Below are 288,358 nucleotides of genomic sequence, written 5' to 3'. Positions count from 1 at the left end.
CCCGAGGGCTACAGTCCCATCCTAGGAGATCCATCAAGGGGGCACTCTGTGCAACCCCTGCCCCGTGCAAAGAAGAGACAAAACCTATGAGCTGGACTGAGAAGCCCCCCAAGAGGATGAGCATGCCATATTACTGGGGAAGACTTTGAGTCTTGCATGGTGCTGCAAGACATTGGCAACACTGTCCATGAAAACAGAAAGCCAGAACAAAATGCCAACTTTAGAAGAATGTGTGCATGGGGACAATAAGAAAAAGCCCCAAAGGGCTTTCCAAAAAGATCCACACACACCAGAAGAACTGGCCGATGGGCCCATGAAACAGAGACTGAATTTTGAGGTAAGTTTCACACAGATAGGGCAGGTGGTGCTGGGGGACCTCCCTTTGTCCACGGTTGTCAGGGGATCTTACAGCTACCTGTAAGATCATTATGGGGTGTGGGCTTGTGCTAAATTTGTTTCCTTATCCTTAGGTTGATGACCTTATAGAAAGTTTCAAATAGCTCCGGCCTACTGTTGAAAATATTCTGATAAAGAAATTAAAATCCAATTATATATATAAGAGTTTGGTTTGATTAAGAAGTAGAAAATGATTGCTTTTAGGTATGGGAATGTTAAGTTTAAAATGAAGTCATAGGAACTTAGGAACTTTAGGAAATGTACTATATGTGACTATAAGAATACAAGTATTGTCTAAAATCAGTTAACCACAGAAACTTTGACAAAGATTTATTGGTTTATAGTGTTTTGTTCTAGGAAGCTAAGGAAACCATCATAAACACCAGTTTGCTGCTTGGAAACCCCCTTACCCCTCCCATCTTGATCTGAGTATCGAGGATTCTAATCAGTAGAGTTAAGAGAGATTAACCAATGATTGTTTTAACATAAGAATATTAATAAAATGGTGTGACTGAAGGACCAATCAATATAAAGGTTAAATTTAAGAATAGACATAGTATACATTTTTATGTAAACTAATATAGATGATAGTGAGAATCGTACTGCGCAGAATCACCTGAGAGGTCAAGAAGCGGACAAGTGAGGAAGACTATGGAAGACCACCAGAGGGCTTCTGAAGACCACCAGAGACCTTTACTGTGCTTGCGTAAAGGACATTTACATATGCTAATAGTTTCCCGGAAAACTAATGATTATGTATAATGTTTCTCGGAAATCTAGTGAATATGTATAACAGGTGTGTATTTAACTGTATCGTTAGACAAGACAGGTGCACACGATAGGTGGAGCGATCCCCCGTGTGCCCAGCGCTGCAATAAAGGAGTGCCTGCTTCTTAACTTCTCATTGCTGTTAAGGAGTTTTATTCCGGATTTCGGCAACAGTTTTGGCGACCCAGATGGGACCTTGCGAGTGAGACTGGACGAGATCGAGTGGTGATCGAACTCCAGCCGGCACCGAGAGATTCTCGGGGGGAACCATCGCTCTCGACTCACAAAGCTCCTCGCAACGTTCCCTGGAGAAAGGGTAAGGCACTTCTTCTCTGGAATCTGTTCGGATAGCCTGCCCGTAAGGCGCGGCGAAAGCTTCACAGGGTTGGGGCTCAGAGGGTACCCGTCTGTGGAGAAACCTAGGCGTCTACCCGTAAGTCATAAGCGAAAGCTATTGCTGGGTTGGACATCTGTGTATCTGGGATAAGTCTACCTATAAGTCATAAGCGAAAGCTATTGCTGGGTTGGACATCTGTGTATCTGGGACAATTGTCATTTGCATTTATTTGGTATTTGATATTTGATATTTTAATATTTGGTTATTAATATTTGGAACTTTGAAAATTGATATCTGGTGTATTTAGTAATTGATATATAAACATAATGGCATTAGCCAAATTATTTAAGAGTAAGAGTATGAGAAATATAACCACTGATGAAAAGATACCAAAAACATCACCATTGAGATGTTTATTGGCACATTGGAGTGAATTACATGATGATTTACGTAAAAATCAAATGATTGAATATTGTAATCATTGGTGACCTTTGTATGTTTTGGAAGATCAAGAAAAGTGGCCAACAAATGGAACTTTAAGTTATAATACTATATTACAGTTAATGTTATTTTGTAGGAGAGAGGGTAAATGGAGTGAAGTGCCATATGTGGATCTGTTCTTTTATTTGAGGCAGAAAACAGATTGACAAAAAGAATACAAGTTAATTAGTCGAGACAATTTGGTGATGACATTGACTTCAGAAAATAAGAAAGTTAAGAGTTGTTGTTCAGCTTGTGATATTGGAAAGAGGTGCATTAGATGTACGGTGCCAAAGGAGGATGAAATGGGACTAGAATTAGAAATAGCCCCACCAAGGGAGGAACAGGATCTCTCTCCCTCACATCCACGAGAGAGGAGTATTGAGTCAGAGAGAATAATAGAACCGGATAGTACTAGAATGAGGGAAGAAGCTGATGAGACACCAGAAGTAGTAGTTCATACCCCAGTGTCTCGGAGAACTCGTCAGCAATCTCAATTGTTAGCTCCCTTGAGACAGGGAGTGGGACAACATGGGCCAGTATATGTCAAGGTGCCGTTTTCTATTATGGATTTGATGGCATGGAAACAGACAGCAGAGGTTTATAGAGAAGATCCGGAGAGAGTAGGAAGGGTTGTAGAAACAATTATTAGAACTCAGGATCCCGATTAGAATGATTTACAAGTAATATTGGATAATTTATTGGATAGTACTGAAAACCAGATGGTATTAAAAACTGGAAAAGCACAAGCAGAGGCAACACTTATGAATGAAATGCTTTCTGAGACTTTGGAACAGAGTTTTCCTTCAGGGGATCCCCAGTGGGATCCAAATGACACTGTACACAGGAGAAGGTTAACTCGATATCAAAAATGGGTATTGTATGGAATAAAACATGCAATACCGAAAGCTTTGAATTGGTCTAAATTATATGAGATAAAACAAGACAAAAATAAATCTCCCTCTGTGTTTTTAGAAAGATTGAAGGAAACCGCTAGAAAATATACTGATTTGAAATTGGAAACAGAAGCAGAACAACAACAATTGGCTTCGATTTTTATGGGACAGTCGGCGCCTAATATAAGGCGGAAACTCCAAAAATTGGAGGGAGAAGATTCAAGAAATTTAAATAAAATGTTAGAGACAACATGGAAAGTCTATAATAATCGAGAGAAAGAAGAAGAACAAAGAAAAGAAAAAAAAGAAAAGATTAGAGACAGTAGATTAATAGCTGTGTATTGGTTTTGTGTGGCAACGTTTTGGTAGCGGGTGGGGTTACAGGGGTGGCTTCTGTAAGAAGCTGCTGGAAGCTTCCCCTGTGTTCGACAGAGCCCATACCAGCCGGCTCTAAGACAGACCCGCCGCCGGCCAAGGCCGAGCCAATCAGCGATAGTGGTAACGCCTCTGTGATAACATTTTTAAGAAGGAAAAAAAGTTGGGACGGCGGTATTCGGCAGCCGGAGAGAGGAGTGAGAACATGTAAGAGAAACAACCCTGCGGACACCAAGGTCAGTGAAGAAGGAGGGGGAGGAGATGCTCCAGGCGCTGGAGCAGAGATTCCCCTGCAGCCCGTGGTGAAGACCATGGTGAGGCAGGCTGTCCCCCTGCAGTCCATGGAGGTCCACGGTGGAGCAGATATCCACCTGCAGCCCGTGGAGGACCCCACGCCGGAGCAGGTGCGTTCCCGAAGGAGGCTGTGACCCCGTGGGAACCCCGCGCTGGAGCAGGCTCCTGGCAGGACCTGCGGATCTGTGGAGAGAGGAGCCCACGGAGCAGGTTTTCTGGCAGGACTTGTGACCCCGTGGGGGGCTCACGCTGGAGCAGTCTGTGCCTGAAGGACTGCACACCGTGGAAAGGACCCATGCTGGAGCAGTTCGTGAAGAACTGCAGCCCATGGGAAGGACCCACGTTGGAGAAGTTCGTGGAGGACTGTCTCCCGTGGGTGGGACCCCACGCTGGAGCAGGGGAAGAGTGTGATGAGTCCTCCCCCTGAGGAGGATGAAGCGGCAGAAAATAACGTGTGATGAACTGACCGTAAACCCCATTCCCCGTCCCCCTGTGCCGCTGGGGGGTTGGTAGAGAATCCGGGAGTGAAGTTGTGCCCGGGAAGAAGGGAGGGGTGGAGGGAAGGTGTTCTGAGATTTGGTTTTATTTCTCATTACCCTACTCTGGTTGATTGGTAATAAATCAAGTTAATTTTTCCCCAAACTGAGTCTGTTTTGCCCGTGACGGTAATTGGTGAGTGATCTCTCCTATCCTTATCTCGACCCACAAGCTCTTTGTTATATTTTCTCTCCCCTGTCCAGTTGAGAAGGAGGGGGAGTGATAGAACAGCTCTGGTGGGCACCTGGCATCCAGCCAGGGTTAACCCATCACAAGCTGTCTTAACAGGGAATGCAACAAGAGGAAGAGGACGAGCTCGGGGAAGAAGAGGTTTTAGAAACTTTGGTAACCGGGAACCTAATGCACCTCTAGGAATGAATCAGTGTGCATATTGTAGGGAGGATGGACATTGGAAAAGGGATTGCCCTAAAAAACAAATAAGTCAACAAGAGGCTGCAAAAATGATGACTTTAAATAAATGAAGGGGACCGGAGGGGAACCCAGCTGAACCTCTGGTTACAATTAAGCTGGGAAATGATAAAGTTGAATTTTTAGTTGATACGGGAACAGTATATTCTGTTTTGAATGCTTATAAAGGAAAATTGGGAAATAAAACAGCGAACATAATTGGAGCGACTGGGAAACAGGAGAATAGACCATTCTTTCAACCCCTTGATTTAAAATTTGGAAATAAAGCAATTACACATGAATTTTTGTATGTGCCAGAATGTCCGATACCCCTGTTGGGTCGAGATTTGTTATCCAAATTGAATACACAGATAGCTTTTGAGGGAGGAAAAATTCTTTTAAAAATACCAGAATCAAAGACAGAAGAAATACTGATGATACAGGAGAAGGTTAAGATTCAGGAGATACCACAAGAAGTTGATGATGCTGTGATCCCTACAGTTTGGAACACAGAGATACCTGGAAAATCTAAAATGACACAGCCTGTAAAAGTAGAACTGAAGGAAAATGTGAAACCAGTGAGATTAAAACAGTATCCAGTTAAACCTAAAGCTAGATTGGGAATCAAGAAATTAATTGATAAATTTTTGGAATATGGAATCTTAGAGGAGTGTGAATCTGAATATAATACTCCAATTTTACCAGTGAAAAAACCATCAGGAGAATATAGATTAGTACAGGATCTGAGGGCGATAAATCAGATAGTGAAAGACATACATCCTGTAGTGGCCAATCCATATACACTCTTAACAGCTCTAGGGGAGAATCACCAGTGGTTTACAGTGCTTGATTTAAAAGATGCTTTCTTTTGTATACCCCTGGAAGAAGGAAGTCGAAAATTATTTACTTTCGAGTGGGAAAATCCAAAAACAGGACGAAAAACACAATTGACATGGACAAGATTGCCGCAAGGATTCAAGAACAGTCCAACAATATTTGGGAACCAATTAGCAAAAGAACTTGAGATGTGGAAACGAGATGGTCCCAAACCTAGACATTTGCTCCTACAGTATGTAAACGACATATTGATAACAACAGAGGAGAGACCAGCGTGTATAAAGGTAACAATTGATCTTTTAAACTTTTTGGAGTTAAACGGATACAAAGTCTCTAGAACTAAGGCCCAGATAACAAAACAGACTGTGATATATCTGGGTTTTGAAATCTCACAAGGACAAAGACAGTTGGGAACAGACCGCAAAGAAGCAATTTGCAGTATCCCGGAGCCGAGAAATACCCACGAATTGAGAACCTTCTTGGGAATAACTGGGTGGTGTCGGCTATGGATAATGAACTATGGTCTGTTGGCTAAACCTTTATATGAAGCTCTTAAAGGTCCACCATTTGAATGGGGTCCAGATCAGCAGAGAGCTTTCAAGAATCTAAAACAGGCCCTGATGACAGCACCAGCCCTGGGACTTCCGGATCTGACTAAAGACTTCCAGTTATTTGTACATGAGAAACAACACCTTGCACTGGGAGTGCTGACTCAGAAGATGGAAAGTTGGAAGCGACCGGTTGGATACTTTTCCAAACAATTGGACTTTGTAAGTAAAGGCTGGCCTGCTTGTTTGAGAGCAGTAGCAACCACTGTGATGATAATACAGGAGGCCCAAAAATTGACTTTGGGAAGGATGATGATGGTATATGTACCACATATGGTGATATCAGTGTTAGAACAAAAGGGGGGCCATTGGCTCTCCCCAAGCAGAATGATGAAATACCAGGTAATTTTGATGGAACAAGATGATGTACTTTTGAAAACCACTAATTTGACTAATCCTGCAGTCTTTTTGAGTTCTATACAGGAAGAAGGACAACTGGAACATGATTGCCTGACTACCATTGAATATGTATATTCCAGTCGAGAGGATCTGAAGGATATACCTATGGACAATCCAGACTGAGAATTATACACAGATGGTAGCAGCTTTGTTGAAAATGGAATCCACTATGCAGGATATGCGGTAACAACTGAAAAATCAGTTATAGAAGCCAATGCTTTGCCAAACACAGCTTCAGCTCAGAAGACGGAACTAGTGGCTTTGACAAGGGCTCTAGAATTGAGTGAAAAAAAGAAAGTGAATATTTAGACTGATTCGAAATATGCATTTGGCGTGGTCCATGTCCATGAGATTTTATGGAAGGAAAGAAGACTATTATCCTCTCAGGGGTCCAACATTAAATATAAAGAGGAGATTTTACATTTACTACAAGCAGTTCGGAAACCAACTGCAGTAACAATCATGCACTGTAAAGCACATCAATCAGGAAATACAAAAGAGATTGTAGGGAACAGATTAACAGATAAATCAGCTAGGAAAACAACCAAAAGGAATGCCCTACAAATGGCATTAATTCCTACAAAAACTATTACAATACCAAAGGAAAAACCTAAATATTCAGAAGAGGATGAGAAATTGGGGAAATTATTAAATGCAAGGAAAAATTTGGAAGGATGGTGGGTGACATCAAAAGGACAAGTAGTAATTCCACCATTTGTAATGAGGGAAATAATACAGACAAAACATAAGGAATGTCATTGGGGGACAGAAACATTAATAACTCTTTTGAAAAGGCAAGTAATATCAGTAAAAATGCTAGAAATAACTAAAATGACAACTGCGAAATGTGAGATATGCTTAAAGAATAATCCAGTTGTAAAAAGGAAAGTTCAGATGGGAATGTTGAAATCAGGAATGGAACCAGGGGATTATTGACAAATAGATTTTTCGGAGTTACCTCGACAGAATGGGTATCGATACATTCTAGTGGGGGTTGATACTTTTACAGGATGACCGGAAGCCTTTCCCAGTCGAACTAATCAAGCAAAGGAAGTCATTAAATAGTTATTACAAGAGATTATCCCGAGATTTAGGGTACCTATTGGAATCTCGTCTGACAGAGGTACCCATTTTGTTACAGAAGTGGTCCAGGGTGTTAGTAGAATTTTAGGAATTACGTGGGACTTACTTACTTACACACACCTTGGAGACCACAATCTAGTGGGAAAGTGAAAAGAATAAATCAAACATTGAAAAGACAAATTAGTAAAATATGTCAGGAAACTAATTTGAAATGACCTCAGGCCCTCCCACTAACTCTTTTACGAATTCAGGTTCAGCCAAAGAGTGGGACATTAATCAGTCCCTATGAATTATTATATGGTAAACCTTATGAATCTCCTGAACCAAATCTGAACATACATTTAAAAGGAAAGCAAGATATGTATAACTATCTGCTCTCTTTAGGAAAAACTCTAACTGCGCTTCGGAGTGCAATTGTTTGGAACAGACCTTTATCTTTAGAAAATCCAGTACATGATTTCCAGCCAGGTGATTATGTCTATGTGAAGACATAGACTTCTGAACCTCTTCAGGAACGCTGGAAAGAACCCTTCCAAATATTGTTGACCACCTTCACCGCTGTCAAGATTGCGGAGTCAGATGCATGGATTCATTATACTCGAGTAAAGAAAACACTAACAGGGAACTGGAAGACTAAAGAAACTGGTCCTTTAAAATTGAAAATTTATAAATAGTTGGCATGTTGTTTATTGAATTATGAGTCACTTAATTAAGCTGATAACACTTTTTTGTATCTCACCCCTAATTTGTAGCCAAAGAAATACAGAATGACCATGGTCACAAGCTATTGTTCAGTATACTCAGAGTATAGGACGATATCCCAAAAGCCGTTTCCCAAGCTTAGCCACTGTAGTAATGCATGATTCTGAAGTGTACCACCCATTTGAATGGGGGGAATGGGACAGAAAAGACTGGGTCCGTGTCTTGACTGGAACAGTTGGAGAACAAATTCAAGTGGGATACAGAAAAGTGGAAGGATCTCTTTATGAGAAAACCTCTTCAATTACCATCTCTGGAAATTTATTGGACCCAAGTTCCAACATCACTACGAAATTCTGTCCTACTATAGAATGGAGATGTAACAAACAGGATTCTATCATTATGTGTTGCCGTCAAAAGAATGTCGGTAACTACTCCCTAGACCCAAGTACCAACAATGTTGAAATTACCAAATCCTGTATTAAGGAACAAGGAGATTGTTGGTACAATTTCACTCTGACCAAACCAGTCTATGTAGTGTGCAATTGACGATCTAATCCACCGATAGGAGAACTATCAGGCCTAACATTTAAATTCAAAATGAATGCTGTAACTAGACCTATAGTGATGCTTGTTACAGTAGTCACACACGATGACATAGATACCCTCTTTCGGCTAACTGACAAAGATGAAGTTATACCCTCTTATACGGTGATACAAGGAGATAACATCGCAATAAGATGTAGACTGATCACTGAATCTCACATTGAATCCACAAAAAGTTATGAGATTGAACCATATGACCCTACTTTGTTGTGTAAAAATCAAAATCTAGACTGTTAGTTAAATTTGACTGCTGTACAATATTCTTATAAAGTCATGTGTGGAAAAAACAATACCAAATATTGGAGAGGATTTAAAATAGATGTTACAATACCTACTACTCAACCAATTGTTGTACTTAGCCCAAAAATCTTTGAAATTGGACCATATGTGATCAGAAATACGGACCTACAACAAATGCTGCTTAACCCGGCATGGTCTCTCAAACGGGTTAAATTGTCGATACAGAACAATGTTTCAGACATTCAGCCAGCTTACTCACCTTTCCTAAAGACTTCTTACGAGGGATGGACAACCTGGCTGCAAAAACGAACTCTTTCCATGAGAAGAACGCGGAGAGACCTAACCGGTGTTTTGGGAACAGGATTGGGAGTTTTAAATAGCATCGATTCGGAAGTAATAATGAACAAGTTGGCTATTTCAATTAGTGATTTGACCAAATTGCAACAACCTTTACAATCCTCGTTATTGACTTTGGGGACCAACCAGTGGCTGTTGTCCAATATATTACCAAAATGGGAAGAGGTAAATGTAAGGGACCACGAATTGATTACTGATACACTTAGGGTGGTCCAAAATAACCTTTCTTTAGCTCTTAGTTGTATCCAGACTCAAATATGGATGCAGTCGGTAGCCGCCTCAATTATAAGGGAAGGTGAAGAAGGCATTCTCCCTACTGAAATTCGGAAAATAATTTGGGACAGTGCCACTGATTTTGAGAAAGAACTCCAATCTTGATGGAACCTGGTAAACTTTACTTATGATCCCGTTACAAATACAGCTACAACTTTTATACTTACTATATATAATGCTACCATATACCCGATCTATCCCATTATTGCATTAGGGTTAAACCACAACGGAACTATACTCTATCCTTTTGAACATAGAGTATAGACTCGAAAGGTGAATGAAAAATGACAAACTGTTAACTTAGAAGCTTACATTGTACGGGAACAACAAGGATTTGTTTGTGAAGGTAATGCAATTGAGACAAAAGATATTTGTTTAGATACTGAACAAAATATTTACCATTTTGAGATTCATCCTAATGAAAACCCTGAAACAGTACTTATATATATTGACAAAGACTGTGTATGTTTGAAGACTGTTTGTGACTTTTTATCTGTAGACGAGGTAGTTGTAGAGACTAAAAATCATTCAAATCATTGTGTTTACAATTTTACTAAGATTGTAAGATGTGACTTTTCCTATTCGGCCCCGGTCACGTCTCACCAACTTTTACAATCTAACTACATGTTGATTCATGAATTACTACCTATACCCATCGGAATGAATCTTACTTTGGTAAAACAGTTATTACAACACAAAGATTTAGTTCAGATTTTGGAGAAAATTAGAGAAAATGGACAGAAAACCTTAATAACTGTTCATAACAATGTGAAAGAAATACACCGAATTTTTGAAAGAGTACAAAAAGATGTAGAACATAAATGGTGGGACACACTTTTCGGATGGTCACCTACTGCTACAGGCATCCTGAACAAGTTGTGTCACCCCATCATGGTTCTTTTGATATTGGTTTTAATCAGTTTGACTCTGTCGACAATATTATATATCCTAACTTGGAGAATGATGAATCGACTAACACGTTTGACTCGTGAAACTTCTTTTAATCACATGATCGTCCAAGCTGTTGCAAAACAACAAAATGAACAAAGAATCCCAGAACCTCCTCCAATAGTAACTGATCAGTAAAATTATAGTGAAAGTATTGAAATGATTTTCAAAACTTTCAAAGAGAGGAATGTTGAAAATATTCTGATAAAGAAATTGAAATCCAATTATATATATAAGAGTTTGGTTTAATTAAGAAGTAGAAAATGATTGCTTTTAGGTATGGGAATGTTAAGTTTAAAATGTAGTCATAGGAACTTAGGAACTTTAGGAAATGTACTATATGTGACTATAAGAATACAAGTATTGTCTAAAATCAGTTAACCACAGAAACTTTGACAAAGATTTATTGGTTTATAGTGTTTTGTTCTAGGAAGCTAAGGAAACCATCATAAACACCAGTTTGCTGCTTGGAAACCCCCTTACCCCTCCCATCTTGATCTGAGTATCGAGGATTCTAATCAGTAGAGTTAAGAGAGATTAACCAATGATTGTTTTAACATAAGAATATTAATAAAATGGTGTGACTGAAGGACCAATCAATATAAAGGTTAAATTTAAGAATAGACATAGTATACATTTTTATGTAAACTAATATAGATGATAGTGAGAATCGTACTGCGCAGAATCACCTGAGAGGTCAAGAAGCGGACAAGTGAGGAAGACTATGGAAGACCACCAGAGGGCTTCTGAAGACCACCAGAGACCTTTACTGTGCTTGCGTAAAGGACATTTACATATGCTAATAGTTTCCCGGAAAACTAATGATTATGTATAATGTTTCTCGGAAATCTAGTGAATATGTATAACAGGTGTGTATTTAACTGTATCGTTAGACAAGACAGGTGCACACGATAGGTGGAGCGATCCCCCGTGTGCCCAGCGCTGCAATAAAGGAGTGCCTGCTTCTTAACTTCTCATTGCTGTTAAGGAGTTTTATTCCGGATTTCGACAACACTACTGACTGCAGAGGTAGAAGACAGAAGTGTGCCATGACCTGCTTGCAGTAGTTAAAGAAGGGAGAACGGGCATAGAAGGGACAATGGCATTCTAGGAAAAAAGAAAAAAAGGATGGAGAAGTTTGACTGGTGACCAAGTCCCCTTATATCCTTTGTATTTGACTTAAACTGATTGTCCAGTGTTTCATTTCTTACATGTGTGTCGTAGCAGCAGGTCAGTAGTCATGTCTACACCACTGCTTCTGTTAAAACATTCACTGTGGTCCTGGGGAGGTAGGAAGCTTTGGCGGGGTATAAATTCTCTTTTTGAAGCTGCTAAAAGGTGAACTGCTATCTGAACAGAAGACAAGCGGCAACCTGGCTTGCAAGCCAGGATGCTTATAGCTTATATGAGGCTGCAAGAAAGCACTTTAAAAGAAACAAGGTGATTGTGGCAGAGGTGGATGCACAATGGCAGGCAGACTTGGTGTATGAGAGACAGTTTTCCAAGCACAGGGATGGCGTTAAGTACATCTTAATGGTGATAAACATATTATCCAAGCATGCCTGGGCCATTGGTCTAAAAGGCAAAACAGGTTCTGAAACAGCTGGGGCTTTTAAAACAATTTTTAGCACAGGGCGAACACCTCAGAAATTACAGACCGACCAGGGAAAAGAATTTTAAACCTGCCTTTAAAAAAGCTGTTAAAGCAGTGTAATGTTCACCATTTTGTTACTAATAATGAAGTAAAAGTTTCTGTTGTAGGGCATTTCAGCAGGTCGCTCAAAACTAAAATGCAGAGATATTGTACAGCATGGAATACTTTTCACTACATTGATTATGAGAGTTTATAAAGTGCTATAGCCATAGATTCCACAGGACCATCAGAGCCAGGCCTTTGGATGTTAACTCGTTAAACTATGTGAGGGTTTGGAAACCCATATATGGGGATATGTTTAAAATTAAAGAATCTATGCCTCTGCTCAAAAAGGAAGACCATGTCAGGGTGTCTGGAACAAAAGAGAGATATTAGAAAGGTTATGAGCAGACGTTCAGAGATGAAATTTTCATAGTAGATCAAATTGTGAGAAGGGGACAGATACCAGTGTACTACAGTCACAAAGCAATTTAGGGGACATTTTACCCTGAAGAACTTCAAAAAGTGAATCCTGACGAGGAGAGAATCTACAAAATTGAGATCATCACTGTGAAAGGGAAAGGAAGAAAGAAACAGCTGCTTGGGAAGTGATGTGGCTGGCCTGAGGAATTTCACAGTTGGATAGAAGCCTCCCAAGTCCAGGACATCTAGTGATTGGGGTTGGAGTGGGGGAAAAAGAGGGATGGCAGATGGTGGTTTCTACATCACACCACCCAGCAATGCCAGCACCAGAATTTTCCCACAAAACACCAGCTCGAACTTCACCATACAGCTGGTGAGGCCCCCGCAGCTCTTGGGGAAGTAGGAGGTGGGGCTGGCAGAAAGACAGTACCTGCACAGCTGGAATAACATTAATGAAGATGCCATCTTTGAAATAGTGTTGCAGGGTAAGACATGCCAGTATACTTTGTGGAAAGGTTATTATCCTTCTGTTCTTCATAAGGGGGGGGGGGAAGAAGGAGACAGTGCAGGGTTCTTTCCAGATGTCAATAAGAAAGGCCCAACAACAAATGGCTTAACAAAATAGCTGGTTTAATAAGATAGAATAAAAAGAGGAATATAGATAGTGAGTAAATCTTACATCCCTTCAGTTGCTGGGAACTCCGTGTTTGTGTAACATTGGATGGACCCTGGATGGATTTTCCCATGGCATGCTGCACAGATCATATCCATGGAGAGGTTCCTCCTCCCTCCCATGCTGTGGTGCCTTTTATTTTGTGTAACAAACAAAATCATATATCTTCTCCTGACAGTCTGGAATGTTCTCTCTGTCATAACATCCACCAGTGCTCAGCACAGGCTGGCACGGGTCATTCCAGCAGGTTCCCATACCGCAGTTAATCATGTTAACATACAGGTTTCTAAAGCCCTAAATACAAGGCCCAATAGAGTAGACATGGCCTGGTCAAGATCTCTAACTACTTGAATATAATGTCTTCTTCAAGGCTCCCAATACACCATGCCTCTCCATGTTGATGGAACGTATGAACTATCTGATTAACCCCCTACAACAAAGCTTCAGTCATCGACTCTCCAGCAGTAGGCCTGGTCTACGACCCTGTTGTAAATGGATGAAAAGCCTTACACATTTTCTACAAGAGGGGATCTAGCACATACTTTGGGGGCTTCTCCAGGGGTTGCTGCAAATAATTTTCCCTTTTTTGGTGGATATCACCAGAGGGTTTAACTCACTCTACCTCTACACAGATCTTGTAGAGCACCAGCATGTTGGGGACTTTTTGGTTCCTTAATTGCATTGTATTCTGACCAGTGGTAATAACAAGATCATTACAGTGGCATATAATAAGCCACATCATTATGTGCCTGTAAACTGCCAACACATTGACACGATCAGCATTGAAATACTGACCAAAACAAGCACGTCTCATTTCACTTTGGGACAGTGATTGTGAAGCTGCATCTTCAGCCCTGGAAATCTCTTCTCACTACCTGAATTAGTAATTCAATTTCTATTTTAATTGGCAATAAATTAAGTTAATCTCCCTGTTTTTACCTTGATCCATGATCTGTCTTATTGCTGTTCTTCCTATTTTCTTCCTGCAGAAGGAGGGAGTGAGGAAGCAACTGGGTGGGAGTCTGGCTGTTAACCAAGGCTAACCCATCACAACTTTAAACATTATTATATAATTTTTGTGGCCTTCTATGTGGATGGCAAACAAACCCCAGCAAAACCACTGCAACTTGATTTTGAGAACGCCTAGCCCTTTTCCTGGTAGATCAGAACTGCAGAGTTTTTTGACTCATATGGCTATCCCCCAAACAGTGTTCTCTTTCCTGAAAGCATCAAGTCCTTTTATAAAACACAACACAATAGATATCCCTTTCCAGAGGAAGCATCCCTTCTCCATGGCCTGTGGATACCACTGTATGTTTTTCCTACACCGCCATAACAAGGGACTACCTTTTGAGCAGCTTTTAAAACTGTTCTTATGATTTAGTTCAAAATAACCAGATGGTGAAGAATTTTTGTATTGAGTTTATGTATATGTGGCAAGTTTTTGGTAGCGGGGGGACTGCAGGGGTCTGTGAGAAGATGCCAGAAGCTGCCCCCATGTGAGACAGAGCCAGTTCCAGCCAGCTCCAAGACGGACCCGCTGAAAGCTGAGCCAATCAGTGACAGCGGTAACGCCTCTCTGATAACATACTTAAGAAAGGGTAAAAACTGCTGTGCAACAGCAGCTGGGAGAGAGGAGTGAGACTATGTGAGAGAAACAACTATGCAGACACCAAGGTCAGTGAAGAAGGAGGGGGAGGAGATGCTCCAGGCGCCAGAGCAGAGATTCCCCTGCAGCCTGTGGAGGACCCCACGCCGGAGCAGGTGCGTTCCCGAAGGAGGCTGTGACTCCGTGGGAACCCCGCGCTGGAGCAGGCTCCTGGCAGGACCTGCGGATCTGTGGAGAGAGGAGCCCACAGAGCAGATTTTCTGGCAGGACTTGTGACCCCGTGGGGGGCCCACGCTGGAGCAGTCTGTGCCTGAAGGACTGCACACCGTGGAAAGGACCCATGCTGGAGCAGTTCGTGAAGAACTGCAGCCCGTGGGAAGGACCGACATTGGAGAAGTTCGTGGAGGACTGTCTCCCGTGGGAGGGACCCCACGCTGGAGCAGGGGAAGAGTGTGAGTGAAGGAGAGGAAGAGATGAAGCGTTATGAAATGACTGCAGCCCACAATCTCCATCTCCCTGCGCCACTCAGGGAGGAGTTAGAAGAGTTGGGAGTGAAGTAGAGCCTGGGAAGAAGGGAGGGGTGGGGGGAAGGTGTTTTTTCGATTTGTTCTTATTTCTCATTATCCTACTCTGTTATTAACTGGCAATAAATTAAATTAATCTTCCCCAAGTTGAGTCTGTTTTGCCTATGACAGTAATTGGTAAGCGATCTCCTTGTCCTTATCTAGACCTACGAGCTTTACATTGCATTTTCTCCCCCTGTCCTGTTGCGGAGGGGGAGTGATAGAGCAGCTTGGTGAGCACCTGGCAGCTAGCCAAGGTTAACCCACCACAGACTCCTAAGACCCCAGGGTGCCCACAAAGGCCTACACATGAAAAATGTGTACACAACAGTGTGCCCATACCAATACAGACTGGAAGTCATTGGCCTTCTTGATTGAGTTTCTTGTTCTCCTGCTTTAGCTTAATGCTGTTCTGTTAACAATGCAGCACTGAGGGAACTGATCAGTTTTTTCCTTATTAGAAAAAAAATAATTTCTATTTTATGAATATTCTGAGATCTAATATGCATGTGGGGAAGCAGATTATCTGCCAGGGACGATGAGGTATAATCCTTTACCTATATACTAAGAGGCGTTAGATACCATGTATACCTTCTCTGTAATTCCCTCTATAATCCTGAGCTGGGGACAGCTACTTCTGTGGTTTTGGACACATGGTTGATCAATGAATCCAACCAAATGCTGGATGGGGGCTATAAATGCTCTCCAGTTATAACAAAACTGGACCCTCCTCTCCCGTCCCACTCAGTGGGCTCGGGGGAGGTAATCTTTTAGATAGTCCATTGCCGCACACAGGAGTCACAACGATGACTCAGGAGAGACAGAGAAAATTTTAAACACCCCGTTTCGCTCAACAAATACCAGGGCAGGAGTCATGACAATGGCTCCTAAATGCTCAAAATATGTTTTATTTAATGTTGACTTATAACACAAGTGTGGCTAAATTTGGCATAGCAGATATTTCAAATAAAAAACTTGACACTTAACAGCCCTAGCAAAATATTCCTAACAACAAGGTAGGAGGAAGAGAAGAGATGAGAGAGAGAGAGAGAGAAGAAAGACAAAAAAAGGAGAGGTAAGTATCACCACCCCTGGATCCAGCGAGGAAAGAGTCTCGGTAGTAACTGTCTGGATTCCTCAGGTGGCAGGCGCACGCCTGGGGGTTGGTCTCCCCCCCTTTTATAGCCTCATCCAAAAGCCCTTCGTGTATGCATTGCAGGGTTTTCTCAAAAGTTCTTGAGGAGAGAGTTGGGGGGGGTTGCTGATGCCCCCTTATCCCATTTAACTTGTTTACACAAATGCTGTGGTAAGGGCCCGTGGCAAAACTCCAAACCTGTGACAAAACATCCAAAGCACAACTTTGTGTGCCTTGTATGTTACAATGTGTTTAAAAATTAATTGATAGATCAAGTAAGGCTGTGTTAATTGATGAAAAACAAAAAAGGGGGAATTGTTGTGGACACATATTTAGCTAACGGTCGCAAGAGCATTCCAGACGCCTTTAGAAGGCCTTGAACAGAATAAACAAGAAGACAAAAAAAGAAAGATGCCAATTAAAAGAACACAGGTGCGCATTCCACGATAAAGGGAACTTGGCACGAAGAACCTCAATTCGGCAGTTTATCTTGACCAATTAGACTGAGACAAGTTTCGCATGTTTTAGTTAGTATAACCAATTGTGTCCTATGTTTATGCGCGTGTACAGAGTTAGTATAACCAATTATATTTTAGCTTATGGCGTGTGGACAGCTGATGTTTAGCTTGACAAGGTATATAAGCACACTATTTGGGCAATAAGGGGAGAACAACTTTAACCGTATCGGTGTCCTGTTGTTACCCGGCTCACGTCTCCAGATGGTTCCCTGCTACAGCCAAGCTGTTAGAATACGACGCTGGGGCACCTTGAATCACCTTTCTCCACATGGCCCGTGTGCACAGGACATCCTCTGGATCTTTGGAGACTTCCTCATCATCTAGATCACTGTAGATGACTTCCACCACTGCTAACTCTCTCAGGTACTGGATGCCTTCATCTGCGGTAGTCCACTTTTCTGAGGAATTCACAAGATCTTCCTTGAATGGATATCTTGCCCTCACACTTGAGAGGAGCCAGCTCCAGAGACTGCAAATTGCTGCCTCTTTTCCAATTCCTCTTTCAATTCCACGGTTTCTAGCGAGGGATCCCAGCTGTTGGGCTTCCTTGCCTTCCAGTTGCTGACTGTCGGCCCCGTTATCCCAGCATCGGAGCAGCCAGGCAGCAATCCGCTCACCTGGCTGGTGGCTGTAGTCTTTCCGCAAGTCCCGAAGTTCTGAGGACGTCAGGGACCGGGTAGTTTCCACTTCCTGTTTAAGTTCTCTCACTCCTTCCTCCAATTTCTTTGTTGAAGGACCAGCTTCTAGATTAAACCTTTCCTCTTCTTCTTCTTCCCTCACTAATCAATGGTATGGACCCGTTGATCTCCTTGTCCGCTGTTTCTTTTTCACTATTGGGGCAATTACTGTAGTTGTTGTTGTTGTTTGGGTCCCTGCCTCGAGCATGGTGTCCTCAGATGCAGTCTGGGTCCCTGCCTCAACCGTGGTCCTCTGAGAGTGTTGAACTATGGCTCAGTAGGCATAGGCCAGGCCCCAGTACAGTGCGAGAAGCTGCTGGTTTTCATTGGGATAGGCAAGGCACCCTTCTATCAGGTGGCGCGTCAGTTTGCCAGGGTTGCTTGCCTGTTCGGGTGTAAAGTCCCAGGTTATGGGAGGTGATAACCGTCCTAGGAATCTGCCCAAATCCTTCCATATACCCTGCCACCCAGGGACCGGTCGCTTGAGGGCACATTTCAGTATTGCCTCACCCGAAACTTGTCTTCTCTTATACCAGGACGAGACCAGATTCCACAATACCCATAATATACCACCAGTATTAATTATTAGTACTGAACAACTCACATAAGGGTGAACAAGGACCTCGGGAGCCTGCATAATAAAACCATTCACATCAATGCCCGGTAGGGAGAGGGAGATGTGTTCCCTCATCTCCTCCACAAGATAGCTCCCACAACACAGCAAAGCCATCAGTGCCAGGACAAAGCACATAGATATTATTTGCATTACCATGTTCCCAAACTCAGCAAGATAGAGATAAGCAAGCAGCCAACAAGCTCCGTGACCTGCACAGGAGCTTGCCACTTAATAACTAGCTATGGCACTGTCGTGGTTTAACCCCAGCCAGCAACTAAACACCACGCAGCCGCTCACTCACTCCCCCCCACCCAGTGGGATGGGGGAGAAAATTGGGAAAAGAAGCAAAACCCGTGGGTTGAGATAAGAACGGTTTAATAGAACAGAAAAGAAGAAACTAATAATGATAATGATAACACTAATAAAATGACAACAGCAATAATGAAAGGATTGGAATGTACAAATGATGCACAGTGCAATTGCTCACCACCCACCGACCGACACCCAGCCAGTCCCCGAGCGGCGAATCCCTGCCCCCCACTTCCCCGTTCCTATACTGGATGGGACGTCACATGGTATGGAATACCCCGTTGGCCAGTTTGGGTCAGCTGCCCTGGCTGTCCCCTGTGCCAACTTCTTGTGCCCCTCCAGCTTTTTCACTGGCTGGGCATGAGAAGCTGAAAAATCCTTGACATTAGTCTAAACACTACTGAGCAACAACTGAAAACATCAGTGTTATCAACATTCTTCGCTCTGAACTCAAAACATAGCACTGTACCAGCTACTAGGAAGACAGTTAACTCTATCCCAGCTGAAACCAGGACAGGCACGTTTAATGCAAAACTGCCGTTGTCGTGCCCCATGTTGGGCGCCAAAAAGGACTGTGGTGGGTTGACCCTGGCTGGGTGCCAGGTGCCCACCAAAGCCGCTCTATCACTCCCCCTCCTCAGCTGGACAGGGGGGAGAAAATATAACAAAAGGCTCGTGGGTCAAGATAAGGACAGTTTAATAAAGTGAAAGCCAAGGTCGTGTGCGAAAGCAAAGAAAAACAAATTATGTTATTCTCTACTTCCCATCAGCAGGCGATGTCTAGCCACTTCCTGGGAAGCAGGGCTTCAGTACGTGTAGTGGTTGCTCCAGAAGACAAAAAATGTCCCCCTTCTGTCTCCCTTTACTTAGCTTTTATAGCTGAGCTGACGTCATATGGTATGGAATATCTGTTTGGTTAGTTTAGGTCAGCTGTCCTGGTTATGTCCCCTCCCAAGATCTTGCCCAGCCCCAGCCTGCCATTGAGGGGGGGGCAAAAATGTTGGAGAGACAGCCTTGATGCTGTGCCAGCACTGCTTAGCAGTAGCCAAAACACTGGTGTGTTATCAACACCTTTCTAGCTACTGATGCAGAGCACAGCGCTATGAGGGCTGCTATGGGGAGTATTAACTCCATCTCAGCCAGACCCAATACAGACACCCATCTACAAGAAGGGCTGGAAGGAGGATCCGGGGAACTACAGGCCTGTCAGTCTGACCTCGGTGCTGGGGAAGGTTATGGAGCGGTTCATCTTGAGTGTGCTCACGTGGCATGTACAGGACAACCAGGTGATCAGGCCCAGTCAGCATGGGTTTATGAAAGGCAGGTCCTGCTTGACTAACCTGATCTCCTTCTATGACAAGGTGACACGCTTAGCAGATGAGGGAAAGGCTGTGGATGTTGTCTACCTGGACTTTAGTAAAGCCTTTGACACCATTTCCCACAGCATTTTCCTGGAGAAATTGGCTGCTCATGGCTTGTATGTGTGTACTCTTCGCTGGGCAAAAAAACTGGCTGGAGGCCCAGGCCCAAAGAGTTGTGGTGAATGGAGTTACATCCAGTTGGCAGACGGTCACAAGTGGTGTTCCCCAGGGCTCAGTATTGAGGCTGGTTCTTTTTAATATCTTTATCAATGATCTGGATGAGGGGATCGAGTGCACCCTCAGGAAGTTTGCAGAGGACACCAAGTTGGGCAGGAGTATTGATCTGCTTGAGGGTAGGAAGGCCCTACAGAGGGATCTGGACAGGCTGGATCAATGGGCCAAGGCCAATTGTATGATTTTCAACAAGGCTAAGTGCCAGGTCCTGCACTTCGGTCATAACAACCCCATGCAATGCTACAGGCTTGGGGAAGAGTGGCTGGAAAGCTGCCCGGCAGAAAAAGACCTGGGGGTGTTGGTCAACAGCTGGCTGAATGCAAGCCAGCAGTGTGCCAGGTGGCCAAGAAGGCCAATAGCATCCTGGCTTGTATTGGAAATTGTGTGGCCAGCAGGACTAGGGATTGTCCCTTTGTACTCAGCACTGGTGAGGCTGCACCTCAAATACTATGTTCAGGTTTGGGCCCCTCACTACAAGAAAGACATTGAGGTGCTGGAGCGTGCCCAAAGAAGACCAACGAAGCTGGTGAAGGGCCTAGAGAACACGTCATATGAGGAGCGGCTGAGGGAACTGGGGTTGTTTAGTCTGGAGAAAAGGAGGCTGAGGGGAGACCTTATCGCTCTCTACAACTACCTGAAAGGAGGTTGTAGTGAGGTGGGTATCCATCTCTTTTCCCAAGTAGCAGGTGATAGGACAAGAGGAAATAGCCTCAAGTTGCGCCAGGGGAGGTTTAGATTGGATATTAGGAAAAATTTCTTTACTGAAAGGGCTGTCAAGCATTGGAACAGGCTGCCCAGGGAAGTGGTGGAATCACCATTCTTGGAGGTATTTAAAAGACGTGTAGACATGGCGCTTAGGGACATGGTTTTGTGGTGGACTTGGTAGTGTTCGGTTAACAGTTGGACTTGATGATCTTAAGGGTCTTTTCCAACCTAAATGATTCTATGATTCTATAAAAGAGTAATAGCCTATAATGAGGTATGGGACCCCATCAGTCTCTAGTGCCTACTTCTTCTAAGGAAGCACAGAAACACTATATTTGTGCTGGGAAAGGATTTTCTTCCTAAATAAGTTTTGTGGGAGAATTGTGGGAGAACTTGTGGGAGAACGAGGGAAACTGCGTAAGGCACAACTGTTATTCTCTGTTTGCTAGCACAAGACACTACTGTTCTTTGTTATAAGTTTGTTGAAGTAAGCACAAAAAGTAGAACAAGGTCGGGCCTATGTGACTGATAACAGGAGGGCAACGTGACCGAAGACAGGGTGCAAGACAGCATGCAGGTGGAGGAACTATTCGCGTGATCAGAAGACTTTATCCAATTAGACTACTGTTTAAGCGCGTGAACGGCACATGTTAATCAATCAACAAATGGCTTATGTGTGAGTAGATATTAGAAACATATATAACCGAGTGTTGCGCAGTTAATAAACGGAGAAACCATTTGATCCACAGTATCTGTGTTGGTCCATTTTCTCCCCAGGGCGAGTCCCTGGCGATGCGTCGTTTTCCCTAGATTGTCACAGCGGAGAAAGTGCGGCAAGTTTATGTTTCAAAGCATTGTTATCAGTGTTACCATGTCATGCCATTATCTTATTGCAGATGTTACTTTTATTTCTGTATGGTATTGCAGAAATTCCCTTCTTGCCTCCATGACTGTGCCACAGCTAATTAGAGGATCTATAAATATTTTATACATATACTTTCTAGCCACAGGATTGTACAATATTGGCACTTCCGTCAGTATCCTCCTCCCTGGTCTCCAGTTCCAGGCAGCAAGTACTGGGCTAGAGGTGCCACAAGAAGGTACACTTCCAGGTCCCCTCTTTTCTCATAGTGCTGGGGTTTTGGAGATCTGAGGCTAATATCCAATTTACGTAACTTCAGCAGTCTAAAAGATAAATGTATGGGTTAAACAACTCACCCAGGCTCCCAGACAAAGACAGACCTTCTGAGAATGATTCATCCCATCCTAAAATAAATGTCTAGGATAGGAGCAATGAGATGCCTCAAAAAGGTCTTATCTCTCTTTGCTTGTGTAACTGAGTGTCCAGTCCCTGGGCAGCTGTTCCCTGGGTTCTTATGAAAAGGCAATGGGCTAAACAGAGGCACTCAGTACCTTGGATGTGGTCCAAGAGGCTGTCAGTTTGTCCAGGCTGGCTGACCTAATATTTAGAAATAATCTGTATAAAGCTTATGCAAAATGTGTACACTGCCTGCAAGTCTTGCATACCATATGTTTCCTGTGGATGGACATTAGGAATTTTGGCTATGCTGCAATTAGGAGAAATATACTGATTTTCCACTGAATGAGGACCCAAGCAAACAAACACATTCAGATGACAAAGTGTGAGATGAAATTTCAAGGGAGCAAATGCAAAATAATGCACAACTCTAACAATGCACAGCTGTGGCAATACCGTTAGTATTGTCAGATAGAGAAAGATCCTAGAGTCATCATGGATAGTTCTGTGAAAGCAACAGCTAACTGCTTAGAGACAAATACAAAAATGCAAGTACAATGCAGAGAATTATTAGGAAAAGAATAAAGAACAATACCTCTGCAAAAATCCACAATGCACCCTGTCTTTAAAACTTGCTGCCATTCTGGTCACTTCATTTCAGAAGAAATTAGCAAAATTAAAAAAGGAGAGTAGTGTTGATATCCAGGGGAGGGAAAGAAACAACTTCCACAAATACAGCAGGACCCTTCAACTTGGAAAAGAAAGAGTTTGGTGGAAGTATGATAAAGGTTTTTAAATTGTGAATGACATGGAGATAAATAATGATTATTCTGTATTTTTTAATTATGGAAGAATTAGAAGGAGCCCAGTGAAACTGCAAATCAAAAAATATCTAACAAAGAAAATAAGACTTCTCTTTTTTTCCAGACAGCACATAAGTAAGTTGTGGAAACTAATTGTCACAGCATGTTACAGATGCCATAACTATAAATAGGTTCAAAAAAACACATTACACAAATTTGAAGAAAGATCCATTGAAGGAGAGCAAACACAGTTGTACAGATGCAGCCTCTGACTCAGGAAATTGCTAAATGACAAGTTGCCAGAAGCCGGGAGGATATATCAAGGGAAGAACCACTCCATACTTGCCCTGTTCTTTTCTCTTGCTGAAAAGCAGTAGAAATAGCTAATGTCGGAGACTTTTGCTCCAACCCAAAATGGCCCTCCTTACAACAGCCTTCAATCTTTTTCTGATTACAACTGTCTAATTCCTATTACTGGCAACCATAAGACATTAAAGTAGACATAATTTTTTTCCCCCAAGAATATTGTAGTGCTGCAAAACACCTTGGACTAATGTTTAACCAATATGTATGTGGCTTGTAAAATGTGGCAAGAGCCACAAGCATGTGCCTGGGAGTGGAAACTGCCCCTTTCTATTGGAAAGCACAAGAGAGAGCAGGAAGCCAACTAACACTTGGGTCGCATTAGGGAAAAGAGTGTGGTGTGATAGCTGGGTAATGGGGAAGACTCATGAGACTGGCAAGCTTCATTGAAAGTTGTCAGAATAGCCCAAAACCCCAAAGATGTTGTTAAACAATGACTTACAAATAGTTGTGTTCAATGAATATTATGCAGATTGCAAGGCCAGGCTCTCAGATGAGGAAATGTCAAGTTTCTGGTTGCCTGCACAGCATCAATTTTCACAGTGGATTCATCACTTCAGTCTTTTTTTTAGCAAGTTAGCGTTCTAGGAGGCACAATGCTGGTACACAGTGCAATCCTTTTGAGCCCATATATGTAATCCAAACCCCATGAATCCTGATTCCTCTTACATCCAATTGATTATCGCCATTACATAGTGTCACCATCTCCAGCTGGCTGCCATCTATTACCACCCTCCTGCCCCACATTACTCTGTTAATGACTTTATCCAGGCCCAAGCACGTACTCAAGCTTCAGGCAGGGTGGTTACCTGCTCAGCTCAGGCACTAACCATGTAACTCTGAAGGTTGTATTGAACTTTCCCATTGACGATATTGTGGTATAATTAACCCAAGCTCAGCTGCTGTCCTCAGTCACTGCCTCATGGACCACACAAGTCAATCCACCTCCTCATGTGACCACTCAGACCCACGTCCTGTTCAGCTCCTTTTTCTAGATAACTTGTGCAACTCACACCATCGCTCAGTGATATTTTTTTATGGAGGTTTTCTGAACCAAGTGTCAAAGTAATACTGCCAGTATTGTGTGAATAGATAAAAATGGACTTTGAGAAAATTTGGAGGAGCAAAATAGATACAACAGAAATATTTCTAAGCTCACGCTGATTGTTCAGAAAAAAGAAAAAAATGAAATTGTTATTTTCACAATTTCAAAATTATATACCTTTTTAAATCAGCATTTGAATCACTATTGAATCACTATTTCAAATCACAATTTTTTCAATTATTTCAGTTTGAAATGTATCTTTGTTCATTTTTAAATGTAAGTAGCCTGAAAATACAAAACATTATTTCACCCAAAAGAATTTTGTATTTTTTCGTTGAAAGCTAGAAAGTCTTCAGGTGTCCCAAATAGCATGGTTTCTGATTTTTCCAGCTTGACCAGAGAATCAAACACAAGTTTTCATTGCTCCTGGAGAAAAGGCTGTAAGAAATCATTTAGACATAAAATATTTTAACCAGTGTAGTAAAATGACATTTGAAAATAAGATACAAAGTTCTGCAGAACTTGTAAAGGAGAATGTGTTTTTGCCCTTTATACAGGCTGCTATTCATATTAGTGCTGAACTAATAAAGATTTTAAGACCAGTTTTTAAATGCTTCCTTTGAGACTGGTGAATGCTTTGCACAACTGGGGTTTATTGTTCCTAGCCAGTATCTCATCACATCATTAGGATCATATTTTAGTTTCCTTCCCTTAATGTACAGCAGCCAGGTTGTGTGAGCGCACATGTATGTGTGTGTAGATGTCACTGTAACAGGCTGCATAAATAGAGCTGATAAGCTGTCCTAGTTTCAGCTGGGATAGAGTTAACTGTCTTCCTAGTAGCTGGTACAGTGCTATGTTTTGAGTTCAGTATGCGAAGAATGTTGATAACACTGATGTTTTCAGTTGTTGCTCAGTAGTGTTTAGTCTCAAGTCAAGGATTTTTCAGCTTCTCATGCCCAGCCAGCAAGCAAGCTGGAGGGGCACAAGAAGTTGGCACAGGACACAGCCAGGGCAGCTGACCCAAAGTGGCCAACAGGGTATTCCATACCATGTGACGTCCCATCTAGTATAGGAACTGGGGAGTGGGGGCGGGGAATCACCGCTCAGGGACTAGCTGGGTGTCGATTGGCGGGTGGTGAGCAATCGCACTGCGCATCATTTGTACATTCCAATCCTTTTATTATTACTGTTGTCATTTTATTAGTGTTATCATTATCATTATTAGTTTCTTCTTTTCTGTTCTATTAAACCATTCTTATCTCAACCCACGAGTTTTACTTCTTTTCCCGATTTTCTCCCCCATCCCACTGGGTGGGGGGGGAGTGAGTGAGCAGCTGCGTGGTGCTTAGTTGCTGGCTGGGGTTAAACCACAACATAAGCAAACACAAAGTAGTTCTATTTTAAAAGAGGATGAAGAATGTGGGACTAGATGGACCATTAAGTGGGAAGCTTTATCTCCAGGCTTATGTCATTGTGAAATGAGGATGTATAGCTGAGACAAAAAATTGTCTTTATGCATTATAAATGACTGAGCAGAAAAATTAGTTCAGAGGTAGATGAAACGCATGCTGATTATAGAAATGTTTCATTTATAAATAAAAGTATAGTGCTTGTTATTTGCTATAGGAACATGGTCTTACTTTCCTTTGCTGATAGGGCTCAGAAATTATGTTACTTCTTTATAAGGAAAGAAACACAGTGATTTATTTTTATTTTTATTTTTTTATTATTTTTATTTTTATTTTTTATTTAGAAAATCATCCCAGAGGACTTGACTTTTTAACATGACAGCAATATTTGAAAATATCAGAAAGGCAAAAGTGAAAAATACTTAAAAGTTTTCTTCCCCTTAAAACAGGAGTGAAGAACCTGTCAGTCTGGGTCAATGGCATGAGTTGCAAGTGTCTCGCACAGCGAAGAATGGTATCCTACAAGTGGACAAACAAAAGCCAGTGGAAGGGATGGCAGAGGTGAGCATATGGCATAAGTTGTTATGAATATGGCTGTTAGATTATAAAATGATTGCATAGTAAGCTACACAGGCTGCTCTCAAAGCTCTTAAGAGCTCAAAAAAGTATCCACATTAGAGTAACATTTTCTTAAGCCCAAAATTGGAAATTTGCACATGAATTCTTCCCTCTGAGGCCGGGGTCCTGTAAAGGCAGCTGAAATACAACCTTACCTGCTCTTGATGTGCAACTGGACTCACTTTTTTATGTTCAGTTCATACATGTTCTTAAGGTTCTTTTCTTGGTACTTCGTGGTTGTGGCTAAGTCTGCTGAACATTGTATGCACTATGAAATGCATCATCTGGAGAAGGATGAAATAAAAAAATATGTGCACAAAGTCCTGTTTTTACCTCTCTCTGAATATTGTGCTGGAAAGGTAGGCCAAAAGAGAATTGTTTCTTTGTCTTGCAAAAGTAATTTTCAGGACAGAGTAAGGGCTGGAATACTCAGAGAGTTGATGACTTGCATTTTACTATTCCCTGACTAAGAGGTCATAGTGAGTCAAATGAGGTAAAATTTTGCTTGCAAGAATCTGAGCAGGGTATTCACTCTAAGCACTCAAATGCGTACACAGAGGTACTTTTTTATGCCAAGAACCTAAGGCTAGAATTGCTTAGAAAATGTCTTTTATTCTTTCCTAATGGAAAGTCTGGCCAGAAAAAACAGACTCCAGATTCTGTTAGCAGAAGAATCTGAATTTTTTTCTGCAAACTGGGAAACTATTTAAAGCTTAGACATTTCTTGAAAAATGTAAATCAAATGAAATTCCAATTGTCTGTCAAGAAACAAACTGAGTGGGAAACATTCAAACAGAGCAGTCGAGACTTCTTTAGATAGATGGGTCAAGATGAAGACTCCCATTTTTTTTCTCTAAGTGCATGCTGCACTGCAGCTGCAGAAGGAGGTTGCCTGGGAGCTGCCAACAAAGAAATCACAGGAGCTTCTGCAGGACTGAAATTACACAGTTATCCTGTCCTTAGCTGTTAAACTTCTTCCAGTTCGCTCCAGGACCCTGACTAGTTGTTATGGGTTTGTGTGGCGGGGTTTTTTGGTAATGGGGGAGGGGGCCACAGGGGTGGCTCCTGTGAGAAGCTGCTAGAAGCTTCCTCAGCTCCAAGTCGGACCTGCCTCTGGCCAAGGCTGACCCAATCAGTGACAGTGGTAGTGCCTCTGGGATGACATATTTAAGAAGGGGAACCCGCAGTGAGTGGGGGGATTGGAATGTGAGAGGAACACCCATGCAGATACTGAGGTCAGTGAAGAAGGAGGGGGAGGAGGTGCACTGGAGGAGGTGATGCCCCTGCAGCCCATGGTGAGATGGCAGGCTGTCTCCCTGCAGCCCATAGAGGTGAGTGGTGGAGCAGATGCCTACTTGCAGGCTGTGGAGAAGCCCACGCCGGAGCAGTCAGATGCCCCCGAAGATGGCCGTGACTCCATGGGAAAGCCTGCGCTGAAGCAGTCTGTGACTGAAGATCGGCCTGTGGAAAGGACCCACGCCAGGGAAGTTCGTGAAGAACTGGAGCCCGTGGAAAGGACTCACGTTGGAGACGTTCGTGAAGGACTGTCTCCTGTGGGAGGGACCCCACGGTGGAGCAGGGGACAAGTGAGGAGTCCTCCCCCTGAGGAGGAAGGAGCGGCAGAGACTGTGTGGCGAGCTGACCCCAACCCCCATCCCCTGTTCCCCTGTGCCGCCGGGGGGAGGAGGTAGAGAGAGAGACGGCAGTGGAGTTGAGCCAGGAAGGAGAGAGGGGTGGGGGGAAGGTGTTCTAAGGTTTGGTTTTACTTCTCAGTATCCTTGTTTTGATTTGATTTGTAGTAAATTAAATTGATTTTGTTTCTTCCCCAAGTTGATCCTGTCTTTTGCCAGTGACCATAAGTGGGGAGTGATCCCTCCCAGTCCTTGTCTCGACCCACGAGCCTTTCTTTATATTTTCTCCTCATCCCACCGTGGCCTGGGGGGAGGAATGAGCGAGCGGCTGCATGGTGCTTTGTTACCAGCTGGGTTTAAACCACGACACTAGTCCTATCAGGTATCCTGAGCAACTGCTTCTGGTAACTAATACAAACCCAATATTTCTTTCATTTAACCCCGTATCTTGTTATGAATTAGGTTTTCAGATGTTGGAAACATTAAATGAGTTTCTGTTCCATGGACTTTGCTCTGATTTTAACTTTATGAAACTCATTCTGGTCCTAGATTCACATCAATGTACCTCAAGTCATTGTAAATAGAGATAGATGTGCAGTCAGAAGTCAGAATGAGTCAGTCTTCTTTCTTTCTTCCTTCGGTTTTCCAATTTTGAAATACTTGAGATTTCTCAGCTAGCTCTGATTATGATAAAGCACAGTCAGTAGACAGTGTCCTACGGTGGCTTTCTTGAGAGAATTGTACAAAGAAATGCAATTAACAGAAGCAATGAGGCATTAAAGTAAGCTATAACATCTAATGTTAGCTAATCTGAAGATACAAGCATGGTTCCAGCTACTCTCAAAAAATGTTATTCCTGTGTTTCTTGCAGGGGGCTTTCACACAGATTAAGTGCAGCTCTGAAATATTTATTGGTGGAATCCCTAGTTATGATGCTGTGAAGAAGAATTCTGGGATCCTCAGGCCCTTCAGTGGGAGCATCCAGAAGGTATGTGCCCAGAGTAACACACTGGAGGAATTTATTTTCATCTTGTCATATATCCTGTCCAGTAGACACTTTAGGTGAAAACCTGCCCTTATAGCACTGGCAATATTCAAAATAATCCAAGATTTCACCTCAGAAGCCCACACAAAGTGCTTAAATATGAATTTCACAGTGAAAAGTCATTCTAACTTTAATAGCCAGTAAGTATTACCACTGTGTTGTGGTTTAACCCCAGCCAGCAACTAAGCACCACGCAGCTGCTCACTCACTCCCCCCCCACCCAGTGGGATGGGGGAGAAAATCAGGAAAAGAAGTAAAACTTGTGGGTTGAGATAAGAATGGTTTAATAGAACAGAAAAGAAGAAACTAATAATGATAATGATAACACTAATAAAATGACAACAGTAATGATAAAAGGATTGGAATATACAAATGATGCGCAGTGCGATTGCTCACCACCCGCCGATCAACGCCCAGTTAGTCCCCAAGCGGCGATCCCCCGCCCCCACCCCCACCCCAGTTTATATACTAGATGTGACGTCACATGGTATGGAATACCCCGTTGGCCACTTTGGGTCAGCTGCCCTGGCTGTGTCCCCCCCCAACTTCTTGTGCCCCTCCAGCCTTCTTGATGGCTGGGCATGAGAAGCTGAAAAATCCTTGACTTTAGACTAAACATTACTTAGCAACAACTGAAAAGATCAGTGTTATCAACATTCTTCTCATACTGAACTCAAAACATAGCACTGTACCAGCTACTAGGAAGACAATCAACTCTATCCCAGCTGAAACCTGGACACACTCCCATTCTCCCTATTAATTTCCATACTCTACCTATAAGTAAGCAAAAGCCATATGGGATCAAATTCAGAATGATGCTGTATTGGCTTTGTGTGGCAAGGTTTTGGTAGCGGGGGGGGTTACAGGGGTGGCTTCTGTAAGAAGCTGCTGGAAGCTTCCCCTGTGTCCGACAGAGCCAATACCAGCCAGATCTAAGACGGACCCGCCGCCGGCCAAGGCCGAGCCAATCAGCGATAGTGATAACGCCTCTGTGATAACATTTTTAAGAAGGAAAAAAAGTTGCTGGGACAGACAGAAATGGCAGCCGGAGAGAGGAGCGAGAACATGTAAGAGAAACAACCCTGCAGACACCAAGGTCAGTGAAGAAGGAGGGGGAGGAGGTGCTCCAGGCGCCGGAGCAGAGATTCCCCTGCAGCCCGTGGTGAAGACCATGGTGAGGCAGGCTGTCCCCCTGCAGTCCATGGAGGTCCACGGTGGAGCAGATATCCACCTGCAGCCTGTGGAGGACCCCACACCAGAGCAGGTGGGTGCCTGAAGGAGGCTGTGACCCTGTGGGAAGCCCACGCTGGAGCAGGCTCCTGGCAGGACCTGCGGATCTGTGGAGAGAGGAGCCCATATTGGAGCAGGTTTTCTGGCAGGACATGTGACCCCGTGGGGGACCCACGCTGGAGCAGTGTGCTCCTGAAGGACTGCACGCCGTGGAAAGGACCCATGCTGGAGCAGTTCATGAAGAACTGCAGCCCATGGGAAGGACCCACGTTGGAGAAGTTCGTGAAGGACTGTCTCCCGTGGGAGGGACTCCACACTGGAGCAGGGGAAGAGTGTGATGAGTCCTGCCCCTGAGGATGATGAAGCGGCAGAGACAACGTGTGATGAACTGACCGTAAACCCCATTCCCCGTCCCCCTGCGCTGCTGGGGGGGGTTGGTAGAGAATCCGGGAGTGAAGTTGTGCCCGGGAAGAAGGGAGGGGTGGAGGGAACTGTGTTTTGAGATTTGGTTTTATTTCTCATTAACCTACTCTGGTTGATTTGTAATAAATTGAGTTAATTTTCCCCAAGCTGAGTCTGTTTTACCTGTGATGGTAATTGGTGAGTGATCTCTCCTGTCCTTATCTTGATGCACCAGCCCTTTGTTATATTTTCTCTCCCCTGTCCAGCTGAGGAGGGGGAGTGATATAGAACGGCTTTGGTGGGCACCTGGCATCCAGCCAGGGTCAACCCACCACAGATGCATAAAGCTATGTTAAGATTAGAGTCCTCAGTGTGCCCTTTAGCATCATATATAAATAAATGAACAGAAGAAATGCTCAAATAATGCAACATATGCACAATGAGGCAGCTGAATGTGTGATGTAACCAATACAGTAATGAGCGAAAAAGAAGATACAAATTAAAGTGGATCTCAGTCCAGCTAGCATATTCTTATACCACACATCAGTTGCTCACCTCACTGCCTTCCCTTCTTATGCTTTTATATGGGGCACATGAATGGAGATGATCTTTTTCATTGTTGGCAGACTTTAGGGATGATGTTCCGGTAGGGTCAGCTGTGCATTGGTGCAATTCTTTTCTGGAAAATAAATCTGTAAATTCATAAAATAGTCCTAATAAGTACTCAAATGAAAGTTCAAACTGAACTAACATTTGGTCTCCCTAGATTAGGTATATTTTGGATTTTGGTTGGCCACGAATCCTCAGAGTTTAAAATGAGTAAATTATTGCATCAAATTTAATAATAAATAAAAAAACCTAGTAGTGCATCACTTAATAATTGGTCAAGGACAGAAAAGTAATTGCAAGTCAGTGTAAATGGTTTCATCACTTGGTCCAACATTTTTCAGTATCTTTGTCAGCTATTATCGTGGTTTAACCCCAGCCGGCAACTAAGCACTACGCAGCCGCTCGCTCACTCCCCCCACGGCTGGATGGGGGAGAGAATCAGAAGAATAAAAGTGAGAAAACTCGTGGGTTGAGATAAAGGCAGTTTAATAGGTAAAGCAAAAGCCACATATGCAACCAAAGCAAAACAAGGAATTCATTCACCACTTCCCATCAGCAGGCAGGTGTTCAGCCATCTCCAGGAAAGCAGGGTTCCATCATGCATAACAGTTACTTGGGAAGACAAACGCCATAGCTCCAAGTGTCCCCCCTTCCTTCTTCTTCCCCCCAGCTTTATATGCTGAGCATGATGTCATATGGTCTGGAATATCCCTTGGGTCAGTTGGGGACAGCTGTCCTGGCTGTGTCCCCTCCCAATTTCTTGTGCACCCCCAGCCTACTCGCTGGTGGGGTGGTGTGAGGAGCAGAAAAGGCCTTGACTCTGTGTAAGCACTGCTCAGCAGTAATGAAAACACCTCTGCATTATCAACACTGTTTTCAGCACAAATCCAAAACTTAACCCCATACTAGCTACTATGAAGAAAATTAACTCTATCCCAGTCAAAACCAGCACAGCTATCTAGCAGAAAACCTGAAGTACAAGAAAACTGGGAGAGTGTGTAATAGTGATGGGAACAGGTCAGTCACACAAACATCTTTGGAAAGGTAGGCTTGACTAAATACTGTGCATTTTGGAGAGCAAGATAGGGAGCCTTGGAGCAATGAACATAGGTCACACTTACAAAGTGAGGGGTTGTACCCTAGAGTACAGAGGTATTGATAAGGATTAGGAAATGCTGAGCGTGAGCTCTTACTTCTGTGATGTAGTTAAGAAGGTGGATTTGCCACCTTAGAGGCCTGAATGGAATGTCAAGGAAGAGTATCACTTGCCTTTTGGGCACTGGGAGACTATTAGTTGACTGTAATGTTTACACATAGCAGGATTTTGGAGAACTGTATAGAAATAAAGCTACAAACATCACCAAGTACTGGAAAACATGCCGTGTATAGAAAGACCTAAGATCTCAATCTTAGTTTACTCAGATAAGGTTAAGAATTTACTTTATTGTGGTCTGCTAATTTCTATGTGAGGATGAGCTTTCTTTGAGTAGCTGGCTCTAAAATGATGTAGAAAATGGCACAATGAGAAACAACGGCTGGAAGGTGAAGATAGTTTAAGTCCAGAAATAAGATACACATTTTTAAGAGTGAGGGCTTGTTGACCTCTGGAACAATGTAGCCAGAAGTTAGAAAGAAGCTGAAAAGGTAGTGGATTCTTCACTGGTCCATCTTTGCAACAGGACTGGATGTTTTTCTGCTGTTGAACTTTAATGCTGTTTCAAACAGAGTATATATGCTTGATGCAACCCCTTCCCCCAGTAGGCCCCCCTAAGGTACATCGTCTGAGTTATGCAGGAGCCAAAGTAACTGTTACAGTTCTCACTTCTAGCCTTAAAATCTATTTGTTTGTGAAAATGGACTTCCTATTTTGATGTAGCTGAGATCAGAAGCCATACCCACATGTAATTTCTCTGCCACGATATCAGCTGAGATTAAACAAATGTTGGTTTATATTGGAGAACATATGTTGTTGACACATTGGAAAAATCCCAACATTTAACAATTCTCTTCAGTTTATATACAAATAGTTTTGTGAAGTCATTAATTATGTTTTTCATCCATTCTTAACTCTAGTTTCTTTCAGGCAAGATGAGATACTAGAAAGCAATAGAAAATGTGAAAAACAAGCTGTTCTGCTTAGTATTTCTGTTATCAACACTAGTCTCCTGGGGGGTTTCCTGATCTCAGAAATGCTTTTCCTCAGCAGTGCTCATCTAATTTTACAGTCCTAGCTCACGGCTCAGCTACAAAGCATTGTGCCTGTGTTCAGACACAACTGGTAAATCCCACACAGCTTCTCTCCATATGGGGGTTGCCTAAGGCTGTGCCACAAAACACAAAAGAAATTAATCTCCAACAAGTCAGAGTGAGCAACAGAATGAGTTGGACCTCTGCGACTGGAAAACACTCATCACAAGAAATAGGTTTTTGGCCAAGTTTTCAGCCTTACCTTTCTCTGAAGTCTTTTAGAGAAGTCTTCTGCCTAACAGTGCAATACTGAAAATTTGGAAGGATTTAGCATGCATTTTCCTCCCTTTTTTTCCTTTTTTTTTTTAACACATAGATTATCTTGAATGACCAGACAATTGATGTGAAACATGATTTCACTTTTGGATTCAACCTAGCAAATGCTGCCCACCCCTGTGTGAGCTCACCATGTGCAAATGGAGGCACCTGCGTTCCCAATAAGGACAGATACGAATGTGACTGTCCCTTGGGCTTCGATGGGCAACATCGCCAAAAAGGTAATGATGGCTGCATTTCAATCCAGAGAGCCGGAGTTGATCACAAAAATAAGAGAGATTTAGCACCTACAACTGCTGTTGTACACATCCCTTGAACTAGAAACCCTGGAAGCCAGAGCTCCCTTTGCATCTGTGCACATTCCACATACCCAGGGAAGAATTCATTTTGTTATTTAGGAACATCATAGCTGTTATCCCAGCACAGAGTTATGATCCATAGATAGTAGCCTGGTATCTGGTTGCTCATGGTGGCCAACAACGAACACTTCATACACCTCCCTAATTATGCAGTGCTATACAAAGAGGGAATTCCTGCTAACATCCTCCAGCCAGTGATTATGTTACATCCTGAAGCATGAGGATTGATAACCCTTGTAATTTTATCCTCTCTAGTGCTAACAACAAACACTGTTCTCATATATGGAAAGGTCTAATTCTTTTTTAGCTGCTGACTACTCTGATGGTAATTTCACCATCCGCACAAATCCTGCTTTGGTACGGCAATGGAGACCACCAAGGAGGAAAACCTGCCCAGATGTGTGTCATTCTTCTTTCCTCAGAGCCACTGTAATAGTTCAAACCTTAGATTCAGGAAAGTGTTCAGCTTGCATGAAAAGCATTTAAAAAATGCACTTTGGGTTATTCCACTAGATGGAGATGTTTCCCTTCTGTCAGACTTGATCTTGAAAAATTCCTAAGGGAACATTTTGTAATGTAATAGTGAACTAAGTTCAAAAGAGCTGAGTGACATTATTGTCTTCACCCACTCTTTCATTTCTCACAGGCACAAACTTCAAAGTAAAAAGTAGTGGTTTTGGTTAAATTGTGATAAATAGATTGGCCTTTTCTTCCAAAAAAAGACAATATCTTAGAACAAAAACATTTTATTAAAAAAACATACAAGAAACCCCTTTGTTTATGTTACTGTGGTCTAACTAATAGCTGGAGCAACATCATTTATCCCGACTTCTGTGTGGGGAGGAGGGAGAACTGCAATTTTGGCTTTCTAGGTATGTGCAGAGTGCTAAGCTCCTGACTTCAAGATGGTATTTGCAGCAATACTGAGGTCTCCAGGGGGAGTCAAGGCAAGTGAATGCTTTGCAGCATGGTTGTGTGACTGCCTGCCCGTTCAGTGAGCTCCTGTGCATTGCTCGGGCCACAGCTCCTCACTGCTCATCTGCTTCTGACCTGTGCTAAGCCCTGAGAGCAGTGTGCTGAGCTGCCTGCCACTGCACCTGCCTAACGGCACCAGCAGTGCTGCCGCTCAGCTGGCATGCCACCACTCTCCTCCCTGTCATAACCTGAATGGGTGTCCAAATTTTCACAGTCTGAAGCACCTTGCACCTTTGGCTTAGACTAGATCCTGGGCATTGCTTCCTTTGTGAATCCAACCTTAATTCATTTTTAAGAGTGTCCAAAAGCACGAGTCATCTGTCTTCTGTTCCTGCTGCCTGTGGTTGCTCTTCAGGTGCCTTTCAACCCCCCCTGCACTTGTGCAGCCTTGGCTGCCACCAAAATTCCAAGTTTTTGCTGATGAATGTGCAGAGAGCATGAAGGTCCCACCTCCTGAACCTCAGTGCAGTGACGTGCGGAAACAGACTCCACAATCAGCGAGATTGTAAAGTAGGTATGTTTATTCAGCGCTGGGTAGCACGGGGGGTAGTCCCACCAAAGTCGTGCGCGCCTGACTCGGCAGTTCGCTTCAAATTTATACAGTCAAGTGTTACATATACATGGAGTTTCGCAATACACCTATACATAGGCATGACCTATCCCCGCTTCATATTAAAATTAGTTCCAAGAAGTCACAAGGCCGGTCTTGGCTGGTTTTTGGGGTCGACTGCTGCTTCTTGTCAGGGACTATCTCCTGCCCCAGCCAGCCTCAACAATGCAAACATTAAGCACCACTTCTCATCCTCTTGGGCCATGTCTACCTCTATTGAAATTTCTTTAACTTCATTATAAGCTAGATAATTATTAAACAGTTCTTATCTACATCCATATATCTACTATATCTCCTAAGGTTCCTTTGGCTCCCTGTTTCAGTCCCCCCTTTTCTAGAAAATAGTAAATTCTTTTACTATATCCAACTCTAGTACTTCTAATGCATTGTTTCCCTATCTAGCATTCTCTCAAAATATTTATTGGACTCGAGTTTTCGTCGCAACTGATTCTTTTTCCATTTACTGTAGGAATCTCCTGTGCTTTGGAAACACCATAAGCTGCATCGAATTGTTGTACAAAGGATCATGAGCAGAAAAATGATTACTATTGCTGTCACAAACAGTTGTTTTGGCCATGTTAAATTTAGCAACCAGGAAGTTAGTTTTTCCCATATCTCAGAAAATCCCCATGATGTATCATCCATAGTGATAAGATGTAACTCCTTAGAAATTTCCCAAATCTTTTCAATATCTGTCTCTACTTGCTGTCTTTCATTTAAATAAGCACAACAGCTTTGATTTATACGTACGCACACCCCCCCTTCCTTTGCGGTTAACATATCTAATGCAAGGCGATTTTGTATCGTTATCTTTGCCAAGGAATCAATTTCAGCTTGTAATTTTCCTAGAGCGTCAGCAGTAGTATTGGCTAAAGTCTCGACTACCGCTGATACATTGACTATTGCTTTTTCCAATTCAGATACTCCAAGCATTGGGAAAAGCCATCGTACCGCACTGTGGAATGTGGTGCCTCGTTCTATAAGAGGGTTAGAGGTTCTTTTAGTCCTCGTGTGGTGCCATGGGGATCAGAATATTCCCTGTAATTTTCCTAAGATAGGGAGTGTTTGTGGGATTATTATTCCCTCTGTGCATTCTCCCCACCAATCGATAGGTAAACTCTTATGTGCCTTCCCATTTGCACAAAGGTACCAATGCCCGTCAGGGAGATTACAATTGGACAGCTCCCGAGAAGGAGGAAGACAACAACTCCCTGTTAGATTTCCCCATCCTGTATTAGCTATCCCTGTAGAGTGATGTATTCATTACATCGAAAGCAAGTTCCATTCAGTGTCCCAAGAAAACTAGAAGTGTTGGCATAATGGGGGCGCATCATTGTGGGGTCTCCCCCTCTGCCTCTTTCCATGTCTTTTAATCTCCAAGACCAATTGTATTGATCATTATCATGTGGGTCTCTGCTATCCAGATCAAGTTTATACTTCACTATAGTTCTGGAACAATTTCCATATAAACAAGTATAGTTGGCAGTTCTATTCAATAGTGTTTTAGTGCTGTTTGTTCTGAGGGGGACACCAATAAATGGGAAGGTTTCTCCTTGTCTGGGTATTAAGGTACACATCCAACAGCTTGATACATTAATATCCTTTGCTAGCTCCTGGTTATATCTGACAAACAGGTTTTCATCCCACGCCTTACACAGAGTCCCCACAACTCCCCATATTACCGCGTAAAAACTAAATGTCCATCGGGTTTTGTGGTGACTTTCCATGGAGTTTTGGGTGTCTTTTTCACTCTGGTGTGATGAATCCAAGCATCCCGTTCCTTGATTCTGATTGCAGTAAAGGAGGTGAGTAGTACTTGGAATGGTCCTTCCCACTGTGGCTCCAGGGTTTTTTCTTTGTTTTGGCCACTTGTTTTGCCTCTCTGTCCACCAGTTCATTCCCTTTTTCCAAATCTGAGCTCACTTTCTGGTGTGCCTTAATATGCATAATTGCTACTTTCTCAGGGAGCTGGACAGCTTCCAGTAACTTCAGAATTTCTTCTGCGTGTTTGATATTTTTCCCTTGGGAACTCAATAGTCCTCTCTCCTTCCAAATTGCTCCATGTGCGTGTACAACTCCAAAGGCATATTTTGAGTCTCTATAAATGTTCACAACTTTGCCCTGGGCCAATTCCAGGGCACGGGTTAGAGCAATTATTTCTGCCTTCTGTGCGGAGGTGTTCATGGGCAAAGCCCCTGATTCTATTACCTCTTGGCTGGTGGTGACGGCGTATCCCGCATGTCGATTACCATTTAGGACGTAACTGCTTCCGTCTGTGAACCAAGTTTCCCCGTTTTCCATGGGGCTGTCTTTCAGGTCTGGGCGACTTGCATATGTTGCTTCGATGGTTTCCAAACAGTCATGATGTACCGGTTCTCCTGTGTTCCCGCTGAGAAAAGAAGCTGGGTTGACAATGTTAGTGACTACAATCTCCACATCATCCTGCTCTACCAATATAGCTTGATATCTCAGGAATCTTTGCGGAGAAATCCAATGTCCACCCTTTGCTTCCAGTACTGCTGATACTGTGTGAGACACCAAAACAGTCATTTTCTGGCCCAGAGTAAACTTTCGGGCTTCCTGTATGTTCAGTATCACAGCCGCAACCGCCCGCAGGCATCCAGGCCAACCTTTTGCAGTCGTGTCTAACTGCTTAGAAAGGTAGGCAACTGCCCATCGATATGGACCCAGGTTTTGTGCTAATATTCCCAGGGCAATGCCCTGCTTCTCGTGGCAGTAAAGAAGAAACGGCTTACTCACATCTGGGAGTCCTAAGGCCGGGGCTGACATCAAAGCCTTTTTCAGTAGCTCAAAGGCTCATTCGGTCTCCTTGTTCCACTCAAGGTGTTTCTGCTCAGTGGCTGTCAGCGCATACAGTGGTTTAACAAGCAATCCATAATTATAGATCCACAATTGGCACCACCCTGTCATTCCCAGAAAAGTCCGTAACTCTTTTACTGTCCGAGGTCTCTAAGTTTGGCATATTGCCTCTTTACGGGCCTGTCCCAAAGTTCTTTGTCCCACATTAATTTCATAGCCCAAATAATTCACTTTGCATTGCATTACCTGTGCCGCCTTCTTGGATACCCGGTACCCTTGAAGTCCCAGGAAATTCAGCAGACTCACCGTCCATATTATACAATCTTTCTCTGTCTTGGTGGCGATCAGGATATCATCCACATACTGCAACAGCTTTCCCTCCTCAGACGGGGTTTCCCAGGATTCTAAGTCTTTCGCAAGCTGATTGCCGAAAATGATAGGACTATTCTTAAATCCTTGTGGCAACACCATCCAAGTGAGCTGGGTCTTTCGACCACTCTTGGGGTTTTCCCATTCAAATGCAAATAATTTTTGGCTGGTGTGATGGGTTAACCCTGGCTGGATGCCAGGTGCCCACCAAAGCCGTTCTATATCACTCCCCCTCCTTCTCAGCTGGACAGGGGAGAGAAAATATAACAAAGAGCTTGTGGGTCGAGATAAGGACAGGAGAGATCACTCACCAATTACCGTCACGGGCAAAACAGACTCAGTTTGGGGAAAATTAACTCGATTTATTACAATTCAACCAGAGTAGGGTAATGAGAAATAAAACAAAATCTCAGAACACCTTCCCTCCAACCCCTCCCTTCTTCCCGGGCACAACTTCACTCCCAGATTCTCTACCAACCCCCCAGCGGCACAGGGGGACGGGGATGGGGTTTACGGTCAGTTCATCACACGTTATTTTCTGCCGCTTCATCCTCCTCAGGGGGAGGACTCCTCACACTCTTTCGCTGCTCCAGCGTGGGGTCCCTCCCACGGGAGACAGTCCTCCACAAACTTCTCCAACATGGGTCCTTCCCACGGGCTGCAGTTCTTCACAAACTGCTCCAGCATGGGTCCTTTCCACGGTGTGCAGTCCTTCAGGCACAGACTGCTCCAGCGTGGGTCCCCCACGGGGTCACAAGTCCTGACAGAAAACCTGCTCCAATGTGAGCTCCTCTCTCCACAGATCCGCAGGTCCTGCCAGGAGCCTGCTCCAGCACGGGGTTCCCACGGGGTCACAGCCTCCTTCAGGAACCCACCTGCTCCGGCATGGGGTCCTCCACAGGCTGCAGGTGGATATCTGCTCCACCGTGGACCTCCATGGGCTGCAGGGGGACAGCCTGCCTCACCATGGTCTTCACCACGGGCTGCAGGGGAATCTCTGCTCCGGCGCCTGGAGCATCTCCTCCCCCTCCTTCTTCACTGACCTTGGTGTCTGCAGGGTTGTTTCTCTTACATGTTCTCACTCCTCTCTCCGGCTGCCATTTACCGTCTGTCCCAACTTTTTTTTCCTTCTTAAAAATGTTATCATAGAGGCGTTACCACTATCACTGATTGGCTCAGCCTTGGCCGGCAGCGGGTCCGTCTTAGAGCTGGCTGGTATGGGCTCTCTCGAACACAGGGGAAGCTTCCAGCAGCTTCTTACAGAAGCCACCCCTGTAACCTCCCCGCTACCAAAACCTTGCCACACAAAGCCAATACAGCTGGTCTAATGGAGAGGGAGGCAAAAGAAAGCATCCTTCAAATCTAAAACAGTTAACCAAGTCAATTCAGGTGTTAATACAGTCAACAGGGTATATGGGTTCGCCACTACTGGGTAAAGATCTTCAGTTATCTTATTCACCGCCCGTAAGTCTTGGACCACCCGATATGACCCATCGGGCTTCCAAACAGGTAATATAGGGGTATTGAATTCAGACTCACACTCTTTTAATAATCCCAACTGCAAAAATTTTTCTGTCACCGGCCGGATTCCTTCTCTGTCTTCCTTCTTTAGGGGATATTGTTTAATTCTTACTGGCTTTTGGCCTTCCTTGATCCTAACTTCAACAGGTGGAGCACTTTTTGCTTTTCCAGGTGCATTGGTAGCCCATACCCCCCAGGTACACTTGGTTTAAGATGTCCTTGTTAATGCTTCCTTCTAGGGGGAGACTGGTTAAGGTTAGGCTCAATATTTGAATATATTGCTGATCTTTTACCTTCAGAGTAATTTCTCCCTTTTTGAATACAATTTTTGCTCCCAATTGTTCCAACAAGTCCCTTCCCAAAAGTGCCTTTGGGGAGTTGGGCATATATAAAAATTTATGAATGCCCCACTGTTTTCCTCATTTATATTCTAAAGGTTTACAAAAATATGCCTTTTCACTTTGGCCAGTCGCTCCTTTCACCATGACATAATCATCTCCCAGGGGCATCAAAGCTTGGTTCAGAACCGAGTATGTTGCTCCTGTATCTACCAAAAATTCTACCTCTTGTTGTGTTTTCCCTAGCTTAATTATAACCAGTGGATCCGCTAGGGTAGATTCCCCAGGTTCCCATCAATCTCCCTTCACATGGGCTACCGTTCTTCCTGTTTGAGCCCTCTGATCCTCCTTGTTCCTTGGGCATTCCTTTTTCCAATGACCGAATTTCTTATACAAAGCACATTGGTCCTTGCCCAGTCGGGGCAAGTCTCGTCTAGGCCCTCTTCCTCTTTCTTCCTGGATAACAGCCATTAATTTCCTTTGCCCTTGCCTATATCCTTCTTCTCTGTTACTAAATACTCTCCATGCTTCATCCAACAATATTTCTAAATTCCTACCCTCTGTAGGGCGTAATTTCTGAAGTTTGCGCCTTATATCCCCTGTAGATTGACCCCAAAACAGGGAGACCAATTGTTGTACTCCTACCTCTGACCCAGGATCCAGCGGTGTGCTGCGGCGCATCACATCCCTCAGTCGATCCAGGAATTCGGATGGAGACTCGGAAGGACTCTGTTTAACTGCATATAAAGCTGACCAATTTATAGTTTTGGGGATTGCTCTCTCCATTCCTTTTGTAATCCACTCTTGATACCCCTGCAATCTTTCCATATGTGCAGATCTATTAACATCCCACTTTGGGTCTTGGAGAGGGAAATATTCCTTAATGTCCCCTCCTGTAATCTTATAATGATCTTCAGCAAGGTTCCCTGCTGTTTTTAAAATCAGCTGTTTTTCTGTCTCAGTCATATATTCCAATAATAGCTGTATATCCTTCCAATCAGGGTTATGCTGTTTTACAATAAATTGGAAATGCTTAGTTACACTTATCGGATCACTCCTATAATCTTTTGCAACCTTTTTCCATTCCCCTAGTTCAGCAGTAGAAAAGGGAACTTTGATTAACATTGTCCCACCATCCGCCTCTTGGAGAGGTGCTTGTAAAGCAGTTGAGGTAGTTTTCTTCCTAGTACGGGAAGATACAGGGCTGCTCGGGGGGGTCGGAGTTCTATCCGAGTCTGCGTCCTGTTCCTGTGGTCGAGGGGGAGGCTTAAACAAATCAATTAGATCTTGTTCTGGTGCCTGATGGATTTTATTTGTCTTTGTACATCTTTGTCCAATACTACATGCTGAACAGCACCGCCTCAGTTTACCTCTAGGCTCCTTGTTGTTTTCTTGCTCAAGTGCAAGCACCATGGGGTCCTGTGGGGGTATCATTCTACAGTCCCTTTGCCACTCCGGATGGTTTCGGAGGGTGAAAAACATGTCTGCATACGAAACCTCATCTCATTTTCCTTCTCTCCTTAAAAACAGCATTAGTTGTAATAGAGTATTATAATCTATTGACCCATTAAGTGGCCACTTAGCATCACCTTCTAACTTATACAACGGGCACCACTGATTGCAATATTTAATAAGGTTCTTTTTATTTTCCGTACCTCCGGTCCCAACAATATCTTTCCAGTGGGCAATTACACAACCTAGAGGACTCTTCCTCAATACTCCTCCTTGATTGTTTCCCATTTTATAACTTCTCCTTTTAATAAGCTTCCACGCAAATCGTTTCTTACACTTTTTTATAGTCTTCTCTCAGTTTTCCTCCCACACGTCCCGAATTTCCGGGATTAAATTTTCCTTTCCACACACCAACTTCACTATTTCGGCTACCTTTCCAACCACAAACAATCTCAACTGTGTATGTAGCCTGTCCCCTCTTATCCCAGGGAGTCCAAACCCGACACTCAGGGCATTCAATATCCCCTCCACAATCTATTTGCAACCTCTGTTTACACCACACACATTCCAGGACATATGAGGGCATACACTCATTTCCTGGATGTAAAAGACACCATTCAAATAATACCCACATTTATGTGATGCACCATACAGGGACTTTCTTATATCAACACCACAAAATGATTAAGATAATCAAACTCAAACTTACAATTACAACGCTAACATATAAATTCAAGTTCCAAATCATCAGGGAGTCACACTGTGGATCAGAACTCCACACATGCTCTGCAGCTGAGCTGCGTCTCTTTTACTCAAACATTCAATTCACAGTTTTAGACATTTACACATTAACAAGCATATATACACATATAAATCTCAACATAACATTTCCACATACTCACACAAAATCTTTAACATTAAATTTCCAAACATTCACATCATACAGTCATCGCTCCAGTTGACAACCTTTCAGCAGCTGCAAAAATGTACCAAGCGCAATTGCGAGGGGGTCCACTTACCCCAAAAATGTACCAAGCGCAATTGCAAGGGGGTGCGCTTACCCTTCTCCTGCCTCTTATATACCAGTCATCGACAGGTCCGTCCTGGCTCCCGATAATGGGATGCAGCAGTCACCCCGGATTTGCTCGATCTACCCCCAAGATCGCTGGCGGCCGCTCTATCGGTCAGCAAATCCCCCCTTGTTACCATACAGGGTACCCTCCTCCCATACGGGGACTACGCTGCATGCCAGACGTCTCTGCGCTATTTACCAGCTGCCCCGGCCTGTACTTTTACAGGCTCCCCTTGTAGAACATACCGTTTGGTCCGCGGCTTCAGGAGGTTGTTGTCTGCTCCCGCGGTGAGCGGCTGGCAGCGGAGGCTCCTCCGAGGAAAGTGCTCGGGGCGCGCCGAGGGGCGTCCGCTCCGCAGTCGGTCCCGCAGCCGAGCAGAGAGTCTCCTGCCTGGCTCACCAAACTGACGTGCGGAAAACAAACTCCACAATCAGCGAGATTGTAAAGTAGATATGTTCATTCAGCGCTGGGCAGCACAGGGGGTAGTCCCACCAAAGTCGTGCGCGCCTGACTCGGCAGTTCGCTTCAAATTTATACAGTCAAGTGTTACATATACATGGAGTTTCGCAATACGCCTATACATAGGCATGACCTATCCCCGCTTCATATTAAAATTAGTTCCAAGAAGTCACAAGGCCGGTCTTGGCTGGTTTTTGGGGTCGACTGCTGCTTCTTATCAGGGACTATCTCCTGCCCCAGCCAGCCTCAACAATGCAAACGTTAAGCATCACTTCTCATCCCCTTGGGCCAACAATGCAAACGTTAAGCATCACTTCTCATCCCCTTGGGCCAACAATGCAAACGTTAAGCACCACTTCTCATCCTCTTGGGCCATGTCTACCTCTATTGAAATTTCTTTGACTTCATTATAAGCTAGATAATTATTAAACAGTTCTTATCTACATCCATATATCTACTATATCTACTAAAGTTCCTTTGGCTCCCCGTTTCAGCAGGACAGCCCTGATGAACCTGGAGCAGATTTCTCAAAATAATCATTACCTGTGTTTCTTCAGTAGGGTGTAGACATGGCTAAGGCAGGATGCATGTGTGTATCCACTCTTACTTCAGAACAGGGTTTTGGTTAGTGCACTCAGCTGGTATGTGAGAGGCTGAAGGTGCAGTTTCCATCCTGCTTGCTGGTGGGCTGCTGTAACCCCACACCCTGAAAAAACAAAGTGCTTGTTGAGGGACTGCACCTCAGTCTCCAAAATTATACATGCTTCTTACAAAAACTCAACTTAAATGATACTGATATGAAATGTGTGAGATATTGATTGATACTGTAATGGTACATTGGCCAAGGATTCAATAGAGTTTCTGCTGGCATTGCTGTGTTTTATATCTTCTGTTCAAGCTGTGGGAAGTGTTAAAGGTATTTATACTTAATTGTAAGATGGAGGAGAACAGCGAACTGTTACTTTCCCCTGGTTAGAGCTGATCCCTGCGTAAACCATGGCGAGTCACTGGGATTTGAAAACTAGGACTAGTAGGGGGGTTCGGTGCTGGTCCTACCTGACTGTACCTTTGTGTGTTTTGAACAGGCAAATATAAATACTTGGGCAAAACACTAATAAAAGAGTGCTATCTTCATAGGTGATTATAGTTGCCTACGCAAAAGGGAAGTGAGAATCACGCATTTGCAGAAATGTGGGCATGAAACTGGTCATTGGAAGGGAGACTTTTATGCTATAGAAAGATAAAACCAAAATGTTCTTGTTTTGTTTCGTGCTGACTCACTGCAGAGGGTGGAAGTTACTGCCTAAACAGTAAGTACTGCAAATGGCGTGAAAACTGCTCTGCCATTGTGCGTCTGTGCTCTAGCAAGTGGGATGCTGGATTTCTATTAAGCCTGGCAAGCTTCTGTAAATAAGCCAGAATATTTTCTGGGGTTTGACACGGTTTCAGCCCAGCCGGTAACAAAGGACCACCCAGACGCTCGCTCACTACTCCCGCCCCCACTCTGGTGGGATGGGGAGGAGAATCAGAAAGGAGAAAAGAAAAAAAAGACCCGGAACCTCGAGGGTTGAGATAAGGACAACTTACTGGGACAACACAAAAAGAGAAGTTACAACAACAACAACGGTAGTAATAAAAGAATATACAAAACGAGTGATGCACAGTGCGACTGCTCACCACCCGGAACCCGACGCTCCGATACTACCCCCACCGAAAGCCGAGAGTGCAGCCCCCAGCCTGCTTCCCATTTATATACTGAGCATGATGTCACATGGTATGGAATAGCTCCTTGGCTAGTTCAGGTCGGCTGCCCCGGCTATGCCCCCCCACCTCCCAGGTTCCTGAAAAAATCAACTCTATCCCAGCTAAACCCAGGACATTATCCACCCCTTATTCTATACCATCTACATCATGCCCAGATCCTACATTTTCCAATTAATCACCACAACTTTCCTTGTCTTATATACATATATGTATATGTATATGGACACCCACACACACACACAAATAGCATTCCCTTAGTCGATGGGCTATCCCTCTAATGCGTCCATCAATTTTATTTAGTCCATGACTTTGGGGCTCCATCTGTTGTAACAGTCCTTCAGGATAGGAGAGATGGTGTGTGGTGTTGGATTGTTGCATGCTGCCTCTGGAGCTTGCGGCTGGTACATTTGGTGCAACCCGCGCCCTTGGTCTGCAAGTCAAAGATGTTGATCTTGAGGAAATCGCTGGGTGCCAGTTCAAATTCCATCACTGCTGTACTTGGCTCGGTTTCAAAGTCCATCCTTCAGTCATTTTGGGTAATTCTTACTGTAATACCCTTGATATGGCATATAGCCACTATAGATGCAATGACATACATTGGCAGGTTTTTTAGCAGTTAACATCATACAGCCTAATTCACTGGCTATTCTCTCCCAAAACCAAATCTCCTTGAGGTATACATCGAACTTCCCCATCCTTCTGTATCACCCACCAAGTGCACCCAGGTCCTTGAGCAAAAGCAATCCCTTGGATGGGTTTGTCTCTGCTTGAGGCAGGACTGACCCAGACTGTCTTCCCTAACATACTCTTCATGCGCACTACAGGGACTTTATCTCCTTCTACAGTATGTGGAAGTCTTGGTTGGGCAGGGCCAGCCCGATTGGCAGATCCTCTAGTATTAACTAACCAGGTGGCTTTTGTTAAATGTGTATCCCAATGTTTGAAAGCTCCACCCCCCATTGCTCTCAATGTAGTTTTCAGCAGTCCATTGTATCGTTCGATTTTTCCGGAGGCTGGTGCGTGATAAGGGATGTGATATACCCACTCAATGCCATGTTCTTTGGCCCAGGTGTCTATGAGGTTGTTTCGGAAGTGAGTCCCGTTGTCTGAACTCGATTCTTTCTGGGGTGCCGTGTCGCAATAAAACTTTCTCTTCAAGGCCCAGGATAGTGTTCTGGGCAGTGGCGTGGGACACAGGATATGTTTCCAGCCATCCAGTGGTTGCTTCCACCATTGTAAGCACATGGCACTTGCCTTGGCGGGTTCGTGGGAGTGTGATATAGTCAATCTGCCAGGCCTCCCACTGTTTATATTTCAGCCATCGCCCTCCATGCGACAGGGGTTTTAGCCGCTTGGCTTGCTTAATTGCAGCACATGTTTCACATTCATGGATAACCTGTGCGATAGTGTCCATGGTCAAGTCTACCCCTCGATCACGAGCCCATCTATATGTTGCATCTCTTCCCTGATGGCCTGAGGTATCATGGGCCCACTGAGCCATAAATAGCTCACCCCTACGTTGCCAGTCCAGGTCCACCTGAGACACTTCAATCTTGGCAGCCTGATCTGCCTGCTGGTTGTTTTTATATTCTTCAGTGGCCCGACTCTTGGGTACATGAGCATCTACATGACGTACTTTTACCACTAGCTTCTCTAGCCGAACAGCAATATCTTGCCACAGTGCGGCAGCCCAGATGGGTTTACCTCTGCGCTACCAGTTGCTCTGCTTCCATTGCTGTAGCCACCACCACAGGGCATTTGCCACCATCCATGAGTCAGTATAGAGATAGAGCACTGGCCACTTCTCTCTTTCAGCAATATCTAATGCTAGCTGGATGGCTTTCACTTTTGCAAACTGACTTGATTCACCTTCTCCTTCAGCAGTTTCTGTGACTTGTCATGTAGGACTCCATACAGCAGCCTTCCACCTCCGATGCTTTCCCACAATGCGACAGGACCCATCAGTGAACAGGGCATATTGCCTCTCATTTTCTGGCAGTTTATTATACAGCGGGGCCTCTTCAGCACATGTCACCTCCTCCTCTGGCGACATTCCAAAATCTTTGCCTTCTGGCCACTCCATGATCACTTCTAAAATTCCTGGGCGACTGGGTTTTCCTATGCGAGCCTTTTGTGCGATCAGTGCAATCCACTTACTCCATGTGGCATCAGTTGCGTGATGTGTAGAGGAGAACCTCCCTTTGAACACCCAGCCCAGCACCGCCAGTCGGGGTGCTAAGAGGAGCTGTGTTTCAGTACCAACCACTTCTGAGGCAGCTCGAACTCCTTCATATGCTGCCAATATCTCTTTTTCAGATGGAGTATAGCGAGCCTCGGATCCTCTGTATCCTCGACTCCAAAGCCCCAGGGGTCAGCCTCGGGTCTCCCCAGGCGCTTTCTGCCAGAGGCTCCAGGTAGGGTCATTCTCCCCGGCTGTGGTATAGAGCACATTTTTAACATCTTGTCCTGCCCGGACTGGCCCAAGTGCTACTGCATGAACAATCTCCCGCTTAATTTGTTCAAAGGCTTGTCGTTGTTCAGGGCCCCATTTAAAATCGTTCTTCTTCCGGGTAACTTGGTAGAGAGGACTTACAATTTGACTGTAATTTGGAATACGCATTCTCCAAAAGCCCACGACACCTAAGAAAGCCTGTGTTTCCTTTTTATTGGTCGGTGGGGACATAGCTGCTATTTTGTTGATCACATCCATAGGGATCTGACGATGCCCGTCTTGCCATTTTATTCCTAAAAACTGGATCTTCTGTGCAGGTCCCTTGACCTTACTTTCTTTTATGGCAAAACCAGCCTTCAAAAGGATTTGGATTATTTTCTTCCATTTCTCAAAAACTTCTTCTGCTGTGTTGCTGTTTTAGGGTAGTTTCGAGGATTCCCGAGAAGGCGAACACACACACACTGACTATAAGGGGAAAAAGCAAGCATTTATTAACTACAGATGTGTGTTATGCTAAGGGAATCTTGTAAAGCAAGTGTCTTGGGTTCAGCTGGGATAGAGTTAATTTTTACAGGAACCTGGGAGGTGGGGGGGGGGCATAGCCGGGGCAGCCGACCGAACTAGCCAAGGAGCTATTCCATACCATGTGACATCATGCTCAGTATATAAATGGGGAGCGGGCCGGGGGGAGGGCTCTCGATTTTCGGTGGTGGAGCGTCGGGTTCCGGGTGGTGAGCAGTTGCACTGTGCATCACTTTTTTTTTTTTTATATTCTTTCATTAGTACCGTTGTTGTTGTTGTAACCTTTTTTTTTTGTGTTGTCCCAGTAAACTGCCCTTGTCTCAACCCTCGAGGTTACAGGTTTTTTTCTTTTCTCTCCTCCGTCTCCTCCCTATCCCACCGGAGGGGGGCGGGAGGAGTGAGGGAGCGGCTGCGTGGTCCTTTGTTACCGGCTGGGCTGAAACCACGACAGTCCTTTTTGGCGCCCAACGTGGGGCAGGAAGGGTTGAGATAACGACAGATCTGGCCAGAGCGTGTTGAAACAAATTAGTTATACGCATTTCTTATATTAGATAAATAGATGTTAGTCACAATGTTGATTCATTTGTTTACATGGTGGCGTTTTGTAAGTTCTTATGTGCTCTATGTATTGCCTGTAGTTACGTTTCTCACCTCTGGGAGAGTGATTGGGATTATCATTTTGCTGTACTGGGCAATGTCGACTTGTGAAATGATTACATCACTGGTCATGAGGTTAAGCTGGTATCTGTATGAGGCAGTGATATCATTTCCATACTTCGGGCACCTTCAATCGGATTTTATTGGTAATTACACTCAGTCCATGGGGAAGTTAGGGGGGGATGCTTCCCCCCGTCCGTTTGCCTCCCTTCTCTCCTTCCGACTAATTACAACAGCCTTTGAGAATTTTGAATATCCTTGGGATGCACAAGCCAGTGTGCTGTTAGTGCTATGCCTCCTGAATATGTTTCAGGTCTTGTTTAGGGCTACAAAAAGGCTCTTTAAGAGTACCACCCAGAGATCTGCCCCAAAGCTGGATATTCATGGGTGGCACGGCATGTGGGAGGATATGGGCAGGTATCTAGAGAACTTCTCACCTCCAGTGGCTTGGAAGTTCACTCCCGAACAACTACAGAACCCTCATGAAGTGGTAGAATATTTGAAAGAAAAATGCTGTGGCTATTCCAAAGACGTACAAGTCACTGCACTGTGCTGGGCCCTGGCCAGTATCCACCAAACACTACTTGATATTAGGCAGCACCCTCAGGGGGAAAAGGGGGAAAAGATGGAAAACAGGACAACAGGCACTGTGGCTACCCCTACCCCGACAACAGACACCGTGGCTACCCCAACCCCGGAGACAGGTACTGCAGCTAAATCAGAGAACCAACCTGTGCCAGTATCAGTCGCCCCTGTACAGAAAAAGAAACACACAAAGAAATCAGTTTGCTTAGTGAGAGATGAAGATGAACCAGGGTCATCGCGAGAACAGGAGGAAGAGGCAGAACCTGAAATAATCACCTGATCTCTATCCCTGAGTGAGTTGTGTGACATGCGAAAAGATTTTAGCCGCCACCCAGGTGAGCACATTGTGACCTGGCTGCTCCGATGCTGGGATAATGGGGCTAGTAGTGTGGAATTAGAGGGTAAGGAAGCCAAGCAGTTGGGATCTCTGTCTAGGGAAGGGGGCATTGACAAGGCGATTGGGAGAAAAACACAAGTCCTCAGCCTCTGGAGGCGACTTCTGTTAGGTGTAAAGGAAAGATACCCCTTCAAGGATGAAGTTACATGTCACCAAGGCAAGTGGACCACCATGGAGAGAGGTATCCAGTACCTGAGGGAATTAGCCGTGCTGGAGGTGATTTATAATGATCCAGAAAATGCGCAGTCATCCACAGATCCAGATGAAGTCCAATGCACACAACCCATGTGGCGGAAGTTCCTACGAAGTGCACCACCAACCTATGCCAAATCATTGGCAGTAATGTCCTGGAAAGAAGGCTATGGACAAACGGTGGATGAATTGGCTGTCCAACTCTGGCAATATGAAGGAAGTCTCTCTTCCTCCCTACGGGCCTGTGTCTCGGCTGTAGAGGAATTGTCCCGGGAGTTCCAGCAATTCAAAGTGGATATGTCCTCCTCCCCACCTGTACAGGCCCGCATCGCAGCTATTGGGAGTAAGCACTCCTCTGCCCAAGAGAGAGGAGAGAGAAAGTACACACGACGGGCTAACCTGTGGTTTTACCTGCGTGACCATGGAGAGGACATGAGGAAGTGGGATGGAAAACCTACCTCAGTCCTGGATGCACGGGTACGGGAGTTGCGAGAAAAAGCAACCAGAAAAGAGGATTCTTCTTGGAAAGCTGCTGCTCCAGTTTCCCGTGAGCAGTCCCCCAGACGCAGTAGATGGGCTGATCCCATTTCTGATCCTCTTGAAGGGACTTCTGATTCACGTGTGCGAAAAGTGAGTAACGGATATTCTAACCAGGATTAGAGGGGCCCTGCCTCCAGCCAGGTGGAGGAGAGGGACAACCGAGTCTACTGGACAGTGTGGATTCGATGGCCTGGCACATCCGACCCACAGGAATATAAGGCTCTAGTAGACACTGGTGCACAATGCACCCTAATGCCATCAAGTTATAAAGGGGCAGAACCCATCTGTATCTCTGGTGTGACAGGGGGATCCCAAGAGCTAACCGTATTGGAAGCTGAAATGAGTCTAACCGGGAATGAGTGGCATAAACACCCCATTGTGACTGGCCCAGAGGCCCCGTGCATCCTTGGTATAGATTATCTCAGGAGGGGGTATTTCAAGGACCCAAAAGGGTACCGTTGGGCCTTTGGTATAGCTGCCTTGGAGACGGAGGAGATTGAACAGCTGTCTACCCTGCCTGGTCTCTCTCAAGACCCTTCGGTTGTGGGGTTGCTGAAAGTTGAAGAACAACAGGTGCCAATTGCTACCACGACGGTGCACCAGCAGCAATATCGCACCAACCGAGACTCCCTGATCCCCATCCATAAGCTGATTTGCCAATTGGAGAGCCAAGGAGTGATCAGCAAGACTCGCTCACCCTTTAATAGTCCCATATGGCCCGTGCGGAAATCTAGTGGGGAGTGGAGACTAACAGTAGATTATCGTGGGCTGAATGAAGTCACGCCACCGCTGAGCGCTGCTGTGCCAGATATGTTAGAGCTTCAATATGAACTCGAATCAAAGGCAGCTAAGTGGTATGCCACAATTGACATTGCTAATGCATTTTTCTCCATTCCTTTGGCAGCGGAGTGCAGGCCACAGTTTGCTTTCACTTGGAGGGGCATCCAGTACACCTGGAATCGACTGCCCCAGGGGTGGAAACACAGCCCCACTATTTGCCATAGACTGATCCAGGCTGCACTGGAAAAAGGCAAAGCTCCAGAACACCTGCAATACATTGATGACATCATTGTATGGGGCAACACAGCAGAAGAAGTTTTTGAGAAAGGGAAGAAAATAATCCAAATCCTTTTGAAGGCTGGTTTTGCCATAAAAGAAAGTAAGGTCAAGGGACCTGCACAGGAGATCCAGTTCTTAGGAGTAAAATGGCAAGACGGGCGTCGTCAGATCCCTATGGATGTGATCAACAAAATAGCAGCTATGTCCCCACCGACTAATAAAAAGGAAACACAGGCTTTCTTAGGTGTTGTGGGCTTTTGGAGAATGCATATTCCAAATTACAGTCAAATTGTAAGTCCTCTCTACCAAGTGACCCGAAAGAAGAACGATTTTAAATGGGGCCCTGAGCAACGACGAGCCTTTGAACAAATTAAGCGGGAGATTGTTCATGCAGTAGCCCTTGGGCCAGTCCGGGCAGGACAAGATGTTAAAAATGTGCTCTATACTGCAGCTGGGAAGAATGGCCTTTACCTGGAGCCTCTGGCAGAAAGCACCTGGGGAGACCCGAGGCCGACCCCTGGGGTTTTGGAGTCGGGGATACAGAGGATCCAAGGGTCGCTATACTCCAAGTGAAAAAGAGATATTGGCAGCATATGAAGGAGTTTGAGCTGCCTCAGAAGTGGTTGGTACTGAAACACAGCTCCTCTTAGCACCCCGACTGCCAGTGCTGGGCTGGGTGTTCAAAGGGAAAGTCTCTACACATCATGCAACTGATGCCACATGGGGTAAGCGGGCTGCACTGATCACACAACGAGCTCGCATAGGAAACCCCAGTCACCCAGGAATTTTGGAAGTGATCACGGACTGGCCAGAAGGCAAAGATTTTGGAATGTCGCCAGAGGAGGAGGTGACATGGGCTGAAGAGGCCCCACTGTATAATAAACTGCCAGAAAATGAGAGGCAATATGCCGTGTTCACTGATGGGTCCTGTCGCATTGTGGGAAAACATCGGAGGTGGAAGGCTGCTGTATGGAGTCCTACACGACAAGTTGCAGAAACTGCTGAAGGAGAAGGTGAATCAAGTCAGTTTGCAAAAGTGAAAGCCATCCAGCTAGCGTTAGACATTGCTGAAAGAGAGAAGCGGCCAGTGCTCTATCTCTATACTGACTCATGGATGGTGGCAAATGCCCTATGGGGGTGGCTACAGCAATGGAAGCAGAGCAACTGGCAGCGCAGAGGTAAACCCATCTGGGCTGCCACACTGTGGCAAGATATTGCTGTTCGGCTAGAGAAGCTAGTGGTAAAAGTACGTCACGTAGATGCTCATGTACCCAAGAGTCGGGCCACTGAAGAACATCAGAACAACCAGCAGGCAGATCAGGCCGCCAAGATTGAAGTGTCTCAGGTGGACCTGGACTGGCAACGTAGGGGTGAGCTATTTATGGCTCAGTGGGCCCATGATACCTCAGGCCATCAGGGAAGAGATGCAACATATAGATGGGCTCGTGATCGAGGGGTGGACTTGACCATGGACACTATCGCACAGGTTATCCATGAATGTGAAACATGTGCTGCAATTAAGCAAGCCAAGCGGCTAAAACCCCTGTCGCATGGAGGGCGATGGCTGAAATATAAACAGTGGGAGGCCTGGCAGATTGACTATATCACACTCCCACGAACCCGCCAAGGCAAGTGCCATGTGCTTACAATGGTGGAAGCAACCACTGGATGGCTGGAAACATATCCTGTGTCCCACGCCACTGCCCAGAACACTATCCTGGACCTTGAAGAGAAAGTTTTATGGCAACACGGCACCCCAGAAAGAATCGAGTTGGACAACGGGACTCACTTCCGAAACAACCTCATAGACACCTGGGCCAAAGGACATGGCATTGAGTGGGTATATCACATCCCTTATCACGCACCAGCCTCCGGAAAAATCGAACGATACAATGGACTGCTGAAAACTACATTGAGAGCAATGGGGGGTGGAGCTTTCAAACATTGGAATACACATTTAACAAAAGCCACCTGGTTAGTTAATACTAGAGGATCCGCAAATCAGGCTGGCCCTGCCCAACCAAGACTTCCACATACGGTAGAAGGGGATAAAGTCCCTGTAGTGCGCATGAGGAGTATGTTAGGAAAGACAGTCTGGGTCAGTCCCCCCTCAAGCAGAGACAAACCCATCCAAGGGGTTGTTTTTGCTCAGGGACCTGGGTACACCTGGTGGGTGATGCAGAAGGATGGGGAAGTTCGATGTGTACCTCAGGGAGATTTGATTTTGGGAGAGAATAGCCAGTGAATTAGGCTGTATGATATTTAACTGCTAAATAACCTGCCAATGTATGTCATTGCATCTATAGTGGCTATATGCCATATCAAGGGTATTACTGTAAGAATTACCCAAATGACTGAAGGATGGACTTTGAAACTGAGCCAAGTACAACAGTGATAGAACTTGAACTGGTGCCCAGCAATTTCCTTAAGATCAGCCTCTTCGACCTGCAGGCCAAGGGCATGGGTTGCACCAAATGTACCAGCCACAAGTTCCAGAGGCAGCATACAACAACCTAACACCTCACACCATCTCTCTCTTATCCTGAAGAACTGTTACAACAGATGGACCCCCAAAGTCATGGACTAAATAAAATTGATGGACACATTGGAGGGATAGCCCATCGACTAAGGGAATACTATTTGTGTGTGTGTGTGGGGGGGGGGGGGTGTCCATATACATATATGTATATAAGACAAGGAAAGTTGTGGTGATTAATTGGAAAATGTAGGATCTGGGCATGATGTAGATGGTATAGAATAAGGGGTGGATAATGTCCTGGGTTCAGCTGGGATAGAGTTAATTTTTACAGGAACCTGGGAGGTGGGGGGGCATAGCCGGGGCAGCCGACCTGAACTAGCCAAGGAGCTATTCCATACCATGTGACATCATGCTCAGTATATAAATGGGGAGCGGGCTGAGGGGGAGGGCTCTCGGCTTTCGGTGGCGGAGCGTCGGGTTCCGGGTGGTGAGCAGTTGCACTGTGCATCACTCTTTTTGTATATTCTTTCATTAGTACCGTTGTTGTTGTTGTTGTAACCTTTTTTTGTGTTGTCCCAGTAAACTGCCCTTATCTCAACCCTCGAGGTTCCAGGTTTTTTTTTTCTTTTCTCTCCTCCGTCTCCTCCCTATCCCACCGGAGGGGGGCGGGAGGAGTGAGCGAGCGGCTGCGTGGTCCTTTGTTACCGGCTGGGCTGAAACCACGACAATGCTGCACTGTTAAATTCACATCTCTTAACAAACAAGGCCTAATTCTGATCTCATTTACCTTCACTTCTCCTCTCCACTTTCTTATTTTGTCATTCCCTACACCTTTCACGCAGATTTTTGGCCACATTTTTCTCTTGGGCGTGCCCTTTCTAAGCTGCTCTGCAAAGATACTCAGTAAAATCTCCCCCAAATGACCGTTTCTTTGTTGATGAGGAGAAACTAGCTGGCTAAATGATCCATTTATCTATCTATTTTTAGGATCCTACTATTCTGTTCATTTATAAGAGGGGAAGGAATCAGTTTGATAGATATAAGGGGAGTGAGTTCAAACTGATAGCAAAATACAAGGCAGTGAATGTAGACCAAGATAAGGGGTGCTGAATAGTTATAGGGAGGATGGAGAATAAGGGGTTTTAACTCATAAAATTATGAGTAAATTAATTTGTATCAGCCATCAGATTGATCTTTTTGTGTGGTGTTTGTATCCCTTTCTTCTACCTTCCACATATCTTCACTTATTTTTTTAAAGCAGGGTTTCTTCAGCTTTGGTATTTGAGAAATACCTCATACATTTTAAGACCTGATACATCTTAAATGCCTTAACTCTTAAATGAGAGCTGAATCCCACCCAAATAGACCTCTCTGTCTCATCTGAAAGAATCCTGTATGGTGCCATAGCTTTAAAGGGTGGTAGACTCCATGGGCTTTAGGCAATCTCATATCACAGTGCTGCGCATAACTTGTAGCTGCTTTTTAAAATTCCTTTGTCCAAAGGAAGGGATCTTTTGGCTGCTTTTGAAACTCTAGAAGCTGTATTTTGGTTTTAAAGTGCCTGTTTAAGTATTGATAAGAAATGGGCAACAGAAATCAGAATGGGAGCTGTGACTGACAGATCCCATTGAATCTTGAAAAACTTCAATTCTTTCTAAATCCCCCCCTGTACTCTCAGAATCAGTATAACAGCAGGTTAACTGTCTAAAGCCATGGGCACTTGTTTTCCTTCTCAGTTTATTATAACATTTGTAAATTCCTTCATACCTGCTCTTTGTTAGACATTTGCAAAGTTATGTTTTATTTTGATTTGCTGTATCCTACAGACTTCTCAAGTAACTTGTTAAACCATCTTTCTCCCTCAAGGAAGGCATTCCAGGGCCTACATTTCCAAAATTCACTCAGGAACTAATAAGTTGTATGTCTATTTTTGCTTTTATATGCACTGTGACTGTGTGCCAATATTAGGTAACTGCATGTGTAAATGATTAGATAGGTGCTTTAAAGCCCAACTAGAGAAAATGTTGATAATGTATATATGTTAATGTTAGATTCTAAAATCCCCATTTCCCTTAGTTCTGTCGAATGCAATGAATTCTTTGCACCTTACTGCAGATGCTGATAATGGAAATGGTCCAAGTGCTCTGTTACACATAGGCAGCCAGTTTCTGCTGCTTTTCTGGAATGGTCCTTAGACTTGTGGCAGATGTTCACCTAAGCCAACAGAACTTTTGGCAGAGACAGCTCTTACCCCTTTGGGGGGCATTATACCTTGGCCCTTAGAAGACAGACTGAGAGTATCACTATCATCCTGACTACATTTGACCTTAAATTCACCAGGGCCTCGTCACCCCTGAGCACAGCCTGCTAAGTTTCTTTCTGTTTCCCAAAACAACTGACCCTCATTTCCATGTGAAAAATTGTTTTTATAAAATCCTAGATGAAGGCTTTGCAGAAATAGTACACTGTCACATCAAAACTCTAAAGGGATGTTAGGAGTGGTCACCACCTCCCGCTGTTTCGGGCTCAGGACTTCCTCCTGCCCAGCCGTTGGAGCCCAGGCCTGTGTACTTGGGGGCCTCTGCCCAGACTGAGAGACATGGCTGCTACTTTCCCATTTGAGGTTCAACCAGTAGCAAAGTTAAGCACATATCCCAGAGACACACACACAGAGGACACTGACACAGCTGGCTACACAGACTGCCACAAGCAAGGCGCTGCCTTCAACAGCACCTACATATAGGACTCACATAAAACATGAACACAGACAGACGAGTCCCTTTCCTCATCTTCGGCTGGTAGAGATAGAAGTTTACTAGTGAAAGCACACACACGACGCTCTAGATTCAGAAGCACATGCACATTCATGGATTCTTCGAGTACCAGCACAACCCCCCTGTCTGTCCAATACCCCTGCCATCTTATCTGCTTCACAAGTCTCCTGTTCTCTGGCTAGTCCAGCTTGATGCTCGCTAGCAAACATGTACACACTCACACACCCTTCTCACAGGTAGTCTACACTCGCAGGTCCCCCCCTGACTACCACCACAGACCCTCTGACCACCTGATACCCCCGCCCAGACCCAGGGCCTCCTACTCGCCAGCTAGGCCAGCTTGAAGTTTGTTAGTGAATTACACACACACACATGCACACCAAGTTTGGGGAAGATACAGATATTCAGTCCCACATCAACAGTTGGCACCAGGCACATGGGCCTGTGATTCACAGTCCCACTCCAGCCACTGGCGCTAAGCCCCCTCAATAACCTCACTTATGCTTGTCCCCCTCAGTAACTGGTTTTTGAGACACACGCTGTCCCCACCCCAGTGGCTGGTGGCCAAGACCCTCACCTGCTCCAGATGGCACTGAGACCTCCACTCACTCCAGCTGGTGAAACCACAGGCCCAGGGTGCCTACACCCCTGGTCTGACTTCAGTCGCTGGCCCCAAATCCACTCATGTTAGCCTCACCAGTAGCTGGCCCTTAGTCCTTGCAGCATGCATACACATAGGATAGAGAGTGAGATTACGTAGATAGTTAAAGGATTTAATAAGAAGATAGGACAGACTGTGGTGATCAGGCACATGGCTCAGACAAGCGTACTGACTGGCCCTGTTTTACATGCAACCAGCCCCTTTTATACCCCTTTCTGTCTACCCCCATCTTTTGTTCCTCTCCAATTCCCTTCCCCTGCTTATTCCTTCATAAGCTTGCATAGTTCCACCAAACCCTCTCCAACATCCTGGACCCTCAGGTTTTCATCCTTATCAGTTACAAAGTCCTGGTTTTCCTGCAATTTCTTGATAGCCCATTAATTAGTGTGACTGGTGAGGTTTGTTTCTAGTCTTTGCCTTTGTTATGTTTGCCTGTCAGGTTTGCGTCTCTGTATGTTCTTGTTTATGGCTTCCTTTCTTTATTATCCCCTTTGCACTGAAAAGGTTTTTGACCAGATACCCTTAAAGGAGCAGACACTCTCTCCTTCCCCATACTATTACAAAAACCCAGTCACATCAGCTATCCTGGTCTTTGGTATAATACTAGACCCAGGGAGACTGATCAGTTTAAAAAGAGAAAGTGGTCTTTCCCAGGCAAAAAAAAACCAAACCAAAAACAGAGCAACACTAATTCGCACTATCAGCTGGAATAAGACAGCAAGCTTTCCACTCTGTCTTCTTGCTCTCTCTTCAGCTATCCTACCTCCCTAAAAGAAAAAAAAACACCACCACATGAAATCTGCCTCAACAGCTACTACAAATTCAGGGGATTATTATTATTAGTATTCCCCTAAACATCAGTTTAAGTCACAAAATTCTTGCTAGCACAAACAAAATGCTACATCTGTACACTGAGTAAATAGAAACGTGCAATGGGAATGGCAGTATGTTAGTTATCTCTGTCACAGGTATACTATCCTTCTTTTTTAACTACGAGAGGTGCTGTTCCAACCACTCATTAAAGAGCTTGAATACGCTGTCTTTGAATCCTCTAAATCCAGTGAAAGGAACTCCAAACATAATTGTGTTTCACGTGTCCTCTGGCATTACCAATTCAGGCATCAAGGAAGTTCCATTCATGCAATGAAATCATGGTGTTTTAAAGTTCGGGGTTCCTCCGCTTCCCTTGTTGCAATCAACAGCTAAATTGATCTGACACTTCATCCATACAACAGGGTATGTATGTGGTATGTGGAGTGTGCTGGGGAAGAGAGGAACTGGAAATGGGGTGGGGTGTAGGTAAAGGATTCAAAAATAAAGTCATAAAAAATAATGAGGCTGTTCTGCCCAGCTTCTACTGCAGCAAAGGAGCAAACTACCCTTTCAAATTGGGTGTCCCAGTTCCACAGATGAAATAACTGGTCATAGAAAGCTGCAAGCAAATTGCTTTGACAATGGTATTACTGTTGTAAGAGTTCAAAGGTTTTGGACATCAGGTCAGCAGCTGCCAATCAAGCAGACAGAAAAAGCTGCTTGCTGAGCCTTTGATTTCTACTTAGGCTGCAATTATCCCTGACTATTCCTGTGCTTCAGCAGCTCCTCTGGTTAAACCAGCCTCCCTTTTACATCTCTTTCAGAGTGCAATTCACACACTAATAAGTTCCCTGCTCTCCGCTGAGATGTGAGACCCTCACTCAAATTATCTCTATTTCAGCCTGCTCAGAGTGACTTCCCCAGTTATCAAAACTTAATCATGCCTTCAAAAATGTTGAAAAGTGGTCATTAGAAGCAAAAGGTCACAGAATGCAATATTTATTTTTCTCTATCTTCCAGTCATTCAGATGACATCTATAATGACAGCTGACATGCTGGAGGTTGTGAGAACTCATTAATTTGTGCAAACTTGCTTTTGTTCTCACTGTGGTACACCAGCTTGCTTTAAAGAACAGGTTTTAGCATGGTCTGAGGTGAGAGGTCATTAATCATGGTAGCATTGTATGTGAAAAAGGGTGCTGTGTAGTCAGAAGACCCCTGTACAGCAGGGCAGTTAGGTTTTTTTACCACCTTCTCGGAGATAAAAGAGAGTTTGACAATTGATTAGACCTTTCTGTAACCTTGCAGTCCTGTGAAATGATGAGAGATGTCCTGGTTTCAGCTGGGATAGAGTTAACTGTCTTCCTAGTAGCTGGTACAGTGCTATGTTTTGAGTTCAGAGCGAAGAATGTTGATAACACTGATGTTTTCAGTTGTTGCTCAGTAGTGTTTAGACTAATGTCAAGGATTTTTCAGCTTCTCATGCCCAGCCAGTGAGAAAGCTGGAGGGGCACAAGAAGTTGGCACAGGACACAGCCAGGGCACCTGACCCAAACTGGCCAACGGTGTATTCCATACCATGTGACGTCCCATCCAGTACAGAAACGGGGAAGTGGGGGGCAGGGATTCGCCGCTCGGGGGACTGGCTGGGTGTCGGTCGGCGGGTGGTGAGCAATTGCACTGCGTATCATTTGTACATTCCAATCCTTTCATTATTGCTGTTGTCATTTTATTAGTGTTATCATTATCATTATTAGTTTCTTCTTTTCTGTTCTATTAAACCGTTCTTATCTCAACCCACGGGTTTTGCTTCTTCTCCCGATTTTCTCCCCCATCCCACTGGGTGGGGGGGAGTGAGTGAGCGGCTGCGTGGTGTTTAGTTGCTGGCTGGGGTTAAACCACGACAGAGAGAATGATCACAGAGGCGCTACCACCGTTGCTGATTAGCTCAGTTTTGGCCAGCGGCGGGTCCATCTTGGAGCCAGCTGGCACTGGCTCTATCAGACATGGGGGGGAGCTTCTGGCATCTTCTCACAGAATCCACCCCTGTAGCCCCCCCGCTACCAAAACCTTGCCATGCAAACCCAATACACAGAGAGACTGTCATTGCTTTCTCCAGCTCAGAGACCCCTAGCCAAGGAAGGAGGGTCCAGACAAACTGGTGAAATCTGGATCCTCATTCTACCAAAGGGTTAATACCACACCGATGTCGCAGGGCATCAGGATAATTGCGGACATGAGTCACATAGCGGTTTTCTTCAACATGCATCCCAGGCACTATTAGTCCAGGTGCGCAGGTCCCCTCTCGCTCCATGGGAGGGTTTTCATAGCACAGCTGCTGCACAGCCAGTATAGGCTGGGGGCACCTATTGTGCTAAGGTCACAGCAGCGAGTGGTGTCTTTCAGGCAATTGTCAATATTGGCATGGTAGGTTTGCATGGTGTAGGATGGACCCTGCCACATGGTTTGTAGTTGATCATGGGACAGAGCATAGCCCGTAAAGTTCTGGAGGATGTAGAATTCTGATCCATTCTTTACCAAGGTGGCAGTGGGTAGTCGGTGTTTGAGAGATTAGCCCGAATAGAGTAATATCTGACAAAAATTTTAGGTGCATGGCCCAACAATTCCACCAATACCAGCATTCCCACCACAGGAACCCCTTGGTGCCCAGATGCAGGATGTTGTGTACAAATCCAACAATCAGTTCCCTTTCTGACATTTGCCAGCGCCTGAGATGTGAGAATTAACAAGTTAGTTAGGATCCCAACCAGCAAGGCCCTGGTGGACTGTCCCTAAGAACAGTATCCACAGCATATTCAAAAGAGGGGCTTGCTTGGAATAAATGATGGTAGTACAAGTAAAACAACTACAATAAACAGCAATATAGCAGGAGGATTTTTCCAGATCACGTCATCCATCCAGGGTGCTCCAGTAGTTGGGCCGAGTCAGCAGCTCTGCTCTCATCATGGACATTATCACTTCCTGAAATACAAAATCACTTCTAGGACAGTCCAAAGGGGTGGTCTGTGGATCCAATAACAAGATTTGGCCCCTGGTGTCCATAACAAAGGTGACCAGGTGATGGTCATTCACAACAGTTTCTAATCAGGGCTAGGACATGGGGTAAGGAAAAGAGTCTGACGGAAAACTGAGCTAGGAGGCAGATCTCTGGCAGCAGATACATGCCCACCAGTTTCCAGAAGCGCCTTAGAGAGAGAGGGAGGGGCTAAAGGAGTTAACACTGGGGCACTGGGAGGTGTTATGTGGCTCATGGGGGCCACTTGCTGAAGGCCATTCAAAAGCTATAACAAAACATTGTTTGGCGATTTATCAATTTTTGCAGGGGAGGGGGCAGGGATGGAACCCCCTTTCAAGCAGGAGCTGCCAGAGGCAGCCCCTCTCCAGCCAGCGCAGGTGCCCCATCCTCTGACCGGGCGACAATTCCTCTGCATCTGACTACTGGGAACAGAAGCCATTGCCACAGCACCCACCGCTGTAGCCAGGCTGTGCAGAGCCCCAGTGTCCCACACCTGTGGGCACCCCCCAGCCAATAACCTGGCAGACAGTGCAGCAGCCTTGCAGGGATGCAGGGCAGCCCCTGAGCACCACCACGGTCCCCCTCACTGAGGTAAGTTAGAGCTGCCTCAGTGTGTCAGATCTTCCCGAGCCACTCCGCCAGCCATCCCCTGGCTTTTTATGAAACCGGTCATCCAGGGAGTATAACTGTTCCTAGGTATAGGCTTGCACTGGGCAAGAGCTTGAGGCGGGGAGGGCAGGGGCTCCTGCTCCTAGGCTACAACCGCACCAAGGCCTAGGAGTGGGGTCAGCAATTTCCTCCTTAATCACAGGATATGAGAGTGGAGGGGAATATGGAGGGTCAGGTGTGTCTTCCACAAGGTTGGGAAGAGGGTCAGGGTCTGGTCCGGGGCCAAAAACGTCCCTGTCCCAATTATCATTGTCTTGGGCTGTTGTACAGGGATGATTGCTCTGGGCTTCGAGGGCCCACTGGGCCAAGGGGGCTAACTTATGCTCTAGTATCAATACCTGGGTTTAAGAGGCCAGGCAATTGAATCGCCATGCTGCTGCATTCCTCTTGGCCCCTTGCTTAGCTGCTTCTGCCCATTCAAGGGCGCTACACAGCCTGGTAATTTCAGCCAGGGCAGCATCTAGGGTGCAATTTGGGAGGCTGATCAAGGCACCTTTGCTCTTATCCCGTTTACAACAGCCAGCCTTATGACACCATTCAAATTCATTCCTGGTAGCCTGGGGGTTCGTCCAATTATCTTGGACACAATCCTCCACCCATCCGAGGCGGGGAGCTCTGACCTTGCTCCTTTCCTAAATCCTCCAGTAGTTGCCAGAGAGATTCCATCCTGTCCATGACACCAATTTGTGTGGTCCGAACAGTAATGGAGCCTGACAACACGTTATAAACCAAACTACTGAGGCAGTAAGAAAGATGAGCAACGATGCGCCCATATGGCGAATCACCTGATCACTGATAGCAAACACAGGCTCATAAGCGATGCCATGGCTCCAGTGGACTATCATGGACATTTAATGTCCGGGTCATCTGGCAGCAACAGCCAATCGTGCAAATGCCTTTTGAATGTGGTTAAGAGTTACACCACCCCTTGGCTCCACCAATGGTAGTGTGATTTGAGAGACTCATACCTCACATGGAAGTACCACGTCCTATACATCATTTTGGATGATGTGGGTGGCATCCTGCCTATGTGACGATGTTGGTCAAGGGGCAGGGTGTCACTTCTCCAACTGATGAATCAGCTCATGTATGGGACCCAGGGAGTCTCAGTCGGTGCAATATTGCTGACAGTGCACTGTCATGGTAGCAATTGGCACCTGCTGTTCTTTGACACACAGCAACCCAACAACAGAGGATCCTTCAAAAGCCCAGGCAAGGTATACAGCTGTTTAATCTCTGTATCCACAGCAGCTACACCAAAAGCCCATCCATACCCCTTTGGGTGTTTGAAGTACGCTCTCCTGAGGTAGTCTACGCCAAGGATACAAGGGGCCTCTGGGCCGGTCACAATGGGGTGCTTTTCCCACTTGTCCCCTGTTAAGCTCACCTCAGCCTCCAATACAGACAATTCTTGGCATCCCCCTGTCACTCCAGAGATCCAGATGGGTTCTGTGCCCCTGTACACTGATGGCACCAGCGTACACTGTGCACCAGTGTCTACCAAAGCCTTATACTTCTGTGGATCTGATGTGCCAGGCCATCAAATCCACACAGTCCAGTATACCCAGTCATCCCTTTCCTCCTCCTGGCCAAAGGTAGGGTCCCTCTGTTCCCAGTTGGAGGACTCACTGACCCTTGCAGTGCCAGACCAGAAGTCCCTTCACCAAAATCAGGAGAGGGAATCTTAGTCCTTCTTCTATGTCTGGGGGATTGCTGGTTGCCACCTTCTGTCTCAACAGTGACTAAACTGACAGCCTTCTTGGGTGACCCCTTCTTAGCAGCCATCTTCCCCCTCAGTTCATGTACACAGGCTTCTAACAAAGGTGGGCTCACCATCTCACTTTCTCATGTCCTCCCCCGGTCACGCAGGAGGAACCAAAGAGTGCCATACAGTGTATGCCTGGGGTTCCCTTTCCCTCTGGCTGGGGGGGAGGGGGCTGGCTCTGTGGGACACCCCTGACAGCTGATATGCTGGCCTGTGGGGACCAGGAGGGAGAAAGATTTTCTTCAAAATGTCGGAGCCAGTGAGACACCATCTCCACAGTTGGTGTATCAGAATCTGGACAATACATTGTCACCAAGCTGTTGGAATATGATTCTGGTGCATTTTGGACCACCATCCTCCACATGGCCCATCCAGGTCTTTGGAGACCTTGTTGTCATCCAGGTCACTGTAGATGACTTCCAGCACTGCCAGTTCTCTCAGGTATTGGGTGCCTGCCTTGGCGGTAGTCCACTTTCCTTGATAATTCGCAAGATCTCCCTTGAACGGATATCTTGCCTTCTTGCTTGACAGGAGTTGCCTCCAGAGACTGCAGATTGTTGCCTCTTTTCCAATTCCTCTGTCAATTCCCCAGTCCCTAGCAAGGGATCCCAGCTGTTGGGCTTCCTTACCTTCTAATTCCTGACTGTTAGCCCCACTATCCCAGCATCAGAGCAGCCAGGCAGGAATCCGCTCACTTGGCTGGTGGCTGTAATCTTTCTGCAGGTCTTGAAGTTCTCTTGAGGTCAGGGACCAGGTAGGTTCCACCTCTTGTGTGATTCCTCTCACTTCTTCCTCCTGTTTCTTTGCCAAATGACCAGCTTCCTGATCAGACCCTTCCTCCTCCCATACTAATTAATGATATAGACCCATCGACCTCCATATCCAGTGTTTCTTTTTCACTACTGGGGCGATTACTGTAGTTGGGGTTTGGGTCCATATCTCAACCATGGCTTCCTCAGGTGTGGTTTGGGTCCCTGTCATGTTAACTCCATCCCAGCCAGATCAAGTACAGCTGTGCCAGAAAATAAAGCAAACCAATGGCTAAAATGCTATTTTTAACTTTATGTTCTAGTTCCATTTCAAAACCCACTACAGTGGATGATGTAGCTATAACAAAAAATATTCCAAAAAAAGTATTTAAAATAATATGTACTCTTCTAGTATTTTATATTATTAAATATTTAATAACAATAATATTTACTATTTTCCAGCAAAGAAAATACAGAAAGATCTGGAGATTCAGAATGCTGAGAACAACTTTGGCATATGCATGTACATATGTATTTATGTATAGTATATGTTCAGGCTTCTATGTACGAAAGGATCCCAAACCTTTCTTTCTTACTTCCCAGCAAGGGATCAGCCATTGCCCTAATCTCATCTAGACCTTATACAGACATTAGACACTTAAAGAAATGGGAGTAGGAGCATGCTGATAATGCCAAGCACTTTCTCCCCAACAACCATAAAAATCCACTGTATGGCCTGTTCTGTCCTGAGGGTAGCTGGAAGAAAAAGGGAAGCCTACAGTTATTGCAGAGGCAGAAGGCTTATGTTCAGGTGAACAGGCTTGAACATATCTCAGGGAACTTCAGTTCTCCTGACTGCTTGGACAGGTTAAAAAAATAATAAACCCATGGTCCTTGCAAGGGTTGGCAGAGATTACACCCTCCTCTGGGGTCTTCCCATATGAGATAGATGCTGGGTTTCTTTGCTCAGGAAGAAATTAAACCAAATCTCTACTGAGTGTTCAACAAGCAAGACTAAGGGCCAAATTATCTACTAGTGGTGATGGAAGCATTATCACTCAACTGATTAGACCTATATTCATGCAGGGCAGCAGAGAACTAGATCCTTATGTACTTCTAAAAGAATATAGTGTCAGAACTTTTCTCAACAATAGCAGCAGATATTTATATTAAATATCAGAGTAAGTTATCTGTAGCATGGTGGAGTGTTATACAAAGAGCCATTCATTGCTTGTGTTTTGTAATCCAGTACTATAGGGCATTCTTTCCGTGCAAATCCCAGCAAGTCCTCATGTACTATTATAATGGTAACTCTGGCACAGCCAACATTCTTCCGAGCCCCCCACAAAAATCATGCCAAACTTTAACAGAAAGAAGAAAAGAAGAACTTGCTACATGCAGTTGCTATTAGGTCTTAGAACTGTATAGTATGCCTGGCTTATAACTAAACTGAACAGCTTGGAGAATGTGTTGAAAACAAATGAGCTGTGGGTCAGAGGAGTTGGGAGAAATTCTGATTTCAGTCAATTCAGTTTCAATTCAATTTTTTCAACTAATCTGGCATTTCAAAAGAGGCATCATATAATCCACCTGTTCAAAGAGAGGCAGATCAGGAAAAGCCAAAATGAACGTACTAACCATTGTCCCTTCTTTCCCCTTACACAGATAAGAAAGTTCAAATGCTTTGCTTCCCTTGTTCACAAGTCAGTAACATTTCCCGCTCATAGCATACTTTACAAATGTAAGCAAGTACTATATTCTACCTCCGTATTATCTATAAAACAGAGACAGTAGTTGTGAGGCACAGGAAACTTCAGTGGCTTAAAAGTGGTTACGGATTGCCCATGTCAGAGGCAGGACCAAAAAAAAAATTCTGATTCACAGTGCCCTGCTATAACCATATACACTATCTATAGACTAAATATGATTTAGAAAATACCTTTGCCAGCTGCAGTATCAGTGAAGACAATGCAGTAGACAAATAATCTTGGAGAGCTATTAGCATGTGCTATTTCATAGTTCAATGTTTTTATTGAAAAACACAATAGATAACTTGGAAATCATGTTTTGTTAAATTTCAGATTTCAGTGTTTATATTCATCATTAGATACCCTATTAACAAAATATGATTTCCTTAATGATTTCATTGCTCAGCATCTCTGGCCATCCAGAGACTTAGAGGTGCCTAATTATATGCATATGCAAGTTTGAAAATGCTTTGCACGGCCACTGTCTCTGATACTGTACCTTGTAAACATACACAGGTCAGGACAGGAAGTTTGATCACAGGTCACAAACCAAGACTGCTCCTTTGACATCAGGTACAAAGTCAAACTCCACCCTATGAACAGTCTCATTAGCACAGTAAAAGACATAAAATGCATCTGGATTAAGATTCCAAGTGCTCAGGTCAGGAATTTGAGACAGACAAAAAGGAAAACCAAAGGTCATTGAAGGCAAGTAATTTTCCTTGCATGTAATTTTACTCGAACACTGGACTTCCAAGTACAAGCTGAGACCGATTTTGTTATGTAACATAACATTATATTTTCCTGGCAACAAGATAAAGTTATCTACAAGAAAAATATGCCAGTGTTCTCAAAATGGTCTGTGGTGAGCTATCATCAGGTTTGCAAACACCCTTCTGGTTGGAAGTCCTTCTTCCTCAAGGGATTCTCATCAGGTTTGCAATCCCAAACTGGAAACCACTGCCATAGGGAGTCTAAAATAAATTTTTTTCACATTGTCATGGTTTCAGCCCAGCCGGTAACAAAGCACCACACAGCTGCTTGCTGGCTCACCTCGCCTCGCCTCCCCCCCCGGCCACGGTGGGATGAGGAGAAAATATAAAGGCAGGCTCGTGGGTCAAGATAAGGACTGGGTGGGATCACTCACCACTTATGGTCATGGGCAAAAGACAGGCTCAACTTGGGGAAGAAACAAAATCAATTTAATTTTCTACAAATCAAATCAAAACAAAACAAGGATATTGGGAAGTAAAACCAAACCTTAGAACACCTTCACCCCACCCCTCCCTCCTTCCCGGCTCAACTCCATTCCCGGTTCTCTCTACCTCCTCCCCCCGGCGGTGCAGGGGAACAGGGGACGGGGCTTGGGGTCAGCTCCCCACACATTGTCTCTGCCTCTCCTTCCTCCTCAGGGGGAGGACTCCTCACTCTTCCCCTGCTCCACCGTGGGGTCCCTCCCACAGGAGACAGTCCTTCAGGAACTTCTCCAACGTGAGTCCTTTCCGTGGACTGCAGTTCCTCACAAACTTTCCTGGTGTGGGTCCTTTCCACAGGCCGATCTTCAGTCACAAACTGCTCCAGCGCAGGCTTTTCCATGGAGTCACAGCCATCTTTGGGGGCCTCCGCTCCAGTATTCACCTCCACGGGCCGCAGGGGAACAGCCTGCAATCTCACCACTGTTGCAAATATTCTGGTAAAGAAATCAAAATTTAATCACATAGAAGAGTTAGGTTTGATTAAGAAGTAAAATTGTGAAGCATAATGTATAGGATTGTTAAGTTTGAAATGTAGCCATAGAAACTTTAGGAACTGTGTTACGTGTGACTCTAGGAACCTTAATATTGTTAAAGTTTGAAATAGCTAACCATAGAAACCTCACCAGGAAGTTACTGGTTTTTCTATGTTTTGTTTCAAGAAACTAAGGAAACCATCATGGACACCAGTTTGCTGCTTGGAAACCCCCTTACCCTTCCCATCTTGATTTGAGTATCAAAGATTCCAATCAGTAGAGCTAAGTGTAACTGACCAATGATTGTTTTTAAAATAAGAATATTGATAAGGTTATATAATCAAAGGACCAATCATTATAAAGGTTAAATTTAAGAGTGAGCATAGTATGCATTTTTATGTAAAAAGCTTATGTAACAATGACCTGACAGAAAAAGTCTATAAAAACTGATGGATTTTGATACTAAGTTGGACATGCCTTTGGAGGAGCGATCCCCCGTGTCCCCAGTGCTGCAATAAATGAAGTGCCTGCTTCTTAACTTCACATTGGTGTTAAGGAGTTTTATTCCGGATTTCGGTAACACCACGGGCTGCAGGGGCATCAACCTCCTCAGGCACCCCTCCTCCCTCACTGACCTCGGTATCTGCACAGGTATTCCTCTCACATTCCAATCCCCCTACTCACTACCGGTTCCCATTCTTAAATATGTTATCCCAGAGGTGCTACCACTGTCGCTTATTGGGTCGGCCTGGGCCAGAGGCAGGTCCGACTTGGAGCTGGGGGAGCTTCTAGCAGCTTCTCACAGGAGCCACCCCTGCGGCCCCCTCCCCCAATACCAAAAAAAACCCATGCCACACAAACACATAACACATATGAATTTAGGCACTGGATCCAAGAATCCTCCAGATGCCTTTGTAACCATAGCAGCATCCAATTTCTCACTGGTAAAGTTCTCTAATGCTCTGTTTCTGTGCATCCCCAGAAGCATTTCAGTCTTGCCCAAGCTGAACACAAGGTTACTTACCTCTCATTTAAACTCCACAAGGGATTTACAAAACTAACATTCACCTCTGTCAGCAGGCAGTATCTGGACATGCCCTGCCAGCACAGACCAGGTTCCATGTAAAACGAATTGTTGCTGTGCCTTTTTTTTTTTCCCCTCCAAAACACCAGAGTAGGAAGTGCTGCTATTGCCTCTCCCCTTATTTACAGCTGCCCTAGGATGGGGAAGATGCAAGTTCATTTCCATCCTATGCCTCCGAGGATATAAACCCATCTCCCAAGTGAGTGCCCTAATTATCAGTTAATAGACTAACTCATATGGGAAATGTCCTTCTTTGTCTTTTCTATTACCACTCTTCCCAGTTCACATGGTATAACTTGGATCAGAGGGAAGAAAAATGAGCATGACTAGCAGGAGCAGGGACACCCAAGTTCTGGTTTCTACTCCAAGAATTATTTATGCATATCTAGTGACTGCTTAAAATAAGGCATACGTGTAAAATGTCCTTGAAACAGACTTTCTTATAGAAGTTCCCAATGCCTAAATTACAGTTAACCTTTCTCTTCTTCCTACACATTGGTCATACTTCAAACTGTATCCTGTCCAGTAACGAGCTTCAAGACAAGGAGTTGAAAGTGCCTTCCCTATTCCAGAGCCATCTGTTCATTAGGACACATGGTGGGGAGATGACAGTTTGGAAATCCTTGAAAGAAGAGAACAGAATACAAGTATCCCATCTCCTGGGCCAACAAGCTTAAGATCCCACATATGCTTCTAAATTTCAGAGCAATCTCGTTATGGAAAGTACCCAAAACTGAAATACCTAGCACTTGAGAGGAAATCTCACAATATCTCTGCAAACAGCTTAAAAACTGAGTCAAAAAAAAATCAGAGAGCCCACACCATTTCCCTGTCAATATACATTTGCTTCTTACCACACATGTTCTAGGATCTGCTCAGTCTAGTTTCAAAATTCACCTTTCCTGGTAAAGATTAAGCCATCTAACAGATCTCCCAGTCATGAACATGGAGAGATGTGGCAGGTAATTTTCAAGCGCTGGGCAGTCAACTGTTTAACTAGTTAGCATTAAGTGACCTAATAGCTGAGATGGACAGATTTCTGGAGCAATTCAAAAAGCTAAGCTTTCACATGGATAGATGTGATCATCAATTTACTAGTATAGGTTCCTAGTTTAGGATGGTGTCCTGGTTTCAGGTGGGATAGAGTTAACTGTCTTCCTAGTAGCTGGTACAATGCTATGTTTTTGAGTTAGGTATGAGAAGAATGTTGATAACACTGATGTTTTCAGTTGTTGCTAAGTAATGTTTAGTCTAAAGTCAAGGATTTTTCAGCTTCTCATGCCCAGCCAGCAAGAAGGCTGGAGGGAATGGATGGGGGAGATGATCGGGAAAAAAAAAAGTAAAACTCATGGGTTGAGATAAGAACAGTTTAATAGGACAGAAAAGGAAGGGAAAATACTACTACTACTACTAAGAGAATATACAAAACAAGTGATGCACAATACAATTGCTCACCGCCTACTGACCAATGTCCAGCCAATCCCCAAGCCACGGTGTCCCCATGCCAACTCCCCCTAGTTTATATACTGGGCATGACATCATGTGGTATGGAATTATTGGCTTGTTTGGGTCAGCTGTCCTTGCTGTGTCCCCTCCCAGTTTCTTGTGCACTCCCAGCCTCCGCTGGCAGGGCAATATGAGAAGCTGAAAAGTCCTTGACTTAGTCTAAACACTGCTTAGCAACAACTGAAAACATCAGTGTGTTATCAACATTATTCTCATACTAGATCCAAAACACAGCACTATACCAGCTACTAAGAAGAATAACTTTATTCCAGCTCAAACCAGGACACTCACCCAAACACCAATAGCAAACACAGGTTCATAAGCGATGCCATGGCTCCGGTGGACTGCCAGGGACACTTGGTGTCCAGGTCATCTGGCAGCAACAGCCAATCATGCAAATGCCTTTTGAATGCAGGTAAGAGTTGTACCACCCCTTGGCTCCACCAATGGCAGTGTGATTTGAGAGAATCATACCTCACATGAATAATGCCTATGCTGCCAATGTCAGTCAGGGGACAAGGTGTTGGCAGTCTGTCTAAGCTGCCAATATTGGTCAAGGGGCAGGGTGTCAGGAGGTAGGGTGTTGCTTCCACCCCTTGATTCTCTCAAATTATCACTTGACATGGAGTTATAGGCTAGGATATTATTTGGCAGTTCATTAGCTATATAATTAGCTAGGTGAGGTTGGTGTTCTAACACCCGCAGGGTATAAATTACATAGTCAAAGCTGTATGCTCTCCACACTAGGCACTGATAACATCCTGAGTCTGAGGTTGAAAGCCGGTGCATCATGAGATGGGTACCATAGAATCACCTCTATCAAGTATCAGATGTGCGGGCATCTGGGAGGTGATTACTATGGTGTCCTCCCAATTGCTACAAGAGAGGCTGTGAAACAGATTACAACCAGCATCCGCTGGTTATATCTAGTGGCCCCAACCTGGGTCAGGGAGTGGCTTGACCATGACTGGGAAAATGCTTTACAACACAATCTACAACCTCATCCACTGATATGAAACAAAACATAAACAATGACAATAAACAAGATAATTTTAAAAAGTACAGCCAAACTCTTGACATCTACCCTGAGATCTGGGAACCAAGAGGAACCATGACCACAATTCGCCAATTCCCCAATCAATATTTTTGGTTGCCACCTGATGCAAGGGCTTTAGTTGTTCCTGGATTTTCTTAAGGTCGGTCTCAATGTGTAGATTTTGGTTGACATAGACACAGCAGGTAATATTTACTAATGCGTAAATGCCACCTTGCATGGCTAGCAAGTACTCTAAGGCTGGATGGTTTTGAACAGTAGTCTGTGGTAGTTGAACAACTTCTTGCTGCAGTGCTTGGATGGCATTGGTTATTATGTTTTCTATATTTTTCAGGGTAGCAGAGTGTGGTGGGTTAACCTTGCCTGGACACCAGGTGCCCACCAAGCTGCTCTATCACTCCCCTTCCTCAGGTGGACGGGGGAGAAAAATATGACGAAAGGCTCATGGGCCGAGATAAGGACAGGGAGATCACTCACCAATTACTATCACGGGCAAAACAGTCTTGACTTGGGGAAGATTAATTTAATTTATTACCAATCAAATCAGAGTAGGATAATGAGAAATAAAACCAAATCTTAAAACACCTTCCCCCACCCCTCCCCTCTTCCTAGGCTCAACTTCACTCCTGATTTTTCTCTACTGAATGATCTCTCCCTGTCCTTATCTCGACCCATGAACTTTTCGTTATATTTTTCTCTCCCCGTCCAGTTGAGGAGGGGGAGTGATAGAGCTGCTTTGGTGGGCACCTGGTATCCAGCCAGGGTCAACCCACCACACTTCCCTAACATGATTTTGTATTACCTAAGTATTTTTAAAAATATGAAGTGTAATTTTCACTGCCTCTAATGAAAATTCACCCTTACACAGTAAAAGTATCCAAACTAAAATTAAGACATAGTGATAATCAAAGGCAATTTCTGTATTTCAAACTTTGTTTTCTTACGGTAACAGTTCTATTCTTAAAAGGTTCCCCTTCCCCCAATACAAATTATTATTATTCTTCCACATATATATTCTTAAGTTACACTGTCACTTTGGTTTTAGTGTGCATTAAGCTACAGTTAGCAGAAAGTCTACTACAGAAGCTGCTGTCCCAAGAAATGCAGTTGATATTAATGCAAAGCTTATCTCAATCAGACAGCTCTAAACTCCACATGAGTACTAGGAACAGTATGATGAAGTTATTTCTACCCACCCCCCCCACCAAATGCATGAGGAAGATTAAGCAAGATGAAATTACTGTGCTCTAACTACTCAACCTTAGTCCAAATTTATCATTTGGAAGAATTTTTTTTTCTAACTTTGGACTCCAATAATCCTTGAATAAGTTTTACTGGGTCTATAGCTTGATCTAGCTCCCAAGACAAGCAAACTCTTCATTTTTCAACTACAAAATCTTTAGATGTGTGGTGGGTTGTACCTGGCCAGTGCTCTGCACTGGGGGGCACGGGGTAGGGGTGTGAGGTGAGAGACTGAGAGAGATGGTGCAGGGTTCTTTCTGGATCTCAGTAAGAAAGGTCCAGAAACAAATGGCTTAATAAAATAGCTGTTTTAATAAGACAGAATAAAAAGAGGAATATAGATAGACAGTAAATCTCATGTCCCTTCAGATGTTGGGAACCCCCCATTCATGCAGCACTGAATGGACCCCGTATGGATTTCCCCACAGCATGATGTGCAGATTCTGTCTATGAAGAGAAACTCCTCCTTTTTGGTCATTCAAGCTATTATATGATTTTCTTATAAGAAAATAATTCTATTCATAAAGGATGTTCGCATGAGACCTTTTTGCTGTGCTTTTAGATAAAGACAAGACTATGCATGTGGCATAATTGCTGGTACCGAGTGGGAGCTGCCTGCAGGCTCCTCTGTTACAATGAGCTGGCTGAGTTTACCCTGCAGGCAAGTAATTTGTGCAGCATGAGAGACCTAAAGGCCAAGCTTTATGTGCAGCATAGCACAGCACAGGCCTGGGCTTACTTAGGTTAACTGTTATGTGGATCACTAACTCTTTGATGTACAGTGGTCTCCCGGTCAGGATCACTGCATTCTACCCCTTTTTCCACATACAGTTTATCTTTCCCAAAGATTATAAATTACAGATTATATTAATAACATATGGGCTTCTCAAGCTATAAGTATGAGGTCCAATAGAACAGATGTGACCTGGTCAAGATCACTAACTCCTTGAATACAATGTGTTCCACAAGGCTCCCAATATGGTCAGCAACTAAGCACCCACCCAGTTGCTTGCTCACACCCCTCCAGCAGGATGAGGGAGAGAATCAGAAGAGCAAAAGCAAGAAAAAAGCTAGTGTTTATCTTGAGCCACAAATTAATAGGTGAAGCAAAAGCTGTGCATGCAAGTAAAGCAAAAAAGAGGAATTTATTCACTTCCCAACAGTGTGCAGATGTCCAGCCACTTCCTGGGAAGCAGGGCCTCGGCACATGTAGCGGTTACTTGGGAAGACAAATGCCATAACCACGAACATCCCCGCTTCCTCTTCCTTTCCTTGAGCTTTTATTGTTCAGCATGATGTCATATGGTATGGAATATCCCTTCGGTCAATTCAGGTCAGCTGTCCCAACTGTGTCCCCTCCCAACTTCTTGCCCACCCCCTAATCTATTCACTGGGGAGGGTGCAGAGTGGGGGGAAAAAAGAGAGCCTTGATGCTGCAACATTCAGCAACAGCCAAAACATTGGTGTGTTATCAACACTGTTTTAGTCACAAATCCAAAATACATCACTATACAGGCTGCTATGAAGAAAATTAACTCCATCCCAGCTAGATCCAGTACAATCTCCACCCCTTATTCCATACCATTTCTGTCATGCTCAGGTCCTACACTATCCAATACATCCTCATTAACCACCACACCCCTTCCTGTCCTTTGACATATATATAGATATCATTCCCTTAGTCTATGGGCCACATCCATCAAATGTCCATCAAGTTCATTCTAGTCCATGACTTGGGCTCCATCTGTTATGGTGGTCACTCAGGATAGGAGAGGTGGCATACTGTGTTATTAGGCACCAAAGCCAACTCACTCCCCCCCACAGTGGGACAGGGGAGAGAATTGGAAGAGCAAAGGTGAGAAAACTCATAGTTCAAGATAAAGACAATTTAATAAGGAAAGCAAAAGCTGTGCACACAAATAAAGCAAAATAAGTAATTCATTCACTACTTCCCATTGGCAGGCAGATGTTTAGCCACTTCCTGGAACGCAGGGCCTCAGCACATGCAACAGTTACTTTGGAAGACAAATGCCATAGCTGTGAACATCCTCTGCTTTCTCCTCCTTTCCTCAAGCTTTTATTGTTCAGCACTATGTCATATGGTTTAGAATATCCCTTCAGTCAGTTCAGGTCAGCTGTCCCGACTGTGTCCCCTCCCAGCCTCTTGCCACCCCTAGCCTACTCTCTTGGGGGGCAGAGCGAGAAACAGAGAAGGCCTTGACGCTGTGCAAGCACTGTTCAGCAACAGTGAAAATATTAGTGTGTTATCAACACTGTTTTAATCACAAATCCAAAACACAACACCATATCAGCTGCTTTGAGAAAAATTAACTATCCCAGCCAGACCCAGTACAAGATGGAAAGAGTAAAATTAAACTATAAATTTTTGAGACCAAGAACAGCTTAATTTTGTTTTCCTACACACATAAAAAAGCAGCTATATTGGGTTAAATCAAAAGTTCATCTAGCCCAGTAGTATGCCTCTTGTCTAGGTGTAACAAGTGAAAAGCAGGTGTGGATCCCTCAGGGACGAGGCACAACACTCAGTGAGTGAAAGCTTTGGCTATATTGAAAGCATAGCATTTCCACAGTGGGAGCCCCAGGCACTGATGCTAGTAAAAAATGGAGAAACCTGATGCAGCGGAGCTCTGCTTGGGGTGAGGCTCAAGGGAAAGCACCACAGGGGTGGATAATAAAACTTGCGCTGATTAACATATCATACATATGCAATGTCTTGTTTTGCTCATTAGTGAACTTGCTAATGTAATGCAGGTCCTGTTGTCCAAATTCTGAGATCCGCAGCTGACTGCCACGTTGGCACCCTTGCAAGAATACGTGCAGATGGGGAGAAGCAAACTATCCTGGGTTACCATGACAAGTTAAGATGTACTTTGGACTCTACATACTCGGATGAGGGTGACAAAGTCTTCTTGCACCCTACACTGCTGTTGTACAATACCTGAGTAAAAGCACAGCAAGCATATAGTCGTTTCTCAACGCTGTCTTAATAAGTCCTCCAGCTAGGACAATGAAAGTATTTTGGTTTGTAGGCATCTTCAGTGGATTTTTTCCTTTAAGCTATTCAGCCTCTCCTAGAAACTGCACAAAACTACCATCTATTATACCCAATCATTTGGAATTATAATCTACTATACTAGAGCTACACAGGGCTGCTAGGATAATACAATATTCCTTTGTCTTAGCTGCCATTTAAATATAAGGACTCTTCCAATAAATTTGAAAATAATTATCTACATTGGTAACCAGAATTTTTTTCCTTTATTATGGCATAATGTCCTGGTTTCATCTGGGATAGAGTTAACTGTCTTCCTAGTAGCTGGTACAGTGCTATGTTTTGAGTTCAGTATGAGAAGAATGTTGATAACACTGATGTTTTCAGTTGTTGCTCAGTAGTGTTTAGACTAAAGTCAAGGATTTTTCAGCTTCTCATGCCCAGCCAGCGAGAAGGCTAGAGGGGCACAAGAAGTTGGCACAGGACACAGCCAGGGCAGCTGACCCAAAGTGGCCAACGGGGTATTCCATACCATGTGACATCACATCTAGTATAGGAACTGGGGGGACTGGGGGTGGGGGATCACTGCTCGGGGACTAACTGGGTGTCGATTGGTGGGTGGTGAGCAATTGCATTGTGCATCACTTGCATATTCCAATCCTTTCATTATTACTGTTGTCATTTTATTAGTGTTATCATTATCATTATTAGTTTCTTCTTTTCTGTTCTATTAAACCGTTCTTATCTCAACCCATGAGTTTTACTTCTTTTCCCAATTCTCTCCCCCATCCCACTGGGTGGAGGGGGAAGTGAGTGAGCGGCTGCGTGGTGCTTAGTTGCTGGCTGGGGTTTAAAATAACACTCTGTCATGGTTTATCACTGTAAACAAGTTTAAAACAAGAATGGAAATACTGAATTTTTTTTTTTTTTTTTTTACTTATTTAAAGCAGGGCGGGGGGGTGTGGGAAAGACAGGAGAGGTATATTTACACGGGTTTTTTTGGTTTTTAACTTACTTTCTAATCCTCCATCTCCAATTGGACAGTGGACTAAAGAGACACTCTCCAGAGGTGAAGTTTGGGCCAAGCCCTTCAAATTAAAAATAAAAAAAATAAAGTTGTAACTGGCTTGAAAAAGCAAGGAGAACACTTCAACAACAACAACCAAATAGAGAAGAGACTGACACACCCAAACTTCTCAGAACACTTTGTGCTTCCCTGCAAGTCATCAGAAGGGGGAAGTGAACCTTTAAGCTGGTTGATTTTTTTAGCATATGAGCCCTAGCCTGCAGGCAACAAGAAGGCACCTCCTTTCCTAGAAGCCACTCATGAGCATTCTGGAGAAAATATTCTGATCACACATCTTGGAGAGCTGCTTGGTGCCCCACAGCTTCTCTTCTGTGTACATGCACAGTAGTTTCAGTCACAAGTTGTATTGGCTTTGTGTGGCAAGGTTTTGGTAGCGGGGGGGGTTACAGGGGTGGCTTCTGTGAGAAGCTACTGGAAGCTTCCCCTATGTCCGAGAGAGCCAATACCAGCCGGCTCTAAGGTGGACCCGCCGTTGGCCAAGGCCGAGCCAATCAGCGATAGTGGTAATGCCTCTGTGATAACATTTTTAAGAAGGAAAAAAAGTTGGGACAGACGGTAAACGGCAGCCAGAGAGAGGAGTGAGAACATGTAAGAGAAACAACCCTGCAGACACCAAGGTCAGTGAAGAAGGAGGGGGAGGAGGTGCTCCAGGCACTGGAGCAGAGATTCCCCTGCAGCCTGTGGAGGACCCCACGCGGGAGCAAGTGGGTGCCCGAAGGAGGCTGTGACCCCATGTGGGAAGCCCGCGCTGGAGCAGGCTTCTGGCAGGACCTGCGGATCTGTGGAGAGAGGAGCCCACGCTGGAGCAGGTTTTCTGGCAGGACTTGTGACCCCGTGGGGGACCCATGCTGGAGCAGTGTGCTCCTGAAGGACTGCACGCCATGGAAAGGACCCATGCTGGAGCAGTTCGTGAAGAACTGCAGCCCGTGGGAAGGACCCACGTTGGAGAAGTTCGTGGAGGACTGTCTCCCGTGGGAGGGACCCCACGCTGGAGCAGGGGAAGAGTGTGATGAGTCCTCCCCCTGAGGAGGATGACGCGGCAGAAATAACGTGTGATGAACTGACCGTAACCCCCATTCCCCGTCCCCCTGCACCACTGGGGGGGGTTGGTAGAGAATCCGGGAGTGAAGTTGTGCCCGGGAAGAAGGGAGGGGTGGAGGGAAGGTGTTTTGAGATTTGGTTTTATTTCTCATTACCCTACTCTGGTTGATTTGTAATAAATTGAGTTAATTTTCCCCAAACTGAGTCTGTTTTGCCCGTGACGGTAATTGGTGAGTGATCTCTCCTGTCCTTATCTCAACCCACGAGCCCTTTGTTATATTTTTCTCTCCCCTGTTCATCTGAGGAGGGGGAGTGATAGAATGGCTTTGGTGGGCACCTGGCATTCAGCCAGGGTCAACCCACCACACAAGTATAAATTATATGCCTCAAACACATGGCAGAGATGCTGTAAGAACCTTCTCATAAGCCCTGATGAATCAGGGCAAGGGAAAGTTATGCGATTTTGACAAGTTCAGCAAGACTGAACTAACTTTCTCTCTCTCTCTGTATTTCTGCAGAATCTGTCATATGAGGGATAATACAAAGATGTCTCAGAGAACAGGCATATCTCCATCTGTGACAAATACATATAAAATTGAGTTGCTGCTTCTCTAGGTTCTAAGCATGGTTTCATTTATTTGTACACTAATATATTCTCACTTTTGTTAAATGTATTACATCTCTCTCTGTCAGAGGCAACTGCTGCAGTTCCAAGTTTTTTACTACATCTGATGATATACTCACAGCCTTTGACAGATTTGCATAGTTGGCTATAGTCAATCTTTTGATCAAATGGCTGGAATTCTCCTTCTAATTTTTTATATCTGTTGTGGTTTAATCCCAGTAAGCAGCTAAGCACCACATAGCCACTCGCTTGTTCCCCCACCCAGTGGGATGGGGAGAGAATCGGAAGAGTAAAAGTGCAAAAACTCAGGGATTGAGATAAAGACAGTTTAATAAATTTTAAAAAAGAGAGAGAGAAAAAAAAAGAAAACAACAAAGAGAAGAAAACCCACAAAACAAAACCAAGAAAAACAAGTGATGCTATAAAAAAAACCCAATTGCTCACAACCAAACGACCGATGCCCAGTTGGGGTCAGCTGTCCCAGCTGTGTCCCCTCCCAACTTCTTGTGCACCCCCAGCCTACTTGCCGACGGAGCAGTATGAGAAGCAGAAAAGTCTCTGACACTGTGTAAGCACTGTTCAAAAATAACTAAAACATCCCTGTTATCAACATTGTTTTCATCACAAATCCAAAAGATAGCCCCATACAAGCTACTGTGAAGAAAATTAACTCTACCCCAGCCAAAACCAGTATAATCTCCACCCCTTATTCCATACCATTTACATCATGCTCAGGTCTCACACTATCCAATCCATCATTAACCACCCCCCCCTTCCCATCCTTTGATATATATACACAGATATCATTCTGTTAGTCTATGGGCCGATAAAATGTCCATTGAGTTAATTTAGTCCATGACTTTGGGCACTGTCTGTTGTGGGGGTCACTCAGGACAGGAGAGGTGGTGTGTTGTGTTGGACTGTTGCACACTGAAGCCAACTCAGGTCAGGTCACTGCTGCACTTGCACTGCTCCTTTTGAGGCATGTCCTCCATTACTTCGGGTTGTTCCTGCTATAGTGCTTCCTATAACATGCAACTCAAATCATGGGTTACACTAATTTAAAGGTATATCTGTTACAATCTCCACCCTGATCCCTTTGGACAAAGTTATAGGGTTTAACATTGCAATGAACTCCTCCCCTTGCCCCTGCTCTGGCATGGACTTATCCACAGTCCCTCAGAGGAGTACCTGCTCCAGCATGGACTAATTCATGGACCACAGTCTCTTCAGGGGTATACCTGCTGCGGCCTGGGCTTATCCATAGCCACAGTTGCTCTGAGGTGTACCTGCTCCGGCATTGCCTCATCCATCAGCCACAATCCCTTCAGGAGTGTACCTGCTCCAGCGTGGCCTTACCCATGGCCACAGAGTCCCTTCAGGGGTGTACCTGCTGTGTCATGGCCACAGACACTTTGAGGTGTTCTGGCATGGCCTTATGCACAGCCACTGACACTTCAAGGTGTACCTGCTGTGGCATGGACTTATCTACAACCACAGATGCCTTAAGGCGTACCTTCTCTGGCATGACTTATCCACAGGTCACAGATGCTTCGATTTGAGTTCACACTGGAGTTCCATCCTGCCCAGTACAGCAGTACATGAAGACTAGCAATGCCCTGGCCATCTGCCAGCCCAGGTGCATGGCCATTGCTGTTACCAAAATGTTCCCAGGCACAGCAGAGTAAGATGATAAGCAGTACAGCAAAAGTAAAAAGCAGTCACTAACGAGCACTAGACTAATATACAGTAAGGCAAGCAAGCCCCATGGCAAGCACAGGAGCCTGCCAATTAATAGCTAAACAGCTGTAACAGCTATAAATTTGGTCTAGCAAACTCCAATCAAATCTGTCATTATCTCAAACCCTTCATGCCCCATGTTGGGTGCCAAAAAGGACTGTCGTGGTTTAACCCTGGTAGGCACCTAAGCACCACACAGCTGCCCACTCACTCCCCAACCCAGTGGAATGGGGAGGGAATCGGAAGGGTAAAAGTGCGAAAACTCATGGGTTGAGATAAAGACAGTTTAATAAATAAAAAAAAAAAAAGAGGAAAAAGAAAACAACAAAGAAAAAAAAATAACAAGAAAAACAAGTGATGCAATAAAAAAACCAATTGCTCACCACCAACCGACCAATGCCCAGCCAATCCCCGAGCAGTGGCAGGCCTGGCCAACCTCCACCATCCCCAGTTTTAATGCTGAGCACTATGTCATATGGTATAGAATATCCCTTTGGTCATTTGGGGTCAGCGGTCTGTTTTGGGTTTATGGGGCAGGGTTTTTGGTAGCAGGGGAGGGGTGGCTCCTGTGAGAAGCTGCTAGAAGCTTCCCTGGCTCCAAGTCGGACCCGCCTCTGACCAAGGCCAACCCAATCAGTGATGGTGGTAGCGCCTCTGGGATAACATGTTTAAGAAGGGGAACCTTCAGCGGGAGAGGAGACTGGAAGGTGAGAGAAACACCTATGCAGATACCAAGGTCAGGGAAGAAGGAGGGGGGGGGAGGTGTGCCGGAGGAGGTGATGCCCCTGCAGCCCGTGGTGAGATGGCAGGCTGTCCCCCTGCAGCCCATGGAGGTGAACGATGGAGCAGATGCCCACTTGCAGCCCGTGGAAGACCCCACGCCGGAGCAGTCGGATGCCCCCAAAGATGGCCGTGACTCCATGGGAAAGCCCGTGCTGGAGCAGTCTGTGACTGAAGATCGGCCCGTGGAAAGGACCCATGCCAGAGAAGTTTGTGAAGGACTGTCTCCCGTGGGAGGGACCCCACGGTGGAGCAGGGGAAGAGTGAGGAGTCCTCCCTCTGAGGAGGAAGGAGAGGCAGAGACAACGTGTGATGAACTGACCCCAACCCCCATTCCCTGTCCCCCTGTGCTGCAGGGGGGAGGAGGTAGAGAGAACCAGGAGTGGAGTTGAGCTGGGAAGGAGGGAGGGGGGTGTTCTAAGGTTTGGTTCTACTTCTCAGTATCCTTGTTTTGATTTGATTTGTAGTAAATTAAATTGATTTTGTTTCTTCCCCAAGTTGAGTCTGTCTTTTGCCCGTGACCATAATTGGTGAGTGATTCCTCCCTGTCCTTGCCTCAACCCATGAGCATTTCTTTATATTTTCTCCTCCTCATCCCACCGGGGCTCGGGGGGAGGAGTGAGCGAGCGGCTTCGTGGTGCTTTGTTACCAGCTGGGCTTAAACCACTACACTGTCCCAGCTGTGTCCCCTCCCAACTTCTTGTGCAACCCCAGCCTACATCTTTGATGCGGTAGGTATAACACTAATGTCTTGTGATGCTCTCTACCTGTGTTAAGTGCAGCTGAATGAATTGGGGGGGGGGGGGCACATTTTTATTCCCCCCCTCCAGCCCAATGTTCAAACACTAACTGCTGTAAAGTTTTCCTCTTAAAACTTAATTTTGTAACATACAAGGTCTGCAGATTGCTGAAAGCCTTGGACGCTCCCTGACCCAACACCAAGGAATACAAAGGACTACTCCAAACACTATTTACACCCCCAGAACTACTTGTGAGCTTCTCTACTACTGCAATCAGGCATCTAAATTCTCATAACATAGAATAAAATTAGTGTTTCCCTTAATTTTTGCTCTTGCATACCTTATATACTTGTCTCAGTAAATTTAGGAAAGCTAAGACATAAGTTTTTGTTACAGATTAGTACCCATGTAGCAGAACAGTGCTAACTCCCAAGTAGACTCTCTAAATGCTACTAATGCACAGCTATTAATAGAGTAAATAATTCTAGGGCCTCAACAGGAACACTTGTCAGTAACACTTGTTACTGTCAGACAGTAACATTTGTCTCTAAACAGAGAGCCCAAAAAGGTTTAGTTGCTCTTTTTTTGTGTGCTCAAGACAGCATTAAGTATTCCACACAGGATATCAAAACATTAAGATTCACATTACCAAAATTTTTTATGTTGTTTCAGATTAGGAAGCTTCAATGATCCTTTGAAACACTCTGCATGTCAGCATGGGACAAGAATCAATGGACAAACACAAACATGTGATGACAGCCATTTCTAAGAATATCACTGAGGAAAAAAAATCATTTAAATATTTGTATGACTGAAGCTGTAGCAACATTGCACTTAGTTCCTCTACTCCTTTTTATTTTACCTCTCTGATTTACAAGCATTAGATAATGAGAACATTGTGGTCACAGGAATAGAAATAAATAAATTACAACCCAGTACTTCAGATATGGAAAGTGACCCTCACTTGTAAAGCACCACTGATTTAGGTGGTGTAATAGTGCACAACAGATTAGCCTTTCATCTCCAGGGCTTAAGTAATACTATACTCATGGTGGATTTTGTTAGAATAAAATATATCATGCCGGATCCAACAGCCCAAGAGAGGCAAGGCTGCTGCTGCTCCATATCCCCAGGTCTAACCAGTAGGGAGGTTGAAAATGTATACCCATCAGGCACATGCACACAGAGCACACATATACACCACATACACATGGCTGGCCATACAGATCACAGACAGACAGAGCCCTCACACGAACACAGCACCAACAGCTTCATCCTGCCCCCTCCTCTGGTTGAGGCAGGATGGAGGTCCACTAGTGAGAATATATATACATATGTACAAGGTGGACGCTCAGTCTGCCCACCCAGAGTTGACCAGGACTCCCCATGTCTCATAGCCAACACTTCTGTGCTCACACTTAGAGACACACAGGCATTCTCACACCCAGAGCTGGCCCTTAGAGACCTACTCATCCCCCTGGCTCCCAGGTCACTTTACTTACTCACCAACTAGTCTGGTTTGATCTTCACTAGTGATCACACACTCACTCACAGACCCACACTTGCTCCAGTTGCTGGCACACAGGCCCTTCAATTCGTGATCTGATTCCAGTTGCTGGCACTCAGACCCTCATACACACATGTGCACACAGAATAGAGAGCCCTCACTCAGGAAAGCGTTAGAATTTCATTTAATAAGAAGATAGGGCAGACTTCCCTGATCAGGCACGGGGCATATCCAGACAAGTATATTGACCAGCAAACTATTTACATGCCATTACACTATTTATCCGTCCCTTTTTATCCTCTTACCCCTTTATTTTCCCACTTGTTCCTCCCCAAATCACCTCCTGCTCCAGGAGCATCTCCTGGTGGCCTGCAGGGGTGAAACATTTTATTTGACCTGCAGGACCACTGTATGCAAGTGTGATGGGTTAACCCTGGCTGGACGCCAGGTGCCCACCAAAGCCGTTCTATCACTCCCCCTCCTTCTCAGCTGGACAGGGGAGAGAAAATATAACAAAGAGCTTGTGGGTCAAGATAAGGACAGGAGAGATCACTCACCAATTACCGTCACGGGCAAAACAGACTCAGTTTGGGGAAAATTAACTCAATTTATTACCAATCAACCAGAGTAGGGTAATGAGAAATAAAACCAAATCTCAGAACACCTTCCCTCCACCCCTCCCTTCTTCCCGGGCACAACTTCACTCCCGGATTCTCTACCAACCCCCCAGCGGCACAGGGGGACGGGGATGGGGTTTACGGTCAGTTCATCACACGTTATTTTCTGCCGCTTCATCCTCCTCAGGGGGAGGACTCCTCACACTCTTCCCCTGCTCCAGCGTGGGGTCCCACCCATGGGAGACAGTCCTCCACGAACTTCTCCAACGTGGGTCCTTCCCACGGGCTGCAGTTCTTCACAAACTGCTCCAGCATGGGTCCTTTCCACGGTGTGCAGTCCTTCAGGCACAGACTGCTCCAGCGTGGGTCCCCCACGGGGTCACAAGTCCTGACAGAAAACCTGCTCCAATGTGGGCTCCTCTCTCCACAGATCCGCAGGTCCTGCCAGGAGCCTGCTCCAGCACGGGGTTCCCACGGGGTCACAGCCTCCTTCGGGAACCCACCTGCTCCGGCGTGGGGTCCTCCACAGGCTGCAGGTGGATATCTGCTCCACCGTGGACCTCCATGGACTGCAGGGGGACAGCCTGCCTCACCATGGTCTTCACCACGGGCTGCAGGGGAATCTCTGCTCCGGCGCCTGGAGCATCTCCTCCCCCTCCTTCTTCACTGACCTTGGTGTCTGCAGGGTTGTTTCTCTTACATGTTCTCACTCCTCTCTCCGGCTGCCATTTACCGTCTGTCCCAACTATTTTTTCCTTCTTAAAAATGTTATCATAGAGGCGTTACCACTATCATGATTGGCTCAGCCTTGGCCGGCAGCGGGTCCGTCTTAGAGCTGGCTGGTATGGGCTCTCTCGAACACAGGGGAAGCTTCCAGCAGCTGCTTACAGAAGCCACCCCTGTAACCCCCCCCACTACCAAAACCTTGCCACACAATGCCAATACAGCAAGTAAATGTATGCAACCCACCGAACACACACAAATAAACAACTCTGATTATACCTAGTAAAATAAAATATTTTATAACGTTGCACCCGCTCAATATTGCCACCTACCTAGGGAACTACTTAAGTGCTATGTTTCCCTAACAAAGTACGGCATTAAACCAGCATGAACTGTTCACCAGCAGCCACGGGACTGCGAAAGAAGGGACCAGGAGGCAGACGGTCGCTTCCCCCCTCCCCCATACGCACTCCCCCCAAACCGCGCGCGCTCCCGCCTTCCCAGGCTGGGTCTCTGCCAGCCCCGGCGAGCTCCCAGCTGGGCGGCCAGCCCCCTCCTCTCCTCTCGCACAAACACGACTACGCAGGAACTACCTGCCGCCTCCTCCAGCCACCATGCCTTAGCCCGCTGAAGCGCGCCGCCGGCCTTGGCACTAATCTCGCGCCTCCCCCACGAGCGCCACGGCGAACTCGAACCGTTAAGGAAGCCGTCCATCTCCACAGGAGCACTGAGACGCTCCTGTGCATGCGGTGGTTTCCCTGGGATCCCAACCATCCCTAGCCCGCCCTCCGCCCACGTAGACCTTAAAACAAGCACCCCTATTGACAACCAGTTCAGAAGAAGATACCCATCTCCCCCATCTAGCCTCCTGCCTTCATACATTCAAAATTGCCGCGCCCAACAGCCGCCCCGCCCCGCCACCAGTTGCGCTTCAGGGCGCTGCGAACCGTTTCGGGGGCGCATACGCACGCCCCGCCGCTGTAGCCGTAACTCCGTGACTTGCTCCATGACCGCAGGCGCTTACTAGCCGCAGCGGGAGGGAAGCACTGGCAGCCCGCCGGGCGGACTGCCCTCAGGGGTGGTTGTGGCCCCGTAACCGCGGGCTTCGTGTATGACAGGTACCCCCGGTCCTGCCTAGCCCCAGCGACAGCGACGAGCTTCTTCCTTCTCCAGTCCACCCAGTTCTAGTGTCCGAGCGCCACCTGGTAACAGGGGCAAGCTGGCCCCCCGCAGGCCGGGAGTGGCTGGCCGCCAGTCCCGGCTCCTTCTCAGTCCCGGCAGCTACCAGCCGTAGCCGTACACCTTGGAAGTGGCCGGCTTGGTTTGCACCCAAGGCATCTGAGGAGTTAACAAGGTACATTTAGTTATTTTAGTCATTATTACCTCATAAATGCTCATGCTGTCGACAGGGCAAGTTTAATATTTTCCCCCTTGTCCCCACATGAACATCACGTGTTTTTAGACCATAGCAGGAAGCCAGATAAGGGGGATCTGGCAGAGATTTTAGACAGAAATTTTACAGCTAAACAGAAACTAATGTTTTCTAAAAAATCTTTGAATGCAGGGCTAGATGAAAGCACATTTACATGACATTGTCTTTTAATAGGTCTTTATAAACACTGTGCATAACTATTATCAGCAAAATGTGTTGTTATACAAATAACTGGCTCTGTAGATGTTGTAACATTTTGATTTACAACAGTAGCTGCAGTCAGCTAGTCTGATCAGTCTTAGAGGAAATAAATTCCTCCTCCTTCACAGCTACATTTCTCATTAGTTTACTAATTTACTATTTTACTTTAGATAGATCTGACTTCAGTTTAGATCTGAGTTCTCATTACCATTCAGTGGGGAGCATTATAAGGTGCACTGTTTAAGGCAAAATGACTCAAATGTAGTCTATACATTGATCCTAGAATTTGCAATTCATTCATGGATAGGGTTGCCAACTACTTATGAAAATGATTACTACTGTATTGGGTCTGGCTGAGATGGAGTTAATTCTCCCCATAGCAGCCCTCATAGTGCTGTGCTCTGCATTGGTAGCTAGAAAGGTGTTGATAACACAGCAGTGTTTTGGCTACTGCTGAGTAGTGCTGGCACAGCATCAAGGCGCTCTCCAACATTTTTGCCCTCCCCTCAATGGCAGGCTGGGGGTGGGCAAGATCTTGGGAGGGGACATAGCCAGGACAGCTGACCCAAACTGACCAAACAGATATTCCATACCATATGATGTCAGCTCAGCTATAAAAGCTAAGTAAATGGAGGAGGAAGTGAGGGCATTCGTTATTTACATTTGTCTTCTGGAGCAACTGCTACATGTACTGAAGCCCTGCTTCCCAGGAAGTGGCCAGACATCGCCTGCTGATGGGAAGTAGAGAATAAAAACTTTTGTTTTCCTTTGCTTTCGCGCACGACCTTTGCTTTTGCTTTATTAAACTGTCCTTATCTTGACCCACGAGCCTTTGTTATATATTCTGTTCCCTGTCCAGCTGAGGAGGGGGAGTGATAGGGCAGCTTTGGTGGGCACCTGGCACCTAGCCAGGGTCAAGCCACCACAACTATAAATTGATAAGTAAGACCAATTTGCTTATTTAACAAGTTATGTTTCTAGTCTTCTTATAGGCAAGAGGATTAAAATATAAAGCTGAGAAAATAAACAGATTAACGCCCTTAAAACATTGGTAGAATACTGTATGTTCACACAGATGTAATATTACACATAATCTTCAACTAACATCAGAAGCAACTGAAGCACTCTGAGTACTGTAATCAAGTGTGTGAGACTTACTGAAACAGTAAGTCTGAGGCCACCAGCTTTACAAGGTGTTTCACCATGACATTTTGCAAATTGAACAGAAAAGACAAGCAATACACTGGGCAATAATCAAGCAAATGTCAACAGCAGTTGTTGATTTCTTGACTAGAGACTGTATGACAAAAATATACCTGCTGCTTCTCATACCACTGGGTGCCACAGACTGAAATCAAGCAACAAGTAAATCTTCTCAAGAAACTTTACTTATAAGATTTGATGTTTGTGATTAGAATAGAATAGAATAGAATAAATAGACCATTTCATTTGGAAGGGACCTACAACGATTATCTAGTCCAACTGCCTGACCAGTTCAGGGGTGACCAACTTAAAGCATGTTATTAAGGGCATTGCCCAAATGTCTCTTAAACATTGACAGGCTTGGGCCATCAACCACCTCTCTACGAAGCCTGTTCCAGTGTTTCACCATCCTCTCAGTAAAGAAACCTCCCCGACACAGCTTTGAACCATTCCCATGCGTCCTATCACTGGATACCAGGGAGAAGAGATCAGCACCTCCCTCTCCAATTCCCCTCCTCAGAAAGCTGTAGAGAGCAATGAGGTCGCCCCTCAGCCTCCTTTTCTCTAAACTAGACAAACCCAAAGTCCTCAGCTGCTCCTCATAGAACATGCCCTCCAGTCCTTTCACCAGCTTTGTTGCCCTCCTCTGGATGCATTCAAGGACCTTCACATCCTTCTTAAATTGTGGGGCCCAGAACTGCACGCAGTACTCAAGGTGAGGCCGCACCAGCGCTAAATACAGAGGGATAATCACCTCTCTTGACCAGCTGGTTATGCTGTGTTGAATGCACCCCAGGATGTGGTTTGCCCTCTTGGCTGCCAGGGCACACTGCTGAGTCCTACTGAGCCTGCTGTCAACCAGCACCCCCAGGTCTCTTTCTTCAGGGCTACTCTCCAGCCACTCCTCTCTCAATCTATACTTGTGTCCAGCATTACTCTGTCCCAGGTGCAGAATCCGGCATTTTGACTTGTTAAATTTCATCCCATTAATCATAGCCCAATGCTCCAATCTATCTAGATCCCTCTGCAAGGCTTCTTGTCTCTCAAGAGAGTCAGCAGCACCTCCCAGTTTAGTGTCATCAGCAAAATTGCTAATGGTGCATTCAACTCCTGCATCCAGATCATTGATAAATATATTGAACAGAACTGGCCCTAGAATTGAACCCTGAGGAACACTGCTGGTGACTGGTCACCAGTCAGATGTAGCCCCATTCACTATAACCCTTTGCGCTCTGCCTTTCAGCCAGATCTTCACCCAGTGCACCATGAACCTGCTCATCCCACAGTTGGACAACTTGTCCAGAAGGATGCTGTGAGGGACAGTATCAAAAGCCTTACTAAAATCCAGAAAAACTACATCCACTACCTTCCCTTCATCCACTAGGTGGGTGACCTTATCATAGAAGGATATCAAATTAGTTAAACAGGACTTTCCCTTTGTGAACTCATTTTGACTTTGCCTGATATTTAGTGATATTTAGTTAAATCACTTTTTAACAAGCAGAGCTATAATACAACTTCACTGCTAGTCCAAATGCATTTTAAATTTCCTCTTTGATTAATATGTTCTTAATCACTTCTGTATTTCTTTAAATTCCTTCATTCATCTCGTTTCTCTGGACAATCTTTTCACTCAGTTAGGATTTTGCTTTTGTATAGAGACACAGTTAAATACTCAAAGGTGTGAGATGATAACCACATCTTTTATAATCACTTATGGATAGAATTTGTAGGCATTTCCCCATTTTCTTTGGGAAATTAATCTAAAATGCTTGATATAATATTTCAGAAGTAATATCTCAGAATTAAGCTATGAAAAATAGAAAGCATCTCTGAAGATTCCTGGAGAGACAGACTTGGTGTCTACAGACATATATTGGAGACTCTCCAGCCTTGCATTCTGTTGTCAGCTGTAGAGACTGGGATTTCAAGATGAATTTTGAATCACAGCAGCACTATCATTGCCATGTAAATGAAGCAAAAAGCTTTTCTGTGTGCAAGTGATTAGTCATGTGTTGTGCACCAAGAATAAGCCTGAAATAAAAGCAAGATGAAGAGTGATTAGACTGTTAATATAGTTCTTATTACTTTGTAGCATGTCAAAATTATTCTCCATATCCTTTATTAGATATAGCCTTTTAACAGTCACACTAGATCTCTCAAACTGCAGGCTGCATATATCATATTTAAGTTACACTCAAAAGGGAATTTGTCTTGTCAGTAAATAGACATCTCCAAAGCTGAAATTCATGATATTGCAGAGAATCTGTTACAAGTTTCTCCCTGCCAAGCTCCTTTTCTCTACAAAATAGTGCTGAGTGAACTTTTTCCTCAATGTTTGATTCATTGTATTTGCTTTGCATTATACTTATTACTCTAAATTTTAAGATTTTTTTACATCTTTCTTATTTAAATCAAGTTTTGGTACACGTGGCGCAGATCTACCAAAAATGCTGGGTGCTGAGAAAGTGTCAAAAGTGCTCCTGTATATGTTAATCATTGTCAGCTCTACATGCAGGCTTTATGAACTAGACAATAGCAATATGTGTAATGATGAATCTACAGTTGATGTCTCATTCCAGATCCCAATATTTCATCTGTGGGATTTTCACAGTCTAAAAACTAAAGTAATCCTCTTTTATGGCCACTGTAGGCTTTGAAAATAGCATAAAGGCTTGCTGATAATTTAATAAAAGGTTTAATAAAATATTATCATTCATGAACATTTCTAGATGTCCAGGGAAAAAAAAAAAAAGACATGGGCAAGCATTGTCCGCTTCAACAGTATTATGTGAGCTGAGTATACTACAATCTTGCTTGTTTTGCAAATGATAAAATAAGCCATATTATCTTCCTGTCATACAAAAATATTCTATAGTCTTTTATAGTCACAGGGTTCCATATAGTTATGCTAGTCTCTCATTTGATGTAACAAGAGCAAATATAAGACAGAATATAAACAAATGCATTAGAGCATTAAAGTTTGCCACATTTGAGACTTAAAAAATGCTTATTCAAGGTACTAGAAAAGGAGCTGAATTTTTGCATACGCTTTTTGTGATTGACAAGATACTGACACTAATATTGCATTTTATAATAGTTTTCCTGTATTTCTTGCACTTCTTCATTGGTATATATAGGAGCCAAACTCATCAGCAATGAAGAATTCTTTTTTTACTTTTTAATACCTATCCATACAGTTCAGTAATATTTAAATATTTTTAAGCCTGTAATATATATAATAGCCTTGTGTCATGGTTTAACCCCAGCCAGCAACTAAGCACCACACAGCTGCTCACTCACTTCCCCCCCACCCAGTGAGATGGGGGAGGGAATCAGAAAAAAAAAAGTAAAACTCGTGGGTTGAGATAAGAACAGTTTAATAGAACAGAAAAGAAGAAACTAATAATGATAATGGTAACACTAATAAAATGACAATAGTAATAATAAAAGGATTGGAATATGCAAGTGATGCACAATGCAATTGCTCACCACCCACGACTGACGCCCAATTAGTTCCCAAGCAGCGATTCCCCCCCACCCCCAGTCCCCCCAGTTTATATACTAGATGGGATGTCACATGGTATGGAATATTCCTTTGGCCACTTTGGGTCAGCTGCCCTGGCTGTGTCCTGTGCCAACTTCTTGTGCCCCTCCAGCCTTCTTGCTGGCTGGGCATGAGAAGCTGAAAAATCCTTGACTTTAGACTAAACATTACTTAGCAACAACTGAAAACATCAGTGTTATCAACATTCTTCTCATACTGAACTCAAAAACATAGCACTGTACCAGCTACTAGGAAGACAACTCTATCCCAGCTGAAACCAGGACACCTTGTAAAAACATGTATTTTAGGACACTTGGGTCTTGGAGTAAGCCATTTTGCTGTATTTCTTTTATTCATGTTCAGTAATTGCCAGCGTAGCACTTCTGACAATATTCTGACCACATTGTGAAGGCTATTTATTTAATTTTGTCTCATTAAAGTATTAAAAATTGAGACTTGGAATTTTTACTGTAGTATTTTGTGTTTTCTCTTTGACTAGATTTCTTATTTTTATTTAAAATATCCTATATTTTATAATTGTGAATATAACCTGTAGCCAAACTCCCAACCCTGCTGCTCTCTCACTACCCCTCCTCAACAGGATGGGGCAGAAATAGGATTTGCAGGGATACTGCTTACCAGTTACCGTCAAGGGCAAAACAGACTTAACTTGGGGAAAATTAACTTATTGCCAATTAAGATAGATTTGGCTAGTGAGAAACAAAGAAAAAAATTAAAACAACACCTTTCCCCCCACCACTTTTTCCCAGACTCAACTTCACTCCTTCACTCCCAACTCCTCTATCTCTACCCCTCCTGCCCCGAGCAGCACAGGGGGGAGGCACAGTTCCTCTCTGCAGCTCCTTCCTCCTCACACTTTTACCCTCCTCCAGCGTGGGTCCTTCCACGGGCCACAATTCCTTCAGGAAATACCCAACTGCTCTGGTGTGGGGTCCTCCACAAGCTGCACTGTGGATACCTGCTCCAGGGTGGTGTCTTCCAGGGCTGCAGGGGTATCTCTGCTCTGGGGCCTGAAGCACCTCCTCCCCCTCCTTCTTCTCTGACCTTGGTGTTCACACTGCTGTTTCTCGCTGTCTTTTTTTTTCCCCTCCTCCTCTCTCGGTGTCGCATTTTTTACCCTTTATAAGTATGTTTTCACAGAGGCACCACCAACTTGGGTGATTGTCTCAGCTACAGCCTGTGATGGGTCCGTTGCAGAGCCAACTAGAACCAGCTCTGTCTGGCACAGGGCAGCCCCTGACCTCTTCTCACAGAGGCCACCCCTGCAGCCCCCCCCCCCACTACCAAAACTTTTCCATGTAAAAAAAAATGTACCTACTTTTTACTTGGGCCCTATCACAAATCTTTGACATTATGCTGGATGCTGCTTCAAAGGTCACACAGCGCAACTTAGTACATCCATCTAATATCTGTAACTATTTAAAAGAGGCTGAAACAGAACATAGTTTTGGATTCACTGAGCTAGATGAAGCAATTGGGAGGGAGCAGAAAATTAAGGAAGAGTTTTATTATTATTGTTTAAGAACCTGGGAGGTGACAAGTTAATCAGAAACAAAAGAAGGTGTCGTGGTTTAACCCCAGCCAGCAACTAAACACCACGCAGCTGCTCACTCACTCCCCCCCACCCAGTGGGATGGGGGAGAAAATCAGGAAAAGAAGCAAAACCCGTGGGTTGAGATAAGAACGGTTTAATAGAACAGAAAAGAAGAAACTAATAATGATAATGATAACACTAATAAAATGACAACAGTAATAATGAAAGGATTGGAATGTACAAATGATGCGCAGTGCAATTGCTCACCACCCGCTGACCGACACCCAGCCAGTCCCCCGAGCGGCGATTCCCCGCCCCCACTTCCCCGTTCCTATACTGGATGGGACGTCACATGGTATGGAATACCCCGTTGGCCACTTTGGGTCAGGTGCCCTGGCTGTGTCCTGTGCCCCTCCAGCTTTCTCGCTGGCTGGGCATGAGAAGCTGAAAAATCCTTGACTTTAGTCTAAACAGTACTGAGCAACAACTGAGAACATCAGTGTTATCAACATTCTTCGCATACTGAACTCAAAACATAGCACTGTACCAGCTACTAGGAAGACAGTTAACTCTATCCCAGCTGAAACCAGGACAGAAGGTATTTATTAGTACTTCAAATATATTCAATATAATCCAAATTCAAAAACTGAACACAAAATAAATAAGGGGGGCTCAATCTGTTACAGTAAAACTCACACAACTCACTGAGGATTCTGCAGTACTGCTTGAACTTACTCAAGCTTATGGTTATATAGGAAAATGGAAAACAAGGACTTTAGCAATTAACTGTAGTGTATATATGGTTGATGGAATTTAGAAAACACTAAGAGAAACATCCTGATGTGTCCGCTTAAAAAGTAATATTTTTCAAAACTGTAGCCAAGGACAAGAACACTTTCACAACAGGAACATATAAAGACACAATCACATTTGCCTGCCTCAGAAAAAAAGTAGTGTAGCAGTGTGCTAGTTAGCCTTGCCTGGCTGCCAGACATCCACCAAGCCACACTCTCACTCCCCCTCCTCAATAGGAAGGGGGATAAAATAAGATGGACAAGCTTGTGGGTTGAGATAAGGACAGGGAGATCACTTACCAATTACTGTCATGGGCAAAACAGACCAGAATTAACAGAATTAAAACAACAGAAACTAATGTAATTTATTGCTAATTAAAGAGTAGGTGTTCTGGTTTGGGCTGGGATAATTTCCTTCATAGTAGCTAGTATGGGGCTATGTTTTGGATTTGTGCTGAAAACAGTGTTGATAATGCCAAGATGTTTTTGTTACTGCTGAGCAGTGCTTACACAGAGTCAAGGCCTTATTTGCTTTTCACCCCACCCCACCAGCGAGTAGGCTGGGGGTGCACAAGAAGTTGGGAGGAGATGCAGGCCAGCCCTTACTTACAAAGTCCAATTGTTTGGAAAAATATCCAACCGGTCGCTTCCAACTTCCCATCTTCTGAGTCAGCACTCCCAGTGCAATATGTTGTTTCTCATGTACAAATAACTGGAAGTCTTTAGTCAAATCCGGAAGTCCCAGGGCTGGTGCTGTCATCAGGGCCTGTTTTAAACTCTTGAAAGCTCTCTGCTGATCTGGACCCCATTCAAATGGTGGACCTTTAAGAGCTTCATATAATGGTTTAGCCAACAGACCATAGTTCATTATCCATAGCCGACACCACCCAGCCATTCCCAAAAAGGTTCTCAATTCGTGGGTATTTCTCGGCTCCAGGATACTGCAAATTGCTTCTTTGCGGTCTGTTCCCAACTGTCTTTGCCCTTGTGAGATTTCAAAACCCAGATATATCACAGTCTGTTTTGCTATCTGGGCCTTAGTTCCAGAGACTTTGTATCCACTTAGCCCCAAAAAGTTTAAAAGATCAATTGTTACCTTCATACACGCTGGTCTTTCTTCTGTCGCTATCAATATGTCGTCTACATACTGTAGGAGCAAATGTCCAGGTTTGGGACCATCTCGTTTCCACATCTCAAGTTCCTTTGCTAATTGGCTCCCAAAAATTGTTGGACTATTCTTGAATCCTTGCAGCAATCTCATCCATGTCAATTGTGTTTTTCGTCCTGTTTTTGGATTTTCCCACTCGAAAGCAAATAATTTTCGACTTCCTTCCTCCAGGGGTATACAAAAGAAAGCATCCTTCAAATCAAGCACTGTAAACCACTGATGATTCTCCCCTAGAGCTGTTAAGAGTGTATATGGATTGGCCACTACAGGATGTATATCTTTCACTATCTGATTTATTGCCCTCAGATCCTGTACTAATCTATATTCTCCTGATGGCTTTTTCACTGGTAAAATTGGAGTATTATATTCAGATTCACACTCCTCCAAAATTCCATATTCCAAAAATTTATCTATTAATTTCTTGATTCCAAATCTGTGGACACATATTTAGCTAACAGTCGCAAGAGCGTTCCAGATGCCTTTAGAAGGCCTTGAACAGAGTAAAGAAGAAGACAAAAAAAGAAAGATACCAATTAGAAGAACACAGGTGCGCATTCCATGATAAAGGGAACTTGGCACAAAGAACCTCAATTCAGCAGTTTATCTTGACCAATTAGACTGAGACAAGTTTTGCATGTTTTAGTTGATATAACCAATTATGTCCTATGTTTATGCGCGTGTACAGAGTTAGTATAACCAATTATGCCTTATGTTTATGCGCGTGGACACTATATGCTTGCATGCAGCAACCAGTCAGAGCTTTTAAGGAACTTAGAGAATTGTATAAGAATGATCTGCTATGCTCAATAAACTGGCGACTTTGATCATCATATTGGTGCCCTGTCGTCCGTCCCCGCATGGAATTTCTCTACACCAATCTAGCCTCAGGTTTAATTGGATACTGCTTTAGTCTCACTGGCTTCACATTTTCCTTCAGTTCTACCTTTACAGGCTGTGCCATTTTAGACTTTCCAGGTATCTCTGTGTTCCAAACTGTAGGGATCACAGCATCATCATCTTCTTGCGGCATCTCCTGAATCTTAACCTTCTCCTGTATCATCAATATTTCTCCTGTCTTTGATTCTGGTATTTTTAAAAGAATTTCTCCTCCCTCAAAAGCTATCTGTGCATTTAATTTGGATAACAGATCTCGACCCAACAAGGGTATCGGACATTCTGGCACATACAAAAATTCATGTGTAATTGCCTTATTTCCAAATTTTAAATCAAGGGGTTGAAAGAATGGTCTATTTTCCTGTTTCCCAGTCGCTCCAATTATGTTAGCTGTTTTATTTCCCAATTATTTCCCTTTATAAGTATTCAAAACAGAATATACTGCTCCTGTATCAACTAAAAATTCAACTTTATCATTTCCCAGCTTAATTGTAACCAGAGGTTCAGCTGGGTTCCCCTCCGGTCCCCTTCATTCATTTAAAGTCATCATTTTCGCAGTCTCTTGCTGATTTGTTTGCAATTTAGGGCAATCCTTTTTCCAATGTCCATCCTCCCTACAATATGCACACTGATTCATTCCTAGAGGTGCATTAGGTTCCCAGTTACCAAAGTTTCTAAAACCTCCTCTTCCTCGAGCTCGTCCTCTTCCTCTTGCTGCATTCCCTGTTAAGACAGCTATTAATCTACTGTCTCTGATCTTTTCTTTCTTTTCTTTTTTTTGCTCTTCTTCCTTCTCTCGATTATTATAGACTTTCCATGCTGTTTCTAACATTTTATTTAAATTTCCTGAATCCTGTCCCTCCAATTTTTGGAGTTTTCGCCTTATATCAGATGCTGACTGTCCCATAAAAATCGAAGCCAATTGTTGTTGTTCTGCCTCTGTCTCCAATTTTAAATCAGTATATTTTCTAGCAGTTTCCTTCAATCTTTCCAAAAACACAGAGGGAGATTCATTTTTATCTTGCTTTATCTCATATAATTTAGACCAATTCAAAGCTTTCGGCATTGCATGCTTTACTCCATACAATACCCATTTTTGGTATCGAGTTAACCTTCTCCTGTGTACAGGGTCATTCAGATCCCACTGGGGATCTCCCGAAGGAAAACTCTGTTCCAAAGTTCCAGAGAGCATTTCATTCATAAGTGCTGCCTCTGCTTGTGCTTTTCCAGTTTTTAATACCATCTGGTTTTCAGTACTATCCAATAAATTATCCAATATTACTTGTAAATCATTCCAATTGGGATCCTGAGTTCTAATAATTGTTTCTACAACTCTTCCTACTCTCTCTGGATCTTCTCTATAAACCCCTGCTGCCTGTTTCCATGCCATCAAATCTGTAATAGAAAACGGCACTTTGACATATACTGGCCCATGCTGTCCTACTCCCTGTCTCAGGGGAGCCAACAATTGAGATTGCTGACGAGTTCTCCGAGACACTGGGGTATGAATTACTACTTCTGGTGTCTCATCAACTTCTTCCCTCATTCTAGTACTATCCGGTTCTATTATTCTTCCTGATTCAATACTCCTTTCCTGTGCATGTGAGGGAGAGAGATCCTGCTCCTCCCTTGGCAGGGCTATTTCTAATTCTAGTTCCATTTCATCCTCTTTTGGTACTGTACATCTAATGCACCTCCTTCCAATATCACAAGCTGAACAACAACTCTTAGTTTTCTTATTTTCTGAAGTTAATGTCATCACCAAATTGTCTCGACTAATTAACTTGCATTCTTTTTGCCAGTCCGTTCTCTGCCTCAAATAAAAGAACAGATCCACATATGGCACTTTACTCCATTTACCCTCTCTCCTACAAAATAACATTAACTGTAATATAGTATTATAACTTAAAGTTCCATTTGTTGGCCACTTTTCCTGCTCTTCCAAAACATACAAAGGCCACCAATGATTACAATATTCAATCATTTGACTTTTACATAAATCATCATGTAATTCACCCCAATGCGCCAATAAACATCCCAACAGTGATGTTTTCGGTATCTTTTCATCAGTGGTTATATTTCCCACACTCTTAAATAATTTGGCTAATGCCATTATACTTATATATCAAATACCAAATATACCAAATATCAAATATCAAGTGCCAAATACCAAACAAATGCAAATGACAATTGTCCCAAATACACAAATGTCCAACCCAGCAATAGCTTTCGCTTATGACTTACAGGCAGACGCCTAGGCTTCCAATGCAAACAGGTACCCTCTGAGCCCCAACCCTGCGAAGCTTTTGCCACCCCTTACGGGCAGGCTATCCAAACAAATTTCAAAGAAGAAGTGCCTTACCCTTCCTCCAGGGAACGTTGCGAGGAGCTTTGTGAGTCGAGAGCGATGGTTCTCCCCGAGAATACCTCGGTGCCGGCCGGAGTTTGATCAACACTCAATCTCGTCCAGTCTCACTCGCAAGGTCCCATCTGGGTCGCCAAAACTGTTGCCGAAATCCAGAATAAAACTCCTTAACAGCAATGAGAAGTTAAGAAGCAGGCACTCCTTTATTGCAGCGCTGGGCACATGGGGGATCGCTCCACCTATCGTGTGCACCTGTCTAGTCTAACTGTGCAGGTTGAATACACAGCTGTTATACATATTCACTAAATTTCTAGAAAATGTTATACATAATCATTAACTTTCCGAGAAATCATTAGCATATGTAAATGTCTCTTCACGCAGGTGCAGTGAAGGTCTCTGGTGGTCTTCAGGAGCCCTCTGGTGGTCTTCCATAGTCTTCCTCACTTGTCCGCTTCTTGACCTCTCTTAGGTGATTCTGCGCAGTACGATTCTCACCATCATCTATATTAGTTTACATAAAAATGCATACTATGTCTATTCTTAAATTTAACCTTTCTAATAATTGGTCCTTCAGTCACACCATCTTATTAATATTCTTATGTTAAAACAATCATTGGTTAATCTCACTTAACTCTACTGATTGAAATCCTCGATAATTAGATCGAGGTGGGAAGGGTTTCCAAGCAGCAAACTGGTGTCCATAACGGTTTCCTTAGTTTCCTAAAACAAAACACTACAAATCAACAAATCTTTGTCAAAGTTTCTGTGGTTAACTGATTTTAGACAATACTTGAATTCTTATGGTTACACATAGTACATTTTCTAAAGTTCCTATGACTACATTTCAAACTTAACGCGCCCATACCTATGTTTCACAATTTTCTACTTAATCAAACCAAACTCTTTTATATAATCAATTTTTAATTTCTTTATCAAAATATTTGCAACAGAGACACAGCTGGGACAGCTGACCCCAACTGACCAAAGGGATATTCCAGACCATATGACTTCATGCTCAATAGATAAAGCTGTGGGAAGAAGAAGGAATGCTGGGGACATTTGGTGTTATGGCGTTTGTCTTCCCAAGTAACCATTACGCATGATGGAGCCCTGCTTTCCTGGAGATGGCTGAACATCTGCCTGCCAATCAGAAGTAGTGAATGACTTCCTTGTTTTGCTTTGCTTGCATGCACGGCTTTTGCTTTACCTATTAAACTGTCTTTATCTCGGCCCATGAGTTTTCTCACTTTTACCCTTCTGATTCTCTCCCCCATCCCACTGTGAGGGAGGTGAGTGAGTGGCTGTATGGTGCTTAGTTGCTGGCTGGGGTTAAACCACGACAGTAGGATAGTGAGAAACAAAAACAAAACTAAAAACACCTTTCCCCCACCCTTCTTCCCAGGCTCAATTTCACTCCTGACTCTTCTACCTTCTCCCCCCCACCCTGAGCAGCCCAGAAGAATGGGGAATGGGGGTTGCAGTCAGTTCATAACACTTCCTCTATGCTGCTCCTTCCTCACAGTGTCCCCCTGCTCCAGCATGGGGTCCCTCTCACGGGCTGCAGTTCTTCAAGAACTGCTCCAGCGTGGGTCCTTTCCACGGGGTACAGTCCTTCAGGAATGGACTGCTCCAGCGCAGGTTCCCCACGAGGTCACAGGTCCTGACAGAAAACCTGCTCCTGCGTGGGCTCCTCTCCACAGGCCGCAGTTCCTGCCAGGAGTCTGCTCCAGCATGGACTCTCCATGGGCTGCAGCTTCCTTCAGGGTACATCCACCTGCTCAAGCGTGGGGTCCTCCACAGGATGCAGTGTGGCTATCTGCTCTGATGTGGACCTCCATGGGCCGCAGCGGGACAACCTGCTTCACCGTGGTCTTCTCCACAGGCTGCAGGGAAATCTCTGATCTTGCATCTGGAGCACTTCCTCCCCCTCCTTCATTGACCTTGGTGTCTGCAGGATTGTTTCTATCACATTTTTCTCACTCCTCTCTCTCACAGCTGCTGCTGTTTTTTACCCTTTCTTAAATATGTTATCACAGAGGCATCACCAGCTTTACTGATTGTCTCAGCTTTGGCCAGCGGTGCATCTTTTTTGGAGCCAGCTGGAACTGGATCTGTCCAACACAGGGGCAGCCCCTGGTCTCTCCTCACAGAGGCCTTCCCTGCATCACCCCCCTGCTACCAAAACCTTGCCAGGTAAACCCAAAACAAATATTTTCTATGTTGGTCCATTTCAAAAAACATTTCCAGAGCCTTAATTTGAGTCTGTTATTCAAGAACTGCAATAAAGATCATAGAGATGTGTTAACAGAGTTTTGTGTTCATATGCCACAAGACAATTTTTTATGAACTTTGACTAGCAAGTATGACGCTTAGATGTAAAATTCTGCAGAACTGCGAAGGCATTCATTATGCTGAATTATCTTCTCATTAAAGCCTCATAAATATTATGTTTCATGAGACAACACTTGAAACCAAGGTTTACCTTTGCAATAAAACCATTATTTTGAATACTGAGGAAAGAAGTTGCTCAACCAATAGTTTTTTCCCTTTTCTTCTATATTAGCATGGACAGTTTGATATTTCAGAGTTTCAGAAATATTCAGAAACATGTCCACTGCAAATAAAAAAATACAGCCTTTAAATTGATAATCTACATTAATGCAGGTCATAAAAAGAATGTGTTTTTTCTCCCACTAAAAACAAAGCCCAATCAATATCTCTATTTAGAAATCCTATCTACTGCTTAAGTATCAATAAATAATGAATAGCAGCATAACATTTATTTTAAATATTAATATGTAAAAGTGTGAGGAGTTCAGTATCAACCGAACAGTGTAACCGTTACAGTATACCTGTTAGATGTATTATTCTGTGCATATTTGCAGCATGACTGAAGTTTTCTCTGAACTCAGTTTGTACTCCTGTCTAGGTGGTATAGATGTATAGAAATGTATGGAGGAAATGTATCCATTGAGAAAATTAGTTTTGTTGAAATACCTATATTAGCACACAGGGCTTTACATATATTTGTATTACAACTACTACCAGTTAGGACTGCAATCCCAATGTACTAGAACAGAATTACAGAAAAAAAAAGAAATCCACTCCTAAAATATTGATTGCTGTCTATCCACATGGGTTATAAAGTAGATCTGGTATTAACTTATGAAAAGACACAACAGATGAACAAAGCAGCCAAATAGGGCAATGAAGACAAAAATGGAATGTAAGAGACATTAAGCAAATTGTAATAACTAGTATCTAGAGTTTATAACATAGAATTCGAATAATAAATAGAACTCAGTTCAATGCTTGAACTAGAAATCATAAAGGTAAAAAGAAAAAGAATAACTGGGTACTTTTGCAGCAGAAAACCAGAATTAAAACTGTAATTAATTTTTACTTTATGTGATATAGGACATAGTAAATTTGTGAATGATCTGAGGTTAAAAACAAATTACTTCTTTATGAATCTTGGAGAGATATCTCTCTAATGAAACCTCAAAGTGGATGCAAAACCCAATATTTTGGTTTTGCTGGTCTATTTTTTCATTAACTAGCACAAATGACCAAACCAGCAACACGATCATTTTGAAAAGAGTGCAAGAAGTTGATATTTGTTGCTATGAGACCAAAGAAATAGAGGTTTGCTGAACTAATTTTAGGATATCAGGTTGATTAAAAAGGAGATTTCATTAAAAAAATTTTGAACTGAATAGAGAAACATAAGCATAAGTACCAATATACAAGATATACTAGAGAATTTTACCTAATTATGGTTGTTTACGACACTATCACCTATGAAGAGTCTAGGAGAAAATTTATGAGGATGGATATAATAACCATTAATGTCCGAGATATCTAGCATGTTAGTATTTTGCAGCTGTTTAAAATAATGTAAGCCTAGACTCTAAAATATAGCTCTGTTTGTGCAAAGATAGGATAACGTTTTTTTCGGGAAAAAAAAAAGTCTTATTTAACAAAGAACATGCTAATAAACAGAAAAAAGTGCTATAATCATGAGTACTGATTACAATCTTGAACTTGGAATTTGTTATAAACAAATTCAGCAACTGAGATTAAAATTTAGTTTCTGTGAAATGAATTCATGTGAATGAGCATAAGGATCAGACTTTTAAGTCTTAGAGTACTCTGTTACTTAAAATGACAGTAAAGCAAATGACATCAAAAAGTAGATTTGAGGGTAATCAATTTATTAGAAATTGCAACCATGTGGGAATTCCCCAATCACTTGACGAAAAAAAATAATAAATCATGCTTTTTGAAAGCTATCTGGCAAAATAAATGAAATTTATCACATGCAAATGCACCAATATTTACTGATTTGTATGATGCACAAAATTTCAGACCAACAGTTAGATTAGTTTCTGAGAACTGATTTTGGGGACTGATGGAAATTTATTCTGATTTAAATTGAAAAATGAACCAAGTGCTATAAAACAGATTCACAAATAGCACAGTAGCATTTGTTGCCTCAAATAAAGGAAAAATAATGCAACATTTTAAAAAATCTCTAATTCTATAAAATGTTTCTTTTCTGTTACTTCTTATTTGCCTCTACAATATAATTTTACTTCTTCATTGCTGGGTTAGATGTAAAGAACTGACTCACCTGTAGATCTCTGCATTTTTCTAGCACTTCAAAAAAGCAAACTCATATTATAAAGGGAAGTCCCTAACTCATTTCTACTCTTCTGGTCTTTCTGTTTCCAACTTCCTGTAATACTGCAAAATAATTATGTTAAATGTCTAAATGGACAATTTAATTACTTAAACTTTAGAGCCAGTTGTACCTGAAGCATCTCAACAAGGATTTTAATTTCATTTGATTTTGACATTTGACAAATTTATCTATGTAGAGTTCAGTTTCTGAAAGAATTTTCTATAGAGACAAATATTTCTAGTCACATGGAATTTTTAGCTAAATTTGATTCTAAGATTACAAGCTATTTCTACCAGGTGTTGATGAAATAACTAGGCCTTCAGCAAGAAGCACAAAACTGTGAGTTTAGGTCATGGCAATTAACAATTTCGAATATATTGCTAAAATATTTATATTAAAATACTAAATACTGCTATCCTTATTCATAGAATCATAGAATCATAGAATCATTTCGGTTGGAAAAGACCTTCAAGATCATCGAGTCCAACCATTAACCATGCCCCCTAAACCATGCCCTGGAGTACCCTGTCCACTCGCTTTTTGAATACCTCCAGGGATGGTGACTCAACCACTTCCCTGGGCAGCCTGTTCCAATGCCTGACAATGACTACTGAATCTTTATTCAGGCAAATTTGATACAAAAGACAATGTCTGTGCTCATTCATCTATCTAGACAGATAGATATGTAACCTTCTTCCTCTCTGTCTCTATAGCTCCAAAATTGTCCAACATATATGTAGAGTGCCAATTATTCCTCTCTTAAAATCCATATTTGTTTTGTTTTGATCTGATTACATTTAGGCCCTAACCATTAAATCATTTCCTTAAAGTTGTAGTTTATGCAAGGGAAACAAATGGTGACATTTTACAAAAATATTCTGTTTGGTCTGACTGTGGGCCTGGTATTAAGTAAAAAAAATTTTTAAAAAAACCCAACAAGTTTTAGCTTCAGGATTTTCTCTTTGAACTGTACACCAAACATTTTTCTGACAGCTATTCATATACTAAACTTAGTACAATGCTTGCTTAACACATTGGATAGAAGTAACTTCAGAAGAAAAAGAAACCAAAACGCCAATGATAACATATTATAAAAGGTTTAATTTCTCTTGATTTCATCTTTTTTTGTATTTCAGTGTCCTAGTTTTGGCTGGGATAGAGTTAATTTTCTTTCTAGTAGCTGGTATAGTGTTATGTTTTGGATTCAATATGAGAATAACGTTGATAACACACTGATGTTTTCAGTTGTTGCTAAGTAATGTTTAGTCTAAAGTCAAGGATTTTTCAGCTTCTCATGCCCAGCCAGCGAGAAGGCTGGAGGGGCACAAGAAGTTGGGAGGGGACACAGCCAGGACAGCTGACCCAAAATGGCCAAAGGGGGATTCCATACCATGTGACGTCACATCTAGTATATAAACTGGAGGGAGTTGGCCTGGAAGGGATGGCTGCTCGAGAACTAACTGGGCATCGGTCGGTGAGTAGTGAGCAATTGCACTGTGTATCACTTGTTTTGTATATTTCATTTCTTTTATTATTATTATTGTCATTGTATTATTGTTATTATTATCATTATTAGTTTCTTCCTTTCTGTTCTATTAAACTGTTTTTATCTCAACCCACGAGTTTTACCTTTTTCCTTCTGGTTGTTTCCCCATCCCACTGGGTGGGGGGAAGTGAGTGAGCGGCTGCATGGTGCTTAGTTGCTGGCTGGGGTTAAACCACAACAGTCCTTTTTGGCGCCCAACGTGGGGCACGAAGGGTTGAGATAACAACAAACCTGACCAGAGCATGTTAAAACAAATTTGTTACAAGTATTCATTATATTGGTCTAAACACTTGCTGGTCACTATGTTTTTTTATGTGTTCTTAGAGTTGTGACACTCGTTCTTAGAGTTCTGTTATGTATCACCTCGCTTGCTGTATATAGTCCCTGTGCTGCTGCTTATCATCCGTGGGAGGTGGATTAAGGTTTTCGCTTTGATGTACTGTGTAACACTGGTTTATGGTATGATAAAGTTATCGGTTGTGGGATTAATCCGGTATTTGCACTCAGCGTTGTCATCACCTCTATACTTCGGGAGCCATTTGTGGGAAGCTATTAATAATTACACCATTTACCTTTCCTCCTCGGAGAGCCAATCTATGGGTGGGGGTCCCTTTCTTCCCCTTTCCCTTCTCCTCCACACTAATTACAATAGCGTTTGAGAATTTTGAAAAATTTGAATACTCTTGGGATATTGAGACCAGCATGGTCCTATTGCTAGGAACTAGCATGTTCCTGAATGTGGTTCAGGTCTTGTTTAGGGTTAAACAGCTATTGAAGAAGATCACCCAGAGATCTGCCCCAAGGCTGGATAATTATGAGTGGCAGGGTGTGTGGGGTAGTATGGGCAAGTACTTAGAACAGTGGGTACCTCCAATGTTTTGGAACTTCACCCTTGAACAACTGCAGAATCCTTAAAAACTAGTAGAACATTTGGAAAAAAAATGCTGTCACCCCGGCAATTCCAGGGATACAGAAATTAATGCAATGTTCTGGGGCCTGGCCCATGCCTATCGAGCCCTGTTCAACACTATTCAGTACCCTCAAGGGGAAGAGAAGGTCTCTGGATCTAACAACAAAACGATGAGCACTGCAGCTACCCAAACCTTGGCAAGCAGTACTGCAACTGAACCAGTGGACCAACCTGCACCAGTATCAGTTGCCCCCATACACAAGAAGAAATATACAAAAAAATCAGTTTGCTTAGCGAAGGATGAAAGTGAACCAGAGTCATCACAGGAACAGGAGGAAGAGGCAGAACCAGAAGTAATCACCCAATCCCTATCCCTGAGTGAGGTGCGGGGATATGCAAAAAGATTTCAGCTGTTGTATAGGTGAGCACATTATCACCTGGCTGCTCTGATGCTGGGACAATGGGGCTAGTAGCCTGGAATTAGAGGGTAGGTAAGCCAAGAAGCTGGGATTGCTTTCCAGAGAAGGGGGCATTGTGAAGGCAGTTGGGAAAGGGACACAAGCCATCAGCCTCTGGAGGCGACTCCTGTCAAGCGTGAAGGAAAGGTACCCCTTCAAGGAAGATGTTATATTTCAACCAGGCAAGTGGACCACCATGGAGAGAGGTATCCAATATCTGAGAGAATTAGCCGTGCTAGAGACGATTCATTATGACCCGGACAAACCACAATTACCCAAAGATCCAGACGAAGCCCCATGCACATGACCCATGTGGCGGAAGTTTGTACGGAGCACACCATCGTCCTATGCCAACTCACTGGTGATACTGACCTGGAAAGACGAAGAGGCTCGCCAACTCCAGCAATACGAAGAAAATCTCTCTTCCTACCTACAAGCCTGCATCTCGGCTGTGGAGAAGCTGTCCCGGGATTTCCAGCAATTCAAAGAGGATATGTCCTACTCCCCACCTGCACAGAGAAGTATCTCAGCTATTAGGAGTGAGCGTTCCTCTGCCCGAGAGACAGAATATAGAAGGTACACACCGCGAGGTGCCCTGTGGTTTTACCTATGTGATCACGGAGAGGACGTGAGGAAATGGGATGGAAAACCTACCTCGGTCCTAAATGCACAGGTACATGAGTTGTGAGGAAAAACCACCACAAAAGGGGATTCTAAGAGGAAAAATGCTGCTCCAGTTTCCAAACAGGGTAGAAGGGCTGATCTTATTTCTGATCCTCTTGAAGGGAATTCTGAGCCAATTTTACGAGAAGTGGGTAATGGATACTCTGACCAGAATTAGAGGGGCCCTGCCTCCAGCCAGGTGGAGGAAAGGGATAACCAGGTCTATTGGACTGTGTGGATTCGATGCCCTGGCATGTTAGACCCACAGGAGTACAAGGCTCTAGTAGACACCGGCGCACAGTGTACTCTAATGCCATCAAGTTATAAAGGGGCAGAACCCATCTGTATTTCTGGTGTGACAGGGGGATCCCAAGAGTTAACTGTATTGGAAGCTGAAATGAGTCTAACCGGGAATGAGTGGCAGAAATACCCCATTGTGACTGGTCCAGAGTCTTTGTGCATCCTTGGCATAGACTTACCTCAGGAGCGGGTATTTCAAGGACCCAAAGGGGTATCGATGGGCTTTTGGTATAGCTGCCTTGAGACAGAGGGAATTATACAGCTGTCTACCCTGCCTGGTCTCTCTCAAGACCCTTCAATTGTGGGGTTGCTGAGGGTTGAAGAACAAGTGCCAATTGCTACCACAACAGTGCACTGGTGGAAATAGCGCACCAACCGAGACTTTCTGATTCCCATCCATAAGTTGATTCATCGACTGGAGACACAAGGGGTGATCAGCAAGACTCGCTCACGTTTTAATAGTCCCATATGGCCAGTGCAAAAGTCTAATGGGGAGTGGAGACTAACAGTAGATTATCGTGGCCTGAATGAAGTTACGCCACCGCTGAGTGCTGCCGTGCCGGATATGCAAGAACTTCAATACGAACTAGAGTCAAAGGCAGCCACGTAGTACACCACAATTGACATTGCTAACGCGTTTTTCTCAATCCCTCTGGCAGCAGAGTGCCGTCCACAATTTGCCTTTACTTGGAGGGGCGTCCAGGACACCTGGAATCGACTGCCCCAGGGGTGGAAACACAGCCCCACTATTCTCCATGGACTAATCCAGACTACACTGGAAAAGGTGAAGCTCTGGAACACCTGCAATACATTGATGACATCATCGTATGGGGCAGCACAGCAGAAGAAGTCTTTGAGAAAGGGAAGAAAATAATCCAAATCCTTCTGAAAGCCAGTTTTGCCATAAAAGAAAGTAAGGTCAAGGGACCTGCACAAGAGATCCAGTTTCTAGGAATAAAATGGCGGGATGGACGTAATCAGATCCCAATGGACGTGATCAACAAAATAGCAGCTATGTCTTCACCACTAATAAAAAGGAAACACAGGCCTTCTTAGGTGTCGTGGGTTTTTGGAGAATGCATATTCCAAATTACAGTCTGATTGTAAGCCCTCTCTATCAAGTGACCCAAAAGAAGAACGATTTTAGATGGGGCCCTGAGCAACAACAAGCCTTTGAACAAGTTAAGCGGGAGATTGTTCATGCAGTAGCCCTTGAGCTAGTCTGGGCAGGATAAGATGTTAAAAATGTGCTCTATACCACAGCCGGGGAGAATGACCCTACCTGGAGCCTCTGGCAGAAAGCACCTGGGGAGACCCGAGGCCAACCCCTGGGGTTTTGGAGTCGGGGATACAGAGGATCCGAGGCTCGCTATACTCCAACTAAAAAAGGGACTGTCATGGTTTAACCCCAGCCAGCAACTAAGTACCATGCAGCCGCTCACTCCCCCTCCACCCAGTGGGATGGGGGAGAAAATCGGGAAAAGAAGTACAACTCCTGGGTTGAGATAAAAATGGTTTAATAGAACAGAAAAGAAGAAACTAATAATGATAATGATAACACTAATAAAATGACAGCAGTAATAATAAAAGGATTGGAATGTACAAATGATGTGCAGTGCAATTGCTCACCACCTGCCGATCGACACCCACTTAGTCTCCGAGCGGTGATCCCCCCCACCCCACTCTCCCCAGTTTATATACTAGATGTGACGTCACATGGTATGGAATCCCCCTTTGGCCATTTTGGGTCAGCTGTCCTGGCTGTGTCCCCTCCCAACTTCTTGTGCCCCTCCAGCCTTCTCGCTGGCTGGGCATGAGAAGCTGAAAAATCCTTGACTTTAGACTAAACACTACTGAGCAACAACTGAAAACATCAGTGTTATCAACATTCTTCTCATACTGAACTCAAAACATAGCGCTGTACCAGCTATTAGGAAGACAATTAACTCTACCCCAGCTGAAACCAGGACAAGATATTGGCAGCATATGAAGTAGTTCAAGCTGATTGGCTCGGCCTTGGCTGGCGGCGGGTCCGTCTTGGAGGTGGCTAGTATTGGTCTGTCGGACATAGAGGAAGCTTCTAGCAGCTTCTCACAGAAGCCACCCCTGTAGCCCCCCTGCTACCAAAACCTTGCCACCAAACCCAATACAGACTCAAAATTTTTATTCACTTTTCTTTGTTTTAATAAGCTCTTGACTGTTTATCTTTTTATTAATTGGATGCTCTGATGTGTAAATTATGGGTAAAACAGGTAATGCAGGCAGTAGTGAAGTTGCTGTATCAGCTTTTTTTTTTGTCTTGAATCTGGTGTAAAGATTTAAGACCACAGCATGTATTTACTTTTCTGAACCAACTACTGACAACTTCATTTGGCATATGTTAAGCCCTATATTTTTTGTCTTTAAATTCTTTTTATGTCTTTATAATCAGCAGCATGCCAAAAACTATGTGAGCCCAAAACTTCATTTTTCAATTATGTGCATAACAGTTATTTTATTAAAAGATATCATCTATTCCTATAGACTTTGCCTCTCTGCAGATGCAAAGAATTTAACATGTATAACTCATGTCATTGTTCCTTCTTTTTCGGCAACTACCAGATTCTGAGAAAACTACGACTTATAGCTTTGAGTCTGAAATATCGCTGTTGCCATTAGAAATTATGTCTGAATGTTGTGGTTTAACCCCAGCCAGCAACGAAGCACCATGCAGCTGCTCACTCACTCCCCCCCCACCCAGTGGGATGGGGGAAAGAACTGAAAAAAAGGTAAAACTCATGGGTTGAGATAAGAACAGTTTAATAGAAGAGAAAGGAAGAAACTAATAGTGATAATAATAACAATAAAAAAATGACAATAATAATAATAAAAGAATTGGAATATACAAAACAAGTGATGCACAATGCAATTCCTCACCACTAGCTGACCAGTGCCCAGTGTATTGGGTTTGTGTGGCAAAGTTTTGGTAGCGGGGGGGTTACAGGGGTGGCTTCTGTAAGAAGCTGCTAGAAGCTTCCTCTGTGTCCGACAGAGCCAATACCAGCTGGCTCTAAAACGGACCCACTGCCGGCCAAGGCCGAGCCAATCAGCAACAGTGGTAGCGCCTCTGTGATAACATATTTAAGAAGGAAAAAAAGTCGCAGCGGGCACAGAAACGGCAGCCGGAGAGAGGAGTGAGAACATGTGAGGGAAACAACCCCTGCAGACACCAAGGTCAGTGAAGAAGGAGGGGGAGGAGATGCTCCAGGCGCCAGAGCAGAGATTCCCATGCAGCCCGTGGTGAAGATCATGGTGAGGCAGGTTGTCCCCCTGCAGTCCATGGAGGTCCACGGTGGAGCAGATATCCACCTGCAGCCCATGGAGGACCCCATGCCAGAGCAGGTGGGTGACCAAAGGAGGCTGTGACCCCCATGGGAAGCCCGCGCTGGAGCAGGATCCTGGCAGGACCTGCGGATCTGTGGAGAGAGGAGCCCACGGAGCAGGTTTTCTAGCAGGACTTGTGACCCCGTGGGGGACCCACGCTGGAGCAGTCTGTGCCTGAAGGACTGCACGCTGTGGAAGGCACCCATGCTGGAGCAGTTTGTGAAGAACTGCAGCCCATGGGAAGGACCCACGTTGGAGAAGTTCGTGGAGGACTGTCTCCTGTGGGAGGGACCCCACGCTGGAGCAGGGGAAGAGTGTGAGGAGTCCTGCCCCTGAAGAGGATGAAGCGGCAGAAATAATGTGTGATGAACTGACCCCAACCCCCATTCCCCGTCCCCCTGCGCCACTGTGGGGTGTAGGTAGAGAATCCAGGAGTGAAGCTGTGCCTGGGAAGAAGGGAGGGGTGGAGGGAAGGTGTTTTGAGATTTGGTTTTATTTCTCATTACCCTACTCTGGTTGAATGGCAATAAATTGAGTTAATTTTCCCTAAGTTGAGTCTGTTTTGCCTGTGACAGCAATTGGTTGAGTGATCTCTCCCTGTCCTTATCTCGACCCACAAGCCCTTTGTTATATTTTCTCTCCCCTGTCCAGCTGAGGAGGGGGAGTGTTAGAGTGGCTTTGGTGGGCACCTGGCCTCCAGCCAGGGTCATCCTACCACAGAGTCTTAAAGGAGGAGTGCTGTATAGGTTGCATCCATGATGTCATGGTGTGAGAGACTGAAAGAGTTAACGTCTCAAACATTGTGGTGGGGCAAGTTCTGCATAAGGACAAACTCTACATAACAACAAACCCTGCATAGCAAGGAACCACAGGTGAAAAGAAGCTGGGTGGTGACACATGGTGAGGCTGCCGAGCCTGGTAAAGCCTGTGGACTGTCACCCATTCCTACTATTCCAAGTAGGGTTGAATGATGCTGCAACAAGGCAACTCAGAAATATCAGAAGAGACTTTATGTCCCTCAGAACTATGTTAAAGAGATTGCGAACACAGGTGGTGTTCTCCTCTATCATCCCAGTCGGAGAAGGGGGTTTGAGAAAAAGGAGATGAATTGAATAGGTGAATGACTGACTGCATAGCTGGTGCGATGCTCAAGGTCTCAGCTTCTACAATCTCAGGCGTACCTTCGAGAAAACGGGCCTGTTAACAGCTGACAGGGCTCAACTGACCAAGTGGGGCAAGAGTGTCCTGAGCAATAAGATGGCTGGACTTATAAACAGAGCTTTAATCTAGGTTTAGCGGAGGAAGGGGATGGTGTTCTAAGCACTAGAGAAGAGCCAGGATCTGCTGATACATTAGGAAGCAACAGGAAAACACCTGTGAATTGCCTCAAGGGAATTAGGGAAACCTCCTCTAAAAAGGTGATGCGACTGATAGCCCAGCTGAACTGCCTCTATACCTGTCACGACCTGGGCTGGACAGACCAGGGAGTCATGTTGAGTTCAGATTTCCCTCGGGCTAAATTAAGGTGAAACGACACCAAACAAACAGTTAAACATTTTATTCATGGCAAAAGCAAACTGAACTTGGGAGGCATAACAGTAGGTGGCAGGGTTTCTCTCAACAGGAACTGGCATGAAACTACCTCAGTAACCCATGTAACCCGTGGTAACCATATACATCAATTCAGGGAATAAGGAGATCCCTCCCATTGAGTCATAAGGTTTGGAGTGGACCCCCTTGCTTTCTAGACTCCTTCTCAGAGAAGAGCCTAGGGGCAGCTAGATCCACTCTTAGTCCCAGACTTGGTCAACGGTTTTATGTCTTAAAGGAATGAGGTGTAGGGATTATGGAAAAGGAAAGAGAAAGAGAGAGCAAGACAGAGAGAGAAAAAGGGAAAGAGAAAGATTTCACCGGTCCTGGGTCCAGCATTGGTTCAGTCAGCCGAGGGGTCCAGTCAGCACAGGGGTCCAGTTCCAGTGGGTGCACGCTCGTGGGGCTTCAGTTTGTGTCCTTTTATCATCCTTGCCCCTCCTTCGGGTGGGCACTCGAACTCATTAGGCTAATTAGGTGTCATGCATAGTTTGTGCTTTCAGAACCTTAGGGAAATGGGTCAGTGGGCTTGGGGGTTGTCTGGGGAGTAACTTCTCCTTCCCTGCAGACATGACCATTGTTTGATCTTTGGCCATGCATGGTGAGCTGTCCTGCTCAGCATATCAGAACACTGAGCTGTGCACCCTCTGGCATGCCCTCCCCATCCTGTTGCTGATGTCCTGTGCTGATCTGCGCTGATTGGCTTCTTTTCACCTGTGGTTCCTTGCTATGCAGGGTTCATTGTTATGCAGATTTCGTTGTTATGCAGAACTTGCCCAACCATAATGTTTGAGACGTTATCTCTTCCAGTCTCTCACAATACCAATGCATGTAGCATGGGTAACAAGCAGGAGGACTTGGTAGCCACGCCCAGATGGAAAAATATGACCTGATTGCCATCACAGAAACTTGGTGGTATGATTTGCACGATTGGAGTGCTGTGATTGATGGCTATAAACTATTCAGAAGGGACAGGCAAGGAAGGAGAGGTGGGGGAGTTGCCCTTTATGCCAAAACCAGGATTGATTGCACAGAGCTATCTTTGAAGAACAGCAATGCACAGGTCAAGAGCTTATGGGTGAAAATTAGAGACCAAGCCAACAAAAGAAACTTTGTGGTTGGTGTCTACTACAGGCCACCCGATCAAGGAGAGGAGGTTGATGAAGAGTTCTTTCTTCAACTGCAGGAAGCATCGCACTCGCAGGCCCTGATCCTGATAGGGGGACAGTGAACTGCAAGCAGACCAGGAAACTACTGAAGTGTGTTGAGGACAACTTCCTAGTACAGGTGGAGAGCCTGACCAGAGGAGAGGCACTGCTGGACCTGTTGCTCACTAATGCAGAAGAACTTATTGGAGAGGTCAAGATTGAAGGTAGCCTGGGCTGCATCAATCATGCCCTGGTAGAATTCTCAATCTTGAGGGGTACAGGATGGGTAAAAAGTATAGTCAGGACCCTAAACCTCAGAAAGGCAAACTTTCGGCTGTTCAGGGTGCTAGTGCACAGGATCCCTTGGGCAACTGCCCTCAGAAATAAAGGAGCAAACGAGAGCTGTGAGATATATAAAGAGCTCTCAATCCCGACATGCAAGAAGACAGGCAGGGGAGGCAGGAGGCCAGCTTGGCTAAGTGAAGACCTCTTAGCCAAACTAAAACACAAAACCAAAGTGCATAGGCAGTGGAAGCAGGGATACACATCCTGGGGACATTATAGGGATATGGCCCGGAAGTGCAGGGAGGGGGTCAGGAAAGCCAAGGCACAGCTGGAGCTGAACTTGGCTAGGGACATAAAAAATAACAAGAAGGGCTTCTTCAGGTACATAGGACAACAAAGGAACATGAAAGAAACTGTACCCCCCCATGAGCCCATATTGGAGCAGGTTTTCTGGCAGGACTTGTGACCCCGTGGGGGACCCACGCTGGAGCAGTGTGCTCCTGAAGGACTGCATGCTGTGGAAGGGACCCATGCTGGAGCAGTTAGTGAAGAACTGCAGCCCATGGGAAGGACCCACGTTGGAGAAGTTCGTGGAGGACTGTCTCCTGTGGGAGGGACCCCACGCTGGAGCAGGGGAAGAGTGTAAGGAGTCCTGCCCCTGAAGAGGATGAAGTGGCAGAGACAACGTGTGATGAACTGACCCCAATCCCCATTCCCTGTCCCCCTGGGGGAGGGTAGGTAGAGAATCCAGGAGTGAAGCTGTGCCTGGGAAGAAGGGAGGAGTGGAGGGAAGGTGTTTTGAGATTTGGTTTTATTTCTCATTACCCTACTCTGGTTGATTGGTAATAAATTGAGTTAATTTTCCCCAAGTTGAGTCTGTTTTGCCCGTGACAGCAATTGGTTGAGTGATCTCTCCTGTCCTTATCTCGACCCACAAGCCCTTTGTTATATTTTCTCCCCCCTGTCCAGCTGAGGAGGGGGAGTGATAGAACGGCTTTGGTGGGCACCTGGCATCCAGCCAGGGTCAACCCACCACAAATGGTGAAAAACAATGTAATTCCATTGAAGATGATGTATTTACAGTTCTTTAAAACTTGAATGAAATCAGAAGTAGGCTGCATATACCAAATAATAGACTGTAGGAGAAGAGTAAAAGCTACAGCAGGAAAAGAATGGTTTTGGTCTTAGATACATATCCCAAGCACCTAATGTTGTTAACATTTATAACCCAGAAAAGCATGAGATGGCTGCAAATAAACTAGTCAGCACGGAAAGTGTCTATAGGTTAATAAGAATGCACGATCATATGCCCAAGAGTTTGAGTTGCACAAAAATAAAAACCCTATAAAGAATAAAAGCTGCCTTTTAAAAAGTAGTGCTAATTCAAGAAGTTGAAAGGAAAGGATAGATGTACTTGAATGCTGAAAAATGTGATAAATAAGCATAAAAGGAATCTTGATAGAAGTGACAGTATTCCTAGGCTGTCAAAATACAGATTTATAATTTAGGTTGCTTGGCATCCATTTCACGATAAAGACAGTAGATAAACAACAAGAAAAAAGTCATCAAAGAAGTGGCAGATGCTCATATTGAACACTTAACTATCTCCCTTTTCTGAGCTGCTGAATTACTGTGGTTATCAACTTGTACTCTACTGATGTAATGGTGTAATTTGTGTCATATGGCTATGTCAAGTGTTTTTTCATTGCTGGAACTTAAGATCCTTTTCCACCAGACCTATGTGGACTATATGGGAACAGTTGGCTGATGCAGCTGATCCAGTGGCTCATTGCCACAGAAAGGGTGGTCCCACCTCCCCGCCATTTCCCTTGCACTGGTTCTAAGATTCATCTGAACCTTTGGGAAGCCAATGCAACTCCTATTCCAATGTAATTCCTGAGCGCCAGAGCTGGCAAAAGAGAGGAAGAAAGAGGATGAGATGGTGCAGAGTAGGGAAGGGAGCGACAGAGGTTGATGGAGGGAAGGATCTCCCTCTGTCTTTTCTGTCCCACTTGACTGCACTGTGAGCACCAGAGCCTTCTTTCCACAGAAGCCATATCACCCACAGAGCCCACTGCTCATGGCAGCCATCTCACACTGTCACAGTCCGCTTGAATCTCTCAAATTTACATGACAGATTACTCTGTAAATCAAACTTTATTTCATGAGCTCATTAGGTTAAAAAACCCCCAACCATCAAATCAAACAAGGGCTCAATCCCCTTTGTACAGACTAGTCTAACAAGTGAATTTGCTAATTCATTACTTCACTAATTCATGAGCCCGCTGCCCACAGGAGCCATCTCGCACACAGAGCCTGGCACCAGGCCTCCATGTCTTTTTTGCCCCTGCAGTTGCCATGGCACCTTCCCTTCTCATCAGCCTCTCTCTACACTCTTGAGCCAGAGGAAAATTGAGCTGTGGACAAGACTATACTGCCCTGACCTCAAACTACCTCTCTTCAGTAGAGACACCAGAAGACAAATAACAGGCCATAAGGAGACATTTTACAGATTTTCTCTTGGCTACAAGGCACAGTTTCTAGAAGTAGCTAGTATGTTGCAGTAAACCAATATGGCAATGTGCCCCCTGTTGGGTGCCCAGGACAGATACAGCATGATGCGAGGTGAACAGCACACAAGGTACCATTCCTCATGCAAAGCCAAAGAGAACTAATGCTCACCGCGCTCGGGATTTGAACTGAAAAGCAATAATAACATCATAAGGGTCCTTGAGTGAGGGACGGAGGGATAAGTTACTATTCCCGTTTCAAAGAAGGAACAGGAAAAGGGCAGGATCACCGTGTGTACCCTGGGCACCGTTCTCTCTCCCTCCTTCTGCCCTGGCTGGTGTAGCGCGGGCTCACGGGGGTAATCCGGGTCAGCAGGGAAGCCGGGCTGCGCGGGGCAGTGGCATGCCTTCCAGCCGGCAGGTGGCGCCGCAGCTGCGCCGCAGGGGCGTGGCACCTCCTCAGGGCCGTCCCTCAGTGGAGGCTGGCTTCCCTTCTCCCTCAGAGAGGGGCGCCCAGGGGCACGGGTGTCGCCCCGAGGGAGGCACATCACTAACACCCAGCAGGTTCTACCTAAATGCTCTCAAAATGCCTTAGTCCTTACAAGTGAGGGAAGTTGTAACAGGGTTTAAACATTCTTCAAGAAATAAAATCTCCCATTAGTTTTACACAAACATATATATACATACATACACAAACTTTCCTTCTTTCAAATGTTCTATATAGTCAGAAAGATACATAGGATACATCTGCGGTGTACTGAACCCAGCTCTATGCACAACATAGGAGTGAGGCTATATACTTGCCTGGCAAGCAATCCCCTTCTGATAGTTTCTCCTGTGTGTATTTTCTTTTCCTTTCTGTGTTGCATTGTCAACAAATTAAAAAATACTTTTTTAACCCTTTCTTAGTCATTAGTCTATACCTTAGGACCTTGGCAGATAGCTATTACTTCTGTGAAATGTATATTGGCTTTCGCAAAACGAGAACACTGAAATTTGCCTAACTACTGCATAAGCTACATCCCGAAAGGATGTTTGCCTCACTACCACTAAATTAGGCCTTAACACGGGAAATATGTAGTTAATATATTCCAGGCATCAATTGTATTTTATAGTTTGTAGGCAATAAATGGGCACAAGCAGAATATGTAGTTTCTTCTGATAAGACATCCTGTAACTCAAGTAATTAAAGGATGTGTAGATAGATTTGTGAAAACATAGAAAAACAGACATATGGACTCAAGGACGAGTAAAATTGAGAACACAAGTAAGAAGATAAGGAGTGATTTGTTAGCATGAGAACAGCATTTTGGGGGTCAAAGATTATTTGACATGAAAGATACGAGAAGAACAAAGGAAAACCAGGAGTTTAATGTGAAAATATTGAAAAGTGTGACTGGAGGAAAATGACAGGGGGAAAAGTACAGCCAGAGGAAGACTACTGACTTCATCCCTTGCAGATCCCCGAAGGCCCCTCCGAACCACAAGAGACGCGCGCAAGTGGGGGGTGGTCTGGGGTGGAGTTATGTTAATAGATACCTGAAATATTAAAATAACCCCTTTGAAATGCCACAAACACAGTGTATAAAAAGGCAAGTTTGGGTATAACCGGTGCGCCTCTGGTTTTGACCATGCGCCCAGTGCTGTTTGCCTTTGTTCTATAATAAACTTGTAAAATTCATGAAATTCATCATGAGTGCATTTCTCACACTTCTAAATAAATATCACTAGGGAACTCATAAACAACATACTGGAACAAACTGATTATTTCAGTTGAAAGGAATTGCAAATACTGAATGTTACTCATTTAACAGTAGACAACCAGCAGATACAATTTGTTCTTCTAAAAAAAAAAATGATTAGGAAGGCATACTGGAAGGGTAATTTGCTCTACTCAGACATACTGATAGCCTCTAAATTAATTGTAAGCACTCAAGACTGAGATATAATTATGCATAGCACTGTGAAAACATCTTCCTAATGCACAATGGCAACCAAAAAGGACTTGTAAAATATTCCATTGCTTAAGATGGGATGTTGACTAACAATAAAAATCAACAATGCTGTTATATATGGTCTGCTGGTTTACTGTCATGCGAGTACCAAGTTCAGATGCTAGTTGCAATCTTTCAAAACATCACAGAAAACATATCTCAAACAATAAATATCTTTAGGTATATGGAAAAAATGAAAGACTGGGCTTGATTAGTGCAAAGAAAGATACAAATATGATAGTGTGGTGGTTCCCCAATCTTTGTTGGCTTGTGAGCAAGAATACTGAAGATGCAGCATGTTTAATATCATACTTTGCTCCCTCTGACAGTCTCACTTTTAACTTTTAATTTCCTGTGACAGTGAGAAACATTAAAACATCTCGCAGGCAATGGGTTTGCTATAAGACATTACTTGGATAGAGGAATATGAAATTATTAATGTTACAGGGAAGGTTTATCAGGAAGTATCTGTACAGGATTAGGTAACAGTATGGATAATATCTATGGATAATAATCTGCATGGGTAATAATTGTATGTCATTTATTGACAGTTCTTATTAGGATAAAATATTTATAAAGGTTGTTTCATGTTTCAAAACAAAAGCCAACCATTATGGAGATGAGGGCTGAAAAAAATTTCCTCATAGGTTTATTATCACATAATTGTCCGTTATGGGAGTTCTTCTAACTTCCACTAAGTCACAAAGCAAATGGGTAAAACTGTGTAATGGCTATCAGCTGATGCCTGATTCAGGACTACATGGCTCATCCATTAAGAATCTGAAGATATTTATTAAGTAGTGATTTTGAATCCATGATGTCAATGGGAGTGGTATATACAGATTAAATTTATGGCCCCTGGGGTGTCTTTTCTCACTAAAAATGCAAAATTAAATGACTGTTTCACATTTGAGGTACACAAAGTGCTCATGCCTTCTACACTGAGCATGTAAAAGAGTTGGTTAAGAAAGCTGAGTCAGACTTCATCTATTGGGGAAGGTTACAATATTGTTTGAGGTATGTAGTTTTTTCATAGGACTGCTGTGCCCTCAGTTTGGGGAGGGATTTTCATCAGTTGATCCATATGTCACAAATTCATTGACCCATTCATAGCCTTTCTTTAGACTTGACGCCAGATGCTGTTTGCTGTGGACTTGAACTCAGTGCAGCAATGTTTCAGGTACAGAGCAGTTGTACATCCATTGAATATTTCTTGTAACCTGCACCACACACCCATTTTCATCTTTTTGGGCCACAACTTTTAGGAGGAAATTCTGATATGTTGAGAATTTATTTCATGAAGAAAAAACTTTTCCCTTCGGTTACTTATTTGCATTTTTACATTTATCATATTTGTAATTCAATGTATAGAAATCTTTATCACTGAATTTAATATTAACACATTAATCTGGGACCACAAGATAGATAAATACATACATATACCTACATACATATGAATTTTAAAATCCACATCAGGTAAATAAAGAAGATGCTTTTACTGAAATATCATTTTTTATTAATAAATAGGATTACAGAATTTAGAATAAAATTCACATATTCATTTACTGGAATAAGAAACATACTTGTAAAAATATTCCAAATTTTCTCAAATGCTTTTATACATTATACATAAAAATACAATATAGATCTAAACAAAAATCATGCATTTTTAAAGTAACAAAAGACATTTTCATGCTTTAAAAACTGAGAACTATATTATTGATTATTACATTTTCATTTTTTAATTTCCTCTTAGTCTTACACCTTATGGTGGACTCTACTTAATTGATATCATCAGCGTATATGAACAGTTGTAAGAAAGAGCACGTGATTTTCAAAACAGATGACAACAGGTGCTGGAGAGGACAGCACACATGAAACTAGAAGATAGAGAGTGATGCACCCCTCTACCTACTTAATAGACTACTATGACTTTCCTGGAAGATTTTGCAACATTCCCAGATAGCTAATTTAATATGGAGGTGGGGAAAAGTAGGGCAGGTGTGGGAATTTTGAAATATTTTACAAATCCATGAAAACTAGAACTTAATATGTCCATCAAATTGTGTGCTATCACTCTGGGGCTATGTTAAAGGTTATGTTAAAGACAGGCCTTCTAGTACTGGAATCGAAAGCAAGCTGGTCTGGGGTTGTGAAAAAGGATGGTAGTTAAAAGCATTGGTTAAATAAAGGTCACAACAACAGAATATAAAATGCAATATATTGATGCCTTGATAGAATATTAGGTTCTTATAAGCAAGGGAAGTATCCTACTGTTTTTATTTGTTGTAAACGTCTTTTATTTCTTCTGTATATGACAGAACTATTCAAATACCATTTTCAGGATTACCAGCATAAAAAGTTACTAGTGTCTAGTATACTTTTATCCCCCACATTTTAATTTCCAGCTGAAGGTGGAGAAGATACTTCTCCCCTCATGTAAATTATTACATTTTTCCCCTTTCTCTATGAACCAAAGACATCTCTTCTAGGAAGAGAATGCAAGGGTATAATAAAAATGTGCATTATCGACCAAAACCAAAGGTAGCAAAAGCAAATAAAACGTGCAGAATGTAAAAAAATATCTGCCCTACAGGACAAATAAGAGAAGGTTGTGTTCCTCGCGGCCGTTTGGTGTGAGAGACCGTCTGCTCCCCTCCCGTCTCATCCCCTCCCCGACGGCTGCAGGCCTGGCAGGGGCGGCCTTCGAGCGCCGGGCTTGGTCGGGGGCAGCATCCCGGGAGTTCCTGGCTCCACCAGCCGCTCATTCCCGGCGTGCAGCGGCGCAGGAGAAGAGTGGGAGAGGCAGCGGGAGAGACAGTCCGCCATATTTCTGCCTCACCACGCCCGCAGAGCCAAGCTATTGAAAAGCCCGGCGAGCTGGGCTCACGGTGTGCATGCCCCAGTCTCTGCCTGCCTTCTCTTACTCTCTGGTGGCGCCCTTTCTACTCGCCCCCTCTCTCTTTCTTACTGTTAGGGCAGGAACGAGCCGCAACAGCTCTTTGGTAGCAGCTCTCCCTGCGAGAGGGGCGAGCGACCGTGCCTGGAAGAAAGGTCCACCGTAGGAAGTTATCCCGCCAGGCGCACGCTGAGATTGCCGGGCAGAGGCAGGCTTGCCCACTTTCGGAGGAGCCCAACTGTCGCTTTAGGACAGAGGGAGCGACAGGGAAGTGGGGGAGGGATTAACAGCCATTAGTATTTCCGGGGGGGGGGTGGTTTGCGAGGGACACTCGGGGACTGCATTGGCTGCAGGAGGAGGAAGCGGTGGCAGGGGTAGCGGTGAGGGAAAGAGGGAGAGGGGTGACTGTGCTGAGCAGCTTGGCTCGCCTAGATAGCGCTGCTGCCGCCGCGGCTGCTGTGGTGGATGTTTTCATGTTGCTTGGTGCATAATTTAGAGGAGGAGTTGGAAGCGGCGACTATTAGAGGCAGGGAACGGGGGATCTGCTGCCGGGGGCCTCCCTCTCTTTCTTCTTGCCCGTGTGTGGCATCGAGGCAGCTCCCTGCACTTGCCCTGCGGTGCCCGGGTGGGGGCTCCCGGCCAGAGAGCGTCTGCGTCCCCCGGGGCTAGTGCTCTGGTGGGGTGGGGGTGTGTGTGTGCGCGCGCGTTTTTAGGGTGGGGGGTGGGGGTTGTGGGTTGTGCCTGAACCAGTTAGGAAGAATGACTTTGGAGTCCATCATGGCGTGCTGCCTGAGCGAGGAGGCCAAGGAAGCCCGGCGGATCAACGACGAGATCGAGCGGCAGTTGCGCCGGGACAAACGGGACGCCCGTCGGGAACTGAAGCTGCTGCTGCTGGGTGAGTGCGGGCCGTAGTCGGCACACACGCCTTAAGTGCCGCTGGGGGTGCAGCCCAGATATCGCCGCCCCGGGCTCCCTCCGGCTGGCCCCACCGGTGCGTTACATGGCGCGGTCGGTTCGGTTTTCCCTGGGCGCTCGCCACCTTCGCTGCGGGGCGGCCGTGGCGATGGCGACGGTGACCCACCCGCTCGTCGTTCCTCCGCCGCCGCGTTGTGTGTGTGCGCCCGTGTGCAGGCTTCACGGAGGCGCTTGTAGCTGGGTAAATAACTGTGGTTCCTATGGGTGGGTTTGATATGGTAGGGAACCTGAACTTCCAAAATGGAGAGGGAAAGGATGGTTGGTGAGTGAGGGGGTTTTGGGGGAATATCGGCGATGATGGGTGTAGGAGAGTGATGGTAAGGAAGCAGATTAATGAAATAACTCGCAGGGGGAGTTGCTTTGCAGATTGATGGTGACAGGCTTTAATATCTGCATTGTTCTGTGAGCCTTGGAAAGGTTGTCGGGTCACCGGTTGCATTTTTTAAATTGTGATTTTTATTTAAGGAGGCAAACAGGGATAAGGGGCTTATGCCCGGACTGTAGATTGATTTTTAAAGCAAAAGGAGAAAGAAACCATAAAGACCCAGATGCACCCATGAAGCTGAAGAGTAACCTTAAGTATGCTGGAGGATAACAGGATCTTTAATACCTTTGGAATCCACCCACTGCTAAGGAAATAAAAATCTCATATCATTTCTCTTTAATTAAAACAGAGGTTGTTATTTTTGAGCCACAAGTGTGCAAAGGCAATGTTTGTTTAATAGGAATTTGGCTTGTGTTAAAATAAGCCTTTTGAATTAAAATACATTTGTCTATATCTGATGTGCTCTACTACATTGTGTAGTTCTTGTGGTAATACAGCTTCTGCCTTAGACTAGCAGGCATTGAAATATGTCTGCACCAGTGTTTGGTGTGTGGATGAATGGGAATGTTCCAAGTGGATGTGGGGTGTTTATGCTAAAGAATTTTGTCTTGGATCATGTACATGAAAGTAATGATTTATATTGGGGGAATAAACTGCCTTTTCAATAAGGTGAGTTGAAAGGAAGTCAGAATTTATTTTAATGCTTGCTTATTAATGTGTTATTTCCTACTTTAAATAATAGTTGGTCTTCTGTATGTGGAGAAAGGTATTGGGATCCTTAACTGATGTGGAAAAAGGAGGGGTGGAGACAGATACAATGCTACCAGTAATAACGTTCTGTCTCATTTTGGCCTAATTTTTGGTTGATGGAAGTGTGTGTTGTGGCTATTTCAAGATCCAAACCCAAGATAAAATAGAGGACAGATAGCTTGCATTTGTTTAATTTTATGGATGTTTAAGTATAATTACTTAACTATATACATTTGTTACAGGAAAGGCAGTTGACGTTTGACTTGTTACTCAGGTCCAAATTGTTTCTGCATTTCCTGATTTTCTTGCAGTAATGCTAGAGGTTTCTCCCAAGTTTTTAAAAATGCATGAAACTTTTTGAATGATACCAACATATACCACCCAGAGAAGGAATTCAGAGATTTGGTTCTACAATCAGTAGTGCAGAACTTGTATTGTTTATAAGATCCACCCACTGGTAACATTAAGTGTATGGATAATGGTAGATTAGGGCCAAATTGTGGCATTACTTTAGACCAAATGTAATAAGGTGTTTTCAGAGCAAATAGATAAGAAGCTATCACTTAGAAAGCTTTGGAGAAAACTCACTGATTGCCTGTATGAACGTTTTCTGCATATATCAGTATCAGTATAAACCATGCTTCTGAAGATGTAAGCATGATGTATGAGAAACCGAGGTAAACATTCTGCTTCATACTTAATAGCATATCTGTATTTGAGTAGAAACCAGTATAGAAATTGTTATTGTGTACACATTTTTCATATTGTACTTTATCAGCCTCAGTCATATATTTAATTGAAAGTGTTTGTGCATGTGCAGCTGTTTAACAGTTAATGATCTCATCTTGTAAAATGCAGTATAGCAGTGAACCACTGTTGAAGTCATGGGGTTGGATAGAGATTCAAATTTCAATTTACTAAAAAAAAAAAAAGCCCCTACAACAAAACTTACTAAAAATTTGTTTTAATTAGCGGGTTTCTCTTGGGTATCTGACAATACTTCTTTCAGTCACTCTCACTGCTTCCCCAGCATAGTCATTTGTTCAGTTCTTAAGTTTGTGTTGTTTGGGTCATTCATATGGTTGAGATGGAAAAAACCATTTTAAAAATAGGAAAATAATAATTAAAATGGTGAGACTGGGAACATAAATGTCTGAAATTGCTTAAAGTTATCCATTTTTTTAATTGACTTGACCTCTACTGTCCCATTACATATCTTTGTCCCTCAAAACTTAAAGTAGCAGTATTGCTTAACTCTATTTTATGTAAATGTTAGGCAAACTTTTTTCAAAAGTGCCAACTTCTCAGTCCCGCTTCGAAAAATGTTGTTGGGACTTAGAAGCCTAAGTGGGTTAAAGGCTTTTGAATATGGGACAAAGGTATATCCTTTTGATCATAAGGAGAGAACACAGCTTAAGCTGATCTGTGTTAATTGACCATGTGTGCTCTCTGAACTTGTTGCAAGTGCAGAGTAAAAGGTATTAACTCAAAAGGTTTTAAGGAACAAATGAGCATATCTATGCCACGTTTTTTTTCTTGTTTAAAAATTAGATGTACATACAAATGCACATGTGTAGCAAATATAAAGAAAAAATTCTGGGTCAGAAAAGAGGATTTCTTTTTTTTTTCCTCCTTAACTTGTAGAAATTAAAGTGCTTCCTTGCAAAGTGAAATATTTCCCTCCTAACTGTGTAGGTTACTGTTACTGTGTGACACACACTATGCTGTGTACACCCTTCTTGTGTATTAATAATGATATCTTTTTACTTTTCATGGGATCAAAGTTTAAAATGTTGAAAGTAATTTCTGGAAAACTTTTTTTGCATGGTAAGATTATTTTAAATTGTTAGTTAAAAAATAAACCCTCTCCATGATTAAACATTAAAATAACACTTTTAGGTACTGCATTGAACATCATTGTCCTGTTCTAATCTATTCTAAAAATTAAGCAAGGTATCTTTTTTATTATAATTCTAAAAAGTGAGAACTCTAACATATGCACTAAAGTGTATTACAAAGACATAGTAATAGTTCAGCTAGCATAACTTGGCTGTAATGTTTAAGGTACTTTGGAACAAATTCAGTCTTCCACTGAATTTGGTTTTCATCTCCTGTATTTTTCAAATTCTTCTGGATTTCATTACTACTGAACATTTTGTAAAACCTTATGATTGTTCTCCAGAGCATAAAGTTGTTAATATCCATCTGTTGTTTGCTGTTGTAAAAACATTTAATGTTATAGTACAAAAAAAAAGAGGTGTTTTATATTGGTATGTACCAAACAATGTACAGTATTCTGCATGCTTGTGTTTTAAGCATGTATGTATGTATTTATTGTTAAGTAGTAAGAGCCATGTGCTCTAGTTTTCTATGTATATCATTTTGACTGTCATCAGTGGAAGTTTTGCCTGGTCTCAGAAAACAATGTTTGGGCCTAAATGTTAGATTGTAGCCATAAACTTTCACTATTGGACATACTATGCCTGTACACTGTATATACTTATGCATTATTTTCTCATCAGGAAAGTATCTGGAGTATCTAAGAAAATAATTAGCAATATCTTGCTAGCTATGTCTATATATCTATAAGCCTTGGCAAAATTAAGTATTGGAGGGCTTGACAGTGCGTTTGCTATTTTGTATCATGCTTGAAGGTATTGTGACGTGCAAAACATGGCTCTTAAGGCAAAGGTGTTCTTTCTATTTGAAATAGCAGATGAGTCAGTGAAGCAAGGTATCAAATATGAGTATCCTTTCATTCTCTATATGTTACCAAAGGAAACAGGTGGGAGGTAAACCATTTGAATTTATCATGAATTGCAACTAGTCTTAACTGGAAGACTTTTTTTTGGTTCTCCAAACCTACAGGATATATATATATGTTTGGTTGGGTTAGTTTGTTTTTGTTTTTTTTTTTTTTTTTTTTAAATACCTGTGTTAGCTGAATGAAAGAACTGTCGTGGTTTAACCCCAGCCGACAATTAAGCACCACGCAGCCGCTCGCTCACTCCACCCCACCCAGTGGGATGGGGAAGAGAATCAGAAAAAAAAAAAGTAAAACTCGTGGGTTGAGATAAAGACAGTTTGATAGGACAGAAAAGGAAGGGAAAATAATAGTAGTAGTAATAATAATAGAATATACAAAACAAGTGATGCACAATACAATTGCTCACCACCTGCTGACCGATGCCCAGCCAATCCCGGAGCCATAGTGTCCCCTGGCCAACTCCACCCAGCTTATATACTGGGCATGATGTCATATGGTATGGAATACCCCTTTGGCTAGTTTGGGTCAGCTGTCCTTGCTGTGTCCCCTCCCAGTTTCTTGTGCACTCCCAGCCTCCGCTGGCAGGGCAGTACAAGAAGCTGAAAAGTCCTTGACTTAGTCTAAACACTGCTTAGCAACAACTGAAAACATCAGTGTGTTATCAACATTATTCTCATCCTAAATCCAAAATACAGCACTATACCAGCTACTAGGAAGAAAATTAACTTTATTCCAGCTGAAACCAGGACAAGAACTCAGTGAATTAGCAAAGACTTAGACTTAAAAAAAACTTGAAGAGGAAGTGGGCCCATCGAGCCAACAATGAATCTTCCTTCCCTGCTGTAATCTGAAATACCTATGCAAGTAGACAGTCTCCTCTATTTATATAAGTAGGTAAACTGATACTATGCATGTTTCAGTTTTATGCACACAAGAGAAAAATGCTGATATTGGATAGTGTATTCTAATTGGCTATTTTCTTTTCTCTTCATTAAAGCAGAAAACTTAATTATTTTGAAACAGCATTGCAACCTTTTCTTATTATCTTGTATTGATCCATACTTATATTCGCACTGAACACTTGAAAATAATTTTAGGTAGTTCCAACAGTATGTATTTACGATTAGAAAAAAAACAAATACTTAATATAAATCTTGATGATATGTGTTGAAACTAGACTGGTAAGTATCTCTTACTTTGGAGAAGCTGTTTCTAAGGTTATCTAATTTGATTCTGGATGACAAACACTGATATAGTCTATTATATATAGACATATACATCCATATATAAAAATAACTGGTTTTGAGGATAACATGAATCGTCATCTTGGTATCAATGTGATATGATTTCACATTTTCTGGAAAAGAGCATATTAATTTTTTTAATGCATGATAAAGGAATATTTTATTTTCAGCCCTTATAAAGGATTTTCTTGTGGGTTGGGTTTTTTTTGTTTGTTTTGATTTTCCTTCTTTAGAAGTGATCTACTGTAGTTAATGGAAATTAGCTTAGAACCTCAGTAGTCAAAGAATTCTGACTAACTTAATTTTGCTCATATGTCAAAAAGCCAAGGGACCCCAAATTTGTACTTCCCATTAAAAACAGTATTGAATTTGTACAGGAGGGAAACATATGCTGAACAGAGGAATCTCTTGAGAAGGGACTTTTGGGTATATATTGTAATGTTAAGAAATAATTCTGTGTTTTTAGCTACTTCAAATTATTTTTGTTGGTGTATAAAGGCAATGGCAATTTCATAAGGAACAGCATTTCTTTTGAAGTAATTTTGCAGAGATTGTCATATTAATCCCAGGAAGGTGTGAAAATAGCATTATAAGGTAGATGTGTGTTTCTTGCTCTGCTGAATGGAATAACACTCAGGAAAGATGTGTTCTCATACTTGAACAAGACTGTATGAACAACTGTTGCTAATAAAATTATGGGAAGTTTTTCAACATTCACCTTTTATTTGCTCTACTTATTCTTGCTAGTCAGACTTTTAAAATCAAGAGCAGGAAAGCAATATCAAATCTGGGGAAAGACTTGAATGTAGGAAATAATATGAAGCCATATATACGGTATTCTTAAGATCAAAGAAGTAAGCGTGCAGCAGGCTTTAAGTATTGTGTTAACCCCATGCAAAGAAATGAGATACATTAATACTGAAGGGCATGAGTCTAAGTGATACTACAGTTTGGAAAGTTTTAAAAGTTACTAGGGAAGTTCCAGGAACAACATAGATGTGGGTGTTTTGGTTGGTTTTTTTTGTTTGGTTGGGGTTTTTTTTCAAGCTAAATTTAGGAATAGAATAGAATACTTCAGTTGGAAGGGATCTACAATGATCATCTAGTCCAACTGCCTGACCAGTTCAGGGCTGACCTAAAGTTAAAGCATGTTATTAAGGGCATTGTCCAAATGCCTCTTAAACACTGACAGGCTTGGGGCATCGACCACCTCTCTAGAAGTCTGTTCCAGTGTTTGACCACCCTCTCTGTAAAGAAATGTTTCCTAATATCTAGTCTGATCCTCCCCTAATGCAGCTTTGAACCATTCCCATTTGTCCTGTCACTGGATACCAGGGAGAAGAGATCAGCACCTCCCTCTCTACTTCCCCTCCTCAGGAAGCTGTAGAGAGCAATGAGGTCGCCCCTCAGCCTCCTTTTCTCCAAACTAGAGAACCCCAAAGTCCTTAGCCACTCCTCATAGGACATTCCTTCCAGCCCTTTCACCAGCTTTGTTGCCCTCCTCTAGACACATTCAAGGACCTTCACATCCTTCTTAAATTGTGGGGCCCAAAACTGCACACAATACTCAAGGTGAGGCTGCATCAACACTAAATACAGAGGGATGATCACCTCTCTTGACTGGCTGGTTATGCTGTGTTTGATGCACCCCAGGATGTGGTTTGCCCTCTTGGCTGCCAGGGCACACTGCTGACTCATATTGAGCCTGCTGTCAACCAGCACCCCTAGATCCCTTTCTGCAGGGCTGCTCTCCAGGGCTGCTCTCCAGCCACTCCTCTCTCAATCTATACTTGTGAAAGTATTTCAACTCTTAAGTCTTTAATCTGAATGTTAATTCTCTTGCTCATGTTAGAGAATGTTGGATAAGAATGCCTGAAACTATTTCAACCCATGTTTCTGGGTAAATGGGAGTTGGCCAGAAAGTCAGACAGAAGGTTTCCATAGCAGCAAATGCTAACTTATAAGGCCAGAAAAACTTAAATGCATAAAAGTTGGGAAAGATGCCATCGTTCCTTGTACTTTTAGGAACCTATCAGGCTTGGGAAAACTGAGGATCTAATATGGGACTTTTTTAATTTTTTATTTACTCTGATACTGGATTTACTAAGCACTATGTGTGCCACTTCATGTCATAGACCAACAAAAATTAAATGCTTGTACTGGGTCTGGCTGGGATGGAGTTAATTTTCCTCATAGCAGCCTGTATGGTGCTGTGTTTTAGATTTGTGACTAAAACAGTATTGATATCACCAATTTTTTGGCTACTGCTGAGCAGTGCTTTCACAGTATCAAGATTTTCTCTTTTTTTCCCCACTCTGCCCGCCCCCCCCCCCCCGCAAGTGAATAAGTGTGTGTGTGTGGGTAGGAAGTTTGGAGGAGACACAGACAGGACAGCTATTCCATAACATATGATGTCATGCTCAGCAATACAAGCTCTGGGAAAGAAGGAAGAAGGGGGGAAATGTTCATGGTTATGGCATTTGTCTTCCCAAAGAACCATTGTACATGCTGAGGCCCTGCTTTCCAGGAAGTGGCTGGACATCTGCCTGCTGATGGGAAGTAGTGAATTAATTCCTCTTTTTGCTTTGCTTGCACGTGTGGCTTTTGCTTCACCTATTAGACTGTCTTTATCTTGATCCACTTTGCTCTTCTGATTCTTTTCCTCATCCTGCTGTGGGGGGAGTGAGCAAGTAACTGGGTGGGGGCTCAGCAGGAGCAGGGAGGTGATTGTTCCCCTGTATTCAGCACTGGTGAGGCCGCACCTCGAGTACTGTGTTCAGTTTTGGGCCCCTCACTACAGGAAAGACATTGAGGTGTTGGAGTGTGTCCAGAGAAGGGCAACCAAGCTGGTGAGGGGCCTGGAGCACAAGTCTTATGAGGAGTGGCTGAAGGAACTGGGGTCGTTTAGTCTGGAGAAAAGGAGGCTGAGGGGAGACCTTATCACTCTCTACAACTACCTGAAGGGGGGTTGTAGTGAGGTGGGTGTTGGTCTCTTCTGTCAGGTCGCTGGTGATAGGATGAGAGGAAATGGCCTCAAGTTGCGGCAAGGGAGGTTTAGGTTGGATATTAGGAAAAATTTCTTTACTGAAAGGGTTGTCAGGCATTGGAACAGGCTGCCCTTGGAAGTGGTTGATTCACCATCCCTGGAGGTATTCAAAAAGCTCGTAGACAAGGCACTTCAGGACATGGTTTAGTGGGCATGGTTGATGGTTGGACTGGATGATCTTAAAGGTCTTTTCCAACCGAAATGATTCTATGATTAGCTGCTGGCCAGGGTCAACCCACCACAGTGTTAAAAATAAAGGAACGGCTTATGCATCTTCAGCAGGTTCTGAGGGGGAGGGGAGAGAGTGAATGTGAATGCCTGAGGGTTAATCTTCTACAGTGGCAAGTAGTTGAACTTGTGGCCCACTATTTAAAGGTGTTGAGCATTCACCTGCCCATTGGCTTTTAGAGGGTCAATGTGGGTGTATGAATTCACCTGTATAAAAGCTTTTGCGATATATATGAACCTATAAGAGAAAAGAAGACTCTGTGATTTTTTTTTTTTTCTTCAAATAGGAAATGTATGACCAAGACCATTAATTTTAGGGCAAAAAATGCAGTCTTGAGCTAAAAACTCTTAGAGATGGAGGTACTTGCACAATTCTTGGTATATTATAAAAAAAATAACTTTCCCCTGTAAAACATTGTCCCTGTTCTTAGCTTGGATTTATCCAGGATTTACTTCTAGTCACTTGTTATTATATCTTGTTTATTTTGACCTCTGAGATTAGATATCTGACCAGTGGACACTTAGAAACTGAGACCAAGATACTCATTAATCTTTGTATCTATTGTGAAGCTAAATGAATTGATTTCCTAATGCTAACTGTAGGGTGAATTTTTGAATCCTTTAATCATTCTTATAGTTCTCTTTTTAATCCTTTCTAACATTACTTCTGAATTACAGACAATGAGAAATGAACACTGAGTCGTATATATTCTTTACTACAAGTACAGAAGTAAAATTTCTCTTCTGCTAGTTGAGATTTCTACAAGGAATACAACAGCCTTTTTAGTCATGGCATCAAACTATTTGTGTTTAGATGACTATCATCTACCATAACTAAAATATTTTTCAAATTAATTGCTTTTCAGGGTGGATTCATTCATCATTTGCAACGTGCTTTCTCTGTTCCTGTATAGTTAACCTTACATTTAGCTGTATTCAGAAGCACAGTCTCTGCCTGTTCCTGGTTTACGGGTTATTCCAATTACTTCACATCATATCCTCTTCTTAATTTACCAGTTCACAGCTTTTGTGTCACCTATAGGTATTGTCAGTAATAATTTTAGATTTTTCTTCTATCTTGTGGGTAAAGATACTTAAGTTTCTTATCAGGATGGGGGTATCACTGGGATCCTATTAGAAACAGAGCTGTCCGAGGACTTTCTCTTATGTAATTTAATACTTACTGCTTAAACAACTCTAATGTGTGCTACGTTTGTTTGTTGTATGACACCAAATCAGTTGCTTAGCAGAAGTCTAGTTCCTCAAAACTGCTGCATTTATAAACCAAACCATTAGAACTGTTATAACTGCATAACTCTTGGTATGCAATCTGTCTCTCATCCCATTCCCATCCTTGCGTGTTATTTTTTGTTTGTTTTTGGGTTTTTTTTGGTGATATTTCAAGACTTATAAGGCAGGAGGGCTTCTCAGTCAGTTCTAAAACTCTTTGATAAGAGCTGTCTTGACCTGCTGAGTAACAGTGTTCTAACTTTAGTAACTGCTCTGTAACATCTTCAGTAACTGCTGTAGTGGAAACTCTTTCATTGTCACTTTAAATATGATCTGTGTTTCCCTAAAAACAAAATAAATATTTACAAACTATGTGTGAATTTTCTATGTTAATATCCATTTAGTAAAGGACTAATGCTGTTTTAAGTATTTTTTTTGTATGAAAATCTGAAGTTTAAAAACCAACAACAACAAAAAATAATCTCTGGAACCCTTGAGGTCTTAATTTGACTTTTTTTTCCTCCCCCCTCCCCCCCCCCAATTTTTAATACTTCCCAAGGTTTTGGCTTACCTATTTCAACTTTCTCTTTTTATCTCCCCTGTTATCCAGACTGCTTTTATTGTTTTTCAGGCTTGCTTGTTTTGTGGAATTGAGGCCCTCTAGCTAATTAATGAAGTGTTCTGAAATGACTCTCAGTTGTTCCCATTTTAAATTTAAATGCAGTTCTTCTCACTCCTAATTCTGTCGGCTTTTGTTCAAGTATCTCTCATGAAACAGGAAGTATTTGTACTACTGGTTTTGGACTTCTTTTGCTTGCACATAGCAAATGTAATCGAGTCATGATCACATCCTCTAAAAGTTACTTTTTACTTCAGTTCTGCCACAAGTTCTTTTTCTTAATATGCTAAGATGTATTTCTGTATGGTGCTTTTCTGTGTTAGAAAATTATAATTTCTGAAATACAGAAATTCCAAGGTCATTTGCTTGAGACTTTTAGCATCAGTTACATGCCCCTGGGAGACTATTACCTCCTTCCCTTTTTATTAAACTTAACTGTTTAAAGAGTCCCACTTAGTTGTCTGTCAAATCAGCTGTGACTTGGTCATCTGTCATGGCTCCAGCTTTTGTATCAATTTTTGTATCTATGTGGTGGGTTGACCCTGGCTGGACACCAGGTGCCCACCAAAGCCACTCTAACACTCCCCCTCCTCAGCTGGACAGGGGAGAGAAAATATAAGAAAGGGCTTGTGGGTTGAGATAAGGACAGGGAGAGATCACTCACCAATTACCATCACAAGCAAAACAGACTCAACTTAGGGAAAATTAACTCAATTTATTGCCAATCCACCAGAGTAGGGTAATGAGAAATAAAACCAAATCTCAGAACACCTTCCCTCCACTCCTCCCTTCTTCCCAGGCACAGCTTCACTCCTGGATTCTCTACCTACCCCCCACAGCGGTGCAGGGGGACAGGGAATGGGGGTTGGGGTCAGTTCATCACACATTGTCTCTGCCACTTCATCCTCTTCAGGGGCAGGACTCCTCACACTCTTCCCCTGCTCCAGCGTGGGGTCCCTCCCACAGGAGACAGTCCTCCACAAACTTCTCCAACGTGGGTCCTTCCCACGGGCTGCAGTTCTTCACAAACTGCTCCAGCATGGGTCCCTTCCACAGCATGCAGTCCTTCAGGAGCACACTGCTCCAGCGTGGGTCCCCCACGGGGTCACAAGTCCTGCCAGAAAACCCGCTCCAGTGTGGGCTCCTCTCTCTCCACAGATCCGCAGGTCCTGCCAGGAACCTGCTCCAGCGTGGGCTTCCCACATGGGGTCACAGCCTCCTTTGGTCACCCACCTGCTCTGGCATGGGGTCCTCCACAGGCTGCAGGTGGATATCTGCTCCACCGTTAACCTCCACGGGCTGCAGGGGAATCTCTGCTCTGGTGCCTGGAGCATCTCCTCCCCCTCCTTCTTCACTGACCTTGGTGTCTGCAGGGTTGTTTCTCTCACATGTTCTCACTCCTCTCTCTGGCTGCAGTTTCTGTGCTGCTGCAACTTTTTTTCCCCTTTTTGAATATGTTATCCCAGAGGCGCTACCACTATCGCTGATTGGCTCAGCTTTGGCTGGCGGTAGGTCCGTCTTAGAGCCGGCTGGCATTGGCTCTGTCGGACATAGGGGAAGCTTCTAGCAGCTTCTCACAGAGGCCACCCCTGTAGCCCCCCCACTACCAAAACCTTGCCACGGAAACCCAATACAATCTATTACAATTTAAACTGAAAACCTTAAATATCACTGGCTAGAAGCCAATTTTCAAGCACAGAAATGTTAATTGCTGAACTTTCACTCATGTAAATCTTTGCTTCAGTTATACTTCCCTGTTCAAATTTAATTTGTATATTAGCAAATTTTTGGGTTTATCACCTACACATCTAGCATTTTTGTACAGACAGTTGAATTTCCTTTATTAATTTGATGCTTTGTTTAATTTTAATCTTATTTTGTTTTTTTTTTTCTGCCAAATAAGTGCACTATTGTTTTCCCTCTCAATCTTCCCTTTCAGTAGTGAAATGATACTCTGGCCTCTTTGGCCGGTCTGTCTTTCTGAATGTTGTTCCTTTTAACAATGAGAACTATCCAAACTCCACAACTCCATCTTCCATATATGTCCAGTGACTGTTCCCCAAAACAAAACTCTCTATCGTATGTTCTTTACCTGTCCAGGAGTTCACCTCTAGGTGTTGTGGTGTTTTTTTTTTTCTCCTGGTATGGAACAGGATTGTTGTTTAAATTGGGTGTCAAGCTAATAAATGTGGGGTGTTTAGATATTTATGATTTGGAAGAATCAAAATTATTGGTTTCATAGTAAAACAAGTATCATCAGTGGATACTCACAGATGACATGTTCACATATGTTCAATTTTGCTGTCATTGTCTGTGTTAAATATAGTTATGCAAGTCCCTTGATCTATTGTCAGGGATCCAAATAGAGTGCACTTTAATGGAATAGCTATCCCAGCCGTATGCACCTACCCCTTGGGATACCTGCACATTTATCTTATGTACTATATGCACTGTGCTCGTGACTCATGTACCTCACGAGCACTATATGACTATACACCAGTGCCTTTGTGCAAGGGGCAATGCTTGGTGAATGTTGGCAGCAGCTATTTAGCACTTCTGTGAAATATGAAAAAAGTGTCATGTTACACCTTGAGAAACAGTGACTTTGGAGGACTGTTATAAGGCCTTCTGCATTTTCTGCAAAGGGTTCAAGTGTGTCCTTAACAGCTGTGTGGTTCTCCTGAAGGAATTGAATGCTCCAGGACTTAACTGCAAATGGAAGAGTCTGGGATGCTTACAGTATACCTTCTCTCTCTGATCATAGTCTAGCTTTTGGTCATGGCCAGACTTAATCTTACCAAAATTAGGATTTGAGGCCTGTGGGACTATGTTGTCCTATGTGCCTGTGGTGACCAGCAGGTTGTGCATAATTTTCATATGTGGATGAACACAGCTGAAGCATGGTTGGGATTTGACTCCTGCTCTCCAGCACTGACACATGCAGCCTGAGCTCCTGTACCCCCTGGAAATTAGTTTCCTTGTCTAGTAGAACATTTAAACCCCTGACTCATTCTGCTCGGTGGGCAGGGATTTTGGGGTTAGTGAGTCCACAGTGAATGTGCTGCAGCATCATCTTGCAGATGTGTATGAGCTATGTTGCTAGTTCACCCAGACCTTTAATTAGCGTGGCTGGAATCTTACTATGCTGCCCCTCACTTATCAGTTGCTCATGTGCTAAAGGATTTAAAAAAGATTATTTTGCAGACACTCCTGGGCCACTATGACTGGCTACTTGAGGAAAATTAGTGAAACCCTTAGTTCTGCAGTTTGGAGGGCTTCCAGCAGTAGTAAGCCAGTACACTTCTCGGGGAATAGCAGCCTCTGTGCTGGTAATCTATCATGTGGGGTAGACAGCAGGATATCTTGTTACTCTGGATTACGGGCTCTATTGGGTAGCCTAGGTCTACGTTTCAACTGAGCCCTGAACATCTACAGGATTGAGGCAGAATGTAGCTTCAAGTAGTTGACTGTAAGCCAAGGCGCCTTCAGGACTGACCTGGTGTCAGTATCCCCAGTGTGGTCAGCATCATTGTGCAAGGGGTTTGGCAAATAATTACTAATGGAGTGGTCACAGCAGGACTGAGACCTTCCAACTCAGGTACACACAGGTTGGTAATGCCCCTAATGCCATATGTGAAGTACTTAACGATACTGTGCACATAAGCCCAGGTCAGTACCAACACATCCTGATAAATAATGCTTGATCATGATAAAAAACTTGGCTCTTCTGCCCAGTGCTCAGGTGCTCTCTGTCTACTGCCAGCAAATTCCCTTTGTGCACAAAACAAAAACTTTTTTAGGTAACACAAGATAAAAACACTCTCTTCTCTTTCCCTCCCAACACTCTCGCTAACATAATGTCTTGGTTTCAGCTGGGATAGAGTTAACTGTCTTCCTAGTAGCTGGTACAGTGCTATGTTTTGAGTTCAGTATGAGAAGAATGTTGATAACACTGATGTTCTCAGTTGTTGCTCAGTACTGTTTAGACTAAAGTCAAGGATTTTTCAGCTTCTCATGCCCAGCCAGCGAGAAAGCTGGAGGGGCACAGGACACAGCCAGGGCACCTGACCCAAAGTGGCCAACGGGGTATTCCATACCATGTGACGTCCCATCCAGTATAGGAACTGGGAAGTGGGGGCAGGGATTCGCCGCTCGGGGACTGGCTGGGTGTCGGTCGGCGGGTGGTGAGCAATTGCACTGCGCATCATTTGTACATTCCAATCCTTTCATTATTGCTGTTGTCATTTTATTAGTGTTATCATTATCATTATTAGTTTCTTCTTTTCTGTTCTATTAAACCGTTCTTATCTCAACCCACGAGTTTTGCTTCTTTTCCCGATTTTCTCCCCCATCCCACTGGGTGGGGGGGGAGTGAGTGAGCGGCTGCGTGGTGCTTAGTTGCTGGCTGGGGTTAAACCACGACACATAAATGTGCTACAAAGTGAGGAGATCTTGCAAAGGCCAGGATCTATCTGTAGGTTCCTTTTTTAATGTAAAACTGATGCTCAGTGCTCTTATGGTAACTAGGCAGTGAAATCCTTGAAGAGGGTTAGGCCTCAACAAACAGGAGATCTCCTTTAGCCTTCAAGTAGTCATGCTTGGCTCTTTGCCATTATTTTCTAAAAAGGGCAGGCAGACTTCTGATTTTTCCTTTTATATCCCTGTGTTTTGTTTTTATTTGTAGTGGTCTTCTGAGTCCTCAATCTGTGGAACTTCTTTGCATCTTGAGCTGAAAAAGCAAATAATGACAAGTCATTTCCCAGGCTCTCCTTAGCTGTTTCCAATAATGGCTATTAGTGGAGTTGGCTTTTTGATGCTATACTATTTTCTTTCTCTCTGAAAATCCATAAATGATAAGAAAAAATCCATTTGAATACTGGATTATCTTTTTCCTGTCCTTTCCCAGTAGCCTGCTTTAAATGTACTAAGGCCTTTGTTTGCTATAAAGATTCGTCTCTCTTTCTCTACAGAATAAATTGTTTAAAAAACCCCCACACAAAATAACTTCCATATTATTGAATAGAAGAAATGGAAAAAAACCTTGAAGCTTTAGGTGTGCACTTTTCCTCCAGCCAAGTATAGTGAACCTGTTAGTTTTCGAATATATCTTCTCCTATGATGAAGTACTCTAGAATATCCCAGGTTTCCTTCATTGAGAGGACTGTAATGAGGAAGTCTAGAAATTAAGTTTAGGATTGCAGTTGTAAATGAAGGTTTTCCTGCCATTTTCCTTTTTTATTCAATTGCCTTACTAATGAATCCTCTTTCTGGAGATCATAGGTCAGGATCTTTCTCACTCTCTTCCAATTTGGATAGTTTAATTGAAGAGATTAAGTCTATAGGAAGGCTACTTAAAACCAGACAGGAAATATTTAATTATTTTCCTTAGCATTTTCTCTCAGAGCAGAGGGGAAAATGATTCTCTCCAAGTCTTTTTGAAGTGGAAGACCTCCCTGACCAATTGATATTGCAAATTCAAGCATTTAATGCTTTCACAGTAATCTTGTTCTGGATTTGGGCAGTCCTTTAAGTCTGTCAGCAAGCAAGGTAGATTGTTTTTCTAATAATGCAGACTATTGCAATTCTATATTGTGACATAAATGTCACCTAGGAGTGTTTCTTCTTTTCTTAAGCTAACAGTATCTCTGTAATGATAAATATTGTGGGTGTTATTCTCCTCCCAGTAATCTCATTGTAATTATAATTCTTCATAAAAATGCTGGAAATGACACTAGGCTTTGTTCCTGGATCAATTTAATGAATCCACACTCACCATCATTTCTCAAACAAAACACTGATTCAGGCTGATCTAGGTTTTGGGTGTTGGGTTTTTTTTGGTAGTGGTGTTTAGTGTTTGGGGTTTTTTTTTTGTGTGTGGTTTTTTTTTTTTTCTTTCCCATTTGCTTTATAGTGCATTTGATATTGTAAATTATCAGGGAGTCAGACCAACATTGCAATTTGTCTTTGAACCACTTAATTACTATGGCTTGGATCCTGCTGGATGATTCTATTTCTAAATGATCAGGAGTTTGCCTTCAACTGAGGACTCTGGGTCAGTATTTTCATATAACAACTTTTTTCTTTGGAAAAGTATCATACTGACACTAAGTATTCGAGTTGGGGGAGGAGAGAAGAGGAAGGAGATATTACTCTTGTAGATGGTACTGTTCCCCATCTATCTTATTATCCAGTTTATACGCTGAGATGGAGAAGAGACCAAGGTACCAAAGCGGTAGCTTTTAGTAATTTATGTTGCACTAGAAATGCTTGCCAAGGAATAGTAAGATTTTCATGTTACCCAGACTTCACTAAATGTCTGAACTAAGCTTCACATTTAAATATATTGGGAACATCATCTTGTTATAATTCCATTAAAAATTGCTATTTATAGGACTTCCTTGAAAGATGCAACAAAGGATATAAATATAGAGATTTCTGTAAACTAGTTTGCATGAGTAAAACAGCAGAGTAATCCAGCAACTATTGCTTGTAAATATTTCTGAAGCTTAGAAATGTTCATGAAGAATTAGACAAAAAGTTGTGTTTTAAATAAGTTGCAATAGTTCAGAAAATGAAAGGAACCAGAAGTCAAGAAAACAAAATATAACAATTAAATATAGCTATTCAAAAGTGAGGGGGAAAAGAAAATTTACAGCAGTTTGCAAAAATGCAGGTGACAAAAATGCTTTTATTTCACCTGTAGCATTGTGTGGCTGTGTTGAAAAGAACCTAGTTAATCAGCAAATCTACCCTTTCATTATCTGTATACACTGTTTGCATGTGTCAGTTGTCTGACTGAAGCAATCTTACACAAGAGGATGGGGTTGATCTTGCTGCAGCTGGAAGAAATAATCCTAGTTTCAGCACACAGTCTGCTGCCCCCAGTGCTGGCTCTGGTACTTAGCAGACCCCTCATTTCAGCTCTGTAAACTGGCCGAAAACTTTTCACCCTTTTGTACTGATTACTGAGAGGTGCTAATATTTTTGGTGGCACCGGTAGTCATTTGTTCTGAAAAACCTTATTATGAGATGTTCTAGACTATGCAGTCATACTGGTGTTTGGAAATAATTTTGACTAATATTTTTGAATGTGTATATGGAAGGTCCTGTCACTGTCTCCTTTAAATGTCTGTTTAAAACCACTGAAATTCAAGGCGTTTATTTCTGGTACATCTGTCTTTAGTTACTGGCTCCTCACACTGCAGATATTGGCAGACTTGCACACCTGAATGCATGCATTTATCCTCATCATGTCACATTGTGTAGATGAAGAATCTATTTCAAGTGATTCCAGGATTCTCAGAGAGAACTGGGTCCTCCATCAGGGAGCACTTCAGTACCTGACTTATTTGCCCATTGACCTGATTTAGAAGCCTAGGCAGAATAGGATTAGTGAGTAGGTACATGTATAAATAATAAGAACTGTGAGGTCAAGGCAGAATCAGAAGCCAGGACTCTACCTTTTGACTGATGGTGAGAACATGGTTCCTTTTATCTGATGATGCTTCCTACTTTTTAATACATGGAAGGAAGATATACTGCAGTGTAGACTGATAGTGAGTTTGCTTTCTTGAGAGATTGAAGATGGGAGTTTGAATTGTATTAGGCAAATGAATTAAAACTTTTCCACATTCAGCATGACTGTTAAAGACTAAGCTGTTTTATGTAGAAGAGGTTATTGCCTCCTCTGTCTGTATTTTGAAGCAGAGAAATTGCCCTCACACTGTATGACAAGCTTGCTTTGGTAGATAAAACTCTGGTAAAAAGATGTTTTAGTTTCTGGACTCTGGTGCTTAAGAATGTGGGACTATAAACTCCTTTGTCTTGTCAACAATGGGATGCTTTAGGATGTCAGAAGCAAAATCCTAACCTTCTGGGGACCTTAAATGTTAAAACCAGAGGCAGTATGGATTTTGCACAGTAGAAATACAGAACAGCAGAGCAGATATGTAGAGACTTTGCATTTGTGGAGTTGGGCCTAAATCCCAAACCATTCTTTCTTTTCTTGTTGCTGTGAAGGGAAATTCAGACTGAACATGTCTTACAGTCGTTGACAAAGGCCCTGCTAAGGATAATCAGTGAAATTCTCAAAAAGAACAGCAGGATGCACATCTGGAGTGTAAGTCAAAGCCTCGGTTCTGAGCCCTAGTTTCCAGGTAGAAAATGTGTTCTCATCACATACCTAATGAGTGACTTCTTGTAATAGTATGTGTATTGCTCTATCATCTTCTGCCTCACATTCAGGGGTCTGCAAGTTTGGGTCTTCAGATTCACAGCAGACTATTGCTGTACTGCCAAATCTGACTAGTTAAGGAACTTTGGAAGCCTAAATATAATGCTAAATAGATATGTTAAAGATATTTTTGAAAAAGCTGTTTTGTTAATTAATATCCACACATTCCTTACATAACCTTTGGTCAAATTAAGCAAGAATTAATAAATAGAGTAGATTAACAAAATACTAGCTGGTATTTGTTGCTTCTGGTTTTGTAGCAATGACATTGAGAAGGGTTCAGTTAATTTTTTTTATTTTTTTTTTTTTATTCCTGGTTGGTAGGTATTAAATATCCTTCTCAGGCCTATGAAAAACTTTTACTATATAAAGGGCAGACTTCTACTTTACAAAGCAGTATCCTAACTAAAATCAACAAACGCACTTTGTGTGGATGTGTCAGAATTTTATCAACTTTTATGAAATAAATATGCTATGATCAGAGTTTAATCAACTGGAACAAAGTTTAACAGTAGAGAAATTGAAGATATTCCAAATTAATTCTTGCTTTCATTCTGCTTTCTTTTTGGATGGTAACAGCTCAATAGTATTTGTAATAAAAGGGAATAGTTATTTAGCACTTTACATGTTCAGTGTGTTGTATATCCACTAGCTAATCAGTCTGTCACCTTGGTGAGGCAGGTAAGTAGGTAATTATTATCCCAGTGATTGTAGGTGGGGCAATGGAGACAAAGGCTATGTCTACATTAGCAAGTAGTGTGGACAGGAGAGAGTGGGTCTGTAGGGCAAAACAGTACGTGTTGAGATCCTGATGTCCATGTTCCAGGGCTTGGGGTTGTTTGTTTTTTTTTTGCTTCAGACCAAGTCTAGTCTGATCTCAGGGACTAAATGCCTATTTGTGGCTAGAATGTATTAAGTGTGGTCTTGGAGTACATCTTTCAAGATGTACTTAGTTTCCATTTCCCTTCTTAATTTCATTCTAAAGGAATCCAGTTCCTCACTTGGGGATTCTTAGTTGCTAATGAATAGTATGTGCATAGTAAGCAGGGACAATCGGGAGGTTCACTTCAAAAGTGTGCTCCTGAACCTAACTTAGGTCCAAAGGGATAATCTGGACAGTGATTTCAAGTGGGAGTTTTGCCATGCCTACAGACTGAGAAAGCCAAGCATTCATTTACGGTTGGACTCGATGATCTTAAAGGTCTTTTCCAACCTAAACAATTCTATGATTCTATGATTTTCAGAGCTGCTAAGCACAGCTCAAGTGGCAAAAGGCTTATGTTTGCTGGACATCTCTAAGTAGTGTTTTATGTACACAGAATAAAAACTTGGCCCTAGTGATTGAATACTACTTTGCACAAAAGTGGTAGAACTGGCATTTCACCTCAGGAACTTTCCTTCCCTGTTAGTGCTGGGTGATAATGAAATATTAATCCTTTAAATAGATCGATTTAGTTTTAGAAACATCTGTTAATTACGTCTGATTCTCATGAAGAACTTGAGCTGCGTATTCTCTTTTTTCTGTATATCAGTGTCAGTAATAACATCAAAATCATTAGTCTGTTAGGTGAAAACACTTTGAATGTTTTGTACTCTTTATGGTATTTCTATATTTTAAATTGTCTAAGCCATTGACGGTGTTTCACTTGTCCATTGCCTTGCTTTCCATGTTAGACTGTAGAAAGTTTATATGGTAACCTAATTGATTAGGGAAGTTTTTATTCTTTGATTAGGCAGTGTCAAAACTATTCAGTTATTTGTCTTTGTTGACCCCTAAATTACCAGTCTTTTTTTGTTTGATTTGACTTCCTTTCAGGTAATGGTTATAACTACTGTCAGTTCACATCACTGAATTCAAGGGAAGCATCAGTGAAGTAGGAGACGAGAATTAATGTTTCTGGTGTTTTTAAAAATAAGAAAGCAAGCAGGGAAAACTGCAAACAAAATTTTCAGGCTTTGTCAGGAAGAAACAAAAGACAGCTCCCCTTCTGCTTCTCTTTGCATGTGCATATATATTCACACAGCCTTTAAATTAACTTTGACCTAGGCGATATGTGTAGCTGCACAACAGTATTCTTAGATTGAGAGGTTTGAAGTTGACTTTCCCATGTGTCAGTTCTAAGTCTACCAAAATGACCCTGACTTCTGAATTTTCTCCTACACTTAAACTGGGCCAGGTGTCTGTAACTTGATTTACAATTATCTTTTACACGTTTCTCAGAAGTGCTTTACAAAGGTTATTGGTCACCAATAAAAGTGGAAAAGGAACAGTTTAAGTTAATAAAGAGATGGGAAGCTTTTGGTCAGATAGATAATAGAATAGGTTGAGTGTTGGAGAAGTGTGTCTCAGAAAATATCCTAGACTAATTAGAAGGGGAAAAAAAAAAAATCTTACTCAGCCGAGTTTGTAAGGAAGTGAACTATTACACTCTAATGTTATAAGAGTCAAATACTCCCCTAATTGTGGTCGTCTTGACAGCAAAAGGCTCCCATCCTTAGGTAGGCTATAGAACATTGCTATAGGTGATGTATTATTTTTAAATAATAAGAAAAATAGTTGTTTATTAAGTGAGATGAAGAAGACAAAGCAAATTGGGTGGAAACTGAGACAAGACTGGATTTGGACCTAGGAAATGAGCTAGCTGAATTCACAGGACATGGAAATATAAAACATGAACTTTCTTGTCGATCATTCTCCAACTTCATGGACCAAGAGAATCTCAGACAATTTTTCTCTTATGGTTTCAAAGAAAATTAATAAATATCTCCTGAATTTAATTAGAAAGATGATAATTTCAAGTAAACAAATCATAGTGTAATTGCATCATGCATTAGTTTCTAAGATTGCCAGTAAAATTCATAATGGTAAATATGAATAGATGCATCTTTTTATGTTAGCAATCCTTCCTAGCAAAAGCCAAGACAACATTATTCTTTAATAACATCTCTTTCCCTGTATTGGGTTTACATGGGGGGGGGGGGGCTGCGGGGGTGGCTTCTGTGAGAATTCACCAGAAGCTGCCCCCATGTTGGGCAGAGCCAGTTTTGGCCGACTCCAAGATGGACCCGCTGCTGGACAAAACTAAGACAATCAGTAAAGCTGGTAGCGCCTCTGTGATAACATATTTAAGAAAGGGTAAAAAAACACTGCACAACAGCAGCTGAGAGGAGTGAGGAAGTGAGAGAAACAGCCCTGCAGACACCAAGGTCAGTGAAGAAGGAGGGGGAGGAGGTGCTCCAGGCACCAGAGCAGAGATTCCCCTGCAGCCTGTGGTGAAGACCATGGTGAGGCAGGCTGTCCCCCTGCAGCCCATGGAGGTCCATGGTGGAACAGATATCCACCTGCAGCCCATGGAGGACCCCACACCACCACAGGTGTATATGTCCTGAAGGAAGCTGCAGCCCATGGAGAGCCTACGCTGGAGCAGACTCCTAGCAGGAACTGCAGCCTGTGGAGAGGGGCTCACACAGGTGCAGTCCGTTCTTGAAGGAAATGGACCCATGCTGGAGCAGTTTGTGAAGGACTCTGTCCTGTGGGAGGGACCCCATGCTGGAGCAGGGGAAAAATGTGAGGAAGGAGCAGCAGAGAGGAAGTGTTATGAACTGACTGCAACCCCCATTCCCCTGGGCTGCCCTGGGGATGGCTGGGGGGGAAGGATGTAGAAGAGTTAAGAGTGAAGTTGAGCCTGAGAAGAAGGGAGGGGTGGGAGTAAAGTGTTTTTAGTTTTGTTTGTATTTCTTACTATCCTACTCTGTTACAATTAATTGGCAATAAATTAGATTAATTTCCCCAAGTCTAAAGATGAAGTCACTTTTCAGGACAGCATTTATAAAGCTTGGTGTTTGTACATAACTAAGTTACACATGCAAAAAAAATTATTGTGGAGCAGCTGATATGTGATAACTGTTCACACCATGGTAACTTGGTTCTTGGACTCCTCTTTCCCTTTTTAAAAAGCTATTTAGATACTTGGGTTACTAAGTGATGTGCAGAAATTTTTCTAAAGCATCTAATGCTTTTTATTCTTTATTTTTAAAGAATGCCTCTGAAATGATTAAAACCCCTTGCAATATATTATCTTTATAAGTTTTCTACCCTTATTTACATTAATAGAGCCATAGTTTGCAGTAATCTGTTGGGAATACTTAAAGAGTAAGGATGTAAGAATAAAATCCTTAATAAGGTTTCTATGATTAACCTTTCCTGAGGTCATTATCACTTTCCTTAATTTATTTTTTCCAAGCTGTTCTGTAACTTAATTTTTTGAAGAAGTGTGACTGTATATTTGCTGTACTACTGAAAACAGTAAAATTGGTAACAGGAGATCATGAAATGGTTTATTATTATTATTGAAAATGGTCTGAAACTCTCTTCTGTTCACTTACATGGTGTCCTGGTTTCAGCTGGGATAGAGTTTATTTTCTTTCTAGTAGCTGGTATAGTGTTATGATTTGAATTTAATATGAGAATAATGTTGATAACACACTGATGTTTTCAGTTGTTGCTAAGTAGTGTTTAAACTAAGTCAAGGATTTTTCAGCTTCTCATGCCCTACCAGCAAGAAGGCTGGAGGGGCATAAGAAGTTGGGAGGAGACACAGCCAGGACAGCTGACCCAAAGTGGCCAACAGGGTATTCCATACCATGTGACGTCATGTCTAGTATATAAACTGGGGGCACTGTGGCCTGGTGGGGGTGGATTGCTGCTTGGGAACTAACTGGGCATCGGTCGGCAAGTGGTGAGCAATTGCATTGTGCATCACTTGTTTTGTATATTCCAATTCTTTTTATTATTATTATCATTTTATTGTTGTTATTATTATCATTATTATTTTCTTCCTTTCTGTCCTATTAAACTGTTCTTAAGAGTTTAACTTTTTTTCCCCTGATTCTCTCCCCCATCCCACTGGGTGGGGGGGGAGTGAGTGAGCAGCTGCATGGTGCTTAGTCGCTGGCTGGGGTTAAAGCACGACACATGGTTCAAAGATCTTCAGGGGGATATTGAACAGCTGGATGTGGGTTTGTATGAAGGAGCTGTGTCTGAATGGCACACAGTCAATGGAGGTGATACTTCATTCTTTGGTGGTGAATGGGGATCTCTAAATTGTAAATTCTGCAAAATGATATCCAAAGCCATATGGGGAGTCTGTTAATCAGAAATTATGAAGTTAGTGGAAGGAGTAGTGTTTATATTAATATTTTTCCTTGTGTTGAAAAATAATAGTTTTCAAAGGGACTTTTATAATAAAAGATTGAAGGCCTTTAGGGCAACAGTAGTGTTATGCTGTTACTTTTTTATACATCTAAAAGGGCTAGGCTATTTTTTTAGTCATTATAAGCTATTATCTGTAGTTTCTGTCTGTGTGTCCAGGGCAGGCCTGAGAACAAAGAAAACATTCTTAACTTCTGTTGTATTTCCCAGAGTTTGTTTTTCACAAGACACAGTGTTCCAATCCCACTTAAACTGTAGCTTCTAAATCTTTTATCTGATTTAGAGACTAAAATTCATCAAAAAGTTTTTCTATTTTTAACTTAAAAGAATTTAAGATCAATTAGGCTTCCTCCACAAATTCATGTACATGTGCCTTCTTACAGTTGCTGAAGAAGGACTTACAGGCTTGGTGTAATTTTAAATAAGCCAGTTGACAGCTGTTGTGTGTTGTTGTTGACAGCTGGTTGTGTGCCTGGTTACTTGTTTTTTTGGTTGAACTGAAATTATAATATAAAAAATTTATGAAGAATGTTGACTTGTGTGGATAATGCTTTAATAGCTGAAAATGTAAGCTAAAAATCTGGACTTGAACACTCTTCATTTGACTGTTGTGAAAAGGAATGACATAAAATAAATGTTTATTTCCTGGAAGTAAAAGTTTCCTTTTGAAAAAGGGGGAAAAAAAAAAAAAAAGAAAAAAAAAGACAAACAAGCTACAAGTCCTCCCCCCTCCTTCCGTGAGCTGAAATTGCATTATGATTCTTTGTCAGGATATCAGAATAGGGACTGATTCCCTACCTAAGTATGTTCTTAAGTATCTTGTTCCCTAACAAATAAAAATTACTAGAAATATATTTGAGTCAGTTTTGCAAAACCAGAAGTATATGTATTGGCTTTGTGTGGCAAGGTTTTGGTAGCAGGGGGGTTACAGGGGTGGCGTCTGTAAGAAGCTGCTGGAAGCTTCCCCTATGTCCGAGAGAGCCAATGCCAGCCGGCTCTAAGACAGACCTGCTGCCAGCCAAGGCCGAGCCAATCAGCAATAGTGGTAGCGCCTCTGTGATAACATATTCAAAAAGGGGAAAAAAAGTTGCAGCAGCACAGAAACTGCAGCCAGAGAGAGGAGTGAGAACATGTGAGATACAACCCTGCAGACACCCAGGTCAGTGAAGAAGGAGGGGGAGGAGATGCTCCAGGCACCAGAGCAGAGATTCCCCTGCAGCCCGTGGTGAAGACCATGGTGAGGCAGGTTGTCCCCCTGCAGTCCATGGAGGTCCACAGTGGAGCAGATATCCACCTGCAGCCCGTGGAGGACCTCATGCCGGAGCAGGTGGGTGCCCGAAGGAGGCTGTGACCCCGTGGGAAGCCCGCACTGGAGCAGGCTCCTGGCAGGACTTGTGACCCCGTGGGGGACCCACGCTGGAGCAGTGTGCTCCTGAAGGACTGCATGCCATGGAAGGGACCCATGTTGGAGCAGTTTGTGAAGAACTGCAGCCCATGGGAAGGACCCACGTTGGAGAAGTTTGTGGAGGACTGTCTCCTGTGGGAGGGACCCCACGCTGGAGCAGGGGAAGAGTGTGAGGAGTCCTCCCCCTGAAGAGGATGAAGCGGCAGAAATAATGTGTGATGAACTGACCCCAACCCCCATTCCCCGTCCCCCTGGGGGAGGGTAGGTAGAGAATCCAGGAGTGAAGCTGTGCCTGGGAAGAAGGGAGGGGTGGAGGGAAGGTGTTTTGAGATTTGGTTTTATTTCTCATTAACCTACTCTGGTGGACTGGCAATAAATTGAGTTAATTTTCCCTAAGTTGAGTCTGTTTTGCCTGTGACGGCAATTGGTTGAGTGATCTCTCCCTGTCCTTATCTCGCCCCACAAGCCCTTTCTTATATTTTCTCTCCCCTGTCCAGCTGAGGAGGGGGGAGTGATAGAGGGGCTTTGGTGGGCAGCACTAGTGAAAAGTAGAAATATTGAAATGCTTATAAAACCTTAATTAGCCAGTGACTTAAGTGAATTTAGAATTTTTCCTCAGATGCAGAGTTAAAGCAGGATTTATAATGTTAATAACTTATGCCAGTGAACAGCTTGTGGACTTCTATTAAACAAAAAGCCACATAACATTTTAAGTGAGAGCAGAACTATGATGAAAATTTGGGAGAGAAAGGAGATGGCTTTTTATAAGATACATAAAGCTGTACCTCATTAGTATAGCTTATTTGCTAGAGCTGATGCTGTTTGAATAAAACAGTAGTTGTAACTCAGCGCTTCTAATTCTTGCATTTATTAAGACTTCTCATACTGTAACAGTATCAGTGAGTAGATACTGTTTCTGAAAGGCAACAAGGAAGACCGCTTATCTATAATTTCCATTGTGTTCTGATTGAGATAATCTTATGATTTTTAATGCCTTTTTAATAGGGAGCAGTTATTTATTAATCTAGCCATTTTTGGTTGATATTTTACGTGTGTGTATATATAAATTCTATAAAAACATTGCAAAAAAATTATAAAAACTTCTTGAGGAGTTGCTGATTTGGTATATACAAGGTTACATCATCAAATCTAAATAAATACATACTTTCAGCCTATAACAAGCTGCTAGGTAATTATAAAGAGAAGCAGCAGCTTTTCTTGAAGAGAACGTTGGGAGTATTAGAACCATTAGTTTTGATTTGTCTGAAAAGGCTGGAAACAGTTTTCCTTTTAGCTACTGAATTAGCTCAGCTGAGCAGGTGGACAGAATGGAGCTGAATTCAAGCTAGTCTGGCTGAATGGGCACTACAGGTGAATGCTGTCCGCATAATAATGCAATGCTCTGTTGTGCTGCTAATAATTTTGCAAAAGAAATGGAATATTACGCTGTTCTTTTCAGGCATAGGAAAGCAATGCTTTAAATGACACGGTGTGTTAATACACTGTGCTGTTATGAATGCAAATGCAAAATGAAGTGACCAGATGCTTTGACTGGTAAAAGCTGGCTGTTTGTCCTTGGTATCTTCTAATCTCATGTTCTTAGTGACCCAATAAAAGCTTATGTCCTTCCTTTCCCCCAAGGTTAATTTTTTTTTTTTTTTTTTTTAGTTTTCATTTATTTTCATGAGCAAATACTGCACCTGAAAGTGACATTGCATTTCAGTAATCGTGTAGTTAGCATCAAAATACCTATATGGTATAGTGCATAAGGCTAGCAAGGATGTCATCTCAGAACTTAGCTATTCAATTTGCTTTCTCTTGCTCTTTTTTTTTTTTAAAGAAAAAGCAGGGATTTCTTTGTGTGTGTGTGTGTGTGTATAATCTAATTATTATTTTAATTATAAACTTGTTCTTTGATAATATTGCCCTTGACCTGATTTCTTAAACCTGCAGAGTACCAGTGGTAATTTGTATCTATAAAGTCTTCATCACTCTGTGTGTGTCTGTGTACACACATGAAAGTATGCACATGGGTATATTGATATTAAAATATACAAGGAACATGATTAAAACATGAATTTATTTAATGACTTCTTATTATTACCTGTCTTGCTAGATTTGAAATGGTTGAAATTATACTTGGAGTCTCTCCTGAGATACAATAATATAGAAGTTGTATTGTTCCTGTCCAGCTAGAGAGCTGGCTGGCCCTGGTTAATCTGTATGGGAACATGGCCAGCTTCCATGAGGAGTGCTGGTGAAGGGGAGCTGGCTGGGCTCCCCCCTCTCCTTGCTGGTGGATAAAGTCTGTGGAGGGGCTAGTTTCCTTTGAGAGGGGCTGCTTGGTTCATATACAGCTCCTTGCAATGGCTGTGAAGACATAGAAGTGCAAGAGGACAGCAAAAAATAAATTGCTGGTGACTCTCTCCAAGGGAAATAGCCGTTAAAAAGCACTCTTAAGTTAAGGAAAACCCACTGTAAGCAGCAGGAAATATGTCACAATATTTGGAACTGTGCTTCCCTCTGGGTGGATTTATAATGCTGTTGCCCTTGGAACCAGTATGGATTTCTCTGTGTGCACATGCGTGTGGGTGGGTGTTGTGAGAGACAGATAAAACTGTAAGTGACCCTTTAAATTTAGGACCAAGGGGAAATACAAATTCAACACTTGAGTCCCTCAGATTATGTGAGAGATGAAAATAAAAAACTGAGTAGTGTTTTCGTCTTCCTATCATGTCAGAGCTCCTTATTGTGAACTTTCATCTAGTTTGGTCTGTGCATACTCACTGGGGGAGAAAGGATGAAAGAATATTATTAGTTTTAAGGAACAGGTCTTTCGGGGACATAGCCTCTCTTAGCATTTCTTAATATCCTGTGAGAAACTGTCACTTTGAACAGTGGCTTTCATAAGGAAGAACTATGTTTTGTGCATAACCAAGGAAACAATAGCTGCAGTCTTAGAGCCTTAATGTGAGGGGAAAGAGGGAAAGGATTTCACAATGCATTCTCAAGGCTGGTAACTGGAAAGTTATATCCTCTTTAGTTTAGCCTTGCCTTCCCACCTCCCTCCGATTACCTCCTATTCTATTCCTTTATTTGGAGGTTATGGCTAGAATTATCCATATGATTTCTAGGTAAAGATTCCTCTGTGTGCTTTTTTTTTTTATTTTATTTAATTTTATGGAAGAGTTTTTTTGTTTGTTCCTTATCAAATGGCTAATGTACCTCTTCTGCCCCCCCCCCCTTACCTGAAGTTTAATTATGTAATCACATGTAATGACACTGAGGCAAATCTGAGACAACAGAGTAGCCAGGATGACAAGTCTATGGGAGTGAGATGAATGCTCTTTTAAGAAATGTCTATGAGTTGCCTTGAAACTAGGTAGGTGTAGGTCTAGATAGTTACTGCTTGTTCAGTCTTCTTAATAAGAAAGAGGAGCGTGAAGAAGTTCTTTACACTGGTACAAGGAAAAAGGGTTAAATATGAGAAGAAAATATTTACTGTAAGACTTAATACTATCTTAACAGTGTAAGTTAAATATTTATGTTTATGGTACTCTCAAGATGTACTCTCTTTGGAAACCAATAAAGATATACAATGAGTAATAAATATTGTAAGGTATATTTTTTTAAAATTCATGTTATCCATGAAGATTCAAGTTGGTGGAAGGCTTTGGTTGCAAGACCCTGGACTTGTATTTTTTTTGTGTTTGTTTGTGGTTTGATTGAAGTAAGAATTACTTTATCATTTTAGTACAGGTGGTATGTTTGAGCCTTGGAAACTTCCTTCTCTCTTTTGGGTGTAGTGCTGACTGAGCAAATGGAAGTTATGGATAATGGAAACTATAAGACAAGCACCTGAATACTGATATTTTACTGATATTTGATATATAGTAGCTTTATGTTTCTAACATAAGTCGATAATAATACTAGTAAGTTGACTCTGTCTAATTATGTATTCATAAACAGCTATCATGTTTTTATCTTACTAGCACAAAGGATGTGGAGTGTTCTGAAGCACAAACAACCAAAAAGCACAAGCAGAAGAGTCATGGGGGATAGTTTTACTATCTTCCCCAGGAGTATATTATATAGCACAATGAGATCCCAAATAGCTGCATGGGAGAAATGTTCTTAACCCATCATGTTAGAAGAACCAGCTTGATCTGCATTTATGTTTTGTACCACCTAAACCCATATGATAATGTTCTTTCTTTTGCACAACTAAATAACATATAAAAAGGTTCTAAACCAAAGTATCGGTTGCCAGCAGGTCAAGGGAAGTGATTCTCCCCCTCTACTCTGCTCTGGTGAGACCCCACCTGGAGTACTGCATCCAGTTCTGGGGTCCCCAGCACAAGAAAGGTTGGAGTGTTGGAGTGGGTCCAGAGGAGGGCCACAAAAACAATCAGAGGGGCTGGAACACCTCTCCTATGAAGAAAGGCTGACAGTCAGGATTGTTCAGCCTGGAAAAGGCTCCAGGGAGACCTTATCGTGGTCTTTCAGTATATAAAGGGGACTTATACGAAAGCTGGAAAGAGACTTTTTGCCAGTGCCTGTAGTGACAGGATATGGGGTAATGGCTTTAAACTGAAAGATAGTAAATTCAGATTAGATATTAGGAAGAAATTCTTTACAATGAGGGTGGTGAGACACTGGAACAGGCTGCCCAGAGAAGTTGTGGATGCCCCCTCCCTGGAAGTGTTCAAGTCCAGATTGGATGGGGCTTTGAGCAACCTGATCTAGTGGAAGATGTCCCTGCCCATGGCAGGGGGATTGGACTAGATGATCTTTGAATGTCCCTTGCAACCGAAGCCATTCTATGATTCTATTTGTGTTTGGTTATTATAAGGAAAAGTAATTCTTTTCAGAAGGAATGCTCCATGATATCTAGGCTAAAGCCTAGAATTTGAGTGAATATCTCTTCTGGAAACAGTGGCCAACCATTTTTGAGGGGAAAAAAACATGAAAGCACTAAGAAGCACTTGCTGTTCTTAGTCTCTCATTTAAGATATTGATATTTAATAATATAAAAAATGCTGCTTGACATAAATATTGCACTGTAACAGAAGTATAACTATTCCTATGACTTCTGTTTTCAGTAAAGAGATGTTTATGCTGGCTTTGGTATGATAAAACAATTCATTTTGAAAGCATTTATACATTCTAAGAAACAAAATGCTCTGCAGTATCCTTTGATTTTGTGGATGGAGGCCCTTAATACAAGTGGGAGGTCAAAAGTTAATGTTAGGCTGTCAAAACAGACCTTACAAATGTAAAATATGTTAAATGTTACCATCACCCCCCCCCCTTTGGAAAGTGTACTTTTATGTTTTCGCACTTTGGTTTTTAACATATTATTAAAAATTAACAAATTATATAACATACCGGGTTTTAATCTGTATTTCTGATGTATACAAATATATATCAAGTATACTTTCCAGATATTACAGTACTTATTTAAAATATCAATTAGAAAATCGAGCACCAAATATTTTATCTACAATTCATGAAAGCAGAATGTACAAAGTATAAAGTTGTATTTGTGAGGTAAATGTGGGTTTTTTTGTTTCCTAGATATGTTTTGGTACGTGATAATTACGTATAATATTAGAAAACATCAAGAGATCCAGACTCATCTTTTCCAGTTATAATGACTGAAATTTCATTCAGTGGAGAAAAATGTTAGTCAGTGGGGCCGGAGGGGGACAACAGGACAAATTAGGAGGAGCTGTTGATTCCCTCGAGGGTAGAGAGGCCTTACAGAGAGATCTTGATAGATTAGAGCACTGGGCAATCACCAACTGTGTGAAATTTAACAAGAACAAATGCTGGATTCTGCACCTGGGATGGTGTAATCCTGGGTGTACATATAGATTGGAGGACAAGAGGCTGGAGTGCAGCCCTGCGGAAAGGGATCTGGGGGTTTTGGTTGATGGTAAGCTCAATATGAGTCAACAATGTGCCCTGGCAGCCAAAAAGGCCAACTGTGTCCTGGGGTGCATTAAGCTCAGTATAGCTAACCTGTTGAAAGAAGTGATTGTCCCATTATACTCAGGATTGGTGCGGCCTCACCTGGGCTCCACAATATTAGGACATCAAACTGTTAGAATGTGTCCAAAGGAGGGCAACAAAGATGGTGAAAGGCCTTGAGAGCATGACTTATGAGGAGTAGCTGAGGATACCTAGGTTTGCTCAGCTTAGAGAAGACTGAGGGGTGACCTCATTGCTGTCTACAACTTCCTCAAGGGGGGCAGTAGAGGGGGAGGTGCTGATCTATTCTCTGCCATGTCTGGTGACAGGACCTGAGGGAATGGCTTAAAGCTGCATCAGGGGAAGTTCAGATTAGATATTAGGAAATAGTTCTTCACTGAGATGGTAGTCAAGCACTGGAATAAGCAATGCTCTTAGATATATGGTTTAACGTTTAGGTTGCCCTGTGTGGAGTCAGGAGTTGGACTCTGTGATCCTCATGGGTCCCTTCCAATTCAGGATATTCTATGATTCCATGATTCAAAGCATATTCTGCTTTACCAATTTGTACTTTAATTTTTGCAGGGTGTGCGCCAGAAAAAATAGTAGTAATGCAATAAATTGTGCATGATGTTTGTGTATAAGGGGTTACTGCTGCATTTAAGCAACTTGACTACCTTCCTGGCTCTGCTATGAGTGTGGTATCAGTGAATGTTTTGATCTTCTCATAATGCCAATCATGGAAATTTAAAAGGTCAAAAATATATAAAAATAGTGAAATCAAGGTTTGACTTCAGTGCTGTAATAGTTTTAAACCCCACTCTCCACTAGGAATAATGCTGTAATCATTGCAGCTTTGCTTAGATAACCTTGGAGATTCGTTATTCCCACCTTCTCCTTGTTTTGTTGTAGTTAATAATGTTGCTTGTGTTCTTCTTTAAAAAAAAAAATACTTGAAACTTTCTTTCTGTGTGCTTTTCTTGTAACAGTATAAAAATATTGACTTTCTTCCCCTTGATCATAACAATCTAAGAGAAGCTATTAATGTGAAGATTTCATAAGTTCCTGTATATTGTGCTGAAAATGACTGTATTCACTTCTGTCCTGGTTTTGGCTGGGATAGAGTTAATTTTCTTTCTAGTAGCTGGTACAGTGCTATGTTTTGAGTTCAGTATGAGAAGAATGTTGATAACACACTGATGTTTTCAGTTGTTGCTAAGTAATGTTTAGTCTAAAGTCAAGGATTTTTCAGCTTCTCATGCCCAGCCAGCAAGAAGGCTGGAGGGGCATAAGAAGTTGGGAGGGGACACAGCCAGGACAGCTGACCCAAACTGGCCAAAGGGGTATTCCATACCAAGTGACGTCATGCCCAGTATATAAACTGGGGTGGGAGTTGGCCTGGGGGGGCGGACTGCTGCACGGGAACTAACTGGGCATTGGTCAGCGAGTGGTGAGCAATTGCATTGTGCATCACTTGTTTTGTATATTCCAATTCTATTATTATTATTATCATTATTATTTTCTTCCTTTCTGTCCTATTAAACTGTTCTTATCTCAACCCATGAGTTTTACTTTTTTTCCCGATTCTCTCCCCCATCCCACTGGGTGGGGGCAAAGTGAGTGAGCCTAGTTGCGTGGTGCCTAGTTGCTGGCTGGGGTTAAACCACGACAACTTCCTAATAATTTCTGTGCAATCCCATAAATTTTATTAGATCTATAATTCATATACTTTTATTCTATTTTAGTGCATTCTGTGCTGGAAACTTTCCATGATTTCCTTTTTCACCAGGACTACTTTTCACACTTTGCCCCTGTACATAGAATCATAGGAACATTTAGGTTGAAAAAGACCCTTAAGATCATCGAGTCCAACCGTTAACATAACACTGCCAAGTCCACCACTAAACCATGTCCCTAAGCGCCATGTCTACATGTCTTTTAAATACCTCCAGGGATGGTGACTCAACCACTTCCCTAGGCAGCCTGTTCCAATGCTTGATAGCCCTGTTGGCCATTTCCTCTTGTCCTATCGCCTTTTACCTGGGAAAAGAGACCAACGCCCACCTCACTACAACCCCCCTTTCAGGTAGTTGTAGAGAGTGATAAGGTCTCCCCTCAGCCTCCTTTTCTCCAGACTAAACAACCCCAGTTCCCTCAGCCGCTCCTCATATGACTTGTGCTCCAGGCCCCTCACCAGCTTTGTTGCCCTTCTCTGGACACGTTCCAGCACCTCAATGTCTTTCCTGTAGTGAGGGGCCCAAAACTGAACACAGCACTCAAGGTGGGGCCTCACCAGTGCCGAGTACAGGGGAACAACCACCTCCATAGTCCTGCTGGCCACACTATTTCTGATACAAGCCAGGATGCTGTTGGCCTTCTTGGCCACCTGGGCACACTGCTGGCTCATATTCAGCCGACTGGACCAACACCCCCAGGCCCTTTTCCTCCAGGCAGCTTTCCAGCCATTCTTCCCCAAGCCTGTAGCATTGCATGGGGTTGTTGTGACCTAAGTGCAGGACATATGACACTCTATGCAGTTGAGGAGGGCTAGAAATGTTCTCTTCACTCTTGCTGCTGGCTTAACCACAAGATTAGTCTGTGGGAAGAAACAGGATGGTTTATTGAGCATTGACTTAAGAAGGGACAGACTTGAGGAAGCACATAAGCAGAGAGAAATGACATTTTTATATGTGTATGTGTAGTAGTATACTTTTTTTGTGTATGTGTGGCTATATGAACAAAGACATTTGGTCCAATTCTGTTCCCTTACAGACTTCTAGAAAAGCTGAAGATAGGAGTAGAAACAGTTTTAATTCGGCACCAGTGAATCATAGTCTTTGCAAGTTTTAGCATACCTTTAGATCTCCAAATACAGTTTATCATCAGCCTTAGGCTGACAAAGCCTTAGTACAGTGCCACCCAATTAAAGAACCACAAAGCTGAATAAGATATAGACTCCTTAGGTTTTACTTTCTTCTTTGGATTTTAATTTGTTTGCCTATATATTGCAATTTTTATAGACTTACAAAGTGTAAATAATCTGAAATACTGTCGTCTTTAATGTAATGCAGATGGCTTTATCAGCATGTTTTCTTTCCAATTGTGTGTGATTTTTGATTGCTACCTAAACTTCCAGCAAAGAATTAAAAGAATTACAAGCTTCAATTTTTATTTTATTTTAAAACAGAGTAGATAATACAAACATGTTCTTACCATCTCAGTGGCTAAATTTGTACTTAATGATTTTTTTTTTGAGTAATATGGATTCCTTCTTAAAGAAGCATTATGTTGAGCAAAAATGGAAGTTACTTTGTATTCCAATGATTTAGAGACATTTGGTGCAAATAATTTTCTTACGCATTAGTTAAAGCAAAATTTTTGATAAGAGTTAATCATGTCAAAAAGGCATACCATATACTATTCTGTGCTTTATGGGTTCATACTGAACAGACTTTTGCACTAAATGCGTGACATATATCTTGCAGGAAAAAGTGGAAAATATTATGGAATTATTAAAGCAATGTGTGATATGGTACTTGATTTCACTTCATATATAAGAACATGACTCCATTTTATAGGTTTCAGAAAAAGGGAAAAACTGAGATCTAAGGGTAGCCTGAAGCATTTTTTTTGTATGCAGTAGTTCTGCATTGCCTAGGTCTGTAATTTTATAAACTCTTGAGAAAAGTCATGTTCTCTCCCCTTTGATAGATTACATCCTGGTGGCCAGTCAATGCCCTGCAGAGATGGTCTGTGTATTTGGTGCTTTACTCTTGACCACAGCACAGTCTGGGGATCATAGTGAAGGCTGATTGTGGAAGCAGGCTTGGTCTAACTTTTCAACTTTGGAGAAGTTTGATTGCAATAGCAACCATTTGTGTTTCCACAGAAGAAGTAAAATAGGTCTGTATATAACATTGTGCTTGATTTTCTGTGAATGTGTGTGTAAGGAAGATTTGTGTTAGAAGTTTGTTTTATACATGTGGGAGATGGGGCTAAAGGCTTCACAACAAAGTCCACAGTGTCACGGTCTGTTTGGATCTCAAATTTTCAGGACAACGTACTCTGTGATTTAAACTTTATTTCATGATCTCATTAAGAAATACAACAAACACACACGACAAACAGGGGCTCAATCCCCTTTTGCTTAGACTAGTCTAGCACGTGAATTCACTTATTTACCGTTCAAGTCATAAGGTTTCATAACTTATAACCCATAACTCTTAATATCGTGTACCTATGAGCAAAAGAAAAGAATTAGTTACCTAGCCGACAGTGAGAGTGCTCATCCTTCCTCCTCCATCACGGTGCAGGCATCCCCTGTATCACACCAGGAAGCATGAAAGCCTCAGCAGTCCAACTGCTGTTGGATCCGCTTCAAAAGCTTTTTGGGTAAGCTAATGTTTTATACCTTCTAGCTTGGAGGTTTGGTCTATACCGTTTCCATAAGTTAGCAGCTTCCGACGAGACTACCGGACAAAAGATGATGGCTGCAGGAGACAGCAATTTGCAGGTGATAACGGCTGTACAATAGCCCTTTAGCGCTTTCTGGCCGCCTGTCCTGCCTACATGGTGCTCTGGCTTTGACCTAATGGCGCTGCTCCCAGCATACATCAGGCCTTAGCATGAGCTGGGTTAGCCAAAAATCTAAGCAGGAGTTGAGTGAACAGTCACGCACAGTAAAGACAAAAGCTTTTAGAGGCTTCCAGGTTAGATTTTGCAGTGTACTACCTCAGAAATACTTAAGGGTTGGCAGCACAGCATCATGCTTTAACCTTACATTGCATTGCTTATGAAATACACTACTCCGAGGCAACTAAAACATTATGTAAAGCATAAGGCTTTCTTTGTCCAGGAAGCCAAATATTAGAGCATGAATGAGGCATGAAAGCTTTATAAAAATGATCAAAATAAAATCCAGGCTGAAAGGCTAAGCAGCACTGCACGCAGGTAAATGCATTGCATTTCTTAGGGGGCTAAGTAGCTAGGTGAACATACAGCATTCATATGGCTGTGCAACTGTTTGTTCTAAATTTCAATTCCTCCTTCTAATTATTCATATGATTTGTTTGCTTAGATAAGCTCTCCTAATCACAGAGAGACTTAATTGGGCCAAAGGAAAAAAATGCTGTGTTAAATTCCCAACAAGCAGATCTTAACTTTAAATTGTTAAACATTCACAATGTTAATTTATAACTTATTATATGTGCTTTGTGTAAAGTACAAAGATGCAAAGAAATTTAAAGGAAGTAATGACTCTCCACTAACAAATATGAGCCAAATTTTAATTAAAGCTGATTTTATGTTTCTGATGTTGAAGCTTGCAGAACTATAATTGTTATATTATTTGCCTTTCTAACAAATTTATGTATTGGTTGTATATTGCTGCTTACCATAAATGTCCTGAAGGTTGGTGTCATGGTTTAACCCCAGCTGGCAATTAAGCACCACACAGCAACTTACTCCCCCCTCACCCAGTGGGATGGGAGAGAGAATTGGGAAAAAAAAAAAAAACCCAAACCAAAAAAACCCTCGTGGGTTGAGATAAAGACAGTTTAATAGGACAGAAAAGGAAGGGAAAATAATAGTAACAGTAATAATAGACTATACAAAATAAGTGATGCACAGTGCAATTGCTCACCACCCACTGACTGATGCCCAGCCAGTCCCCAAGCCACAGTGCCCCCTGGTCAACTCCCCCCAGTTTATATACTGAGCATGATGTCATATGGTATGGAATACCTCTTTGGCTAGTTTGGGTCAGCTGTCCTTGCTGTGTCCCCTCCCAGTTTCTTGTGCACTCCCAGCCTCTGCTGTCAGGGCAGTATGAGAAGCTGAAAAGTCCTTGACTTAGTCTAAACACTGCTTAGCAAAAGCTAAAACATCAGTGTGTTATCAACATTATTCTCATCCTAAATCCAAAACACAGCACTATAGCAGCTACTAGGAAGAAAATTAACTTTGTTCCAGCTGAAACCAGGACAGTTGGCCAAGCAAGATAATTTTTTTCTTACTCTATGAATTTTTGTGATAGAACATCTCATAGTCATTCCCTAAAGCTAGTTGTTGAGAACTATATCTTCAGGAATGCAAATTTATGCTTATAATTTTAAATACACAGTGGTATATTCTAGATATTTTGGAGTGTATATTTTGTTTTAGTTGTTAGTTTAGTTATTAACTCATTGCTGTCTTTTTTTTCTACTTCTATTTTGTCTTCAAAATAAAAGTTTTAATTCAGTGTTGCTTCAGTTGTTACTGTGTTACTGCTGTTTTGATATTGAACTGGTGCTTGTAGCAAGCACCTTGCAAGCACCATAACCACTTGACAGTGTTCTGCCCTGGACAAAGCTGTCTTTTTGTGCAGAAAAGTCATGTTTGTGTCCAGTGGCTGAAGTATATTCTTATTTGTCTTGCAGGCACAGGAGAGAGTGGCAAAAGCACGTTCATCAAACAGATGAGAATCATTCATGGATCAGGTTACTCTGATGAAGACAAAAGGGGCTTTACAAAATTGGTGTACCAGAATATATTTACAGCAATGCAGGCCATGATCAGAGCCATGGATACCCTCAAAATCCCATACAAGTATGAACATAATAAGGTGAGATTTTTGTTTATTTCCATAGCTGAAACTTTTCCTCTTTTATTTTTAGGAAATGTACTGAGGTCACTAAAAATTATATATCACATACAAATTATATTTTACCTAAAGTTTAGAAGAAAAGGGCTTCTTCCAGTCCTGCCTCTAGTTCTCTGCCCTTTGCAATGCTCTGACAACACAGGTGCTGTTCTTAAAAAGATGTCTGGGGGGGTTTGTCATAGTGAGAGGGTAAAGGGCAGGCTGGTGTTTGCCTGTGACTTTAGTTGTCTTTTTTCCTTTCCTCCCAGCCCATGTTCTGGCCAGAGCACAGTTAAGCCATTTTTCTGGTTTGTACCAGTACTACTTAAGGTTTTCCATTAATATTATATGGGGAAAAAATTAAATTATTAGAAAAATAGGTGGGGATATCTGTTTGTGTGTGAGTATATTATGAAATAAAACTTTTGATACAAGGCCTTAGAATAAGCAAATTCTTTTGAAAGTGATGATATCATTGAAATTTAGAAAGAAAAAATACATTTAAAGCATTTTGTAAGGTTTATCTTTGATTAGCCTAACTTCTTTCCATTTTTTCCATTCAGAAATTGAAATCAAATGTATAACTGCTATAACTAGTATTAAAAAGGAAATTTGCATGTGTATTCCAGCTCCATGTTTTTGCTGTACATAAAGCACTGAATTTCCTAACAAGCTGACTTATAAAGGTAGTTGATTGTGAAGCGCACATTTTTCTTCAGAATTGGTATTGACTGTCACTTTGCTGTAGTATATTAAAGTCCTAATCATAAATCAGTAAATTATTTCCTTGTATTATACTACAAAGTATATATTCTACAGTTATCGTTCAAATTGAGTGTTGAATTTATATAGAATGTTTTTATATAGTTGAAGTGAATTAGTTAGATGTGGCATAGCTGTTTACACGTGGCCAGACCTTTCTAATTAGAGCTGTTCCCTTTCTCTATATAAAAATAACTTGACTGAAAGTGAGCGAGTCTGTCTTTGCGCTCAGCTACTTCACAAGCATTCCCATCAGTTCTAATAGGGCTAGGTGTGGAGTAAAGTAAAACTTGCCAAAGTTGTCAGGTTCTAGATGCAATTCCTTTTAAAAACTCGGGGATTTTTTTATTCAGGGGAATTAAAAAATGCAAACTTGGTTCCCCCCCTGTCGTGGTTTCAGCCCAGCCGGTAACAAAGGACCACGCAGCCGCTCGCTCACTCCTCCCGCCCCCCTCCGGTGGGATGGGGAGGAGACGGAGGAGAGAAAAGAAAAAAAAAACTGGAACCTCGAGGGTTGAGATAAGGGCAGTTTACTGGGACAACACAAAAAAAGGTTACAACAACAACAACAACGGTACTAATGAAAGAATATACAAAAAGAGTGATGCACAGTGCGACTGCTCACCACCCGGAACCCGACGCTCCGCCACCGAAAGTCGAGAGCCCTCCCCCCGGCCCGCTCCCCATTTATATACTGAGCATGATGGCACATGGTATGGAATAGCTCCTTGGCTAGTTCAGGTCGGCTGCCCCGGCTATGCCCCCCCACCTCCCAGGTTCCTGTAAAAATTAACTCTATCCCAGCTGAACCCAGGACCCCCCCCCCCTTTTTTTTTTTTCTCTCCATTGAAAGTGAACTCATTAGCCTTGCAACCTAAAAAACATAGGAAGGGTACTTCCTATTAATTTGAATCTCATATCAGGAAATTCAGTCTCTGGAGAGAATATCTCAAAGTTTGATTAACAGTGTATTTTTAGCACAGTACTTGTTTTACACAATAGCTTAGAAAACTACAGCTCAAGCTGATGTTTATGTGGCTGAGCCTAAAGAAAAGAGAGTGAAGTGACCCTTTTATCAAATTCAAAAAGTTCAGTTAAGTAGGCAGTTGGGATCTTTGTACAGTATAAAAAATGACATCTAGGCTGGATTATTTTAATATCATCAATGTAGGAAGAGGCATGTTTTAAGTTAAGGAAGTTAGTTCTTCCAGTGTTCTGTTGGCTTCATAGTCACCAATATAAAGAGGCAGAGTCTGAAATGCATTGTCCTATATTATAATAATCTAGGCTCTTTGAAAGATTTATTATCAGAATAGTGAAAGTCAATTGAGAAATGTAAATATTAGTGTTTACATTATAATGTCTCAGAACTGATGGTAGGGCATTGTATCATACTTCTTTCATCACGCTTTTCATCGCACTTCTTTCTCTCGTCAGCTCCAGAATATGAGCTCTGCTGATGTTTAAGATAATGGGTAAGGATTATCTCTTCTCTTAGGGATGTGACATAGGAAATGGTGGCTTATGGATTGGTTTTTAGTTGCCTTTTGAGTAAATGTTACTGTGTTTCCATTATTTTTTAACCAGAAGATGTGAAGTTTTTATATGCACCTTGAATTTTGGAGAAGCAGTTTATAAAATACAGAAAAGCCTTAGGTGGTTTTTTTTGTTGTTGTTTTGTTCTGTGTTTTTACAGAAATGGACGTAAAGAATTCTCAAAATTGCCTGTCTGCAAAATTTTTGTGAATGTACAATAGTAACTCATGTGCAACCACTGACATCCAAATTCAGTTTTTTAAAATCTAATATATAGATGTATATATTTTAAAATCTTTTAAAAAACTGTCTTTTTAGAAATCTGACCTGTGTATCTATGTTCCTGTCAGTCCTTTCAAATACTGAATTAAGAAAACCATTAACTCCATTTTTTTTTTTTTTTTTTTAAACTTCTGACATTCCCAGTGTTGTCCATAGTGGCTTAGAAGCCATTGCTCCAGGTAATGTAGTCCCCCATTTCTCCTTTTCTATCTTTTTTCATGTCTAATATTGCGGAAGGATGGCTTTTTATTTTTTCTCTCCTGTTGTTACAGAAGTTTTGCTAAATAAATCTACTACTGTACTAAAGAACTACTACCAATTTTACCCCTTATTGTTCTCTTTCAGTGTAATTTCCAGAAGACAGTTGCTTCTTCTTACAGACTGTCAGGAAGGTGTCACTCAGTAGTGGTTAGCAGGCAGGAAATCTTACTTGAATCCATGCCCATAATTTCCTGTGACACTTCTTAAATATTTATAATAAGATACCTAATGTGAGTAAGGTAGTAACAGAACAGGTTACAAGAAAATATAGAGACTGAAAACATAAAATCATGTCTTATTGTAGACCAAAAAGTTTGCTGTAAGTTTCAAAGAATGGTTCCATTGCTGAAGTTGTTTCTGTATTTAATCCTATTTCCTATAGGAAATGTTTAAAAATTAAAATAAGTAGATATAGGAAAATGTTTTTAAAGTCCAAAATCTTACTGACATTATCTTCAATGCCAAGTTTACTTTGTTGATAGCTTCTCACTTACTCCTGTTGTGCCTAGCTGGCCTCTCCAGTCTTTTTACATTTGACCTTATAAAGTTTTGATCTATTTACCTGTGACCTTACCATATTGTCCTACTCTCTACTGTTTTCATTTTTCATTATATTTGAAGCAAACTTTTAAAAAAATCATATTTTTATCAATGTAGTAACTTGTCTCCTGGCCTCCTCCTACCATTTTGCTTACTTCCCTCATTTGTTTACCTTTTGGTTAGAGCAGAGATTTCTTGCATTTGTCTGTATTGCTCCAATGAATTTGTTGTCCTAAAAGCAGATTCGTTACCCGGTGTGCAATAGACCAATCTCACACACTCAGGAGAGAGATTGCTTTATTCTGCGCAGGGTGCTCGGTGGACTTTCCACAAATCAAGCACACCAGATTCATCAGGTGTGTCCCTTTTATACAGTAACAAGTGCATCTAATTTATTAAACTACTCCTGCCTAGTACATATTCAAACTATCTAATGCATATGCATAGGATTACGTAACCATGACACATCAGATGCCTTCTCCGCATGCACGGGGTCTCGGGTGGTCTTCGGTGTTCGTTTGAGGAGGTATCCCCTCCTTACTTTGACTGCTAAGTCGCTCTGTATCGGGTCAGTGGTTCATTTTCCTGCCAAGAGGGTTGCACCATCAATCAGGAAGAACAGAAAGGATCAGAATTGGTGCTCCAGGTGAGGCACCATTAAACAGGAAGAATAGAAAAGATCAGAATGATCTTGGCTAACTAACTTAATTTAAAACAGGACTTTCTAATCTACTACAGGATTTTCTGTATCTGACATCCAATTTGTAAATTACTTGTTTCCATCTCTTATATTCTACTTTACTATTTCATATTTTATCCCAACAGAAGTGACTTTTAGATTTATTTTTTTTCCAAGTGTTACCTGATCAGAAAGTAACTCCCGAAACACACACAGTATGTTTAGAGAGGAGACATTGCTTTATTCTGTGCAGGGTGCCAGGTGGAAGATTTCCACAAATGGAGCACACCTATTGAGGTTTTCAGTCCATACTTATACACTACACTTAAAACTCCTCGCCTATCTAATACATATGTTACACCTAACTATTGGATATACATTATGTTGAGCAAGCATGACGTGTTGTTCTCTTGAGCAATCATCCCAGAGTCTTCTACGCCTGTGCCGGGGTCTCTGGTGGTCTTTGGTGGTTGTTTGGGGAAGAATACCCCTACTCCTTTTGTCCTTTTATGGTCATGCATCATCTGAGGACACCAGGGTCTTTGTTTCTCTTGCCACCCCCTCATTTCTCAATGCCCAAGGAGGATGTATGTCCTTAATTAGCAAGTCTGTGACTCTGAAATGTCCGTTATCTGGTGCCTTGATTATTATCCAAACACTCCTTAAGCATCCTCTATTGTAAGCAGAATCTTAAACTAGATAAACTTTACACACAATCTAAACAGTCCTTGAATAGCAAGCATACCACACTTCTCATGTTTTAGTTTTTTTCTTTAAGCTATCACCGCCGCCTTATTTGTTAATCAGCCTTTTAAAGGCTTGAGGCAACACAAGTGTAGGAAAAATGATTGTGTATTACAGGTAAGGTAGGTTAGCAGGGTCACTCAAAGAGCTGAGAATATTTTTCTTAAAACTAAACACATAAATATACAAGCAAACATTTTTCACCTTCCCAGTAAAATTATAGTTAATTTCACCTATATGAAATAAGACTAAGTCTTCAATGCTGCAAACTTAAATGTTCACATTTTAGAACAGCTGCGAGCCCCAAAAATTCAATGGATTAATCACATTTAAGTTCATGCACATGCTAACATTTAATTTTGAAAAGAGTAGGACCTTGATTATGGAATATATATGCCAAATATAGGATACTGTAGACATAAATTTGAAAACTCAATGTTAGCTACTCATTTTGCAGTGCATTAAAATTTCTTCATTCCTCCTTTTATATTTCATTTTAAGAGAAGCACTTTATTTTTTTTAAAACATAGTATTTTAAGTGATTAACTACCCTTTGCTAATGGGAAGTGATAAGTCATATACAAAAGCATATGTGTGGGGTGTGATGTCCATGTTTTATCTTTCTAATTCCACCATTTTACTGCTAGTAGAGAGAACGGGTGGTGAAAATGCTTGCTTACAGATTCTTGTAGATTTTGCGATCGCTCCTTCAGGGGTTAAAGGACAATAACTATAGGAAGATGTTTCTAGCTTTTTTTTGGTCGTTGTTTCTTTTTCATAAGTATTTTCTCTTTTACTTCAGATGTATTTGTCACAGTTATTTTTCTTATTGTGTGTCTGAAAAGAAACAGTCATGTGAGCATGCATTCTGACAATAAAAATGTGAAATACTCTCGAGGCAACTTTTCTATGTAATAGAGGTCTGCAGTTTATTTGAAGTTAATGAGTGAGATGTCACAGTCTTGGAACAATTCTGATTTTTTCCTTTATTAACAGTAGTTATATAACTATGGGCATTTATATTATATATAATATTTAATATACAAATATAAATATTTTTTCTTAGAGTAAAATATTTGTTAACTTCCGAATTAGTTCATTCATTTGTACAAGTTATGTGTTTAGGTAATCCAGCATTTAATTCTGAAATAATTTCAGATTGAAATACTTTCTTAAAATTCCTCTGAAACTTTAAGAAAATATTTCCTTCCCCCGTAAACATTTTTTGGGAAACTGACTGATCCAGTTATGTTCCGTTTACATTATATGAAATTATTAAAAACTCTTCAGTCTCGTGTCTTCATTGTTCATTTCTAACTCACAAGATTTGCTTGAAATAAGATTTACTGCCATGAATTAAGAAACTATCAGCTAAAATGGGCCATTTTTTCTGAAGATTTTGTCAGTCTCTCTTTTTCAGTTTGCACTTCCTATGTGGTAAAAGTCGTAATGTCTGAAATGCAAGAAAGCTTCCTCTTATTATACAATTCAGCTTTGGTTTAGAAAATTGGCTAATTGTTAAGCAAATGAGTTGCGGTTTTTAGAAAAATTATAAATTAACCAACTTTTTTTTATCAAATGCTTGATTTTTTTTTTTTTATTAGTAGTAGTAGTAGCTTTGTATTTATAGTGGGATGTATTGCCTGATAGAGGTATTCACATAATTACTTTGTCTACTTTTTTCTTGCATTTTTTTTCTCCCTGATTAAAGTAGGTATAAAGTCTAAACATTAGAGTTGATTACATATTCACACTATGCAATTCTGATGACATGCCTACCTGTTTTCAGAATATGGACCCATGTACCTCCATTCTTAAAGTGAATACAATGTCTAACCTTAAGTGACTACATAAATAAAGGTGAGGCATGAGACAAAGGCCCAGTGAAGATGTTATTTTTAGATTTTATTTTCTTTAATAAAGTATGACCTTTGTTTTGAGAACATATGCTCTCAATATGTATTGTTGGCTGTACAAGCAGATAAATGAGTGCTCTTGGGGTGTGCATATGTTCTTTGCGTCTTGCCTTCAGTCCTTATCCAGCTATTTTTTTGGACCAGAGAACCAAGTGCTGCCAATTGTACAGGTTGTGCAAAAAAGTAACTGTCTGTCACTGGAGCATAAAAAAAGTCTTGGTCATACTTGCTTCCCTTCTGGACTCTGGTAGAGCTATATACTGGGTGGAGGGAGAATGGGAACATGCCATGGAGTAATAGGTATTAACACAGCAGTTGTGTAACCCTGGTGAATCCCATAGCAGTCTTTGTGGTGCCAATTACACCACTTCATGACTATTTTGATGTTTTTATTTCTGAGCTCTCCACGGGGTCACAGCCTCCTTCGGACACATCTACCTGCTCTGGCGTGGGGTCCTCCATGGGCTGCAGGTGGATATCTGCTCCACCGTGGACCTCCCTGGGCTGCAGGGGGACAGCCTGCCTCACCATGGTCTTCCCCACAGGCTGCAGGGGAATCTCTGCTCCGGTGCCTGGAGCATCTCCTCCCCCTCCTTCTTCACTGACCTTGGTGTCTGCAGGGTTGTTTCTCTTACAAATTCTCACTCCTCTCTCTCTGAGCTGCTGTGTGCAGCAGGTTTTTTTCCCCTTCTTAAATATGTTATCACAGAGGCACTACCACCGTTGCTGATTGGCTCAGCTTTGGTCTGCGACGGGTCCATCTTGGAGCCGGCTGGCATTGGCTCTATTGGATGTAAGGGATGCTTCTAGCAGCTTCTCACAGAAGCCACCCCTGTAGCCCCCCCCCCCCCCCCCCCCAAACCTTGCCACACAAACCCAATACAATTTTATAAATTCTTTTGCAGTCAGTCTGCAAATTAAAATAAAAAGAACATAGGGAAGAATGAAATGTTGTGACATTTTTCAAAAGTAGTTTGTGGAACGTTTAATTTAGATGTGCAGTAACAATTTGGTTGAAGTTATTTTCTTCACATTTATTTTCTTTTTTAAAAAGTTTTTTCAGCTACCTACCATTTCATAACTAGGTTGTGTTTTTTAAAACCTTTTCTGTAGCAAAAATGTTAACTGGTTCTGTGGTAATGCAGGTGCCAACAGTATTGGACTGAGATATCACTAAAAGATATGAAGAACATTTGACTAGTACATGTAGTACATGTATGTATTGTGGCAGACAGTTTAAAATGGATTTTTCTAAAAGAAAATTTGAGTTACTTCTCTTTCACATTTGCTCATGGGGAAAGGTGTTTAAGGATATGCATGAGGAAATTGAGGAATACATGAATGGACAGATTTTTTCAGGGGTTGCAAAGGAGTCTCTTGCACAATGGGATCTCTGCAAGGGAGAACAAAGAGCATTCAGGTAGTTTCTAAACTACCTTCAGGAAGTTTCTAAGAACCCTATCTGTCCCTTTTTGGATGCTTGTCATCTTTTGTGGTCTTCCTGTAGAGCTTCCTGTATACTGTTCTTGGATACCATATGAATCAGCAGTGTGTGTGGTGTTTTACCCATCTGACAAATAAGAAAACTGCAACAATATTTTAAATATTCTTCATTGAGATTGGCTCTATTAAGATAACTACTTTCTTAAATTGCACTGGAATGAATTTATGTGATCCAGTAGGTCTTTTTTAATTTCTGTCATCTACTAGCTAGGATAGGCAGTAGAAAACAGCCTTTTATGAATGCATCCCAAGCAGATGTTACAACCGTCTGGGTGTACTGGAACAGATGCCATCTACAAAAGCCTTTTCAACATAAAATGTAATCAAATTGTGGCTGTTCCACATTCTAATGTAAGTTTTCATCATGTCCTGCATTACTGGGTTGAATTACATGAGAATTGGATTGTATGATTTCTTTCCCCTTGGGAAAGGAATGAAAATTAGATTTCTCATATGAAGCTATCCCAATGAGAGGAAATGTACATAAATATGCTTTGGAGGGGATTTGACACTATAAAGGTAGTGATATAGTTGAGATGCAGGTTGAATTGTTGAACCTACTTTTAAGGTCAGGGTTAATGCCTGAATAAGTGTATTCAGTAATGTTTTCCAGTGTTCAGATGGTCTCATTAAGTCATTATTCCTTAAACATGACAGTTATTTCTCAGCAGGATACCAAATTAAGTTTTTTCACTAAACATCTTTTTTGCCTATTCTGGGTTTGGCAATTAGATTTCTTTGATCATGTTAGGGTTGTGTGTGCATATGGTGGTTTGGGGGCTGGGCAGGTTGGTGGGGTCTTTCACCTTGGGTATTCTCCATATCTGATCTTGTACAATTGTATTTTGCTGAAGAGAGTAAGAGGAGGAAAATAAACAAGAATGTTATACTGCTGCTTTTTTCCTGGTTCCCATATTCCTTTCGAGTATTTAGTCTTTTTGAAACTTGGTAAGTTTCTCAGGAAATTTTCTCCAGCAGTATGGATCATGGAATTCATCACATGGGGGTCATTCTTTGACATAACCTCATTTTGTCCAGCTATATGAAGCTAAGGTGGCTGTGAAGTACAGTCTTTCTGATTTAGTAGTATTTTCAAACACTCATTTTGTGGAGAGAGGGTTATACCAGCTGCAGAGTTTTGGAGAATTTGTAATGCAATGTTTGTTAAAATAAGTATGCCAAGTGACTGTGGAACCAAACAGAAAACAGTGTCATAATTTTAGGCTTTACAGTTGATGGTATTGTACAAAATACAAAACATCCCTTCTATAAGCTATGTGTAAAGAAGCAACAGTATCTTTTCCTTATGAAGAGCAAAAATGTAATGCATATTTTTACTCTGAATTAATTTTGTCTCAGAAAATGGAGTTTATAGATACTTTGATAGGCTGAATAAAATGTGCTTAACCAGAACCATACCACACCCAAAATTCAGACATCTGTATTTATCTCCATCTCCTAATTATGCCTCAGTGCATCAGCAGATGAATGTAATGAGTAACAAGAATAAGTCTCTGTTATGATATGTTACTGGTGCCAGCATTGTTATAGTTTATAAATAAAATCAGTAACTGAGCAAAGCATTTTTTTCTGCACTGTATAGATTTTTTTCCCCAGCATAACCAATTATAGAATAAGGGAAAGGCTTGTGCACTTTAAAATGTTTCTTCTGTTTTGATGGAATCTTGCTATTTTGAGTGTTAGTCTGTGCTATATTTCATGCTTTTACAGCATCTCGCTATTCAGCAGCCCAATGCTGTTAGAGACCAATGGGTAGGACTGAAATATTATAATAGACTTTAAAATGAAGAAGAGTGCTGGAAAAGTGTTCAAAGCTGTTAGCAAAAGACTATTTGAATGTAGACCTCTTCTCCCCCTCCCCGAGTGCTGAACTGTGGCACTATCCACTGCCCCAGCCTCTGCATCCCTTGCCCTACTTGCACTCTCATAGTGAGCAGTCCCAGAATAACCCAACATTTGATTTACGGTGCAAAGTCATGAATGGAAAGCAGCAGTAGCATGCCCAGCACATGCTGACTTGGATTACCATGAGGTAAAAAATCTCTTTGGAACTAGGTCCTCTTTGTATAAATGATGTGTGGTGGGCCGTAGGGATCCTTCCATCTTCGATCCCTGTCTCTGTCAGCAACTCATTATGTGGCCACAAGAAAGTCAAGTTTTGCCAGAAGTGTTGAATATGCTTGTTAAATTTGGGTAATTCAATCTAAATATCCTATAATAATGCCTTAATTTGTTTTACTTGCTTTACATAATGCAGCATATGCTAGCTATTGAAATTGATGTACTTATTGGCAGCTAAGAACCTAAATATAGATCTTGGATTGGATCATACAGAATTTAAAATTGCATTAATGTTGTTTACTTTAAAGCTATAAAACTTTAAAGAAATAAATTTGAATACGTTAATTGTCTCTTTTATCCCCCTCTTTTCACCTCTGTGTAAAACAAAGTTGTTTCCTCCCTTTATAACTTTATTGTACCAAAGTGTTAATCATACTAGTTTGGGGTTGCTGCAAAACCTGTATGATCATAGAAGCAAATGCTGGAATCATGTATTTGTGGCTCAGTGCCTTGTGCCACTGTGCAGGAGTACAGAAAAACATGCTCTGCATATTACAGGAGCTAGTTCAGCGCTCATAAATGAGTCCTAATTCTGGAAATTCCAAGAGTGTACATAGTCAATTTGTAATAAATAAATGTTAATGCTTTCCCTCATCATCCTCCTTTTTTTCCCCATCTTACCTTTCTCCCTCCTCTTTTTAATGCACTTCCTTTTTAGCTTTCCACTATCACTTTTCAATTATATGAAAACAAAAGGATAGATTTTGCAACTGAATAGAAATCAGATGTAACTGTTAGGAATAAAAACTCCTTTTCATCATCTTCCAGCTCTTTTAATTGAATGCTGTTAACCAGAAATAGATTTTTGCCCAATAGATGGACAAGTAGGAGTACAATGAACGTACTGAGAAGATTCCTCTTTTTAATTGCCTAACATGGGTAGAAAGAGACTGACTTAGCTAACCAGTATTTTCCTCCACCCCATTTGTGTTTTCAGTGTTGGTGCGCAATATGTATTGACAGTACATGTGACTTCCATACAAATAGTATGCTCACACAAATGTAATCTTTAGTGCATAGGTAGGTCAGTTCAGTTGGATGTACTGACAGGGTGGGGTCTACAGGGCAAACACAGTAAGCTGATTCTTGCTAGGAAAAACACTCAGCTCAATCACCCAATTTTTACATATTTAATTTGCAGTTACTTGGTTGGTTGGTTTTTTTTTTAAACCAATACCCCACTACCACCCCAGACCAGCTGTCTGTGATTCAGCTGCTGTGTGAGTTGCATGCAGTTAACAGGATAGTTTACCCCAGAGCTCGCTCTTGCATAGGAACCCCTTTGTCTCTGAATTTTATGAAGATTATCTGTTGTGCATTATTCTTTGCAGTTAAGAAATACTTAGCTGCTCATCCTGGACCCCCAGTACCTGCATTTCAGATTAGAAGAGGATGGTTAAAGGCTTTCCTACTATTTACCTCAACAAAACAATAAAGATGAAACATGTAGTTGAAATTGTAACTAAAAATGTGAGGGCTCTTGCCATGTATTCACTCTGCAGGCAGAGTCCCTCTTGACATGTGTTCCTCCAAGCATGCTTCTAGTGGAAGCCTCAGGCAAAAACCTTTTCATAAAACTAATTTGAAAAAATATTTGAAGAAATCTTTAAACTTTATAGTATGAATTGAACTAGATTTGGCCCATAATTTTTTTTTTTTTCCTCCCTCAAGGGCATTCATGACTCGGTGTTAATTATGACGAGTCCAGTGGTTGTCATCTTAATCAAGTTGATGAGTACTTGCTCAAACTGATACCAGATTATTCACATAAGAATTCATGAACGTGAATGCTTTCAGTATTTGTGGTTAAAGAAATTTTGGAACAAACTGGATAAAACTATGACAATCCTAAATTACCTGTGTTAAAATAATTTTATGTTAAATTGGTTGTAAATGTTTCACTATTGTAATAAAAACCCAACATCTCGGATGATCTCAGTTAAAAGCATAGAGAATGCCTTCAGCTCTGTGTGCTATATGAGAAAAGCAACAATGAAAATAAACTTAGAACCTAATTCTGGTTCAAGCTTTTTAAAAAAGCTACATTAATGTATATGACATTACATATCTTGAGATATTATAGCATTTGTAGTGCTTAAGGAGTTATGAATAAATGTTCTAGAAATAAGAAGGAAAATAATTAGTTAATTATAAATTAGGGCCTAAAGAATCAGGAAAATTCTTAAATTTCTTACTTTTTATGCATTTCAGCAGTCCTATGCACTAAATGGCTTTTTGCTTCTTTTGTATTGAGCCTCATGAAAATAAGCAGGTTGGTTGTTTTTTGGTTTTGTTTTGGGTTTTTTTTTATTTGTTTAGGGTTTTTGTGGGGGTTTTTTTTTTAATGCGAACTAAAAAAAGGGGGGAGAAGAGGGTGAAGGGTATAATTAGAAGTCTCATAGGAGTTTGGGGGCTTATATTATTATACATTTCATTATACAATAATGAAACTTTGTATAGTTATATCACTATATAGTGTTGTGTCCCCCCAGTAGAGTAGAAATACACACTGTAATTTTTTCATCATGTTCTCTTACTGATAATTTCATTGTTGTTCAGTATGCGTGTGGGTGGTAAGGTTAATCTTATACTGATTTTCGGGTAAATAGCAGTCTATATACTTCTAAAGCAAAATTGAAATTCATCTGTGATTCTCCATAATGCCAAAAATAAAAGGAATACGCATGAGACAGCAAGAAGTAAAACATTTACATGTGGCCTTTATTTTTATTCAAATAACATACTGCAAATTGATTCAAACTATGTATATAGGTCAAGGAAAATGTACAGCTTACCAACACTTGCTCTAATGTTTCCATTTTACTTTATTCTTAGTCTTGTGGTGTTTAATCATATGGAAGTATGCTTACTCGATGGCATGCACAGGAAGTAGTCTGAGGAAGAACTCCTTGAAAAACATAGTTGATACTATCCTTGCACTGTTTTGCTAAATTGTTTTACAAAAAATCATCCAGTACTCTGTCCCACTCGGGAATGTCTTCTCTGGAGCCAAGAGCTCTGTCAGCATCTCTTGGTCTGCCAAGATTCCAAGCTTATGGGTGTGCTGCTCTAAGAGGACAGGAAGTTTCTTGTTTCCTGTACCTTGGCCTTACTGTGGTACAAAACATGAATAAGCACTCAGTAGTTTTAAAATATAGACATATCGAACCATGTTTTATTAATTTCCAATATATTCAGAATTGCTCTCAGATAACTTAGACTTAGTAATTACATGAAACGTATTCAGTCATTAAAACCTCAGTGTATTCTGTGTTTTTCTGGAAGGGTAGGTTGGGGGGAGGGGCTTTGGTTGGTTGGGGGGGTGTTTGGGTTTTTTTTTTGTTTTGTTTTGTTTTTTTAAGATAAGTTTGAGTTTTGGGAGATTGGAATAATCTCAAGAATGTGCTGGAAGCCCCTCATTTTTAAGGTTCAAATATATGAAGAGTTGGAAAACGTTATAGACAACAATCTTGAACGTGAAGGTAGATAAGATTTTTATACTAACTAATTTTTTTCTTTAAAGTTTGTTGATAAATCAAAGGTAACTTCTTATATTAAGTATACTGTTGTAATACAATTATATATCACCATAGGCATGTATCAGTTACAGATGTTTTCAGTGGGCACACTTCTATTTTTTCCATGTTACCAAGCTGCACACACCTTTTGGAAGCTGGAGTGTTTATAGGTAATTTGGGGACTAATGTGAACTGTTTAACAAGTTCAGGCAGCAACTTGAAAGGATACAGGGGAAGAGGGTGCGAATAAAAAAGGAAATACTTGGAACAATGGAAAATACATGAAAAATGGAAAGGAATACTAGAGGAATAGAGTAGAAGCTGCAAAAATAAGATGATTATAACTTGTGTTACAGCAGCATGTGATCCGGTATAAGACCCTACTTAGTTTTATCTTAACTAATTTAATAAAACTTTTGTATTAAAAATGTTTCTTTTTGTAAATAGATCTAAAAGGTGATCACACTCCCATCATCAATATTTGTCACAGGTAGAGTTCATATGTGTCAGTTGTAGAGTTCAACAGTTATTTATTCCTACTAGTATTCTCAAAAGGATAATAAATAATAAAGGAAACGTTATCAAAAAAGGAATATAGTTCTCGCCTTTCCTTGAAGTTTTTTGTTTCAGCATTTATATAGGGTCTCCTAGTTCTCCTGCAAGATCTTTAATAACCTATCAAGCGTTGCTCTTTTTTTTTTTTTTTTTTTTTTTGTTCATTTGTTGAAATTGGACATTTTCTTATGTCCTCAGAGACTTCAAAGCAAGAACAGTTAGCCTGTAAATAGTTTAGGAATCGGGGCGTTTCTCTTATGCTGTCAGAAGAAATCCACAGTAAAAGCTTCTACTGAGAGCATATTTCTGCACTTGCCTCCAGAATTGGTTGATTCCAAACTGTTCTAATAGGTTCCTCTGACTCATTTCATTTGCTGGGTTACCGAAGGACAAGTAGGAATTGCTTCAGGCTTCCCCCCCATCATAAAAAAAAAAAAAAAATCCCTTGGATTCTATCTAACCCTTTTACTCCTCTAAAAAGGGTTTCATCCTTGTCGTAGTTTAACCCCAGCCAGCAACTAAGCACCATGCAGCCGCTCACTTACTTCCCCCCCACCCAGTGGGATGGGGGAGAGAATCAGGAAAAAAAAAAAGTAAGACTCCTGGGTTGAGATAAGAACAGTTTAATAGGATAGAAAGGAAGAAACTAATAATGATAATAATAACAATAATAAAATGACAATGATAATAATAAAAGAATTGGAATATACATAACAAGTGATGCACAATGCAATTGCTCACCACTCGCTGACTGATGCCCAGTTAGTTCCTGAGCAGCGATCCCCACCCCCCAGGCCAACTCCCCCCAGTTTATATACTAGGCATGACGTCACATGGTATGCTCTCTGGGCAACCTGTACCAGTGCTCAGTCACCCTCACAGTAAAAAAGGGTTTTCTTATGTTCAGATGAATTTCTTGTGTTTTAATTTGTGTCCATTGCCTCTTATCCTGTCAGTGGGCTCTATTGAGAAGAGTCTGGCTCCCTCTTCCTCATTCCCCCCATTAGGTGTTTATACACATTGATAAGACACCACCCCACCCCTCCCGATGTATGAAACATTCTCTGATTTTTTTCACTTATTTTAAACTAAGATAATTTCAGTTATTCCATACTAATAGCTATATATTTCCAAGTTTAAAGCCCTATGATTTTCTTCATGAGTCTGAAAACAAGGAACTATTATTTGGATCAAATATGATGAAGATGAATTGAAATAAAATGTTGCTTTAAATGGTCACTGCTCAGAGAAGAACAAAAGTTCTTTCTTCTGGGGAATCTAAATCCAATAGTAAAGAAACAACAAGCACTTCCAGTTTCAACAACAGGGAATGTTCAGCCAAGAAATGTAATGCAGGAAAAAAAAAATAGCAATTTTTGTGCCAGTGAATCCTGTCCTATTTCAGTGACTTTTGTGTACACACACATATCCACCCACCTCACCTCCATTTTGCTGAGCTGTAGTTAAGCTTTTAAATACTTAAAGGAAAAGCCCTAAACAGAGAATGACACTGTTTGCTATTTTTGTTGTTACTTTCTCATTAATCAGAACTATTGGCCAGGATATTACATGATGGACTTTTAATTTCCTTTTTTTTTTTCCCTTATAATTTGAAGAAGTTGACATCAGTAGAACAGTTTTAAATGTACACTTTTTCCTGCAAGTTTCTGTAGCTACACCTGTGATAAGTACTTATAAAATTGAGACATTGTGCTTAACACACTTTTATAATTGTGCCTAACACATTCTTGAGTACTTTTATTTCTAGTTACTCCTTTATACTAAAATTTGCAGTGGATCAGTGATACTTCTGCAACTTCATGGATTTGGGTAAATGGGTTTATTTGCTGTTTTGACAACTGGTTGGTGAAGACATGTAGATAACCTTTTTTTATGGTTGGATGGTCCTTTTGGAGCGATTTGTTTTAAGATCGGATTACTTTGATGTAATGTTACTATGTTACAGTACAGTAACAAACTTAACTTTGCTCAAATAGTTTGTTAAATTTCAGAGTCTGGATGAGATAAAGATAGCTCTGTGTTTGTTACTGTTACCTGGGGCAGTGGTCCCCTCCCAAGTTCTTGTGCACCCCCAAGCCTACTCGCTGGCGGGGCAGTGTGAGAATCAGAAAAGGCCTTGACACTGTGTAAGCCACTGCTCAGCAATAACTAAAACATCAGTATGTTATCACACTGTTTTCATCACAAATCCAAAACATAGCCCCATACTAGCTACTATGAAGAAAATTAACTCTATCCCAGCCAAAACCAGTACAACTTTGAATGAATTTATCTTGTTTTGAAATAGTGTTCAGCCTTTACAATTTGAATAAGCATATTCAAACTGGAGGCTAAATCCGGTCCTCACTGCTGTACTGTTAAAAGTGCATTATAATCACTATATATTTATAATAATTATAATATCCATATTATAATATGGAAATAACATGTTCATTTCCCAGGATTTTTTTCTAGCAATATGATTTTCTTCTGCATCTGCATATAGTATTGGATCTCTGTTGACTTATTTCTGAGCCCTTCTTATTTACAGGCCCAACTGTGTTTTGACAAGGAAGTAACTTAATATATTTCAATCTTTTCTACAAATTTCAGGTTTTTCCTAGAAAAATCTCCTTCCTAGTGCATCTTTAAAAATATTTCATATCTTTCTGTGACACAACATTTTGTTGGAATCATGTTTAAGGAATACATGGGGTTTGAATTTATTTTTTTTAGTATTCCATCAAAGACCAGGCTAAAAATTTGTTTTCCAGTATAACTTTACATCTTACTCAGATTTAAATATTTGATAAAGTTAATCAGAATCTTCTTCTGTTGAATTTAAATTATTTTCTATGGATTGCAGTATATACTGTTTAAACATCTAAATGCAAAATCAAACATAAAATATAAATTTTAACTGTGAAGACCTACATTCCAAACCAAGTGGGATTTAGATGAATCACTATCAGACTAGATCCCCCTTAATAGAAAGACTTACTTGATATATAATGATCTATTTTTGATGTTGTATAAAATACCATAAAAGGTGTTTGTCATATACAGGGGCAGGTTCTGTTTCAGTTGCAGAATCTTTTAAGAGATCCCAATATGTTGCAGGGAACCATCTGGAGACGTGAGCCGAGTAACAACCGGACACCGATACGGTTAAAGTTGTTCTCCCTTTATTGCCCAAATAGCGTGCTTATATACCTTGTCAAGCTAAACATCAGCTGTCCACGCGCCATAAGCTAAAATATAATTGGTTATACTAACTGTCCACGCGCATAAACATAGGACACAATTGGTTATACTAACTAAAACATGCGAAACTTGTCTCAGTGTAATTGGTCAAGATAAACTGCCGAATTGAGGTTCTTTGTGCCAAGTTCCCTTTATCGTGGAATGCGCACCTGTGTTCTTCTAATTGGCATCTTTCTTTTTTTGTCGTCTTGTTTATTCTGTTCAAGGCCTTCTAAAGGCATCTGGAACGCTCTTGCGACCGTTAGCTAAATATGTGTCCACAACAATTCCCCCTTTTTTGTTTTACATCAATTAACACAGCCTTACTTGATCTATCAATTAATTTTTAAACACATTGCAACATACAAGGCACATAAAATAAAAAAAAAAACCCACTACGAGATAAATCAAAACTATCTTAATTAATGATTTAAGAGCAGCTCTATTTTGTAAGGTTGTGTGTCTAATACTATCTACATCTAACAGTAAATCAGATAATACTACACCAATCTGTATTCAGGAATCCCAGAATTTGTGATTCCTGGGGTGGCAATGAGGGTGAATGCCCGATCCGTGGAAGCCAGGCATTCCCATCCATTGAGTCCATGACCTGCTGCACAGGGGTCTCCATCAATAAGTTCTTAAACTTCGTTGATGCCAGTGGAACCCCCTATTAAACCTGTGAAAAAGGGATTGCTTGGTGTTGCTGTACGGAGGCATAAGCAATCTTGTCCGGTCACGTCAGCCAGGGTTATCCAGATGTTTTATTTGGCTTCTGGTGGTATCCATGACTACATCCATCTGAGGACTGTGAGGAAGATGGACCATCCGTACATTCTTGTGCCGTCTTGCTCCGCGAACTCAGCCCAGTAATCGGTAGGCGCCAGCTTTACGTGGGTGTCCCCACGGAGGCAACAATGGCCTTGCCGTACACCAGCCCGATGCTCTTCGGAAAATCCCGGTATTTATACATTTGCAGAGGAACGGATTTCAGCACACATGGCCAGCGGGTGCCAAAATCCGCCTCAGTTGCAACATGGGGAGCCTATGACGCATGCGCTCGCTGGCCAGGCGCGCTGCACGAGTCATAGCCACCCTGTCTATTGGTTCACGGGCTTTGTGATGCGGCTGCAATGCACAGAGAATCTTGACCTGTTATGTTGGCCAAGGTGACCTACAAGATCTATGAACACAATTAATTAAACACAGTAAAAGCAACATTATACCTAATAAAATACACAATAGCTCTCTTTGTCTCCCTTATCCCCTGGGTCGTCTGTTGTGGTGTTCCTCCCATTCACAGTGGCAGAAGCTTTCCACGGTTTTACCCAGCGAGCCGGTACCCACTTTGGTCCAGAATCTGTAATGACACACATATATCCTCTACCGGTTACTTGTACTTCTGCTGGGCCCATCCACTGTCCTGTGTTCAGATCCTTGTACATTACTTTAATTCCTGTTGTTTTTACTGTGGATAAATCATTGCTCAAGGCACTGCTATGAATTACCATGGGAGGGTTATTGGCATTGCCTGCCAACCGCAAAAAATTGAGTACATATAAAACTTTCCAAATTCTTTCTTGTGGGGAGAGACCTATTTCCTGTGTTTTTTGTTTAGCTAACAGTCCTTTAATTACCTGATGTGCCCTTTCGATAATAGCTTGACCTGTTGGAGAGTGTGAAATGCCTGTGTGGTGTCGAACCCCCCACTGCTGACAAAACTCTGCCAAGGTATGAGAAGTGTACGCAGGTCCGTTATCTGTTTTTATGGCTTGAGGAACACCCATAATCGCAAAACATCCTCTTAGGTGTTTTTTCACATGTTTTGCTGATTCACCTGTCAATGGCGTGGCCCAAATAACCGAAGAGAAAGTATCTATGGATACGTGTAAATACTTTAGTCTGCCAAACTCAGGAATATGAGTGACATCCATTTGCCATAATTGAAGAGGCCGCAAGCCTCGAGGATTTACTCCTAAGCCAATGCCAAAACCAATCTGTTGGCAATCAGGACAAGATTGTACTATGCCTTGTGCATCTGCTAATGAAATAGCAAATTGACGAGAAAGCACCTTTGCACTTTGGTGGAAATAGACATGTGATAGTCAGGCTTGTTCAAAACTATTCACCGGTGGTCCTGTCCACATTGGGGCTGCTAGCATGTCGGCTCGTTCGTTTCCTTGCGCTAGGCCTCCTTGTAGTCCAGAATGACTGCGAATGTGTGTAATAAAATACGCTACATTGCGTTGATTCAACAACGACAAAAGTTCACGGAAAAGACCCGACAGGACAACATTTTTTAATTCTTTTAGAACTGCATGTTCCAACCTTTGAACTACTCCCACAACATAAAGAGAATCAGGCACTATGTTTAATGGTACTTCTGTCCATTGTGAAAAGACCCAAACTACAGCTCTGAGTTCTAATGTCTGTAAGGAGTCCTTTTCCTGACCCTGTATGATGTGGTCTTGCCATTCGCCATCCTTTTTCCATGTAACTGCGGCCTTTCTGTTATTCTTGCTGGCATCTGTGAATACTGTAAGCCCTTGTACTGGTGTTTCAGATCTAATTGGAAAAGACTCAAAACTGTTTCCATGCAGAAAGGAAAACAATTTATGTGCGGGGTAGGTATTCACAATTTTGCCATGGTATCCTGCTAAAGCAATCTGCATATCCTGGGAGTGTCTCATTACCCATTCTAAATAGGCTTGTACTAACGGGATTATGATAAGGCAAGGTTCATGTCCTGCTATTTCTGTTAGTCTAGATCTTCCTTTCATGATTAGTTGAGACAACAACTCAAGTCGACTTAATATCGACTTCTTTGGTCTAAAAGCTAGAAATATCCATTCTAAAATTCGCAAAGGATCTTTCAGTGCTGGATCCCATTGTGCTAATAATGCAAATGGATGATCGCTACTCTTCTCGCCATTTATAACTATCAGCTGTATCAATAGGTCGGGGTCATATCGTGCCGCCTTAGAATTCACGATTTTATCCATGATACATTGTAAGGCTTCTGTCTGCTCTATGGACAACTGTCGCTTGTCATTTGCGTTAGTGCTAGTAGATAAAAGCGGCAATAATGGTGCTAAGTCCTCATTTGAAACCCCACACAAATTTCTTATCCATTGAATGTCACCTACTAGTTTCTGAGCATCATTTAATGTAGCAATGTCCGTTTTTAACGTTATTTTCTGTGGCCTAACCTGAGTGGCAGTGATAACCCAACCAAGGTAGTTCTAGGGAGAACTTTCTTGTATTTTCTCGGGGGCTACTTTAAGTCCCTTTTTCTCCAAACATGGTATTAATTCCTTGAGGACTTGATCAGAATTCATATTTTTCCCTGCAATCAATATCTCATCCATATAGTGACAGATCAGAAATTGAGCAAATCTTTCTCTGATTGGTTTCAAAGCCCAAGCAACAAAATATTGACACATGGTAGGAGAGTTTTTCATTCCCTGTGGTAAAACTGTCCATTGATACCGTCGTGCAGGCTCTGCCTTATTTATTAATGGTACTGTAAAAGCAAACTTCTCTTGATCTTCAGAATGTAACGGTATAGTAAAAAAAAAACAATCTTTCAGATCAATAATCAAAATGTTCCAATGTACTGGAATCATTACCAGGGAGGGCAATCCAGGTTGTAAGGCTCCCATATCATGCATTACTGCATTGATCGCATGCAGATCGTGCAACAAACGCCATTTCCCATTTTCCTTTGGGATGGTAAAAATTGGGGTATTCCATGGGCTAGTAGAGGGAACTATATGTCCTGCCTCTAGCTGCTCTTGTACTAACTCTTGAATCTTGGACAGCTTTTCTGCATTGAGCGGCCATTGATCAACCCATACCGGTGTTTCAGTTTTCCATCTCAGTTTTAGGATTGGCAGTCCTTCAATGGCCGCGATTAAAAACCCTGAGTTGTCAGCCTCGCACCCAGTTGACTCAAGATGTCTCGCCCAATCAATGCGATGGGAACGTTCAAAACGTATGGTCGTGTTTTCACCTCAGAGCCGTCAGAAAAACAGAAATTTAAATGCTCTTTGCTCACACTAGTGGATTGCATCCCACCAATTCCATAAATCCCTTCAGTGGTGTGTATTAGCTGCCATTCATTAGGCCATTTACTTCTGGGAATTACGGTAACATCTGCTCCCGTATCAATGATCATTTTTAAAACAATGGTTTTGTTTTTTGGTCCCATAACTCTCACTGTCTCCTCTGGTTTTGACTTTTGAATATTTAAGGCCAATAGCACTGCAGGTGAACCAGAGGATCCAAAACCTGCATCTCCTCACAAAAGTTTGCCAGATTTTGGTACTCGGGATTCAAACGGAACTAACTGCGCTATGCGTGCACCTTTCGCAATATTCACGGGTGGCGTTATTGTTTGGACCATGATCATGATCACACCAGTGTAATCAGCATCAATTACTCCTGGTAAGACAAAAATCCCCTGTCGAGATGTTGACGATCGCCCCAACAATATCGCACATAATCCATGACCAAGAGGTCCTTTCATGTTTGATGGAACGCAATGCACCTTTGTGTCCAACAAAGTTACTTCTACTGCTGTTGCCACGTCCACTCCGGCACTTCCTGCTGTGGCGGAGGGGACGCTGTCCAGACACCCTGTATTTGTGTCGTAGCGTGTGGGGATCTCGCGCTCAGTTGGGAGTTTCCCAAAACCCTGCCGCTGACATGGTACTTTGATTTACATTCTCTAGTCATGTGGCCTCTTTTCCCACATCGATCGCACGGTGTTTCACCAGAGACCTTACCATAAACTTTACATTGCGCCTTAAAATGCCCTGGCTTTCCACAATTAAAACATTTCTTTCCTCCTGACCTTTCCCCACATTTTGTTTGTAGCAGAGGTCGCACTGCTGCGGCAAATGCAGAAGCAAAAAGAGCAGCTTTCCCTTGTTCACCCATACGGTCGCAAGCTTCTAACATCTCACTAACAGTAACACCTCGAGGTAACGTGCACAATACTCGCTTTGTTTTCACATTTGCATTTTCAAATGCCAACTGATCAAGCAACTTAACCTTCATGTTACTATCAAGATCTGCGTGACATTCCAATGCGGTATGCAGTCTGTCTATAAACTGAGCAAATGGTTCAGATTCTCCCTGCCGAATATTAACATAGGAAGGAGAAACCTTTCCTTGCTCGGATATGCTTTGGAGAGCTTCAAATGCCAATTCCTGTGATGATTGCATTAAAACTTGAGTATCAAATTGAGCTTGCCAAGCGGCGTTTGAAAATGGTCCAGAACCCATCAGCATTTGAGCAGTACATTGAAATAAGGGATCATTTTGTTGACGTCCCCTATTTCCTGCCTCTGCATCATCGCAGAGTTCCTGCCGCCTATGGAAAAAATATAACTGTTGTGACGGCGACAACAAGGTTTTAGCAAGCATTCGCGAGTCATGTGGAGTTAAGGTTGACCCAGAAAATATATGGGACAAAACTGCCCGCGTAAAAGGAGATTTTAAACCATACTGAGCAATTGCAACCTTTGTTTCTTTTATGATTTTCCAATCAAATGGAACCCATTGATTAGGTCCACCCCCAGCCCCCGCAATAACCGGAAACGCTATGGGAGCTGCTATGATTTCTCCCTCAATTAAGGCATCACGAATAATTCCCCGCCATTTATTCCGGGGGTCCGTTGTTTCTGGAAAGGTGGGGATCGGTTCCCTGGGAGGTGGAGAAGGCAGAGGTATAGGTGTAGGACAAGGAGGGGACAGAGGTAAAAAAGGGTTTGAAGGAGGGGGAGGAGGAAGGAGGGGGGGGGGAAGGGGGTGCATCAAAGGATACAGCTGGCAGTTTTTCTTGCTTCACAGCAGCCTCCAGCTGTGCCAGCTTTTCTATTACTGACTGCAACTGCTGCAAAGTGAGCTCCAGCCCCTCTTCATGCTCTTGAGGCGACCCAGGCATAGATGGAGGCAACGGAGGGTATATGCTAGGTATAATTTGTTCATGTTGAGTGGCAATATCTGGGGGCTGTTTTCTCATAGGCAGATTTTTACTCGCTTCCTGATTCTGTAGGGTTTCCTTTAAGCGTACGGTTAGGGAGGCTTGGGAACTGTCAGATGGCTGATTAATATCGGCAGTCCCAGGGAGTGGAGCAGAAGTCAAGGGCACAGGAGCAGGTGGACAAGCTCCAGGGAAGCCAAAAGTCCCTCTCGCTGCATTATGTTTTTCTCCCCGCGTTTCCCCTTCGCTTGTGGTTGGAGAGAGAGCAGCAAAAGCAGACGCAGCCGCTTTACGATCTGCTTTTATTTCTTGCAGAGTTGTCTTAATTACTTTCCATAAAGTTGCAAGACCTTTAACTTCTTTAGACCCGTCACTAATTTCATCCCATAGGGAGGTTCCGATAGCTTCCCAGGTACTAAGCTCAAAAGCTGTACCCACGCTAATTAAAAGGTTTCTGTCCTTGCTCCATTGTAAAAGCTGCTTTAAACAAGCTTCATTATATTTTATGCCTCTCTTTGAGAGTATATGTTGGAGGAGCTTAACTACTGCTTCTTCTTCTTTGGAAAGCGTAGACCCCATCTCCTCCCCTGACCTCTCGCCATTCTTGTGGACTGAAGAAAAGCGGAGCTGACTGGCACCGTCCCTTCTCCCGGGCCCACTTAACAAGGGCTTGAATCCCTTTAATATCTGCCTCGAGCCCTCTCATTGAGAGGATACTTGTGAGGAGCCGACCCGCCGCCTCGTCTTCCATGACGGTTCTTACCTTTGCAGAGGGTCGCTCAGCTGCGCGAACTCCAGGCTCCGACGCTTTACTTTCAGCTCGTGCCCACCTCTGCTTCTCACGTCCCCAGCCTCCCGGTATCACTTGTCTGCGATGCTTTGGAGGTTTCAGCAAGCTGTCATGTCCCTGTTCGGGTGCCACTTGTTGCAGGGAACCATCTGGAGACGTGAGCCGAGTAACAACCGGACACCGATACGGTTAAAGTTGTTCTCCCTTTATTGCCCAAATAGCGTGCTTATATACCTTGTCAAGCTAAACATCAGCTGTCCACGCGCCATAAGCTGAAATATAATTGGTTATACTAACTCTGTCCACGCGCATAAACATAGGACACAATTGGTTATACTAACTAAAACATGCGAAACTTGTCTCAGTGTAATTGGTCAAGATAAACTGCCGAATTGAGGTTCTTTGTGCCAAGTTCCCTTTATCGTGGAATGCACACCTGTGTTCTTCTAATTGGCATCTTTCTTTTTTTGTCTTCTTGTTTATTCTGTTCAAGGTCTTCTAAAGGCGTCTGGAATGCTCTTGCGACCGTTAGCTAAATATGTGTCCGCAACACCAATAACTACTATGAACACCGGAAATTCATTTCATTCAATAAGGAGTGGCAGGAAGAGAGTTCTTAAGACTCATACTGAATAACAAATTAAAAATTTTAAGACTTGTACATTTTCCTTCAAAACAAAATCATTCTATTTCAAATATAATGTAAGTCCATATCTTCCAATACAGCAAACCCCATTTAAAGATTTCAACTTTTCAAAAACAATTAAGTTTTAGTAGTGTAATAAATATATAACTAATGTTCTCTCTTTAGCGAGGTAGGAGCAATATTGACATAGCAATGGATCTCATTTAAAAAATTGTAAACAATAACCAAGATGTGTGGTGGGTTTTTTGTTTGTTTTGTTTTCTTAATAAAAGGTCTTTAGCCTAGGTCAGCTTTTGAGAGAATTTGTTATGCTTACAATAAAACACCGTGTTGTAAATCTCTTTGTTCAGATATTATTGTAGTTTAGATGTCAGAAATCAGAACACCTTTGAAATTCTGTCAGCCAAGGATTGCACATTTTGAACAATTTTGTTGAGATTGTACTAAAATAAAATACTGTAAAATGTTTTACAACATAAGCCTAATTACATTCCCCCTGAAAAAAAAAGTTACTTTCTTTTATTACCATTTATATGTCACATTTCTAGCAGATATTTTCTTCTAACATGAGCAAAAAAAAAAAAGAGCACAAACCTGAAAAAAGGAAATAGACATTACAAAAGTTTCTGTCTTAGTGTTTGATTCATTAATGTTCCATACAGTCATTCTTGCATCTTTCTCTTTTGTCAGTGGGTGGGCAAGGACTGCTGTAGTGGAAGTTGCAGCAGGGACGCACAATACACTGACCATTTCTGGTTACCTCCTCCTCCCATTATTTTTCACAGTGAAACAGGATTTGGGATGCTTTTTGATGTTGGCCAGAACTACTTACAGGCTTTCCACCTGCAGTGTCCCATCTGAGTGATTCTTTGAGGCAAATATAACTCAAGAGTGAATATATAGTTCAGTGAGTGATAAATCTAAATGACCTAATTTAGCTACAAACTCTTGAACATTTATTGTAATGTACTTCTCTAGAGAAACAAATCTAGGACCTTGGAAATTGCATTATTCCATCCTATTCTCAAGAGGCCAAAAATCCCACAGAAGGCTTTTCCAATCTCTCATTCCTGGACCAAGTAATTGAGAAAAGGATAACTAACAATCTCCATTAGCATGTTTCATGTATTAACATTTCAAATGTCTCTATATCAAGGTTCAAACTAGGGCAGAGCTCAAAGATTAGCTCTTTATAATAATAATAATAATAATAATAAAACCTTTCAAGAGTAGACTTAGTTTCCAAAGACTGATCTGAATGAAAGACTGTTTACTGAATGAGTATGTCTACACAATGATGTAATGTGGTTTAATAAACCTTTTAAAAGTGAATTTCAATTAATTTTCCCAAGTGTTTGTGTGGAGAAGCCATTGGATTTGATAGTGAGTGGCACCTAGGATGCCTTGTAATACAGGAAGATTTTTTAAAAGTGGAAGAAAAATATAGGGAGTACTTAATTTATTCTTAAAAGAGATTTATGGTGTGGTACCATATTTCTCACTATTCACAAAGGGGGTCACAGAAATGCAAATATAAATATAAAAAAAATTCTCTATAAGCAATAACCTAATTCTATATCAAAATAAATCAGTGAGCATAATTGCAGCAAGCATAGCACTTACTGGAGCCATAGCTGTGATATAAAACAGCCTGTATAATGTACCAGAGAAAAACTCAAAGCAATTATTTCAAACCCTGTTCGTCAAGAACTCCATGATAAATGCATGTGGCTTTGGAATCCAGCAAAGCCTGTGAGTCAATAAAAACTCTTATACTGCCAAGGAATGAGCTCAATTTAAATGTTTCCTTTATCCAGAAAAGAAGTTGGTTATTTCCAAATGAGTCTTTTTTTGGTGGTAAGCCTATGTTCAAGACCATAAAAGCTAGCTGGCTTCCAAGCTGTCTAAAAGAATCCATAACAGTTTAGCAGCTTGAAAGGAAATAAAGGGTTAAATGTCTGGCTCTTGAACTGAGTTTCACAAGAAAGTAAGAGTGCTAAGAATTTTGCAGTGCAGTAACAAATGAAGTTTTTATTTCTTTTTCTGAAAGGGGGGCAAATTTATCAACCCATCTACAAGGCCTTCAATAAACAAAACTAAAAAATTGCAATGTGTTGGTCAGAGCTGTTCATATAAAAGTTATTCCTGTATATCTGGATGAGTATTGCTTAATGTGAGATAAAAATAAAGAAAGAAGTAATGGGTAATAGAAGACTGGGCGGGGGGGGAACAGGAGCATGGTGTGGCTGAAAAATATAAACAATATTGATAGGAATTCAGTGGTGAAATGCACATGAATGAGTTTGTTTATTTTCTTGACAGCTTTCAGTTTTGATGGTTTGTCTATTTAATAGTTCTGCTGGCTTCAAAAGATTTCTGTCTGGCTCCAAAGTAACCCGAAAGCTATCTTCCAGCAGCTTACCATGTTATTAACGCAATTACATATGTTTTCTTGATAGTTTTTTATGACCTACTATTCTTTTCACCAGCTGAGCAGTATAAATACTTAGACATTAATCTCCAGGCTAATTGTGATATAGACAAGGGGCTCTATTCTGAATGCATGATCACTGATTTCAGCTGTTAATTAGAGACGTGATTTTTTTCTTTTATAGGTTAGAATAGCAAAATGATAGATTCTAGTTATAAGATGGAGAATGCCCTTTCATCCATATTACATGATATCAGGGAAAGCAATTCTAATCTCAAAGGCTTTTTTGCTTGTCTCTGTTTTCCTCTATCACTGATTATTTTTCTATTTTTTTAATCCTATTTAGACTATAAATGTGCATATTTTTGCATAAGTCAATAAATGCAGTTCTTTTCTAGGTCCTGCTTCAAGCCACAGTAGCTGCCCTGTTTGTTCCTTTTGGGGATATTCTAGTGCATATTTTGAGACATGATGTAGTTGATAAGTATCTTAGGATCCCTTCTACACCATTTCCTATATTTGCTGTTTCCTAATATTAGCTCCATGTTTTAATTTGCACCAAGAGTTTAGAAATATTTCTAGGGACAGCTGTCTTCTGCTCTGTTTGATTGTCTCTTTGCACTGGTGAGACTGCACCTCAAATACTGTGTTCAGTTTTGGGCCCCTCACTACAAGAAAGACATTGAGGTGCTGGAGCATGTCCAAAGAAGAGCAACAAAGCTGGTGAAGGGTCTAGAGAACAAGTCTTATGAGGAGCGGCTGAGGGAACTGGGGTTGTTTAGCCTGGAGAAAAGGAGGCTGAGGGGAGACCTTATCGCTCTCTACAACTACCTGAAAGGGGGTTGTAGTGAGGTGGGTGTTGGTCTCTTCTATCAAGTAACTAGCGATAGGACGAGAGGAAATGGCCTCAAGCTGCACCAGGGGAGGTTTAGATTGGATATTAGGAAAAATTTCTTTACCAAAAGTGTTATTAAGCATTGGAACAGGCTGCCCAGGGAAGTGGTGGAGTCACCATCCCTGGAGGTATTTAAAAGATGTGTAGACATGGCGCTTAGGGACATGGTTTAGTGGTGGACTTGGTAGTGTTAAGTTAATGATTGGACTTGATGATCTTAAGGGTCTTTTCCAACCTAAATGATTCTATGATTCTACGATTTGTGTATGGCTCACAAGTTCTTGGCAAGCTGCCACCGATGTTTGGATAAGTAATTTGTTTTTCCCCAAAGTACTTGTTCTGCTTGTTGCTTGTTCTAACATCTTTATTTACTCATCATGTTGAAAGGAAGGACCAGAATTAATCTGGGCAAGGCCTCTCAATGAAGAGAAAAGGGCTACTAATGCTGTCAACCTCTGTTTTTTTTTCAGGGGCGTGAACTCCTAGCAACCTTTAAAGTTTAGCAGTCAAGTTCCTGTTTTGGTACCAAGAACATAGCTTGAATGTTTAATACTGAAAATGGACTTATCTGTAATGAGGTTTTGAGAGGGTTCTACATGAAAACAGCCAATATGGTGGTGCCTTCACCATGGAAAAATAATTTTTAAAAATCTAAATATAGCCAATATTATTAGAGCTGTGTTTCTCAGTTACTTTTAATAAATAATTTACCTGACCCATTGAATCTCTGAATAAAAGTGAGGAGACCAATATAGCAGCATCATTTCAAATATGCTTCTAAAATATTGTTTTAGGAATGTTTTTAATACTTCCCTTGGTTTTAAGATATACACCCTTCATTTTATAATCGTACTCCTAGGACAGTAAGAGATAGCACTGCCCACAGGATGTCCTCTTTAAAGAAGTAATTTCCTTTCCCATCTCTTCCTCTTTGTTGCTGTCACATTTTTATGGTACTTACAACAGGAGAACGTACTGAGTAGCAGTATTATCTGTTATATTAATAATAGTAGATTTGATGTGAATTAAGGCCACTGAATAATCCTTACAGAAGATTGCAGGGCACTTTTCAGCATACAAAATGTTGTAATTAGGCAACATAGCCTTTTGAACCAGTTATCATCATTCATCAAATACATATGGTAGTTGGATTTCCATTATGGTCTGATGTCAAGACAAGGAGAAAAACACAACGTCCAGATCTTTGTAAGACCGTTATGGAATTTATCTAATTTATCTGGTTCATGTAGGGATAGTAATTTCTAGAGTGCTCATTATTTATTTATTTATTTATTTATTTATTTATTTATTGACATAGAAGTATTAGTGCCAGAACCAAGATACTGTTAGTCATAGAGGTGAAAAAGGTTTTGGTAGGTTTAAAGGTTAGTATCAGTCAATCACTGTGATTATTTTTTTTGTAAATCAAAGGCTTTGCTCACAGTCATAGCGATGAAGTTATAGGGACTTATGGTATTTACGATGTATCAGGACTGATGGACAGAATTCATGGGCTCCTGTGAATATAGTAGGTTATACGGGAGAAAAACAAACAATGAGATCTCTGATAACATTGAGAGGCTGACCAGAAATGTATGCTTGCCTCAATTTGATGAAACTGCTTGTTAAGCCTTTGGTCTTTATGGAATCAAAATATGATTGGACAGGGCTCTGAGCAACCTGATCTAGTTTAAGATGTCCCTGCTCATTGCAGGGGGAGTTGGACTAGATGACCTTTAAAGGTCCCTTCTAACCCAAACTATTCTATGATTCTATGATCTTTAATTAGATTTTTGTTTCCTCCTCAAGAGCCCACATTTTATAAACATTTGGTACTTTTTTCTTCACTAATGAGTCTTGTAAAGATCGTGCACAGAGCCCACTTATCAGAGTTGAAACAGTATTTGTGACCCTCACAACACTGCAATATCTGTGGCTGTAGTGCAGGAGGCTGAGACAGCTTCTGCAGAGCAGCAGCCACGGAAATGTGCATAGGCAGAGCCTTCTATTCTTATCCAGAGTTTTTTGTTTTTCATGTGTAGGGTTTTGTTCCACCCTCACACTATTGTACTGGAGCTTTGCATTGACTCCCAGGAGCAGACGCTAAAAACATTTCTGTCTTTTTGCTGCTTAAATTGAACAGATGGTGACCTACAAAGAGCAAAAGACTTTCTGACCTCTTTTTCTGAATGAAAATACTTATTTGCCAGGTCCAAAAAGGAATTATGATCATTTTCTTATTGAGGGGGAGTTTAAAGCTCACTGAAGAAAATAGAAATCTTAATAATAACATCAGTTGGTACTGGGTTGGGTCAATAGTGTTTTGTTGGCTTTTTCAATATAATCCTCTCTTGTTCCTTAAGATTGATTAATGCTATCTTCTGTTTTGACTTGCAGGCTATTTTGCTAACTATCTAGTTCAATCTTAATTTGCATTAAAACTGTAATTCCAGTTCAGAGTGTGTGTGCGTGTGTGGTAGCTGCATGCTGATTTCTTAAGTAGTTGTCTCTCTCTGATAGTACTTATGGACAGAGTAGATAGGTCCTATTAATACGCTTCTTTCTGGATAGTAGAATTTAACAAACAGCCTGTGTTTTCTGCAACAACACTTTCCCTAAATTAACTTGATTAATTTGTCTCCCAGATTTTCTGGGAAAATGCTTTGGGCATTTGTGAAAGAATTATTATGGGGGTAGATTCAGAACATTTGTGACTAAGTAGAACCTTTTGACTCCAGGAGATTTGATAGAATATGTCAGTATTTTGCTGTTGACTTTGTCCCAAGTTCTTCAGCTCCTTGTTGCATCCTGGAGAATCTCCAGAGTATATTGCACAGAATGATTAAGCAATTTAGTATAGATATCTTGGTATACTAATAATGAGAATACATAGTTTTTCTCAATAGACTATGTTATCACTTTTCTACCCTTTTTATTCAGTTCCCAAAAGCTTCTAATCTAAATTAATTCTAAAAAGCTCAGTTTTGCTTTCCTTCACATATATTAAACACCCACTGAAAACAGGGGCTTACTAGAAACATAATACAAACCAACCAACCAACCTCCAAAAACTGTTTTCATGACTAATGGTCCATTTTATAGGGACCATGTCCAGTTTTGGCTAACATCTTGAGAGGATACTCCATTTATGCTTTGGCATATAAATAAACCTTCCCAAATGATTGTTAAATAACCTACCTTGGCCTTTTCCTGTCAATACTGATTAGTTAGTAAACAGAATTAATCACTTTAAAACACATGTTAATTTGGTTAAGTCAGAGTATGGATCAGTTTTGCACACACCAGGCAACACAGGAAGAAGCTTTCAAGCTCTTATATAAGACTCAATTTTTTTGCAAATAGGAAAGATGTGTTTTTATTTGGTTTTCTTCCTCCTTCCTAATAATGGAAGTTGGCATGGTGTTTCAGGAGGCTGGTAGTTGCCTGAAGCCATGAAAGACAAGTCAGCAGTGCTTTTCTGTCCTTCTTTAAATGAGCTCTGCTTGGCATCTGATTTGACAGAGCAGAAATAAGGTATGTTTCTAGCAATGAAAAGATTGTGACTAATTTATAAAGAAGCTACCACTTTTTTATGTCAAACATGACATAAAACTTTAATCTCCCTCAAGGCACATTTCAAATAGTTACTCATTACTATGCTATATATAATATGTCTGTGGTTTCTCTGGAGAAAATAACGTTGGGTTGCTATCTTTAAAAAGACTAAATTCATTCTTCCGTGACCCTGTTCAAGACAACAACTTTTCATCTGATATTAAATTTTACCATTTATTCAGTCCTGCCAGTTTTTTACTCTAGACAAATGCTTGCATAAAGGGATTAGGGAAAGCACCCAAAAGAAGTAGGTGATCAGATACTATGTAGCTTTACATACCTAGGATAAGTCTGAATCTAATTTTCAGAGTTTATTTCCAAAAAATGAGGTAATTGTTTAGAAAGATAGTCATCTTGGTTAGAAAACACACAAATGCAACCATTTAAGTTTGATGCAATTTTTTCAGAGGAAAATTCCCACTGGAATCATTCATTATTTTCAAAGGGACCCTCCCAATCCTGGTATTTCTAGAAATATCAGTTTGAAATTATTGCTTTCTTTGCTATGTGTTAGTCAGCAGAGGGCACCCTCTTTGAAAATACAAGAAAATATGGCTTAAAAGTACAGAGAATAAATGCTTCTCTTTGCAGTGCTTTTATTTGAATTATCTCCGTTTTAAATTTCATAAATATAATTTATAAGTACAGATTATTTTTAATGCAATACTTCCTCTTCTAAATTGAAACAGAGATATGATGGCATAATTTTTTTTAAAAGAATCTATTTGTTTCCCTCTGCTTGTCCTATATACATTTTAGGCTCTTCTTTAGATATTAAAGGCAGTGAAACTTCTGCAGTTCCTTTGTTTAGGCAATTGAATGGGATTGCTGAATTTCTGAACTGCCTGAATCAACTGACCATAACTTCTACTCTACAAAGAGGCATACAGTTTTTTCAGTTCTAGCTATTTAAATCCATGAAGCCAAGCAAAGCTGTTATTCCTCTGATCCTTAAAAACACCTCTTCTGCAAGATGCATTCAGGCTTTGTACAGGAGTGAGGCTCAGGAGGAGTTCTGTGCATGTGTATGCTTCTTAGGTGAGAATTCACAAGACTTTTTTTAAAATGCACTCACTATTGTATTGCAACAGTTGACTGAAGCAAGTGGATTCTTCAGGGTTTGTCAAATACAGCCACTTATTTCACTTGAAAATGGAATGAAAATTTGAGTGTGTCCATGTTTGCATAACATTATCTTCAATAATGCCAACTATATCACTATATAAAAATAATATTGCAGAAAAAATTGCTATTATTTGCAATACTAATATTAACACCATTCTTCAGAACCAGGTGCTAGGACATGAAGCTTGCTATAAAGCTCCTAAAACCCATGATGCGTTTAAAATAGAAGAAGGATTAGTTTTAATAAGAAAAAAAAAAAACCCACAGTGATTTATCCTACCTTCTTGTGAAGTCACTGTAGAGATGTAGAGAGATTGGCAATTCAATTTATTATTAACCTCTATTGGTTTCCAGATCCATTTTTTTTTCTGTGGGCAAAGCAGATGAAAGATGCGCTTTGGGAAGGATTGGGAGAGGGTGGTTTTGGTTTGTTTGTTTCCATGTTATATACTGTGGTCCAATATGCCTTTTGATACCTGTTTCCTGGTGACCAGCTTGCCAGGAACATGCTATTGAACAATATGCATGATGAGGAAGCACATTGGAATGAAAAAGGCATCCCTGACTCTGGGGCTGGCATCATTCTCTGCTCACTGTTTAAAGCAGTTCCAAGTCTGCCCCAAGTTATACCAGCTGAATATAGAGTTCTTTGAGTTTTCTAGCTCCAGCTCTGCCTTTGTATACTCTATTCTGCTCCATATAAGCTGGATACAGTAGCTTTAGTGATATTTATCTGGGGTTTCAACTGGAGTAACACTAAGAAGCAGTCCAGCAGTGCTCATTTTTGTCATGTATATACTAACTGGATTAGTTAGGTCGAGAAACAATGGTATGATTGCTTATGTGTCCGTATCATAATTATTTGTTTAATTACTGAACAAAATTTGTTTGAAGATGTTAGATTAAGAGCAGATCTTAAAAAAAAATTAAAAATATCCAGGATATTGGTATTTTTTCTGAAAACCTGATTGTATACGCATGCTTGGATATATTTATGAAAACATTTATTGATAATACTGTCTTTATATAGACAGAGCAGTAATTTGGATTATTTGTTAGCTACGATAACTATTGTGGGGGAAGATTTTGTTGTAAATTCTTTCTTATGTTGATTCAAACCTGAAATGTTTTTAAGTCTGTTTCTGTCATTGCAGATTTGTGTTAAATTTTAAATAGATTTTACCACTTGAAAAAGATTTTACCACTTGGGCTTGTCAGTTACTAATTGTGAGGACTTCATGAGGCTTTGTAAGATTGTTGCTAGTGACTATGTCCAAGAGAAGAATTGGATTTAGTTTTATGTTCAGATTGTTTAAATTAGCAATGTTAGAACCCAAATGCTGAAATTAATTTCAAACTCCTTCAGAAATTCAGTAAGGGTTTCTTCACCAAGATCTTCCACTACTTCCTTGGAAACCTTAAGGATTTCTCTGAACCAGAACATGAATCCCATAATTTTGACACCCCTTCGTCTGGTAAAAGGTTCTGGTAAAAACCTATGAAAATTTGGTGGTAAAAGTAACATTTTGAAAACAAGTCAAAACAAGACTCATGTTTTAAAATACATAGTAAAAGAACTTTGGAACTCAGCAATCTGGATCACCCTTTACTTACAGGGTCTGAAATTTACTTGTTGCTCTATTTTATTCAAAGTAAAACTAGGTAAACCATGGAAAACAAAATAAACTTGTTGAATTAATGGAATAAGGTCCTAATCAAGCACTTAATGTATATAAATGGACTGTACTGAATTCCATAATCAAAGAAGTGGAAGCTATTCCTTTGTTCACAATTAGAACACCATTGCATGTATGTTTTTTTTAAGGTGTCAGCTGAAGCGACAGTAATAGAATAGCATGTTTAAATATGCAGATTGTCTTGAGCAATTGCAGGGCAGAATATCTAGCCTCCTAACATGACATAAATAACGAGTAAAGTGTTTTCTTGTGTTCGGATGGAACTTCATGTGTCCTTTTCATGTGTCCTTTTCATGTGTCCATCTGTCCTCTTGTCCTATCAATGGGCACTACTGAGAAGATTCTGGCTCCCTTTTCTTCATTCCCTCCCATCAGGTGTTTATACACATTGGTAAGATTCCCCCGAGCCTTCCCTTCTCCAGGCTGAAAAATCCCAGTTCTCTCAGCCTCTTCCCATATGCAAGATGCTCCAGTCCCTTAATCATCTTTGTGGCCCTGTGCTGGACTTGCTCCAGTAAGTCCATATCTTGTACTGGGGAGCCCAGAAATGGTCACAGTATTCTTCAATGCAGCCTTACCAATGCTGAGTAGAGAGGAGGGATTACCCCCCCTCCACCTGCTGGCAATGCTCTTCCTAATGCAGCCCAGGAGGCTGTTGGCCGCCTTTGTCACAAGGGTGCATTGCTGGCTTGTGGTCAGCTTGGTGTCCACCAGGACCCCCAGGGTCTTCTCTGCAGAGCTGCTTTCCAGCTAGTCAGCCCCTAGCATATATTGGTGTATGGGGTTATTCCTCCCCAGATGGAGGACTTGGCATTTCCCCTTGCTGAACTTCATGAGGTTCCTGCCTGTCCATTTCTCCAGCCTCTCGAGGTCCCTCTGGATGGCAGCACAGCTCTCTGGTGTATCTGTTAGAATATGTAGAATTCTATGGTGTTTTGGTTAGAGGGAATGATGAGAATGTATAATTCTATCTCAGAATTACCCTCTTTCCCATCTTGAAGCCATAGTGTTCTAAAACACTTCTCTTTAAATAGTACACTTAAATAGCACACTATAGCAAAATGAAAAACTTTATTTGAGCAGTGAAGAACAGAAAGCTGTCCTGAAAAACAAAGAAAAGGAAATATAAACAAATACTGACAGAAAGATGAAAGGGAGTGTCATGGGTTTGATGGGGGAGCTTCCTGGGTCTTGCAACAAAAGAAATTTTTATTTTTCCTTCAAACCCTTTCAAAGACAAATTATACATTAGGAAACTGGGACTGAATTCTCTTAGCTATAGAAAGCTATGTTTCAGCTTCAAAGAACAGAGTATTTATTCTCTGACTGTCAGACACAAACTTAGTTGTTTCCACAAGCGGCAAATAACCTATAGCATACATTGTATTCTATCTGCAAAACTTGTTACTCAAAGGAAAACTTTTTTCATATATGCACAGATAAATTTCCTTAAACTGAAGTGATTGTTTAGACAAAGTGTATTTTTGTATTCAGGGATGTATAGCAACATATGTGTGTGTGTTTATGCGTGGGTATTTGAGTAGCATGGTATAGTATGTCATTTAGTATTTCTATGACTAATAATGTAGATAGATCAGATTTTGTACTGTGTCAGTGTCCTGGTTTCAGCTGGGATAGAGTTAATCGTCTTCCTAGTAGCTGGTACAGTGCTATGTTTTGAGTTCAGTATGAGAAGAATGTTGATAACACTGATGTTTTCAGTTGTTGCTAAGTAATGTTTAGTCTCAAGTCAAGGATTTTTCAGCTTCTCATGCCCAGCCAGCCAGAAAGCTGGAGGGGCACAAGAAGTTGGCACAGGACACAGCCAGGGCAGCTGACCCAAAGTGGCCAACAGGGTATTCCATACCATGTGACGTCCCATCTAGTATATAAACTGGGGGTGGGGGGGATGGCCGCTCGGGGACTAAGTGGGTGTTGGTCGTGGGTGGTGAGCAATTGCATTGTGTATCACTTGTATATTCCAATCCTTTTATTATTACTGCTGTCATTCTATTAGTGTTAGCATTATCATTATTAGTTTCTTCTTTTCTGTTCTATTAAACCATTCTTATCTCAACCCATGAGTTTTACTTCTTTTCCCAATTTTCTCCCCCATCCCACTGGGTGGGGGGGAAGTGAGTGAGCAGCTGCATGGTGCTTAGTTGCTGACTGGGGTTAAACCACGACACTCAGTAACAGAAATATTTATAAAACAGTTTTTACCATTTCAAATTGACAGCAATTTTCTTCTACAGGACTGAAACCAAGTTCATTACGAGTTATGTATATACTTGTACTGTTGACATTTTATTATAATGGATCTAGTAGTCACTAGAAAATAGTTTTGTCTTATATTTGAGAATACCTTTTTGTGCCTTTTATCAGTTTGTATTTACCAAAGGTTTTTTATAATGCTAAATGGCATTCCTTTTATTCTTGTAATTAATCATCTGAGATGTAATAATAATATAGTAATAATTATTGTTATTTGGACACTAATAGGTTTATGCTTTCATCAGTGAAAACGATAGAGCTGTGTGTTGTGATACTTTTATATAACTGCACTTCCTAGTGCTATTTATTACCTTTATAAAGTGTTTTGAGATCTTTTGGTAAAAAATACTGTATTATATAATACAAAATCTAAATGTTAATATTTGCTTTGTAGAGTTGTCAGTTCACGAAGATTTTTATCATATTGAATGTGGAGTTATCAGCTCTCTTTTCAGAGTTTTTTTGTAAATTGCTCTGCTTAGACTTACCACAAACAACAGAATTAGGATGAGCATCCAAAATCTAGCCTTCTTTTGAGAGAAAGCGATAGCAGAGACTTTAACAGATGAAGTTATCTAAGATCATGGAAACACTGATTCATTTAAATTCATCTGCCTGTTTGTCCTTTTAGTAGAGACTATATTGCTTATGGACGCTTCAGTTCTCTTTTTCTCCCTGTTTTGTTTTGCAAACCTGTTTTTTGTTCTCGTCCTCCTTCCCCCAGTTTCTTGTGCACCTCAGCCTACTCACTGGCGGGGCAGTGTGAGAAGCAGAATAGGCCTTGATGCTGTACAAGCACTGCTCGGCAATAACTAAAACATCCCTATGTTATCAACACTGTTTTGGTCATAAATCCAAAACATAGCACCATATGAATGCTATGAAGAAAATTAACTTTATCCCAGCCAAAACCAGTACACAGATCAGTCCATTTGTCGAGGGCGGTCCAGTAGTTGGGCTGAGTCAGCAACTCCGGGCTCATCATGGGCATTATCACTTCCTGAAATACAAAATCACAGTCTCTGATCCAACAATGAGATTTGGGCCCTGGTGTCCACAACTGAGTGCCGGTCATTCACGACAACTTCTAATCAGGGCTAGGACATAGGGTATGCAAAAAGGTCTGCCGGGAAACAGAACTAGGAGGTGATCTCCGTCTGGTGGTGGACACCCACCCACCAGTTCTCAGGCAGCACCTTAGAGAGAGGAAGGAGGGGCTGAAGGTGAGGCACTGCAAGGCTCACAGGGAAGGGGCAGGGGGCAGGGCATGGTGTCCGGGTCATCTGGCAGCAACAGCCAATCATGCAAATGCCTTTTGAATGTGGGTAAGAGTTGTACCGCCCCTTGGCTCCACCAATGGTTCTGTGATTTGAGAGAATCATACCTCACATGAATAATGTGGGTGGCACCCTGCCTACACTGCCAATGTCGGTCAGGGGGCAGGGTGTTGGCAGTCTGTCTACGCTGCCAATATTGGTCAAGGGGCAGGGTGTCAGGAGGTAGGGTGTCAGATGTGATGTTAAATATTTTTCTCAGTGTATTGATCTAACAGAATCACACTACCAGTACTGTGTTTTTAACTAGAGCCCAAGTATGGAACATGGAGTGGAACATGAATGACACAAGGAAAAATAGTAATGCAAATAGCTTGCAGCATAAAATGCATCCTGCTTAATGGGGTAGAGAGAGATGAATTTAAGACTGTAATGTGTGCTATAAATAGGCTCCTAGTCTTTGTGAACATTTTGGTTTCTGGTAAATGTAAATAAAAATACATTGAAATAGTCTTTTTAGGAGGAGATTAAAGGGAAACCTCACTTTCACAATTTTGCATGGACGTTAGTGCGTTAAATTATTTATAACTTGGCCATCTTCTTTAGAAGATGGAAGAATATCTTCCTGGGCTTTCAGAGTATAGAGTCATGTGAACACTTTTAGCTGATAACAACAAAGGACATGTTACGAACTGAATGGAACATATTGACTGAACATTTCCCTTCTGTCTTGGGCTCTCCTACCACTTTGAAATGACTGAAGTAATATTATTCCATGCCTTTTTCCAACTCTTATGAAAAAGAACTTACTCATAAAGCTGTCTTGATTTTTTCAAGTTTTCGCTTTCAAAACAAAACATTTTGGAGGTAAACGTGGAGGTAAAAGTTCTAAAACTCCTCTTTGTCTTGAAGATGGTTCTTCCACCTCACTGCTAAACTATTTATGTTCCTTATTAACATCAGTGAAAAACTTTTGAAACTTTTTGTTTTTCAGTTTGGAATACGTTCATAACTGTAATTCAAAGCATTTTTTCAAGTCATACATACAGAAACTTGTACATTCCAGCAGCCTTAGGCCTGCGTTCCTCTGGCTCTTGGGTGGATCCAGCCTGTCTTGGAGTTAAGCACCCATCTGGGCAGCTTAGTTTTGGCTTTCAGTAAGCTGTATCCTGTCTATTAGACTGTTGTGAGACAGGTTAGTTTTACCCTACTGATGATGTGTTGTTGCAATAGTAATCCTGCTCAGTACGAGAGGAACCGCAGATTCAGACCCCTGGTGCATGCGTTTGGCTGAGGAGCCACTGGCGCGAGGCTACCATCTGCGGGCTTATGACGGAATGCCTCTAGAGTCAGAATCCCGCCTAGACGTAGCGATACTGCAGCGCCACTGGCACCTCGGTGGGCTTGCGACAGCCGGCTGGCGGGCCCAGTGCGAAGCGCCGCTCGTGGTCGGTCAGGACTGGAGGGGTGGACAGATGCAGCGCTGCCTCTCCCCTGTCACATACTGCATGATCGTGGGGCACTCGGCGCTAAATCATTCGTAGACGACCTGATTCTGGGTCAGGGTTTCGTACATAGCAGAGCTGCTCCCTCGCTGCGATCTATTGAGAATCAGCCCTTGACACAAGCTTTTGTAAAGAATAAAAAAGCAAAAATTAAAAAATTAAAAATTGCACCCATTTTTAAAAAGGGTAGAAAGGAGGACCCTGGGAACTACTGACCTGTCAGCCTCACCTCTGTGCCCAGGAAGATCATGGAACAGATCCTCCTAGAAGCTATGTTAAGGCACATGGAGGACAGGGAGGTGATTCGAGATAGCCAGCATGGCTTCACCAAGGGCAAATCATGCCTGACTAATTCGGTGGCTGCCTACGATGGAGTGACTACGTCAGTGGACAAGGGAAGAGCTACGGATGTCATCTATCTGGACTTCTGTAAGGCCTTCAGACATGGTCCCCCACAAGATCCTTGTCTCTAAATTGGAGAGAAATGGGTTTGATGGATGGACTGTTAGATGGATAAGGAATTGACTGGATGGTCGCACCCAGAGAGTAGTGGTCAACGGCTCAGTGTCTGGATGAAGACCAGTGACGAATGGTGTCCCTCAGGGGACCAGTGCTGTTCAATATCTTCATCAATGACACAGACAGTGGGATCGAGTGCACTCTCAGCAAATTTGCAGATGACACCAAACTGAGTGGTGTGGTTGACATGCCTGAGGGACGGGATGCCATCCAGAGGGACCTGGACAAGCTTGAGAAGTTGGCCCATGTGAACCTCATGAGGTTCAACAAGACCAAGTGCAAGGTCCTGCACCTGGGTCAGGGCAATCCCCACTATCAATACAGACTGGGGGATGAATGGATTGGGAGCAGCCCTGCGGAGAGGGACTTCGGGTACTGGTGGATGAAAAACTGGACATTGTTGTCCTAAAAGTGGATTCGTTACCCGGTGTGCAATAGACCAATCTCACACACTCAGGAGAGATATTGCTTTTTATTCAGGCCTGGGTGCTCGGTGGACTTTCCGCAAATCAAGCACACCAGATTCATCAGGTGTGTCTCTTTTATACAGTAACAATTGCATATAATTTATTATTAAACTACTCCTACCTAGTACATACTCAAACTATCTAATGCACATGCATAGGATTATATAACCATGACACATCAAATGCCTTCTCCGCGTGCGCGGGGGTCTCAGGTGGTCTTCGGTGGTCGTTCGGGGAGGTATCCCCTCCTCACTTTGACCGCTAAGTCGCTCTGTATCGGGTCAATGGTTCGTTTTCCTGCCAAGAGGGACGTATCATCAATCAGGAAGAACAGAAAGGGTCAGAATGATCTTGGCTACTTCTCTAGGTATTATTAAAATTGTTTGAAGTTGAAAATGATTAACTAACTTAATTTAAAACAGGATTTTCTAATCTACAACAGGATTTTCTATATCTGACATCAACATGAGCCGGCAATGTGTGCTCGCAGCCCAGAAAGCCAACCGTATCCTGGGCTGCATACAAAGCAGCGTGGCCAGCAGCTCAAGGGAAGTGATTCTGCCCCTCTGCTCCTCTCTGCTGAGACCCCACCTGGAGTACTGCATCCAGCTTTGGAGTCCTCTGTACAAGAAAGACATGGACCTGTTAGAGCAGGTCCAGAGGAGGGCCACAAAAATGATCTGAGGGATGGAATACCTCTCCTATGAGGAAAGGCTGAGAGAGTTGGGGTTATTCAGCCTGGAGAAGAGAAGGCTCTTGGGAGACCTTATTGAGGCCCTTCAATACATAAAGGGGGCTTATAAGAAAGATGGGGACAGACTTTTTAGCAGGGCCTGTAGTGATAGGACAAGGGATAATGGTTTTAAACTAAAAGAGGGTAGATTCAGACTAGATATAAGGAAGAAATTTTTTACAATGAGGATATATATATATCTGACTTCAAAAGGATGTCAAATTCTTATTTAGGCAGTTATGATACCCTATTGACCTTTTTCAATAACTGCAGGATGATTAGCATTGTACCAAGCCTCCTTCCAGCAATTTACAATGCATTTTATTAATTTATATACAGTTCTTCAGTGTAGCACACCATGAAACCTCTTACTGTTTAGCCTAATCCACTCTGTGCTTCAGGGTTGCTCAAAGGAAGCGACTATCTCTCTACAGTCCTTTTCCAAATTAGTTCTCTCTGGCTGCTATGTAAAAGCACTTTCCTACCTTGGACTGGTCCTCAGAGATTTATGATTTCTGATACATTAAGGAACACATCCCCCATCTGTTACTTGTTCAAGACAGTGAAATATAGCCTACTATTATTCTCCTTGAATGTTATACCTGTTTCAATTATGTGCAGGTTTGCAGGAAAGTCTTTACTTTTTCATTTGCTCTTGATTTAGTAGGTCCAAGGAAAAAGAAAAGAAGGGCAAAGGATAGATGAAGATTTCCTCCAAAGCTGCATATCTTGCTATACAGCCCCGTAAGGCAAGGTATTTGTATGTACCACAGTTGTAGATTACAAGTCATCAGGGTCTGAACCTGTAAATGACTCATGACTTCTGTTGACTAGCATAAATAATTGTTTCTCCTATAAGCAAGAGCTACATTCTCAAGAAATGAATCACTTCAGGGTTTTAGTCCTCTCAAGACAAGAGGGAAAAATTCATGGTCATGATGATGGCTTTTTGTACTAACTTCCATTCAGCTCCCAGACTGCTTGGATATGATCTCATGCCATTGCTATCAATTATGCAGTCTATGTGAATTATACCATCCAGACCTACCTAATACCACCGTGCTTGATGATTTAGTTACTGACAGGCCAAGCACTACAACCTTTCTTATAGGTTTGGGAAATCCTGTTATAAAATGGAAAATATTTGCTAAGGTATATTTTCCCATGTGAGAGAGATTCTTTAAATGGGCATCTTAAAATCGGCTAGTCCACACAGACCATTGATATGAAACAACCTTGCCTACTGCATCTCAAGCATATTGCTGAAATGTGTCTAGTCTGAAATGAAGACTAGATTGGAGAATAGAATCCCTTGGGGTTTTTTGGTTGACTAAGTTTTCTTCTGTTCTTTTTCTCTCTTAGTGTATGTACATATAAATGAATCTCTTTAAAAGACAAATTTCTTCCCTCCTCCCCATTCTTTATGCTCCCATCAGTCTAACTCTGCCAAGTTGCTTAACTGGTTACCATTTAAAAAGCAGGTATATTATATGCCCTAAAATTGTACCTGAAAAATGAAAGCTTTCTTAAAAATTAGCTTAATTAAATATAAATTTTAATATGAACATTTTATCCATTTCAGCTAAATAATACTGTATTAGGATAAGGTTATTCTGAAATAAGGACCCATATACACATTTATTAATTCACCTTCTCTCATATCATCCCTATTACTTTTTTTGTTTGAACACACCTTATCATCGTTCATTCATAACCTCACATTGGTGAGATGGCCAGTCTGAAAAATTATTCCTGTTAATCACATTCACTGTATATGAACTATTTGTAAACATAGAAAACAAAATAAATTTTATTGTTTTCTTTGTTTCAAATTAGGCTCATGCACAGTTAGTTCGAGAAGTCGATGTAGAGAAGGTGTCAACTTTTGAGAACCCCTATGTAGATGCAATAAGAAGTTTATGGAATGACCCTGGAATCCAGGAATGTTATGATAGACGACGAGAATATCAGTTATCGGATTCAACTAAATAGTAAGTATATAGTGGTTACAAACAACTGTATCTTATTTTCTGTTCTTTCTAACAAAGTAATTCTTATTTGTTATCTTTTTATGCTATATTTTTGTGTACGTACATGTACAGTTTTTTGTGTGTGCGTGTACAAGTATCTGTGTGTGCATGCATATTCAGCACAAACATACACTTAATAACTTGAATGTAAAGGCTACTGTAAGGAAGGTAGTGTATCTAGTTTAGTATTATTTATGTGTGTGTTTGTTTCCCAAAACTTAAGCCTATTATAATTTGAAATCTTACATTAAGTTTATTACTAGGGAAGTGCAATCAAGGGTAGACCTCCATGCAATTCATAAAAATTATAATGCCCTTGAACATCTCTTTTCCTAGGTTCTTCCCTTTCCCTTTTCTTTCCCTTTTTCCCCCTTTTCCCCTTTCTCTTTTGCGGTCCTGGTCATGAGGTAAATAGTATCAAGCAAGTGTTCTTGTGTTTTGTTCAACTGTCTTTCTTTTGTACAAACAAGACCTAATCTTGAAAGAATATGGCTGCCAAGAAGGCAAACACATAACTGAAAACAGACTTTAATTTGTAAAGGGTGGAAAAAAAGCATTTTAAGTTAAATCCTATTTGTTATAGATCAACAACAATGAAAATGCATATGTGACTAAACTTGGTCTTGAATGGTATGCATGTACTCTCTTGTGGCAGGATTCTGATAAAATAGTAATATGGAATTTAACATTGAACCCTGAGCACTGTCTAAATGTTGGCTCCAAGAAATTCAGTTGCTCTGAGTAATATACTATATAGCTCTGGTAAAATTTTTCATCTGTATTAAAAAAAAAAAAGGATGATGGTAGAGGAGGATGACCTTTTGGTGTTGCTCACTAGAAAAAGAATTAGCATACTTAGTTATTAAAGCTGTGGCAAAAACTTCCATGGTCTCCACTGGAACTTTTAGATTAGCTATGAAAATTAATCTGATTATATCATTCTAGTCTTCATGTCAGGTTGGCATGAAAGGAAGCCTCTTATTGAGGAAAGCACAGAAGAAACTGAAAGGCACCATGAAGGTCCCATTAAAGTCAATGGAACACGGCCATACACATAACAGAAGTCTGGGGTGAGATTTATCTGCACAGTAGTCTGAGGGTCCTTATCTAGCACAATCCTTTATACATGATTGAGTCAAGACAAACTTAAAAATATCTTGCTGATGCAATTTAGGCAGCTAGAGAGCTACTAGTGCGTGAATTAGGTCTGCTCAGATTTGCTCCGATGCTCTGTTATTACTACACCACATTCTGCTTCTGCTTTATCAGCCCCACATACAGGGTTCCTGTTGTCCTATGCAATCTGCTATCCTGTAGAGCTGGTTACCTTCCCAATCTACCACTTTTATTATTTGTATATGCATATTTTGGTGCACAGTGGTGCAAAGTACAGTAAAATGTCTCTTGTATTGCATGGATTCTCAGTGTCCCCAAATATACAATATTATGTTTTATTTTTCAGTGGTAAGAAAGCTAAAAATCATAGGAAATTACATATAAGTGATAATCTTTAGGGTACATAAGTGGTAAAAGAAAATTTTAGAGACAAATTAGGCTGACTATACTTTCTGATTGTTTTCATTTTGAAATGAACAGCAAACATAAGTAGGAGGTGAAATAGAGCTTTTCTTATACTTTTAATTTCTTATATTTGTAGGTCCTAACTTTTATTCCATGATAGATATAATACTGATTTCAAAATTGAAATAAATTTATATATTTTAATGGTTGCCTTAGAGGAGTACAATAAAATTAGTAAGTCTCCAAAGTAGGAAATGAGCATCTGATACTACTTCAGATCAAATTGTACTGAATATCTTAGTTTTGACCTAGTTCTAATGAAATCATCACCATAGTAGATCTTTTGAGTAGTATTAAAATAGTATAGCTCATTAAGGAGCTATAGAAACAAAATTTTCATAAATTTTCTTCCAAAAGGTAAATGTACTAGTTGATTGGTTATTTTTAAAGCTCGATATATGTAACCATTTAACAACATGATTTATTGCAGATTTGTAGATTTTAATTATAATAGATTATAGTACATTTTGTGGAGTTCTGCAAAAATTGTTTTAGAACGAGTAATAAAACATTAGAATTATGAATCACTATATATGAGTCTTTATATGAGCTTCTCATATATTTATGCTTGCAAGTAGAGTTTCTTTACATATGTAAGTCCAGAAAAAGCAATTAGCAGAAACCAAAGAAACATTGTTTCAAAAATACAGTCCACGTGTTTAGGGATAAAACATCTAAACACAATTTGCTAGCTTTAAGTCCCTATGTCACAAAGCAGCAAAACATAATGCTTGAAATTTACTACTGGGATTCACAAAGCACTTAAAAGGAAGTAAGCATCCAGTGCTCACTGACTTGGTGAGACTTCAGTAATTTTATCTGACTTGATATATAAAACTGAAACAATAGTTTGTTGTCCAGCAGATCTCTTGTATATGTTTTGAAGCATATGTGTCAATCTCATGCTGCTTCTTCCTTCATCCCTTGCATGAGTCTCTCCTTTAGTCTTCTCAGGTTTTTTCCCCCAGCGTTTTTACAGTAGTAGTATTTTTAATGTTCCCTGTGTTGCTTTTTTTTTTTTCCCCTCACCATTAGTACACATTGTCTTTCTAAATCTCTTTCTCTGTATTTTCTGTTTCTGTTGTTGTTTCTAAATTCTGCTGCTAGCTTCTAATATATCCTGTAAGTTTCTATACTTTCACTTTCTGTCATCTCTTGACCTGCTTTGTCATTCTTAGCAACACTTCTGAAGTTTTATATCCACTGCTAGTACACTGGAAGAATATGTCAGATAGATGTGTATTTACCAGAAGAGGTGAGAGGATTGTCTAAGAAAGTAAGTTTCCTGAAAGGTGGGAGTTGATTTGAACCTCTTGGTAGCTCAGCAAATACATTCCATTCTCTCCCCTTACCGGATGCACCAATGGTTGGATGTTCATATTGTTTTTTAAGTAATTTCTAGACTTGTATCTGCAGTAAAGTCAAGAGCACATCATATAAATAGACATTATTCACTTCCCATATACATTACTGGGTGACTTACCCGCTTATTTACCACTAAACCACTTCCCTTTATGGCTTCAAAGATACCATTCACAGTGTGAGACAGATGTAAACCAACACCACAGTGTGGATAGCCTGAAATAATAGCTGTGTGAGATGAGATCTTTCTCTATATATATACTCTACAGACCTTAACCCAAATAGAAACAAGTTATTGGTCAACAGTCTGATTATATCATGGTTTTTCAAAGTCTAAAGGGAAGAGAGGCAATGGTCTTGCCAAGAAGAGACAGTTGTTAGAAGTAACATTTCACGTTTGTATTACAACTTGCAAAATTTGGGCTATAACTAGAGTTTGTGGAGACTCATGACCATAGGAAGCATTTAGAATGTAACCAGAAATATTCCCATAACCTTGCTAAAAAAACTTCACCTTCGCTAGCCCCTTTGGATGGAAGAATTATGTCATTGTGTACCTCCAACCAAGGGTTTTCTGGTTGTTACACAAGCACTGAGGATATTTGTTTAGCTTCTCTTCCCTGACTGTGTTTTATAACACTTAAGATAATTAAATATAATTCTCCCCCAAGTTCCTACCCCACTTTATCTATGCCAGTCAGTATTTAATGCATTGGTTTTAGTCATACATGCAGAGAATCCTTCAGGCTTTTGTTTCTGCATTTGCCATCAACTTTAAAAAGGAAGACAAATAAAACTAAATTGTTACTGTATGATAATACAGTCTGCATATATCTGTGATAGCATGAGCTGAGTTAGCTGGGCAGTTAATACATAAATGCAGAAATTCCAATACCTTCCTTTGTAATAAGAAGTGATGCAGAGCTCCAGTGTGCGACTCCCAGGACATCTTCAGCATATCGCTGATTGTTAACAGGGAATGAAAGAGATCAATCCTGATTATGTCTTCTCATTAAACTTCATGTGTCACCTTTTGAAAAAATATTGTATTAACTGTAGTGCTTTGGTCAGCTAGTAATTTTTGTATGATGGGATTCTACCAGAGTTTGAAGTTCTCCATAGATTCTACTGAACAATTAATTTCCTCATACCTATCCTTTAAAAGTAACATTTTGCTTCCACGTTCCACTTCAGAAGTAGATGCATTTCAGTGGAGTTGATTGTGTGCTAAATAAAATGTGATTAGGGACCCACAAGGAGAAAGATCAGTATATACACCTAAGTTATTACTACAACACTTTACTCTGTTAGTTGCTATTGCCTCTGGTGATCAGAACATAAAATCTTTTGTTTCATAAAACTATAGGGAATTCTTTGGGCATCCCACGTCTGTGTAATTTTGTTGCAGGTCTCTATAAAAAGAAGAGACTTGTTATGCTGCTAACATCACTGGGATAGTAAATTATGAACAACTACCTGTAAAAAACAGTTATTTGTCTGATGCGAGAACCAAATTCTCATATACTCATGATTTATAATAATATACACAGGTGTACCATCATTTAATAAACATTTTTATATTGTTCATTGCTTTTTTTCCCTTTTTAAAAAATGTACTTGAAGGTTCTAAAGCTATATTTTTGCGTAATTTGTGCTGCAGAATAGCAGACCCTGATTTTATATATTCACGGTTTACATGACCTAATTTGTGTATAGTTTACAATAAGATAAAACAGCAAATAAAAATGACAGGTCTTTACCACATGAAACAGGCTGAAGCTTAAGATAAAGTAGTAGTGGTAGAAGTGTGCTTAACCTATCATGCAATAGACATAATAAATATAAAAGGAAGGTCTGAAGAAAGACATGGAATTTGCTGTGTAGTGGTGCTTCCTATAGAAAAACTGAAGAGTAAGCAATTGAACTAGGGAAATTCAGAAACTGAAGTGAGATTACATTAGGCAGTATATAGCATGCATTTCTTTCAGGATTATTTTTTTGTGTGTGTGTGTTACTAAATATGCTTTTAATATCTGTATAATTTTTTAACCCCATTTCCCATTTAGAAGCTTTGAAAAATTTGCACAAGTGTGTCCAGATCCCTCTGTAGAGCCTTTCTACCCTCAAGCAGATCAACATTCCCACCCAACATGGTGTCATCTGCAAACTTGCTGAGGGTGTGCTCGATCCCCTTGTCCAGATCTTTGATAAAGATATTAAACAGAACTGGCCCCAATACTGAGCCCTGGGGAACACCACTTGTGACTGGCCGCCAACTGGATTTAACTCCATTCACCACAACTCTTTGGGCCCAGCCATCCAGCCAGTTTTTTACCCAGTGAACAGTACACCCATCCGAGCCATGAGCAGCCAGTTTCTCCAGGAGAATGCTGTGGGAAACAGTGACAAAGGCTTTACTAAAGTCCAGGTAAAAAACATCCACAGCCTTTCCCTTGTCCGCTAAGCGGGTCACCTTGTCATAGAAGGAGATCAGGTTAGTCAAGCAGGACCTGCCTTTCATAAACCCATGCTGACTGGGCCTGATCCCCTGGTTGTCCTGTACATGCTGTGTGATGGTACTCAAGGTGGTCTGCTCCATAACCTTCCCTGGCACCGAGGTCAGACTGACAGGCCTGTAGTTCCCCAGATCCTCCTTCCAGCCCTTCCTGTAGATGGATGTCACATTTGCTAACCTCCAGTCAACTGGGACCTCCCCGGTTATCCAGGACTGCTGATGAATGATGGAAAGTGGCTTGGTGAGCACTTCTGCCAGCTCCCTCAGTACCCTTGGGTGGATCCCATCCGGCCCCATAGACTTGTGTGTGTCTAAGTAGTGTAGCAGGTCGCTAACCATTTCCCCTTGGATTATCATACGGGACTTCATTCTGCTCCCCATCCCTGTCTTCCAGCTCAGGGGGCTGGGTACCCCAAGAACAACTGGTCTTACTATCAAAGACTGAGGCAAAGAAGGCATTAAGTACCTCAGCCTTTTCCTCATCCTTTGTCACTATATTTCCCCTTGCATCCAGTAAAGGATAGAGATTCTTCTTAGCCCTCCTTTTGTTGTTAATGTATTTATAGAAACATTTTTTTTATTGTCTTTTATGGCAGTTGCCAGATTACGTTCTAGTTGGGCTTTGGCCCTTGTAATTTTCTCCCTGCATAACCTCACGACATCCTTGTAGTCCTCCAGAGTTGCCTGCCCCTTCTTCCAAAGATCATAAACTCTCCTTTTTTCCTGAGTTCCAGCCAAAGGTCTCTGTTCATCCAAGTCGGTCTTTTTCTCCACTGGCTAGTCTTTCGGTACATAAGGACGGCCTGCTCCTGCGCCTTTAAGATTTCCTTCTCAAAGAATATCCAGCCTTCCTGGACTCCTTTGCCCTTCAGGACTGCCTTCCAAGGGACTCTGTCAACCAGTCCCCTGAACAGGCCAAAGTCTGCCCTCTGGAAGTCCAAGGTAGCACTTCTGCTAACCCCCCTCCTTACTTCTCTGAGAATTGAAAACTCTATCATTTCATGATCGCTATGCCCAAGACAGCCTCCAACCATCACATCACCCACAAGTCCTTCTTTGTTCGCAAACAGGTCCAGCAGGGCGCCTTCCCTAGTTGGGTCCTCACCAGCTGTGTCAGGAAGTTATCTTCCACACACTCCAGGAACCTCCTAGACTGTTTCCTCTCCGCTGTATTGTATTTCCAGCAGACATCTGGTAAGTTGAAGTCCCCATGAGAACAAGGGCTAGCGATTGTGAGACTTCTCTCAGCTGCTTATAGAATATTTCATCTGTCTTTTCATCCTGGTTGGGTGGTCTATAACAGACTCCCACCATGATATCTGCCTTGTTGGCCTTTCCCCTGATTCTTACCCATAAACGCTCAACCCTTTCATCACCATTGTCAAGCTCTAGACAGTCAAAACACTCCCTAGCATACAGGGCTACCCCACCGCCTCTCCTTCCTTGTCTATCCCTTCTGAAGAGTTTATAGCCATCCATTGCAGCACTCTAGTTGTCTGAGTCATCCCACCATGTTTCCGTGATTGCAACTATGTCATAGTTTTCCAGCTGCACAATGGCTTCCAGCTCCTCCTGTTTGTTGCCCATGCTGCGTGCATTGGTGTAGATGCACTTCAGTTGGGCTATTGATCCTACCACCTTTTTTGGGGGAGAAGCCTTAATTCTTATGGGACTGTTCTCAGGTGCTTCCATGGTTTCTAACACATCAACAACCCTTGCGTCTTTGCTGCCGCATGGATCTCCATCCCCTACTTCCACTGTGATGGCTAAGGTGCTGTGCGCATCAGTACAGGGCCATTTCAAATGTGCTCCAGTGCAGTCAGCATGTCGTGGAGCAGACTGAAGGACCTTACTACCACACCGTCCCTCAAACATTGGCGTGCCACCCCCAGGCTTATCTCTAGCAAGCCTGGTTTTATCCCTTTCCCCCTTCAAATCTAGTTTAAAGCTCTTTCAATGAGCCCTGCTAACTCTTCAACAAAGTTCCTTTTCCCCCCTTTGAGACAGGTGTACCCCATCTGTCGCTAGCAGGCTGGTGTCATGTGGACTGACCTGTGATGAAAAAAACCAAAATTCTGCCAGTGACATCAGTCACGGAGCCAGGTTTTGATCAGCTGGGTCTTCCTGTTTCTTACTCCATCATTCCCTGCAACTGGAAGGACAGAGGAGAACACTACTTGTGCTCCTGATCCTTTAACCAGTCGTCTCAAGGCCCTGAAGTCTCTTTTGATCGCCCATGGACTTCTTATTGCAACTTCATCGCTGCCTACAGGAAAAAGCTATAATGGATAATAATCTGAGGGCCGTACCAGGGTAGGAAGTTTTCTTGTAACATCTTTAACCCTGGCCCCAGGGCGGCAGCAGACTTCCCTAAGAAGTGGGTTTAGTTGGCATATTGGGCCTTCTGTTCCCCGCAGAAGAGTCTCCTATGACAATAACCTGTATTTTTTTCTTTATGGAAGTGGTTTTGATGTGGGGCGTAGGCCGACTTAACATTGGTAACACCTCTAACCTAGATGGACTATTATCCTTATCATTGTTTTGTTCCACTTGCAGAGCATCATATCTATTGTATAAGGACACCTGGGAAGGTGAGGTAGTCATGGAGGAGATGCATCTGCTATGCCAGGCAGGAACTTGTCACCATCCCCCCCCATCTCTTAAGTCACCATGTTCTGCCGGGTGGAGAGAGGATAGGTAATCCTACGTATCATGTGTCCTGTCTGCCTGACAGGTCTGTCCCAGGGAAGGTAGGGTGCAGTTCCAGTAGTCAGTCTCTTTCTTAGACTCCCTGATACTCCTCAACCTACTCACCTCCTCCCTGTAATCTCCTGAACAAACTTTCTTTTAAACAGTAAACTTTATAGTTTCTTGAGTTTTGTCCCTTCCCTCTTCCCCTGTACTCCTATTCTCCTCATATAGATTAAGAAAAAGTCTAATTGTTTGCTGACTGTGTTGTAACAAATCATCTTTACTAGTCTTAGATTGACCCTTTTATTAGTGTGAATAATCACCTCTATCTCAACATATTTTTTGTTTAGAGATTTCTTTTGGAGGGTTTCTAGTGTGGTGCCAGTCACATTCCTTCTCCTCAGCAGTATGTTTCAGAGGCAGTATATCCCCCAAGAATTTCTCCTGTGTTCATAAGGTCTTCCAGCAGGATTCCTTCTAAGCATGGGGTTTATTAATATGCTCGTGAATATTAATTTAGCATCTTGCTCCATCAGATTGCATGAGTTTGGGAAGAGTTATTGGGCAGTATTCCTGAATAGAACAACCTTATTTTTAGTCTTGGAAAGGAAAAGGAGTCTTACAAATAGATGAAGGCTATAGCTGTCTACCTTTGCCCATCCCTTAGTGCTTTCTCTTGATTAATTAGAGTATATACTAAACTGAGTTTACAGTTACAGGAATTCATAGAATCATAGAATCATAGAATGGCTTGGGTTGGAAGGGACCTTTAAAGATCATCTAGTTCCACTGCCCCTGCTGTGGGCAGGGACATCTTTGACTAGAGCCCCATCCAACCTGACCTTGAACACTTCCAGGGAGGGGGTATCCACAACTTCTCTGGGCAGCCTGTTCCAGTGTCTCACCACCCTCATCGTGAAAAATTTCTTCTTTATATACAATCTAAATCTACCCTCTTTCACTTTAAAACTGTTACCCCTTGTCCTGTCTCTATAGGCCTTGGTTAAAAGTCTCTCTTGTCTATCTCATAAGCCCCCTTTATATATTGAAAGGCCGCAATAAGGTCTCCCTGGAGCCTTCTCTCCTCTAGGCTGAACAACCCCAAGTTTCTCAGCCTTTCCTCATAGGAGAGGTGTTCCAGGCCTCTGATCATCTTCGCGGCCCTCCTCTGGACCCGCTCCAACAGCTCCATGTCTGTCTTGTGCTGGGGCCCCAGAGCTGGATGCAGTACTCCAGGTGGGGTCTCACCAGAGCAGAGTAGAGGGGCAGAATCACCTCCCTCGACCTGCTGGCCACACTTCTTTTGATGCAGCCCAGGATATGGTTGGCTTTCTGGGCTGCAAGTGCACATTGCTGGCTCATATCAAATTTTTTGTCCACCAGTACCCCCAAGTCCTTCTCTGCAGGGCTGCTCCCAGTCCCTTCATCCCCCAGTCTGTATTGATACTGGGTATTGCCCTGACCCAGGTGCAGGACCTTGCACTTGGCCTTGTTGAACTTCATGAGGTTTACATAGGCCCAATCCTCAATCCTGTCAAGGTCCCTCTGGATGGCATCCCGTCCCTCAGGCATGTCAACCACACCACTCAGTTTGGTGTCATCTGCAAATTTGCTGAGAGTGCACTCGATCCCACTGTCTGTGTCATTGATGAAGATATTGAACAGTATCGGTCCCAATATGGACCCCTGAGGGACACCTCTCATCACTGGTCTCCATCTGGACATTGAACCATTGACTGCAATTCTTTGGATGCAGCCATCCAGCCAACTCCATATCCTTATCCATCTAACAGTCCATCCATCAAACCCATTTCTCTCCAATTTAGAGACAAGGATCTTGTGGGGGACCATGTCTGAAGGCCTTACAGAAGTCCAGATAGATGACATCAGTTGCTCTTCCCTTGTGCACTGATGCAGTCACTCCATTGTAGGCAGCCACCAGATTAGTCAGGCACAATTTGCCCTTGGTGAAGCCATGTTGGCTCTCTCTAATCACCTCCCTGTGTTCCATGTTTTTGGACACGTCTTCCAGGAGGATCTGTTCCATGGTCTTCCTGGGCACAGAGGTGAGGCTGACTGGTTGGTAGTTCATCTGATGGAATTATTCCTGAGAAAATGCTAATATATCATGTGACTATTTCCAACAGAAATCTGACCTCAAAGATACTGAAAAATAGTAATTCATGGCTGGAGGTGGGTGTTTGTTTGAAGTGCCTGCCCCATGTTTGTTCATGTTGAAAATGTTTCAAAACTTCATTTATTGAAAGTACATTCAGATAAGTTTTGATGGTCTGTCTTCATTAGGTGGCATAATTCTGGGAAATTCATTAAAGCTGAATGTTGAGTTACAAGGTTTTGGTGAATGGGGTTATATTTAACTTCTTCAAGAGGGTTATTGGTTAAAACTACTCTTGTTTGTTTATTACATTTAGGAGTCTTGTCACTTTGCCTGATTTCTATATGAGAAAAACATGGGAAAATACAGAGCTAATTAGTCTATTCCTATTATCACGTTCTTCCTGTTTATTTTGTAATATGGACAAACAGTACCTTTGAAACTCTCTTTCAAGGGTATCATTAGCACCTTCATAGCCTGGTAACTTCCTTGAAGGCTGGCTGCAGTTTTGGCCCATGTCACAGGAAATATATAATTCATTAAAAATACGTACTTCTTTCTCAGCACTGACTAGGAAACAAAAGGTTTTCTTCTATTTCTGATCAGTGTGCAGATCACAAGTATGCTACGATACTTTAGCAGTTTTTTCTGATGTTAAGAGAGCGCTATTGTTAGCAGCTTGTTACACACACATTACTTTGGTAATGCACCTTCTGTCTGTTGCTATAGCAACCCCACAGAAAATTACCTCAGCAGCCATTCAAATTCATTTTTAAAAAAGTAGTTATAGCTATAATTAACTTTTTAAACTTGGTTTGTAGTATAAATTTACTCAGACCTATGTTACTAGGTTTTTTTTAAAGTAATTTTATGCAATTTTCCTTTTTTTGTTCTTTTGTATAATGCTTAGCTGAATAAGTACCATTTAGGTGAGAGGTCATAACTACAATATGTCTCATCAAAATAAGACATTTCTTAGCAGGTGGTAAAGATAAAATCATAGTGCCATGTAGTTCTGCCCTAAATTGTTTGCACAGTTGCTGCTAACTGTATAACTGACTTCCCAGTAATAACTGTGATTATCTGGTTTTGGACTCCACCTTAAGACAATGGCCAGGATATTTCCAATATCCATATCCTTAGTATGGTTTTAATTTTTGAAGTTAATAAACTAAGAAAACATCTGGTTTTGGCAGTTGTTGGCAACACTTTTTGTGAAAGTTCATGTTTATGACAAGTTTCCTGGTTTGTTTGCAAGAGTACATGCATGTAGCAACTTCTAGTGTATACTGGAGAAGCAGTTGTGTCACAAAATCTGATTGCAGAATTTGTGCATGCATGTGTGCATGCAAGCTTCTAAGGGCTTGCAATTTTATTTGGGTAGGGGTTTTTTTAGTTAGACCCTTATCCTAAAATCCCTCATGCATGCCTGTTATGTGCTTAAAATTTTTGTATGTGCACATGATTTGTTTGCCCACATGAGCAATGTATTTGTCAGTAGTTTGATTAGAACTGCAGTAGATGAGTGCTTAAAAGCCATGGTGAATTGTGTCTTTAATAAGTAATTATACAAAGAAATAATTAAAAATCTTCATTTTCTCATAGTATTCACTTTCACTCTTCATCCAGAGCAGTCTGAATTCAGACAGAGGCTCTCAAGACATTTCATGTAGCCCTATAATTTCATTGGGTGTCTTATTGTCGTGGTTTCAGCCCAGCCGGTAACAAAGGACCACGCAGCCGCTCGCTCACTCCTCCCGCCCCCCTCCGGTGGGATGGGGAGGAGACGGAGGAGAGAAAAGAAAAAAACTGGAACCTCGAGGGTTGAGATAAGGGCAGTTTACTGGGACAACACAAAAAAAAGGTTACAACAACAACAACGGTACTAATGAAAGAATATACAAAAAAGAGTGATGCACAGTGCGACTGCTCACCACCCGGAACCCGACGCTCCGCCACCGAAAGTCCAGAGCACCTCCCCCCGGCCCGCTCCCCATTTATATACTGAGCATGATGTCACATGGTATGGAATAGCTCCTTGGCTAGTTCAGGTCGGCTGCCCCGGCTATGCCCCCCACCACCTCCCAGGTTCCTGAAAAAAAATTAACTCTATCCCAGCTGAACCCAGGACACTTATAAATTAAATGTCTTCACAAGTCCTCTTCTAGTTGCAGATAAACCAGTGGAAGAGGTAACTCCATCCTGCTTCCCTGCTGGAGGTTACAGACTTCCCACACCCCAGTCTGTATCAGTCAAACGAGCTGGCTTAATTTGAACAATTTCCATAGTGTTTCTTTGCTATTCCAAATCATTTTCACAGCAATAGGTTATGGAGACATTGCACAAGTGCAAGAGCTAGCAGCTAGGGGTGGACTGTGACTTTTGGGAAAAGGTACAGTGAGAAGCAGCTGGAGTAGGGATTTGGCCTGCACAGTTACAGTTGGAAAAGGTGTTTAATATTTTGATGTTTTTATTTAAAGTTGCTGCTTGTGCCAGTGTCAATACCAATGTGATTCCCATTACTGTTCTTTATAATATGCTCACTGTCACGACGCTGGGTGTCCTCAGGTGCCAGGAAGGAATACGTGGATTGAAACCAGCTCAAGGCTGTTGCTCTCCTCAAAATTCTTTTGCTAGTTGTTCAGTTCTTACACTCTATATTGGGCTGAGCCAAGTATACACTCCTCCCATGCTGGTCTGGCTAATTCAGAGAGACAGTCACACTCTCTTAATGAACTCAGGGAGAAACACACACACCATCAGTTGATCCACTCAACTTGTTGATCCAACCCTTTGAGATGAAGAAGCCTTGAATATAATTCACTGCAACAGTAAAGACTTATAAACTATGATAAACCCTTTATTAAAGGGTTATCTAAGGTGAGGCCTCACCTTGAATATTGTGTGCAGTTCTGGGCCCCACAATTTAAGAAGGATGTGAAGGTCCTTGAATGTGTCTAGAGGAGGGCAACAAAGCTGGTGAAAGGGCTGGAAGGAATGTCCTATGAGGAGCAGCTAAGGACTCTGGGTTTGTCTAGTTTAGAGAAAAGGAGGCTGAGGGGCGACCTCATTGCTCTCTACAGCTTCCTGAGGAGGGGAATTGGAGAGGGAGGTGCTGATCTCTTCTCCCTGGTATCCAGTGACAGGACAAATGGGAATGGCTCAAAGCTGCATCAGGGGAAGTTCAGACTAGGAAACATTTCTTTACAGAGAGGGTGGTCAAACACTGGAACAGGCTTCCTAGAGAGGTGGTTGATGCCCCAAGCCTGTAAGTGTTTAAGAGGCATTTGGACAACCTTAATAATATACTTTAACTTTTGGTTAGCCCTGAATTGGTCAGGCAGTTGGACTAGATGATCCTTGTAGGTCTCTTCCGACTGGAACTATTCTATTCTGTTCTGTTCTAAATAAATGAAATTCTAAATTTTCTGTGTTACCGTAACAGCTATAATAATGGTATTTGAAAATTGCGCTTGCTGGTAGTGTGTGTTTAAATAATAATGGCATTCCAGTTGTCTTTTCCTTTTTATGTAAATATTCACTTCTGTTCATTTACACTTTCCATATTCTTGCTCAGCATTTTGAAATATTCTGTCAACCCAATAAGGAAGTTGTTTTAAAAAAATCAAACCATCACCCCATCCCTCCTAATGGAAAATGTCTTGGTTTTGTGTATGCAATTCTAGAGGCATAAAAGTATACTGTTATGCAGTTAATACAAAAGTCATTATAATGATATTGAGCATAAGTGTGTTGATTTTGTTCCACTGGCATTTTGGGAAGATTGTACATGACTAAAGAGAAACAATTAATTTCTGCTATTTTGCATAGTATTCAGATGTGGTACAAAGCAGTGGGTGCAAGTACAGCAGAAAGACCCTGATGTCAATCCCGATGATACACATGCTTACCCAATGATGATTTTTTTTTTAATTAATTATGTTATTTTGTATCAGAGGGGACGTGAGATTTAAAGAGAAATATAAGGAGATTTTATTGATTTTAGAGTATCTTGAAAGGAATTTTGTGTTGCTGATGCAGGCAAAGCTTTCAGTCTGATTTTCAGAAACATGTTTAATTCCCTCTAAGTTGATACAGGAATGGAAAGTTATATCTACTGATATGGTAACAGGAAGTGTGGCTAATCTCCTGCAAAAGTGTGAAATTAAGTAACATAAAATATGGTGATGAGAAGAAAGTTAAAATAAATCTCTATTCCTTTACTTCAGAGCAAGAATGTACAAATTGCATTAAAAGCTGAATTCCAGCCCAAGTAATTCTTCTACACAAATGTCTCTGTTAAAAAAACGAAACCAAACCAAAACAAAAATTTAAGAGGATGTGGTGGGTTGACGCCAGCCAGCAACTAAGCACCCACCTAGCTGCTCACTCACTTCTTCCCCAGAGGGATGGGGGAGAGAATCAGAAGAGCAAAAGTGAGAAAACTTATGGGTTGAGATAAAGACACTTTAATAAGTGAAGGAAAGAGGGGGGGGAAAACCCCCAAGTGATGCAAAGGCCTTCACTCACCACTTCCCACAAGCAGACAAATGCACAGCCAGTCTCCAAGCAATGGCTACCTTGGAAAAGACCAAACCCCCAGTTTTTATTGCTGAGCGTAATGTTATATGACATGGAATATCTCTCCGGTCGCTGTCCTGGCTGTGTCGCCTCCCAGTCTCTTGCCCACCCCCAGCCTACTCCCTGGGGCAGCAGAGTGAGAAAGAGAGAAGGCATTGATGCTGTGCAAGCACTGTTCAGCAATAGCTAAAACATTGGTGTGTTATCAACACTGTTTTGGTCACCAATCTAAAACACAGCACCATACCAGCTGCTATGAAGAAAGTTAACTCCATCCCATCCAGACCCAGTATAGTGGAAAAAGCTATTTTTATTTTAAAACAATTCATTGAATAGTTTCTATATGCTCATGGCAGGAATATAAAAATAATAAAAGATTGAAAATAAGGTTGTGCAACAAAGAATTATTAGTCTATTTTCATGAATACAGTGTTATATTTATTCATTAAGTTTTAAATTAGTGAGAAGGAAAAGTGGTAGGGGCTAAGTGTTGTCATTATTCAAAAACAAAAAATTGCAGGATGTATTCTAAATTGCTTTTGTTGCACTATAGATTCTGGTTGTGATTTGTTGGTAACAAAGATTTTTTTTCAATAATTTTGTGCATACTATATGAATTTTTCTGTGAGGTACTCTTACTGGTTTTGACACTGTTTCCATGATTATGGGTTTGAATGCATAATTTAAGAGACTTTGTAGAGAGCCCTACATCCTTTAAACTGTTAAGTGAAGATATCCAGGGAAGGAAATAGGACTCTATGAGGTTGTGTAAGGATTCTGTATAGCCTCTAGAAGGTGCTACTGGTGAAATGAGTAAGAAGTTTAGTACATGTGTAAGAGCAGAACTTGAGCAGAACTGAATGAGGATGAGGAAAAGATGTAATTTTAAAGGATAAATTAGTGCTTCTGGAACTTAATGACATCGGTGTTTTGTGCTAGGATACTAGCTAGGACACTTTGCTCTTTAAACAGTTTCCAGTAACACAAATGCGACATGACTATTTAATAATGTCCCTTTAAATTATTGTCTTTCTAAAAAACAGTCAGATGTGCACTACTGCATATCTTAGTAGTATGTCCACTATCCCAAGGATATTAAAAATTTTCATGGTGCAGAGGTACAATAACCAGGTTCACATACTGGAGACTACAGCTGAGGCTTTCCAAAGGAATGCAACAAGCAATTGTATGAATGGGTCACCTACAAATTTATTCTCTTAAAGCTCTCCTGCTTTAATGAATACCACTATAGCATGTAATGATCCACAGTGCTTCTTTGTACCCTTCTTTTTTTCCAAAATAAAGTCACAAAACAAACCCAATGTTTTTGGTGGGGTGGGACGGAAGAAGAGGCCAATTAGTGTTTCAGCATCTCTTTAGATTTCCTATTGTGGTGGTTATGGATTTATTATGGATTCCTCCCCCCAGCAAATTGATGATCAGCTTATCCATTCTGCTTTTTGTATAAAACAACTAAGGGCAGATGAAACGCTCAGATTTTCAAGCCCTTTTTCCTATTGGCAAAAACTAGTCACGGTTCTGAGAAAATATTTTCAGAGTAGTAACTTCTGGATATGAACATTTTTCTGAGATATATGGTTCAATACATCTTTATGAATATGTGTAATATTTTCACATTTAAAATTTACTATCAGTTTAATCTTTCATGAATAAAATCATGGTGAGGAAAATTTGATAATATTTTTGGCTCCCTCCCAGAGTTAACAAATTAATTCTTCTGTATTTTTGCTGTAAAGTAGAACTCAAATCTCTTTGTTTCTGTCATTGTTCATAACAATTTACTTTCACTATTGCATAACAAATCATTCAGAGTATCTAGAAGTAGTCTAATTATTTCTTGTATGGATTTATTTAAAAAAGAACACCTTGAATAATAACTATGAAGAATACATTCAGAGCTTAGTGATATTTAATGATTTGATAAATTGCAAGGAGTACATTGCTACCCTCCCCTGGAATGAATCAGGGTAGCCTTAGGTTATCTTACCAGTAGCTAACTCTGACCAACTAGGTCATTCTTCTGCTTGGAAGTAATCAAATACACAAAAACTTAATTTCCTGCAGCAGTCTTTTTCCCAGACATCTACCCTGGGGAGAGCCCAAGCTGCCTGGTGCACTGAATTCATGGAACGTGCGACTCCTGGACCCAAACAGGCTATCACACATTGGTATATTATCCCTTCTTTTTTGAAGCATCTCTTATGAAAGTTAATTAAAACCTCCAGTGCACTGCTGCTTTATACTTGAAAATCACCATTAAGCAATAGCAAAAGAATTGTGTGTTGTAGTTAACAAGCCCTTACAAGCAATTTTATTGCAGTTTCAGATTATTTGCTAACTGACTGGGATGTATTTCACGTACTGCAGGCTTATTAACTTGATCAGAAGTTTCAGTCTGGATGCAGGAATTTCAGGTGCAGAGTTTTTTAATTTGTCAGTGTGGGTTTTTTTTCTGTCTGAAGAGTGCCATTTATCCTCCTACCATTTCAAAACTGATAATTAATAGTTCACGATCACTTGGGAGTTTCATGTTTATCTATCCTTTGTAGACATTGCAGAGTAATTATCAAGAAATATGTTATAGTTTCAGATAAAATTATAGTCTTATATTTCTTACACATTTTATCATATTATTTGTCTTTAAATTAACCAGAATCGAATAACTGAAAATTTTGAATTGTTGGTGATTCAACGTGTGAAAACCAGGTAAATTTATATGAAAATCATAATAATCATGCTCTCCTTTTGTAGAATTTACTTGAAGCAATGAAAATGACTAGGAAGGGAGAATGGAGCACTCCTTTATATTTCCTTCCCTCTTTTATGTCAATATTGCTCTTTTTCTGTTGCACTTCTTTCTATGCCACACCCCATTTCTTTTCCCAAGTCTTCCTTTCTCTTTTCCTCAGTGGGATTATGGTATTACTGTCTTGCATTCCTGTTGTTTCTCCCCATCTATAGTTACCTTAACGACTTGGACCGCATAGCAGATTCAGCCTATCTGCCAACTCAGCAAGATGTGCTTAGAGTTCGAGTCCCAACAACAGGGATCATTGAATATCCATTCGACTTACAAAGTGTCATTTTCAGGTAGAAAAAAAAGTTTAACACCCATTTGCTTTGTTGCTTTGTTTCTTTTGTTTCTTTTTACATTAGTAATACTGTGTATAGGATATTGGTTAAAAGTACAAATTATTCAATGTTTTTTAAATTTGAGCTTGTTCATTTTATTTTCATGGTTTTGTCCATATATGATTAGCAGCTGTTGTTAAAGATGTCAAGAGGATGAGAGACAAACAGACTTGTCTTTTTCTGAAGGTAGTTATTATTGATGGAAAAACTGTAAGTCATTTGTCAATAAAATATCAGTTTTATTATGAATAATAAATTATGAAATGTAAAGGTACCACTTCTGTACTTGATTTTTAGAGAGAAGTGACAATTTGTAAGTTTAATACCACTCCTACAAATAATTTTCCCCACAGCTCATTTTGAGTGCAAATACAATTGCTTAAAGAATAAGTATGCAATTACAATTTCAAGTTAGACACCAGAGTGTCTAGTTACATTGAGATCCATAATGAATTTGGAGTACACTCTGCCAGCAAATTTGAGTTTTTATTTTGACTATTAACAACTTTAGTAAATACAGATTGTATTTTATTTATACTCTTAAAATTAGGCAGCCTTGACAAGTTTGGAATTTTGACAAGTTTGGAATTCTGGCTGGTAATTTCTTGGGAGAAAGGCAGGCCACCAACTTCATTCTGTGGACATGTGTTTCTGCTGAATATACAGGGCATACATTCTAGAATTGTGGCTCAGAATGATGAGAGTTTTGAATATCAGAAATTTGAAGGCTTTGAGACCCATAATAATTCAAATTCAGAAAGCACATCAGACTAAAAAGCAAATACAATAACATTTACTTATAACAGATTCCATTAGTCTTCAATACAAATGGTAAAATATTTAAGAAAAACAAACCAAATTGTGTTTTCAACTAAATTCTTGAATTCAATGTTCCATATGTGATTGTATGTTTATCTGCTAAGGTATTTGTGGAGTTGATGTGATCATTGTTAATTTTGCAGAATGGTGGATGTAGGAGGCCAACGATCGGAAAGAAGAAAATGGATACATTGCTTTGAAAATGTCACATCTATCATGTTCCTAGTAGCTCTTAGTGAATATGATCAAGTGCTTGTGGAGTCAGACAATGAGGTAAGCAAGCATCAGCATAAATCACCAGTTTTTAAGAAAAAATTATTTCACTAAAATTAATTTTAAATTTTACATATTATTTAAAATTTGATTAAAGCACAAGTTTGTAGAGAGCTTCAGTAGAAATGTGTGTGTTTTTACATAATTATTTGGATATTAAATTTGTTGGACCAGTAAAGTATAATGATAGATTGAATACTTCATGCTAAACAGCAAAACTCAAAGTTGTTAGTTCTTTTAAGACATTTTCAAAGCAGACTGGCTTGTCCAGTCCTGGCTGTTTTCCAAATGTCTACCAGCAGTCATATGCAACTACATGTAATGAAATGAGAAGTTCTACAGGGATTAAGAGGCTAATCCTCAAATAATATGACACAAACTGATGTCCTCCATGGAGGGTCAGTGGAATCTATCTATTTTGTGTTAGGTGTGGAATAGTTGACTGTAGATAAATGTTCTTATTGTAGCTATTTGCATAGTTAGTGTTGCGTAGCAGAGCCATAAAAATAGACAGTAGGAATTAAAATAAAATTCATAGGTTCTTTGCTAGAACAGACCCTAAAGTAGTAAACTTCATTCCATCAACTTAAAGTATAGGATTTATATTGGCTTATATTTTCTACTTGTATTGCTGTTTCAAAGAATAAAAGAAGTAAGAAACTTGTGAGTGGTAATGTATGAACTAAGCAGGCAAAATGCAGTAGTACCCAGCATACAGTTTTACAAAGTAGGGGTGGAATTTAATATTTGGATTTTTTTCTTTCATAAAGACTATTCCCGTTATTCATCAAACTTACTCACCAGCACTGTTCTATGCAGATTTTTAACATTCATTTACAAAAGTTAGATGAAAAAAACACTTTAATGTTCTTCATGACTGTGTATATATGTTGATTTCATTGTTTAAGAGAAGGGTTGACATAGCAAGGTAAAACAGATGTCCCTAGGCAGTCATGATTGTATTCTCAACTTTCTTCAGTATTAATTTTTTTAAGAAAGACTGGGAGCTCTGAAAGCTTTTAAATTTATACTTTTCCCATAAAAGAAAGAAATCTCATTACATTATTTATATCATCAACCATCTCCTTAAAAAGTACAGCTGTTACAAAGAAGAAATTTTCAGTTGCTTATATAGTGAATACATCTTGTTATTTATTTTTGTATTCTTTTAGCTTGGTGGGTATCAGAATGTTTTTATTTTGTTTTGTAAGACATATATCTTTGATGTTGTGGTCCAAACAGTAATAGAGTCTGACAACACGTTATAAAACAAAGCTTTAGTGAGGAAGTAAGAAAGATGAGCAACAATTCCACAATATAGCGACTCACCCAATCACCGATAGCGAACACAGGATCATAAGCGATGCCATGGCTATGTTAGACTGCCAGGGACGTTTGGTGTCTGAGTCCTCTGGCAGAAACAGCCAATTGTGCAAATGCCTTTTGAATGTGGAGAAGAGTTGTGACAATGTAGGTCAGGGGGCAGGGTGTTGGCAGTCTGTCTAAGCTGCCAATATTGGTCAAGGGGCAGGGTATCAGGAGGCAGGGTGTCACTTCTACCCCTTGATTCTCTCAAATGATCACTTGACATGGAGTTATAGGCTAGGGTGTTATTTTGGCGGGTTGTTAGTTATATAATAAGCTAGGTGAGGTTGATGCTCCAACACCTGCAGGTTATAAGTTACATAGTCAGAGGTTGAAAGCTGGTGCATCATGAGATCAGTGCCTATTGCCGGGGTCTGAGTAGCCACAGTGCCTGTCATCTGGGTTAGAATAGCCGCAGTGCCTGTCGCCAGGGTTTGAGTAGCCGCAGTGCTTGTCACCGGGGTTGGAGTAGCCACAGTGCCTGTCGCCAGGGTTTGAGTAGCCGTGGTACCTGTCACAGGGGTCGATCTTTGGGTGGTATTCTTAAATAGTTGTGTAACCCTAAACAAAACATGAACCAAATTCAGGATTCCTAGCAATAGGACCATGCTGGTTTTAACATCCCAAAGATATTCAAAATTTTCAAAATTCTCAAACGCTATTGTAATTAGCCTGGCGGAGAAGGGGAAGATGTGGGAAGATGTCCCCTCCATAGGTTGGCTTCCCAAGGAGAAAAGGTTAAAAGTGTAATTATTAATAGTTTCCGCTAGATGGCTCTCGAAGTACAGAGGTGACGGCAATGCTGAGTACAAATACCAGACTAGTTTCATGACCAGCAATTCTATCATATCATAAGCCAGTGTTACAAAGTACAACAACATGATAACTCTAGCCCAGTTCCCACAAGCAATAAACAGCACAACAGGGAGCATATACTGCAAGTAAGGTATTACATAACGCAACTTTAAGAACAAGCATACCAACTTTTGAGAGCAAATAAGTCAACATTGTGACCAGCGACTATTGAACTAATATAATAAATGCTTATAACAAATTTGTTCTAATGTGTTCCAGTCAGATTTGTCGTTATCTCAACCTGTTGTGCCCCATGTTGGGCACCAAAAAAGGACTGACGTGGTTTAACCCCAACCGGCAACTAGGCACCATGCAGCCACTTGCCCCACCCCAGTGGGATAGGGAGGAGAATCGGGGGAAAAAGAAAGTAAAACTCGTAGGTTGAGATAAGAACAGTTTAATAATTGAAATAAAATTATTAATAATAATAATATTAATAATAATGAAAAGGAAGATAACAAAAAGAGAGTGATAAAACCCAAGAAAGACAAGTGATACACAATGCAGTTGCTCACCACCTCCTGATCAATGCCCAGCCAGTCCCCAAGCAGCGATTGGCCCCTCACGGCCAACTCCCCCCAGTTATATACTGAGCATGACGTCCTATGGTATGGAATATCCCTTTGTCTAGTTCAGGTCTGCTGTCCTGGCTATACTCCCTCCCAGCTTCTTGTGCACCTCCTTGCTGGTAGAGCATGGGAAACTGAAAAATCTTTGACTCAGGATAAACGCTACTTAGTAACAGCTAAAACATCAGTGTGTTATCAAAATTATTCTCATACTAAATCCAAAATACAGCACTGTACCAGCTACTAGGAAGAAAATTAACTCTGTCCCAGCCAAAACCAGGACAGGTGGGTACCATAGAATCACCTCTATCAGCTATCAGTTGCGCAGGCATCTGGGAGGTGATTACTATGGCATCTTCCCAATTGCTACAGGAGAGGCTGTGAAAGAGAATACAACCAGCATCCACTTATATCTAGTGGCCCCAACCTGGGTCAGGGACTGGCTTGACCATGACTGGGAAAATGCTTTACAGCACAATCTACAACCCCATCCACTGATATGAAACAAAACACAAACAATGACAATAAACAAGATAATTACAAAAAGTACAGCCAAACTCTTTTGACAACTACCCTGAGATCTGAGAACCAAGACGTAAGCCATGACCACAATTCACCAATCAATATTTTTGGTTGCCACCTGATGCAAGGGCTTCAGTTGTTCCTGGATTTTCTTAAGGTTGGTCTCAACGCGTAGATCTTGGTTGACATAGACACAGCAGGTAGTGTTTACTAATGTACAAATGCCACCTTGCGTGGCCAGCAAGTACTCTGAGGCTAGTGGCTTTGAATGGTAGTCTGTAATACTTTAGCAACTTCTTGCTGCAGTGCTTGGATGGCATTGGTTGTTATGTTTTCTATATTTTCTAGGGTAGCAGAGAGATTGATGATTGCTTTCTCCAGCTCAGAAACCCCTAGCCAAGGAAGGAAGGTCTGGGCAAACTGGTGAAATCTGGATCCTCATTCTACCAAAGGGTTAATACCACACCGATGTCGCAGGGCATCAGCGTAATTGCAGACATGAGTCACATAGCGGTTTTCTTCAACATGCATCCCAGGCACTATTAGTCCAGGTGCGCAGGTCCCCTCTCGCTCCATGGGAGGGTTTTCATAGCACAGCTGCTGCACAGCTAGTATAGGCTGGGGGCACCTATTGTGCTAAGGTCACAGCAGCGAGTGGTGTCTTTCAGGCAATTGTCAATATTGGCATGGTAGGTTTGCATGGTGTAGGATGGACCCTGCCACATGGTTTGTAGTTGATCATGGGACAGAGCATAGCCCGTAAAGTTCTGGAGGACATAGAATTCTGATCCATTCTTTACCAAGGCGGCAGTGGGTAGTCGGTGTTTGAGAGATTAGCCCGAATAGAGTAATATCTGACAAAAATTTTAGGTGCATGGCCCAACAATTCCACCAATACCAGCATTCCCACCGCAGGAACCCCTTGGTGCCCAGATGCAGGATGTTGTGTACAAATCCAACAATCAGTTCCCTTTCTGACATTTGCCAGCGCCTGAGATGTGAGAATTAACAAGTTAGGATCCCAACCAGCAAGGCCCTGGTGGACTGTCCCTAAGAACAGTATCCACAGCATATTCAAAAGAGGGGCTTGCTTGAAATAAATGATGGTAGTACAAGTAAAACAACTACAATAAACAGCAATATAGCAGGAGGAGTTTTACAGATCGTTGTGGTTGAGATAAAGACAGTTTAATATGTAAAGCAAAAACTGTGCATGCAAGCAAAGCAAAATAAGGAATTCATTCACTACTTCCCATTGACGATGGCAGATGTTTAGCCATTTCCAGGAAAGCAGGGCTTCATCACGTGTTAACAGTTACTTGGGAAGACAAATGTCATAACGCCAAATGTCCCCCTCCCGTCCTCCTTCCCCCAGTTTCTTGTGCACCTCGGCCTACTCACTGGCGGGGCAGTGTGAGAAGCAGAATAGGCCTTGATGCTGTACAAGCACTGCTCGGCAATAACTAAAACATCCCTATGTTATCAACACTGTTTTGGTCATAAATCCAAAACATAGCACCATATGAATGCTATGAAGAAAATTAACTTTATCCCAGCCAAAACCAGTACACAGATCAGTCCGTTTGTCGAGGGCGGTCCAGTAGTTGGGCTGAGTCAGCAACTCCGGGCTCATCATGGGCATTATCACTTCCTGAAATACAAAATCACAGTCTCTGATCCAACAATGAGATTTGGGCCCTGGTGTCCACAACTGAGTGCCGGTCATTCACGACAACTTCTAATCAGGGCTAGGACATAGGGTATGCAAAAAGGTCTGCCGGGAAACAGAACTAGGAGGTGATCTCCGTCTGGTGGTGGACACCCACCCACCAGTTCTCAGGCAGCACCTTAGAGAGAGGAAGGAGGGGCTGAAGGTGAGGCACTGCAAGGCTCACAGGGAAGGGGCAGGGGGCAGGGCATGGTGTCCGGGTCATCTGGCAGCAACAGCCAATCATGCAAATGCCTTTTGAATGTGGGTAAGAGTTGTACCGCCCCTTGGCTCCACCAATGGTTCTGTGATTTGAGAGAATCATACCTCACATGAATAATGTGGGTGGCACCCTGCCTACACTGCCAATGTCGGTCAGGGGGCAGGGTGTTGGCAGTCTGTCTACGCTGCCAATATTGGTCAAGGGGCAGGGTGTCAGGAGGTAGGGTGTCAGATGTGATGTTAAATATTTTTCTCAGTGTATTGATCTAACAGAATCACACTACCAGTACTGTGTTTTTAACTAGAGCCCAAGTATGGAACATGGAGTGGAACATGAATGACACAAGGAAAAATAGTAATGCAAATAGCTTGCAGCATAAAATGCATCCTGCTTAATGGGGTAGAGAGAGATGAATTTAAGACTGTAATGTGTGCTATAAATAGGCTCCTAGTCTTTGTGAACATTTTGGTTTCTGGTAAATGTAAATAAAAATACATTGAAATAGTCTTTTTAGGAGGAGATTAAAGGGAAACCTCACTTTCACAATTTTGCATGGACGTTAGTGCGTTAAATTATTTATAACTTGGCCATCTTCTTTAGAAGATGGAAGAATATCTTCCTGGGCTTTCAGAGTATAGAGTCATGTGAACACTTTTAGCTGATAACAACAAAGGACATGTTACGAACTGAATGGAACATATTGACTGAACATTTCCCTTCTGTCTTGGGCTCTCCTACCACTTTGAAATGACTGAAGTAATATTATTCCATGCCTTTTTCCAACTCTTATGAAAAAGAACTTACTCATAAAGCTGTCTTGATTTTTTCAAGTTTTCGCTTTCAAAACAAAACATTTTGGAGGTAAACGTGGAGGTAAAAGTTCTAAAACTCCTCTTTGTCTTGAAGATGGTTCTTCCACCTCACTGCTAAACTATTTATGTTCCTTATTAACATCAGTGAAAAACTTTTGAAACTTTTTGTTTTTCAGTTTGGAATACGTTCATAACTGTAATTCAAAGCATTTTTTCAAGTCATACATACAGAAACTTGTACATTCCAGCAGCCTTAGGCCTGCGTTCCTCTGGCTCTTGGGTGGATCCAGCCTGTCTTGGAGTTAAGCACCCATCTGGGCAGCTTAGTTTTGGCTTTCAGTAAGCTGTATCCTGTCTATTAGACTGTTGTGAGACAGGTTAGTTTTACCCTACTGATGATGTGTTGTTGCAATAGTAATCCTGCTCAGTACGAGAGGAACCGCAGATTCAGACCCCTGGTGCATGCGTTTGGCTGAGGAGCCACTGGCGCGAGGCTACCATCTGCGGGCTTATGACGGAATGCCTCTAGAGTCAGAATCCCGCCTAGACGTAGCGATACTGCAGCGCCACTGGCACCTCGGTGGGCTTGCGACAGCCGGCTGGCGGGCCCAGTGCGAAGCGCCGCTCGTGGTCGGTCAGGACTGGAGGGGTGGACAGATGCAGCGCTGCCTCTCCCCTGTCACATACTGCATGATCGTGGGGCACTCGGCGCTAAATCATTCGTAGACGACCTGATTCTGGGTCAGGGTTTCGTACATAGCAGAGCTGCTCCCTCGCTGCGATCTATTGAGAATCAGCCCTTGACACAAGCTTTTGTAAAGAATAAAAAAGCAAAAATTAAAAAATTAAAAATTGCACCCATTTTTAAAAAGGGTAGAAAGGAGGACCCTGGGAACTACTGACCTGTCAGCCTCACCTCTGTGCCCAGGAAGATCATGGAACAGATCCTCCTAGAAGCTATGTTAAGGCACATGGAGGACAGGGAGGTGATTCGAGATAGCCAGCATGGCTTCACCAAGGGCAAATCATGCCTGACTAATTCGGTGGCTGCCTACGATGGAGTGACTACGTCAGTGGACAAGGGAAGAGCTACGGATGTCATCTATCTGGACTTCTGTAAGGCCTTCAGACATGGTCCCCCACAAGATCCTTGTCTCTAAATTGGAGAGAAATGGGTTTGATGGATGGACTGTTAGATGGATAAGGAATTGACTGGATGGTCGCACCCAGAGAGTAGTGGTCAACGGCTCAGTGTCTGGATGAAGACCAGTGACGAATGGTGTCCCTCAGGGGACCAGTGCTGTTCAATATCTTCATCAATGACACAGACAGTGGGATCGAGTGCACTCTCAGCAAATTTGCAGATGACACCAAACTGAGTGGTGTGGTTGACATGCCTGAGGGACGGGATGCCATCCAGAGGGACCTGGACAAGCTTGAGAAGTTGGCCCATGTGAACCTCATGAGGTTCAACAAGACCAAGTGCAAGGTCCTGCACCTGGGTCAGGGCAATCCCCACTATCAATACAGACTGGGGGATGAATGGATTGGGAGCAGCCCTGCGGAGAGGGACTTCGGGTACTGGTGGATGAAAAACTGGACATTGTTGTCCTAAAAGTGGATTCGTTACCCGGTGTGCAATAGACCAATCTCACACACTCAGGAGAGATATTGCTTTTTATTCAGGCCTGGGTGCTCGGTGGACTTTCCGCAAATCAAGCACACCAGATTCATCAGGTGTGTCTCTTTTATACAGTAACAATTGCATATAATTTATTATTAAACTACTCCTACCTAGTACATACTCAAACTATCTAATGCACATGCATAGGATTATATAACCATGACACATCAAATGCCTTCTCCGCGTGCGCGGGGGTCTCAGGTGGTCTTCGGTGGTCGTTCGGGGAGGTATCCCCTCCTCACTTTGACCGCTAAGTCGCTCTGTATCGGGTCAATGGTTCGTTTTCCTGCCAAGAGGGACGTATCATCAATCAGGAAGAACAGAAAGGGTCAGAATGATCTTGGCTACTTCTCTAGGTATTATTAAAATTGTTTGAAGTTGAAAATGATTAACTAACTTAATTTAAAACAGGATTTTCTAATCTACAACAGGATTTTCTATATCTGACATCAACATGAGCCGGCAATGTGTGCTCGCAGCCCAGAAAGCCAACCGTATCCTGGGCTGCATACAAAGCAGCGTGGCCAGCAGCTCAAGGGAAGTGATTCTGCCCCTCTGCTCCTCTCTGCTGAGACCCCACCTGGAGTACTGCATCCAGCTTTGGAGTCCTCTGTACAAGAAAGACATGGACCTGTTAGAGCAGGTCCAGAGGAGGGCCACAAAAATGATCTGAGGGATGGAATACCTCTCCTATGAGGAAAGGCTGAGAGAGTTGGGGTTATTCAGCCTGGAGAAGAGAAGGCTCTTGGGAGACCTTATTGAGGCCCTTCAATACATAAAGGGGGCTTATAAGAAAGATGGGGACAGACTTTTTAGCAGGGCCTGTAGTGACTGTAGTTCAGTCAGCGGCGAGGCCAGCAGAGGCGACGGTAAGTCGGCGGCTAAGCGCTAGATTGAGGTGGACAGGGAGGTTCCCGAGGCCCGGGAGCGCCGGGGAAGGGTGGAGGGACCCGGCCGGAGCCGGTGGCTCTCGCGGGAGAGGCTGACGCGGCGTGGGCGTTGCCAGGGGCAACCGCGGGAGATTTGAACGCCCCTGAGGAGCCCAGTGACCAGGAGCACGGCGACCAGGATGGGCAAACAGGGCGTGGCGCGTCAGAAAGGGCGTGGCGCGGCAGTTTGCGTGGCAGTTCGTGCAGGTAGGGCACAGCCCCCCCCTCTTCCCAGCTCGAGCAGGCTGCTCAAGTGGTGGGTGTTGGCCCAGAGGGAGACCCAGGTATGGTTGCCACTCAGGGGAAAGCCATTGTTAGGAAAAATATGGCAATGCAGACAGAGGTCCCACGTAAACATGCAGCTGTCCAGGTCTCTGGCTGCAGGGAGTGCCTGAGTCTATCAGAAATGATGGAGGTCAGCGGGGACACCTCTTATGTGAGGTGTGACCAGGTGAGTGATCTGCTCAGCCTGGTGGTAGAGCTGAAGGAGGAAGTGGAAAGGTTGAGGAGTATCAGGGAGTGTGAGAGGGAGATAGATTGGTGGGCCCACATCCTACCATCCCTGAGGCAGAGGCAGCAGATGGAGGCTCCGCAAGAAGCGGAGGTTCCCCTGCCCTCCTGCCACCAGGCAGGAGGGGACCTAAGAGATGGAGGGGAATGGATACAGGTCCCTGCTCGGGGAGGCAGGCGAATCTGCTCCCGGTCTCCCTCACCTTCCCAGTTGCCCCTACTCAACAGGTATGGGGCTCTGGAAGTTGAGGACCAGGCCAGTGAAGATCAGAGTGTAGATGAAGCCCTACCTAGGGAGGTGCCTAAGCCCAGTCGGGCATCCCCATGCATTCTCACATCCTCAGAAAAAAGAAAAAGGAGGGTAATTGTCGTAGGCGACTCCCTCTTAAGGGGAACAGAGGGCTTGATATGCAGACCTGACCCATCCCACAGGGAAGTCTGCTGCCTCCCTGGGGCCCGGGTAAAAGACATTACCAGGAAACTCCCTGGTCTGGTTTGGACCTCTGATTATTACCCATTGCTAGTTGTGCAGGTTGGCAGTGATGAGATTGCAGAGAGGAATCCAAAGGCAATCAAAAGGGATTTCAGGGCACTGGGACGATTAGTAGAAAGACCGGGAGCACAGGTAGTATTTTCCTCAATCCCTTCAGTGGCAGGGAAATACACTGAAAGGAACAGGAAAACACACCTGGTCAATACATGGCTCAGAGGCTGGTGCCATAGGTGGAATTTTGGGGTTTTTGATCATGGGGAGACTTACACAGCACCGGGCTTGCTAGTGACAGATGGTGTCCAGCTACCTCAAAGGGGTAAGAGAATCCTTGCTCATGAGATGGCAGGGCTCATAGAAAGGGCTTTAAACTAGGTTCGAAGGGGGCAAGGGATAAAACTAGGTGCACCAGAGATGAGCCTGGGGGCAGCGTGCCGATGTTAGGGGTGGATTCGATGACCCAGCTCAAATGCATCTATGCCAACACACGCAGCGTGGGCAATAAACAGGAGGAGCTGGAAGCCATTGTGCAGCAGGATAGATATGACTTAGTCGCCATCACGGAAACATGGTGGGATGACTCCCATGACTGGAGTGCTGCAATGGATGGCTACAAGCTCTTCAGAAGGGACAGGCAAGGTAGAAGAGGTGGTGGGGTGGCTCTCTATGTTAGGGAATGTTTTGACTGTTCAGAGCTACACGATTCTGATGACAAGGTGGAGTGCTTATGGGTGAGGATGAGAGGGAAAGCCAATAAGACAGATATTGTGCTGGGAGTCTGTTATAGACCGCCTGACCAGGTTGAAGAGACGGATGAATCGTTCTACAAGCGGCTGGCAGTAGTCTCAGAATCGTGTGCCCTTGTCCTTGTGGGGGACTTTAACTTTCCAGACATCTGCTGGAAATACAACACAGCAGTGAGTAAACAATCTAGGAGGTTCCTGGAGTGTGTGGAAGATAACTTCTTGACACAGCTGGTGGGTGAGCCAACCAGGGGAGGAGCCTTGCTAGACCTGTTGTTTACGAACAGGGAAGGACTGGTGGGAGGTGTGATGGTCGGAGGCCGTCTCGGGCTTAGTGACCATGAAATGATAGAATTTTCAATTCTTGGTGAGGCAAAGAAGGTGGTCAGCAAAACCACCACTATGGACTTCCGGAGGGCTAACTTTGGCCTCTTCAAGGCACTGGTTGAGAGAGTCCCTTGGGAGACGGTCCTGAAGGGCAAAGGGGTCCAGGAGGGATGGACATTCTTTAAAAAGGAAATCTTAATGGCTCAGGACCAGGCTATTCCCATGTGCCGCAAGTCAAACCGCCGAGGAGAACGACCGGCCTGGCTGAATGGGGAGCTTTTGCTAGGACTTAAGAAAAAAAGGAGAGCTTATCATCTCTGGAGGAAAGGGCGGGCAACTTGGGAGGAGTACAGGGATCTTGTTAGATCATACAGAGAGAAAATTAGAAAGGCGAAAGCTCAGCTAGAACTAAATCTGGCCACTATCGTAAGGGACAACAAAAAATGTTTTTACAAATATGTTAACAGTAAAAAGAATCCCAAGGAGAATATCTGTCCTTTAATGGATACAGAAGGGAACGTAGCAACCAGAGATGAGGAAAAGGCCGAGGTACTCTAATGCCTCCTTTGCCTCAGTCTTTAATAGTGAGTCCAGTCATCCTCAGGGTACTCCACCCCCTGAGCTGGAAGGTAAGGATGAAGAGCATAACATACCCCCCTTAATCCAGGAGGAATTAGTTAGGGACCTGCTACGCCATCTGGACACTCACAAATCTATGGGACCTGATGGGATCCATCCAAGAGTACTGAGGGAACTGGCAGAGGTCCTTGCCAAGCCACTCTCTATCATCTATCAGCGTTCCTGGTCAACAGGGGAGGTCCCAGAGGACTGGAGGCTTGCCAATGTGACTCCCATTTATAAGAAGGGTCGGGGGGAGGATCCGGGAAACTACAGGCCTGTCCGCCTGACCTCGGTACCGGGAAAGATTATGGAACGGTTTGTCTTGAGAGCACTCACACGGCAGCTCCAGGATAAGAGGGGGATCAGGCCCAGTCAGCATGGGTTTACGAAAGGCAGGTCCTGCTTGACCAACCTGATCTCCTTCTATGACCAGGTGACCCGCCTAGTGGATGAGGGAAAGGCTGTCGATGTTATTTTCCTAGACTTCAGCAAGGCCTTTGACACTGTCTCTCATGGCATACTCCTTGAGAAGCTGGCGTCTCGTGGCCTGGATAAGTGCACTCTTCACTGGGTGAAAAACTGGCTGGATGGCCGAGCCCAGAGGGTAGTGGTGAATGGGGTGAAATTCAGTTGGCGGCGGGTCACGAGTGGTGTTCCCCAGGGCTCAGTGTTGGGCCCTGTTCTGTTTAATAACTTTATTGATGATTTGGATGAGGGGATTGAGTGCACCCTCAGCAAGTTTGCAGACGACACCAAGTTGGGAGGCAGGGTCGATCTGCTTGAGGGTAGGGAGGCTCTACAAAGAGATCTGGACAGGCTGGATCGATGGGCTGAGGCCAATTGTATGAAGTTTAACACGGCCAAGTGCCGGGTCCTGCACTTGGGTCACGGCAACCCCATGCAGCACTACCGGCTTGGGGAAGAGTGGCTGGAAAGCTGCCCGGCAGAGAAAGACCTGGGCGTGCTGGTTGACAGCCGGCTGAATATGAGCCAGCAGTGTGCCCAGGTGGCCAAGAAGGCCAATGGCATCCTAGCCTGTATCAGGAACAGTGTGGCCAGCAGGAACAGGGAGGTTGTTGTTCCCCTGTATTCGGCACTGGTGAGGCCGCACCTTGAGTCCTGTGTTCAGTTTTGGGCCCCTCACTACAGGAAAGACATTGAGCTGCTTGTGCGTGTCCAGAGAAGGGCAACCAAGTTGGTGAGGGGCCTTGAGCACAAGTCTTATGAGGAGCGGCTGAGGGATCTGGGGCTGTTCAGTCTAGAAAAGAGGCGGCTAAGGGGAGACCTTATCGCTCTCTACAACTACCTGAAAGGGGGTTGTAGTGAGGTGGGTGTTGGTCTCTTCTGTCAGGTGGCTGGAGATAGGACAAGAGGAAATGGCCTCAAGTTGAGGCAAGGGAAGTTTAGGTTAGATATTAGGAAAAAGTTTTTTACTGAGAGGGTTGTCAAACATTGGAATGGGCTGCCCAGGGAAGTGGTTGAGTCACCATCCCTGGAGGTATTCAAAAAGCGAGTGGACAGGGTACTCCAGGGCATGGTTTAGGGGGCATGGTTAATGGTTGGACTTGATGATCTTGAAGGTCTTTTCCAACCGAAATGATTCTATGATTCTATGATTCTATGATAGGACAAGGGGTAATGGTTTTAAACTAAGTGAGGGTAGATTCAGACTAGATATAAGGAAGAAATTTTTTACAATGAGGATGGTGAAACACTGGAACAGGTTGCCCAGAGAAGTTGCAGATGCCCCATCCCTGGAAATATTCAAGGTCAGGTTGGACGGGGCTCTGAGCAACCTGATCTAGCTGAAGATGTTCCTGCTCATTGCCGGGTGGTTAGACTAGATGACCTTTAAAGGTCCCTTCCAACCCAAACCATTCTATGATTCTAAATAGATTTTTTTTAGCATACCAGAACACTGTTTTATTCCCATAATTTTCCCTTCTCTTCCACTACTAGAAAGCAAGAATGTATTTATTTATTCCACATAAAGCAAAGTGTATTTTTGTCAAAATGTGGGTGTGACACAAATATGAAAAGGTTTTGTCCTGGTTTCAGCTGGGATAGAGTTAACTGTCTTCCTAGTAGCTGGTACAGTGCTATGTTTTGAGTTCAGTATGCGAAGAATGTTGATAACACTGATGTTTTCAGTTGTTGCTAAGTAATGTTTAGTCTAAAGTCAAGGATTTTTCAGCTTCTCATGCCCAGCCAGTGAGAAAGCTTGGAGGGGCACAAGAAGTTGGCACAGGACACAGCCAGGGCACCTGACCCAAACTGGCCAAAGGGGTATTCCATACCATGTGACGTCCCATCTAGTATAGGAACTGGGAAGTGGGGGTGGGGAATCGCCGCTCGGGGGACTAGCTGGGTGTCAGTCGGCGGGTGGTGAGCAATTGCACTGCGCATCATTTGTACATTCCAATCCTTTCATTATTGCTGTTGTCATTTTATTAGTGTTATCATTATCATTATTAGTTTCTTCTTTTCTGTTCCATTGAACCGTTCTTATCTCAACCCACGGGTTTTGCTTCTTTTCCTGATTTTCTCCCCCATCCCACTGGGTGGGGGGGAGTGAGTGAGCGTCTGCGTGGTGTTTAGTTGCTGGCTGGGGTTAAACCACGACAGGTTTTAAATGTGTTAGTTCTCACCTTATATTAAGAAATTTACAAGAAATATTTTTCTTATTCCTCACTTTGATGTGAAAGGTTCATTAAGAAGATAACTGAAGTTGGAAACCTTGGTAATCAGTCAGTGGATATTTTTTCACACTCTGCAAAATTCAAATAACCTTTGAACTGTGAAACAGTATTAAAATTTCAGCACGAAAGTGAGAGAGTGTGTATAAATGCCCTACTTTTTTCTTATGGATAGCATCAGTGTGATACTATAGTAGAATCTAATAGTTCTTTGATACTTGTGCCTGTCATCTGTGTAAGAGATCTGACTCAGAAACTTACAACTGAAAAAATCACTGTGTTATCACCATTCTTCTCATACTAAATCCAAAACATAACACTATACTAGCTACTAGAAAGAAAATTAACTCTATCCCAGCTGAAACCAGGACAATATCTGCCCCTTATTCTATACCATTTATGTCATGCTCAAGTCCCATGCTTTCCAATACATCCTAATCAATCACCATCACCTTTCCTGTCCTTTTAGAGAGAGAGAGATATATATATACACAGATATCATTCCCTTAGTCTATAGGCCATCTCTATAAAATGTCCGTTGAGTTCATTTAGTCCGTGACTTTGGGCTCCATCTGTCATACCAGTCTTTCTGGGCAGGAGGAAAGTTGCAAAGTCCTCTCAGTTGGCAGAGCAGGATCGGGCTTCAGTGCGGTATGGTGAGCGGCTGACATTGGGCGTAGCAGGAGGATGGTGTGCGCGGTTGGATTGTTGCATGCTGGAGTCAGGTTCCATCACTACTGCACTTCGCTCAGTTTTATCACAGTTCATTCTTGCTTGATCTAAGTGATTCTTACTGTAATACCATTGATATAGCATATAACAATTACAGTAATGATAAAATACAATGGCAGGGTTATACAGCAACTAACATCATACAGTTTAATTCATTGACTATTCTCACCTAAAATCAAATCCCCTTGAGGCACATATCGGACTTCTCCATTCTTCCACATCACCTACCAAGTGCACCCAGGTCCTTGAGCAAAAGCAATCCCACAAATGGGTTTGTCTTTGCCTGAGGCAGGACTAACCCAGACTGTCTTCCCTAACATATGTTTTTATGTGCACTACAGGGACTTTATCCCCTTCTACAGTACGTAAAAATTCTGACTGGGCAGGGCCAGCCTGATTGGCAGATCCTCTGGTGTTGACTAACCAGGTGGCTGTTGCTAAATGTGTATTCCAATGTTTGAAGGTTCCACCCCCCATTGCTCTCGATGTAGTCTTTAACAATCCATTGTATCGTTTGATTTTCCTGAAGGATGGTGCATGATAGGGGATGTGATATACCCACTCAATGCCATGCTCTTTGGCCAGGTGTCTATAAGGGTGTTTTGGAAATTAGTCCCGTTGTCTGACTCAATTCGTTCTGGGGTGCCATGTCGCCACAAGACCTGCTTTTCAAGGCCCAGGATAGTGTTCCTGGCGGTGCATGGGATATGTTTCCAGACACCTGGTGGTTGCTTCCACGATTGTAAGCACATGGCGCTTGCCTTGGTGAGTTTGTGGGAGTGTGATATAGTCAATCTGCCAGGCTTCCCCATATTTATATTTCAGCCATCGCCCTCCATGCGACAGGGGTTTTAACCGCATGGCTTGCTTAATTGCAGCACAGGTTTCACATTCATGGATAACTTGTGCAATAGGGTCCATGGTCAAGTCCACCCCTCGATCACGAGCCCATCTATATGTTGCATCTCTTCTCTGATGGCCTGAGGTGTCATGGGCCCACCAAGACATAAATAGCTCACCCTTATGTTGCCAGTCCAGGTCCACCTGAGCCACTCCAATCTTAGCAGCCTGATCGACCTGTTGGTTGTTTTGATGTTCTTCAGTGGCCCGACTCTTGGCTACGTGAGCATCTACATGACGTACTTTTACAACCAGATTCTCTAGCTGGGACACAATATCTTGCCACAGTGCAGCAGCCCAAATGGGTTTACCTCTGCGCTGCCAGTTGCTCTGCTTCCATTGCTGTAACCACCCTGTATTGGCTTTGTGTGGCAAGGTATTGGTAGCGGGGTGGGGGTTACAGGGGTGGCTTCTGTGAGAAGCTGCTGGAAGCTTCCCCTACGTCTGACAGAGCCAATACCAGCCGGCTCTAAGACGGACCTGCCGCTGGCCAAGGCCGAGCCAATCAGCGATAGCGGTAGCACCTCTGTGATAACATATTTAAGAAGGAAAAAAAGTTGCGGGTCACACAGAAACGGCAGCCGGAGAGAGGAGTGAGAACATGTGAGAGAAACAGCCCTGCAGACACCAAGGTCAGTGAAGAAGGAGGGGGAGGAGATGCTCCAGGCACCGGAGCAGAGATTCCCCTGCAGCCCGTGGGGAATACCGTGGTGAGGCAGGCTGTCCCCCTGCAGCCCATGGAGGTCCACGGTGGAGCAGATATCCACCTGCAGCCTGTGGAGGACCCCACGCCGGAGCAGGTGGGTTCCCGAAGGAGGCTGTGACCCTGTGGGAAACCTGTGCTGGAGCAGGCTCCTGGCAGGACCTGCGGATCTGTGGAGAGAGGAGCCCACGCTGGAGCAGGTTTTCTGGCAGGACTTGTGACCCCGTGGGGGACCCACGCTGGAGCAGTGTGCTCCTGAAGGACTGCACGCCGTGGAAGGGACCCATGCTGGAGCAGTTTGTGAAGAACTGCAGCCCGTGGGAAGGACCCACGTTGGAGAAGTTTGTGGAGGACTGTCTCCCGTGGGAGGGACTCCACACTGGAGCAGGGGAAGAGTGTGAGGAGTCCTCCCCCTGAGGAGGATGAAGCGGCAGAAAATAACGTGTGATGAACTGACCGTAACCCCCATTCCCTGTCCCCCTGTGCTGCTGTGGGGGGTAGGTAGAGAATCCGGGAGTGAAGTTGTGCCCAGGAAGAAGGGAGGGGTGGAGGGAAGGTGTTTTGAGATTTGGTTTTATTTCTCATTACCCTACTCTCGTAATGGCTGCTGCACCATATGACGTCAGCTCAGATATAAAAGCTAAGTAAAGGGAGACGGAAGGGGGGCATTTTTGTCTTCCGGAGCAACCACTACGCGCACTGAAGCCCTGCTTCCCGGGAAGTGGCTAGACATCGCCTGCTGATGGGAAGTAGAGAATAATATCATTTGTTTTTCTTTGCTTTCGCGCGTGACCTTGGCTTTCACTTTATTAAACTGTCCTTATCTTGACCCACGAGCCTTTTGTTATATTTTCTCCCCCCTGTCCAGCTGAGAAGGGGGAGTGATAGAGCGGCTTTGGTGGGCACCTGGCATCCAGCCAGGGTCAACCCACTACATGCATATATATATTTTCTTTTTTTCTGCAGATAAAAAACCTTTTGAACACAAAATATCAGTACTAAGAAACATTTGCATAATGAAGAACTAGAGCTTGTTCCTCTTTGTTAAAATGGAACATCCTTTACATGGCCCCTGGCTAGCTTTAGCTGTTCTTCCACAAATTTCCAATCATGCCAGTTATCACAAGCCCATTCCTCAGAAAATCTGGGACTTGAACTAATTCCATGTTTTTGTAAGTAATCGGTGATACTACTTACCATCCTGCTGACTATGCCAATTTGTCACGGAATGGAGTGGTTTGGACCACTTAAAGAATCACCTCCAATGGTATTAGTAAAAATGATTTAATAGGAATTTATATAAAAGCGCGACTTCACAGAATTTGATGGCAAGGTTCACTCTGTTACTTAATACATGGATGAAATGCACAAAGGAAAATTAAGTCAGAAACAAACTAAAATTATGTATACAGAGACCAAAGATGCAATTGGGTAAAAGAGAAACATACAAAGAAAAATCGAGTTAGAATTGATTTCTCGTGATTTGTACAGAGATCGGGAATGTAAAAGGGTAGGGAAGACCCTCCCATTGAGTCACGAGGTTCAGAGGAGACCCTCTTGCTTTCTAAACTCCTGTCGGAGTCTAGGTGCAGCTGGATCAACTCCTAGTCTCAGACTTGGTCAACGGTTTATATCTAAAGGGATTATGAGTATATGTATAATAGCAGCCTGAGATTCATTCACAGTTGAATAAAGTTCACGACAGTAATTTAAGTATAGATTTGAAAAGCAATAACTTGTAATATACTTGCTATAGAATATTCAGGTTAGTACTGTTATGGAGGCTCATACAATCAAATCCACACCTTGAGTGCTGTGTTCAGTTTTGGGCCCCTCACTACAGGAAAGACATTGAGGTGCTGGAGCGTGTCCAAAGAAGAACAATGAAGCTGGTGAAGGGTCTAGAGAGCAAGTCATCTGAGGAGCGGCTGAGGGAACTGGGGTTGTTTGGTCTGGAGAAGAGGAGGCTGAGGGGAGACCTTATCACTCTCTACAACTACCTGAAAGGAGGTTGTAGTGAGGTGGGTGTTGGTCTCTTTTCCCAAGTAGCAAGTGATAGGACAAGAGGAAATGGCCTCAAGTTGTGCCAGGGGAGGTTTAGATTTCTTCACCAAAAGAGTTGTCAAGCATTGGAACAGGCTGCCCAGGGAAGTGGTTGAGTCACCATCCCTGGAGGTATTTAAAAGATGTGTAGACCTGGTGCTTAGGGACATGGTTTAGTGGTGGACTTGGTAGTGTTAGGTTAACAGTTGGACTCGATGATCTTAAGGGTCTTTGCCAACCTAAACGATTCTATGATTCTACGGTTCTATGGCTCAGCAACAGCAGAATCTGCTGGATTTGCTTCCTTGATTTTGTTCTCTGGCAGCCTGTTTGGTGGTGAAACTTGTTTTCAGGAGGCAGCTCCTAAGAAAAACTTCCATATGTAGCTAATCAGGCCTGCCTTAAAGTTTTCCAAATAAAGAAGTAGAGTTAATTCCTTGTACTGAACTCAATTTGTTCCAACTCTTTATTAGCTGCATCATGTCAGCCTAACAGTTCTTCAGAATTTTATCAAAGCACAACAGAATTTTACAGTGTCAGAAAGCCTTTACAAGCAACTGTATGCTTTACTTACTTACATTTCCACTATAATGCAAAATGCCTTTCAGGAGCAATTAAGCAAGGCTTAAGTAAAGGCTAACCCAATGATGTTAGAAACAAAGTTACCATTTGTAATATTTTATGTCAAGCCTTTGATTTGGGGAAATATTCTCAGGTTATCAATGAATAAATTCCAAATTTACCTGTAACTATTTTAAAGCTGATCTCTTTCAGAAAATTAAGGATTACTTGCATTTATAGTTCAGGAAAGTCATATAAAATAAATAAGGTTTTTAAAACTTGGTTATTATGTCTTGTTGCACACTTGTCTCTGCCTTGAACCACATGCATTTCAGTACCCATGAATTTGTTGGCTGATCATAACTGTGCATAGTCAGTATTTACAACAGTACCTGTTACAGCTATCGTGTCTGTGTCCTGTGTTTTAAAGAATAATTATGCTTGTGTCATTGAGTTTGCAAAAGGAAACTGCCTGCATATTTAATTTACCACTTACCTATGAATTGTAAATGAATCGGTTAAATCTTACATTTCATTAAGAAGCTGGAAAACATGAAATGGATCTGTTTATCAAATAAAATGGAATTGCATGGATTGATTTAAAAAAATTTAAAAAATTATTTTCACAACCACATAAATTAGTCTCTCTTTTTTTATTCCAGAATCGAATGGAAGAAAGCAAAGCACTCTTTAGGACAATTATCACATATCCATGGTTCCAGAATTCTTCAGTCATTCTGTTCTTAAATAAAAAAGATCTCTTAGAGGAGAAAATTATGTACTCCCATTTAGTTGATTATTTCCCAGAGTATGATGGTAAGTATATTGCCACCAGAGCTCATGCCCCATTTATACTGCGGTAATGACAAAATGTAATAGCCTTGCCCATATTTTGCTTAGAGGTTCTTAGGACAAAGATTATCACCCATTCTTCTTTACACCCATTTTCTTCTTTACAAATTTTACTTAGTACACCAAATGGTTAGTTTGTAGTTGAATGACTTGCTGGTCATGGTTTTTTTAAAAATTATATGAAAAGGAAAAAATTATTAAAAATAGCAATTTTTAATACTCCAAATTTTTAAAGTCACTGAAGTCTTGTAGGATTTTCTAGATTACTAGGATTTTATTTTATACCTCCAATAATTGCGGATAGGATGGCAGTACCTTTCATGTGAAACTATTGATTCTAGATGAGTAACATCATATTAGCATTGGACCTTATTCTGTCCTTGTTCATAAGTTGGGGTGACGGTTTGAACTGAAGTATAAAGCTAAAATTACATAAAAATACATTTCTCATTTTTACACAGTGTCTCACATATTCTTTTTTGATTTTTTGTTTTGTTTTTGTTTGTTTATTTTTTGCTGTTTTGTTTTTGTTTAAGGCTGGATATCTGAACAGAAGTGTCATAAATTCTCTGTAGCTGTCAGAGAAACCAGTATCACTCCTCCTACCCTTTCATTATACCATTTCTTTTTTGATTCCTTTATTTTAATTTTATGTTACTTATGTGAAGTTTAATGTGCTTGTCCCAGAAAACATTATGCAGAACACACAGCTGTTTCTAAGGAAGCTGTACTTTCAGAAAGTTATCCTGAGGTGAAAAGTTAGGTATTCTAAGGTAAGTGAGTGGAGGCTTTGGTAACAGAGAAAAAAAATCAAATTCATACAATAACATCTCTTTTGTCTCACCAGAGGGTGAAAAGCAGATTCAAAAGCTACAAAAAAGATTAAATCTCTCATTTTCAAAAATAGAGAGTGATAAAAGGAAAAAGTTATATTTTTTTCCTTTTTGAGAGGAAAGGATGTGTTCACAGTGAACAGCTTGCAGGATCAGACCATACTTATTTATGAGTCAGTGTAAGTTTAGTTTGATAGTACTATACAGAAGAGAACTGACAGTTGAATAGAAAATATTCTTGCCCTTTCAAGTTACAAGTGTGACAGGTGCCCTAGATGACATCCTGCAGGTGAGAAGGCTCTATGGGCCTTTCTGTTATCATCACTCAAGTGGAGATACACCTGTGTTAAATGCTTGTCCAAAAAAACCCAGACAAAATTCACACAGAATAGTTGAGGTTGGAAGGGACTTCTGGAGATCATCTGGTCCAACCCCCCTGCTCAAACAAGGTCACCTAGTGCCTGTTGCCCAGGACCATGTCCAGATGGCTTTTGAATATCTCCAAGGAGGGAGACTCCACAATCTCTCTGGGCAACCTGTTCCAGTATTCGGTCACCCTCACAGTAAAAAAGGTTTTCCTGATGTTCAGATGGAAACTCTTGTGTTTCTGCTTTTTCCCATTGCCTCTTGTCCTGTCACTGGGCACCATCAACAAGAGCCTGGCCCATCTTCTTTATACCCTTCCTTCAGGTATTTGTACACATTGATGAGATCCCTGCCTGAGCCTTCTCTTCTCTAGGGTAAACAGTCCCAGCTCTCTCAGCCTTTCCTCCAGTCCCTTAATCATCTTTGTGGCCCTTCATTGGACTGTCTCCAGTATGTCCATGTCTTTCTTGTATTGGGGAGCCCAGAGATGGACACAGGACTCCAGGTATGGCCGCACCAGTGCTGAGGAGAGGGGAAGGATCACCTCCCTCGACCTGCTGGGAACATTCCTTCTAATGCAGCCTAGGATACCATTTGCAGTCTTTGCCACAAGAGCACACTGCTGGCTCATGTTCAACTTGGTACTTGGTGTCCGCCAGGACCCCCAGGTCCTCTTCTGTCAAGCTGCTTTCCAGCTGGGTGGCCCCCAGCATATATCGGTGCCTGGGCTTGTTCCTCCTCAGGTGCAGGACTTAGCACTTCCCCTTGTTGACCTGCATGAGGCTCTATTGGAGACAGTGTCAGACCAGTTTAGGATGTAACTTGATTATGCTATGTTTTAAAATAATGTACTTTTAAATATAGTTTAAATATAGTAGATATAGACTGAAAATGGACCAATTCTATTAATTTTTTAAAATATTTATTAGTATAAAGCAACTATTTCTTCTGTTGTTCATTTTGTGTGGTTATAGATCAATTTCATCTCTCCATTTTAAACATCTTATAGAAGAAAGAGGATAGTCAGCAGGAAAAGAACAGCTCCTGTATGATCAACTTCTGGAAATTCCTTTCATTTTTATTTTTTAATGGTTCCTGCTGGGAAAAAATAGTGTATATGGTAGTATTTATTAGTAAAGATTTTCCCTTCTTCTCTTATACGAGGATCACAGACTGAGTCTTTCTTCTGTTTTCTGCTCCTAAGGTTCCCTTCCTAAAGAAGCTCAAATATTGAATTGACTAGGAAAAACTGACTTTCTCTTCTTAATTATCAGGACCACAACGGGATGCACAAGCGGCACGAGAGTTCATCTTGAAGATGTTTGTAGACCTGAATCCAGACAGTGACAAAATTATCTACTCCCACTTCACATGTGCTACAGACACAGAGAATATACGCTTCGTCTTTGCTGCTGTCAAGGACACAATCCTACAGTTAAACCTGAAGGAGTACAACCTGGTCTAACTGTGCCTAAGAGGCCCTCCAAGACCACCTTTGCGTGATTGAAGATACACAAGACAGACTGTATTATCTGTGAAAACAAATTGCATAATACTAATTTATTGCTGGCCTGGACTCTGTGAATGTCCACAGAGTTTTTAGTTAATATTATGATTTTATTTAAACTGTATGGAGGAAAAACAAAAGATGCTGATGTGCATTTACAGTACATTTTCTTATTTTTTGTGTTTTAAATTCTCAGTCGTACACTCACAAAGGATAACAGTTTTTTGCTATTGAAGCAAAATTAAACTAGTTTCCTCTTTCCCTAACCCTTTCTCTCTCTTCCTCCTTCCTCCCCCCCTTATGTTTTTAAAGGTACAATGGCCGTTTTCCCAGTTGCATTCCTTGGTAAAATATTTTCTGTTGAGTGATTTGGTCAGGAAAAATGCTATCATCAGAACTGAAGTTATCAGTCATTCAAATTTTACAGAATGTACTTTCTCTGAAGGATCAAAAGTATTGATAGTGTGATATTTAAATTCTTGACATGGGTGTTTTCATTCTGTCTTCAATTCTGAGGCCAGAATATCGGGATTGCAAAATAGAAATAGTTGTGTATGGATTTAGAATTTAACCATACTTTCGCAGTTCAGAAAGATGCATAGAAGAAAGTAATGAAATAATTAAAGACACAAACCTGGGATGTTCATGGAATATCATAGAATCTCTTTTTAACTGTCATGTGCCATTATTTTCTCTTTTCTTTATTCACAAATGCCAAACGGAAATGTCATGGACACTACATTTTCCCCAGTGGCTACAGCCTGAAACAGTGGTGTTTGGGTTTTTTTTCAGTTGTGTGCATTTTTTCTTAAGTTAGAGCTTTTTTAAAGTGTGTTTTTCCACAGTAGAAAAAATATTTTTGTTGTATAAAATCTTGCCAAATCTGGCTTTTTATAAAACAAATATTTTTGAAACATAAGATACCAATTGAAATGCCAAACTGATGGATTGGGTACTGACCTGATTGAGTCAACTGCTAAATGATAAACAAATATAGTTTCAGCTCATATGTACCCTTTTTTAGAAAGTGTTCCATTTTCTAATGCCAAAAACAAGCATGAGTGAATATGCTACTAGGTATACATGTATAGAAGACATTTTAACTCTCTCCTTATGTCAGAGATGGCATGAGATTGCATACAATGTTTTCTGTAATAATATCAAAGCACCTTTGTACAGCATGAAATTATTGATGAGTGATCACATTCAGGAACCTTTCTTAATAAGGTTGCCTCTTAACCGATTCACAGACATTTGATAGGCTTCATGCAAAATATCCTCTCTTGATGTTCTTTAGAAAGATTTATTAATATAAATGAAACAGTGGAAAGATCACTCTTGAAATTTAAACATGCAAATTTTTAACAACAAAAATGTAGCACACATAGATGAGCAGCTTAGGTTGAAAGGTGTTTTTCTGACCAGGTGCATGATTGCTAGCAAGCTACAGAGAACTCAGAGGTCAGATGTAATTGGATTGATTACAATGCCAAGTAGCACTAGAGTGCACTTAGCACAGAAATTCCTGCCTCTCAGCTGCGAAGGAGAGGTGGAAAAAGAATGACTTATCGGTAACAAAGTTAATAAATACTAATGAGATGTTTTTCATCCTTAACCCTCCCAATTCCAAAACAACAACAAGAACAGTTGCTATTTTTTTGCTGCCTCATAAAAAACCTTATAATTGAAAACTGATTGTAGGTATAGTGCAATTATGAATGTTATAATCATTGTACATACATCTATATATATATGGCAGCATCAATATTGGCTTTGTAATCATTAATTTTTGGCAAATTGGATGTGCTGTGTTGATATGTATCTATGTAATTGTATGTCTTACAGCTAATTCACATTTTAAACAATGTTATTTTATTTACGTTTTTAAGAGAAGAATGTAAATTTGGTCAGTTTATTTCTGACTAGGGATTTGTTGTTTTTATTTAAAAAGCAAAAAAAGCTTATTATAGTACAGAGTTGTACTAGCATCATGCTGTATAAAATCATTTGTACATTCCTGAGTAAAAGTAAATTGGAGACACACAGAGGACAGTCACAATCACAATCAAAACAACGCTTAAATCTTGTCAGGGCTTTATACAGATGTAGAAACCATTTTTGCTGGAAGAATGTATGCCATTATATCTAGGATTGGAACATAAGCTCTTAAATATGAATTTGTATTTGGCAGATTCAACTTCAGTTAATTTTACTTTTCTAATAGCCTTTATTAGAAAAGTGAATTTAGAGACATTTCAAACTATTGAACATAAGTACTAATGGGTATATGCTATTTCCCTAAAAATATCATAAAAAAATACAGAGCATCAGATCAGTTAAACATTTCAGAAACCTTAGATCTAACAACAACAAAGTTGCTAGTGTTAACAATTTTAAGGAGTTAAAGAATTTTATTTAATAAAGCTAAAGCAGGTAGTTGTAGGTTATAAAAAGTGACACTGACATTCTAAATATGTGATCAGAACAGTTATTCTTGTTATATATGTCATTATAAAATTGGTCCTGATCTTGCTTATAAACATAAAAAATCTTCTGTTTCCACTGTTGACTCTGGAGTGCGTGATAATATCCCTTCTTTTAACCTGGGAATACATTGGCCACCTTGGATTTAGTGATATAAATAGAACTGTAGGAAAAAAAAAAAAAAAGCCAGTGGTGTCTAATGAAGGTTTGGGGTTTGGTTTGGTTTGTTATGGGATATTGGGGGGGGGGAGAATGGGGTTTTAAGTTTTGTATAAAAACAAAACAAAAGTTTACTCAAGCTTTATAGATATATTGTGATTGTAAAATTAAAGAGTGAGTGCGACTGGGCTACTTCTGGTATATTTTAATTGAGTTGAACCTGTGGCAATGTTTAGATCATTTGAGCTATTCTGAAAAAATTTATATTCAGCATGCTAATGCAAGCCTTACATGAATCACCTAACACAGCATTGCAGTATGACAGTGTTTACAAAAACATTTCCTTTTTAAATGACATAGCTGTTCCCACTTGCAATATATTCCATTGCTGTTGCTGTTTTAATTGGTGATTTCCACTATGCATTATAGTGCTTGAGTCCAGAAGTATGTGCCTCTAACATGAAACTGAAGGCAAAAACAAGACAGAAACCCTTTTAACTTTGCCAAAATTATGTGCTTTCATTGAATGTCATAAATGGGAGAGGAGGGAAGGAAAACATCTTGGGAACCTGTGTATTCTAGGTGTTCACTAGTACAAACAAGCTATAATATGTGTTTTACAGAAATCTTAAACTTGCTTTTTTCACTAAGTAACTGGCACTGTCCTGACATATATAGGATGATGAAGGTATAAGGGCAGTTTACTTTTTATAATTCAGACTCTCTTGATTTTCAAGGTGTATGAACTGTAATTTTTAATCATACTGCCACATGATTGTGAAACACTTTTTTAAGCTTGAAAGTGGAGAAGAGACTTTATGCTGGCTATCAGTCAGAACTGACTGCATGATTTGCAAAAACTTTAAAAGGAGGTAAAAGGGCTGCATATGAAGACATTGCTAGACTCTGAGCTTTTGGTTGTAAGATGCAAAAGACTTTACTCAACCTAATGCCCCTTCCCTTGTTATGCATTCTTCATGAAATAATGAAATAATAGGAGAAAACAAAGACATGTTAACCCACATGAAAAAAAAAAAAGGCCCAAATAATTTATTATATGTGCTGCTGTTCTTGGAGCTCTGTGCATGGTTATCCTGCATTACATTAGTAAACTAATGAAGTGTGCACAGTATATTAACAAGGCCTACAAATTACCTACCTCTAGTTAAGAAACCAATAAAGTAAATATGTTTTGGAGAGACTGTCACAAGTTAGGAAATTAAAATGGCCTGTCGTAGATATTTAATGGCTATTTCAGACATTCACACTTTTGTAGATATGGTCCCTCTTCAGACATAAACAACTACAGTCATATGTCCCTGTCCAATTTGTTAGTTTAGTAGAGATGTTGAAAAACAATGTGTTTTGGTTTGATAAGAACCACTGATATCTCTTTTTTTTTTTTTTTTGCTTTTATTTACCCATAATATTTTGAGTTGTATCAATCAAAACAAACATTTCCATGTAATCAGTAATCCATTGAGGGTCATTATTTATCTAGTTACAGGGATTTTACTGTAACTTTCACTCAAGCTTTTTCACAGTAGCCATGCTGCAGGAAAGAAAGGAATAGAAGAATTATTTGAACAAATTTGATGTTGAAGATGATAGTGTCAAAAATGCAAGAAAATTCAACCAGATCAATCTTATTCTAAAGCTGGTTTTGTGGTGTTTTTTTCTCTCTCTCAAAAGATGGTCTAAGCTGAAGTCTATTGCTGGATTCCTTATTTATCATGCTGCAGGAAATGGTTATTTGATCAATATATGAGGGGGTCAGATACATTTTTTAATTTGCAGTGTTTAAAAAAATAAAGATATTTGCTATTCTTAAAGTGTCATTTAAATGCATGTATTGTCTATTGTTTGGGGGACAAAAATAGGGTGTGGGTTTTTTTGTTTTTTTGTTGAAAAAAAACTAATGCATAAATACTGTTCCTCAAAAATCTTGCTGGTTATAAATACAGTATTTTTGGCCATAACTTTGTATTACAGTATCTTCGTTCCTTGACATTTAGCTTTTCTGAAATATATTTGGGCTTCTTGCTCTCCCAAAATGTTTCATATGATAAATATTGTATAGATGTATGTATTGGGTCTGGCTGAGATGGAGTTAATACTCCCCATAGCAGCCCTCATAGCACTGTGCTCTGCATCAGTAGCTAGAAAGGTGTTGATAACACACCAGTGTTTTGGCTACTGCTGAGCAGTGCTGGCACAGCATCAAGGCTGTCTCTCCAACATTTTTGCCCCCCCCTCAACGGCAGGCTGGGGCAGGGCGAGATCTCGGGAGGGGACATAACCAGGACAGCTGACCTAAACTAACCAAACAGATATTCCATACCATATGACGTCAGCTCAGATATAAAAGCTAAGTAAAGGGAGACGGAAGGGGGGCATTTTTTGTCTTCAGGAGCAACCACTACGCGTACTGAAGCCCTGCTTCCCAGGAAGTGGCTAGACATCGCCTGCTGATGGGAAGTAGAGAATAATATCATTTGTTTTTCTTTGCTTTCGCGCGCGACCTTGGCTTTCAGTTTATTAAACTGTCCTTATCTTGACCCACGAGCCTTTGGTTATATTTTCTTCCCCCTGTCCAGTTAAGAAGGGGGAGTGATAGAGCGGCTTTGGTGGGCACCTGGCATCCAGCCAGGGTCAACCCACTACAATGTATTATTCCAGTGATTACTTTTTTAATTATACATGCTCTGTCCTCATTGTCCATATATTAAAATTTCCTGAATATCTTTATTACAGCCAGAAAGTTCAAAACATTTAAGGTTCAGTACAGTGAATACAGTTATTTGACATTATTACTAAAATTTTTTTGGCTTGTGTACAACAAACTCAGAAGCATGGGGGAAAAGAAATAATAATCTATGTCTATTAATAGAAAACTTTCAGAATTTGTAGGCTGTTAAGTGAATTTCTTAAATGTTTTTCATGATTGCAGTAGTACTGCAAGATCAGACTGTTTATTTTATCTTTTTGTTTGCCTTCATGTTGCTTTTCAGGATTCTGGCTCATACTTGAACAACAATCATTGGATCTCACATCTTTACCACTGAAGAAACAGAATTTCAGGCCACTTGCAAAAATGACTTTGTTTTCTATTATGTGATTACAACAGTTTAAATAAGATTCTTTGAATGCAAATAATTTGCCTAAGGACTTCAGTGAATTGCTAATTATTTTTCTTTCCTGTTGCAGAATGTAAAGGAGAGGGATCAGTGAGGAAGGATTTATTTTACCTTTATGTCTCAGTGAGAATAACATCAACAAAAATACAAGTGCAAGTTGTGATATTTTGATATGTGATATAGATATACGAACTGTATTTATGTGATAAATTGTGCATAGTTGTGACATAAACTTACATCACATACTATTATCATATGACCTGATTGCCAAACCATTTTGTACTATACTGTCCCAAACACTTAGGAGTTTCAGACTATTTGTAAATAGAGAAAGCTTCATCTGCCACAAAATATGCAGTTGCCTGCTCCTCGTGAACACTTCTTGTATCAGTGACAGTGAAGTTTCACAAAGCAGCTGACCCAATTTCATAGCTCATTGCAGCCAAAATGAACCACCCTCTAATTCCTCCTCAGTTCCTGGATCTCAGTTACATGGTGCTTTCCCTCTCCCTTGTGTCAGCCCTTGGTACTTGGTAATCCAGTAAACCGGGTGAAAACAACCCCACACATTTCTGCTCTTCTTGCTTGGCTGGTTTAGTACTCTACTTTTCCATTTTTTTGAGCCAGTTTGGCTAATCAATAGAATCATAGAATCATAGAATCATTTCGGTTGGAAAAGACCTTCAAGATCATCAAGTCCAACCATTAACCATGCCCCCTAAACCATGTCCTGGAGTACCCTGTCCACTCACTTTTTGAATACCTCCAGGGATGGTGACTCAACCACTTCCCTGGGCAGCCCATTCCAATGTTTGACAACCCTCTCAGTAAAAAACTTTTTCCTAATATCTAACCTAAATCTCCCTTGCCTCAACTTGAGGCCATTTCCTCTTGTCCTATCTCCAGACACCTGACAGAAGAGACCAACACCCACCTCACTACAACCCCCTTTCAGGTAGTTGTAGAGAGCGATAAGGTCTCCCCTTAGCCGCCTCTTTTCTAGACTGAACAACCCCAGATCCCTCAGCCGCTCCTCATAAGACTTGTGCTCCAGGCCCCTCACCAACTTGGTTGCCCTTCTCTGGACACGCACAAGCAGCTCAATGTCTTTCCTGTAGTGAGGGGCCCAAAACTGAACACAGTACTCGAGGTGCGGCCTCACCAGTGCCGAGTACGGGGAACAACCGCATCCCTGTTCCTGCTGGCCACACTGTTCCTGATACAGGCTAGGATGCCATTGGCCTTCTTGGCCACCTGGGCACACTGCTGGCTCATATTCAGCCGGCTGTCAACCAGCATGCCCAGGTCTTTCTCTGCCGGGCAGCTTTCCAGCCACTCTTCCCCAAGCCGGTAGCGCTGCATGGGGTTGCCGTGACCCAAGTGCAGGACCCGGCACTTGGCCGTGTTAAACTTCATACAATTGGCCTCAGCCCATCGATCCAGCCTGTCCAGATCTCTTTGTAGAGCCTCCCTACCCTCAAGCAGATCGACCCTGCCTCCCAACTTGGTGTCGTCTGCAAACTTGCTGAGGGTGCACTCAATCCCCTCATCCAAATCATCAATAAAGATATTAAACAGAACAGGGCCCAACACTGAGCCCTGGGGAACACCACTCGTGACCCGCCGCCAACTGGATTTCACCCCATTCACCACTACCCTCTGGGCTCGGCCATCCAGCCAGTTTTTCACCCAGTGAATAGTGCACTTATCCAGGCCAGGAGACGCCAGCTTCTCAAGGAGTATGCCATGAGAGACAGTGTCAAAGGCCTTGCTGAAGTCTAGGAAAATAACATCGACAGCCTTTCCCTCATCCACTAGGCGGGTCACCTGGTCATAGAAGGAGATCAGGTTGGTCAAGCAGGACCTGCCTTTCGTAAACCCATGCTGACTGGGCCTGATCCCCCTCTTATCCTGGAGCTGCCGTGTGAGTGCTCTCAAGACAAACCGTTCCATAATCTTTCCCGGTACCGAGGTCAGGCTGACAGGCCTGTAGTTTCCCGGATCCTCCCTCCGACCCTTCTTATAAATGGGAGTCACATTGGCAAGCCTCCAGTCCTCTGGGACCTCCCCTGTTGACCAGGAACGCTGATAGATGATAGAGAGTGGCTTGGCAAGGACCTCTGCCAGTTCCCTCAGTACTCTTGGATGGATCAGACAAGCACCAAGCTGACTAAAGGGAAGAGGTAGAAGTGTGTGGCCAAAAGAAAGGCTTACAAGTTAGAAAACAAGGAGTAAGACTACCCTCCTCTTAAAACCTAATCCTGAAATTTCCATGAACAGTGAGTAGTATCTAAACCCCCTCATTTTAAGCACTTCATGGGCTACTAGGTATTCTGGTTTGGGAGGATTGCCATTTTCACTTTGAAAGGTCTTGATTTAATTTGTATTCAGAAAAAAAAGCCTTTAAAGAAAATGGTAGGACAAGAAAAACTTTCTGCTCCCCTGTAAGAATAACAAGTTTGTGTAAATATGGACTAAAACCAACTGTATTCAGACTGAAGCCAACAAGTCATGCTTGGTTTTAGAAATGGAAAAGAATAAGAATTGGGCTTTCATTTGTCTCTCAGAAAAAAAATGAGTTCCTGTTTATTTCCAGTAAGGTCTTAAAAAGAAAAAAAAATAATCTTCCTTCTAAAGGTATTGAAAATGCCATGTCACTGCACATGACATTCAAGGTTTACTGTCTCCTTGGCCAAAACACTCCTTCCTTCACACTTGTCTATCACACTGATCACATTTCTTGCCTAATTTGTCACAAAAGATAGAAAAGTAATGCAGGTTAAGAGCTCTTTCTCCCTTACTCTCATATTCTGAGTTCAGAGTTCAATAATATATACTATTGTAGAGTGTTCAGAATGACAGCTCCAAAGCACAACAGAGGGGAACAGTGCAATGCAGCAAGACATGGAAAACTACACTTGCATCCCGAATTAATTAAGTGAAACTAATTCTAATAGTTGACCTGCAAAATATGCATAATTCAATTATTTCACAACATTCTTCTTATTTATTTTTAATAGAAAATGTTATTCTTATTAGAAAATGTAATCGTGACTTCAGTAGCTTAGCTGATCATCTTTTTAGGTCTTAATTCTTTTAATTCTTCATTCAATTGTTTTAATTAGAATATAAAGAATAAGGACTGCCTTATTCTAGGCTATAAAAAAATGGAAGGTAAATTCCTCTCCTCAACCCTCCAGCACATAATATGTCTTGATTTGTTTTCTTATAGAGCCACAGATATGTCCTTTATTTATTCTTTTATTGCACAGCAAGTAAAAAGACAGTTCTCTCTCATCAGAAATTTAATGAAATAGCATACATATCAGCTGTTCCAGACTTCATTTTCTGCAATCTATTAATATTCTTTTAGTCTTTGCTTTCAACATTTTAATAGAATAGTGTAAGGTCCTGCACCTGAGACGACATAACCAAAGAGCCCAATACAGGCTAGGAAGCAGCTGTGACAGAAAAGGACTTAACTGCAAGGTTCAAGCAAATGACTTGAACTTCACTTGCAGACTTAACTGCAAGGTTCAAGCAAACAACTTATTTGAACTTCACTTACAGACTTAACACGCCACTATTGCAGGTTTTACAGATACAATGGAGGAATGCACTATTGCAATTTTTTAAGGCAAGAGTAGTACATTATTACAACCACAAGCGATTCACAGACAACCACAAACGCATTTACAAACTTAAAGCATAAACAATATTCACTTATCCCTCCAGGTAAGGGCTCTCAATCCCAGGGAAGTTACCTCAACCAGCGTCCCGATTGGGGGGGGGGGGGGGTGTATGTGTGTGTTTCCTTCGCAAGCCAACTGTATAGTTGGAGAAGTGACTCCCTCCCTTTCCAACCTGAATCTTAGAGTTTTTATCCCCTGACTTGTGGAATGGTGTGTATAACTATGTCTGAGTGGATTATGATATAGGCCTAAATGGATTATGTATATCTGAGTGGAGTTTCCCCTTATCTTTCCTTTGTTGGGCTGTGATTGTTTGAATACACAAGGTTGTCATTTGAAACTGAAGCTGAAACCCTCTGGTTTTTGGGTTTGTTTTTGTTTTTTTTTTACCTTGCTTCCTCAGCAACTGGATAGTGGTTGGATTGAGACTCAGGGCATACTATTTGTTAAGGTATTTCAAGGCTCAGTTCAGGTTTTGGTTCTTTGAATGGTGCAGCCACTGCCCTGTTTACTTTAGGGTTTATCAGACAACCCAGGGCTAAGCTGTCTACACAGCTCCCCGTGAGTCGTCTCTGCAGAGAAACAGGGCCTCAAGGCAACCCAAGGCTGGGTCACTTGTAACTCCCCATGAGTTGCCTGTGTGCACTAGACATGGTGAAACTCGTTTGTGAACTATGAGCTGGACAATCCACACAGCAGCCTTGCTGAAAGGGACCTGGGGGTACTGGTAGACAGCAAACTGAACATGAGTCAGCAGTGCGCCGCTGCAACAACAAAGGCAAATCGGATGCTGGGCTGCATCCACAGGGGCATTATTAGCAGAGATAGAGACGTGATCATCCCACTCTGCTCAGCGCTTGTCAAGCCGTGCCTGGAATACTGTGTCCAGTTCTGATCCTCACAATTCAAGAAAGACGCAGAGAGACTGGAAAGGGTCCAAAGGAGGGCCATGAAGATGATCAAAGGGCTGGAGAACCTACCTTATGAGGAAAGATGAAGGAGTTAGGACTTTTCTCCCTGGGGAAGAGAAGGCTTGAGGGGACATCATCACAGTGTTCCAGTACTTAAAGGGCAGCTACAAGGAGGACGGAGGCTCTCTTCACAAGGAGCCACATGGAGAAGACAAGGGGCAAAGGGTGCAAGTTGCACCAGGAGAGGTTTCATCTTGACATAAGAAATACATTTTTTACAGTGAGAATCACTGAAACAACCTCCCCAGGGAACGTGGCAATGTCGCCATCACTGGAGGTTTTCAAGATGTGATTGGACAGGGTGCTAGATAATCTCATCTAGGCTCCATTTCCCACAAAAGGTTGGACCAGATAATCTTTCAAGGTTGTCATGGTTTAACCCCAGCCAGCAACTAAGCACCATGCAGCCGTGCACTCCCCCCCACCCAGTGGGATGGGGGAGAGAATCGGAAGGAAAAAGGTAAAACTCGTGCATTGACATAAGAACAGTTTAATAGGACAGAAAGGAAGAAAATAATAACGATAATAATAATAACAATAATAAAATTACAATGATGATAATAACAAAAGGATTGAAATATACAAAACAAGTGATGCACAATGCAATTGCTCATCACTCGCCGACTGATGCCCAGTTAGTTCCCGAGCAGCGATCCCCTCAAGCCAACTCCCCCCCCAGCTTATATACTAGGCATGACGTCACATGGTATGGAATCCCCCTTTGGCCAGTTTGGGTCAGCTGTCCTGGCTGTGTCCCCTCACGACTTCTTGTGCCCCTCCAGCCTTCTTGCTGGCTGGGCATGAGAAGCTGAAAAATCCTTGACTTTAGACTAAACATTACTTAGCAACAACTGAAAACATCAGTGTGTTATCAACATTCTTCTCATGCTAAATCCAAAACATAACACTATACCAGCTACTAGAAAGAAAATTAACTCTATCCCAGCCGAAACCAGGACAATGTAGTTCTGAAAATAACTATTTAACTCATGCTGAGTGGCACAAAGCCATTAGATATCACCAACGATGCCAATAACTGATTTACAAAACACATCTTGATGACAGAAATAACACTGAGAAATATTGTACCCTTAGCATGTTCTTCTAATTTTATTTTGATTATACATTTCTTTTAAATGTTTTATGCTTTGTTTATAAGCTAGCTTTGTATTATTCTGTTCACAGGAAGAGTTATCATCTCCCACAATATATATATCTGTCGTGGTTTAACCCCAGCCAGCAACTAAACACCACGCAGCCGCTCACTCACTCCCCCCCCACCCAGCGGGATGGGGGAGAAAATTGGGAAAAGAAGCAAAACCCGTGGGTTGAGATAAGAACGGTTTAATAGAACAGAAAAGAAGCAGCTAATAATGATAATGATAACACTAATAAAATGACAACAGCAATAATAAAAGGATTGGAATATACAAATGATGCGCAGTGCAATTGCTCACCACCCGCCGACCGACACCCTAGCCAGTCCCCCGAGCGGCGAATCCCTGCCCCCACTTCCCCGTTCCTATACTAGATGGGATGTCACATGGTATGGAATACACCGTTGGCCAGTTTGGGTCAGGTGCCCTGGCTGTGTCCTGTGCCAACTTCTTGTGCCCCTCCAGCTTTCTCGCTGGCTGGGCATGAGAAGCTGAAAAATCCTTGACATTAGTCTAAACACTACTTAGCAACAACTGAAGACATCAGTGTTATCAACATTCTTCTCATACTGAACTCAAAACATAGCACTGTACCAGCTACTAGGAAGACAGTTAACTCTATCCCAGCTGAAACCAGGACAATATCTTACGATCAGAAATATCTGTCTATATCTGTCCTGAGACCTTCAAAGGAGTACTCTGGTAAATGCTAGATATTCCTTGATTCTCTTCCCAGACTAGCTGGCAATTTATAAGGTGAGCTTTTGTGTCATCAAGGTAAAATGCAAGGGAAGAGCCAAGAGTATTGCACGTATTATTCTGTTATTTTATGAAATGTATCTTATTCTGGCCACAAATGGATCTATTTTGAGTTACATTTGAGGGAAAACAATTTAAATATGATTTAAATATGGTTTACAGTTATTTCATTACTGACCCTATCAGCCATAATATTTAGCTATTTCAAAATCTAATGGGCAGAACTTAGAATCACTTGGCATTGCTGTTTCTTTCCCAGTCAACACTCAATCTGATAGTAGGTACATTTCTCCAGCTTTGTCTGTCTTTTTTTATAATCTAGTTCCTTAAAAGATTACTACATTTGTAATATTTCAGTTAAATTAGCTTTTTTCTCCTAGAAATAAATAGCATTGCCAGAACTTGCCATTACTGCTGATATTAACAGCAGCTCTAGTGTTTTCCATTGTGCAAAATTAGCAATATGTATTTTAATCACTTTTTATTATAATTTTTGAAGTCAAACTTTCTTTTATGTATCATGTCTAATTCTTCTTGAACATTTTCCTTGAATATTTTCAGAAACTTTGTGACTGATTTCATAGATGATTTCTTTTCTTAATTCATTTCAACTGAATGAATCCAAAAGCCTGTCTTCACTAATGTTTCTCAGTCTTTTGATAATTAAATTGGGTAGGCAATCATCTGTTCTATTTCCACTGCCTGGTTTGCAGAACATATTGAACCATAAAATGTTCTATCTTAAAGAAACCGACAGTGCTGTCTTTTAGAGACCAGCCTGTATATTCATAAAAGGCAGCATTCATATTACTTTCCATATAATTTATGGATATAAATTACAGGATTTTAATTATTTTCAATATTTTATATGGTTTTGATTCAATGGACTTTATTTCCAGACATAAACATGATTTTGTTTTGTTCCTAATCTGTTTCATCCAAGTCTGTGAAGATTATTTTGGGATAGAATGTCACTCCTACTGTGGTATAAAAATTCAGTGTTTCCTGCAATCTCTGGTTACAGCTTAGATTTTGCCCAAAATTCAGTCACTCAACAATTCAGACTATTATTTCATCTATCCGTATGTGAACGCTTTAATTAAGTGCTCTCCATTAAACCCAATTTAAAATTTTAACAGTAGCTTTCAAAGCTCTTTATTTAATATGGCTTGCAACTTTTATATATGTTGATTTTTGTAACTTAGCTTATACCTCAAGGAATAAGTTACAGGAAAGGAGCATTGATATATCTGATTACAACCTCTGTACTAAGAGTGCATAAAACATGCTGCTTGGCATTCTCAGTTAAACACACAATTTCTAAGAAGTCTTTAGTTCCTGGTAACTCAAAGCTTTAAGGATATTAAATGTATGGGAACACATGCATGGTTAGGAAGAGAGGGAGGAAGGATGTTATAAACTATTGACTTAAAAAAGAAAACAAGTAATTACTCCTAAAGGTCTTGCCTGTAATGTGTTAGAAAATTGTGTTGGCGGGACATTAACCTCTTCAATAATAAAATCTAATTTCTTTTTCTAAAACTTATATGCAGGAACTTTTAGAACACAAATTTGTGGACAATCTGAAGTGGCCTTTTTAAAAACTGAATTATGATGAAAAAGATTAGTCATCTGACCAGAAACCAGTTATATAAATAGGCTTCCTGTTCCCACTCTGCCATAGTTATTGTATGATCTAGTAGAAATTGATTCATTTCTCTCTTCCATTTCAAATAGGGGTGGTAGACCCCTTTGGGTGCTTGAAATACCCTCTCCTGAGATAGTCTATGCCACAGATGCATGGAGCCTCTGGGCCAGTCACAATGGGGTGTTTTTGCCACTTATTCCCAGTTAGGCTTATTTCAGCCTCCAATACAGTTAGCTGTTGGGATCACCTTGTCACCCCAGAAATACAGATGGGTTCTGCCCCTTTATAGCTTGATGGCATTAGTATATAAACTGGGGGGAGTTGGCCAGGAGGTGTGGCTCCCTGCTTGGGGACTGGCTGAGCATCAGTCAGCGGGTGGTGAGCAATTGCATTGTGCATCACTTGTCTTTCTTGGGTTATATTTCACTCTCTTTTTGTTATCTTCCTTATATTATTATTATTATTATTTTTTTTTTCAATTATTAAACGGTTCTTATCTCAACCCATGAGTTTTACTTGTTTTCTGTTCTCCTCCCGATCCCACTGGGGGGGGTGAGGAGTGAGCGAGTGGCCACATGGTGCTTAGTTGCTGTCTGAGGTTAAACCACAACAACAAGGAACTCCACAGTCACTGAGAAATTCTCCAGAATTTGACTGTATTATGGCACACAAGTATTTTGAAGAAACACTGAGCTAGAAGCCTTACCCTGCTACCCATAAGACAGGAACCTGTGTAGCTTCTCTTTTCCTCTCCCTTTGCTTGTTGCATTAAAGTGCTTTTTTTAAAGAATCACTGATGAGGGAATTGAGATCCTCATGTTTTGAAAAAAAATTTTACTGCTGCTCCTTAGGAACTGAGCAGGTGTATTTCAGTGGAACCAAGTAGAAAACCTCATGTAGCACAATCCTGAAAACTCTTCTGTAGATGCTTATTTTTGCCTTTGAGTAACACTAATAAAGGTAAGGGAGGTACATTAAGACAAAATTTGGATTACACGGACTTTGAATTTTTCCTTGGAGAGCCAGTACTAATGTGGGAACAGAGATATGATGTGAATTTTCAAAGTTGTTAGGGTAGTGGGAATTGTACTACTGTGTACACCTTTCTGTCATTCACCAAAAAAATAATTCTGACATTTATCTCAAACTGTATGTACTGGTCAACAAATATTGTTTGGCAAGGCAAATATTAACCTGCACTAGCAATGAATAACATTATTCACAAAATAACCACATTTCTATGAAACTCCAGGATCAGCAAACTTGGAGGATCCTGACTCCTTTAAATCCTGCTCACATTCTTTCTCATATTAGGGAGATATTACGAAAAGTTACTATCACTGAAAGTACAAAAATATTTAGCTTTCAAATTATGAAGTAACTTCTTTATAATTGCTTACTCTCACATATTTAATTGGTGAAGGTGGATATAGTTTTCTGTGGACTTCGAAATACTTAGCTTTATCTTTTTAAAAAAATATTTTATGTTTAAAACATAAATATATACAACTACCTGTCCTGGGTTCAGCTGGGATAGAGTTAATTTTTACAGGAACCTGGGAGGTGGGGGGGCATAGCCGGGGCAGCCGACCTGAACTAGCCAAGGAGCTATTCCATACCATGTGACATCATGCTCAGTATATAAATGGGGAGCGGGCCGGGGGGAGGGCTCTCGGCTTTCGGTGGGGGAAGTGGCGAAGCGTCGGGTTCCGGGTGGTGAGCAGTTGCACTGTGCATCACTCTTTTTGTATATTCTTACATTAGTACCGTTGTTGTTGTTGTAACCTTTTTTTTTGTGCTGTCCCAGTAAACTGCCCTTATCTCAACCCTCGAGGTTCCAGTTTTTTTTTTTCTTTTCTCTCCTCCGTCTCCTCCCTATCCCACCGGAGGGGGGCGGGAGGAGTGAGCGAGCGGCTGCGTGGTCCTTTGTTACCGGCTGGGCTGAAACCACGACACTACCTTTGGTCAAGAAATCAACAAATCAACCAGTTATGCTTCTTTAAATAAATATTTACTTATGGTTCTAGCAGATTCACCTATCACTGTTGCATAAACTTTGAGGCTTGTTACTGAATGCATTTAAAACATTGCAAGTTCAAAAGCTCAAGTACCATTACTGGGTTTCTGTTTTCTTCAGAATAAACCAGAAAAGAAAAATACGATAGGAAGATGACAAAAAGTAAAGAATCAGAGTCAAATAAAACTTTGAAGAAATACACGGAGAAAGCAGATAAAGCTCCGAGAATTTGATTTTTAATGTATACACTGTGTTGTTATAAACTTGAGGGTCTGGCTTCTGTATAATAAATTTCTCCCCCACCAAAACCCCCCCAAACCCCCAAAACCCCCACAAACTAATAACAAACCAGAAAAGTTGCTCTCTAAACCTGAAATAACTTGGAAAACATACATGTTTTAACCAATTTTAAAATTATGTGCTGATTTTACGGACATTTATTAGAATTAGAAACTCATAACACATTCACCACCTTTTGCAAACTCATTTATGAGTCTTCAATGTCTGGGACATGGCGTATGATGTAGGAACACACCTGTTCCTGTAATGCAAAACAGCTCTAGAGATTATTCTGCCCACAGAACATAAGGGGCTGAACTGAAAGCATTCCTGAAACCCCATGGATCTCTAACCTGAAGGACTTGCCAACTTGACCACCCTCAGCATACAGTTATGTTTGCAGTTTTAGCAAAATTGACTACGTAGTTCTTTCCTTTTGGCACTACATTACTTCAGGAGCTAGCTTGCGGTTCCTCAAAAGAGTGGGTGATGGTTCTATAATAAGTCAGCGTTTTGTATATTTAGGAACAGCAAACACACCTTTTGTAATAAAGCTAATTGCTACTTGTTAGCAGGATTCACAGTAGCAGTGAAATAGCTCAGCTCAGATCCCACTGACACTGAACAACTAAGTAGCAGGCAGGAGTCAACTATTTCCCTACCATGCGGTAAGGTGGATTCCTGGGACATTGGCAGAGCACCTGAACCAGACTTCCCCAGCTGGGAAAAGGTTTAACTCGCCTCCCCTCTGGCAGCAGGAGCTGGTGTGCCGCTGGCTATGACGGGCTGCTGCATCTCTGCTAAGGAGCAGTTGCAGTGTATCAGCCTGGAGATCAAGCAGCAGCTGCATCATGACAAGTAGGACACCCGCTGGGAACTCAAGCTACTGCTGCTGCTGCTGAGTGAGTGCAAGTTGCTGCTGCCGGGTCCCCAGGGAACTGCCCTCCTGCCTTGAGGCAGGGAGAAAGCTCGGCCTGCCTCTGCCCTGGCAGGGCTGGGAGGTTTCTGCCTGGCATGGTCTGTCGTTTTGCATTGTGTGCTATAGGTAGTTATTAAGTGGCAAGCTCCTGTGCCTGTCATGGAGTTTGTTGGCTGCATTGCTTATCTCTGTTTTAATGAGCTTGGGAACATAGTAATACAAATAATGGCTATGATGTGCTTTGCCCTGGCACTGATGGCTTTGCTGTGCTGGTGGAGCTATTTTGTGGAGGAGATGAGGGAATACATCTCCCTCTCCCTATCGGGCACTGGTGTGAATGGTTTTACTGTGCAGGATCCCAAGGTCCTTGTTCACCCTTATGTGAGCTGTTCAATGCTAATAATTAATACTGGTGATATATTATGGGTATTGTGGAACCTGGTCTTGTCCTGGTATGAGAAGACAAGTTTCGGGTGAGGCAATACTGAAATGTGCCCTCAAGCGACCGGTCCCTGGGTGGCAGGGTGTATGGAAGCATTTGGGTAGATTCCTAGGATGGTTATCACCTCCCATAACCTGGGACTTTACACCTGAACAAATAAGCGACCCTGGCAAACTGACGCACCATCTGATAGAAGGGTGCCTTGCCTACCCCAATGAAAACCAGCAGCTTCTCGCACTGTACTGGGGCCTGGCCTATGCCTACCGAGCCATAGTTCAACACTCTCAGAGGACTGTGGGTGAGGCAGGGACCCAAACTGCATCTGAGGACACCATGCTCGAGATAGGGACCCAAACAACAACAACTACAGTAATTGCCTCAGTAGTGAAAAAGAAACAGTGGACAAGGAGATCAACGGATCCATATCATCGATTAGTAAGGGAAGAGGAAGAAGAGGAAAGGTTTGATCAAGAAGCTGGTCCTTCGATAAAGAAATTGGAGGAAGGAGTGAGAGAACTTAGACAGGAAGTGGAAACTACCCAGTCCCTGACCTCCTCGGAACTTTGAGACATGCGGAAAGACTACAGCCGCCAGCCAGGTGAGCGGATGCTGGGATAATGGGGCCGACAGTCAGCAACTGGAAGGTAGGGAAGCCCAACAGCTGGGATCCCTCACTAGAAACCGTGGAATTGAAAGAGGAATTGGAAAAGAGGCAGCAATTTGCAGTCTCTGGAGCCGGCTCCTCTCAAGTGTGAGGGCAAGATATCCATTCAAGGAAGATCTTGTGAACTCCTCAGGAAAGTGGACTACTGCAGATGAAGGCATCCAGTACCTGAGAGAGTTAGCAGTGGTGGAAGTCATCTACAGTGATCTAGATGATGAGGAGGTCTCCAAAGATCCAGAGGATGTCCTGTGCACATGGGCCATGTGGAGGAAGGTGATTTAAAGTGCCCCAGAGTCATAGTCTAACAGCTTGGCAGCAATGTATTGCCCAGATATGGAAACACCAACTGTGGAGAAAGTGTCATCTTGGCTCCAAAACTTTGAAGAAAATCTCTGTGTCTCCTCATCCCTACAGGACAGTGCCTTGGCTGTTAGGGACACTCCAAGAAATCAGTCCTCTCCTGCCCCGGTCAGAGGGAAAGGGACCCCCAGGCATATGCCACGAAGTGCACTCTGGTTCTTCCTGCGTGACCAAGGGGAGGACATGAGGAAGTGGGATGGTGTCCTGGGTTCAGCTGGGATAGAGTTAATTTTTACAGGAACCTGGGAGGTGGCGGGGGGGGGGGCATAGCCAGGGCAGCCGACCTGAACTAGCCAAGGAGCTATTCCATACCATGTGACATCATGCTCAGTATATAAATGGGGAGCGGGCCGGGGGGAGGTCTCTGGACTTTCGGTGACAGAGCGTCGGGTTCCGGGTGGTGAGCAGTTGCACTGCTAATGCATTTTTCTCCATTCCTTTGGCAGCGGAGTGCAGGCCACAGTTTGCTTTCACTTGGAGGGGCGTCCAGTACACCTGGAATCGACTGCCCCAGGGGTGGAAACACAGCCCCACTATTTGCCATGGACTGATCCAGGCTGCACTGGAAAAAGGTGAAGCTCCAGAACACCTGCAATACATTGATGACATCATTGTATGGGGCAACACGGCAGAAGAAGTTTTTGAGAAAGGGAAGAGATGCAACATATAGATGGGCTCGTGATCGAGGGGTGGACTTGACCATGGACACTATCGCACAGGTTATCCATGAATGTGAAACATGTGCTGCAATTAAGCAAGCCAAGCGGCTAAAACCCCTGTCGCATGGAGGGCGATGGCTGAAATATAAACAGTGGGAGGCCTGGCAGATTGACTATATCACACTCCCACGAACCCGCCAAGGCAAGTGCCATGTGCTTACAATGGTGGAAGCAACCACTGGATAGCTGGAAACATATCCTGTGTCCCACGCCACTGCCCAGAACACTATGCTGGGCCTTGAAGAGAAAGTTTTATGGCGACACGGCACCCCAGAAAGAATCGAGTCGGACAACGGGACTCACTTCCGAAACAACCTCATAGACACCTGAACCAAAGAACATGGCATTGAGTGGGTATATCACATCCCTTATCACGCACCAGCCTCCGGAAAAATCGAACGATACAATGGACTGCTGAAAACTACATTGAGAGCAATGGGGGGTGGAACTTTCAAACATTGGGATATACATTTAACAAAAGCCACCTGGTTAGTTAATACTAGAGAATCCGCCAATCGGGCTGGCCCTGCCCAACCAAGACTTCCACATACGGTAGAAGGGGATAAAGTCCCTGTAGTGTGCATGAGGAGTATGTTAGGAAAGACAGTCTGGGTTAGTCCCCCCTCAAGCAGAGACAAACCCATCCAAGGGGTTGTTTTTGCTCAGGGACCTGGGTACACCTGGTGGGTGATGCAGAAGGATGGGGAAGTTTGATGTGTACCTCAGGGAGATTTGATTTTGGGAGAGAATAGCCAGTGAATTAGGCTGTATGATATTTAACTGCTAAATAACCTGCCAATGTATGTCATTGTATCTATAGTGTCTATATGCCATATCAAGGGTATTACTGTAAGAATTACCCAAATGACTGAAGGATGGACTTTGAAACTGAGCCAAGTACAACAGTGATAGAACTTGAACTGGCGCCCAGCAATTTCCTCAAGATCAACCTCTTCGACCTGCAGACCAAGGGCGTGGGTTGCACCAAATGTACCAGCCACAAGTTCCAGAGGCAGCATACAACAACCTAACACCTCACACCATCTCTCTTATCCTGAAGAACTGTTACAACAGATGGAGCCCCAAAGTCATGGACTAAATAAAACTGATGGACACATTGGAGGGATAGCCAATCGACTAAGGGAATACTATTTGTGTGTGTGTGTGGGGGGGGGGGATGTCCATATACATATATATATATATATATATGACAAGGAAAGTGGTAATAGTTGATTGGAAAATGTAAGATCTGGGCATGATGTAGATGGTATAGAATAAGGGGTGGATAATGTCCTGGGTTCAGCTGGGATAGAGTTAATTTTTACAGGAACCTGGGAGGTGGGGGGGGGCATAGCCGGGGCAGCCGACCTGAACTAGCCAAGGAGCTATTCCATACCATGTGACATCATGCTCAGTATATAAATGGGGAGCGGGCCGGGGGGAGGTCTCTGGACTTTCGGTGACGGAGCGTCGGGTTCCGGGTGGTGAGCAGTTGCACTGTGCATCACTCTTTTTTGTATATTCTTTCATTAGTACCGTTGTTGTTGTTGTAACCTTTTTTTTTGTGTTGTCCCAGTAAACTGCCCTTGTCTCAACCCTCGAGGTTCCAGGTTTTTTTCTTTTCTCTCCTCCGTCTCCTCCCTATCCCACCGGAGGGGGGCGGGAGGAGGGAGTGAGCGAGCGGCTGCGTGGTCCTTTGTTACCCTTTGTTACCGGCTGGGCTGAAACCACGACAGATGGTGAACCCACCTTTAAGCTGGAAGCCCATGTATGTGAACAGGGAAGAGAGGGAAGACAGCTGTTAAAAAAGGGGTCACCCAAGAAGGCGGCTGTCAGTGTCGTTGCTGTAGAGGCCCAAGAAAGCAATCAGCGATCCTCCAGGCATAGAAGAACTGAAACGACCTCCCTTGATTCTGGTGAGGGGACTTCTGGTCTGGCACCGCAAGGGTCAGACAGTGAATACTCTGATGAGGAACAGCAATAGAGGGTCCCTGCCTTCGGCCAGGAGGAGGAAAGGGATGACTGGATATACTGGACTGTGTGGATTCGATGGCCTGGCACATCAGACCCACATAAGTATAAGGCTTTGGTAGACACTGGTGCACAGTGTACGCTGGTGCTATCAGGGTATAGGGGCACAGAACCCATCTGGATCTCTGGAGTGACAGGGGATGCCAAGAATTGACTATATTGGAGGCTGAGGTGAGCTTAACAGGGGACAAGTGGGAAAAGCACCCCATTGTGACCGGCCCAGAGGCCCCTTGTATCCTTGGCATAGACTACCTCAGGAGAGGGGTACTTCAAGGACCCAAAGGGGTACCGATGGGCTTTTGGTGTAGCCACTATAAACATAGAGAAGATCAAACAGCTATATCTACCCTGCCTGGCCTCTTGGAAGATCCCTTTGTTGGAGGATTCCTGCGAGTTGAAGAACAGCAGGTGCCAATTGCTACCAGGACGTTGCACCGGCGGCAATATCGGACAAACCGAGACTCCCTGGCTCCCATCCATGAGCTGATTCATCAACTAGAGAGCCAAGGAGTCATCAGCAAGACTCATTCACCTTTTAATAGTCCTATATGGCCAGTGAAAAAGTCTGATGGAGGCTGGAGGTTAACAGTAGATTATCGCAGCCTGAACGAAGCGACACCGCCACTGAGTGCTGCTGTACCAGACATGTTAGAGCTCCAATATGAACTGGCATCAAAGGCAGCCACGTGGTATGCTACAATTGATATTGCCAATGCGTTTTTCTCCATTCCTTTGGCATCAGAGTGCAGGCCACAGTTTGCTTTCACGTGGAGAGGTGTCTAATACACCTGGAATTGACTGCCCCAGGGGTGGAAGCACAGCCCTACCATTTGTCACGGACTAATCCAAATGGCACTGGAACAGGGCGATGCCCCTGAACATTTACAATACATAGATGACATCATCGTGTGGGGCAACAAGGCAGAAGAAGTGTTTGAGAAGGGAAAAAGAGTAATTGAGATTCTTCTGAAAGCTGGTTTCACCATAAAGAAAAGCAAGGTCAAGGGACCTGCACAGGAGATTCAGTTCTTGGGAATAAAATGGCAGGATGGACGCCATCATGTCCCTATGGATGTGGTTAACAAGATAGCAACTATGTCTCCACCAGCTAACAAGAAAGAAACACAAGCTTTCCTAGGCCTTGTGGGGTTCTGGAGAATGCATATTCCAGGTTATAGTCAGCTTGTGAGCCCTCTCTATCGAGTAACGCGGAAAAAGAACTATTTTGAATGGGGCCCTGAACAACAACAAGCCTTTGAGCATATCAGACAGGAAATATCTCGTGCAGTAGCTCTTGGGCCTGTCCGGACAGGACCAGATGTACAAAATGTACTCTACACTGCAGCTGGGGAGCATGGTCTCACCTGGAGCCTCTGGCAGAAAACACCAGGAGAAACCCAAGGTCGACCATTAGGGTTTTGGAGCCGGGGGTACCGAGGATCAGAAGCCCACTACACCCCGACTGAAAAAGAGATACTAGCAGCATATGAGGGGGTTCGAGCCGCTTCAGAAGTTGTTGGTACAGAAGCATATCTCCTCTTGGCACCATGATTGCCCGTGCTACACTGGATGTTCAAAGGAAACATCCCCTCTACACATCAAGCAACCAGAGCTACATGGAGTAAGTGGATAGCATTGATCACGCAACAAGCTCGACTGGGGAAATCCAACCGCCCGGGAATTCTGGAAGAGATCATGGACTGGCCAGAAGGCAGAGATTTTGGAGCATCGCCTGAGGAGGTGGCTCGTGCCCAAGAGGCACCACCATATAATGAGTTATCAGAAGATGAAAGGTGTTATGCTTTGTTTACTGATGGATCCTGTCGTGTGGTAGGGAACCATCGGAAGTGGAAAGCTGCTGTGTGGAGTCCCACATGACAAGTCATTGAGGCCACTGAAGGAGAAGGTGAGTCAAGTCAGTTTGCAGAAGTGAAAGCCATCCAACTAGCCCTAGACATTGCTGAACGAGAAAAGTGGCCGGTACTCTATCTCTATACTGACTCCTGGATGGTGGCTAATGCCCTATGGGGGTGGCTACAGCAGTGGAAGAAGACCAATTGGCAATGCAGGGGTAAACCCATCTGGGCAGCTGCATTGTGGCAGGACATTGCTGCCCGTGTAGAACACATGGCTCTAAAGGTACGTCATGTAGATGCTCACATGCCCAAAAGCCGTGCCACTGAAGAACATCGAAATAATGAACAGGTAGGCAAGGCTGCCAAAATAGAAGTAGCTCAGGTGGACCTGGACTGGGAGTGTAAGGGTGAGCTATTTGTAGCTCGATGGGCCCATGAGTCATCAGGACATCTAGGGAGAGATGCAACATATAGATGGGCTCATAATCGAGGGGTGGACCTGACCATGGAGGCCATCACACAGGTCACTCATGAATGTGAAACGTGCTTGTCGGGGAATGCAGCAAATCTGCTGGATGCCTGACGGTGCATGAGCAGCGTGACCTTGAGCAGCTCGTAGTGTATCCTTGAGAGTCTGGAAAGTCCCGAGCAAGAAAGTGATAAGAAGAACCATCTTGGCGAATCCGCAGAAAAACCGTTACCCAATCATGAATTGTTAGTTACTAACTAAACCAATCATATATGAACACATACCCTGAAGAAGGTTATAGAAAAGGCTTGTTAGAACAATAAAGCGGCCATTTTTGGCACAATCTGATGTTTGTCGTGTCCGTCTCTACTGCGACGTGCTGCAATCAAGCGAGCCACCAGAGTAAAGTCTCCCTGGAACAGAGGGTGGTGGCTGGGTTTTTGATATGGTGAGGCCTGGCAAACTGACTACATTGGACCACTGCCACGAACACGCCAAGGCAAGCGCTACATACTCACGATGGTGGAAGCAACTACTGGTTGGCTAGAAACATATCCTGTAAACCATGCCACTGCCCGAAACACCATCTTAGGCCTCAAAAGGCAAATTTTATGGCGACATGGTACCCCAGAAAGAATTGAATCAGACAATGGGACTCATTTCCAAAATAACCTCATAAGCTCCTGGGCAAAGAAACAGGGCATTGAGTAGGTGTACCACATACCCTATCACCCGCAAGCATCTGGAAAAATTGAGAGATATAATGGACTGTTGAAGACTATGTTGAGAGCGCTGGGCAATGGGGCATGGAAGCATTGGGATACAAATTCAGCAGAAGCCACTTGGCTAGTTAACACCAGAGGATCTGCTAACCGTCCTGGTCCTGCCCAAACAAAACCCCTACATACTGTGGGAGGAGATAAGGTCCCTGTAGTGCACATGGGGAAGTGGCTGGGGAAGGCAGTGTGGATTTCTCCTCCCATGGGAAAAGGCAAACCCATTCGTGGGATTGTCTTTGCTCAAGGACCTGGGTGTACTTGGTGGGTAATGCGGAAGGATGGGGAGACCCAGTGTGTGCCTCAAGGACATTTAACCTTGGGGGAAAAATAATCTGTGATGAGAGTTGTATGTTGTAGGAAGTAACGTAGCAGGAATGACCTGAACTGCAGAGGAGTGAACTTCGCAAGGAACCAGACAAGTGCAACGGTGACCCAAACCAAGCCGGTGTTGGTGCCCAACAATTGAACATACTGCTTCTCCTGTCCTGACCACTCATCTTGACAGATAGGTCATAGCCTGTGTGTGAACATGTGGAGGAGTGGAAGAAGCCCATGGAATATCTCTCTGTTAAAGGACAGGGGATAGTAATTAATAAGAATGTATAAATCTGTATGGTGGGTATAAAGGTGGTTTAAGTATGTAGTTTCAGTTGTAAGTGTTGGTAAGAAGGGATTTCAGTAATGAGAATTAAATACAATGGCATGGTTAGAAGATATCTGTATTAAATTATGTGGGACCTGAGCATGACACAAATGGTATGGAATAAGGGATGGAGATTGTATTGGGTCTGGCTGAGATGGAGTTAATTCTCCCCATAGCAGCTCTCATAGTGCTGTGCTCTGCATTGGTAGCTAGAAAGGTGTTGATAACACACCAGTGTTTTGGCTACTGCTGAGCAGTGCTGGCACAGCATCAAGGCTGTCTCTCCAACATTTTCCCCCCACCTCACTTGCAGGCTGGGTCTGGGCAAGATCTTGGGAGGGGACATAGCCAGGACACCTAACCTAAACTAACCAAACAGATATTCCATACCATATGACGTCAGCTCAGCTATAAAAGCTAAATAAAGGGAGATGGAAGGTGGGGCATTCGTTATTTTACGTTTGTCTTCTGGAGCAACTACTATGCGTACTGAAGCCCTGCTTCCCAGGAAGTCGCCAGACATCGCCTGCTGATGGGAAGTAGAGAATAACATCATTTGTTTTCCTTTGCTTTCGCACATGACCTTTGCTTTCACTTTATTAAACTGTCCTTATCTTGACCCATGAGCCTTTTGTTATATTTTCTCTCCCCTGTCCAGCTGAGGAGGGGGAGTGATAGAGTGGCTTTGGTGGGCACCTGGCCTCCAGCCAGGGTCAACCCACCACACACAGGCACCATCCAATCCTATGTGCGTGAGGGAGGTGTGGGTAAGGCAGAGATTAAAATACCAACCAGTGCCAACACCTCTTCCTTCAAAAGCCATTGGCTTTCTATTGGTGCTGCTGAATGGCATTGATGGTGGTGAGGTATCCTGTCAGTGTAGGCAATGTCTAAAGTTTTCACTGCTGCTACCATGTGTGTAACTGGACTGGAGACAAATGACAGATTTTCATATACCTTGGGCCTGTAGGGTTGTTGCCTGGCTGTTACTTTTGGGTTGTTGGTTGTTTTTTTTAAAGAAACACCCCACCCCCATCCAAAAACAGGCACTTAAAAAGAAGGCAGGCCATGGTGTTACAGTGATGCTGTTGTAAAGTTGTGGTGACTTGTTCTTGTGAATGACAAGATGTGTTTGAGTAAATGATAGCTATAAACTTCAGGAAATGGTATTTACACATTACCCTGACGCATGACCTGTCCCATAGCTGAGAGAGGTCAGTGGTTCTTGAGCTTTGCATGTGCTCAGTACTGGGTTAAAGGCCTGTTTACAAGGAGAAGGGCGAGGGAGTACCAGCCTGCCCATCACTACTAGCATTCCTCTGGGCAAGTATCTAGAGTACGTCTTCCATGGTTTCATCTCCTATACCAAACACTACTTTTTTGATGGATACTATTTCATTGGTAGTAATTCAGCTTGATGGAGATGTTGGTGAGAGCTTTAGTGTAGATGATGTTGACAGCTTTAAGCCTTTCTAACTGTTGCTACTCTAGAAGACACCATACACATCTATAATGTGAGTGAATTAACTTTACTTTGTGATAGTGCTAACACTCCCTTGTTACAGTCCTCACCTTCATCTCTAATATAAAACTGGTCAAGCTATGACAGCTTACATAATGTACCTAATTAAATAACTTACCAGGAATTAACTTACAAGGAATAATCAAGCAGTAAGTTTTTAGGAAGACTGGAGAAAACTGTTGATCAAAACCAAGATTAAATATACTGTTATCAGTGTTAAATTACAAAATTATCTTAATGCAAGAATTATTTTTAAAAAAGAAAACCCAAAATACTGAGTTATCCTCAGTGGCATGTCTGGTGTGCTATTGCCTCTGCCTATTACCTGTGTAGAAATCTGTAGTTAACTAATGAAACAGTCTAAACTGATGTCTGTATATTTTAAGCAAGATTTTTGAGGTGAATAGGAAAATATTTTGGATTTTGCCGTAAATATTTATTCATAAGAAATAAGATTTGTTGGTTAAAATATTGTACTAGATGACTGCAGTGGGTTAACCTTGGCTGGCTGCCAGGTGCCCACCAAGCCACTCTATTACTCCGTCTCCTCAACAGGAAAGGGGGAGAAAATAAGGTGATGGGTCACCTCTCGCTCATGGGTTGAGATAAGGACAGGGAGACCGCTTACCAGTTACCATCATGGGCAAAGCAGACTCGACTTAGGGAAAATTAATTTAATTTATTGCCAATGAATAACAGAGTAGGATGGTAAAAACACTTTCCACCCCACTCCCCCTTCTTCCCAGGCTCAACTTCACTCCTTCATAGAATCATAGAATCATTTCGGTTGGAAAAGACCTTCAAGATCATCAAGTCCAACCATTAACCATGCCCCCTAAACCATGCCCTGGAGTACCCTGTCCACTCGCTTTTTGAATACCTCCAGGGATGGTGACTCAACCACTTCCCTGGGCAGCCTGTTCCAATGCCTGACAACCCTCTCAGTAAAAAACTTTTTCCTAATATCTAACCTAAATCTCCCTTGCCTCAACTTGAGGCCATTTCCTCTTGTCCTATCTCCAGACACCTGACAGAAGAGACCAACACCCACCTCACTACAACCCCCTTTCAGGTAGTTGTAGAGAGCGATAAGGTCTCCCCTCAGCCTCCTTTTCTCCAGACTAAACGACCCCAGTTCCTTCAGCCACTCCTCATAAGACTTGTGCTCCAGGCCCCTCACCAACTTGGTTGCCCTTCTCTGGACACGCACAAGCAGCTCAATGTCTTTCCTGTAGTGAGGGGCCCAAAACTGAACACAGCACTCAAGGTGCGGCCTCACCAGTGCCGAGTACAGGGGAACAACCACCTCCCTGTTCCTGCTGGCCACACTGTTCCCGATACAGGCTAGGATGCGATTGGCCTTCTTGGCCACCTGGGCACACTGCTGGCTCATATTCAGCCATCTGTCAACCAGCACCCCCAGGTCTTTCTCTGCCGGGCAGCTTTCCAGCCACTCTTCCCCAAGCCTGTAGCGCTGCATGGGGTTGCCGTAACCGAAGTGCAGGACCTGGCACTTGGCCTTGTTAAACTTCATACGATTGGCCTCAGCCCATCGATCCAGCCTGTCCAGATCTCTCTGTAGAGCCTCCCTACCCTCAAGCAGATCGACCCTGCCTCCCAACTTGGTGTCATCTGCAAACTTGCTGAGGGTGCACTCAATCCCCTCATCCAAATCATCAATAAAGATATTAAACAGAACAGGGCCCAACACTGAGCCCTGGGGAACACCACTCGTGACCCGCCGCCAACTGGATTTCACCCCATTCACCACGACCCTCTGGGCTCGGCCATCCAGCCAGTTTTTCACCCAGTGAATAGTGCACTTATCCAGGCCATGAGACGCCAGCTTCTCAAGGAGTATGCCATGAGAGACAGTGTCAAAGGCCTTGCTGAAGTTATACTCATGTTGTTTATAGTTGGTCACCAGGTGCAGTAAATGCTATTTCAGTATGAAACACCAGATGTGACTATATCCTCCAACTAACCCATGGGATCATGGGGTGGAGTTGGAATGGTACTATGCTATGCCCTGAAATTCCATGGGGGCGACTGTGTATGGTACCCAAGGGAACACCGATAGAGCACTCTAGAACTGAGTTTACAACTATCAACCTTAGCCACCGTTACATCTGACAATTTGGGGACTCTTAAACTATCAGTTATAACATATCGGTAAAATGACTATCAAAAATTGGGCTGTATTGGATTAGATGCTAATGAAAGAGAAGGGTGTATGTGAAGTTTTGAACCTGTTGATGGATGACTGCTGTGTTCACTCCAAATGTGTCAATGTAGCTTCAAGATTAAATCAACAAAAGAAAATGGCAAGAGACCTAGAGGCAATTGCTTCTGCACCAGGGACCAACTGGTTGGGAAAAGTTTTGATACGTTCGGATTTTCTTTCATGGGGTGGGCGACCAGCCTTCTCTAATCTTTAATAATGCTTGTAGTTATGATTACTGTAATCTGTATTGCAATCAGTTCTATCGAACGCTTGGTAGTGAAGCCTGTACTAACGGTTAGGTATACACCCTTAAAACCTGTTCATGCACTGGATATTCCTGTGTCAGATATTCCATTTTAATTCTAGACCAGAATGGAATGATGGCCCACAATGAGTGTCAAATTCATCAGTCTGTTCTCCCTTTTAACTTTGGAGGCAAGAGGTGACTGTACCACCACTTCAAGGAAACCAGTCAAATCATGACTGTGGTTATGGGGTGGATTGTGTGGCAGTACACGTCCCCCCCCCCCCCCCCCCCCCCCATCCCACCAGCAGGAAACGAAACTTCTCCAGGCAGGGAGAAGGGGAAGGAAAAAAAAAAACCCTAAACCCTGGAGGCTGCAGGTTGAAATTTGAACTGGCCAATCAAGATGTGTCAGGTACGCTGAGGTCACCTTCTTGGCCAATAGGGATTAAATGACCACAGGTCAGATTTGACAGGGGTATAAATGGGGTCCCGCCAGAGGACATGTTGGCAGTCCTCCTCGGAGCAGTGGGTCTGCAGTTGGGGACTCCCCCTTGGGTAGGGGTCAGTGCCCAAGGTAACTCCTCGAGGGAGAGAGCCCTCAGCTTCTAGGTGAGCGATACGTGTGTTTTGGAGCCATCACTTTAAATCTTGGGGATTCTTGAGTCAGCTGTGTAGTATTAATTCTCTTTACATTATTGAGCCTGTGGTTTTATAAAATGTTACTGGAGTTCTAACTAACTTTTTACTGAAGAATAAATCTGAGTTTTAACACTTGTTGGATTTGGTTATGCGTACGTCCATAACATATGGATTTAACCATATATGTCCAGATACTGCAAATATACATGGGAAAGTGTCATTTGAAGCATGTAGTTTCATTTAATAAAAAGTAAAAATATATCTTCTTGTCTGGCAAATTTAACTGTTCCTTAAAGGCACAGGAGCTGGCTGTTCCTATGTACTGAAAGACATTCCAGCAGGGAAGAAGACTGGCCTGGCTGAACAGAGCTTTGGCTGGAACTCAGGAAAAAAGGAGAGTTTATGATCTTTGGAAGAAGGGGCAGGCAGCTCAGGAGGACTAAAAAGATTTCGTGAGGTTATGCAGGGAGAAAATTAGAAGGGCCAAAGCCCAACTAGAACTTAATCTGGCAACTGCCATAAAAGACAATAAAGAAAGGTTTCTATAAATACATTCACAACAAAAGGAGGGCTAAGAAGAATCTCCATCTTTTACTGAATGCGAGGGGAAACATAGTGACAAAGGATGAGGAAAAGGCTGAGGTACTTAATGCTGCCGCCTTTGCTTCAGTTTTTAATAGTAAGACCAGTTGTTTTTGGGGTACCCAGCCCCCTGAGCCGGAAGACAGGGATGGGGAGCAGAATGAAGCCCCATATGATAATCCAAGGGGAAATGTTTAGCGACCTGCTACACCACTTAGACACACACAAGTCTATGGGGCCGGATGGGATCCACCCAAGGGTACTGAGGGAGCTGGCAGAAGTGCTCACCAAGCCACTTTCCATCATTCATCAGCAGTCCTGGATAACCGGGGAGGTCCCAGTTGACTGGAGGTTAGCAAATGTGACATCCATCTACAGGAAGGGCTGGAATGAGGATCTGGGGAACTACAGGCCTGTCAGTCTGACCTCGGTGCCAGGGAAGGTTATGGAGCAGACCACCTTGAGTACCATCACACAGCATGTACAGGACAACCAGGGGATCAGGCCCAGTCAGCATGGGTTTATGAAAGGCAGGTCCTGCTTGACTAACCTGATCTCCTTCTATGACAAGGTGACCCGCTTAGCGGACAAGGGAAAGGCTGTGGATGTTTTTTACCTGGACTTTAGTAAAGCCTTTGTCACTGTTTCCCACAGCATTCTCCTGGAGAAACTGGCTGCTCATGGCTCGGATGGGTGTACTGTTCACTGGGTAAAAAACTGGCTGGATGGCTGGGCCCAAAGAGTTGTGGTGAATGGAGTTAAATCCAGTTGGCGGCCAGTCACAAGTGGTGTTCCCCAGGGCTCAGTATTGGGGCCAGTTCTGTTTAATATCTTTATCAAAGATCTGGACAAGGGGATTGAGTGCACCCTCAGTAAGTTTGCAGATGACACCAAGTTGGGCGGGAGTGTTGCTCTCCTTGAGGGTAGGAAGGCCCTACAGAGGGATCTGGACAGGCTGGATCTATGGGCTGAGGCCAATTGTATGATTTTCAACAAGGCCAAGTGCCGGGTCCCGCACTTGGGTCACAACAACCCCATGCAATGCTACAGGCTTGGGGAAGAGTGGCTGGAAAGCTGCCTGGCAGAAAAAGGATCTGGAGGTGTTGGTTGACAGTTGGCTGAATATGAGCTGGCAGTGTGCCCAGGTGGCCAAGAAGGCCAGCGGCATCCTGGCTTGTATTAGAAATAGTGTGGCCAGCAGGACTAGGGAAGTGATTGTTCCCCTGTACTCGGCACTGGTGAGGCCACACCTTGAGTGCTGTGTTCAGTTTTGGGCCCCTCACTACAGGAAAGACATTGAGGTGCTGGAGCGTGTCCAAAGAAGAACAATGAAGCTGGTGAAGGGTCTAGAGAGCAAGTCATCTGAGGAGCGGCTGAGGGAACTGGGGTTGTTTAGTCTGGAGAAGAGGAGGCTGAGGGGAGACCTTATCGCTCTCTACAACTACCTGAAAGGAGGTTGTAGCAAAGTGGGTGTCAGTCTCTTCTTCCAAGTAGCAAGTGATAGGACAAGAGGAAATGGCCTCAAGTTGTGCCAGGGGAGGTTTTGACTGGATATTAGGAAAAATTTCTTCACCGAAAGAGTTGTCAAGCATTGGAACAGGCTGCCCAGGGAAGTGGTTGAGTCACCATCCCTGGAGGTATTTAAAAGATGTGTAGACCTGGTGCTTAGGGACATGGTTTAGTGGTGGACTTGGTAGTGTTAGGTTTATGGTTGGACTTGATGATCTTAAAGGTCTTTTCCAACCTAAACAATTCTATGATTGTATAAATGAGCGGTTATCCTGGACTACTCTCCGTCCAGCCATGTTTTGTCTCCAAAAAGGAGATCATTAAGGAGTGTTATGAGTGGCACAAATATGACTTTTCTCTAGTCTGCATTCTTGGCCTCCAACTAAGTAGCAAGAAATCTCCTGGTACCTTTTGTTTCTCTAAAAGAAGTCATTAGATTTTTACAGGTGTACTGGGTCTGGCTGGAATGGAGTTTTTTTTTTTCATAGCACCCTGTATGGTGCTGTATTTTTTATTTGTGACTAAAATACTGTTGATAAAACACCAGTGCTTTGGCTATCACTGAGCAGTACTTGCACAGCGTCAAGACTTTCTCTTTTTCCCACTCTGCCCTCCCCCCCAGCGAGTAGGCTGGGGGTGGGCAAGAAGCTGGGAAGGGACCCAACCTGTACAGCTGACTCAAATTGACCAAAGGGATATTCCATGCCATGGAATGTCATGCTCAACAATAAAAACTGAGGGGAGGTTTTTTTTGCGGAGGTAGCCATTGCTCAGAGACTGGCTGGGAATCAGTCTACTTGTGGGAGGTGGTGAGTGATTATGTCTGCATCATTTGTTTTGTGTTTTTAATTCCTCTTTCCTTTGCTTATTGAACTGTCTTTATCTTGACCTATGAGTTTTCTCACTTTTGCTCTTCTGATTCTCTCTTCCATCCTGCTGCAGGGGCAGTGAGCAAGCAACTGGGTGAGGGCTTAGCTGCCACCTGTATCAACCCACCACAACAAAGAACAAATTCATCTTTGTGAGAGTGGGTAAGTTCTAGATGTGCCAACAAGGTTAATTTTTTTCATGCCACACAGGCTGGTGTTGATAGATGTGGTAAAATATAACTTACTTACTATTTTTAAGTAGTGGCATAGGAATAAGAAATGCATCCATGGTGAAACTAATTTGAATTTGCATGAGTTAGGAAGATGTGGAGTAAGCTAATACATACATATCAATTTAGTGATGGTAGAGTAAATTTTACCAAGCCCTTAGTAGATCTGTCTAGATACTTGTTAATCTAAACTATCTGACTTTATAGATTAACCTGAAATAAACACAATATTAGAGCTGAAGCTTTTCTCCTTTGGGTTTAATGTAAGCTCACATAGGCAGGACTGAGCATCTAGAATGAATAGGATTTTTTTTTTCTCAGTACACCAATAGCATTGCATGTTGATTTGTCAGTTTTCTATCATAGCTGTAACTGGGTTGTATGTACCAGAAACTTTTTTGCTTTTCCATTTTGAATGTGTTTTTTATGTATAATTTTTATTACCGCTCATAAACAGATCTGTTATGAATGGCTAGCAAAAAGCTTAAGGGCCGAGACCAAATTTGAGTTAATCGGTGAGAGTGACTGTGCCTGAATCCATGTGGGTGCCTTCACGCAGTGCTACAGGGTACAGTCAAGGCATCTTAGTCTGTGGAACTCAGTTCTTCATTGCATATACAGACATGAGACAGATCCCTACTGTGCCTCAGCTTCTCACTGTTAACTGGCAATAATGGCACTTGTTTTATCTTCCCAGCATAAGTACACTAGAGGAGTGCTTATATCCTGTGTCATGAGGACAACCTTAATGTTTTCTTCCCACTGTGTGATATCTAATAGTGATTGCTTGCTTTTCTGCAGCCTTCCCCACCAAATTGTCTGTACCTTTATCAGACAAATTTACTATGTGTGGTGGCTTGACCCTGGCTGGATGCCAGGTGCCCACCAAAGCTGCTCTATCACTCCCCCTCCTCAGCTGGACAGGGGAGAGAAAATATAACAAAGAGCTTGTGGGTCGAGATAAGGACAAGGAGAGATCACTCACCAATTACTGTCACGGGCAAAACAGACTCAGCTTGGGGAAAATTAACTCGATTTATTACAAATCAACCAGAGTAGGGTAATGAGAAATAAAACCAAATCTCAGAACACCTTCCCTCCACTCCTCCCTTCTTCCCCGGCACAACTTCACTCCCGGATTCTCTACCAACCCCCCCCCCAGCGGCACAGGGGGACGGGGATGGGGTTTATGGTCAGTTCATCACACGTTATTTTCTGCTGCTTCATCCTCCTCAGGGGGAGGACTCATCACACTCTTCCCCTGCTCCAGCGTGGGGTCCCTCCCACGGTGTGCAGTCCTTCAGGAGCACACTGCTCCAGCGTGGGTCCCCCACGGGGTCACAAGTCCTGCTAGAAAACCTGCTCCAACGTGGGCTCCTCTCTCCACAGATCCGCAGGTCCTGCCAGGAGCCTGCTCCAGTGCGGGCTTCCCACGGGGTCACAGCCTCCTTCGGGAACCCACCTGCTCCGGCGTGGGGTCCTCCACAGGCTGCAGGTGGATATCTGCTCCACCGTGGACCTCCATGGACTGCAGGGGGACAGCCTGCCTCACCATGGTCTTCCCCACGGGCTGCAGGGGAATCTCTGCTCCGGCGCCTGGAGCATCTCCTCCCCCTCCTTCTTCACTGACCTTGGTGTCCGCAGGGTTGTTTCTCTCACATGTTCTCACTCCTCTCTCCGGCTGCTGTTTCCGTCTGTCCCACCTTTTTTCCTTCTTAAAAATGTTATCACAGAGGCGTTACCACTATCGCTGATTGGCTCGGCCTTGGCCGGCGGTGGGTCCGTCTTAGAGCCGGCTGGTATTGGCTCTCTCGAACACAGGGGAAGCTTCCAGCAGCTTCTTACAGAAGCCACCCCTGTAACCCCCCCCCGCTACCAAAAACCTTGCCACACAAAGCCAATACACTATGTCTGTATTGGTATAGACTGGCTTCTGTGAACAGATTTTATATAGAACTGAAGAGCCCATCTACTTGCCTGCCTGGTTAATTTGTTCTTTTTCCTTCCTAGCTGTGTGAAAATTAATACCAAGCAAGCATACTGTAAATCTAATTAATTTGAATGGATGGAAAGAGAGGATGCTGTTTCAGTTTGAAGAATAATCTTGTATGAATTCTGGTTAATTGTTGTTCATTTTGTTTTAGTAGTTTGCTAACAGAGGATTCCCAAAATTGACTCTTGAGAGAAAACTGATGCAATGAGCAAGTGCTGGATATGCATTAAGATTCTGATTGATTGTGTACTTCAGTTTCTGAGATTAAATGAGATAATCCATTTCTTTACAAGCTAACCTGAACAAATACCTGATATAAATCAATTTTAATAGCCATAAGCTTCAGTATGTGGGCAATTGTAAAATATTAATGAACTTTTTGGTTTGTGCATGCCTGACTTGCATTGTGGAGCACGAAATCCGGTGATCATATAAGGATATCTAAGATGGTTTTCAGTGTACAAATGCATCCTTCATTCTGAATTATTTCTGAAACACATTTCAAATAGCTGAATCGAGGTGGCATCCTTTTATAATGGAAAAAACTTAATGTGCTTTAATATTGAGAACCTGATTTTGCAGGGCTGGGGGGGGTAGACTGATCCTCGGATAAACATCCTGGGTGGTAAAGACAATTATAGAATTTACAGTAACTGACTCAAACCTTTACTCAGATCTTTACTCATCAGTATGTGTGTCAGGATAGTAATTTTACTTGCACTGGATTTTATTTCTTAGAAAGATAAGTTAAAGATATCAAATGTTAATTCATGAATTCTCCCCATGTACCTTGATTAAAACAGTTTTCCACTACTTGAACACAACAGTTTAAATCTTGCTCTTGGCATTTCCGTTATGCGATTTCAAACATTTTAAATATTGTATTTAGATAACATTCATTTGCTTGGAGGTTCAGCAAAATGATCATTAAATGCCAATGCTTTGCGGCAAAAGCTTTTCATGTTGTCACTGGGTATTAGTTGGAAATGCCAGTGTCCTGGGTTCAGCTGGGATAGAGTTAATTTTCACAGGAACCTGGGAGGGGGGGCACAGCCGGGACAGCTGACCTGAACTAGCCAAGGAGCTATTCCATACCATGTGACATCATGCTCAGTATATAAATGGGGGGTGTCCTCTCGGCTTTCGGTGGGGGAAGTGGTGGAGCGTTGGGTTCCGGGTGGTGAGCAGTTGCACTGTGCATCACTCGTTTTGTATATTCTTTTATTAGTACCGTTGTTGTTGTTGTAACTTCTCTTTTTGTGTTGTCCCAGTAAATTGTCCTTATCTCAACCCTCGAGGTTCTGGGCTTTTTTTTGTTTGTTTCTTTGTTTTTTTCTTTTCTCCTTTCTGATTCTCCTCCCCATCCCACTGGAGCGGGGTGGGAGGAGTGAGCGAGCAGCTGCATGGTCCTTTGTTACCGGCTGGGCTGAAACCACGACAGTCCTTTTTTGGCGCCCAACATGGGACACGAAGGGTTGCGATAACGACAGATCTGGCCAGAGCGTGTTAAACCAAATTTGTTATACACATTTCTTATATTAGATAAATAGATGCTAGTCACAATGTTGGTTCATTTGTTTACATGGTGGCGTTTTGTAAGTTCTTATATGCTCTATGTATTGCCTGTAGTTACGTTTCTCACCTCTGGGAGAGGGATTGAGATTATCATTTTGCTATACTGGGCAATGTCGGCTTGTGAAATGATTACATCACTGGTCATGAGGTTAAGCTGGTATCTGTATGAGGCAGCGATATCATTTCCATACTTTGGGCGCCTTCTATCAGAATTTATTGGTAATTACACCCAATCCATGGGGAAGTCGGGGGGGATACTTCCCCCTGTCCATCGACCTCCCTTTTCTCCTTCCGAATAATTACAACAGCTTTTGAGAATTTTGAATATCCTTGGGATGCGCAAGCCAGCATGCTGTTAGTGCTATGCCTCCTGAATATGTTTCAGATCTTGTTTAGGGCTACAAAAAGGCTCTTTAAGAGTACCACCCAGAGATCTGCCCCAAAGCTGGATATTCATGGGTGGCACGGCGTGTGGGAGGATATGGGCAGGTATCTAGAGAACTTCTCACCTCCAGTGGCTTGGAAGTTCACTCCCGAACAACTACAGAACCCTCATGAAGTGGTAGAATATTTGAAAGGAAAATGCTGCAGCTATTCCAGAGACACACAACTTACTGCACTGTGCTGGGCCCTGGCCAGTATCTACCAAACACTGCTTGATATTAGGCAGCAACCTCAGGGGGAAGAGATGGAAAACAGAGCAACAGGCACCATCGCTACCCCAACCCCGGTGACAGGTACTGCAGCTAAACCAGAGAACCAACCTGTGCCAGTATCAGTCGCCCCTATACAGAAGAAGAAACACACAAAGAAATCAGTTTGCTTAATGAGGGATGAAAGTGAACCAGTGTCATCACGAGAACAGGAGGAAGAGGCAGAACCTGAAATAATCACCCGATCTCTATCCCTGAGTGAGTTGCGTGACATGCAAAAAGATTTTAGCCGCCAGCCAGGTGAGCACATTGTGACCTGGCTGCTCCGATGCTGGGATAATGGGGCCAGTAGTTTGGAATTAGAGGGTAAGGAAGCCAAGCAGTTGGGATCCCTGTCTAGGGAAGGGGGCATTGACAAGGCGATTGGGAGAAAGACACAAGTCCTCAGCCTCTGGAGGCGACTTCTGTCAGGTGTGAAGGAAAGATACCCCTTCAAGGATGAAGTTACATGTCACGAAGGCAAGTGGGCCACCATGGAGAGAGGTATCCAGTACCTGAGGGAATTAGCCATGTTGGAGGTGATTTATAATGATCCAGAAAATGTGCAGTCACCCACAGATCCAGATGAAGTCCCATGCACACAACCCATGTGGCGGAAGTGTCTACGAAGTGCACCACCGACCTATGCCAACTCATTGGCAGTAATGTCCTGGAAAGAAGGCAATGGACAAATGGTGGATGAATTCGCTGTCCAACTCCGGCAATACAAAGGAAGTCTCTCTTCCTCCCTACGTGCCTGTGTTTCGGCTGTAGAGGAATTGTCCCGGGAGTTCCAGCAATTCAAAGTGCATATGTCCTTCTCCCCACTTGTACAGGCCCGCATCGCAACTATTAGGAGTAAGCGTTCCTCTGCTCAAGAGAGAGGAGAGAGAAAGTACACACGACGGGCTAACCTGTGGTTTTACCTGCGTAACCATGGAGAGGACATGAGGAAGTGGGATGGAGAACCTACCTCAGTCCTGGATGCACGGGTACGGGAGTTGCGAGAAAAACCAATGAGAAAAGAGGATTCTTCTTGGAAAAATGCCGCTCCAGTTTCCCGTGAGCAGTCCCCCAGACGCAGTAGATGGGCTGATCTCATTTCTGATCTTCTTGAAGGGACTTCTGAGCCAATTTTACGAGAAGTGAGTACTGGATACTCTGACCAGAATTAGAGGGGCCCTGCCTCCTGCCAGGTGGAGGAAAGGGATAACCGGGTCTACTGGACGGTGTGGATTCGATGGCCTGGCACATCAGACCCACAGGAGTACAAGGCCCTAGTAGACACCGGCACACAGTGTACTCTAATGCCATCAAGTTATAAAGGGGCAGAAGCCATCTGTATCTCTGGTGTGAAAGGGGGATCCCAAGACCTAACTGTATTGGAGGCTGAAGTAAGCCTAACTGGGAATGAATGGCAGAAACACTCCATTGTGACTGGTCCAGAGGCTCCCTGCATCCTTTGCATAGACTGCCTCAGGAGAGGGTATTTTAAGGACCCAAAGGGGTATCGGTGGGCTTTTGGTATAGCTGCCTTGGAGATGGAGGGCATTGAACAGCTGTCTACCCTGCCTGGTCTCTCTCAAGACCCTTCAATTGCGGGGTTGCTGAGGGTTGAAGAACAACAAGTGCCAATTCCTACCACAACGGTGCACCGGCGGCAATATCGCACCAACCGAGACTCTCTGATTCCCATCCACAAGTAGATTTGCCAACTGGAGAGCCAAGGGGTGATCATCAAAACTCGCTCACCCTTTAATATGCCCATATGGCCCGTGCGAAAGTCTAATGGGGAGTGGAGACTAATAGTAGACTATCGTGCCCTGAATGAAGTCACGCCACCGCTGAGCGCTGCTGTGCCAGATATGTTAGAACTTCAATACAAACTGGAATCAAAGGCAGCCAAGTGGTATGCCACAATTGACATTGCTAATGCATTTTTCTCAATCCCTCTGGCAGCGGAGTGCAGGCCACAGTTTGCTTTTACTTGGAGGGGCATCCAGTACACCTGGAATCGACTGCCCCAGGGGTGGAAACACAGCCCCACTGTGGGATACTTGGAAAGTAATGGGCACATAGTGAACAATCCAGACTCGATGGAATTGATCAATTTGTGAGCCAAGGATGTTTTGTAGGCAGCAGGCTTCAAGGACGCTTTGCTTGTGGACACATATTTAGCTAACGGTAGTAAGAGCATTCCAGATGCCTTTAGAAGGCCTTGAATAGAATAAACAAGAAGACAAAAAAAGAAAGATACCAATTAGAAGAACACAGGTGCGCATTCCACGATAAAGGGAACCTGGCACAAAGAACCTCAATTCAGCAGCTTATCTTGACCAATTAGACTGAGACAAGTTTCGCATGTTTTAGTTAATACAACCAATTATGCCTTATGTTTATGCGCGTGTACAGTGTTGATATAACCAATCATTAGGTGTAACTAGGTGCGTGGACAGCACATGCTAACCAATCTCTAATTTGCTTATGCGTGAACAGTAACTAGAATGAACATATAAACCGAGCTATCTTGGCAATAAGGTGGCATATGCTTGATCATATTGATTGTGTGCAGTGTCCGTGACTTCCGCGTCAACACCCCACCATTTGCCATGGACTAATCCAGACTGCACTGGAAAAAGGTGAAGCTCCGGAACACCTGCAATACGTTGATGACATCATCGGATGGGGCAACACGGCAGAAGAAGTTTTTGAGAAAGGGAAGAAAATAATCCAAATCCTTCTGAAAGCCGGTTTTGCCATAAAAGAAAGTAAGGCCAAGGGACCTGCATGGGAGATCCAGCTTTTAGGAATAAAATGGCAAGATGGGCGTCGTCAGATCCCTATGGATGTGATCAACAAAATAGCAGCTATGTCTCCACCGACTAATAAAAAGGAAACACAGGCCTTCTTAGGTGCTGTGCATTTTTGGAGAATGCATATACCAAATTACAGTCTGATTGAAAGCCCTCTCTATCAAGTTGACCCGGAAGAAGAACGATTTTAGATGGGGCCCTGAGCAACAACAAGCCTTCGAACAAATTAAGTGGGAGATTGTTCATGCAGTAGCCCTTGGGCCAGTCCAGGCAGGACAAGATGTTAAAAATGTGCTCTATACTGCAGCTGGGGAGAATGGCCCTACCTGGAGCCTCTGGCAGAAAGCACCTGGGGAGACCCGAGGCCGACCCCTGGGGTTTTGGAGTCGGGGATATCGAGGATCTAAGGCTCGCTATACTCCAACTGAAAAAGAGATATTGGCAGCATATGAAGGAGTTTGAGCTGCCTCAGAAGTGGTTGGTACTGAAACACAGCTCCTTTTAGCACCCCAACTGCTGGTTCTGGGCTGGATGTTCAAAAGGAAAGTCTCCTCTACACATCATGCAACTGATGCCACATGGAGTAAGTGGGTGTCCCGATCCAATGCCGGGGAAGGTTTCGATATGATCCCAAGAGTGAGATTAAGACACAAACGAGGTCAAATGCCATGTACCCAAAAGAGTTTTTATTATCAAAAGTATCAAAAGTGGAAAATAGTAGCGATAGGATAGAATGGAAGAAAAGGCAGAAATCAAGCAAGCAGTCGGGATAGAGTTGCGAGGATAGTCACCACCACAGATCCAGCGGCGTCCCGTTGGTCCTCAGTCTTCAATTCTTCAGTGGTGGGTGCACACCACGGCTTGTCTCCACGGTTTTTTATAGGGCATATTTTGGTGAGGTATGCACATACGTACTGTTCATGCACTGTTCACACGCTGCAGGTTTCGTCTATCACACGACAGAAACCAGTATCTTATCTCAAAGACTACAGTTTCCATGAGAATGGTAGCCTCCACATTCTTGCATGCTTGTCGGCTTCAGCCCATTTCCTCTCCTGGATGCCTCAGTGGCCTAGTAATTGTCCTTACGGATGGAGGAATGTCCTGCTTAGGCCATCTCAGAGACAAAGGGCTCGAGATAAGCAGTTCACAATTCTTGAGATGAATGGCTCGAGATGACAGTCCAGTCTCTCACACCTAACAATCTTTGAGACAAACAGCTCAAGGTAACAATTCAGTCTCTCACACTATCCCGTGGCTCAAAGATTGCTTCGGGACCCATGGTGGTTTTGAGAAAAGGTAGCTATATAGAAAAGCCAGAAAAGAGCATTTCATACAATCTGTACTACCGACGGCGTGGTTTGATGTACAGCGTGAATTTGTTTAACACTGTCAGGTGAAACAGTAGTTACAAATTGCATATTAGTTACAACACGTTGAATCAATTGTATAAAACATGGAATGATACATGGTAAAAACAACATGGCAAAACTATACAACAAGTAAAATAGGATTCGCTTAACCCATGGACCACCAGGGAGCCAGGAAAACATATCGATGTCCCAGCCTTTCCATGTCTGGACAGGAACATGGGCCAGCTTTCGTATTCCCGCGGTAATTTGTTTAACAATTTTCCCACTGTCATCAATTTTTAAACAACAGTTAGAACCATTTAGTTTACCACAAACACCTTCTTCGGCTAGCAAGTAATCGAGAACCATGCGATGTTGTAATATTGCTGTTCGCATTTGTGTGGCTTGATCCACCAATAGATCAAGGGCACAGGCTGTCTCATTAGTAATGATCTCTAGGACAGCTTGTAACCGGATGATGTGATTTAGATTATACATAGGTTCTCGAGCACCGCTAACCCACTTGTTGGGGTTCCAGGTGGCAGGTCCATAATGTTGTATGATACGTTGAGGGGTCCACTCATCTTTGCCCCAGGTTTGACCACTCCTACCTGCTGTAGAGGTATCAATGGACCGCCAATATCGATTGAGATCATCATATACCTTAACACCCAGTCCATCCCCTTCATCGTCCGGGAGCAGGAAAAACAAAGGGTGAATTACCCCCACATAACACACTCCAGTCCAATTTGCTGGTAGCAGTTTGCAGGCACGTTGGCCACACACCCAATAGTGACCCTTTAAGGCTCGGGCACCATTTTCGAACAAACCGGTAGGTGTCCGTGGTGATTGGAAATATGTTGAATTACCTACTCCTAGAGGATGATCTGACGGACCGTTCATCAACAACCTGTCCACGGTTTTTCCCACTTCTTCTGTGGTGCCTCAACAGATAGGAAGTCCATCCGGACCTATGCTCAAATGTCCCTGACAGTGGTCTTTATTATCACTTGACCACCAAATTTGAGTCCCATCAGGGAGACGAGAATATGTTTTATCAGTGAGTCTGCATTTCCAGGCACCAGAACCGTGGTGCCAAAAGCAGGTAACATTAAGACAGTTATTAGATTGATTAGTGGAAGACCAAAAATGGGAAAACTGTTTCCTGTGCCCTGTTTGATTCACCCAAGCCCATCCGGGCCAGCGAGGTACAAAATTTGGGGAACTGGAACTCAAGAAGCGATAATATGCCTGGTTGTCCCTTTCTGGCAGTGACACGGCTGCCCTATGTTTTGAACAATCAATTGGTCTACAACCGTCAGTGACGCAATGGTTGTCATAAGTATAGGTCCAGTTGCACTTGCTATTTTCCCATGGGAATACCATCTTTCTGTGTTCGGTTCAGACAATATTCGCCTTGGACTGGGTATCGTATTGTCCAGGGCTGTGTGTCTTCACCCCAATAAGAATCATTTTTGACCTCACTGTAATTACTCACTAACCATTTCGGGGAAATAGGGACAGCGGTCCATGGCCAGCTTTCCAAACCTAAAGGTCCACCACATCATACCCAACAATTAGTCAGATTAAAAGTGTTGGCCACTTGCTGGCCTAGAGCCATAAATTCATTTTGCCACCCTGAGCTGAAGAGGGGGGTACAGGAGTTTCCTTAGATATTAAAGGCGGTGACAATGGTCAACCAAAACAATGTGCACGGTAGTATGCCAAACATCCTATAAATATTAACAAAGCAATCACTGACAAAACTACACAAACAATCAACAGCTTCATGTATTCCTTCAGGCAGGCTCCAGAGTCTTCACCTGAAAGAGAAAAGAAAAAACAGACTCAGTTTGTTCTAAGGAACCGGAAGCAAATTGTTATTAGAAGGATGGAATAATCCACCTGGTATTGATTTTATGTTCTTTTCCATGAGCATCTTTTGCTTTCCAAGCATATTTATTCATCCAGTTTTCCAGTACGAGAGGTACGGCTCCCACCGTGGGGAGTTCAACTCAGACTGGTGGATACCGTTCCGCACAGAGGCTCTCTGAGCTACCCCGTCAGGGGGTGGAGTTCCTGCTAAAATTGTTTTGGTTACTTTAAACGGGCCTCTAAGCACTATAGGCTGTTGTCGAATATTCTGTTCAGCCTCTCTCAAGGCTAAACTGACTACAAACAAACCTTTCTCCCAAGCAGTATATCTTTTTTC

At 42.4% G+C, this 288,358-nt stretch overlaps 2 protein-coding genes across 3 annotated transcripts; both read left to right on the top strand.

Moving 5' to 3' along the window:
* The first annotated feature begins 12,877 nt into the window (after positions 1–12,877).
* On the top strand, positions 12,878–45,303 carry LOC128136071 (pikachurin-like). Its single transcript, XM_052775157.1, has 6 exons — positions 12,878–12,996; positions 26,328–26,439; positions 28,999–29,115; positions 33,977–34,157; positions 45,199–45,222; positions 45,278–45,303. The coding sequence occupies exons 1-6, from the start codon at positions 12,878–12,880 to the stop codon at positions 45,301–45,303; spliced, it is 579 nt and encodes a 192-aa protein (XP_052631117.1).
* A 75,815-nt stretch (positions 45,304–121,118) lies between these two features.
* Positions 121,119–249,425, top strand: LOC128136173 (guanine nucleotide-binding protein G(q) subunit alpha). Of its 2 annotated transcripts, XM_052775351.1 has the most exons (8): positions 121,572–121,667; positions 157,093–157,171; positions 159,199–159,383; positions 202,879–203,033; positions 220,901–221,029; positions 222,034–222,163; positions 241,819–241,972; positions 244,482–249,425. In XM_052775351.1, the coding sequence occupies exons 3-8, from the start codon at positions 159,237–159,239 to the stop codon at positions 244,670–244,672; spliced, it is 906 nt and encodes a 301-aa protein (XP_052631311.1). In that variant the 5' UTR covers positions 121,572–121,667; positions 157,093–157,171; positions 159,199–159,236; the 3' UTR covers positions 244,673–249,425. The 2 variants fall into 2 exon arrangements, with proteins under 2 accessions (XP_052631310.1, XP_052631311.1); XM_052775350.1 differs by lacking the exon at positions 157,093–157,171 and having other exon boundaries at positions 121,119–121,667.
* The last annotated feature ends 38,933 nt before the right edge of the window (positions 249,426–288,358 follow it).

Source organism: Harpia harpyja, chromosome W (genome assembly GCF_026419915.1).
Source record: "Harpia harpyja isolate bHarHar1 chromosome W, bHarHar1 primary haplotype, whole genome shotgun sequence".
Lineage (NCBI taxonomy): Eukaryota > Metazoa > Chordata > Aves > Accipitriformes > Accipitridae > Harpia > Harpia harpyja.
The sequence above is the reverse complement of the archived record's forward strand: the minus strand, read 5'-3'. Positions and strand labels throughout refer to the sequence as shown.

What these genes read in the sequence shown, in the direction of transcription:
- LOC128136071 (XM_052775157.1), top strand. Translation starts at nt 12,878, where the DNA reads ATGGCAGATGGTGGTTTCTACATCACACCACCCAGCAATGCCAGCACC. An exon ending in CCCCCGCAGCTCTTGGGGAA is followed by an intron (nt 12,997 to 26,327) that starts GTAGGAGGTGGG and finishes CCCTTAAAACAG; the next exon opens with GAGTGAAGAACCTGTCAGTC. An exon ending in TGGAAGTTACTGCCTAAACA is followed by an intron (nt 45,223 to 45,277) that starts GTAAGTACTGCA and finishes TCTGTGCTCTAG; the next exon opens with CAAGTGGGATGCTGGATTTC.
- LOC128136173 (XM_052775350.1), top strand. Translation starts at nt 121,532, where the DNA reads ATGACTTTGGAGTCCATCATGGCGTGCTGCCTGAGCGAGGAGGCCAAG. An exon ending in TTATCGGATTCAACTAAATA is followed by an intron (nt 203,034 to 220,900) that starts GTAAGTATATAG and finishes CCCCATCTATAG; the next exon opens with TTACCTTAACGACTTGGACC. An exon ending in TTATTTCCCAGAGTATGATG is followed by an intron (nt 241,973 to 244,481) that starts GTAAGTATATTG and finishes CTTAATTATCAG; the next exon opens with GACCACAACGGGATGCACAA.